Source organism: Siniperca chuatsi, linkage group LG6 (genome assembly GCF_020085105.1).
Source record: "Siniperca chuatsi isolate FFG_IHB_CAS linkage group LG6, ASM2008510v1, whole genome shotgun sequence".
Taxonomy (NCBI): Eukaryota; Metazoa; Chordata; class Actinopteri; order Centrarchiformes; family Sinipercidae; genus Siniperca; species Siniperca chuatsi.
In genome coordinates, this window is record NC_058047.1 from 27,561,935 (window position 1) to 27,825,000 (window position 263,066).

The window sequence follows — 263,066 nt, forward strand, 5'->3', positions numbered from 1 at the left end:
AAGGCCAAAAAAGGAGTAACAAAGTGCAGAGTTTGGGCGAGAGCCTGGAAGGAGAGTTCAAGTTACAAGTTCAGTTTATTTGTCATACAGAGTACAATCATAGTGAAATGTAGGCTATGTCCGCAAGCTCCTACAATTGTGCAATAAAACATAAGTGTAAAATAGAATAAGAATAAAGAATAGAAATAAGTAATAAATGACAATGGTAACTATGTTAAGCAACTTTGAGTAATAAGTAAGTAAAAAATATTCTTGAACAGTAGTAGGGCAGTAGTAGTGTCATTTAGGATCCTAGAGGCCAGAGGGTAGAAGCTCTTTCTGAGCCTGGCCTGGTGTAAAAGGCAGTTATCCGGGTGATTGAGATCCTAGCTTTAGTCTTACACCGCCTGGTGCAAATGTCCTTTAGGCAGGGTAGAGCACAGCCTATGATACGTTCAGCCCAACGAACCATTCTTTGCAGGGCCTTGCGGTCCTGTCCGGTGATGTTCCCCGTCAGGACGCTCTCGATGGTGCGGAAGTAGAAATTCCTCAGTATCTGAGGGGATACCCGGAATTTCCTCAAGCGTCTGAGGTGAAACAGTCTCTGCCTTGCCTTTCCCACCGCAGAGTCAGTGTGCAGCGCCCAGGTCAAGCCCTCGATGAAGTGGACACTACCGAGGACCCGTTGATGTTAAGGGTGGCGTAGTTCCTCCCCTGCTTCTCCCCAAAGTCCACTATCAGCTCCTTAGTCTTGCTGACGTTCAGGAGGAGGTTGTTGTCCTGACACCAGCGGGAACAACGCAGCCTACAGAGGGAATTGGAGGTGAGTGTACTTTAAATTAAACAATGTCAGTCTCAAATATCAAACACGTTTTAAAAAAATATTTATGAGAATGATTCGCAGTGACTGGATCTAAACACTATATGATTTTATCTGCCAACTGTCAACACCAACTGACCCACTGGAACAGACCCGGTCCAACTTGGTCCAATCAGTCGTCACACCCAAATCATATTCATAATCAGCTCAACAGTCATAATGTTTGTTCCACCTTAAGTGGCACAGACATGATCACTGACACAACACACCCTGACTAACTAGCTACATTTACAGTATACCAATATATTTACTTTGATTGAAAGTATCTACTCACACTCCTTTTTGGCAGATATGCTAATACCAAAACCAATGAATGGTAAATAATAATTTGATTAGATTTATCTATTTATCAAGTATAAGGATTTGTTGGTACAAAGATCAATAAACAAAAAATAAAATATCGCACTGATAAGTAACACACCTAATACCAACTGTAAGAGGTTAAAGGCTCAGTCACACCAGGATTTACAGTAAAACATCCAACCAACCAATTCGATGGAATCTGTGATCGGTGGACTGTCGTGCAAATCTGTGCTGTTGACCACTTGCTAACAGTCTTGACCGTGCTGACCTTTGAGGGAGCGGTGGACCCAAAATGGGGGAAAGCTATCGTAGCTTATTAGCTGCGTTGCACCATCCACAAAGAAGAAATGGTTTGTAGACAGTTATAAGACAAGAGTCAATGGTACAAATACACCTCCTGAATAAACTATGAGAACATACTGTATGTTCCCTTCAGCAACCAAGCAGTTATTGTGACTGACTAGCTCTAGCATGTTCCCGGCTGGCTAGCATGTTAGCATTAGCTCATGACAGAGGTGGAAGTAACGAATTACAGGTACTCATGTTACTGTAATTGAGTAGCTTTTTCGGGTACTTGTACTTTTTTGAGTATTTTTCAGTCAGTAATTTTATTTTTACTTAAGTATGTTTTAAATGAAGTAAAGTAGTTCACTAGATCTGTACATCCATCCGTTATTGAGTTAATTATTTATTTTTGCTTTAAAATGACCAACGGGGAAAAAACTGACTTGGACCAGACACCAATCAAATGCACTGCATCAAAAACCAGCCAACCAGATCAAAATGTCATGCATCGTGCCAAAACAGGTGCCGGTTGATTTTCAGGGAGTCCGATTCCAATCAGAGAGCTCCAGTTACACATCAAAATATCTGGAACGCTCCGTGTTAGAGACTTACTTTTTATTTGCCCAGAAGCTAACTGTTGTGCTTTCCCAACGAGGGCTCCGGTGCAATCGTATCCCTTTCAGAAGCTTTGTAATCCAGCCTTGAACTGCAGTGTCTTTTTGGAGACTTTGTAAAATAGATCCATACTGATAAATCCGACAGTGAATGTCCTCTGTGATTATTTATCAATTTTTCCATGTTGAAAATAGTTATTATTGTAGTTAGCTGTCTACTAGCAGCCACAATGCCTTAGGTTGAGTCTGTTGACCAATCAGAGGCTGTGTTACTGACTGGCCATGTGCGTGGAAGCTCTGATCTCCCTTTAATTATAACTGGGAGCGGAGGGCTACAGTTTACATAATAAGCATGGGTATGTGTAAGGTCACCTTGGCAAAAAGTGTTTATTATAAAAATCAACGTTGGGTAACTAAATACTTTCACTCTGAGTACATTTTTTAAGTGAGCTACTTCAATTTCAGTCAAGAAACAGTACTTCTACTTGAGTAGGATATTTCAGTAGCCTTTACACCTCTGTTCATCAACTAGTCCTGCAAGTCACAACACCCCCAAGCTTCTAATACCACCTTTTTCCCAGAAGAACTTTGCTGTGCCACTTTCTGGTGAGCCTGAGCCGTAATTACAAAAAAGTCGAGTGATGGCAGGAGTTATTTCATGTTTTCTCAACAAATGCCATGAAAAGACCAAAATCAACAAATTTGTTGGTCTATCACCACAATACTTTCTAAAGACTTAGATCTTGAAAACACATCTTTTTAAAAAGGCTCATGAAGTTCCTAAAACAGTAAGGCACTGTAGTGTTTAGCAACAATTACTCCAACAGGAGTAAATAGTGCAGTCGTTGGAGACCATCTTTAGCTGCGGATTAATTGACATTTGGTGCTGTAGTGAGTGTTTATCAGGATGGTGTATGTGGGATTGAGACAAAATAAACTACAGTGTGTGTGTTCAGAAGGAACATGTCACCCAGTGCAACAATGTGGCTTATTGATGTGATTTTAATAGCTTTTGGACAACAATGGAGCTCTATTGCACAGAAGAAGATATCAGGCTTTGACTACACAGACAATACTTGTTGGCAGGATAAATGCATTATTGGTTTTGGTAATTTTTTTGGTGAAAAGAAGAAAAGAAAAGAAAATGACTAGATTTATCCTTTTATCCCAAATCATACTACCATAGAGACACATATTCTGTATATGTGATGATATGTTTACTAGTGATTTAACTGTTGCTGAAGTACATTTACACTGATGTCAGTTTTGATTATAAGAATAGGATGATGAGCTGGTTTTGACTAATATTGAATTGTCCAGAAAATTTGCTTTTTTCTTAATTTATAGCAGTTAAGTTGAAAATACAATGCCAAAGCAACTGTGTGTTTCAAATGTTTGGGTGACAAAGCATTCCATGGGATCATTTTATGTTAAATTTCACATTTAGATGTTTCAGTGCAAAGAATGAAGAGCAAGAGAAAGTATTCAAACATAATGAATTATTGATAAGTGAGCCATCTGGAGATGCAAATAACCTCCTACTAATTCACCAAGGACATCACCTGAGTGCACAACAGCACTGCAATGCAGGGGGAAATATCCCAAAGTATATTCTATGACAGTCTATTGAAAAAATACAATGTGGGATCAAAGCTAATAATCTGGTTTTCAAACTTTGGTATTTCAGTGTCCACACCTACGGGGGAGAGGTTTGATACTGGATAGCTATAGAGGAGTTAATTGTCTCATAGGTGGCATTAATCAATAATTTTACACTGAAACAAGTCAGTATGCATGATAACTACGCATAACACTGCATAACATATATCAAGTGACAATGTGTAATGTAAGAAAAAGCATGTAAACTGACAACATCCTTGGACAAATTGCTGAGGAGATATTCCTAATCCTCTTTTAAAAAAATGTTTTGTATTAAAATTAACCCAAATGTAGAGTGCCATGCCTTTGACAATATTTCTGTCACTGTGAATTTTTTGAATTTTAAAGCTTATAGAATTTTACGCCAAAACTTAAAAGAATAAATAATAAAAAAGGGAAGAAACAAAGAACAGACAATAGGCCTGAAACAGAAGTAGATCTGCAGGATTATTTTTTTTTAATCTTTATTTAATTAGGCAGTCTCATTGAGATTAAGGTCTCTTTTCCAAGAGAGACCTGAGAGCAAGAACATTCAAAAGAGCACAAACAAAAGCAGAATCAACACAACTACACAATAAACAAGGTAATTAATTAAAACAGTTACAAGAATCATTGAAAACTTCAGATAATAAAGCTTTAAAATCTCCAAGGGGAATGTAAGACTGTAGTTTGAGGGCAGTTTGCCGTTCATTATAGTACCTGAAACCAGTTCTGCCAACATTAATGCGTACATGAGGGATATCTGAGGTTAGGTAGTTACTGGACCGTGTACTGTGGTTATTAGATTTAAATAAGAGAAGAGATGTGAGGAATATTCAACAGTAGAGCTTTACAGATGAATAACATCAGAAGGCAAGTTCTTCGTAACTGTAAGGAAGTCCATCCAACCATGTGATACAGAGAACAATGATGAGTACGAAATTTGTCATTTGTGATAAAGCGTAAAGCGCTGTGATACACAGGATTTAACTGCTGAAGTGTTGATGGGGCAACATGACAATAAAGCATATCTCCATAGTCAAGGACAGACATGAAGGCTGACTGCACAATAGTTTTACGGCTGGAAGAAGACAGACATCCTTTAATTCTATACAAGAAACTTAGTTTTATTTTTAAATTTTGAGTCAAATGTTAAATGTGAATCTTGAATGATAGTCTGCTGTCAAGCCAAATTCCTAAATATCTGTAAGACTCAGCAAGAGTAATATAGGTGCCATTTAAAGTTGTAATGGCAGGATACTCAGTCTGTGGTGGAGGTGGAGAATACCATGTACTTGGTATTTTCTGCATTTAAAACTAGTATGTAATTAGAGTGAAAAGAATGATACATGGAAAGCATCAAAGGCAGACTGAAGACGAGTCAGGGCCTGGGCTGGGGCATATAAAATAGTATCATCGATTTGGAAGTATTGTGTTATTTATGTATAATGTAAACAGCAGTGGACCAAGGATAGACCCCTGTGGCAACCCATTTGTGATTGTGAGATGGCTTGACGGAGTACAGTCAGCAACAACAGTCTGAGTTCTCTCTGTAAGGTAAGAGTGGAACCAGTTAAGCGTGGCTTCATCTAGACCTATAGAGTGTAGTTTGTGGAATAGGATTTTGTGATTGACGGTATCATATGCTTTAGAGAGGTCAATGAAGAGGGCAGCACAAAATAGTTTTTTATCTATGAAGGAGACAATGTTATCAATGACTGAAACTGCAACTGTTATTGTGCTGGGTATTACTGAGGCGCTTTTCCACGAAGCTAGACTCATGCCTGTTGAAAACGTTTGATTAAAAATATGTGCTAAATGTGGACAGATTAAGGAGGCACTTAGATGAAGGAGATATGGGTCAAGATTATCTTCACCAGTGTTTTTGCAAGCTTTTAACCTAACCAGAGTTTTGTAAACATCTGCACTGCTGACCAGATTAAAAGAAGATTTACACTCGAAGAAGCTGAGGCGATGGGGACTCTCTCTGCTGGACAGATATGGTAATTGTCTACAAATGAATCAGCAGACATATTAAATAAAAGACCAGAGGAGGGGAAATGGTTATTAAAAGCTTCGACCATAGAAGATCTATCAGTAATATGACCAGATAGTTGTTTGACTTGAGATGGGAGGTGTGCGGGATGAGTTGTGAGATGCTATGGTGTTCCAAAATTTTGTGGAACTATCACAGGCAGAGAGAGCTGACTGATAATAATTTGATTTAGCCTTCCTAATCATGCTGGTACAGATGTGTCTTTGTTGCCTAAAGGTTAACCAGTCCTCAGTGGTGCCATTGGTTCTAGCCTTGGCCCAGGCTTTGTCTCTGTTGTGGATGGCAAAGCTCGAATTGTATGTTTTTTATAAGGAGCATGTCTGTCAGCAATAACATTAAAGGATTCTGTAAAGTTTACCAGTGCCACAGCAGGATCAGTAATAGAGAAAATTTTACCAATGTCAGATTTTGACAAATGATTTAAAAAATCCTGAAGATTAAAATGCTTGTACTTTCTTGTGGTGATAATTTGAGATTGAGATTTTGGAATTCTGGTATCTCTGACACAGTCGACGGGACAGTTGTCACTAACGTAGAGGGCAAAAACTCCAGAGGCACAGTATTTGTGTGGTCTGTTAGTCAGTATGATATCAATTAATGTGGAGTTAAGAGGATTTTGAAGTTTGGTCTGTTCCAGGCACTGATCTTTTAATTAGTTAGAGCTGTCAGAGGGCCAGTCCAGGTTAAGATCCCCCATTATTAACAACTCAGAGGAGGCATACAGTGACCATAGCTTTGCAAAGCCTTGAGCACAGAGCATGAAGTGATTTCCTGGACAGTGAAGCAGTCTTTTACATAAATCACAACTCTGCCTCCCTTACTTCTTCGATCACATCTGAAAATGTTGTTTCCATCTACAGTAATGACATTATTTGGGATCTTAGGGGAGAGCCATGTTTCAGTCAAAGCGAGGACGTCTGGGGAGGTTTCATGAATCAAAACGTGAATGTAGTCCAGTTTCGGGAGCAGGCTGCTGATGTTTAAATGTAACAGTCCGAGTCCGTGGTGTATTTTAAAGTCATGAGATGTGTCAAGTGTAACAAGCTCCTTGGAGGTAGAAAAGAGCGGGTGAGTGGGCACAATAGACACAGGAGGATAAATTAGATTTTTGAAGGAGACACACTTAGGCCTAACTAGACGGCCAGATTTACAAATAACAGGAATGGTGTGTACAATTGACCGATTGTAGATGGAACTGTCTGTAGTGGGCGGATTTGCAGGGTTGTTAGAGGGTCCTGGCTCCTCATGAACAATGCAACAGATGCACGGGGAACCATTGGGACTGGTCAGAGCGAGTGGACGTGATAAGATTTGTAAAGTAGGCATTTTTAAAAATTATTTAAAAATACAACCTAGTGCATTAGTGGTTGCTTACAGTCACAGCAGGCTATCATTGGCTTCAAATGACTCTATAGGTTTTTGGTCATGTTATACAGTACACATTTGTGCATATCCCATTATAATGAAAGGTTAGCAGCAAAACAAAGAGAACACCACCACTGTTTTGCGATTCCTCACTCCACCCCAACCTTTTACTGTCATCATGACACCGCTAAGACTTCACACCAAACAAAACACTTTCCGTATAGTTTGAGTGTTTTTATTGAGGTCAACAGTTCCAAAGCTTACTTTATTTTCCAATGGCATAATTTTCCTTAAACTATCTATAAGTGTGCAGTGTCTGAATATTGAATTAAAGAAAGACAAACACTCAGCCACTCTTTGATACAAAAGGTTAATAAAGTACTGGCTTTTGAATTGCTAGTGTTTTGGCCATTATGTGCTGTAGAGCATTTTGGCTGCACAATGGAGTGTTTGCGCCACTTTGAAAAATGAAAAACACTTTATAGAAACTGTTTCAGTGCTTGGAACATAAATATGCTTTACACGTTAGGCATCCATTCAAAAATTTAATTCCTCATCTTTTAAATTATACTGAAATATGAGCTTCAATAGAGAAACAGAATTGGCACTGGCCTTGAAAAGCCCATGCCTCTGTGTCATGCAAGGCATATGTCAAGACAGATTTAGGTGTGTGGTGCTCGTGGAGTGCTTCTGTTTTTATCTTTACAAGAGAAAGAGGTCATTCTGCTCCCCTGAGTATTTTCTCTGCACTGACACAGACTGACAGAGACAGAGTAAAGGGGAAAACAGGAAAGGAATGGAAATGATTCTGGTTAGGCTTGATCCCAGAACAGCAAGTGAGGATAAAACCACTCAACCATCTATTCTAGAGGTCGTGTGATTAGATGGAGATGCTGAATGTTGGAGGTGTTTTTTCTCTGTTCAAGGAAATACCATAACGTTTGCTTCTCTGTGAATGAACAATGTTAATGGGAATCCAACAAAACTTTCAAACTTTCTTTGCACAACAGTTTTTGACTCACTTGAATCATGACTGGAAACACATCTGATGAATAAACAATGACATTTCTTACTGGAGTCATAAGAAGACCAAAGTTTTTATTGGTGTCATTTTATACATTGCTTATCAGGATTTAATGCATCATGATTTGACATTATTTGGGCTTTTCTGGAGAGCACTGATGTTTAATGAGCCATCATTACCCAGTGATATACCTGTCATCTGACTAGTTTGCAGTAGTGTCTGTTCATACTCAAAATGTCACAGTGATGTTCATTTCTGTGTCAAGTTGGAATAAGACACGCTGCAAGCTTGGTGCCATAGTGACTGCGGGTCATAAAGTGGCTTTTTTTCCTGTCAGAGCTTTGAAGCCAGGATTAAAAATAGGGACGCCATCTTTCTTCATAGCTGCCTACCTATCTAGCTAAACCCATGAATACGGTGACAGAAAATGGCCACAAAAAACAGCACCACCTGGTGAATGTAAGTCCAATATTCATTCTCTTTTAGCTCTGTTTTTGGTCTCTATCAACTATCAAGGGGAATATCTGGCTATTTAGCTGCTAAATACTCCACTATGTTCACCAACTAGTCGCTAACTGTGTCTGTCTCATGGTTGTATTAAGGCGTTCAAAGATGGCACCCCATTCATTTACATATTTCGTCATTCACTGTGTTATTTTATTTTTCTTGTTGTGAAGCACTTTGTACTTTGTTTTGATAAGTGCTCTATAAATAAAGTTTTATTATTATTATTATTATTATAAAGGTTTCCCACTGGGCGCATACACCAAAAAGGCCTCCACAGGCTTCCTTACTCTTCTGCGTTTTTGGGCCCATAGAGCATGTGCACTGCTCCAGCCATTGTTACTGGACCGTTATTCACCTCAGCTAAACGTTTAGAGGAGCTGCTAAACATAACTGGCCATAGCAAATTAATGGCACAGAAAATAACAAAAAAAGTATATTTCTTCAATTCAATTTAATTTTATTTATATAGCGCCAATTCATAACAGAAGTTATCTCATTGCGCCTTTCCTATAGAGCAGGTCTAGACCGAACTCTTTATAATATTAATTACAGAGACCCAACAAATCCCACCATGAGCAAGCATTTGACGACAGTGGCAAGGAAAAACTTCCTTTAAGAGGCAGAAACCTTGGACAGAACCAGACTCAATTCTAAATTTAATTCTTCACTTTAAATAGTCTAAAACCTACAAAAAAACAGGCTCTATGGAAAAAAAGGACACAGCATCAAGTAGTGACAGTGAGCCTGCATGTTATCTATACATTCCCATTCGCATTTATGCAGAATTTACACAGGTTTTTACTATGCCTAGCAGCTTTTATCCTGTAAATCCAGTGTTTTCTTATTTTGTTGAAACAGAATCTCAGTGTCCTCTTGTGCACACAGAGCAGCAACTAACCCACTATCGACTTGTGGAGGTAAGGATAAATGCTAAATAAAACTACTCAAAGCACTTCATACTACATATCACATTCACACACATTCATACAATGATGGCAGATGCTAACTGCTCATCAGTCCAAAGAAAGTAACTAATCATTCACACACACTCAAACACTGAAGGCACACCCCTCGGGAGCAATTTGGGGATCAGTGTCTTGCCCAAGGACACTTGAACATGTGGGCTGGGGGAAGCCAGGATCGAACCGCCGACCTTCCGACGACCCACTCAACCACTAAGCCATAGCCGCCCAGGACATAAAGGAGATTAAAAAATACACACTCTGCGCAGAGAAACTACTGAAAGCTGCTGATTCTGAGGACAGACAGGAAGGACAGCATCTGAAACAGGATGCATCATTAATAACATGCTGAATAAAACACCACAGAGTACGTGGTAATCAGCCCATACGTGTTAAGTCTGTATGTTAGACTTCTTTTTCTTTTTGCCTTTATTTCCTAGGGACAGCTGAAGAGAAACAGGAAATGTGGATGACATGCAGCAAAGTGCTGTGAGTTGGATTCAAACCTGGGCCGAATCCAACCCACTGCGGTAAGGACTCCTTGTACATGGGGCGTGCGCACTACCAGGTGAGCCCCAGCTATGCAGTTTTGACCTAGTCAGCAGCAGCTGAGCTTGTTGCAGGTTTAAATATCCTTGATCATATGGGTCATACTGTTTATCCTGTTGTAATATTATTTCCACACAATTTTCAGATTTAACTATAGAAAATGTGACACTTCATCTGTCTGTTGTTTAATCTAAACATTAATGCGTGCGTTCGTCTATGTGGTCGTGCATGCACACATTCAGGCCAGCCCCTCCTACTGAGAATATGTTCCCACGCGCATGGCCGCTACGCCAAAATTGCTTCACAGCCCAGCTCCATTCCTGGGGGCTTGTTCTGTCCGTTTGGTCCATTTGATACATTGTTATTATAAAAATATCCATTATAGCCGCTTTAAGTTAACTGCTCATTGATTATGCTACCATAGCTTCAATGTTGACTGAAAATTATGCTGGTGAACTAACAGATAGGGAAGGGCAAAAGAAAAGAAAATATTTCCCTTGCAGACAAGAAATCAGCTAACATGAACACAATCCAATCATTACAAACTGAAATGAACTTGTTTCAGTCTGGTGTGACTGGGCCAGGAATTTTGTGGCTGTTGGTTATTGCTGCTCTCCATTTAAATAGGAATGGTTGACCAGCTTACACCACTTCAGCCAGGTGATTTGTTTTGCCAATTTGATAATAAATGACCTTTTCACTCAAATATTCTGTTGGATATCTGCTGTCATTAACTTGGTTACATGTCTCTACTGTGACAATGGGATGTTGCTACAGTTCAAGGTTACCCTGATTGACTGGGTGGAGGCAGGGGGGCTTTAATCACCTGAGATGTGTTGCTACACCTCCTACCATTAGAGGTCATCAATTACTTACTTTTAGACTTCCCTGGACCCTTTGAGACTGTGATAGTGATTGAGGGCTTTACAACACCACTTGGCAGTTGGATGAAAACAGCTAATGATGCCTTAAAAGGCCCAGTGTGTAGGATTTTGTGGCATCTAGCGGTGAAATTGCAGTTTGCAACCATTTGAATACTGCTTGCATCACCCTCCCCTTCCAAGCGTGTAGGAGAAATTACGGTGGCCGCAAAACTCGCCAAAAACGCAAGTGGAGTAGAGAGTGTTCGGTTTATCTGTTTTGGGCTACTGTAGAAACATGGCGGTGCAACATGGCGACCTCCATGGAAGGGGACCCTCTCCATGTAGATATGGATAGGCTTATTCTAAGGTGATGAAAACACAGGTGTTTAGGTGATTATAGACTAATTAAAACATACTTTATAAATATTATATTCCATTTCTGCCAGTAGCTCCTCTTAAATGTTACTCAACCTCCTTGTGGCTCTCTGCCTGCCTCCTGTTGAATATTTCAGGTTATCACTAATGCAGGAAGTTATCTGTCTCTCACTGCGACAGGAACTTTAAATAGAACTGGAACATCAATTCACTGCTAACAATCCCAGAGCTGTGTGTGTGTGTGTGTGTGTGTGTGTTACACAACCTCACCAACTGGCCTGGCATGATTCTAAAACATAGAGAAATGAATGGAATTATTGAGCATGTGAAATAGATTTCAATGTTTTGTTTAAACTGCCCTGTCCTCTGATAATATTAACTACAAGAACAAACCAGGGATGGAAACGAAAGGAAAAATGACTCTGAAGCTCTGGTGCAGTTAAATTAATAAATCTGATCAAGCTCATATTCAGATCATCGGGGGTCATATTAAATTCCCACACAGATGAATATGTTTCATCACATAGCCTGTCTTTGTTGTACCCTTGTGTTGCTGTACAGATAATTAAACAGATTCACATTAAAAGGTTTGTGGTTGTGAGTGTGGTGAAATGCTTTTATTCACGTGAGGACCAGATGAAGGACTGATAAATCTCATACGGAGATAACGGAGCAAGGTTTTGATGAGCAGGTCCCTGTTTTGTTTGTATCGCATGCTCCACTAGCAAATTGGATGCACATTTTTGAGCGTCTTTCTCTGAGCATTCCTGCCAACTGCAGTGGACAACAATGCCAGCGTGTAATACATGCAAGTTAAAAAACATGAAGAAGAAGATGACAAACAGGTGAAACAAGAATGACACATCAACTGGAGAAAGTGATGCCAGTGTGGTGGTAAATAAAGCTGGCATTTACCTCAAAGATTTGCCGTGTCTATCAAATGAAAGTCCCTCGGTTTCATGCTATTCCATTGATAGAAAGTTGTTGGTTGTAAGAACTGGTGCTCAGAAATGTAGCAATGCGCTAGCAAAAGGCAGGGGAAGAAGAACTACTAGCTGATGTAAAGATTGATGTAGACAATACAGGTTTTAAAATACTGAGAAAAAGGAAAGTATTCTTTGTTAAGCCTTAATGGTGGGGTATGCAGTTCTGGAGAAATCCAATACCATGACAAACACCATGATATAGAGCAAACAACGACACAGCAAGTAATGTAACTAACGTTAGCTAGGTTGTGGGTTAGCTTAGCTAGGTTGTGGGTTAGCAAACTGTAGCTACAGTTGCTGCTGCGAAGCTAACAGCCAGAGAGGACGAGACAGTTTCCCAGAGCCAGCACAGCAGCTCCAGACAGCGATACTCACAACTCTCCTGCTACTGTAGCTAACATCACAACAGCAGCAGATCTTGGCAAACTAGAAAGTAAGCTAAATGTCCGTGGGCAAGTCATTTAACGTTACCTGACACACAAATCATGGCTGAAAGTGTTGTGTGGCTCGGTCCGAGCCACTTTGTTTGTTTCACATTTACAAAGTCAGGGCTGTGTACAAAGAGTTTCAGCGAGCAGACTGAACGGACAGCTAGCGGACCATGAGGAGATAGATATTTGCTGAATTAGACGTGTATTGGATTAGAATCGTACACCCCACCTTTAAGGATACCCACAATGTGTTTGGGTGAGAAACACTGACTGTAAACATAGCTCTGTTAACTCCACAGGGCATGTATTGCCTGGACTGCTTTATTTTCAACATTTTGATCAGGTTCTGCATAGAGTTCTTCACTGGAAAACCTACCCGAACCTGACGTGCATGAATGAATCTTCAAAAATGAAGACCTGATCTGAAACGGACCTGAGTATAATTGGACCTGATCCAACGACCTGAACAGACTCAAATAGAGAGAGAACAGCAGCACTGGCAGCAGCAAGATGCACCACCAATTAACAAGCAGGAGCAGTCGAAAAGAGCAGCAATACATGTCACTTTTCTTGCACTTCAGGGTTCACACTCTCTGTCGAGCCTCAAAAATCACATTTTCCTTCTTCGATGATTATGACACACCATTTGATCAGAGCTGATAGCCAGTCTGCTTGGATCTACTCAGTAACAGACATATTGACACATAGACACGAGACGTGCAGCAATACAACCAGACTCCACCCCTTCAATTAGAGTGAATAGAATTTGGACCCCGCTCAGCTTACTAGGAACCGAGCTGACTAGTGAAGATAGTTTGGCAGATGCATATGTGTTGCTGTGTATAAGTACAAATAACACTTCATCAATCACCATCCTAGTTTTCAATGAAAGGTTTAGAATCCACTCAAACAACAGTGAAATAGTGATCCCTACATAAGTCAGTGTTTGTTTTAAATCCTGTCAGTATCTGAAACATACTCCAGTCCTCTTTCTCAGTTCCCCTCCCTCCTCCTAACCCTCAATTTCTCTCTGAGAGACAGAGAGAGAGAGAGAGAGGGTGAGAGTCTTCAGAAGTGCGAAGTATCCAACAGAGAGACAAGTTGAAGAGACAGACAGACACACAGAGGATTGCCAGCCTGTAGAGATAAAGGCAGGCAGAGAAGAAAAGATGGCAAGTCTGCAACAGACAGATTTCCAGAGAAAAAAAATTGAGAGAAGATTAAAAGAGAAGTCTGGCTACATGAAAGTTCAAGCTAAGTTAAGAAGTCCAAGCAAAGTTCAGTGGAGCTGAGGGAACTGAGGCGCCCTGATTTTTGTTTTCTTTCATACTGCGTAATAAACTGCAGCGTCACAATCCACATTTTCATCCCTACTTTGTCATCGTGTAGTAACTGAGAAAATGAGAAAAATCTATGCCTTTATTCAATCATTCAGCACACAGGTCAACAGCCTACCAGTCAAATTCAGTTGGTGGAGGAACTGCAAAGTCTGAAATATTAAATATTAAAAATGTTTTGCCATAAGAAGGTTATAGTCAAACCGAATAACAATGGCTGAATATGAAGGCTCTGTCATTATTATGCAGAATGTATTCTCAAGCAGTATTTTCATGCACGTGCATGTGTATGTGTGTGTTTTTGGGGTGTGAGCTGTGAGCACTCTAGGCTACACTCCTATTTATAACTGACATTGGCAGAGTTGCATAAGGACACAGCAGCACATCAGACTGTGGAAGACAGTGAGCCATGCAGGAGAACATGTTGGCAGCGACCGATGAATTATAAATGCCTCGATTCTACTTTAACTCTGTATTCCTACCTCTTTCTCTTTAAATCTTTTTGATTTGAAACAAAACAAAACATTGTAACAGGAAAATGTCCCAAGTAGTGCACAGTCTTGTCAGATGCCATCATAGTACTAGTTTTATCCGTCATGATAGAGGCTTCAGTTTTAGTTCAGCAAATATTTCTGAGGCTGAGCAAATGTGGACAGAATTTCAATGCTTGATCATTCCACGGTGGATGGAGCCAAAGAGCAACATTTTTTGTAGCTTTTGTTCAAAGAGAATGCCTGGATTGTGTCAGATGCATTTTTGTAAAGCAACAAGCTCATTCTTCCAAAAGCTTGATGCTAATGTGACACACTGGACATTTAAGTGGTAAATGGTAGTGTCCAGAATGATTATTGTATTAGTCTGTGTTATTACCTTGATGCCTCCACCATTATTTTTCTGGCTATTATTATTTAAAATGCTTTGTGTCACTTGTAAAACAGTGGAAAACTCACCTGCTTTCACCTAAGTAGCTCTAGGGTGATATCCGTTTTCGCCACTAGATGGCAGTAGCCAGTGGCGTAGTGCAGGGTATACGCAGGTATACGCCTTATGTTTCAGTTGGCATTGCGTATACCCACTTCTATATCCCCTCTGATGCGCATCATTCAGTAGTGTGCTGCAAGCCAATTTTTTTTTCCTATGACGAACGCATGACCCGCCTGCCTCTGGTTAGTAGTACTCGAGGCCCCCGCCTCCCCCTCGTGTCAAAGCGGGTGTCAGTGTTTACAACTTAGATGAGAGGATGAAGCTGAACTATCCTTCTGGTCCCGAAAAGGCGAAAAAAACACAATTAGAGTGAATTGCGGGAACAGCAATTAGGTAAACTTCCTCTTTGATGTCAGCAAATAACAGTAACGTTAAGTTGTTGGCTAGCTTACAGTGCATCTCTCTCTAGTCTGTGTGTCTTGCTAACGTTAGCTGGGTAGTGCATCTCTTGCCAGCAACTTCCAGGGCTGTGTTCTGTGACTTTGTGCCTGACAAAAGTGAGAGTGAAAATACAACTATTTATTACATTTGATAAATGTCTACGGGCATCAGTGTTTATAATCTGCAGCTCCAAAAAGATAACCACGTTGCGGTCACCACATGCATTCATATGCGCGTGCACAAAATGAAACTCTCCAGTAGCACCCTCTGTGGGAGCCAGTCCACATAATATATGGGCGTGATAGCACTCCTCATAGGCACACATAAATTTAAAACAAGACAATGATTATCTAGTCTCTCAGTCAAGGTTAGTTACAACTCTGGACTAGTGCAAGATGGAAAGCAATGGATTCACACTGACTATTGATTACAGTAAATATTGAAATGTTGATAGCTGGGTATACTGAATGCAATATGGATGCATATCTCTCAGTAAATAATAACCATCAAGTATTTAGCCAAGCCGTAGTATTTTATATTTGAAAATGTATAAAAGGAAATGTGGGGTCAAGGCAGATGGCCGCCCAGCAAGAGCCTGGTTCTGCTCGAGGTTTCTGCCTGTTAAAAGGGAGCTTTTCCTTGCCACTGTCGCCAAGTGCTTGCTCATGGTGGGAATTGTTGAGTCTATGTAAATAATATTATAAAGAGTACGGTCTAGACCTGCTCTATATGAAAAGTGCCCTGAGATAACTTCTGTTATGATTTGGCGCTATATAAATAAAAGTGAATTGAAGTTAAGTGACAATGTGCAAATACTACTGGCCCATTTTTGGGTGAACTAAATATGCAAGAGTAGTCTTACATGTCACTGTTCATAACACAGGGCGTTTATCCTTTGCTGGACAGGCCGCTTTAAAAAGAATTGGGGGCATAAATTAAGAGTGTACCCACTTCTCCAGGTACCACTACACCACTGGCAGTAGCGGCTTTGTTATGTTAGTGACTGGCGTAATCCTTGCTTAGAAGGACGTTAGCTCAGTCTGAACGAAGAACAGTCACGATAGTAGCCAACAAGGTATTCAAGACTGTTCTTCTGCTGTATTTGTGGGTGAGGAAAAGTGCACAAGCACCATATACATTTATGTTGAGTTTATGTCCATTTGTGGTGCCATGTTTTTATGTTTACAAGGTTATTTATGTCAGAAAATAATCATGGCTAATCTGTCCACGTCGAGTGCGCTAGCTGTATGGCTTTATGGTAGTGACCTGACCTTACAATTGTATTGTTGTTTCCATGCCAGAATTCCATGCTTCCATATTAAGAAGATCAATTTTATACACTGTAGCAGATATAAGCAGTATTTTGTTAGTGCCTATGCTTCACATTTCATGTTGATATTGCATGTCAGGGATGTGTGTCTGTCAGCTTGCTTTGATATTTCTACCCTGTAGTGGCCAAAGTATGAATAATGCAGCTTTAAATTTTCACTGGTAAAACAATTTGTCTTTCAGAATAATTGCAGGTTAACAGAAAGGATTTCAGGGAGATTTGAGTTGGTTAAGAGATGCACACTATTGACTCCTAAAGCTGATATGCTACCACAGTTCAAATACTTCTTGAAGAAATTAAGGAAGTCACTTCTCTTCTGTCTGAACAGTCACACCTATTATTCAGTTAGAGCAGTAGCTTTTATTGTTTTACTTTGGCCTCAAATACAAATCAATCCTGAGAGTAAATGTATCAAAAAGTAACAGCTACTTACTGGAGGTATTTGAAGTGGCAAAACTTGAAGGATGTGGACAAGTCTGTTTTCATTTCCCCAAATGAGAGTCCACTTGCAGAGCAGTTGGAGAGGTCCAAAAGGGTCACTGGATTTAAAATGAAATGTATGATGGATTACACAAAAATGATACAACAATTACACTCCGGGTATGAAAGGTAGCTAACCTTGTTTTAGTCTGAGCCAGAAGGCATAAGGTTTCATTCTTCTGTGAAAGATATGGGTCTGTTCTCTCTCTGTGTCCTATCACGGTTTGGTGGTTGTACAGTAAGCAAGGGCACTCTGCAAAGTGCAAAGCTAACATTTGGTAGTGACTATCTGTTCTCCTACTGGTCTCCAATGGGACAAGGATGAAATGAAGTGAGCTACACCGGGTATTGGTCCATCAATACATTAACTAGCGTGTCTCTAATTAAAGTCCCAATGGGAGCACAAAAGGAAGAAGTCAAATTTATCTTTAAATATCTGCTCTGCATTCAGAAAACAAAACTTAATTTGAAGCCAGGAGTCTGCCTGCCTGCCTCACTGTGTGTATTCTATTATCATTTTTTGACAACACATCCTCATACCTAAACGGCAGAACAGGTCGATTGGCAATGACTCCCAAAACGACATATATGACTGTTGGAAAGTACCAGCGACAGGCGTACCGCTTAAGTACATTACATAATTCACATGACGTTAAACATGTGATTAATGTTGAGAAACGGTCACAGTGTGCTTAGGTTTAGGCAACAAAACTACCTGGTTAGGTCTAGGAAAAGATCATGGTTTGAGTTCAAATAAGTTACGTAACTCACGTGACTTAACTCAAAGTCAACTACGTAACGTTATTTAACTTAAAATAAACTTTAAATAAGTCAACGTTGACTTGGTTTCACACGGGACAGAAACCTTCGTGAAAGTCCTATGTTTGTTAGACCCATCCTGTCTTTGTCGCTGTTTATACTACGTCACCTGACTTCCTCCTCTGCTCCCGTCATAATTACTACGACCACTAGAGGTTGCGGCCTAACAATAAACGTAAATATGGGTCGTAATAAGCTGCTTTCACAATTGACCTATACGATCGTTTTTCTGGTGAGGATGGGCTGTTTTCTGAACAGTGAAAAATGTAAATCAAAGATTATCGGCAGGTGTTAGATATTTTGATGGATGGCACTTAGCTTGTCTATATAAGACAGAATGTGGAAAGTCAATTTTGCAAAATGTGAGGCCTAATGCTAGCTATGTAAGCTGTGAAAATAATATATACAGTACATTTTTTTAAACTTAATTATTCAAGTAATGATTTATCACCAATTTATCACCATCTCTTATACAGTATCTATGAATCCTGTAATTTTCTACGACTCGTTATACAGTAGGCTACTGTAAGTATGCCTGTGCACATATGGCAATAAAGAGTCAGACCTTGTACCAATACATTTTTGTTTATGTTTGTCTCCTTGTTTTTGGCATGCTGAGCAGATTGGAGGTGTTGAATGAAGTCTGTCACCTCTCTTAGAACATCAATAGTGCAGTGAACTTGCCAAGATTGTTTCAGTTCCTGTATATGCAGCACGGGGTGTTGGCACCTTACAGATGCAATTTCACATTTCAGATGGAAATCCCGAGACATCGCAGAAAAAAAGAATGATAGCATTGTATCATACACATGGACATACAACGTGGGAGAGTATGTGTGTGTCTGGTGGTTTTTAGTGCGAGTGCAAGCACATGCGTACGTTCCCTCCTGTGCTCCAGTGTTTGTGTTATCTGTCGAGCTCCACTGTTAATCCCCGGATCAATAACTGGAGCCACTCTTTCATGATTGCTTCACAGTGGCCTCGATCTGTCACACGACATCATATCAGTGCCTGCTTACACACACACACACACACACATATATTTCTGTATAAGGCTTTGTGAGAGAGCACACTTGAGTCATGCACAGAAAACACCCAAATATCACAGAGGAGATTTGATTCACTATCTATTTGTTTCACTTCTTATTTACGGGTGGATTGACCACGGTGTTTGTCAGCCTTACACCAACCTTCACTATCATGCTGTTTCCAGTACAACCACATCTTCTATTATTCCTATGCTGCAGCATCTTCAAAGGCACCTTGACAGTAATATTGGAGAGAGACGGTTACTCATTCACTTTCCATGCACACATTTTCTCTGGCAGGCTGGAAATTTGTGCTGGCACCGTTGCAACTTGCAAGTTCACCAACACTTTGGGCACTCGCTTGTGCAGAGTTGGGAGAGCAAAGCCACCTGGCAGGTGCTGCACTTTCATTATTTTGCTGAAGAATGTAAAAAACAAAATAGATATGGATTAAGGAACATTAGTGAAGGAATCATACAGGCTCTAAAGAAACCAACAATTAATTTGTCAATTTGAACCAATTAAAGGAATAGTTCAACATTTTGGGAAATTTGCTTTCAGGAGTTTGATAAGAATATGTCTGTGCATTAAATACAGTGAAATAAAGTTCTAATCCTGTGTCCCGGTGTTGATTGTTTACAGTAGGTATCTCTTGGTATATGTCAAATATAGGTGAAAAACAAACACACATCCTTTTTGAGTATTTTTTAAAAAAAAATCCATCTATTTTCTACCAGTAAAAAAAAAAAAATTCTGATGACTCATCTAGAACTCATCCATAAATGTATCCAATCAAATGGGATTTGGAGTGATTAGCTAATCCCATCCATCATAGTAAACCACACTTGACCAGAGCCCGGTTCTGTCCAAATACGTTGTATCTTGTTTAACACAGCTATAGCGCGAGCTGTCAGATACAGTCGGTGAGCTCATCGTATAGGTCTCCACAGGCGTGCTGGCACCAAACCTGGCAATTTCACTGTGTCGATAGGATTCCAGAAAGTCTTTGTGCCCCCCTGGTGTTCACCAAGAAATAACAGCATATAACCCCCCCCCCCCCTAAAATTTTTACCTTTCTGTTTGTGTACAGATTAAACAAGCAACATACAATGTGTTAATTAGTGAGCTTTAGAGTTGTTGGTAGATGTATTTTTGACTTTGTCAGGCTAGCAGATTACCGTCTTTATGCTGAGCTAGGCTAGTTGCCTCCAGCTCCGTACTTAACGCACAGATATGAGTGTAGTGTGTAGTATCAATCTTCTCGTCTAACTCTTTGGAAAGAAAGCTAGTAAGCATATTTCCCAAAATGTCGAAATATTCTTTTAAAATGTTTTTTCATTTTTGTTCTGCCTAACAATACATAGAGTAAATGACTGTCATCTGGCTTATTTACTGTAAGTCAAGACTTAGTCTGACTGCAGGCCTGTATCGTTTGCAGTAATTAAGAAACTGATGAGCAGAGCAAGAGCACAACACGGCTTAGTCCAAATCAGATGGGTTTCTGATGTCATCCGAGCTGAAGAATTGCCAAACAGCTGCAGCAGCGCTTCTCTTTTTCATTCCCCTCAGCTTCCTCTCCCTGCGGCTGTTTCTACATGAGATGACTTTTGTCAGAGGGGAGCAAAAATGGAGCTCTAGCCCTAAACTAAAAGTGGCACTGTGGTGAACAAAAGTCAACAGCTCGCATAAGCCTTGAGCATTTTCAGATTCCCTGATATAATACAAGGATACTGCCACAGCACAAATGCTAAATATGAAATTGATTTGAAGACAGTTTATGTTAACTTATCTTTTTTGGTATGATATAGCTTCAACCGTGGAATAAACCTTGTCTATCATGATAAATACTCACAAACCTCCCAGTTTTAACCCAGCCCAAACTAGTATTGATACAGACTTGCCTCTGCTGCTGTGACAATGCTGGCACTGAGCCCATCTCAACCTCTTTCACACACACACACTCTGCTTCACACTAGCTATTTCTGTTTCTTTCGTTCTGTATGCTTCTCTCCCTCTTCCACTGGGTTTATCTCTTTGTGCTTGTGCGTGTGTGTGTGTGTGTGTGTGTGTCTGTGTGTGTCTTTCTCACACATACACACCCTTTCTCAGCTCTTGGCTGCCTTCCTGCAGATTCATCATTAATTTATCCAATTTCTTAATGTTCCTCCTCTACCTCGCCTTCACATGGCCTCAGTGTCCCTGCCTCTTCAACCACCCACTGGCTTCTCTCCATCTGCACTACTTCTAGATTGAAGTGCTTCTCTCTCGATTTCATTGCCTTGTGTGTCATTAAGTTCCTCCATGAAAACAGATGACTGAGACTCTTATGCCTGGCGAAATGGCGAAAGGATGTTTGAATTTTACTCTTTCTGCACCACAGGCTTTGGTGGAACAGTTTCTACTGTATATTATACAATGAATGGGCAGCTATTTATCTGTGAAACACTTACAAGATGTATATTCTCTCATGACTAGTGGCGACTCCACGGTCATGAAAAGTGACATTATAAAATGAACAATGCCACCAGGAAATGAAAATAGGGCATTTTAAAATAATAATAAAAAAAGAAATCGTCATGAAAAGAAATAAGAACGATAAATAACATTTCATGAAAATGGCTTGATTTAAAAAATATAAATGGAATTATTATTTTACAATTTATTAATATTCTTCCCCACTCATGTTTATAATTGGGGTGGGCAAAACATTAGCAACCCATTTCAATATAATGTAACTACAACCTTAATACTAAACATATAGTTAACATAAAATCTCTCTGAGTCTCAATCAAACCTAAACATTATTATCTTTGTAAAGCTAGAATTTATGGTTGAGCTGTTTGCTATGCTTCCACATTAAACGTATTTTAAAAACACTTGAATTTTTACAAATGTATAGCCTACCATATGCCCATTTTTGTTTTAAGCTACATGCCCATTTTAAAGGTGGGGTATGCGATTCTAATCCAGTACCCGTCTTTTTGTCAAATTCAGCCAATATCTCCTCACGGTCCGCTAGCTGTCCGTTGAAAAAAACTCTGGTGTTTGCACACAGCCCTGACTCTGTAAATGTGAAACAAACAAAGTGTCTCGGACCGAGCCACACAAAACTATTCCAGCCATTCCATTTAGCTACAGTAGCAGGAGAGTTGTGTGTATCGCTGTCTGGAGCTGCTGTGCTGGCTGAGGGAAACCGTCTCATCCTCTCTGTTAGCTTCGCAGCAGCAACTGAAGGGACAGTTTGCTAACCCACAGCCTAGCTAATGTTAGTTATATTACTTCCTGTGTCGTTGTTTGCCCTACATCATGGTATATGTCATTGTATTGGATTTCTCCAGAATCGCATACCCCACCTTTAAACCAAGGGTATATGAATAAATGAAACAAAAAACATATGTATTAATGGTCTTTATTTTATTTTTTCAGACGCATCTGGCTCCAGTGCGGCATCCATGGTGCATTGCAATATTGTGCAGAACACAGCAGGCCATGGTCATTTGGCGCACTTTTTCAGGTGTGTATAAAAGCTTGCCACCTGCTGTGTCTAGCCGTGGCCAGCGGCCTTTCAGTACCACTGAGCGAGTGCGCGTCAGTTTCTGGTTATAGGCCACCTCCTGCTGGGGCTGAGAGTTGGTAAGTGGTGTCATAAGCCACAGTAGTAGCTGATAGCCCCGATCACCTAAAGTAAAAGTTGGATTTATGTTAATAGGTAATAATGCAGACTTAGGAAAATTCTATCATATTACAACACTTACCAATAAGCCACCCATCTTCAGCAGCACCTTGATCCTTTTGTGAGTGCACGACTAACCGTGTACCGGGATATGCCAGACCTGCCAATGAGACACTCTCAGCAAACAAAGCAGTAGCAAATAAGCTATTGGGTATTCGGTTGGGCGCTGCATCATAATATATATAGTATTTCTATACTATGAAAAATCCTAATTAATGACATGTGCTGTCATAATTGATGATAGGTGATGACAGGTGTGTGTGCATGTGTGTGTGTGTGTGTGTGCAGGTATATTGGTCTAATTTTGGTGTCATTTAGGCTAAACCTAATCATCTTTAACAAGTGTAAACATTCTAAAATATTAAATGAATAAATAATTGTAGAACATTTTTCTTCTGTGTTATTGTAAAGTCAATTGCTTTTTCATCATCATTAATATTTCACAGCACAAAACACAAGTTGCCTTTTGTGGGTATTGGCATACGTGTGGTCTAGGGTACTTACATTTTGATCTTACCTAAGAACAAGCGGGAACTACGCAAGTACTGATGAATGTCACAAAAGTTCTTAAATTGTTTGCACGCATAATTTAAGATCAAATCTGTGCGTACACACGATTTATGCATGAGGCCCATTGTTCTTCCTAAAGTAATTGCTGAGATCTCAGAATGTGGTGGCACAGGGCAACAAACACCAGCACTCAGTTTCAGTTTTGACCTATAGCACTTGCAGTAGTTGTGTGCGCTCACTGTTTTCATATGCAGTGGAGGATTATTATTATTGACATTGCGGTTGCACTCATTTTCAGTTTTACCTCCAAATAAAGTGGTTTAGATGATCTGGCTGAACGGTCGGCTCGTTTATAACCTGTACGAGTTCCCACATCTCGGCAATTAGAATATGTTATCATAAACGATTTTTCATTTGTGCTTCATTTGTGTACATGAACGTTTTTAGAAAACCCCTGTTGTGAACTTCTAATATGGAAAAAGACATAGAGAAAGGATCTGAGCACTGGTTTTCTATTAATCATGGAATTATTTTCTTGAAACAGCCAAATGCCGCAGCGTTGCCTGTAAATGTGTTTAGGATTAGGTGAAGGATAGTTTTGTGGGTATCAGCTAACACAGTTTTACAATGATGTTACTCATTGTTGGTGTTGTAGTTGTGGATAAATTGAGCTGCATTCGTACGTGTTACTGCAAAACATTTAATCAGTATAATAATAGTAACGAGCACAAGGCTAAAACCCCTGCAGTATTTATTAGTGAGTCAGAGTGTTTCAGCATGAGCCGTTCAGATGGGTTGGAGGGTGAGAATGTAATGTGAGACTTTGTTTTCACACCGTTCAGCTGACCTTGGCACTGATGATCTGCTTAGAGACATGAGAAGAGAAATCAACAGTGGGATGAAGAGTTGGATCATTTTCTCTTCTAACACAGTACCCCGCCCTGTTTAATTAAGTAACTTGTTCTGTGTAACTGAGTGCCTTGTACAATTTGGTAACTACTGTACAGTATGTTTCCTCTCCTGTGTGATTCAGTGTGCTGTCTTGTGCAGTCCAGTGTCTTGTACTGTGTGAAGAGTGTCTTCTACCACTAGGTAGCTACTGCGGCTTGTCCTTGGTAATTGCAGGTACTAAAGTAGGTAGCTAATGTGTTCTTTGCTGCACAATTCAGTATCTCTCCAACAAAACCCAGTGGTGTAAATGTGCAGAGATGTGACATGACATGACTATTGTGTACTAAGTCACAAACCTACAAACACATGGCTCTTAGAGGACTGAAGGCTAGAGAGCTCAGCATGATCTTGTCTTCGGCCATTTGCTCATTGTCCAAAACACTGATAATTGCAATGTGGTGTGGATTACTGTGGTGTGGGGCGTGATGATGTTGGGGAGGAGGTGGTAGGGGGGCATTGTTTTGTGGAGTTCAGTTCAATTCAATTCAATTTTATTTATATAGCACCAATTCATAACAGAAGTTATCTCATTGCATTTTTCCTATAGAGCAGGTCTAGACCGTACTCTTTATAATATTAATTAGAGAGACCCAACAAATCCCACCATGAGCAAGCATTTGGCGACAGTGGCAAGGAAAAACTTCCTTTAAGAGGAAGAAACCTTGGACGGAACCAGACTCAATGGTGGGCGGCCATCCACCGCTGCCGTGTTAGGTTTTGAGAGAGAGAGAGAAGTTTTGGGGGTTTGGAGAAGGGGGAAGCACAATGCAAAGACCACGTAGAATTTTTTTACGTAGTTCAGTGATTGCTCTGGGGTAAAAGCTGTTTTTGAGCCTGGAAGTGCAGGTATTTGAGGCCCTGCAGTAGCGCCTTCCAGATGGCAGCAGAGAGAAGAGATGATGGCTCTGCGGAGGCAGCGTGATCTCAAGGTGTCTTCCAGTGAAGGCAGGGGAAGTCCGGTTATTTTCTGGGCTGTTTATGACTCTCTGGTGATAGGACAATGCAGCACAGCAATGATCCAACATACAGACAAGGCAACCAATGACTTTTTTTATGACCAAACCTGGCCTAGTCACTCATCTGACCTCAATCCAACTGATCATGTATTTTACTTGCTACAGCTGAATTAAAGCCCCCGAAACAAGACAGAAGCAAAGACGGCTGCAGTTCAGGCATGGCAGTCCATGACTAGAGAAGATACCAAGTATCTCCTGATGTTTGTGGTTTGTAGGCTTAAGTCAGTAGGCCTTTTTCACAGAAGACATGTCACAGTAGGAAAAGCACAGGTGTAAATAATAAAAATGAATGATGGCTGAATTCCATTCAGCTGCTTCAAAGAATTTGACACCAAACATTAAATACAATAACTTTATTTAAGTTGTCCAGTTACATTTGGTCCACTAAAACTGGGGGACTGTGTATACAAAGGGCTACTATTTCTAACCATAACAGTTTACAGACGGACTTCCTGGTTCAACTTTGACCTGCTGTACTGACTGTAGTTGTGTAATCACAGTTTTCCGGTTCAATTAGGGATAATTACTCACTTTTTCCCACCAAATAAAGTGGTTTAGATAATCTCTTGTTTATAACTTCTTTGACCTCTGACCACTCATCGAACGTCGTTGTAGCATCGCTGCTGTGTTCCAGGTCTTAGCAATTAATCCAGTGAATACAATATTACCATAACATTGTTTAACCTCAAAGTCATTGTTATCAATCCCAATGTGCTGGAGTCAACAAACCAAAAATGTGTCGAGGTGCTTCAAATGAACTAGATCATACAGTATGTCTTCCAATCACATCTAAAGCCAAAAGTGTTTATACCTGTTGTCAATGGCAACTCTCAAACTTGGGGTAAACTGCAAATTCCCCAGTTCACATCCGGCCAGGGGACCTTTGTTACATGTCATTCCCCATCCAAATTTCTCTCCGCTCATCTTCCAACTGTCGTCTATCAAAATAAAGGCATACCATTCGAAACTTTTTTCTTTTTTTTTTTTAAAGGTGTGGTGAAAAGCCTGCTTTCATAGCCTCCTCCTGGCTGCATCACAGAGCTCTATGTCTTTTGCACGTCTCTTGTGTAGTCTCAACGCGATGAATCGTGCAAATGGGGATCGTTGCACACTTTTGGACTCCTTGTAAGCATTCATGGTATTACACTCTGATGTACACACAACAAGTAATGAAAAAAAGATGCCTGAAAGAGAAGTTTAAACCACGCCTACTACTTTCGCACCTCTGCACACCTGGCCAATCAGTACATACAGTGGGCATGATTGTCAAATTGTCTGTTTCAGAGAATTACAAAAATTGCCTGATGCAGATCCGTGATGCTGTCGTCGGAAAGTGGGTTTCAGACGCTGTAAGACAAGCCCACACGCATTTTCTTTGAAGAATGCTGAGGCCTTAATATTTCTTTACTGCATTACATATGAGGATCTCGGCATGAGCAAGAGAACAAGACAGAAATTGAAAGAGCCCTAACCCTAAACTAGCAGTGAGGACTGGCACTTTCCACGTCTTAATATGCATGTATTTGGTTCTCACAAGGACACAAATATCACACTCACACACACACACACACACACAGATTCCCCTCTCTACTGAACCGGGTATAATATGAGACTATATTCAGGCTCATAATAGCACAGATCTGCAGTGCTTCTGGTCTTGTCTTGCTTTGCCTGTTTCCACAGATCTATAAATAGCAGTGCTGATCATGCAGCACAGCCTGCAATCACCCTGCCTGTTCTCTGCAGTTCACACACACACACACACACACAAACACACACACACCTACGCACTTCTCCCCATTTTCCCTGTCCTATTCTCCCCTATCCACTCTAATTTTCTCTGACTCTTCACCCCTCCTTCCCCTACTCTTTCTCTCTCCTCCCCCCTCTCATTTTATCTCAATTCCCTCATTATGCTTCCCCTCATTTCCCTCTCTAACGCTCTAATTTCTCTCCACGTTAGATTCCACAGTCTCCCTCTCCCTATCCCCTGTGATACTTTTCATCCACCTTCCTCATATTCCCCTCGCTCTTCTTCATTAACTGTAAACCCAGCCAGTCACTTCTTTCACACACAGACATGGACAGAAGTGGCAGTAGTGACAGTGACAATGACAGTGACAATGACAGTGTGGCTGTACTGCCACAGTAGACTCCACAGTAGAATAACGACAGCTTGCTGGACTCAGTTTTTCTGAATATGAAAAGTCCAATGATTCTTTAGAGCACGATGTGCAAAGATACATAGGTGCCTTAGATGTTCACGACAATCCCCTGTGGGCCCCCGAGCTCACAAGCTCATGAGCACAGGGAAATACTAATGTGGGGTGACCATATCAAGAGAATGGTAAAATTGTCCAATGAAGCTAAATAGAGGATTGAACACCATGTCAAAGTAGTGAGATTTTGTTTAGTTTTGCCCTAACCAATCAGTAGCAAATGACATATCTATCTCACTGACGGCATTGTCAGTCGACATGGAAGCTGTGGTAACGGTTGCTAGGAGTGTAACATTTTTCACAACGAGTTTAAGAGTTTGAGAAAGTTTAAAACTTGAAGAGTTTTGGTACGATTTTAATGAAATGTAAAAAGGACACAGGTAGCTGTATCAACTTTCAGTGACTAGCCTTGACACCAGGGTTGCGGTCGAATAGTCTTTTTTTGTTTAGGAAGGTTCCTAACTGAGTGAAATGACCCGGAAGTAGCAGCCATGATAAGAGCTGGTCAAATTTTCTAAATGCTAAGGAAAAGTGCTTCAGTGCTTCCGTTCTTATCTCTCTTAGCTTAGGGTACACTGGACCATGCTTTACGAAAGGAAAGGAGATAATGCCGTACCACAATTACTCATCTGTGTTTTGGGGGGACATAGAGAAGTTTGTTTATAACAAGACTGGACATTCTATAACAATTATGCCTAAAGACATTATTACTAAATCTGAATGTAATAATAAACCTTTGAGTTACATGACAAATCTTATACTTGTAGTTGGAAAATTTCACATTCGTAAGGCAAGATTCTCTAAGTCCTTCCCAAGCCTTAATATTTTTCTGGTTGAATTCAATTTGTACATTGATACATTAACCCTGATGACAAAAAAAAAAGTGAACGCATACTGTTATATTTTAAAGAATTATTTTTTTGTGGCCCCTGACTAAGGTATACTTACTTATATTGTTATTTTTTATTTATTATGTTTATGTTAAGACTTTCCTCTTTGATAAAGCTTATAATTAGGGCTGGCTCAGGTGAGTCCTGAACCGTCCCTTAGTTATGCTGCAATAGGCCTAGACTGCTGGGAGACTTCCCATGATGCACCTCTCTCTTCCTCTCCCTCTCCATCTGTATGCATTCTTATCCCATTAATGCATGTTACTAACTCGACATCTTCTCTCTCCCGTAGTTTTGTGCTTTCTCGTCTCTCTCCTTTTGTCGCTTTCAGCAGGTATTTCTGCCTCCAGAGCTGCAGAGTCTGGATCTGTGATTGCAAGCCACCTTCTGTTTTGCTCGACAACCACTACAATTATTATTATTAGTATTATTACTATTATTATTACCACTATTATTCCTATCACTATTATTCCTATTATTAGTTTATTAATATTAATATTACCACTACCATTACATTATTATTATTTTTTAATTCTATGTGGAATTTGTTTTGTGCTACTGTAATCAAATAAAATATTTGGACTATACACAAACCAGTAATAAAAATAGAAATAAAAACAAATACACAAAAATAGTAATATTAGAAAACAAGTAGTTCGCTAGTATTGGATCAAGCAGACAGTAGCTAAATATTTAAGCACTGCACACTCGTACTGCTAATTGGGCACAAAATCTCAAGCATGTGTGAAATAATAATATACATAAATAGAAGAAATGTGCTATTAAAATGTGTGTGTGTCTAGGTCATTCACTGTCTCTCAGGTTGTGGCATGTTGATATATATTTGGCAGCAAGATATGCCCTGTCTCCTTTTCCTAGGAGTATTTTTAATTTTGCGAGGTCATTTAGCTCTTTAGCTCTTGTAGGAGGAAGTGCATCTCTGTCTCAACCTCACCTGTCGAACAGTGACCACATATTCTGTTTTCTTTTGGTTGCCAGGATTTTTTGTCTCTTCCTTTTTCGATTGCCAGTTTGTGGTCCACTGAGCCTGTACTTGGTCAGGATCTGTCTCTGCTTTCTATCTCTGACAGTAGAGAGATATTCTGCCAATTCATAATCTCTTTTAAGGGCCAGATAACATTCTGATCTACTTCTGAATATTAGTTTCTTCTTTCCAATGTTCAAACTAAGTTTCTTTACATTGTGTTATAATTTGGTTTCCTCTGATTGGTGTTTGAGGGGGCAGTTAGTCTCAGCACCAATTGACATAGGGGACTCTTTTCTGGGCTCAGCTCTTGGGTTTGGAGAGCTTTGGAATGGAGGGTGTCTAGGGGGCTGATTAAATCATTTGAGCGCTCTCTGTTGAGTGTTAATTATCAGTGGGTATCTGCCTAATTCTGCTCTACTGTACTGACTGTTCTCTCTCTCTCAATTCAATTGGGCTTTATTGGCATGGGAAACAGATGTTAACATTGCCAAAGCATGTGTAAAATAAAAATATACATAAACAGAAGAATTGAGATATTAAAATATATACAGATAAGTAAGATGGGATAATAATAATAATAATAATAATAATTAAAAATGTAGATTTGCAGTTAAAATACAAATACAAAAAGTGAAAACTAAACACTGGTTTCTCATTTTAAATCAAACTGCTTCTTTTTTCACTTCCACATGTCAATTTTTTGTTGATTCGGCATTAACCGCACCCTGTTGCTCAATCTTGGCAAAAATCTGGTTTGTTTCCTCTAACTGTACTAATATAATATCTCAAAATGAATGTATTGATGGTATAAAAAAAAAATTACAATCAGCCAAGTCTCCTTAAGGTCACTGCTTTCTTTCTTGCCACACAAAGCTGGAACAGTTATGAGATCACGTGACCTAAATGATTAGTGCACTCCAGATGAATGTCATGTCTAGGTGGAAGTAGCTTGTGGTCCAGGGGGACCTTATCTATTAACCCTGAGCCAGCACTCACTGTCTGGCTGTCTACTCTGCATTCTAACCCTCCTCTCACATTGCCCCATTAACCCATCCATCTATGCATTAGTGCTGGCAAAAAATGAACAAATCTGTACTGATACATTTTCACGTTTGTTATGTCTGCACTGATAAGTACTTCTTCTGGGAAATTGCCACAGTCTCTCCCTATGCCAACATTGACAAAAGCTGTCACCTTCTCCTGCCCACTAACTGCTGGTGATGGAAATGGGAGCATTAAACCCTTAAATGGTGTTACTGACTCAGTACTGTGTGACAAAAGTTTAGCTTGCTTTTAGGGACTGACACATTTTCCCCTCAGGGCTTACTGTAGCTGTATGTGCTCACTACCAAGATTGTTGATTATTGTATGCTCAACTCAACCTGACCCGTACATACTCGCTCCCCTTGCTATACGTACCGAACTGCTACGTGTCTATCAAAGAATACAGAAGATACCTCCTGGGGGCGTTGGGGCTCGTCAAATTCGTTCATGTACCAGAGTTAGACAGTCAGCTCAGTGCTCATTAGCCTGTGGATGCTATTGCTGGCTACCTGTCGAGAGTGTCGAGACTCACTACTTGAAGTGTGAGTCGGTGTTGTGTTTAAGTTACGTTGTTGATTTCAATACTGTAAAGGGGAAATCGACCAATTTTACACATTAAAATTTGTTTACAGGTACTACTGCATATAAAAGATATATAAAGCCTTTGGTGGCTCCAGGGAGAGCTGCACAAAGTCTGAAAAAAAAAGACTACAGGTTTAAAAATTAAAGAAATCTGGAGGTGTGGAGATCAGACCTATGTAGCTCGCTCCTCATATCTGCTTGAGGCTAGCGGCTCGAGGTTACACTGCTAGCAGTTCATCTCCGACTGAACTGTCGGCAGTCGAGTTGTACTGTGGGTAATATATTATATATATATATATATATATATATATATATATATATATATATATATATATATATTTATTAACAAATGCCTCAGACTTACTTACCATTCACCCATCCATTCACCCATTCTACAGACATGCCGTCTGTACATATTACAGTATCTCCATTGGTGAAAAAAGTCTTAAGATGTCAGTATGCTTTAACTGAAACCCCCACACCTTTTCGACACTGGAATTGGGGGACTATGTCTGGCCCACTTCATGCAGCAAATGATCAGGTGTACGAAGGTGAGGAAGTAGGCAGGGTTTTAATGTCTCTCTCCAGCTCTTTTGTATTTTATTTTAATTTTCACACAACTACTTCCATCACTTTTCGTGTGAACAAACAAGTGCGACACTATGAATGCCTTCGAGGAGAGATTGTCCAAAAGTGTGGGTCGTTATCCCCTCCGAGCGTGGCAGTTTTGAACAGCTATAAACACTTTTGCATTGTTTCAGACGACTTGTCATACGAACTACAGTAGCTTGTTTCAAGCATACTGACACCTTTCTGTAAATTGACACATCCGTAAATTTTGTACAGCCTTGTTTATACTTGCATATTTACTATCACCACGTTACTTCGTCTTACATTTATCTCATAGTGATATAATAGATACATATCACCAATGTACTTTTGTTTTTCTTTTGTAGCAGGTTCTGCTGAGACTGCAGCTGCTATTTCACATCCTGTAAATGCTGGACTTTTTAATGTGATTTATTCATTAGCAGCATTTCAATTCAATAATTCTGAATGTTTATATGATCATTTGCATTATATGTTCCCATGATCCTCATTTGTTTTTATTTGTAGCCATTTTCTCTGTGCATTCAGTTACCATTTTGCTCCTGCAAAAAACAGCTCTCCCGCCAGTTGGAATCATTAAACATTCATCCAGTCTAATCCAATCCATCTATGTATCCATGCTAGCTTCACTATCTGTCACTCCTCCCCTTCTGTTTCTGTCTTTCACCCCTTTTCTCTTTTCTTCATCCACCCCCTTCTATCATACTTCCCCTCCCCACCTCAGTGCTCCAGCTCTTCTCCGCATTTATTCAATACTCTTTTCCCTTCCCTCCCTCCCTCTCACACACACCTCCTGTTTTATTAGGACATGCACTTAAGGGAATCACTTTCTCAGACCATTTATGCCTCCCCCTCCCTGAATGCTACCACCACCACCCACATCTCAGACACACACACATACTGGTACACATGCTTTATAGAAAATGCTCCTAGAGGACAACAGTAGTTGAGGACATCAGGTTTAAAATGGTTAATGTATAAATCCGACATTTGTGTATGCATGACAGTATTTGTTTCTAAGGAGAGTTTTGAGTTTAACAGTGAACATCTGCGAAATAACATTAACTAATACTCTACACTGCAGCAGATATGAGTCAGTGTGTTTCCCAACATGTTTTGTACGTTGCCATGACTACTAATTAAGGGGAGACACTATAGGTGAATAGAGTAAAAATTTTAACTAATAGATATCACCATGAAACGTCCCCAGTTGATTACTTACATCAAGACTGTATTTATAGGAAAAGTGCAATGAGATAACTTCTGTTATGAATTGGCGCTATATAAATAAAATTGAATTGAAATTGAATTTTTATTTTTTGTATTACAAGTATGTTTAAATACACAAATGAGGCATTATGTAATTATCTAACTTTTGGGCTGGTTTGTGAAGTCAACAGTGGCGCCATTATTGTTATCATGCAAGTACACTCGCCTGGGTGTACACTGGCTATTTTTTAGGCTTAGAATTAGACAACCAGCCATTGTTAATAGTGAATATAAAAAGGTCCCAACAGAATCATTGGGGTAGTTGGGAAGGTTGGGATGCATGCAGGTAACGACAGTTAAAGTAGCTATAGGCAGGTCTTAACCAGTACCAAAACAAAGAAAAGAAAGAAAACAGAAAAGAAAACTCTGAAAAACACAAACCCATGACCAAACATTTGAACAGTGAAACATTTCCCATAAGCCGACGTGGGCTTAACGTCACGGCTCGACAGAAGAGGCGAGTCATTGAGTGAGTCGAGGGGTCATAGTTAGGTCAAACGTGTGTGTAATAACAGCAGGACAGAGAGGAGTGAAAACTGTTTAAGTTTTAGACAGCAGAGATTACAGCTAAAAAAATTATAGGCTTGTAGTTTTTTCATGGGAGCTGTAGTTTGTTCTGTGCTCACAGCAAACAGAGATTCTGACAGTAGCCGTGGCTGGTTAGCTCTGATGACTGGCTACGCACATCGCTAGCCATACACTGAGCAGTGGTCAGTCAGTGTTCCCCATGTCGTCACACACTACGAGCTACGAGGCAGATGTTACCCTCCTATTCATCTGTAAATCTCAAGTTTACATTCAGCGTTTTCACCAAAATGCATTGTGCGTATCCTTGAGGTCTAACAAACACATTGAATGCACTTCCGTCCTCATAAAACATTTGTAAAGTAGATTTTTAAATCCTGCATTGTTTACATCCATGTTTATTAGCTTGCAGTCTTCCCCCCTGTCTTCGTTGGCACATTGCTATGCTTCTTTGCATGTTACCTCCACCAACTTTCATTCAGTGAAATGAATGGCGTGCATGTGCGTCCTCCTCCAGGAGCATGATACAAACAAAAAGGTAACCCACTCGTAAAAACATTTCTCTGTAGTGCTACTAGTGGTCAAAAATTTCACAGGGCACCTGTGAGCGAGGCAGTGGGCAGCTCCAAGGGTGAATACTGTGTGGAACTGAAGGGTGATGCAGGACAAAAAAACTTCAGCATTTCCTCGATAAATAGATGTTTCTCAATATTTCAGTTTCTGTGTTTTCTTTGGCTTTTGTTTAGTAGTGCTGTTTTCTTCTGCCTATTCCTGTGAAACAAGTTGGCCTAAAGTGACCTCAGCCCCCATCTCCCACTCCTCCACCCCTCCATTCAGCAATTCATTATCTGACCTAACCAAGCACACAAGCCCTGATTCATTTTTCTCCTTCTCTCTCTCTGCAAAACCTCCCCCACCACCTCCTTCATCCCCACGCCTGCCTGCCTGTAATTGTTGATTGTCCTTTCCAGTTTATGCCTGCAGCAAGCTCACGCAGGCGTCCACACAGACACACACACAGAAACACAGACACTGAATCTTTATCTTTTTATAGCTCTGTCTTGTTAGGCAGTGAAAGCAGATTTCTCCCCAATGAACAGTAAGCATCTCCTGCAGCCAAAACTGCTGTGTTATATAACAAGGGGCTTAGAAGTATGCCACAAAGTATGAACAGTTCATTTAAACTCCATTTCCAACTCCAGTCGTATTATTGATGTTCTCTAAAGATGAAATACATGAATGTTAATGTTATGGTTATTTGTGCTTTTAGATTTCTTTGCGAGACAGTTATGAAACCACTAAGAGGAAGCTGTGGTTTTGGTCTGACATTGTTTATTTATAACATCACAAGCCCAAAAGTACAAGGTGTATTCTCATCTGCTGGACTGGAGTGAATAAACACTCCTCTTGCATGTGTAAAAACCCAGCATCCACTAAAACAGGACTAGGCAGCTGAGTTCAGCCAGCACACGCAGATAAATACAGGGGTCTGTATATTCTGGTGTTTCTAAGAGAATTAGAGAGAGAGTACACATTCTGACTGGTATTTCTTACTATCAATAAACAGACAATCTTATCATATGGATCGATAAAAGCTACTCCAAATTCATTGATATTCTGTGGTCCCATCTAGCCAGTCCCGGGCCACTAAACCTACAAATAAAACCCATTCAGAGAGAGCTACAGCAGAGTGTTAAAGGTTAACTTCACACCCTTGAAAATCTTGCTTTTGATGACCTCCAGTGGTTTAACTTCTAACCTTGCTGCAGTGATGTACAGGTGTACTCCAGAACTCCCTGACATCACTGTTAGGTGCAACAAAGCACGCTTCTTGTTAGCAAAATGACCCAAATCCATCCCCTTTGTTAACCTGCTCAAAAGATGCTCTGTGCTTTGTCTCATAGTGGCACTTCACATTTCTGCTTTAAATAATCACCACGATCTTGTGTGTGTGTGTGCGTGTGTTGTTGGTGGACTCACTGTTTAGCATTTAGTTGTTTATGAATTTTGAATGTTTCTTTAATATGTGTTTATGTACATGTTTTTACCAAATGTTGTGTAACTCAGGCTTTGCCTGGTTTGTGAGCTCATTGACAGTCAAGCTTGCTCAGATTTGTCCCAGAGCACTGCATGAGCAAAGCCACACCACCAAACTAAAATGTGCATTGTTGTAATAATTGGATAAAATTTGGCATGAGTTTCATGACTGAAATGAGAAAATTGCAAACTACTGTTAAGAGAGTCAGCTGTATGTCTCATCTTGCACATGTGGGTTTTAAAATGGGGAGTCAGTCAGTCAACGCAGCAATGGATTTCTTAATTCTTGACTAACCCACCCAAAGGTCTAGCAAAAATTTAAGTATCGGGGTCAAAATGCAAGGATTTTTGGTCTGTTAAATATAAAATGGGGTCATCAGCGTATAGATATACTTTGTTCTCATTTACAGCAGCCTTGAAACCATAAATGTTGTTATTTTAATGGATGGAGAGTGCAAATGGTTTCAAGACAAAATCAAGGAGAAGTGGGGATAAAGGACGTCTTTGGCTTCTTCCTTGTTTTGGTTGAAGCTGTGTTTTAAACTGTGGTGAGATATAGTACAATGCAGAAAAGACAATGGCTGTTTTGTTCCTTGAAATGCCTCTTTAATATCCAGATTAACAACAGACATGACTGAATTTTCTTTTCTTCATTTGTATCATATATCATATATCTTCATATAAACCATGGGTGTTCTATTTTTCTATATTTCCATTTTGCCAGCAAGTGGCTAATACATTCAAACCCATGCAGTTATTGAACAATAACACAGAATGTGGAGGCAAATTACTGCTAATTAGCCTCTTCAACAATTGACTGTATGTACTTGCAAACTACTGTTAAGAGAGTCATCTGTATGAAGGAGTTATCTTTAGACATCACTGAATGGTAATAACATGTTAAAATGATACTCCACCCAAACTCTATATTTTTGGTAACAAATATCAACCCCTTGAAACTGTCGAGCTAGTGCATGAGTAATGATGTATTACAGTACAGTGCTGTGTTTGGAACATATTGAGTATATGGATGGACAATATAAGTGTTCAGAACATGCATATTTTCACCAAAATATGGCTAAATACACAACTCAGGTCAAGCACAGATGTGAGCATGAGAAGCCATTTTCATGAATCCAGTCTGACTGCAGCTTCTGTTCTCTTTTTACAACCATCTTTCAAGGCTGCAGATGTGATACTGAAAAGATCACTGCTTGAGAAAACAACAGAAAGTGCTGCCTGTACTCGAAAAGTTAATCAAATGACTTCAGTATCTTTCTGTCCTACTGCCCTCCCCTCCTCCTCCCACATCGATCCGCCTCTCCACCCCCTCGGGAAAGATGGCAAGCGAGTGTAGATTATAGCTAATCCCTGCTCTGCTCGACTCTGCATTGCCTCGCTCTGACAACAAAGCCCTTTCACCTACATTCACTGAGAGTCTGCCTGCCTGCCTAGCTACACACACACACACACACACACACACACACACACACACACACACACAGTCTGCCTGCCTGGTCTTGTCATGCAGAGTGAAGCAGGGCTCTGCAGTCTGACATGGCTCCCTACAGGAGGGAAGTATTTACCATCTGTCTACGTTTACATTCTCTCCCTCTCCTTATCTTTTCTCCTTTACCCTTGTCTTCCTTTCTCTCCTTCAGCTCTCCCTCTCTCTAAAATAGATACAAGAGTAAAAGAAAGCAGGGGGCAGAGAGGCAGAGGAAATGCTGTAGGAGGAGACCAGATGAAGTGAAAGGAGAGGAGCTGCAAAGAGCTGTGTGCTACAATTGGCTGTTTCATAAGCAAAATGGTGATTAGTTAGCTTAATGATGCGCTATCTAGGATTACACTCATGTATGGAGCCAATATTTTCTTTGCCAAAAATGATTTCTAGGGGAACACTGAACTAAAATTTCTATCAATTTAATTGGTATAAAAATGGTCAAATGTAAAACCTAAATATCTATACAGTAATATCTACTATGTACAGTTTTAACTCAACACAATAAACAAGTTGTCCCTTTGGAGCCTCTTTGAAAAGAGCAGTAGGATCCATCATCTCTCTAAGTTTAATCAGAGTCAGATGAGTGATGTTGCAATAATGGACTTTTTGAAGTTGGAAAATGTGAACTTGTGTCACAAGGTTTGTTTCAGTAAGAGTGGCAGCCATTCTAACTCATGTTTGAACTTAATAATATTATTGATTATTAATAATAAATGTACATTTCTTTAACAATAGATATGAACAAATTTCGCAGCGGTCATGGGTAACTCAATACATTTGTTGGCTTTTCATTCAAGTATTCATGTGACAATTGGGTATTACAGTAGAAAGTCTGAATGGAAAAAAAACATCTAAAATTTTTACAACAAAATTTTTAATTCTTACTTGAAGCTGATATTTATGTTTTTTGGCATATAGGTGTGTGATAGAAACAGTCTGGGCTGTAGCTACAGTGGAACGACAAGGTCATGTTGTCATTTTTGTTTCCTGGAATTTGGGGATTTTAACGACCTGCAACAACAACAACAATCAAATTATATTTGGTGGGTTTTCTACGGCTGATATTTTAAGACTGATTATCTTTAAACCTGCATTGACTGATTGTTTTGAGCACTTGGGAGCAGTGGAACCAAGCAGGAAACCCAATACTGACGCATTATCACCTTTTAAGTTGATACAGCGAACTTGTAGCAAACAGTTGCTTTTTTACACATCCAGCAGATCAACTTGCCGTGTTTCTTGCCACCTGGCAAATTTAAGTCCAGTATTTACTCTCCTTTTAGCTCTGGTTTGGTCTCCACCAACTCCAGAAAATAAATATTTGGCACGTTAGCTTGCTAAATGCAACACAATGTTCATGTTTGGTGCTGGGCAGGTAGCGTCCAGTGGGTTTATCAGACCTTTTTTTACTAAAAGCAGCTGCCTGCTGTTAGAACCAACACTAAGAGTGGTGTGAATGAACAAAAACAGTAAAGTTGTGGGCCAAAAAACAATTATCTGAAAGATGCTATGAAGCATCATACAGTTGAAGGGAACTGCAGAGTTTGGTGCAGAGTTTCTGTGGATTTGTCACTACGAGCAACTCCTTACATTACACATAGTGATTTGATGGTTGTTAATCTAAAAATAACAATATAAGTAATTCATATAATATTCCTCACAGTGTAGAGTTTGAAACAGCATTAAGACCCTCATGTATGGACAGCAAATTTACAGGAAATATATATATTTTTAAATGTAATTAATAGGTGCTTTTTTTGGTGGCTAGTCAACAATTTCTTAGAAGCGGTAGATTTGCACTTGGTTAATTTGGACTTCATGACTTCAGTATGTCTAAAACCCTGGCTAGTCATACAAGTCATACAGTATCTGACACTCATTGATCTGTTGCAGCCTTGAGCACTAGAATACATGCCAAGTGCATCTTGTGGTTTTCATCTTTAGATAAAAGCATAAAAAATAAGCCAATCTTACTTTATAATAACACCTTGTACTTCAATGTTAATGTTTACTCATGTGAACATAAAGCACTGTCTACTTTTTGGAGGATTTAAGGTTTCACTGTAGTGCCTCTTGGTCTCTGCTAATTAGATTCTGTGCAGGTTCTTTGTGCTCTCCTTTCTTTTTTTTGAATGATGAAAGTCAGTGTGTAATTTCTGCCACAGAGAGCCTTGTCTCTGGTGTGCTGTTGCGCAGTTCAGTCTGCACAAGCCTGTGAAGTTACTCACCCTGAGTTTTTGGAGCACACATAACTACAGTAAATTAGAGCCAGTGAACTATGTAGCACTGGTTCTCACAAGGAGTCTGTGGCCTTTAATTCCCACAAGCATCTTACATCAGTTGACTTTATTGATTAAAACACCCTTGACCAGAGAGGAAGAATTGTTTCAAAGAAAAAAAAACGTAATAATACATAAAAACAAATTCAACATCTTATAACAATCAGCTAGTGTGTTTAGCTTAGTTATACATGAAAATTCAAGAGCCGCTGTTTGACCATTGGACGGGGTAAACTATGTCAGTACCAGTACAACCTAAATCAGGCAAAACCTCAAAGGCAAAATAATCTGCAGTCAATTTATTAAGTAAAACAATCAATATTTAACCCCAGCAATACTTAAGTGTCATCTTAAATGTCTATAGAGAAAAACAAACAAAACAAAAAGAGTCCTCTTCATACATTCCAAACGGAGCAGTCCAAAGTCAAATAAAGAAACTCAAAATACAGGATGCCTCTTCAAAATGCAAAAGTATGACTTAAATAGCAAAATGTAATCCATGAATAAATCTCACCGGTAAAGGAAGGGAAAACTTGAACCGGTCCTGGAGCGATCCCACAGTGATGGTTCTCAACTTATCAAACTTTACATCTTTCATAAGTGATTTTTTACCCACAAAAAGGAGCTTTTATATGTATACATATATAGCCCTCTTCTACTTGACAGACAGCCAACCCCTGTAGCCTCCCTTTGTCTTCTCCTCAGACATTTCTGTCCTCTTCCTGTTCACTAGGCCCAAAGCCTCTTAAAGGGACCACACCCAGTTTTACTATATAAACTGACCAGCCTTACATTTGCACTTAACCTGGCTGATTAGTGAGAGCATGAAAGAACAAATTAGAAAAGCCTAACCTTGCAAAGATTTTTTAATGTTTTAGACCAAGCAAATGATCACATCCATCCTTTCACACTTGTGGAGGTTTCACAAACTAAACAGCTCAAATAAACTGTTCATTACATCCAGCAATTTAAAAGTGTCAACATACTGCCAATTTTGCTATTCGTAGAGAGTTTATCCTGAGCGTGGCACTGGAGAAAAGGTAAATAAATTCAATGGGGTTCACCCACTCTAGAACATGAATGTGCTTAACAAATTTCATTGTTATCTGCCTTTGCAGTGGTGCTAGAACAAAAAGGGTTCATCCTCTGAGGAGCATAAATGTGCTCAGTGAATTTAGTGTCAATCTGCCTAAAAGACATTGTTATCTCTAATGTAACTGTAGCATATCTGGCTCATCAACAACATTATGATTTATCCTCTGGTAACCCCGAATGTTCACGTGTCCAAATTACATGGAAATTCTGCCATTCATTTTCAAGATACCCTCTCAGAGACCTTGCAACAACAAAATCATTAGGCATCATCCTCTGGGGAACAGCACATTTCATAGTACTCTGGTCAGTTGTTGTTGTTGTTGTTGTTGATCTTGCCCTGGATCAGATTTTTAGAATCACTGACAAACTAACAAACGTTACCATTCTTAAGTAAATTAGTATGCTTCAAACCCCCTTTCTGATGTAGCCATTGGCTGGGGCAGCAGAAAGTAGCAATTTTTGTTACTTTCTGAGTGTGGCCATTCAGAATGGGTATAAACACTTTTGCTTTTGGACGTGGTTGGCCAACACATCGTACAAAGTACTTCTGTTGATGCAATCTGTGGTCCAATATTCAGAGATCCATTATTGGAACATTGCTCCTACTTCTGCTTGGCAAAAGATAAGAACCCTACTAAATTGTCCAAACTCACCTCCACTTAATCTTGCACCTTGAAGCTGCTCTATTCAATATTTTGATATTAAAAATGTATTGACTATGTTTAATGAGAGAGGGGTGGGTCACTCATACTTACAAGCCCACAGAAAATTATCATCTGTCGCTGCAATTCCCCTCAGTTTAACAAAGCTGTTCAGTGTCTTTGAACTTACGTTTTGGTTTTAGGGGCTACAACTTTACTGTTTTGGCTCACTCTTACATCTCTACACTACACTACCAGCCCAGCACCAAACGGCAGACAGAGTTAGAAACTGGCTGGTGAACATAGTGGAGAATTTAGCAGCTAAAAAGGTGGCTATTCCCCTCAGGAGTTGACCTGAGGGGAATATCAAAATCCAAAATAGAGCTAAAAGGAGACTGAATATTGACTTCACTTCTTATATCTCCAAATAAATGCTAATGTTGCTCCATCTCCGATGGATGTGTAAAAAGACAAGGTGATAATATGAAGCAATGAATGAAGGTGTAACCATGCTACTCAAAAATACATGTTAACAACTGGGTGGGTTAAAATCACCAACCTGCTTTTTCAACAGGTTGAATATAAGCAGCCATCTAAATGCTGGGAGATGTTACGTGTGGCTGAACAGCTTGTCATGTTTCATGCCCTGTACATAATAACTAAGTAGGATGGTGTAATTTGGAATAAACATAATCTTTTGTCCTTCCTGTCTTCATGAGGGCGCCTTGGGGTTAGCTGGGACTGAAATTAGACAGTGCTGATTTGGCCATCTTCCACATCTCTCTTGCTCGCTCGCTCTCACACACACACGATTATTTCATCCTGCTAAAACTTCCTGTCAGCAACTCAGAATGTGTGTGACCGCTCGAAGTAGCTTTCAACTCATATCTGTTATCACTCTCATTCACTCTCAAACTTTCTGCATTGCGATGCAAATATGCAAACCGGCATCTTATCAGTATACTAATAAGAGCACACTGCACAAATTGAAGACTATAAACGGAAAGACCACATTACCAAGTAAAGCACTCGATTCTTAATGCATTTTAGTTGTGCAAGTAGTAGTATTAATAGAAATACTAGTAGAAATAGTAGCAGAAATAGTGGGAAGTCATTGTCACAGCAGTAGTAGAGGTGGTAGATTGAATCAGTACTATCAATTTTAAAATTCCATAGCATAAATGTAATTAACAGTAAGACAGATCATTTAAAACCCTGCTTAGAATGGTGAACAGTATGGGGTAAGTGGGATATGTGAGTTTTCGCTCCCCATGTGTGGCTATGTTAAAGAGCAATTTGAAGTATATATATATATATATATGTGATCTGTGTAGGATAACGGTGCCAGGTTAGAATGGTTCGGATGGTTCGTTTGCAGACCCTGCGTCTGTGTGAAACATAACTAACATCAACATGTGGCGGAGCCAACTACCCAATAACCTAACTATGAAAAGAGGCCACAACAGTAAAGCTCAGAGAATAAACCAAAACAATACATGTACATTGACAACAGTTAAGCAGTCCTGTGCTTAGCTGTGTACACCGTTACGCTATGCTAGCTAGGTATGCAGTTACCAGTCCATGGAGGGAGAGGGGTTCCTTGGTTAGCTGTTTTGTTAGCTGGCGATTCCGTCAGTCGTTGATGAGCCAGGCTGGGAAGAGCTGTGGTTCCGATGTCGAATGTCGGTCCTTCGTTCTCCTTGCAGAGGTAGCAGCTCTGCGCTGACCTGCTTCGTTGCTCCTGTTGCTTGTAAAGTTAGCTAGCAGACTTTAGCCAATTCAGCATCACTGGCTGGACTAACACCTTGTCTAGCCGTGCGCCGGAACCGAGGAGCAGTAATAACAACAACGGCGACCGCTATAGACAAGGTAGATGCTGCTATTCTAAATCGATAGCAGCCCGACATCGTAGTTTGTTTTGACTTTGCTCCGCTCCGCTCTTAAAACTCCAGCAAAATCAGGATGTTGGCATGGCCACACATCAGCATCGACTTAAAGTGATGTTAGATTCAGGCAGATGCGTTAGTCTCCAGTCTCTCGACTGTTTACTTAATGGCTTACGTTTCATAGTAAAAGTTCAGTTTATCTGTGGAGTTCCAACTGTACCTACAACAGCCACTTTAAAACTATTTTGTTGCTCGTTCTCTCTCAGTCAAACTTTCTCAGTCTCTCTGTTGGCTTCAGGCTATGGAAATATTGGACCCTAACACACACACACACACACACACACACACACACTCCGCTGGTATTCAGACACATCATCACAAACGTTGGAAATGCAAATACAACCCAAACACCGGTACCTGAACTCACACATTTTCACAATGAATCAGATTTGTTTAAATATGTAGAATTCATTCCAGTTGAATGATAATTTTTTTATCTAAAGTGACAAAAAAAAACATTCCCACAAGTTTTTTCATTGCACCAGTGAAAGGAGCCTACCTACCATTTTTAGTTTTACATAGGCACACATGGACATGCTTCACATGCCTTGTGTGCTTCGCTGATCAAGAATGGAGAGCTGGTTTGTCTCACTTATGAGCATCAGCTATCCCATTCCACATTCTGGTAATGGCGAATCGATTCTTCTGGAGGTGGGAGATGTCATGTTTGCATCTGTTTGCTAACACATGGATGGATAATCACCATAGCACCCTCAGTGGTCGTATCTGTTTGTCACCACGTGAGAGGAAAACAATAACTTTTCTTCCACGTTTTGATAGCCACGGGTTTGGTTTTGTTGTTTAAAACATTCTCCTACTATGCAATTTAAACTTCATTTGACTATCTTGACCTTTTATTTTACTTTTACAATGGTTTGATCCACTACTCAAACACATATTGTACATTTTTATCAGAATGAGTAATTATAATATGATATAGGCTGTGTGGTACCTGTCAATGAGATTATGGTGACCATATTATTCAATACACACAGTAGCTGTATTTTGATCTCGACTTTTATAACAATAATGTTTATATAATATGTCTTACTACCTATTCATTCACATTCATTCACACAATTTTACATTGCTGTTGTCCCAGGGCAGACAAAGTTGTCCTGTATGGGGTAAAATAATAGGAAGGTTGCATTCAGGTGCACATTTTAAGTACTGTGATTTGATTTTGTAGGCTATGCCTTGTCTGCATCCACATATAATAATGTATTAGCTTGCTTCCTTTTACAGTACTTAAAGCAATATTTTCAAAGGGCATAATGACAAAAATAGAGTAGGAAGTAGGAAACACGACAAGTGTCTACAGCCACCGGCTCTGTGAGGTTTGTATTAGCCACAGCGGTGCGTTGAGCTAAATGCTAACATCAGAATGCTAACAGGCTCACAGTGACAATGTAAACATACTGATGTTCAGCAGGTATAATGCTTACTATGTACATCATCTTATTTTAGCATGTTAGCATGCTAACGTTTGTTAATTAGCACTAAACACAAAGTACAGCTGAGGCTGATGGGAATGTCATTATTTTTGCAGGTGTTTAGACATAAACCGAAGTCTTGAGAAAATCTTTACCTGATGATAGTGTTAGATAAAAAGTCACCAAAGTTATTACAATTCATCCTCAAAGGGGGGGAATGAATGTCTAAAGCAAATTCATGGCAATCCATCCAACAGAAATTTCACTGAAAACTACAAATGACAGCCTCATGGTGGCGCTGGAGGAAAAGTCAGGGATCACCAAAGTCAGTAGGATTCATCCTCTGTGCACCATGAATATCTGTACATTTTGTACAATCCATCTAGTGGATGTGGAGATATTTAACTGGATAAGTGAAAACTTTGACCTGATGATGACGCTAGATCAAAAGTCAGAGATCATCAAAATTATTACAGTTCATCCTGAGGGGAACATGAATATCTGTACCAAATTTTATGTCAATCCAACCAAACGTTGTTAAAACATTTCACTAAATAGCAAAACATATGAGAAATATGAAAAGTCAGGGGATCACCAAAGTCTGCAGGATTCATACTCTGGGAACCGTGAATGTCTGTACTAAAGTTCTTGGAAACCTGTCCAATAGTTATTCAGTCTGGACCGTGGTGGAGGACCAAGCCACTGACAGACCGCCATACAACCATTTCGCTAGCGTGGCTAAAATGCCTGTTGATGTTTCCTCTTCACAAGAATTTTTGTAGGATGTCTGCTGTAATTACTACAGTTACATGTGAATTCTTGTTGTGACTTGTTGATGTTATTGCAGTTCTTACTACATATATTACTCAACAGATGTGGAGCACTGTGATAAGCCTCTCATTGGCTGACAGTTGCATCCTGCTTCCTTCCTCTCTCCCTTCCTGTCTGCTAAATAGAGTAAGGTATCTCTGCAGACCGGAGACTTTGAATGGTAGGGGTAACTGTCAATAATTTTTTTATTTGGCCAATCAGAGGCTTACAATCCTCTGTCAATCAAAAACTAAGTTCACCAATACGCCACCTGAACCTAGCTAATTGTCCAAACAAAACAGATGACAGATGGAGCGCGAGTTGTTTGTTCAATTCAAACGATTCAGAAACATCCTTATGCAATCTGCCACATAGATAAGGGTCCACTTAATGCACCTTTCTGTTTTTTTTAAGATTAATTTTTAAGTTGGTTAAAGCTGGCAAGCATGTGTGTAAGTGCATGCTGCTTTACTTAGCCAATAAAGGAGATTTTAATTGTGTTATACTGTATTATATTCATATAAGTTTCACGGCTTTAATGGCAGTAATGTATCAGTGCTGTTCATGCAACTATTTTTAAAATTACCCTGGAGCAGATGTGTAAAAAGAAAAAAAAAACCTCTGAACTGTACATGTACTGTAGACATGCTTTTCATCCTTTTGATTCTCCTAGAAATAGCAGCCTCATTCACAGCAAAGGTTGCTGTAGTGTTGCCAAGGAAACTCAGGATATGTCTGTTATTGGCTAAGCTGTATCCAGGCAGCCTATATTACCACAGACACACACAAACACACACACAGGAGCATTATAATGCACTCCCTCTTACACAAGCACTGTGTGTATATACTCAGGGGGTGTAGCAAATCGATACAATTCACAGGTCAATTCATTTGGTTCTGGTGGTATCACATATTCAATACATGTTTGATACAATAAGAAGTAACTATGAACACACACGCCTTGTATTTCCATTTACAATGTTATCAAAGTATAATATTTAGGCTTTCAGAATTAAAAATGTACTTTTGCCTGAGTCAGAGCAAAACAAAAGCAGTGATTTACAGCCACAAAAACAGGTGATAGGCTATTCAGCTCATCAGATTTTGACAAAAAGCATGAGGGGAGTAAAACCGGAGTGTATTGAAGTGAGAGTCATGTCAAAATCCTAATATGCAAAAATATACATAATGTGAATTATGTGTAATGTGAACACTGGAGAGGAGAGATTTTTCTACAACATGAGGTAAATAGTGGGAAAACTGTTTTTGTGGACAGCCTGTTGAGCCCAGCTGTAAATAAAGCCCTCTTGCTCTGTGGTGGTGCTTAAATGAAAGGGCATGCGTGCCATTTACAGTATTGTGTACCCTGATATTAGCTTCACATCAGTAGTGGTTTACAGAGAGTGCTTCTTCTTAGCAGATTACAACCAAATCTGTGAAGCAAGGCAGTCAACAGTGAGCGGCTTCCCCGCAGCACATTATGCAAACACGGAAATTAAGATGCTGCTTAAAAATCCTCAAGAAAATAAGTCGAACAAGTATGCACACATTCAGAAAAATGTACTCTCACCAAATCTCAACATGGACCACCTTCACCACCAGCAAGAGTTAGTTGAATAATGTCAATGTTCTAGGTAAAACTCCTAAAAAACCTTTTTGGAGTCTGTATTATGCATAATTTTGTCAGTGAGTGACTAACTTTTATTGTATGCATTTAAGAGCAAGCATGGTGGCATTACCTCTGAGACACCATATGAGGCAAAGTAAGAAACCTATAAAGAACTCTGAAGTCAAACAATGGCGCTGACTGTTTAATCCATAGAAATGAGTGGCCAAGAAAAGAAATAAAAAAATTGTTTGACATTAAACTTGAAATGAAAATAATGCCTGGCAAGATATTAAAGTCACAGGAGAGAATGTTTTCAAATCCGATGAGTTTGCAGCTGCCCTCATCTGCGAGGTGTCGGCGTGGGTCGCAGGTTATTGTTCCAGAAGGAAACGACTAATTAAAACAGTTTTCCCAGCACCTGAAATATCTGACCTCTCCTTCTCCAAACAACAGCCATCTTATCACTTGGTGAAGGAGTTAGTAATTAATCTTGTATACTGTCAGTGATAGGGCTTCAGCTGTACCAGTACTATTTAAAATTGATTGTTTTCTTTAAAAAGCCATTACATTAGCCGCAAATTGGCGTCTGTTTGTGTATACATAGTCCAACTTTTATAATATACAGTATAATACAATACATTGTGTGAGCATTCTATAAAAAACAAATATAGTATACAATATGTCCATTGTGTCTTTCACATAGACAGAGTCCTGCTCAGCCACTATGGCCAGTCAGTGTTGTTAAGCTACACGCTGCAGACACCAGGTTCTATAAACTGTTTATATAAAATTAATAAATTAGTGATGTATTGATTAATCACATCAGGTTGATTTATAGTCAAGTCAGCCAAAGTATTAGGCAAATTGAAATTTTGACCTGATGTTGGTGTTATAGGAAAAGCCTTAGATGTCTGTACCAAATTTGAATATGGGAATCCATCCATTAGTTGTAAAGATATTTCACTCAAAACCACAAATGTCAACCTCATGGTGGCACTAAGGAAAAAATCAGGGGATCGCCTGGTGGACTGACCGATGTTGCCATCCCTAGAGCCATGCAGCAAGTGTGGCTAACAAGACAAAAGCTTATTAATTCCATGTTGAATACTTTTTTGGGAGATCCTCGCTTCACTGATTTGTGGGCTAGTTTAATCATCATTGTACTGTTTTGGCACAGGTTTTGTGAATTTTGTACCCTTCAGTAGCTTAGTGTAATATTGGTCTTATGCTTTATTTACTTTTACACGCATTGTATACTGCTGTGGATGACAGCCTATGACACAAAACAAAACTCAGACAACTGGAGGACACTATTTAAAGCCATGAACGGAGAGAGTTCACTTTACCTTTAGAGCAAAAGCAGAAGGGGGGATGTTAAAAAATCCACTGGTCGATCCTGGGAGAGATGATGTGACATTTGTCTTTCTGTCTAGAGCAAAGGCCAAAAAAACTGAGTGAAAACTGAAAACGACATTTCCTGCTGTCCATAGGCTATCTGCTTTTCTGAACTCTACTGTGTATATTCACTAGATAACATTAAACTCTTGTGCCCTTTCCCATATCTCTCAGTTTTTACATCCTTGATTCTTGCTTCCTTTTTCCAGAGTTAGTCAATAATTTAGAGTGCAAAATCTCATAGCGATACCATAGGACTAATCAGGGTTCATAATGATATTTTTTCTGTTGGCCACAGCTTCGCTGTCAGTTGTTTGTTCAATGTTTTGCTCAAGGGCACCTTTACCAAGAGATATTGTTACTCATTGAAAGACCTGATGAAAGTTTGATTTCTAATTGATCTAACCATAGGTCAGTCCTGCTGCCTTAACAAGTTCACTGACAATTTCAATCTCACATTGTTAAACGCGTTTAATTCAGTTGGTCCCCTGTCTACTAGCAAAGTTAGACTAAAACCGTGCCCCTGGTACGATCGAGACACTCGGCCTCTTAAACAAAAATGCAGAAAACTTGAGCACAAATGGAGAACAACCAAGCAAGACGCTTTTCGGCTTGAATCTAAACGTGCTCTTTGTGCCGCTTCATTTCTCTGACCTGATACAACATAATAAAAAGAACCCAAAATGTCTTTTTGACACTAAACTCACTTGCAAACCGCCCCCTATATGTAGCACCTCCCTTACCGCAACTGAGTTCTTCACCACTAAAGTTGATGGAATCAGAAAAACAATGTCTTCCTCAATTCCCACCCAGGACGAGGTGATTACACCTGCTCGCCCACTTTGAGATAATCTCCCATGAAACACTCTCTAGACCGGTATTTTCCTCCAAGCCCACTACTTGCTTACTTGATCCTATTGTTTCTAAGTTTATTAAGGACCTTGTTCCAATTCTCAGTCCACTATTACGACAGATAATAAACAGCTCTCCTATTAGTGGAATTGTGCCTTCATCTTTTAAAACAGGGGTTATCAGGCCACTCCTGAAGAAGCATAACCTGGACCCTGAAACGTCACGTACTGTATGTTACACACGTTTGTATATATGTGTGTTGTGTGTTTGTATATATGTGCATATTGTGTAGTGTAGTAGTTTACCTCACTTTTTATATATTTTTACTATTTCAAATATTTTGGTTATAATGTTTCATACGTAGTTTATCTCACTTTTATACGTTTTTATATATTTTGCTAATGTTGCTCATTATTGTTTTGTTTTATGTGCAGCCCTTTGAGACATAATTTGTGAAACTGGGCTATAATAAACTTTGACTTGATTTAATTATTTTCTTATTGGCACATACTTGTCCTTGAATGTTTTGTTTAAAGGCACATGAAAGCTTACTCTTTAAGAACCAACTAATTCATAAGAGACGAGTATCATACTGCTTCTTCTCCTGCTGAATGGCCCACCTACTATCTAGATAATCTGCTTAATGAAGACAATTATCTCTCCTTATTTTTGCCTATTATGCTGTTTGCTGTCATAAAGTGCCCAGCTCAGGATTTCTCAGCAAGAAAACAAAATGTCTGAATTTATAATAATGATAATGGGTGCTTTTGTGAAGCACTAAATCCGTAATGGAAGCAAAGCTGACTGCAAGTCCTTATGGACAAATGGATCCAGGATACATGAGCACACATCGGAAGGGCTTAAAAATAGCTTTAGGACTATGTTAAACTATAACTTGTTTTTTCACATAGCATTGACACAATGTGACTCTCGAGCTCTGTATTAAAATAACATAGACAACTAATATTGCTTATACACATATTTAACTCATCTTCAGGGAAAGTAAAATTCTGAAGACCTGTAAAAGAAAAAAGAAAGCTCAAATGTACCTTATTTAAAATGTATTATGGCTACAGGTTACTCACTTTAAAGCAAGACTATGTACTTTTTGAAAAGAATATATATATATATACACCATAACCTTCCCCTTGCAAATGATAAGTTGAAGCAATAAAATATAGTGCACCCTTGCTCAGTTCAAAACACTCAGGGGTCTTGGTCTGGTATGACCAGTAGCTCATAGTGGCTATAATGTTAGCTAATGTTAGCAAACTTTTTCTCTGCTTGTGCTACTGTCTGTGAACACACGATGAAGTGGAAAGAAAGAACAGATTTGTTTGCATACAGAGGAATCCTTAACTGCCCATCCTGGGCTTGAAGCATCACAGACAATCCCATTCAAGTGCCAAATGAACACCCAGCGCTCTCTTTATTATTCGCCTTCAGAGACAGATCTGAAATTGCATCCTAATCTACCCAGTGCTCGCTAAATGATGAGCTGTTATGTAAAAGAATCTGGAGCTCTCTGGAGATCCCGGGGTTTGTATTGAAACCACAGTAGCTTTGCCTGGATAATCTCGCCCCTTGTATTAATGTTAGGATGCTGCGTGGGGGTTATGAGAGAGACAAAGAGAAAGAGGAAGAGATGGAATGGAGGAAAATGTTTTTGGTCAAAGCTAAAATCATGCACACAGGGAAAGTGGGGCATCTTTGTCAGTCACACCTATTCAACTTCCACACAAACACACACAGACACACACACACACACACACAAACAGTACTAAAAAGCTGTCAGTGCAGTGCATACACAAAGGAATTCTCTTGTCAAAGAGAAGGGGTTGCTGAAACACCCGTAGAGATTTCTCCTAATCTGCCCTTACAGATTTCAAATATTTTCCGTGTGTGTGTATGTGTGTATTCATGAAGAGGCAGCAGAAAGCGTCATGGGAAAGACCTTGTCGCTTCCATTTTGATGCTGATAGTTCACATTCCTCTGTCTGTCTGTGTATGTGAGGATGTATTTGTGATTGCAGAGAGCAGGAACATTTGTGTGTATGTGTGTGTGAGTGTGAGTGTGAGTGTGTGTAAAGACTTTGATCTCTAGAGCTCCCTAGAGTTAAGCTCTTCTCTGCCAGACTTCTGAAAACAGGCAGCCTGTCATGGCAGTCTCTTTACTTAGAGCTGCGGGGTGTTGCAATAGAGGAGGAGGTTGGGGAAGAATTGGTGTGTCCTTCCAAAAATAAATTTGACATTCATAATGACAATAATGAGTGCAAGTTAAAATTGATGAACACAAATTAAGTATGGCAGGTCAGAGGTCAGGGTCACCCACATAACTGTGGTGAGAATTTAGTGTCTTTGGATCTCACCTTTGGAGACTCGTACCTCCACCTGCCTCTGGACTACTGTCACCTCTACGGCTTCTGTTACCGGGATTTCCCTGATGAAGTCACGCATGACATCCCCATGCAAATCAGATGAGTGTACTATCCGATGGTTCATTTTGCATTGAACTGACGTATATGGTAATAAGGAGCCAAACAATGCTGACTGGTCTCTTAATCAACTTGTGGTGACATATTGCAGGTTATACATGACAACATGTGGCTAATTATGGTTATAAAATATTCTTCTCATGTTAGAAAAGTTACATTACTTACATTTAGACTCTTCTTGAAAAAGGACCCGAAGTCCTAAACACACATTCTTCTTGAAATGAAAATATCAAATTAATGGACTAATGTCAGGTCTGTCAAACAAACATATTGGCTATTTCTAATGAGCACTCACAGCACAATATTCAAATGTACAGTACATACACAGTTAAATACGTAGACTTGACTTTACACGTTACGTTACTTTGCAGGTAAATATTTTAAATATGAAACACTGAACTACCCAACAGTGTATAAAATACTTGAAGCTTTTTTAGCAATAATTTAACAATTTTGAACTTTTGATACATAAAGCCCATGAAAACTAGCAAGTTTCAAAGTATTTATCTGTGAAATTAAATATTTATTATTACATAAGCCAACCAAAGTTAAAATTTGGAGAGAAAAAACATTCTTAGTTATTATTTATTAAACATTTAACAATCAACCCAATCTGCTTCGTCAGGACTGTGTGGGTGTGGTTTAACCAGATTTGAGTGGCAGTGCCCTGGCAAAATAAGCAAACAACCCCACAACAGGCCTTTTTCACAAACTGAAACTGAAGCAGCTAAATGGAATTCAGCCATCATTAATATTATTATTTACACCTATGCTTTTCCTACTGTGACATGTCAAAATGTCTTCCAGAAAAGGCCTACTGTCCTCAGGTTTGAATTCAAATATTGCTAAATCATGATTGGTACATGGAACTACATGACATCACATGCCCACACAGACAGAAAACACAATTACAAAAAATGTCTCGTGAAATAAACAAAACTGTTCTAAGTTTGGCACATCATTTCTAAATGTGGTACCCCATTGCTCATAGCAAGTACTTAATTGACAAAACAAGGTTTTCAGGGCATTAAAGTACCTTTTTCCATTAATACTTTTGTACTTTTACTTACGTAAAATTAAATCAGTCATTTCATTCAGATCTTGCTTTATGCTTGTGAAATGCACCAGTGTAAACAAAGAATGCCAATACCAAGTGACAAAAATGTTCCAGTGAATTTTGTCTGTCTCATATTGGAATGGCTGGTGCATTGAGTTATATAAATCTGGGTTAGTAGGGATAACAGTGGACCATTTTGAGCCATGTAAATGTTTTAATGGAACTGTGACCCTGATGTAATTGTTCATATAATCTGTTGTACAGTGGGCAAAGTACATGTATCCACTGAGGGAAGCAGGCTTCAGTTGCTTTTAATGAACTCAGTCATAGTCAGTTTGTGTGCTTCAGGGAGGAGCTTGGTATTATTCACTCATTTTCAAGGACAATAGTCAGGCAGCTAACATGATTAAAAACAATAAAGACATGCTCTTTTCCAGGCATGCCTTGGCATTCTGAATCTCACATTCTTCTCCAAAACTGATTTTCAAACAGTGCCTTTTGACTGAGGGTGTGTTCACACCAAGCATGCTGGAGCAGATTGTATGTACTCTGGCGACTGTGTTTCATAAGTTTGGTTTGCTTGGCCAAGCGGGAACAGTGCCAGTTGAACTTAGGTGGCACCAAGTACAGTAAGACTGAGAATGATTGTCTCTGTTCACTTCCAAGACAACTGCAGTGTGGTTTGTTGAAAGTGTTAGGCGGAGTTTGGATGAAATTAGACCAACATACACGGATTTAGGGATATAAGGAGACAGATGTTGATATCTGAATGTCAAGAGTTTGTCATGCTTGGAAAGCCTGGCATAACAAAACGAACTGAGGCAGACCACAATCTGGACTGATGATAATTATGAGCTATTTCTTCATATCTTCTTACCGTTTTAAGAATACAAGAGAGGGGAAATCACAGCAAGACTGCAGACGAGTCCGTGATTCCAAGTTCAAATGACTGGAGTCAGATGTGTTTTGACTGAAACAACCTGGCAGGATAACAGGATAAAACATTCTCCAATAAAAACCATACTTGTTAGTCCCTGTAATTTTTGTTTACAAGGGTGTTTGGTTTAAATGTAATTGGAAAGTGCGAGGCTAACTGAATTAAATCCTGTTTTCCACCCGAGCAAAGAAAACAAACAGTAGGTGTGGCTTGTTGTACCCTCAAATTGTCCCTGTTAGCTAGAACTGGGACACGGCCTTGTTGGGGTGGACCCAAATAACAGTTTAACTCTGATGATGGCCTTAGTTTTGAAACAGTTTCAGAGTACCATGTGTACTGTATAAATGAGCCCCTACTCTCTTCCCAGTTACGACAAATCACGTTGTCTGCTGGAAGTAGGCAAGCAAGTTGAAAAGAAAAATGTCCCTGTGCTGCAGCCCACAAGAACCACAAATCATAATGCCTGAAAAGAAGCAGCTGACGTTTGTTTCCCCCAAATGAGCCAGTTCTTTTTAAAACGTGGGTTCTCTTGAAATTCCATCCAATCCAGATTCAGTACGAGGTGCTCGCTAAGCAGAACCATCTGTGATAAAAGAATGTGAGGCTTGGATAACAGGGCTGGTTTTTTCCTTTTTCCTTGAAAGGGTTTTATGGCGGTTCGTGTTACTGCCAAACATTCCTGCCTGCATGATTTCCAGCAAAAGCATTTCCCCGGCCTGTACGTGTTTAAAGACACCTCTGTCTCTACATGTTTCCAATTGGTTTTGCTTTTTTCATCAAAATATCTTTAAATATCTTAATATCAAAATATCTTTCTGGGACTACAGCATAACAATTCTGTAAATCAACTCATAGGTGAGCCATTACCCACACCTTCCCTTTCTCCCTAAATTAAATTTAAGCCCACTGTACTATAGAGGCCAAGCTTTACTGGAACACCATGGATAAACAAAATTTCGGTACTCCATATACCAACAAAGAAGTCACCACTATGTGTACAACTATGGCAAGGGAATTGGTTTACTTACCTTAATAGTATACAAATATGTCTGACAAAGTTTGCCAGGAGAACAATTACTTAGCAATAACAAGCTAATTTAGCAAGTGCAGCGGCATCGACATGGGAGACTCTCAAGGGGCCGCTACGACCTGGAAGGCAAGGGTCAAGTGACCAAGCTCGGTTGCTGAGCTGGCACTACCGCTAGCAAGCTAGTCTGCTAGCATGTTTACTGCCAGCTAGCACACCACTTAGCTGTGTGAGCTATTATTAGTGTTATCTTATAGACCACAGCTGTTTTGAATATTAAGTTTTTATACATTTGTTTTATAATGGATACATTTCAGTAGCAATTGATTATTGAAAATGGTATTTGTTGTCTTTTTGCTACAGTGGCATTGAACTGTGGACCTTATTCACTGTGTTTCCAACCAGACATTCCGAACAGAGGTCTTTTGCTGACTCATACATTAAAGAATTTGAGGGAAGTACAGAGATTGGAATGTAACTTATATTGACGGGAATCTTAAATGTGATTTTCAAAATTATATTACCTAGAAGTTACATTAGCATAAATATTCATTCATTCACATATTCAAGTGTATAATGTCATGTTTCGAAGGGAGGTTGGCTTGCAATGATTACATTCAAATCAGTGATAAAGTACTGCTTTGTCAAACTAAATAGAGTTGAAAGTACAAAGAAGTGCGGCAGATTTCAAGCTTTAAATCGTTTTTCTCTGCTGTAGAGATTTACTAATCTTTTCTCAGCACAATTATACAAGCTAGCACGGCTACTGATAAGTAGCATTGTGACGTCTTCAGCTGTCTCTGTCTGTTACGTAGTCTCCCCTCTAGCATTAAGGATTGTGCAGCTGACCAGCTACACCTTTTCAAGAGTAAATAAAGTTGAGTAATGTTTAGTCTGTGTTGCATTTATTTGCAGAGTGACTTGATTTCAGCAAGACCAGCCAGGGCGCAGCCAGTGTTGGGTACAACCAGGGGACAGAGAGTCAGAGTGATGTGGAGGTGGAAGAAAGAGAGGAACAACTGGCAGAGAAGTTAGGGCAGAGTTCAATCTCTAAATTCTTATAACCTGCATTCATTGATTTTTTTTTGGCCACTTGGGGGCAGCACAACAAGCTGTAAACACAACAGTGATATATTATCGCCTTCCAAAGTTGATATGGTGAAAGTGTGAGCTAAGGGTTGCCTATTTACACATTTAGCAGACACGGAGTGGCATTAGCATTCATTTAGAGACGTGTGTCTGGCCACCCACTAAATCTAAGTCCAATATTCACTCTGCGTTAAGCTCTGGTTTGGAATCAACCAAATCCTGAGGGAAATATTTGGCTCTCTAGCTACTATATGCTCCACTATGTTCACTGGCTAGTTACTAATTCACCAACGAAAACGGTAAAGTTATGAGCCGTGAAACCAAAACAATGAACTGAAAGATACTAAAACGTTCCACTGAGCTGAGTAGAACTGCAGAGTCAGGTGATAATTCTCCGTGAGTTTGTCACTATAAGCAACACATTTCACATTACACATAGTCATTGTGCATGAAATGGCACTGTCAGCAGTTCAAATTGCACAAAAATTCTATTTTCAAAAAAGTGGAAACTGGAACTCAAGGTCCACTTACCAGCATTTTCCAGAGCTTTCAACTGCATCTCACAGTCTTTATATCAGCAGATGGCTTAGTTGTCATCAAATATGGAACTCCGGTCACATGATAACATCCAATGCTAAAAGATTATCCTTGAGAGCAGTTACAATCCATATTTAGGTCAGGAAATGACCTAATCTCACAAGTGGACCTTGAGTTAAGATTTTGTTTGTCAGACTACTGACCAATGTCAAGAATGAACTTTAACACTCTACTTTCTATATATTGAGAACTTGCGAACTATGGGCAAGCTATAAGACTAAAGTCTGGAAAACACCTGCCTACAATGATTTGAGCCTATTTTGTGCCTCATATGTATTCAATTTAAACTGAGTTGGGGTGCATAGTTTAAAGGGATATTTCACCGCTGGAAAGATGGTATTTTCATAAAACTGGGCAGTCTGTGCAGTAGAAAGATGCAAATATTTCTGAAATTGGTGCTACATGACCAGAGAAATCAGAGAAAAAGGACTGTGGTATTCTCTTTTGCTCAAAAGGTAGAAAACCTTCAACAACCAGAATGCACTGGGTCCACTGCCTTCCAAGGCCACTCCCACTCCCAAACTCCTAGAAAGAGCCGATCAGAGCTACTAATGTTGGCTAAACTCTGATAGCACCGCCGGGTAACAGACTGAGGCAGTGTTGACTAAGCCTCATAAAAACGTCGCTGCTGCACTTACTCTGTGCACAGTCGCCCGTTTCGCTCCTCTGGCTTTGGTTTGTTTTATCCAGTGTCTTTTCGGGATCCTGAAGTATGTCTCAAGCGCTCTCCTGTCCATATGTGGCCCAAAGCCTTGGTGTAACGCACAGCGACTCCACTTCTTTTTCCATTGGTGCACATTTACTGCAGCAGAACCGCCAGTTGTCCCTGTCCCTCACCGGCTGGTGGTGCTTGACTCTCTGCTGTGGCGGCCTCTTACTCCTCCATACGCCGTAATTCCTCCGCACTGTATTCTGACTCATATAAGTAAGCCCCGAATGTCTGATTCTAGCACTACACTATTAAAATCGTTTTCTTCCATATCTACAGGAGCATTGCCTTCTGCCAGTGGTTGTTCTAGCCAGTTGATTTTGGACAGGATGTTTTGATTTTGGAGCGGTGAGGAGCCGCCCCTCTCTCGATCCAACTGTCCGTGGATGCGAGCATACAAAAAATGCGGAAGTACAATCTGTAGTTCGAACAACAGCCCTAGAGCGCGTCATCCGGCGGACTTTTGCCGGCAAATAAACGGGGAGCTCTGGGTGCAGGCAACATGGAGGGAAGTTAACCATTGTTCCTTTGCATATACTACCCACACTGTAATGATACAAAGCTGGTTGAAAATCGGCAAAGTTTCCCTTTAAGAGACATTAGTCTCTACCACTGGTATTATTTGGTGTGGAAATTAAATCAGGAGAAAATCAGCCCATCCTGGAGGAAGCATCTCAGAGTTGTTGTTGTTTTTTTATCGAGTGGGAGCCGATCAGACATCTAAAGAGTTGAGGGGTAAGTGCTGAGAGCTGAGGCGGCGCTCGTCATCATTCTGGCAAGGAAAGCTAGAAAGCTCAAACTTGGCAAAGCAACAACAAGCTAGCTTGCAGATCTGTGGTGGAAAAGGGACATACCTGTACTGATGTTTGTCTGTCACATCGCAAAGGGCCAATTTACTGCTAATATGACATATTAATCAGAGCAGCTTTTAAAAAATCCTATTATCATGAAATGAATGGAAATGAGGAACATCACCATTGATAAGAGTATCATAATGTGACAAAAATACTTTATCCTTCAGTAAGTACTTAGTCGGCCGATGGTGTGTTGCAGTGCGTCATTAAAATTCTCACCTTTTTAACACTGTTATGAATTCATGCTAAATTGGCCACTGAAACAAAACTTGACTCAGGGGAATAAATTGCTTTGGAAATACTCAGTTTAGATTCACTCATAAATGTTGTATAATTGCTCCCTTTTTTTTCCCTCTGTCCTCCAGGAAAAACACACACATGCACACACACACGCACACATCCTGTGTATTGCTCACTTCTTCCAGTTGGTCTTTCTGGGTCTATGTAGGTCACTGCTGTAAGCAGGCCATCTGGGCTATCACTGCCCTGACTTGGGTATCCGTTACTTGGCACTCTATATATATGTGAGTGTATGTGTCTGTAAGATGTTATGCTTATTAGTAGCTGTATGCGTATGTCTGTGACAGCATATGACTTGATGCTGGTATGTCTGGATGTCTCCTGCTATTTGCTCACTTAAGGAATACTGTCTTCTAATGGTGTCACAGATTATTATTTTCTCATTAAGGCTGTGTTCAGACATTAGCACTGCATGAAAACTGCCTGACATGGAGGACTCCCAACAAAAAATTCAGGGTTGCCCAGCAAAAAAAGTTGAATGTGGCTCAACGTTTGCTGCAACAAAATACGACATCGCCCAGCAACATGCTGCGATGGCCACACATTCCTGGTAGTTTACTTTGTGTTGTGAACAGTGTAATTCTGCTGTTTACCTGACAATTGTCAAGATGGATGATAAAATGATTGTCAGCGCGATAACTTGTAAAATCCTGTCTCCGGTATTCTAAACTGATGTGCAGTGCTTTGATGTCTGATAAGCCTTCAAACTTGTGGATGTACTCAAACCAGTCTTCCGTCAACCAGTCTTCCGTCATGTTTTGGCTTGGAACATCCTTTGCTTTCCCCCTCTTATCATTTCATGCATGGTACCTCGACTCGCCTCGCTTTTGGTTCCAGGTACTTTTCTTGAGTCCGTTTTCCACTGCAGATAGTACCCCCTCAATGTAGACAAGATTCTTAGCTGACTGTCGTGACGCCGTTATTTTCAACATGACACAAACACAGGAACTCTCGCTGGATCCCTTCATCGGCAACCAAAACAGAGGAACATCTGCACTAAAATCTGGGTTGAGTAAATAAAAAAATTGCAGTTGCTTTTGATGGTAGCTTGGCTATTTAAAAATGGCAGGTTTGTGCAGGATGTCCCGTGTTGCGCAAGTGACAATTCTCTCCGACCAATCAGTGGTCTGCAGTGTTTTAAGTCCAGCTTTTAGTATCGGCTCACTTGGAACCTCGACCGAGGTGATACCACGTACTATCCACAACTTTTGCCAATGGAAAACAAAAAGAACGGTTCCAAGCGAGTTGAGTCGAGCCGTGCTGTACCATGTAGTGGAAATGAGGCATTAGTTACTGCTGCTATGCCTGTCAAGCTTTCCATTCTAGCACTGCACATGGGCAGTTTACAATGACAGCGTTGGCAGTCACCGTTCTTAGCCATTTTTGAAACAATGGTTCATGGATTTAAAATCAATGTATTGCTTCTCATTTCTAGCCGACGAGCATTGATTTTGTCGGCTGAAATGATGACTGTCGCTAGCAGATTTTGTCAGCTGTAGCTAGCTAGTTAATTACTGTCTCCAGCTGACTTGTTTGAAAAGAGAACTCTGTAAAATGGACTTAAATATGCACAGGGTAAGGAATTACACGAGATAGGGGTTGTTGGCATGTTAACTTCCTTAAACCAAATAAAAAACGGGCCAGAGCCAGTAATGTTAGCCTAAAGTCTGACATAGTTGGAACTTGCTCCCATACAATGAATGTTTAGGTCCTGAATGGGGCTTTTTGTGAACTGTAACCCCATATAATAATGTTTTTAACTAATGATATGCTCCTTAGCTTTGGAAGTAACACTACATCACTACTGTAGGTAACTAGTTAGCCAGCGATGCTAACGTTTGCAGCTCACGCTAGAGCAGACAGACACACAATTTAATCCATTCCTTACACTTTTTTCTCTTGTGTTACTGGTTTTGAAAAGGCCAAAAATTACACCACCCCAAAACTCATAGTATGATTATTGCTCTAGTGCTCTTTGCACACCGCTTCAGTGTGTAGAGAAATTCAAAGCTGCTGTGCCGAGTTACAATTGCTAAGCTATGATTGTACATTTGCTGTTGGACGGATTTGCGTATGGCAAGGTGTGGTAGGTAAAAGATGAACGAGAACAGACAGTCTGATTGCAGATAAGAAATAAAAACCCTAGAAACTCTAAAGTTTGTCTTATTTTGCAGTTCTGCACAGTTTTCCAGCAGTAGTAAAAAAAAAAAATTTTTAAAAGCAATACCACCCCTGAACCACAGCAGACAATGGAAATGACTTTATTTACCACATTATCTACTGCTCGCCGGCGTAAACACCACACACACCATGTAAGCTACTGAAGCCAGAAAGGGTTTCCATGGTCTTTGATAGTGTGACAGTTGGAGAGATTTTCATTTCACAGCTGTGAGATAACAGCAAAGACTCTAAAACGTGAGTCCCATGTGTAAAACATGAGACTTGACAGGTTGAAGAGGTGAATATCACCACAGTCAAAATGTGTGCTCTCACAAGGTGTTTCTGCTGGGGTTATACTGATTTAAGGGGACAGAGACTGGCCTCTTTTTAAAGATCCGATCCCACTTGACCTAAGTTGATTCTGATGTGTCTTCAAATCAAATTCTGTAAAAGTTTTCATGGCCGTTTTTATCAGATAAGGTAATAGTAGTATTGCAATTAATCTTATTCAAAGCTTTTAGTGTCTTCCTGCTGACAAAAATAAATGCTGGAGAAAGCCTGTTATCCAGCTTAATGACATTTAAACATCCCAATTTGAATAAATTTAAAACATATTTTCCTGCATCATCTAGTATTTTATATCTGCTACACGCTGTTTACTACTTTATGTTGTGAGCTTTGGAGTAGTCTCTGCCATTCACAGTAGCATTTACAGCAACATGTACATTTCACTGGCCGTTCTGCGACAGCAAGGAAAGCAAGCTACAAGTCAGCTTCACTAGGCCGTGAAATTACATTAATTTTGTCCACTGTACAGCCCACAGTGCACACACACACACACACACACACACACACACACACACACAGAGAGGCACAGACATCATTATGTTCCTACCGCGGCTGAACATACACACTTCACTATATCACTTGTTCCTTTTCTTCCTTTGCTTTTTATTATTTTATATGTACATCACTTTATATGTGGGTTTGCAGTCATGCTAGAGGTTTGTGGGATTGTGTTTGTGACTTTTTAAAACACATAATGCCTCCGCGCCGGCTGGAGCGGGTTGTCCGTCCATCCCATTCTCGTGAACGCGATATCTCAGGAACGCCCGGAAGGATTTTCTTCAAACTTGTCCACTTGGACTCACGGAAGAAACGCTTAGATTTTAGTTGTCAAAGGTCAAAGTCACTGTGACCTCACAAAACACGTCATCTAGAGTCCAAATGGAATTCAAATTTAAATAAATATATATGGTTTGATTTTGATTTTTCTGCAATGGTAGCGCTCCCTACATTTGTTTTCTCCAAGGAGCATGAATTGTTGGTTCAATTGACTCCGTCAGTACTGTTATTTGATTGGTGTAATGTCTGTGTGGGCCACACAGGCAGTTGGGGGACTGACATTGTTAGCTGTTGCTTAGCCCCACCTGTGGTTTGAGTGCTGAAGAGACAGCTAACACTTCAATTCCAGCACACTGGGTGCTGGGCGTTTTTGCTCTCCCACGTGTCCAATGCTGTAATGTTGTTGAAGGTTGTTTTTCCAGTCCACGAAATGCTATGTTTGTGTTCTGTACAGAAGTCATATAGAGGTTAATTAAGATAAGTTTTCAGGAATGCTAAGTCAGGAATGTAGAGGCATTTCTATGATATGCAGTTGGACAAAAACAAAAGTAAGCTCCCATAAACTGTCAACACTTCTGGTACATTTATTTAGAGTTATGTGCCAGCCACACCAACCACCAAAACATAGCCCTAAATAAATGTACCAAGAGTGCTGACAGTTTGTGAGAGCTTATTTTTGTCCGTTCCTGCATATCCTGCGATGCCAATACTCAGTAGTTTTACCATTTCTTGTTGTTCTTGGTTTTTTTTTTTTTAGGATTATGGGGCATAATCTGCTGCTCATTTGCGTTTTAGAGCTGTGCTCTTTGCAAAATGACCTTGTTAACTGTAATCTAGTGTGGTTAGGGTCTTCTTACGGGAAACACAACGAAATGTGATTTGTGAAAATTACTAAAAACCTAAAACAATGAGCCTTATTTATAGCAACAATTTTAAACTGGTCACCAGATGTAGCGCATGCCTCCAGTTGGTCAAGTTATAGCAAACAGACTGGGGCAAATTCACAAAAGGATTGTGCAACTTTTGCAGCTGCTAAACCTGCATAAATACGCCAAAAAGAAGCCGTGCAATACTGCACCGATAACTGCGCTGCCAAGCAAATAGCGTCTCAGTGCTCCGGTGCTATTTGCAGGTATTGAAATTAGGTAATATGCATACATTTGGCGCAACATTGGCCCCTTTCTATGCAAATGAGCCTCATTGAAAAACAAGGTAAAATTCACAAACACCAGCGCTAATAGCCACACGCAGTTAGAGTGAAATTATTAGCGTCTAGTGTGATCTGCTACTTCAGCAGGCCTGCACCTTAAAAATAAATATTACTGGGATCACTACAGAGAATTGCAGATGAACATTTAACAGACACAAAACAATGGCAAATTGCACTCAGCTGCAAAACTTTATGGCCGTGTTTGTGCTGTAATATCATTTGTGAAATATCTTTTGTGAATTGGACCTTAAGACGGGGAAGATAGCAGTTGCAAATGATTCCACAATTCATGGTGCTATCAGCGGACTGTGCAGTTTGGGGAAGGCAGAGCAGAGTGTTGCAGCCACGGATTAGAAGTTGAGCTCAGGGCAGCTGATCTGACAGAGAAAGCCTTTCACTGGGGCCCTCTGCTATAGCAACATGTAAAGCTTTTTACAAACACACCCACACACACACACACACACACACACACACACACACACACACACAGGGCTTCCTGTGTGCAATGAGATGAAAGCAACACCAGGCTGGAATGCTGAACCCGAGTGGAGAATTGACTGGAATGTTGTGTAGGCTGTGTGTGTGTGTGTGTGTGTGTGTATGTCTGTGTGTAATGGGGGGAGGGCAAGGGAGTTATGGCTGAGACATTGTGGTTGTGTGTCTGCATTTGTGCCTTTAAAGGAACAGTTCAACATACTGGGAAATAGGCTTATTTGCTTTCTTTTACGAGAGTGAGATAAAAAGATTAATCTCATGTCTGCATTAAGTTCAGAGGATGTGGTTAGGCTAATTTAGCATAAAGACTGGAAGCAGGAGGAAACAGCTAGCCTAACTCAAAAAGTTCAAAAATACACCTACACATCTGAAGCTGCAAAATTTTCACACTGTATCTTGTTTGTTTAACCATGCCATGACACTCTTTCCAGTCTTTATGCTAAGCTAGGCTAATCATGTCTCAGCTCCAGCTCCAAGGTGTCCAGGGAAGTTTTGTTGCAAAGAAACAAAAGCTATGATTACGTTCAGTATTTCTCACCAAAACGCATTGCATGTCATCCTTGAGGTCAACGTGCTGAATGCATTTCCTTACTCATAAAACATTTTGCAGCCAATATTTTAAATATTTTAAATCCTGTATTTTTTACATCCATGTTTGCTAGCTTGCAGTCTTCTTCTTCAATGCCTTTGTTGGCATATTGCTACATTTCTTGGCACGTTACCACCACCAACTGTCAATCAGTGGAATAGCGTAAAACCATTTGCAGGAATGTGTAGAATGTCACCACCAGTTTTAATTATTTCTGAGAATTTCTGAGAAATCATGTTTTATCTGTCAGTTTGGCATGGTGCATGGCTCCACATACTACAATACCCATGAACCTCGGCCACCATTGCTGTGGAGAAGAAGCCGGTCAGAGGCGCAAATCAGAACCGTAGCGAACTGAAAGCGCTTCGTCGTATGTGCGCACGCTATAGACACAATGGGGATCCGCTAATAAAAACATTGCTCCTTAGCGCTACTAGTAATCAAACACTCCACACGCTCCTTTATTGCTTCGAGCTAGCCTTTAGAGCTGGAGTTAAAAGGTGTTTATCCTAGCTTAGCATAAAGTCCAGAGGCAGAGGGAAACAGCTAGCTCTCGCCAAAGTTTCTAAATATGCCTACCAGCACCTCTAAAGCTGACTAATGTAAACAATGTATCTAGAAGTTTTTAGGGAGTTACTGTCTGTGAGCAGAGGTTTTACTACAGGTCTTTGTACAGGCACAACTTAGAGGTTTCCCCCTGCTTCCAGTCTTTGCTAAGCTAGCTAACCAAGTCCTGACTCCAGCTCCATACTTAACACAAAGACACGAGATTGATACCGACCATGTAGGTATGTGTGATTGTGTGAACATGTGCATACCAGGGTGTCCCTCTGTATGTGTATGCGATATGCATCTTAGTCAGTGTCACTGATACAGCCAGACTAGAAAGGCCAACCAACCAATCTTCCCCTCCCCCATCCCGCCATCTCTCTCTCTCTCTGCTTCTGTCCACCTATCTCTACCTCGGCTCTTTGACCTGCATTCGGTCCCTCAGCCCCAGCCTCATCAGTGGCTCAGAAGATGCTACTCTCTCTCTCTCTCTCTCATATGGCTGCTAGAATAAAGGCAGCACTGTATCCCACAAAACCAATGATGATGTCAGCTTGTTATTGACTCTCCCAGGTCTGAATGACTGAGCAGAGGATAGGGGGTGGGGTGGAATCTATCTATTGCAGTGAGGTGACCAGCCAGGCACAAATGAGCTCTAGTGTATGTATGTTTGTGTGTGTGTGGTGTGGGGGATGGGTGGGATCCTGCAGTCCTCGTTTCCGCAGACATAATCTGTCCCAGTTGCTGCACACCTCTTACAGTTTACAATAAGCTCTCTCTCCCCCACTCTCTCTCTCTACCCCTCCCCCACTTCTCTTGCTCTCTCTTGCTCTCTCTCTCTCTCTCCTCTTGTGTAGAGATGGATGATTCCATCTGAGTAGCAAGGCAGAGAGATGGACATAATGAGCAGTAAGACAAGAGGAGTAAAACAGAGAGGACCAACAATAATAAAGAGAGCTTAGATACGACTTTTGGTGAAATTACTTTGCCTGCAAGACCACACTCCTTACTATTTGTTGGACATTTCTAGGGTGCTATATCTGTATCTATTTCTAAATAAGCAGTAAGAAATACTATAGGGCACAGCAAACCTTACTAGAAATAGGACCTGATTTAACTCATTTTAAAGGGCCATAACAGTGGTTTTGTATGCTTATCCTATTTACAGGATATAACAAGTACTTCACATAACAGTTAACATTAATGTTTCAAACTGTACTAATGTTTAGAAATTTTAAAGTGGTCATATATGCTCATTTTCAGGTTCATAATTTTATTTTGGGGTTGTACCAGAATTGGTTGACATGGTTTAATTTTCAAATAACACCATATTTTTGCTCATACTGCACATTGCTGCAGCACCTCTTTTCACCCCGTGTCTTGAACACTCCGTTTTAGCTACCGAGTGACGCATCTCATTTGTATTCGATCTTTGTTGGGAGTTGCACATGCACATTACCTAAGTAAGGACTACTAGCCAATCAGAAGCAGAGTAGGGCGGGTCCTGACGAGCAAGGTAGTGTGAACCAAAACAAAGCCGCTTCAGCAGATAACTATGGCTTCGGTTCAGCCGTACATGTTCCAACAACCTGAACCAGCTTCACAACCTAAACTGGAGCGAGACGTTTCAGAGTGGTAAGTTATTAATTTGTAACTAATTTATCTTTCATAGGTAACGTTTTAACTGCGCACTGTCTCTACATCGCAGTAACGTCACGTCCATTGACTGAGGGTATCTAACGTTATTTTAATTTCATATTTAGGTGTACTTATGGAAACTGCTCAATTCGTGCATTATGATGCGTGTTACATAGTGATGTAGATACATTACGGAAATAAAGGCTGGACTACAATCGAGCTGTTTTCATGCAGTTTGGGAGCAGTGTTTTCTGTGGGAGAGGGGAACTCCCTTTGTGGTGGATTTTGGGCTTTTTCACTTTGCAAACCTATTATATGCACAAAAAAGATATATAACACAATAAAGGAAAGGGGAAAAGCCAAAAAGCATAATAATCATTTTTTTCCATTCATTTCTGAATAGTGCACTCTTGAATCTTGCTTATGTTGTGTAATCTGTAACAGTGAACATCAAGTCGGCGTGAATTTTTATTACCACAGACTTTACATTATTGTTGTGTGATGCAACTCTAAACAGCATTACCTCATAACAATAATGTTACATTGACAAAAATAAATGTCAACTTGATGTTCACCGTGATTGATTACACAACCCAAGCAAGTTTCAAGAGTCTGCTCATATTGTAAGAAAATGAATGGAAGACAATGGCTTATGTATATGTGTTTGTTCTTGTTGTGTTTACTTATTTGGTCAAAATTGTAATTACCATAAAGAAGAAGCTTTAATTCTATTTATTTTTCTGCAATGACAGCGCCACCTACATTGGTGTTTTCCAGGAGGCGAGAATATTTTGGTACCACTGATGATCCGTACTGTATTCGATTGGTGACTCAGCTGGTGTTAAAAAAAACATGAGCAAAAAGTAGTGCGTATCAGTGCTAACATTAGCAAGCTAGGCTAGCTAGCTTCCACTTTCCGAGTGCAATACAAACTTAACAGGCTGATAGGTCCTCCAAAACGTTGAATGTTGTAAAGGGACAGATGGCTTAAATCGTTAGTTAATGCTATGTGGACTTGTTGTAAAAAGGGGACAAAGAGGGAGGTGGGTTGGCAACATCTAAATAGAGGGCGCTAACAGTTTTAAAAAATATATAAATGTCATGATGTAAATTAGTCCCAAACGGCTGACTCTATGTCAGCATTGGCCTTGCAAGGTTCAGGGTGATTTCAAACAGTAGATGGCGTGTTGAGCCGTTGAAATGCAGATTTTCATAAATTTGGTAAGAATGTACATGTACAATTGACACCAGCATTGATTTGTTTCATCACAGTACAGTCATATAATTTAGTTTACATCTCAAAAAACATGTTTAAGTGTGCAGTACCTCTTTAAGCAATTAATCTGGCTTTGTGAGGAGATAGTCATCCACTTAATTATGTTAATGTAATGACAGTTTCATAGGGTGTATGGCTGTGTTTGAATAGAGCCATTACAGAACATTTACATAACAGAGAAATGTATTTGAAAGCCAACAATGTTACATGTTCCATGTATAAAAGGGCTGTAGTTAGATGGAATGAGATTCTCACATTTGAACTGCTCCCATACACTATTTGATAGTCACCCTAAGGTTCTTGGCCATGTTTTCCCTGCCTCAGAAACCTTTCTGTGTGCCCTCCATTCTAAGGCCTTTTCACATTTTATCAGTCTTTCAGCTGAGGCATTGCCTTTACACAAAGAGCACCTTCACTTCTGTTTTGTTTAGGTGATCTCTGTTCAAATATTACCTTTGGGATGTGAAAACATAAAAACTTTTACAAAATCTGATATACAGTACGTAGAGCATTCTACGCACGTAGTAAATCAATGAAAGACCTTGTATTGAAAGCAGTTTCTTGATACAAAGAAGAGTTTCACCCACAGATACTGTAATACAATTATGCGTCATCTGTCTGTGATGTTGCAGTTCAAAAGTTCTGTTGTTCTGAAGAGTTTCAGTGATTTTGTGGTATTTCCACTATACATACCGTATCGAATTCCATTATTCGATATACAATTGTATATATACAATTCTTTTTAGGATTTTTCCAGACTTTTCCTTCAGTTAAACACAAGCTCTCACTGTTGTTTTACATGCTGCTGACAAATTCCTTTTTTCCTGTGCTGAAAATATACTGACGCAACATAATAACAATAACATCTACTTTTGACCAGTTACCCATCAAAATAATATATCACTAAACAAAATTCCTTAAGGAATGCAAAGTACAGTATAGCAGTGTGTTTTATGGGCGTTTTTTCCCTGTAGGTGCTTTCTACCCAATTATATTGCCATTCAATGATTTGAATATTAATGTGCTGTTGACTTGTCCTGTTTGTTTAAATCATTATTGGATGACAGCCATGTTTGGATATTTTGCATTGCGGCATGATGGAGGCTGCCCTTGACAATTCCTTTTAAGTTCAGTGTCTGAATTATAAAATATATTGATATACTGACTACAGTTATTGATATGTGAATATACTGTACATTTTATATATGACATTACAGAGACTTTTGCAGAGCAGCTGCCACTGAAGCCACAAGAAGAAATTGTAGAATAGTAGCACATTTAATTTCCTGTCATTTATCAAGATTATCCTGAACCAGTTGCTTTAAAGACATCATTGTCAGACGACCTGCCATTGATGTACTGAGAGCTGGATACGGAGCCGCCACTCTGCCTTGCTGCCAATGTGGCCACTCGCGGTAATGCAACGGAAAAGCATTTCCCCCATAGATCACCATTATAAAAAGAAACATCTGTAAAACTGTTGACAGGACACCTGGAACTGCAAACAAGGTCTGTTATTACTCTCTGTAGTATGACTTTTTAGAGCGGGAGAAACATTAATGCGCATGTGCAGTCGGCAGCAAAACAAAGTTACAAGGGCAGATTTTGGAGTTCGGTATCCCGTTCTTATCAGAATCTGAATCAGAAATACTTTATTGGTCCCCGAGGGGAAACTCTTTTGTTACAGCAGCTCACTATCACATCAGTGCACACAGGAATAGAAGTACTAAGAAAAAAATATAATACACTATAATACAGGTCAGATAAATTAAGTACCAAGTGGTTATAAGTATAAAATTAAAATAAGTGTAAAGTCTAAAGTGGGTTTATCGGTTGATGATAATAATACGGTATAATAATACGGTATAATAATACAATGTAATAATACAAGTAGTAAGTAATAGTGCATGAACTGTCAAGTTGAGTGTAGCCTATTAAGATTATAATGAGACGGTGGATATTGCACAGCAGTAATAGAAGTATGAATAAATATCAATAAATAGGGAATTTTAAACTGAAAACAGAGGATATTGCACAATTATTTCAAGTATTGCAGAGATGTAATGATCAATGTCCAGTTTAGTGACTTAGGGTCATACAGACTGACACTTAGAGGGAGGAGTTGAAGAGTTTGATGGCCACAGGCAGGAATGACTTCCTGTGGCGCTCTGTGGTGCATTTTGGGGGGATGAGTCTTCCGCTGAAGATGCTCCTTTGTTTGACCAGCACGTCATGGAGTCGGTGGGAGACACTGTCCAAGATGGCGTGTGGTTTAGCCAGCATCCTCCTCTCTGACACCACCGACAGAGAGTCCAGCTCCACCCCCACAATGTCACCGGCCTTACGGATCATTTTGTTGAGTTTGTTGGCGTCCGCTACCCTCAGCCTGCTGTCCCAGCATGCAACAGCATACAGGATAGCACTGGCCGCCACAGGCTCATAAAACATCTTCAGCATTGTCCGGCAGATGTTGAAGGACCTCAGCCTCCTCAGAAAATAGAGGCGGCGCTGGCTCTTCCTGTACAGAGCTTGAGTGTTCTTAGCCCAGTCCAGTTTATTGTCCATGTGTACTCCCAGGTACTTGTAGTCCTTGTAATCCTCAACAATGTTATAATACATCCATGCAAGTGGAAGGGGACCACAAGCAGGAAACCACAAACTGTTGCCTGCAGTTGAGATGTGTTTACTTTTTGTCATGTCACACATAAACACTGCAATGTTTATGTTTACTGCATGTCAAAACATATATGTGTAACAATAGCACGAGTAGTTTTATTGCTCATAAGTAAGTAAGAGGATGAATGTGTTATTTCGGAGTTACACAGTCTTGCTTTAAGAACCCCAATATGCAGCAAGAAGCTGAGGCCTGACATACATTCATATTTCATGCTATAGATTTATATGACATGTACATCAGTATCTAAGATGTAAAGGATTATTGTAAATTTGTGAATGTCAGCTGTAGTAACATGGGAGTATGTTGACTGTGTGATTGATAGAGCAACAGTGAGCAGTGATAGGTCTTTTTAACACAAACACTTCATGCATTGGCCGTCTGTTAAACTGAATCCATTTAAATTATCTTCAGACATCTTACTTATTTCTCATCAGTGTTGTGTGTGTTTTTCCTTGCCGCTGTCGCCAAGTGCTTGCTCATGGTGGGATTTGTTGGTTCTCTGTAAATAATATTATAAAGAGTACGGTCTAGACCTGCTCTATAGGAAAACTGCAATGAGATAACTTCTGTTATGAATTGCCGCTGTATAAATAAAATTGAATTGAAGATCTCTTAAAAACTAAAGCCCATAAATGGCAGGCCACATCACTATGTGTTGTCAAAAGTCATAAGGCTGCTTTAAATAGCATTTCAAAATATAGAAGAACGGTTTTGTGGGCCACTTGGCTTTTGAGTTCAACGAGGAGGAGTTGTTTTGTAAGCGAGAGTTAAAATAAACTGAACTTTGAAATGCCAAGTCACTGACCTTTCAATACACTGTCAGTGGCGTTACAGTAGGCAGTCGCCATCTTTATAGTCCCAAATAGATACTTGTACAACAGCTCTGTGAGAAAATTCTGACATCAGCCAAGAAATACTAGTGAATAGTAAATGTTCATCCAGAGATCTACATGAAAAGGTGTCAGTCATAGTTTTATTTTACCATGATCCTCTCTGAACATTATCCTCTTACTGTCCAGCCACCATAGTCCAGATGATAGATGATCTGAGTGGATAAAATGTCTATACGCTCATCATCTGAGTTGACCTTAGTTATTACCATGTGCTCAAAGCAATAATCCTAACAAGCAGCAGCGAATGCTTGGCAGTCAGCCCTGAGTTTCGTGTCTCAGGCGACATACAGGCTGCCCTACCTTATTGGTAAAGGTTGTTGGGGTTGTTGTATGCAGCCTGAAAAGAATACCTGCAGACACTACTCAGGGCTGAATAAGAGGAATTGCCAACTTCATTTCCCCCCCTGCTTCTAGTCTTTAGTGTTTATATAGACAACTCCACAGTGTACCTTTAAGTCAAGTGTACCTTGATTTACCTATTTATTATCTTACATATCTTATATATATTACTGCTGGAGACAAATATATAAATGCATATTTTACCCCAGGGCTAGGAACAGCAGAAAGGGTTTACAAACAAACTAAAACACCACTGCACAATTGAATTGTGGACTGCATGATGCTCCTGCAGACCTTTCAGGTGGAGATACAGTATGCGGTATGAGCCGTCATACACAGCCTCTCACTCCATTTTGTCAAAGTGTTCCCCACAGAGCAGTCTATTTATGGAAGTCAATTATAATCTGGAATATGACATGACTTGGATGTGTTAAACGCCGCCCAGAGCTAGTGTATTTCAGGATACAGGAGACAGCATTTTTGATGATCGATTTATGTTTGTCATTTATCAAATGTGACTATTTGACTTTCCCCCCCGTTTTATATTGTTATGTCACCTTGGGCTCTGGGAAGTGATGGGTGATTAATTAGAAAAATATCTGACAGATTAATCAATAATGAGAATCAACATTAGTTGCCCTAATTTTAATGGCCAAAGCATAGAGTTGTGAAGTGAGAGGAGCTGTTTTGGTTGCCCCTGGTTCTGCAAGTAAAAGTCCCATTCATTTTTCCCGTAGACAATGTGAGTGAGTCAGTGGCTCCTTCCACTTCGCAGCCACATTAAGGCCTCGCTATCTGAGAGGCTGTACTTAGGCAGGGTTGCCAACACGCACGGACCATGAGACTCACGCAATCAACACTTTCAATCAACTCCGCCTACCTGATGTGACACCAGCGTACGCCGGGATAGTAATCAAGTGGACCCACTCTCGCACTGTGAGTCGCAAACAGTTTGTGACTAGAGTGGGAACGTTACTGGTAGAGTTTTTTTGATAGAAACATTTAAAAATGAAGCGTCGCCAACAACAGCAAGTTTAATGAATTGATCTCTGACTGTCATTGATTAATTGTCTTTTACCATCTTAAAATGTAAAAGGTAAGCATGGATACATGAAGGTAAGAAGGATTATGTTCCTTTATAAGCCATTACATTTAAAGCTAGGGTAGGTAATGTATTTCACAAGCATTTTTTGTTATTTGTTGAAATTCTCTTTACATCCCGACAGCAATCAATAAATCAAATGCTCTGAAATGTTTTTTGTTTTTGTTTTTTAAATCCACCTGTCGCTGTCGCAGGCCTGTAATAAGCCCATCCAATTGTGAAATGATTGGCTGGCCTACCTGACTACCTGCCTGTCTACCTACCTACCTGCGTGCAAAAAAAAACACCCCCTCCCTCCAAAGCCACTCCCCCAAAACACATTTTGGAGGGAGTGGCTTTGGAGGGAGGGGGTGTTTTTTTTTCGGTTGGATACTTTCACACTCTCTTTTGCTAGTTTCTCAAACGTTACCTACCCTAGCTAACCCTGTAACGCCAGTTGTATGATATTTGCTACATGAGTTTGTGAGACCTCTGCGTCATCAGCAGGATCGATACTTTCCTGAAGAACTTGTTGTACACAATCTGACACATGTCTGCTGCCCTCTGGTGGCTTATCTGTGCACTGCAGGCAGTCAAACGGCCTTGTGATTGTCATATCCAACATGGCTGCCGTCACGTAGTGATTCGCAAGTTTTTGGCAGGGAAATCTATGCTAATTTTAAAAAAGGTACGGTAAGAATAACATTTATATTGTTACTGATTTCAATATAAATATTTACTGTATTGTAGCAACTTATAATTACTTAATATTTCTCACCTTATTTTTATAGTAAAATTGTGTTGAGAATGTGTGTATCACATTTGATACAGCAGGTATATAAGGTAATAGATCCCTCAACCATCATTGTATTATATTTCATGATGCATCTGCATTATGGCTACCACAATTCCAAAAAACACTGTTTTGATAATTTAATTAAACACTTAAAGATTGAAATGACATCTTAAGATATATTTAGAGTCAAAATTGTGATATTTATATGGGTTTTTTTATATATGGAACCTGCTCTCACGATAATCATTTGGATGTTGCAATGGCTCACTTGCGAATCGATTTTCACTAAAACAATTCTTTGGCTATCATAATCTGTAAATCAACCAATTCAGAGAAGAAATTCAGAGTACACAATAATTAGTTTTTTGTGTGTATTTTTAGATGGCAAAGAACAGAAACTGTTTTTTTTTTTTTTTGCAAAATAAAAAGGTTCCTATTTGAAAAAAACCCCCAAACCAAATGAAATGTTCCAAATGCAATAAACAATATTTGTTTTTGTTTGTTTGGGGGGGGGGGGAGTTTGTGAAAAGGTCCGATAAATACTTCAATTTTTTTTTTTATGTGAATTTTCTGACTATTATTTGATGTTTCAGGCTTCACAGGGTTGGACAATGAGATGGTGGCTATACAATGTTTTTTTTTAATTATTTTTCGATTTTTTTAAAAAGGGAAAGTATTTTGAGTTACAGTGAGAAGGTATAATCATAATGTACTCCTCATAATAAAGAGTACTACACTGGACTTGAAACAAAAGCTAATACATTAATTTACGGTGATTTTGATTACACTATTGACAGTGTCTGACTTATATATATATATATTATATATTTCATATTTTGATACATGTCTTATATGTTGTGATTGAAGTTGCAAATGGAACATTATCTGTTGATAGTGCCATAGATCTATCAGCCCCTGCTTAAACCCTAACTGAATACCACAGCACGTGCTGTTCAGTAGGGTTCTGGGTTAAACATGTAAACATTTGAAGATCAAATCGCCAATATGGTAAATGGACTGTACTTGCATAGCGCCTTTCTAGTCTTCTGACTACTCAAAGCGCTTCACACACTAAATATCACATTCACACACAGTCATACACTGATGGCAGGTGCCAACTGCTCATCAGTTCAAAGTAACTAATCATTCACACACACTCCCTCGGGAGCAATTTGGGGTTCAGTGTCTCGCCCAAGGACACTTCGACACGTTGGTCAGGGGAAAACAGGATCGAACCTCCGACCTTCCAATTAGTGGACGACCCGCTCTACCACCAAGCCACAGCTGCAACAATAGCACCCGTTAACAATATATGTGAACAAAATTCAGTCATATCCGCTCATATATTTAACCCTCCAGATTCTCCTGAGAGTCCCATTTTTCAATGCCCCCTTCACCCCGTCCTCCCGACTCCACATTTCGGCAACAGAATGACTCCATAAATTCACTAGAATGCAGGAAAACAGTCTCTGAAATTAACTGTTTTCTGGGGGAAGATCCCCAGATACCCTGCTTAAATTTGCTCTCCCAATTTAGGCTATGACGTCTGGAGGTTGTCAAGTATGCTGTTCAACTATATTTATTCATCATTGACCATGACTGTTAACTTGGCTTTTCATCTATGCATGCTTTGAAATTGTGCGGTGGGTAATGTCACAGAAGGCCTAAAATATACTGACTTCATCAATACCGAATCTCACTCTAAACTAAATTGAAGTTGGCAGCCGTGACTTAGGTACAGTAGTACTTTGAGCTAAATGCTAATATCAGCATGCCAACATGCTCGCAATGAGTATGTTAACATGCTGATGTTTAGCAGGTATAATGTTTACCAAGTACAGCATGTCAGTTTAGCCTGTTAGCGTGCTAACATTTGCTAATTAGCACTAAAAACTATGTACGGCTGAGCCTGTTCAGAACGTAATTTGTTTTGCAAGTGTCATAAAGTATTGTACACATTGGAATTTTGACCTGATTTGACCTAGAGGAAAAGTTAAGAGATCACCAAAGTTATTACAATGCATCGTCTGGGGAACATGAATGAATCACATTTTGTTCCAATCCATCCCATATTTGTCGAGATATTTCTGGAGCAAAATTGTGGACCGACAATCATTGCCATGCTGCTAGGATGGCTTAATAATTGCCACAGTTCCTTGGGTTTATAGTATTTATCTACCACAACTTCCAGTGAGCATATCTCCAAGATTTTAGTATCTGTCTTCTCTGTTACTGGGAATTATTGGTGTTTGGAGTTTCAGTGACGACAACTTCTCATTTTAAGCAGCCAAAATCACCAGTACTGACACTGGGTAGAATTTATAACTCAAGTTTGTTTGCACACTCTGGGATTTATTATTGGTGTTTTCCCCTCCTCCCTCTAAGATCACTTCTCTGTCTTTTCATCTCCCTTTCACTCAGGAGAGTCTTTAACTGTCTGAGTTGGATTTCCTAGTTGTAAATGTTAATGTGTAACAAGCTGAGCTGGGATCGATGAGCATATTAAACCGACCAACCTCTCTTTTTCTTAGCCTGATGAGGCAGAGCACATTGTGCTGCGCTCTCTTTCTCATTCGTACACACACACACACACAGCGCATACATAAAAGATACAAGTAATTTCTTTCAGTTTTTCTTCTCCCCCTCGCACACCCACATAAAAGCTCTCACACACACACACACACACACTCATGCAATATCCGTTTTTCTCTGTCTCCATCTCTGCCATGCTAAATAATTTAATCACTTAACAGCAACAGACAACCATGCTATTCCAGTCTCCACCATGGAGGGTAAATTATAGCTCCATAGGTAGAGAACAGCCATTACTGTAAGGCCTTATGAAGACATATTATGGAGCCATGCTTTGTTGAGAGCTTGTCATTGTCAAAGCACTAAATATGCCAGAGGTGGAGTGAAGTATTACATGCCCTTTGAAGTGGATATAGTATAATGCTGGTATGGGGTTTTTTTTTTTAAGGCCAAGGCTGTTATTGTTGGATGTGCAATGACTGAAAAAAGTGGCCGAAGGAAGAGTGTGTGTGTGTGTGTGTGTCTGTGTGTGTGTGTGTGTGTGTGTGTGTGTGTTTGAATGTATATGTATGGGTTCTCCACTTAGCTAGAGAGAAGGGAGGAGGAGAGTATAGGGAATGGGAGGTGAGAGCACAGCTAACTGAGAGGGCCAGACATACTCACATAACATACAGCAGATGTGCAGTATGGTCCACATGTACAGCCCATGTGGTCAGAAACTGTGGGATGCACACAAACGTCCACACAAAGTCCATGCGAACCTTTGCGGACATGGGCAAATGTCGATCCTTGCAGCTACGCAAACGTATAGTATAAGTATAGAGTATAAGTGTAATTTTAGCTTAAAGCTGCACTAATCAATGTTTTTACATTAACAACGGATAAAATGCCTATGTGAAAGATGAAGGGAGTTTCTCGTAGTGAGAATTGTCACCCGACTGTGCAGGTAGGTCCTCTTAGCTTTATGGAGCATTTTAGCGTCTTTCAGCTCATTGTTTCGGTTTTACGATCCACAACTGGACTGTTTTGGTTAGGTCGCACTGCTCTCATCAACATCGTTTCCAACAGCAGCAGGCTTTTCGGCAAAAAAAGTTCTGATAAACTCACTACACCTGACCAGCACCAAATGGCAAACTTAGAGACTAGCTGGTGAATGTAGTGGAGCATTTAGCAGTTCACAAGCTCTTGACTGAGCTCTTTGCCACCCTCAGTGCCTACACCAACAACTGAAAAAGCTTGTCATGCCACATAAGAAGCAATCTCGGAACCCATCGGCTATCGTCTCACGACAATTTGAATGCAGATACATTTTAAAAAAGCTAATAAAAAGTTGATCTCTAGGGTTCCGAGATTGATAAAAAGCTAAATCGTCGTCAGACGATAACTGACGGGGTCCGAGATTGCATTTCAGATGAGTTGCGCCTCTTTTGCTCTCCACATCGACCGTTTACCTGCATGCAACCAAAGCCTGCTCAAATGAGATTGGTCAATACTGCTCGGACTACAAACGGAAACCAGAACGCTTCAGGTACCAAAATCTTGTTCCTTGCCTACAGATTCTGCATTCATATGCAGATATCTGTTTATATAGATTATGAAGAGGCACATGGAGGGCACACCCCACCTCCAAAAGCATATTACAGAGGCAATGGGAAGATGTGGGGTAAAAAAACAAAATGCAGCCACAACACAGCCACAGGAGAGCATCAGATAGGAAGGCTATGTGAAGAGGTAGAGGTGCAAGATCTGCCCAGCTGCCAAAGACAGAAAGGTCAGCAGCTGGAGTTCCCAATGCACCAGGCCTGTGTGCACGGAAGCACTGAGATGGCAATTACCCATGTGATTATATTTCATCAGTTTTCTTTTCTTTTATTCAGTCACATTCACCTCAGTTCACTAGTTGCACTACAGATACCCTACAGTTCAATATCACTTATCAGTATTATGTGTATGTTATGTGTGACAAAATGACAAATAAACATATTTCAAATATTAAATGTTTGTGTCTGGTCCAAATCACTGCTAAAATTGTTATTTTAACAAAATTATTATTATAGTATGTACATTTTTGACCCATGTATGTAAACGTGATGTAGTAATACAAAAACTACTTTTGTTCATAAAGTAAGAAAGGAGAAATGAAAATAATGATTTGTGGTAATCAAAAACAAGACATTTAATGAATACTTGGAATATGAAATGATGAAATAAATGTATTTTAAACAAAATATAGCAAAGAAACAATCAGCCATGCATGAAATAACATAGGAAATGAATATTTTGACCCATGTTGTGCATTAGAAGGGGTTGGATAGCTTGTGCATCAGAGGGTTAAACCATCCAAAACGTCTTTAATGCTTTATTATGGATCCAAAATTAGAAATCTGGTCTCAAGAAGGCCTGTTATGTGTCTGTTATAAGCAAAACATATATTACTATTTTTTTCAATATAAAACTGTACCTCCTCGTCCTCCTGTATCTCTATTTGTGAGTGTGTATTTATAGTATTATAATATTATAGAGTTCTAATAACTCTTGCAGTCTTTGTAAATGACCTAAGCTTGCTGTACAACCGTCATCAAAAATATTGTTTTACTTGTGACCATTTTGGGTGTGCAACATCGCAGATGTGCTTTCAATCCTGCCTGATCATTCATGCGCAGTTGCTGCTCACATACATCTCACATACACTTCAGTCAAAGACTACCTTAGTAAAACAACAAACTGTGATTCAATTTGACCACGTTTAGTAAGATATTCCTGTTCTCCTGGTTTTTTGTGGCAGGTTTCACTACTTTCCCTTGTGTACATAACAAGGACTTGCACGCTTACTGCTACTACTTACAGCTTTTGCCAGGATTGCTTAAGCTAGCAGGAAGATGAGGAGATAGCTGACCTTTCAACTTGCTTGGCAGAGTTTTTTCTTAAGGACGTATGGTCACACTGTACGGATTTCATTTACAACTGGCTGAGGTCCGATCACAGCGCGTGCCTGACCGCCTCCAGATGTGGCCTAGCCGATCGCATTCAGATCACAACGTGTCCTCAGTACATTTACACCAGCATTAACCAGATCCCGATTTGATATCCAGATACAGACTGCATGTTAATGCCACATGTAAATGGGGCACAAGTGTCCCAATATGCCATAACAGCGTGAAAGTGAGCCAGCATGCACAATACCAGGACCCTGAAGCTAAGACAGATAATTGGAATTCGGCCATGATTCATTTTATTATTTACACCGTGCTTTTCCTACTGTGACGTCAAAATATCTGCTGTGAAAACTGCCTGTTCACTCAAGAACTGTACTTAAGTATAATTTAAAGGTACTTTACTTGAGTATTACCATTGTATGCTACTTTATACTCTCCCTGCAAAACCTCAACTTGTTTTTGCATTTTTATTTTCTGATCAAACAAACTTTATCAACTTATAAATATAGTCTCTATAGTCTCTCGCTATTGTTTCCCACCGTTTCCAGTCCTATACTAAGCTAATCACCTGCTTAACATTTGGCATACAGATATTAGAGAGGTATCTGTCTTCTCATCGAACGCTCGGCAAGAAAGTGAATAGTATTTCCCAAAATGCTGAACTGTTCCTTTAATAATACAATAACTTCATGCCAAAACCATTATAATGATTATACAACTAAGCTCTGCCAACTCTTATTTGGTCCACTATGCCCTAGAAAAAATAATGGCTCACCTTTTGCATCATCACAAGTTAATAAGCTGAACATTCTCACAAAGTGAATCGCGGTTTAAGAGATTATGGCAACCCTGCTATACCTTTAAATCACTTCTATTTCACTTAACTGAGAAGCTAATGTGGATCGCTTGAGGATAGTTGCATGAACCATATTAAAACCATATTTTTCATAAGATATTTTATCAAAGTAAAAACTCATTAATAGCAGTAGCGGAGGTGGTGTGTTTGCGGCAGAGTGAACAGAGAAGAAGAAAACACCGACGCTGAGTGCTGCGTATAGATGGTGTGTTGAGGTTTTCCAGAAAGTCATTACCCTGGCTGTGGTCTGCGTCGCCCTGAGGTGCTTCACTTTACAATTTGCCACCCTGAAGCTGTTTCTACGTCGCTGTTTTTCTCTTCATTCGTTCAGCAGTGATGGGCCACAAAAGCATCCAAATTACTTTCCACTGCTGGGATAGCTGCATTTCATCCCAAAACAAGTACTGGCATCAAAGCGTTCAAATGAGAACAATGTAAAATGATCGCCGCCATCAAAATTGCAGGGGCCCTCTTGTACTACAAACCTCCCCAGGCATGTGAAAGAAATACACTGAGCCCCCCCCCTCCATAAAAGTCATTACCCATCCTTCACTACAGCCACACTAAGCTTCTAAACTCACACTACACACCACCCCAGGGTTTTCTGTCTGTGTGTGGGCCTTATCTGTGGGGTGTGTGTGTGTGTGTGTATGTTGGTGAGCTTATGCTTTCAGTTAATGCATACATGCACACATGAGTAGTTATGCATTTTTCATTGTTTATGTCTGCAGAATATGCATCTGTATGTCTCATGCATCTCTCTAGCAATGCCACTGAAAGGGCCCCTCTGCCACCACTTTGCAACCGGTTTCACCCCAGTACCGCACGGATTTGTTTAGTTTGCTACTGTCACGCCTAATTTGCCTTAAATATAACAATTTCAAAAAGATCCAGAATACTACACTAACATAAATAGGTTGGAGTGAATAAAAGCTACAAACTGTAAAACTACTGTAATATGGTTCCATTACTTTATTACTATTTTGCAGAAAATCGGCCTACTTTTTATTTGCTTGAGCAGGTAAAAATGGTTTGTGATAATGTGGGCGGATGGTTCCCCCCAATGAAAAGTGGCATCATTCAATGAATTGGCCTCTCCTCCAATTACAACAGGTATGACTGAAATATACAATGCATTGAGTTCAGTAGGCTTGATACATTATGATGGATAACTGATGAACAACAAAACAATATTACATTTCAGTTCATTATAACTAGGCTGAAATTATTTCCAATTCGGATTATTCAGTCATAGCTCAGCGACAAAAGCCTTAAAAGTCGTTACACCTGTGCATATAAGTGCAAACTTTTTACGTTGAATTGTTGTTAATGTTATTCACACCAAGGTTTTGGGTTTGCCTATACTGATAAATCAGAAGACTGGAGTGATGCCGGTGATACCTGTGGTGTAGGTTTTCGTTCATAGTTTAGCGCCAGATTTCTCCTGGGGGTGTCAGCTCTACAGTACTAGACGGATGTATGGTACATGATCAGGCCGTGTCCTGCTTTATTTATATTCCCCACAGTAATTGTGTTGATATTCTTTCATTACTTTGTGATAAGTGACAGAGGGCAGCTCCGCCTTCTTTCATTACTGAATATGGGACTGTTCCGTGCAGCCGCAGTATTTACATCGTGTTATTCAGAACGCCACAGGCCATCAAACTGTAGAACTCCTCCCCCGTCTGCAGGAAGGACAGCTGAAACATCGGACACTAAAAACAATAATATCAATATCATGTGCAATATTACTTTTCAATATCATGTGTGCAATATTACTTTTCAATATCATGTGCAATATTACTTTTCTATTTCAGTTTACTTATTTACTAAATGTATCTTACTTCTATTGTTATTCTATTAAGCACTGGTGTTGGCATTTACTCCTTATACACTTTAAATGTATTACTCTATTGTTTTTATTCTTATGTTGTTGTCATTTTTTTTTTAAAGAATTTCCTTTGGGATTAATCAAGTTCTATCTTATCTTATCTCCACTGTGATACAGAGGCAGAAGGTCTGCGGTGGAAATTGCTTGGCTGGGTGTGTCTTCCTGAAAAGGAGAAGATAACTGAGCCCTTTTTTTTTTTTTTTTTTTTTTTACAACTTGCTTCACGTTGTCTTCATGGTCAGCAATCTCTCCGCCAGAATGTGAAACTCGTAGGAGAAAAACCCAAGCAACCCAAACTCACCAATTACAGTTCTTGCAGTCTCCACGTGGTATCTCTGTAGCAGCCGTTGCCCTGAGGTGTGGTTTCATTTCTGAGGAGGCCGAAGCTTTGGAGCATATAGCCGCCCTAACACAGAAGTATCATTCCAGCTTAAGGACACTTTATTTTTCATATATACATACATATGTATGTATATATATATATATATATATATATATATATATATATATATATATATATATATATATATATATATATATGTGTGTGTCAGTCAAATTTGGCAACATCGCATTAAATTATATTGGATTTTTCCTTAAAAGCAGCATGATCCATCTTCTATAGGACGGCTGAGAAATCATGTAATTTTTTTGGTGGGGGTGTGGTGGAGCATTTGACAATTTGATGGAGCTCAGTCTTAAAAACATCAGTGTCGCTGGAACTTAATTTAAAAGTATTTTATTTATAAAGTGTTACCATTTATTCAGGCTACAAAGTAGTTCAAATATAAAACAAACAACTACATTACATAATTTAAAAATAAATTCAAATATTGTAGCAGTAGCTTTTCTTAGAACAGCAAACCTAGCGTGCCTACAGCTACAATCCAAAAATAGCTATGTATTAATCAGAACATTGAGGTTAAAAATCAGATTTGTACAAACATGTTTTTACTTAATATTTGTAAGTTGGATTTGACGAGTTACTGCCAACCCCAGCCCGACTACACCATCCTTTTCCATACTGCGACACCCATTTTGATGTTTATGTGACTGGAGTGTGCTTCCTGCAGCGAGGAGCTCAGGCCTACCTCATTTTCGCCTGGCAGGTCAGCTGCTCTGTGTTTCAGTCTGAAGCCGTTGGCTGCTACTGAACCGTTTGGCTCTTTTCTCTACTAGCGAGCAAACCTACAATCTAGACCCAACTGTCCATCCAGCTCATTTTTAAGGGGATTTATCATTATATATGCCCGTGTATCCAAAACACATCGGCCATTGGGGATTCCTAGCACCGGTTGGCCGGGTCTGAAGGCCGTTATAACGCTTTTTCGAGGTTTAATTAGAGCTAGAAAACAACGGTGGTGGAGGAGGAGGAGATTCCATATTAGGAGCACAGAGGAGAAGGCACCCCCCTTGTGTGATTTGGAGCTTTTGGTGAGTGTTTATCGTCATTTTACGTTATTATTGCCGTTATAAATTATACCCCCGTGTAGAGTGGTGACACCTTGGTGTAAATACAAGGTTTGAGCGGGTTATTGCGCTGTTTTGACAGTTTATTTTCATATTTTCTCTCGGGGGTGGGGGATGGGCAGCGTCAGCGCGTGAGTAGGCACGCGCGCGCACTGTGCATGTGTTCACAGGGCAGCGCTCGCGGTCGGTTTGTGTTTGTGAGCGCGCCCTTCCTTCCTGCAACTACTGCAAGTTTGAATTAAAAACACTTGGGTGATTTTTAATCTCAACCGTGAAGATCTCCTTTATAACGTATATTTCATGCGTTTTTTTTTTTTTTAAATCAACACTGAAAATGGATTTGTTTTACTTAGCAATCTAACTTTGTACTCAACTGTTTTGTTTTATTTTTGTTACATACTTTTTTTCAATTATGGATTCATGCTTTTAGCTCTTACTTTGATTACTTTGTGTATGATTACACCTTGTACCTGTTTTGATAAATACTTAAGTGCTAAATTAGTATTGCTACAAAACAATAAGTTATAAATCAAAACAGAAACTGTAGTTTGAGCAATGTTAGCATTCTGTCCCATTTTTTTGTACTAGTTTGAGGTAATGTTATTGTGCTTTGCAGGCCTATAGTTATTCCCACATATTACATTACCAGATAATGTTGCAGTTTAACTTTGACTGTCTGCAACATACAGTAGATTCATAAATGTGCCAAAGTTCATAATATATGATGTTGTATTATTACCTTTGTGTCAGTCTCATTCTAAGCTTTCTAGAGTGCTTTTCAGCTGGTTGCTCCAAAGCCATTCACTGTGGGGGGAGGGGTGAACACACACACACACACACACACCCAGGAGGGCCACTTGCCAACCTTGTGAAGCTCAACTCAATGACACAATGTACCAGTCCCAGATAAGCCTTTGGTATCTGTACTAGGAAGGAAAAGGCTGGTAATACAGACTCTGTCAGAAGTCAGGTTTCTCAGGCTAATTGGCTTAAGGTATTTTTAAGGTGTGAATTGAAAGTGAAATCAAATAATTTAGTTTTTTGAACACCAGCAACTTCTTCTAATTTATACTGAATATTTTCGATTACCCTGTTGCACGCATGAGTTTTTGCCTGTCTTGTTTTGTTCAGATCAATTATTGCAGCTAATATTAAAAATAGGTTATGTAAATAATAATGTATGAGAAGGTGTCCTGATGAGGTAGAGGTGCTGGATCCATTATTTTTTTAATATATTGGAAACCCTAGGAGTGCATTATCACACATTTAAACCATGGACACTTAAAGATTCTATATGTAACTTTCAGAAAACCCTTGTTAAAAATGACACCTTTGGCCGTTAAGTGAACTGCAGTCAGCATCCTGTTGCTTGCACTCGCGCTGCGTTGGGTAGGGTTGCCAACAGTCCCGTAAAATATAGAATCTTCCTGTAATTGGAAACTAAAAGACATGTTCCGTATTGAACTGATATGGGACGTGCTTTTGTTCCATATTTTTGTCTGTCATGTTGTTCCACTACCCAAACAGAGAAGCAGGCAGGCATTAAGCGTTGTTTTGTTGGCAACCATTCATGCCGAATTTACCTTTTTAAGACCCTCTTGATTTATAAAACATCTAAAATAAGCGAGTTCACTGCTTGAGTGCCTTTTGTACATTAACAGTAAACAAAAATGTAGGATTTATGAATGAAGTTTGGTGAGTAAGCAGAAAACACTGCTCTTACCGTTTACAATCACCACTAATTAATGGCCTCTCTCATCCCACACTGCATCATCATAGGTCGGTTTCTCATACATACCAACCCCCCCCCGAAGTAGAGCCTGAATAATACTGGATTTTTGAAGCTCATAGCAGTATTGATATTTATATCAGATAACAATATGTTTATGTTTTTTAACGTAAACGCAAAACACAACATAAAGCACAACATCTGTGGTCAATGGTTACCTGTAGTTCCTGTGGTTTGTCAGGCATCGTTGACTTTAGTTGGCCCTCATTATCTTGCATTTAGCTGGTTGAGCATGTTTGATAAATCCCATATATTTGCATTTCTTTCCGACCATATGACGAGACTATTTAATCAGTTTTTTTTTTTGGATTAGGATCACTGACTACTATCTAATTATTTCCTCTCACACAGGTGCACAACATATGTGCATGTCAGCAGTCAGCTGGCTGTCAGTCTTTGTGGTGTATTCAAGTGCAACTTAGAACAGAAGATGTGAGGCAACAAATCCTTCGGTCTTTGTTCGCGCTTGTGCATTGAAGCTGGCTTACTGTGTCAAGCAACTGAAACTAGTACAGAAGCAGGGTGAAACTTTCCTTAAATATTTCCTCTAATATTTTAGTTTTTGTGCTGTCAGAATCACAGCCTTCACTTCTTTTGCTTTTATATTAGTGTATTGGTCTCATATGGTTGTTAATATATACCAGGATTATTATATTTGAAGTACTGATTTATTACTGGTTACTGCACCATTAGTTTTCATGAACTGTTGGTAACCATACAAGAATTGAAAAATCTGCTCTCTGCTGTGCAACCCTTTAGGATGTGGGTTGAGCGCTAGTGTGAAAAGGTTGTCCTGTGTTCATCATGGATGACCCGCGTTATGATCAGGGTCACACCTGCACATGTAATGCATGTTGTTGGTTAAAAAAAAAGGTCTGAGCAATTAAGTGGTTGATCATATGCAGCACGTGTTGGCCTCCCCTCTGCTCCACCGCGAACCTTTTAGCAGAGGTATCTCAGTTTTAGTAAATAACATTCATATCATAATTGCATTGGCTAGCTATTGTGTAAGCCACCTAAATGAACTGACAATGAGTAACATCCACAGAGATCAAAACACATCTGTACCCCTGCACACAGCAGCTGGAATGGAGAGAAATACCACCTTTTTAAAAAGACCTCATATTGGTCTTGTAAGGTCTGATTGGCTGTTTGTCAAGTAGCAATTAGATATTGCAGAAATATGTCTCTACTTTACATCATGCCACTCAATGAATGTCACTCAAAATATCTTTTCCTGTCTTGAAAAAATCCTGCCTTTTGTTAAGCCTCTCGCTTTTGGTTTTTGTGCAAAGTATCAGAGAGGTGTTGATTCAACTCTGTGGTTATCTTGGAGGCTGTAGGTCTTGGTGCTGCTGAATTATGTTGCATTATGCCATAAGGTACTTCTAACATTTTGTTCATCCCCAAGTGGGCCACATCCAAATAGCAAATGTAGTTGTTTTTTTTCCACCACCAAAAATCCAACTTTTTGGTGGTTTCTTTCTTTTTTCAACTCTGTAGTAATGCTCCCAGGCTGAGAGGAGAAAACAAAAACATTCTCAAAGCCAAACTCTCCCTGTAGTACCTCTGTCTTTTCTTGACATCAGAGAATGATAGAAACTAGACTGCCACACCTGGCCACAGCGATACATAGAACATTTACAGATACTGTGTGGTAATCATAGACATACCAACCTCATACACACAGAGTATGTATTTACAGTCAGTAGAATCAGCAAAATATTTCTGTAAATGCAAAACATAACTTGTCCTGAAACTGACAACTTAGTATATTGTTGGCTCTAGTGGCAGTAATAGGCAATGTTACGAAGACTGTAGTAGAATTATGTAAGTAACAGATGATCTTGTGTCATCAACTGGCAATGGAGTTTTCTGCTACTTTTGGATTTCCTTTCATGATGCCACAGTATTTTCATGGGTTAGTGGAACAAGCTAGGGCTAGGCGATATGGCTTATAAATACTATTGGGATATTTTTAGGCTATGCTGCGATATACGATATATATCTTGATATTTTTCTATTTTCTCCAAAATAACATACCGTAAATTCTCAAATAGTGGCCGAGGCCTTTATTTCTCTCATCTGCAGAGGCCAGAAAATACCAGGCCTTTATTTCGAAGCAGGCTTAGAGACAGGTCTTTATTTCTAATACCCTCTGATAGTATATTTGATTGTTTTTTATGTTTTGAAGGAATAAAATAATAAATAATAAAAGACACGATACTAAGCTTTACCTACATACACAAATCTTGATCTGACGGGGATTCATCTTTTCTGACGCATTAAAATATTGGTATCCAGGACACCATGAGTTTACTACTGTCACACACAGCCGTTCTCTCTGTCTCACACACACACACTCGCTTCAGTTCTGGGGTGACAGAGATGACTTCACACGCGGCTGCTTTCAACATACGAGTGGCCGAAAAAGGTGATAAATTTGCAGCATGTGCGAAACCACCGTGGTAAGATCATCAATAATGACGCGCTTTCCTTGATCGCGTGGTCACAGTAGATTGTACGTCTATACAAATCAGCTGTAGATTCCTAAGTCCTGTAAGTTGTTTCCCTTCGGATCTACACTCATACCTCTCTGGAATCCGATAGATGGAAATCCATCGTAGCGACGGAGAACTGTAATCCCATAAACTTCAAATCTAGCTGCTGTCATCTTGTGGCACTTTTATTTTTATAGGCCTATCATTTTATGCATTCTGCACTGGGGGCTGTTTTAGGTGAAGGGATAGATTTGTGGTACTGCTGGCTTCAGTAGCAATCGTTTTGTGGTATATTTAGATTATAGGATAGTAGTTTGTTTCACATCATGCCCTCCAGAAACTGAACCACCTCCCTATGATCGACCCGCTGTTATCTTTGTCTGGAACTGAAGTAAACTCACTCAGGACAACGATGGTTAATTAGTTTGGGGAGTCTGTAACTGTGTGGGAGAGGGAGAGCGAGTCTCCTGCTTTTAATGCAGAAATAAGTTACTAAAATGCGCAACAAATAACTCAATTATGACGATATGGACATCTGCCATATCGCTCGTTAATTGATAGGCTACTCAAATACATCAGATACATCGCCCAGACCTTGAACAAGCTAGCGTGCACTAAATAAGCTATGTAAGTAGTAAAAAGCTTAATTTTGACCTCAGTTATGGATTCATCAGTTCTTGAGCAGTGTTTTTCAGTCTTTTAAAGATAAACTATAGAATAATAGAAAGCTTTGAATGGCTGTAATTAACTCCTTGTACAGTTTCCTGAGCTGATGTGTGACAGAAAAGTGGGGAAGCTAAGATGGAAATCTGATATAGTATTTGACAAATGATGGCCACGGCCACCTTTTCTTACGCAACAAGCTTGTTGACCAACCTCGCACTGGCCCATTTTCCCTGACTGTACTGCAAGCAAGGTTTCTATTAATGACCATACTGTCCCTGACATCAGAACTTGAAATGGGGCTGAGAGAAATCTGTGGTGTCTCTCTCTGTATATAGTCACCCGTTGCTTTTGCAGCTTCACTTGGTAATATAGAAAGCTAGACTTGTACATTTAAATTTTCTATAGTGCAGCTAAGCTGTGACCAGAAGGGTCTTTGAAATATAATGTGAACACTGTTAGTATATACTGGATTTGCTTTATTTGTCCTTTGCTTTCCCAGAGCAAATGTTGAGCACAGGACACCAGAATATGGTTAGTTACAGAGCAGGCAGCTGAGTCATGTTATCTTCTCAGGACACATTGATTAGTTGGCCTTATTAAATCACAGAGGAAGAGTGGTGGAGTAGTACAGTTATGTAAGCAGTGCTCGTCAGTGTTGTGAATTGAAAAGGGAAAGAGTGAAAATGTCTTCCTTAGTTAGGTAACGGCCTGACATAAGATGGAGAGACACACAAATATGGAACAACCCTGGGTCCTGTACATGTGCAGACTTGAGGAGAAATATTTGGTACAATGTTTAACATAAATGAGCCCTACCTCCACAATTGGGAGTTTGTGTACATCATTTTGGTGATGCTGGTAATTTGAATGATTGACTAAATTAAATCGACTGATAGAGATACAGTTGTGTGTATTGTAATGGTGGTGTTTGAGGGGGAGGTGTGGTGTATGTGCAAAAATACTATCAACACAACTATTTAATCCAATGTAGTACAGCCTCAAAAATGATCACAGGGAAGTCACAACCTGCTGACACATTCTTGTTAAAGACCATTCAGTCCGCTGATATTATTGATTGGTCAGGGGAGGTCTTCACATAAATTCACATAAAAAAATCACATAAATCTTTTACATAAAAACAGTAAGACATCAGAGTCCAGACCAGCTTTTTATATGCTAGCGCTAAAGGATTGAGGATCATTTTCAAACCACAAAAGCTGCGGCACTAATTACAAAATATATTATCAGCAATGTTCAATCTTAACAAGTTTGAAAGAGGTGAAAGCTTTAAGTTTTGATTTTGTGTTGAGGTAGTGAAATGTAGATGGAATCTCTCAGGCCCACTGGCAGGCTGAGGGCCTCCCTGTGTGTGTTTTTGTTCCACACTTCTATGATTTCTGAAGATTCAAGTGCTCAAACAGGTTTAAAGAAGTGGATCAGTGTCCGAAATTAACACCAGCCAGGTGCCAAATGTGGGTACATTTTCCGTTTGCCGAGTAAATCTCGGCGGGTAAATGTTTGTACCGAAATAGTCATGTGATAAAAACCTATGCTGAGTCTCTACCACGTTTTGGTGTCATTTACGGGCGAACTGCTTTTGTCATCTGCTGTCTGCGTCAGAGTTTGGCGCACACATGCACGCACACACTACCAAATGTGTTGTTACGCGCGTCTAAACAGTGCCGCGAAACGGAACGTTTCGAGTGCTCCTGGTTTTGTTGGGTTTAGGTCTGTTTACCGTACGGGACATCAGAAGAAATTTAGGAGCACAGTGACAGAGTTTATTAACAAACAATTTATTAGATGCATATTTATGCATATTTACGTGTGTGTGTGTGTGTGCGTGCGCTCCTTCTCCTTGTGTGCAGTTATGATATGAAAACCAGTGGAGGACTATGCAAGTGGAAGACCCTAGTATCTAGACACTAGGCATGGGCCTTAACATACTGACAAAGCTTTTTAAAACATTGAAACAGATTTTTTGAAAATGACACATCGAAAACAGCTTTTAAAACACTGATCACTTATCACAGTGATGAGTGAAAACACTATTATTTCAGGCCTGCGACAGGATTTTTTGCATGTTTTTCCAGAGCATTTGATTTATTGATTGCTGTTGGGATGTAAAGAGAATTTCAACAAATAAATAATAATAAAAAAGCTTCTGAAATACATTACCTACCCTAGCTTTAAGTAGGCCTACATTTAATAGCAAATACTTCAGTAGAATTTTGAGATCAAGACTTCTTCAGTTGTATTCAGGCTTGAACTGATTAACCTTTGATCAATATATTAAAATAATTTTGCATCAAATTTTGCTCTGGCCTCTTTTTAAAGTTTGTTTTCAACATAACACCTTGTTATCTCAACGACATGGACTGAAACAAATGTATATGACACAAAAAGGCAATTTATTATTTTGGCCGTTAAAAAAACTTTCAAGCTTTTTTTAAGCTTGACCGGTGAATTATTTCTATATTACTATAATATTAGAGGCTCACACACACACACACACACATACCCATACTGCATACACACTCAGGCCTGCTCACATGCACACACAGACAGTTGACAGCAGTCACGTGGTGTGTGTGTGGCAACCCCAGGGGTCAAGTTCAACATTGTGAAGAATGTGCCTGTGCTCGGTGGCCCTCCCCCTCTTTAACCACAAGGCTTTGAAGTTTACAGGCCTGCAGCCCCTCTTCCCCTCTGCTGCAGAGAGACCAAAGGTGATTATTTGTACCCTGCAGCTTCCGCCCCAACCCCTGGGAAAGTCCCAAATCACAGTTTAGTTGACCATATAAATTAGAGGTGCTGGATCATCTGATATATTCCAGTAGAATACATCACTAATACAGGTACTGATGATAACCCAATATGAGAACTGAATTACTGCTCAGTTAATAGTGGTGGATCCAACTTGTTAAGAGATCATTCGGAAAGCACATATTATTTTATTGTCTTTATTAATGCTTTTGATCAAATAATGAATGACCCATTGATTAACTACTGCAAAAAGTACAACAGCTACAACTGAGGTCAGGCTAGTCAATTTTCACATTTAGGCCGTATTTATACCAATAATAGTGCTGGTTCAAAATAACGCAGCCTCATTCGTTTCAATGAGACCACTGTGTTGGCCCAGTAGGGGTGCTTTTTTGCAGATGCTTCTTCAAAAAAGATGATCCCAGCTCACCTTGTGCCACAGTGCAGTCCAACTTCAGGCAACAAACTGTGTTGGTCAGGCAGATATGTACAACTACACATGTACACTTCTAACGATAACTACTTTTGTTGATTGTCACAGCAATAATTGCGATAAACAATATTATTGTCATTTTAAGGGCATTAATTTGTATCGCATTCCATCGCATTAATTTGCATAAAGCATAGGGGCTGCCGGTTGCAGTAAGGGAGAGATAAGGTAGATAGAGAAATAATTAGCCAAATAATCACAAACTTACTACAGGGACATTGTCTATTTGAAGTAAAAACGTTTTTTAAAAAATCTACAAAGAGGGAGAAGATCAAACAAACTCTTTACATATTTACAAGCTATAGGAACCCTCTAATCCAGAGATCCAGAGAGCTCAAACCTGCCTGCCCCTCACCTACTGACTGTCTGCACACGGCGCAAGAGGAGAGGGAGAGACGAGACCCTGGCGCTGTTGGCATAAGAGCTGAGGACTGCGATTACTCTGAGCTGCATTCATGGGAATGTATTACAATATAATATATTTGAATATATTTCTTGCCTTTTATGATGGTCTGAAAAGGTCGCCAAATTTGTCTCTAGTTGCTTTTTAGAAATAAAGTCCCTAAGAGGGTCTAAAAAGTTGCTAAATCTAGCGAGAAAGTCGCCAAGTTGGCAACACTGTGTGTGTGTGTGTGTGTCGAGGTGCTGCCTGAGCCCCGCCCACGGTGAAACTCCGCACAGAGAGCAGATGACGAGAGGACAGAAGCGGCGCGACCAGAAATGACAGAAAAACATGTCTCAGCATAGTTTTTTTCTGTTCATTCAGCTTAGGCGCTGTGAAAAAACACTTAAGCGCGGCGCCCCAAGTCTTATAATGGTGGGGAAAACCGTACTGTTTATTCTGGCATCATGTTGTCAGTGTTAGTGACACTCTTATGTAAACAAAGACGCATATAAACACAACGGGCAATATCGAGGTCAGCAAAAATGATCGAGGTCATGTCCATATATCATTAGATCAGTCAATAACGTAATTATCGCGACAGGCCTACTTCTCACTGTTACTCCACTGATACACTCATGCAATTGCTGTGTACTGCTGCAGCTCCCTCCGCTTCCCCAACCTCCTCCTTATGTGCTTTATTTTAATTTTGTTCATGTATGTTTAATAATGGAGGATTAGTTCCCGCAGCAGAATCCTTTGAGTGTTCCCTCAAAGAGTAGAGCCTTTTCTGCCAAATCTAAATGTATAATAATATGCTGTAGGTTGTCGTGTCTCTGATTGAACCCCAAACACTGCATTTGATAGTAAAGTGTGACGGTAACGCTCACATTGCTCATTGGCTGATGGAAATGCCCCAATGCAGCTGGTGACGCCCTGTTGCCAGAAAGAAAAGACAAAGGGACAGTGGGCATTCCGTGGCTTCCAGGACAGGGTTGACCCTGCCAACACAGGAATGCCACACCGCAGCTGTACTGTGGCTGCAGATTTAATCCATAGCGTGAACTGCTGAACTGCCTTTGGACTGCTGACTCTGGCTGTGTGGCCCATAGCAATACTGTTTTTGTCAAACACATTTGATTCTGTCAGTAGAGGGTCACTGTCGATGTGTAGTGTGACTGAAATGATACTGGTCCTAGCCAATTGGAGTGTAGTAGACTTTTGAAAGTAGACAATTAAAATGTACATTTCATTTTGATACATTGCAGTGATGTTGCAATTTTAATAAATTCAAGTAAAATATTATTTTTAATGAGGCTCATTATTAATAATTTAACTTTTGAAGTAGACATGGTTTGAAGTAAAAACCAGGTCTGTACATTGGTAGAGATGATACGTGGTTAGTTTTTCTTTATTTGATTGGACGTCAAACTGTGCCTGCGGGATCTGTGAAGCTTACGGAGTGCTTGATGAGATCTGGTTGTAACAGCAAACCTGTACCCCACAGCAGATATTCCCGAAGCTGTTGCTGTATTAGAAAGATATGAAACTGAACAGTGGTCCTTTCTAATGGACCGATCTGAGTGTTTAGAAATTGTTAACCAAGTTGAAACAGTAGTAAGAATATTAAGTACAGAGGAAGTGTGCTCATAATAAATAAGTGTGATAGGCCTTGACTTAATTAGCGGTGTAGCAGACCAGACAGAGGTACAAGTTAAAATGCAACCAAAAACATTATCATACGGCAGAATCATGAAGAGGCACCGCTTTTGCTCAGAAAATAAACACATTTGTTGTAGGGTTGGAAATTTGTAACCGACTAGTTGTTTAAGCAAGCTTTGTCCAAGTTGGCGTCAGAAGCACAACAGTAAAACTGTTGCCTTGGGTAGCCGGTGCTTCTAAAAGAGGTCCTGCGTTCAGATTAGTGATTCTGCCTGTGTAGTGGAAAGTGTGTCCTCTGATACCTGAAGATGACAAGATGACAACTGGCCTGCTGTTATCTGTGCACGGCTGCTACCTTTGTTCCTGCTGAATGTGTTTTTTTCTTATCTGGTGCTTTTCCTGCTTTAGTGAGTAATTCATTCATTTGATTGTATTGCTAAGCAGGTCAAGCTTTCTAATCTGACATGGCGTGTAGGTAGTTTACAATAATAAGGGTGGCAGATTCACCACTCAAAATTTGCAGTAATTGTTTAACATGGGTCTTTGATTTCACTCAGAAGTAAACAAATGCAGGCGTTTCATTTCTAGCCGCCAACCTTCGATTTTGCTACCAGATTTTATCAGCTGTAGGTAGCTTCCTAGCTAATAACGTTAACTCTTTGTGTGGGTTGAAAACTCGAAACATGTTAAAGGGTCTTAAATATGCACTTGATGGCCACATACATAATAACGTCCTAAATGACTCGGGCTGAAACTACATGCGGTATTGTTGCAGGGTAGCTAATCAGTCCTAATACTATGGTTCAACATTACAAAGAAAAATAGAATTTAAATGTTAGTATGTTCTAGCATGACCTTGTTCGGATGCTAACTATAAAAAGCAGACTGTATTGTTCGTATTTTCAAACAGTATAAAAAAGGAAAGGCTATGAGGACAAACAGAGGACTTTGGCAAACGTAACACCGTCCTGGATAACGAGTTTCAGAGCAGGACAGCTAACGGTAGCCTTAACTCTGACATAGTAGCATCCAGGACCAGCTTCCACGCAGTGGGCCTGCTAGTCCTAAATGGGCTTTTTCTAATTTATAACCCCACAAAACAATGTAGTTAATGCAGCTAATGATACATTCTGTGGCTTTGCAAGTAGGTAGTTAGTTAGTTATCCATGCTAATGCTTGCAGCTTACATTAGAGCAGATAAACACACTGTTTAATCCATTCTTTACACCTTTGCTCATGTGTTTTGGGTTTTGGAAAGGCAATAAAAAAAGACACAACCGTGAAGTTTTAGGTTCTGTCTTTCTCTCTCTGTCTTTCTTTCTTACTTTCTGTAAATTTGATGGCGCAGACCAATGAACTAATTATGAGTACCAGATCATGAGCATGCTATCTTACATACCTGAATAAAACATTGCTAAGAGCGAATGCCCAAAATGTCCCACAGCCTATCTCACCCTCCAACAAGCTCTGTGACTTTGATTTAGCGTTTTACTTGGCAGGGTTTCTCCCCTCTGATGAGGTGTCGCTTGTGTACTTCATGTGAGAGAGAGCTGCGGTGTATTTAACTCCAGCTAAATGTCATGGGATCCGTGCAGTGCTCTGATGTATTGTATTGCATTATTATCAGGGATAGCCGGGGCTCAGCGCTGCTTCAGAGGTTGATGTGTTTATCTGTAATGCAAGGTTAAATCTGATGGATCTATGCTTTGGTTGAGCTTGTCTCATGTGGCTTTGGATCGGCCAGCATTAAAACAAGACTGATCTCTTCATGGATTTGTGGTGTTAACATGTACTTAGTGATATGGCCCATGTTTATGATGTGGCCATGTTGTTGAGTGAAAGGCCTCTGCTCCATAAGCTCCCCATATATACAAGGGAGCAGTGATTTTATGCCTTTAGGAAGGTGTGATGTTACACTTGTGGCTTGCTTATGATTGTGGTTGTTATGTCTGACATGGATTACAGTGTCTGTAATTGGAGAGAAGAGAGATTTAAGGGGCCGCCCAATAACTTGTCTTTAATGTGAAGTGGGGGAGTACAAAGGAATTGAAGAACATGAATTTAAAAAGAAACAATTATTGTTAAACTTTCAATGGAGTGTTGCTGTATTTTGCTGTAGTGATTTATTTTTGTTGGTGGCCCCGTTGTGTCGGGTTACCTCCAGATATGCACACAATTCAATTAACTAGTGCTGGAGAAGAGCCGATATGTCTTATGAATGGCATTAATGTTAACTGTATTAGTCCTGATAAATCACAAGTGTCAAGCCTGACATTACAGGGATGTTATGCAACTTTTACAAAGTTGACAACCAGGCATGTGTCTGGATCACATTTCCACACAACTTTACCAAGGTATTTTTTTGCCACAATTATTATTATTATTATTATTATTATTATTATAATATTTATTAAACTTTCCCGAAATACTACAAATCAAAGAAATAATGTCAAATTGCTTCGCACCATGTTCGCCTTGGATTTTATCAATCCTAACAAACACTGAAACTTTGTTGGACAGTTTACTGGGAATTACTATGGCCCGGCCAGTGTCTCATTGATTCTAAGCATTCGTTCATGTCCCAGGGAAAACTGAGAGGGTCCCTGATAAAATTTGTGTTTTTGACACATTGTAGTGTTGAACTCGTGTTTGATGTGGTTCATGTTAGGTGTGTATCGGCACACAAAATTCACAGTTCAGTATGTACCTCGGTTTTAGGGTTTTAAATAAACTTCGTGTCCTAGCTTTATTTTGAAATAAATATAAACATTCAACAGTGGCTCATTGGCCATAATTCTTACTATAAAAGATAAGGCACTCAAATACTGGCATGTTGTTAATGAGAAGAAATAAATAACACAAATAAATAAGAAATAAGTCATGCTCCATCGTTAGACTCTGACCTGTTAATTCCAAATTGTGCTTGTTTATACAGAGCTGCACAACGGACTGATTAACACGCACACGTGAAGGCACATTGCAGCAGAGCTCAAGCATTTTGACCAAATGCTTAAATCCTGTATTCTCTAGACGTAGAGTACGGTCTCATATCTGCAGAGATAAACACTCCTATAGCATTAGTTATTACGTTGGCACGGTGCCAGTCTGCAGAGAGAGTAGCCTGAGCGCTGAGGGGAGGAGGACTCGCCTTCCAGTCTGATTTTTGTCTCGTTACGCTATTTGACACATTCGGACGATGCTGTCGTAAATGACGTGTTTAAAGTGTTTCCACGGACAAACCCGACTTCAGTTGAACAATGTTGGAATGCAGTTTGACACTAATCGGCGTTCATGTTCACTGTAACTAGCCGGGAAACCGTAATGCTCCCATACAGCTGAGCAGCGATACTACATGAGCTGGACTCGCCGGGATAAGTCGACTAGCACGCTACAGCTGATACACAACAACTGGTGCACTGCCGGAACATTCCGGGTAAAACTCGTGTTCTAAAAACCAGGTTTCTTTTGTTGATTGCTTTCAACACAGATTTTTTTTGTTCAGTGTAGCATTATCAGGGCAAAAAATAGTGTGTGTGTGTCCTGGGCGCGTCATAAGTGAGTTTACTGCATCTTTTTGGATTTGAATGCGTCAGAGACGCAGACCTAGCACCTAGCAACCTCGCTGAATGTGTGCGATCTTGAGGCAGCGAGTTTCCTCTTTATTAGTCACATAAAACGTATGCTCTCTGTTTCTCACTTAATATTGCAACGCTGCTTCCACAAGCTGGTCGGGCTTCAGTAGTTTGACTAGCTAATGTTAGCATAGCAAGCTATGGCCACAGCAATGGATTTATTAAGAAAAAGTGGTTAATGTATTCCAAGGTGGTGGCCCATTCATTCCAATGAAGTTGCCCACTGGGCACATACGCCAAATTTGTTTTTAGGTGTCTGCAAGCGTCTGTATTTTGGGGCCCTCAGAGCATTCGTACTAGAGTTCCTCTCTGGTCTAGACGGACTGCTGCGGTTGTTGAGAGCATGCAACTTCCTCTAGCCGAGCCGGCTGACTTCTTGTTGGCTCCTTGCACACATGAATAATAATAAAGTGAAATAATTCACTGATGTGGTTCTTTGAGACTTTATAATTGTTATTGGACCTGACTGATCACATTGTTTTTATAAAAAGAGTCATTTCGGGGTGTTTTTTAAGGCTCAGAGCAATGTATTAATCGTTTTACAGCTGTTCCTTTTGTGATTGTATATGGGGAAAAAGTCTTTTTTGGACAGTGTGGGTCACACAGTGCTGCAATATTGTGGTCACTATGGCCAAATTGCCTCACAACACTGCATGGTTTCTGGTGGCTTGGCCACAGCAGCGTTACAGACTGCTGTGGTTGTTCTGCCTCTCTTTGGCCAGTAGAAGTACACAGCCCTGCGGCAAAGCAAGATAAAACTGCTAAAAAAGACGGGAGCTTTGTGCTGTGTTCATAGTGCCCTATGAAAATAACGGTAGTCATGGTAATGAAATGAATGTAATAATTAATCAATAAATTGTTGGCAGTGTTGTAACCAGTATGTTCACCACTGTATGTACTGAAACTACAGCACTCTTTTGACAACAACAAAGCTCTCAACAAAGCAACAAAAGGACACAAAAGCACATATAGTATATTCCAGCTAGATAGGCTAGTGTCATTTCTGGGCCAGATGGAATATGTGCATATGTCAGGCCTTGAAAAACATGGTTTGCATTTGTAAAGATTTGTGAAGTACGAGACAAATATAGAAGATATGTTGATCTTACCTGCACAATTTGTGTATTGAGCTAGTGTATCAATCTAAATTTGTGCCTGTGAATGTTGATACTTACAGCAAGGAATGGTGCTGTGTGTTTCATATTTTATGCAGGATAAAGACAGGTCAGTATCTGGGATTATCAAGGAACTTTTTTAATTGATCAGTGTTGGCTTAGGCTATAAAGTATAAAGTTGAAGCCAACAGTTGTTTTCTGGGTATGACCGCTTTTGAGAATCCGAGCCTGACTGACACAGGGCTTGTGCTCAATGTTAACTTGTTGTTACACACACACACACTCGGTTCCCCCCACCTACTTGCCCTCATGGCCTGATAAACAAACTAGTTAAAAACTGACTTGTACTCATATGTTGAAATTGTTCCAATGTCAATACTTTAAATTAGCTGTGCTGGGTGAAAAGAAATCTGGCTGGTGTTCCAGTTCATAAAGTGCCAGCTGTGTAAAGCTTTGGTGTCTTGCCTGCTCACTTGGTTGAACTGGTGCTTTTTTTTTCTGGGAGAAAAATCAATCTTTTATTTACCTCTGGAGTTCCCTTAAATCTACCCAATTAGCTACTGTGCATTTCTAAACAACTGAACTTTTTTCTTGCAGCAGGTAGGGTTAGGGGATAGGTTGTTTACATTAGCTTATATCAAAATGAACTCATTGCATAAAATGTATAAATATTTCTGTGACCAGCCCACCCTCAGCTACTCCGCCTGAGTGCTGCCGTATATAAGAGTATGTTGGTGTTCATCTTTCCCTGTTAAAAGGGTTACTGATGAAGGCAGAGATTAAAAACAAAACAAAACACAGGACACAAATGTTTCATATTTCATGTTCAATCAGAGTGATAACTATTTGGACAGCCTTGTGCTACGTACAAGCCTCATTCCTGCTATGCCAGGGGCGTATCCTCTAGCAAGCCCTCTGCAACCTTCGACACTTGAGCGTTTCTCTGGCCACACCCAACTAGTCCTGCTTTCTTTGTGGTAATACTATCTCTGCCTTTGCTCTGCAGCCTCTGCCACGGCCTCGCCAACACTGTAGAGAGAGGCAGCAAAGACTAAAAGGAAAGAGGCACAGAAGGAATCAAGGTCAGGGAAAATGGGGAAGGAAGCAGTGAGCCAGGAGAAGGAGCCTGGAAAAAATATTAATGTTCAGTGATTTCCACTGCACTTTACAGTATTACGCAATCCAGCAACACTCTTAACACCAACTCAGTCTGCAGCCTTAATAATTATCACAGCATCACCATTATAGGCCTCACAAAGGCAGTTTTGACTGCAGGGGTTTCGCAATGCATTGCTTTACATTACACAGGTGTTGCTTTTACAATGGCCACCTGCTGTAAATGTTGGCAGTGAACATGCTCTATGGTGTGTTGGCTCTCTCTGTCCTCAGACTGAAGAGGTGAACCATTGTTCAGGCTTCTGAATGAGTGTCAGTCACATGGTCCGACCATTCAGCTCCCATGTACTGCTGGCTGACGGTTTGTGCTTTGTGTTTGGTGAGTTCATGGCATTAGTCAGGGATTATTTACATTTAGATGATTTTTTTACCAATGTATGTACAGACGGTGAGAATGTCTCTTGTTACACTGGCAAATTGGTGCTGCCTGCCCCTAGTCAGTGATGTTGATAGGTTTTCAATGTAGTGAGTCCCCGGGACCCACAGGTGGTCATTTTAGTGGGTCCCCAATAAAATGTGTGTTTATTGACCAATTGTAGTGGTAAACTTGTATTTAGGGATGGGTATCAGTTGGATTCCATCAATCCTACTCTTATCGCTACTTTTATTGGTTCTTTGTCATTACTTAATAATTGCCTTTTAAAAATATATTATTTAAAAAAAGAATAAATTCAGAACAGGATTAGAATTGAAAATTTTATGTATAACTAAATGTTGTTTCTAGAGCAACAACCGTAATGTTTACCACAGCAAAGTCACTATATAAACTGAGAAATAATATCTCACTGGAAACAAATCGAAAATGTTAATAAAATAAGTCATATTCCTGACATCAAAATACTGAGTTAAGTTTAGAAAGAAGGAAGAACTCAGACATCAGTCCTTCTGTCCCCTGTCCTCCTCCCTCTGCTGCTGCTGTGACTCACTGCCTGCAGGTACCGCCGGCAGAGAGAGGAGGGGCTGGTTTGTCTCAGCCAGCAGCTAAGTTGAAAGAATTTGCCAAATTTTAAGATACGTGGCAAATTAAGCTAAACCGTCACACAGACAGCTTTCGTTTTAGCTTGTTTGTAACAATTTGTTATTAGTCAAGCTAGCGCACTGTGCTAGTGTAAAACAGTAGTGGTGGATGAGAGCAGATTAAAATATCGCTATTCTACATGTTTATGCTTGTTGAACAGGTGTATTGATAAAGTATTGGCTTTTTACTCGCCAAGGTTTTATTGCACTTACAGTAACGAGTGTAGTAGTCGTCAACTTTTGTAATTTCGTAATTTCCGCCGCCTCTCTGCCCTGCTGTTCGCGGATGGCTTGTTTACTATATTCGTGGGGTCCAAAAATTGTTTGTGTACACAGCCCCGACACAGAGAGCAGGTAAGCGGCTGCAGCGTGATAATAAATTACACCAATTTTTTACACCAACTGCCTAGTAAGTGACACATGCATTGAAATCAGCTTTAAAGATGCTCGGTGGAGTTTTGTTCTCTGCAAACGCAGTTTTGTTTACATTCAATGGGTCTCACCAAAAAGCACTGTGTGTGTCATTGAGGCCTAACAAACATGCATTTTCTTCCTCATAAAACATTTATTTAAAGCGTATTTTTTTAAAACCAGCATTGTTTAGATCTGTTTGCTAGATTGCAGCCCTCTTCTTCTCTGCCTTTTGCTGGAATATTGCTACGTTTATTGACACGTTACCACCACCAACTGTCACTAACTGGACTAGTATGAGAGCATTGGCTGGCTGGTGAAGACAAATATACCAGATTTGAAAGAAATAACATACTGTCCGATATCTTGTGCAGTTATTCAATTTCCTAAAATTCTGTTTTCATATTATAAGAAATATGGGGCAAAGGTCCTTCCAAGTGTACATAAATATATATAGTGTGTGTGTGAAAAAATGCATATATATATATATATATATATATATATATATATATACACACACACGCATTTTTTCACATTTACATACAGTTCTGTGAAATTATTAATTATTAATCATAATAAGTTTAAAATGTGTTGAATTATCTATTTACAGGTCTTGTACACTGCAGCTCTGTGAAACTTACCTCATGATTGGGTAAAATATATATGATAGGTGTTTATTTTATTACACAATGTGACATTTGACATCGGATGCAACAGTACCGCAAAGTGTTTACCAAAATACTTCTCATCTAATCTAATACCGAAGTCTGACTGAGTCTCCTTGTTGTTGCAGGTTCTGAGCCCATGGTACAAGGTCCTGACTGAACATACTGGTGGTGCATACAGACTTACTGCTGTGGTGAGTGATCTACGGCCGGGTTGGGCTGTAAAATGTTTCTACCTGCCCGTTCACACCATAGTCATGTTTGTTTTCTGAGCCTATACATGAAAATGTGAAATATCCATAACTCTCAAAAGACAAATCAACTTGGATTTGTAGTTTCTCCTTTCACAATAATAGCTTTTTCAATAACCATCCATTCATTACTGATTTTGGTTCTTGTTGCTTGATTTTTTTTTTCCTTACTAAAGTTTGTTGTACATTCTCAGGAAAATTAACATCTCCCTTTTACAAAACGTATACCCTTGGTGGTGTTCACACTATATAGATTACATATGCATTTTAAATTGCTTGTATTATGTGTTATTTGTGAGCGGTTTCTTTGTCTGAGTTACTGGGCAGTTGCTGGCTAACAAATTATAGGTTTTCTATTGGCCTATATCTTGTATTGGCCAATAGCAACACAGGTCCTCGGCTGGAATAAAACCCGGGACATCACAGTTGTGTGGTATGCTCCTTCACCATTTGGCTACCAGGACAGTTTCTTTTCATACAGAAATAAATTCAAGCAAACCAAAATGCATCCCTAAAAGCCACATGAGAACATTCACGCTGCTCATTGGTTAGGCCCTGTTTAAACCTGGCATTAACATGCGTCTTGGGTGATCCGATCACAAGTGGACAGCTCTAAGTACAGGTGTGAATGCACCCAAAACGCATTGAGGACGCATTTAGATCCGATCGCGCAGACCACATTCAGAGGTAGTTTAGGCCGCATGTGACCACATTCTTTTAGTGTGTGCACAAATGTGTCCTGGGCTACATTGAAGGACTGTCTACTCAACTGACGTCCTCTGTGTAAGTGGAAGTACTTACTCATTCGTGCGCCAACAGCGTCATATGAAAGTGTGAAACAACAAGAAGAAGAAGCCACAAAAAAAGGCAAAATGGATTCTCCTGGATTGTCGTACACACGAAACAGCCTGTCTGATGTCCTCCAGTGGATCTGCTCAACTCTGTAATTTAGTAATTTAGTTTTCTGATGGACAGATAGCTTTACTTGCTAAGGTAACCGCTGTTAGCTACTTAGCTCAGTTAGCCGTGCAGCTCTTGCTCTTGTAATCATCTGTAATTACCAGAAAGTTTGAAAGCTTGATTTCCATTGGAAGAACAGCACACTCTTCCTGTTTTGTACTGTTAAAGAATCCAGCAGGTTTTCTGTGAACTCTACCCAGCAGTGCACAATGTAAACTGCAGGATAGGACCCATAGAGGTCATCACTCTCCATGCTGATGGTCATGTTTGTTTATGCTTGGATACTCAAGGACTTTCTGGCTGACTTACTGACATTGTTCATTTGGTTCTCTGGTTCATCCGAGACGCTTTGCTGTGACAGCTATGCTACTGATGCCACCCATTTTGGCAACTAGCTGTGTTAATGGCACGCGTTTTCCTCGCTGTAGAGCTCTCAGCTCAGCTTGTTTATTTCATTCATGATGCTATAACTCAGCACGGTGATTCTTATGCCATCCAGTGTATGTGTGTTATTTACATGAATAGCCTATACACTTGTGCACAGTTTTCATTTTCAAACCAGTCTGCGCCAGAAACCATGAACCAAGTCATTTTACATACAGCATGGGAAATAATTTTCTGTTGTGATTAATGTATAACAGACGAATAAACCTTTTCAGGGAAAAGGAACAGTGATCTCAGAAGCATACTGGTCTCACAAATGTCCTTGTTGCGTGATTTTATCTTAAGTGTTGTTTTGTGTGTGTTGTGCTGAGGACGGCATGTAGCTCAGCTTGCTTTGGAGAAGCTCTGTACTGAGCAATTACTGACTTTGAATCAGAGCTCTTTAGGCCAGGAGTTAAAGACAAACAACACACCCAATTTGTTTGTGCCCTGTAGAAACCTTTCACCCCCAACTTTGTCTTTACTTTCACACAGACTCCTAGTATTGTTTCACACCTGTAAAATGTTTTGCATGACCTCAGGAGCAAAACAAAATTACATGAATGACAGTACACCATTTCAGAGTCTTGACTTTGAAAGTTGGCAGGGTGTCAAATCTCTCCTGAATTGCCAAAAGAAAAACATGGCTTCTGATTTTAGGATGTGTTTTTTTTTATTGATGCAGTTGTGTGGAAAACTGTGTTGCTCCCACAAGGCTGTTGAAACGAGAGAAGAAAGACGTCTTTGTTTTAAAATGATTCAGCCCACAGTATTGATTCAGTGCAGTAGTTTGCCTAGAAATTAGCTTGTATGCTAAGCCTCTTCCAGAGTGCGCCCCCCATTCTAAAAATACACCACAAATATTTCAGACAGTCCTCCTCTACGTAGTGTGTCCTCAAGGAAGCCAAAAATTCCACACCTCTTTCCAAGGGCGTGTCCCAGGTTAACCTCAAAACCCTTTTAGTCCGCGAGAGCAGAAGAATCAGAGAGGTATGAAGAGACAGAAAGTGAGATACAGATACAGGCCTGGTTGAGTGATCGTGAGGTTAGGCGTGCCACTGCTCTATTTCCATTTGTCCACATCTCTGGCACAGACACAGAATTATATATCTTGGAGCGTAGTAAGAGCCATGCAATAAAACAATCTCTGGCTACCACAGAAAAAAATATGCCACAGCACTGATGGTTGGGCTCTAGTATGAATTTTATCCTTTGTATTTGAATTTCAGTTGAATTTAAATAATTTAAATAAATTAATTGTCAAATTTGATTTTGCTGACAAACTGGCAGCTTTAGTAACCGTTGCCAGCTAAACTCCGGTCTCTGCAACATCTTTGGCATTCTGCTTCACCAAGTTACCGGTTGTTATGCACCGATATGATATCTGTGATAAGGTCTGGTCACTGTGCTGCACAATTGATCGAAATATTATCGAAATTGAAATACGGCTAAGTGCAATATCCAAATCGCAGAAGGTGAATTTTTTGATAAAGTTAAAATGTGTTACAAAACAACATTATTATATAGTACTGTAGTGCTGCAGAGATGAATCTTGTTCTCCAGATGTAAGAAAACATGTTTGTTTGGTACAGACCCCAACAAATGTCACATCATCATGATTTTAGTAGTGTTTTCAGAGGAAATTTAAAATTGTGATGCAAAAATGATCATTCCCACTAATCGTGAATCATATTGCAATTGTAATATCTTTTAAAAAAAATAATCGCAATATGATTTATTTACCATAGCGTGCAGCCCTGCCTTATATTTAAAACAATGCCATTAAATGGAGAAATCACTACATTCCAATGGAATTGTAGCAATCACTGGATTTGCTCATGGGGGCGAGGTAAATCTGTGCAACTTGTTTGCTTCGTTACACTTCGGTTGCGAATTTGCCCTGTTGTCCAATCGCAAGCCGCCTTGACAGTGCTGACCTCTGCAGCAGCAGCGAGCCGGAGGGTCAAAAACAGAGGACGCTATCGTAGTTTACTTTATCTCTCCTCTGTCAGTGTGTAAACTGCTCCACAAGAGGTATGGTTTGCTGACGGTTATGAGACGGGATTTGATGGTACAAAAACATGGTTACCTACCGTAGCCGTATTAGCGGGTTGCTCGCTAGCTACAGTAGTTTACAGCTAACCCTGCGAGTAGTCACTACGTCAGCTTCTAGCACCACATATGTCATGAGGATATGCAGATAAATTTCATGGTGCCACTTTCTGGTGTGACCGGGCCTTTAAACTATCAGTCTAGCTCTATTTCACACTAGTACTTGAAATATGTCATACATAAAGCAAAACAAATTCATTATTCATTCTTTATGTAGTTTCACTTTTTCCTGTCAAAGGAGATCTTCTAAACATCACATGGATGAGTTGTTCCATGGAGTAGTACTTTTCTAAAAGAGTGACAGACATTAAGAGGCTATAGGAGCCAATCATATGTCCAGTTCAATCAGCTTTGAAAAGAAGTTATCAATATTTTGTGGAGGTACGTAAATCTTTGCAGTGAACTGTAATGATGGCAAAAGATAAGGAAAATAAGGCCCAAGATGACAATAACACAATTATTCATTATCACTCAGAGATTGTAAAGGCACTGACGCTTCAATCACTCTGTGTGCATGCCTCCCACCCGACCGCTACACTTGAGCACGTACAAGGAGCTTGCACACCTGTTAGATTCTTCTTGTTTTGTAAATGAATTGTCAACTGACTATCCAGTTTACAGAGCTTGTACATGACTCACACATTTACTGCACAAAGGGTAATTATATGAGTAGTGCTTAAAGTAAACCATATTTGTTTTCCTAGGTATAAAAGTAGTGCGGTGCTCTGGCAGGTCATTGGGTGCTTACACAGGTTAATAGATTTCACCACATTTTGTTCTAACCCAAGACTCCAGCCTGGTTGCCTAATACCCCCTGCTGTCATCAAATGGGCTCATCCTGTTTGTCTGTCGCACTACCTCCGCTTCCTCTGTTGCTGAAAATAGATGCTCGCCTGGTTCTTAGGTAAGGGTATGTGAATTAACGGCTTACTACAATAAAACCACTCGACACACAACTCAAAACAAGGCATTAATCCGGGGTGTCATCAAAGTGTAAAGCATGTAGAAACTCTGTACAGAATAAATTCATCAGCATTTACTGGGTGTGATGAGAAAATCACCAAAAAAACACAAAATCTAACATTTTATACATTGTACGTCAATACGTCATGATTTATGGCATGATGATAATTTGTATCATCAGCTGCAGTTCAGAGTTTAGTCAGCTGATGCTTCGGACTTAATTAACACGTTGATGAGCTGTAACTCTGTAGTTTCTTGTTCTGTAGGTTCTAATTGTAGTTTTGTAGTTCTTTGTAGTTTGACCGTAGCAACACATCTCAGCCTTGATGTTAACTGGTGTACCCATACCATACTGTACCATTATGGTTTTACTGTGTAGTGCATGTAATTTACTTTGTAGTGCATGTCCACTTGCAGCTGTTGTGCTGTAGTCAGTGTGAAGTCCAGTCCCACTATGAGAATTGCAAAGCAAGCTGTAACCATGACTTATTCCCGATGTGCAACACATTTGACCTTCTAAAGAGATTCTTAAAGTGATTGGGATTCTGATTTAGACGAGGTCTTTTAATCCAGGCCAGCTCGAGGTGAGATAACCGCCACTGCTTCAGTGGTCCTCACTGAGCGGCTGCATTCAGACGGACGTGAGCTGCCCAGAGCAGGTTTAACTGCCCGTCAGGCGAGGCTAGCTGGCAAGGCCCACATGCTACCATCTGGCACCGACAGGCAGCTAGCCTCGCTGACCTCACATAGGCCATGTGAGGCAGAGCTAGGCTTGCCAATGCAATCTGTCACTCCAAGAGACCAGTAACCCTGGAGAGGGGGAGGGGAGAGCCACATGCAGATTTTCTGTTGTCACTGCACCTTAAACAACTACACAGTGGAATTCAAAAAGCCTTCACTGGGCTGTCATTTAGTATTGAGCTTAAATCTGTAACTTGTAATTTTTTGTACATTCTTTATACTGTTTGCATACTTTATAATGCCACACCAACAATAGAACACAATGAGCAGTGATACATACAGCAAAGTTATGGGCATTCCCAAGGAGGATGTGTTTTTCAGTTGATTGAAACAGATGACAATGACCCTGGAAATGAGGTACAAAATACCGGTCATTTCCAACAATGCTAAATGAGGCGAGTATTGTTTTGAAGGAGTTGCTAATGCAAGCATTGTTGTTAGTTACTTAGGTTGACTTCCTGTCCTTAAGAGTACTCTACTGATTTATCATTGCATGTAACACTGTAATATAACACTCAGATGGACAGTTTAAAAAAATAAAATCTATCAAATCTATCGCTGCAGCAGAAGCAGAGATTTCATCTTATATTCCACGCGCTCTTCTTCCTTGTAAAAACCTGGCACCTACATTTTACCCACAACGAAACTTGACCGTCACACAGTTCAGTCGGAGATTCAGGTGTATTTTGCACCAGCTAATAGGAGCCGCTAGCCTCAAGCAGAGACGAGGAGCGGGCTGTAGAGGTCTGGTAAGCTCACTTCTTTCTAACTCCACACCCCACTCCACCCCTCCATTTTTTCCTTTTTCAAACTTAAGAGTCTTATCGCCCCAACCGGACTCCCTCCGGAGCCACGAAAAGACTTTTTTCACATGTAGTAGAATTCCCCAGTCATGTAAACAGATGCTGATGTGTAAAAGCGGTGGAGTTCACCTTGAACATTAACAACCACGCTACCTTCTTAAATTAGTAAGAAGGTTGGTATTACCTCGGGTATATTTGCGTAGTACAGTTCCATGTTGCACATTTTCAGTTCTTTTGTCGGGATTTTAGCCGTGGATTGCTTCAGGCTGACAGTAAATCATCTCTGGCTTTTGTTCCCAGCGTATTTTGCCTGATGGTGGCAACAGTATGAGTGAGAATCCATTTTGAATGTTTGACTCTAACTGGGGACAGGAGAATTGGATGCATTTTAGAATGAGAGACTATGAAAAATATCAGTCCTAAATCATCCCATTCCCCGCTGCCTGAATTTCTTTCTGCTACTTTCTTAAAATAGACCCAGACCGTCAGGTCTCAGACAGAGCCTTGAAATAGGAATGAGCCCCTTTTCCACCTGCAGAGTAGACTCAGAGCAGCAGCCACCACAGCTTGGGTCTCCTTTACGTACTGATGCAGCAAAGTGTTCAAAGAACATGAAACCTACATGGTGGATATTATTATCACAGGCTGGGTGTGACAAAGGAACACACATGATGCAGTGAGACGCATCAGTGTGGGGTGGCAGTTTGTGAGTTTCCTTAGCTAGAGTTTCAGGGTCTGCACCTGCCATTTAAAGAGGCCCTTTCACACATGCAGCTTGTACCACTGACAGAATAACGTGTTCACACTGTTCCGATAAAGGCTTAATTTGTTAACATAAGAAATGCCTTACTGTTATTTTAAAACAAAGTGGCCATTCACATAAAATACAAAAAATTGTGCCATGCAGTCTGAATGCTGTGGTGTACAAATAGCACTAACGTGACACTTTCTTTTTTTTTTTTTTTTTAAACATAATATGGTAGTAGGGAGCATAAGCTGTAAAGCTGTGATTTTCTTTTTTTATATAGGGTTTGGAATAGAGACCGATAAATCGGCCAGGTTGATATATTGGCCGATATTAACTTATTGCAAATATATCATATCGGTGTATGTCGGCTGATAAGTAACAAGAAATTGCAGGGCTCCCAAATATTGATATGAGTATCGGCCTCAAAAGTCCACTCTCGGTCGGAATACCACCCAAGATTTCGCACTCCTCGAGAACCTTAACTGTCAGTCTATATGTTGCCATGATTCTATCCAGTGCAGCCCGACCGGCGCTGGATGTTTGAGGCTAATATGATATCAGTATTTGGGATGCCCGACTGACAGTGAGAGTTAAAAAATCTGATAATGATTTATCGGCCAATACATTTCTTTTTATGAAGATAAACATTTTGACAAGGATCATTTAAATTAGATTATTAAAGAATTTTGACCACGTGTAGAGTGGGACATTTTACAGCTGAAAAATAAACGTGTCAGTGCTCTCCGGTGGGAGAAGCTGTTTCTAAATGACCTCGAACAAATCTTCAGCATTTCTGCACTTCAATTTCATATTACCTATAACATACAGTATATGCTGTTACAGGTATATCTGTAATTAATATTAAGTTAATATTAGCTGGTAATATCGGCAAGTCGGCCAGGGTCTAATATGTAATCCTCTAAAGCCTCCAGGTGCTCTCATAGTCATGGCTCTTAACTGAAACGGTTAAATGTGGTTTTGAGAAGTAGACTGATTAGTTGTAGTTTTTTTTTTTTTGTAAAGCCCAGGCCGTAATCTATTTTTCAAAAAGTAAATGGCAGGGTGTGTTGTACAGTGTCACTACACGCATGCTCATTGCAGTTTATTTGTCCATTGAGAAGGCTCTGCAGAAAAACGCAGTATAATATTTTGCAGTGGCTTTAAGTTGTATGAACAGTGAAGTGTGTGTTGCCCTATGAGCCTATAGTTGGTGGTGTGGTGTAAGCACACGTACATGACTTCATACAGATACATTATTTACAGGGATCTGTATCACTGTTTTGTGCACAGGTTGATTTAGAGACCTACAGTTCTAAATGTAATGCATGGGCAGGCAGTAAAAACAAGCACCACTCATCCACTACCAGTCAGCCATTTTTTTTTGTGTGTGTCCAGTTGGGCTTTAATGTCTGCAAATACATCTGAAAAGGCATCACGTTAACATGCAGAGAAAACACCAAGAAGAACACCTAATAGTTAAATGTGTGTGTATCTGTAACTTGTGATAGCAAGTAGCACAGAACCGCATTTTGAAAAGGTGTTATATTTTTATCACACCTCTTTGAGTGAGCTTAAGATTCTGATTGGATGTTTCATTAGCCTGTGTTTGAGTCAATGAATTATGTATGCCAGCTGATAACCCAAGGTAAATATGATTTACTTACTGATATCGATTTCATATTGTGAGGGACAGAATCACTCATCAATATGAATTCAGTCTTGCTTTCTCAGTAACATGTCATGGTTAGGAAATGGGTTATATGCTGCATGTATTTAATTGTCATGTCCTGATTTTCTTTTTGTGCTGATCGATTGTCTTTCTCGCCCTCCCTCGCTCTCTCGTTGAGCCGTGCCTTGATTTTAAGATTTACTGTACGGGCCAGTTTGCCGCTGGCAGCAGTCACAAAGGGAGAAAGAGAGAGGGGAGGGAAGAAATGCAGAGACAGAGATTCCCTTCTCCTCTCCCCTCCCCCTCTGTTCTCCCACACTGTCAACACAGACCATCCTGGCTGCAGACGGTGGCTCCACAGCGCCACTGCAGCGGGATGGTGGTGGAGGGAGCTACATCTTTCTGTTTACAAACCGGCGGTCCTCCCCGGGCAGTGCTGCTGTCGGATGGGATTTGAGCAGAGGGTCATAGTGATCTGTGACTCCACAGTCTGCAGGTTTTCATTTTAACCAAACACAACAGCAGGTGATTTAACTTTGCTCTTTACTCTGCCTCCTATCTGGTTTTAAGTGTATTGATCAAATTAGCTGCTGCTGTGTTTGGTTCAAATACATTCCTGCATGCTCTGCAGCCTAAATGTCCTCTGTACCCACTACCGGGAAATAAAATGTATTGTTACAGAAAATTGTCTTGACTAATGTCTAGATTAATATCTAATGTCTTTTTTCATATCAGTTTCAACAACAATTCAGTTCCACTGCATTGCATTACAGCCTGCAGGTCATATCGGTTTGTTTCTGGTCACTCAGTATATTTATATCAGTAGACATGTAACTAGAACTGGAAGATCAGTATTGGAGCCAATTTTTTTTAATTAGCTGGGACTGAACAAATGTGTTTATTTTTGCCCTGCTGCGGTATTTTCAACAGTGGCATATATTTCTGTCGTAAACACACACTAACCACAAAGTGCAGGGATGTGGCATGTTTTAAAGTTAGCAGGCAGAAATGTTTGCAGTATGGAACTGTTGTAAATTGGAAGGGAAAGCAGCCCCACAGCTGCTTATGATTTAATAATAGGCCCAATTTAGTACAGTATTGTTGGCAATGCCAGTGTTTCATGGGGCGGTAGTAACGACTCATTTCAACATCACAAAATGTTTCCAGTTAGCACTGAGCTCTTCGTAGCAGTGTTTGTAATTGGGATTAAGTTACTTCTGAGCTGAAAGCTCATCTGAGGTGGTTTGCATTATTTTGTGTACTTGCTGTATATCTGACCCTCAGAACAATCTGCTGACAGTTGTCTCTATAGAAAATACAATCCTCTCTCACTAGAGGCAGAGGGTCCAGGCTCAGATAAGTATCGCTGAGCCAACATGCCAGAGAACATCATCACTCGGTCTTCTGCTGTCTTGGCCACAGAGTTGTTGCCCGTCTCCTGGGTCATGGACAGATCCCCAAACAGCTCAGCAATGGCGGTTTATTCTCTGGTGAAGGTGATGCAACTGGCTCTGAGTCTGCTGCGTCCGTCTCTAGTGTGGAGTCTGACGTTGATGTTGTTGTGGCTTGAATACGCAGGATTAGCAAAAATTGGCCCACTGACACACTCTTACTTCGCACAATGTCGTGTATTGTGTCATTATATCCTGTTTGTTGTTGCAGTGACCAGTTTGCCCTCACGTTATCATTAAAGATTCATCTCCTCTTCCCTTCTAATTACCTGTGGAAAGTATGTAAGATGATATTAGATGATTTCACTGTGTGAAATCTACAGTTTGTTGATCATGTTAGTTGGTCAGAAGAGCAAGAAATGTTTTATTAATGTAATGGTAAAGGGACTGTACTTATATAGCGCCTTTCTAGTCTTTACTACTGACTACTCAAAGCGCTTCAATGTCCACACAGTCTGATCCGGACTACTCCTGCTCCCCTGAGTATGACATTCTGCAATGTTAAGGCCACAGGTCATGCTAAATGTTTTGCTGTGCCAAACGACGTAAATCTAACATCCTGGGAAATGAAATGGAACCTAGTGCTCACAGTGCCCAGGAGACTGTTTCATCCACTTAAATGCCATTAAATGCACAGAAAGTCTCCTCCTCCTGGGAGAGGGGGCTGCAGACACTGAGCTCCAGGCATTACAAGGCTGATTATTCCCAGGGGAAATGGGCTTTGAGCTGGTTCTTATTTGGAATCAGCTCCCTGACTCTGTTAGCGTTTAAAGTTGTGGTTCCAAACCTTTTTTAGTTCATGAAACCATAGACAAAAGCAGTGTTGAATCATGGTCCCCTGACATGCGCTTGGATGCACAAACTGAAGTCGTCATACCACATGAGGTGTTACAGTCCTGGTGATTTCTTCCCCCCTTGTATTTTTCAGTTGAGTAGTTTGTAGTGGATTGGTACCCAAATTAGTGCATTAAATGATTTAGAAGTGGTCAGGTGGAGGAGAAGCAGCTTGGAGTGTAGGCACACTTTAAGAGAACTTGTTAACACGAAAGAAGCACAGCAAAAGTAAAAAAGAAAATATTCTGAATTGCTGCACCGCCATATCAGCATACACCTAGCGAGTGCTTGGTTTGTGTAGTTCGTCAAAATGTACTTCCAGTCTAGACAACTCTCTCGACTCTGTGGAAATACACCAGCTAACCTGAAGCTACTGTAAATCATCCCCAGTATTTCAACAATGGTACCTGATTTCAGCCTTAAGTTACGGCTGTGAAAAGGCGTGTTCAAGTTGTCTGACACATTGTACCGTCCATCTGATCCCCGCTGAAACTGGACAATTTGGCATTGTGACAGCACAGGTGGGAAATGTTGTTCAGGCTAGGTGAAACCTGATGTTTGACGGTTGTATTACGGATGTGCCTGATGCCAGATGGGTCTGAGTATTCAACCACGATCCCATTTCCACCTGGTATTACCATCTGATCTGTATCTGGATGCTGGAGAATGACATCTGATCACGGCACTTTTGCATTTACACGTGGAATTAAAATACGTTCTTGTTACCTTGATTCCGCCCGCATTGTGATTGGATCGCAATATGCAAAAATTGTAGGCAGAACTGTGACAGGCTTGCCAACAAATATGGTGTGTCGAGGGAATCATTGCAATGATACTCTTGAGGGCTCGTGTGACAGACGGAGGCCGCTGAAGGCATCTGTAGGCTACTTTCTGCCTTGTTAATAAGGCTAACGTTACTTGCAGGCATTAAGACCGAAAACGGCCATGCTTAAAAAATGCAAGGGACTTGGTTGGTGGGGACATGTTGCTTCAGGTACCAGTGAGGCGATGAAATATGATCCTGGAAGTCCAGTTTGACTGCTCTGAAAATGATCAGTGACAATAACTGGATGTTTTGTTGTGACGACTGTGAGGTTACAGAAGAAATAAATCGTCCACGTTACAAAGTAACGTGCCAGGAATGTGTGCTTGCATGTGTTTGATTGGCCAACACAGTGCCTTGCCTGATGATATTCCAGCAAAAGTTGAAGCAGGTTCACATTTATTGTTAGAGCCCTCTGTGTTAGTCAACATCTAACCAACTACCTAACTAAGTAGGCTTTCTCTCTATTTATAAAGGCTGTGGCAAGCTGCCTTAAATATGCACTCTTAAAACTGAATAAATCCTCTAATATGCTGTATGTAATCATGTTTAAATTGTATATTCAAACAAGGATACAGAAATTAAAAACATTTGTCTGTACATTTTTATAATTGCACATATTTTACTAGGACCCATGTAGTAAACCTTAAACTAGACTAGACTTTGGCATATACTAGGTCAGTATAATTTTAGTAACAAAATTACGTTGAAACAGATCCGGCCATCTTCAAATTGTCTTTATTATACCGCAGTCACATGTGTTGTATGCATATATCATGTGCATTGGGCGGTAGTGTTATGATGAGTGTTTCCCTTCACTGATGAATCTCTCTCTCTCTGCTTTCTAGGCTAGGTGTGTGCGTGCTGACCTCATGGTGTAACAGGAGTAAAGATGAGCATTAGCAGTGATGAGGTCAACTTCCTGGTCTACAGATACCTACAGGAGTCAGGTATCCTCTCAAGTCCTTGTTTCATCATGTCTGCATTTTTTTTTTTGTCATAACATAACTTTGGTTAGTGGCTTGCTTTCCTACCAATCCGATTTTTACATCCAAATATTCAGTTTTTCATTATTTCCAAATTGAAAGCATGTGAACTAGAACTGCCAGTGTCGGGTTGAAGGCGTAGCAATTATGTTATTAATAAACGAACTGGGTTTTATATGGAAGCAGTCACACATAATTTTAAATTATTGAAGTTCTCAATCATAAGAATTTGAGTCATTATCGTTGGGTCATTATATATTTGCCAAAAGCGCCACCAAAGTGATGGCGTATGTATAGATAGATATAGATATATTTAGCAATTTATTTCTTTTTAATCAGTACCATTGAGTGAAAGTGTATTGAAAAGAAAAAAGAACCAGTAAGAGATAAATGTGAGCGGGGACATGCTTTTAAAAATTTTTTTATTATAAAAAGTAAATAAATGCTGTTTTAATAGTGCTTTTTAGATGCAATAGATGCAATTTAATACACTACATATATATAATATTTTTTTATTTTTACTAATGTTTATATATTGTGCACCTCCATGATGACTGAGAGAATCACCATCCCTGTTGTTGCTTGTAATATCGGTATTTCCTGCAGACGCCTGAAAGCTGCACGTTAGGCTGTTAGGTCAGCTTGGTCGCTGTGTAGACACAACAGCGTCTGTGTGGGTCAGCTTGTTGTTGTATGAAAGGCACAGTGTAGTGAAGACAAGTTGTTGCGGGAGAATGGCACTATACACACAACTGCATGGCCCAGGTGGATAAGCAGCACTGCCTGTCTGTAGTGTGTGTGTGTGTGTGTGTACAGTTCTTCTCACTCAGTCAGACTGAGCCATACAGTGGGACAGAGCGCGGGGCGGCCATCCACGACTGCATGAATCATAGATGGTAAATAGACTGCATTTATATAGCACCCCTACCTGTAACTTACCTTCCTATGCCTCATAACACATGCATTACATAATATATTTTGTAAGGCACAGACGGTTCATGTAAATCAAAACGTCCTGTCACGGCTGTATTATTGTTCCATCTTTCATTCGAACACAAAGGTGGAGCAAAAACAGCCATCTGCAATCAGGCGACGGAGAGAGAATTGTGCATGAAATCATGCATTTGCTGTGGATTACAGGCCGGGGTTATGGCCCGGCCATGTCATCATTTTTCATAGATGGAGGGCTCCGTGCTCAGCTGGTGCAGTTGTGGTGGAATTGGTCTTTTGACTGACATTAACCTTTAAGTTCGACATATTGATCCTGTCCTCACCATGTGCAGTGACAAGCTGAACACGACTTTAATGTAGTTTGAATCATTTTTGGGAGTAAAACAAATGTCCAGGTTGGGTTGAAAAATGAAATTCCCATATGGTCATGTTCCATTTACTAATTAAAATCATCATGAGAGGTTGGACAGCTTAACTGATACAGACACACACCGGTGGAGGCGTACACCATTATATGGGCTCGCTAATGCCATTTGTTTATTGAATACATTGAGTATTTGAGCCTCTGACTGCATTGTATACAGTCGCGATACAGACGATCTCTTTTAGAACCTCAAAAAGAAACGTCGGCTAGTATGAGGAATGCTCGAGCATGTGAAAAGAATAGTAGCAGTGGTGTGTGAGGGACAAGATGGCTTTATGGCAGTGAAGAAAACACAAAATGTATTTTGTTAATAAATCATGTTGTTTAAAAAATATGAGGGAAATATTATTTCCTGTGATATACAGCATGTCGCTGCCTTCCAATGCTCAAAATACCTTCTCCCCGCCTGCCCTCTTCCTCCCTCTCTTCTCCTCTGCAGGGTTCTCCCACTCAGCGTTTACGTTTGGTATAGAGAGTCACATCAGCCAGTCCAACATCAATGGTGCTCTGGTTCCACCTGCTGCCCTCATCAGCATCATCCAGAAGGGCCTGCAGTACGTCGAGGCTGAAGTCAGCATCAATGAGGTGGGACACAAACAAGGTGATAGAAACTCTCCTGTCCTGCGTTTCCTCTCTAACCTATTCATTTTCCTGCTCTACAGGACGGCACATTATTTGACGGGCGGCCCATTGAGTCTCTGTCCCTGATTGATGCGGTGATGCCTGACGTTGTTCAGACAAGGCAGCAGGCCTACCGGGACAAAATGGCCCAGCAGCAGGCAGCCGCTTCGGCACCGGCAACGGCCACTGGAGGCAGCATCGCCAGCAACGCCAAGAACGGAGAGAATACTGCCAACGGGGAGGAGAATGGAGCCCATGCCTTAGCCAGTGAGTAATATGTTCACTATTAGAGAGCACTATGATGATCAGCCATCGACAGCGGTGGAGAATTGCAAAGACCTTACCAAAAGGTTGATGACAATGCATTTTCTGGCCACTCTTGGCTTGTTAACTTGACATCCTGCCTCGCTGTGTGTGTGTCACCCATCACACTCCGTGCTTAGACAACCACGCAGACCTGATGGAGGTGGACGGAGATGTGGAGATCCCTCAGAACAAGGCTATGGTCTTGAGGGGCCATGAGTCCGAGGTCTTCATCTGTGCCTGGAACCCAGTCAGCGATCTGCTGGCATCAGGGTTAGTCACCTTACCTCTCCTACCATTCTCCCCTGACGCTGGTCTCTCACTCTGTACAAATCAAACAAGTCAACACTACTTAAATGCTAGTTCCACGCTCGCACACCTCTATTAGACAGCGGCGGCAGAGAGATGCAACAAAGGTCCCCAGCAAGTGTTTGATAATTGATTTAAACAGTTAATTGTGGTTCCTTGATATTCAATCAATGTATTATCATCCTTTATTGGCTTTCAGTGACATTGTGATAATATGATCATCTTGTGTTATCATTTTACGCATTTCAGTTGTCTAAATTAATGATTTCACGCTAATGCTAATTAAAAACTAATGAAAGGAGTTACTGAAAGTAACACGCGTTTGAATTTTACCGAAGGTCATGCGTAACAGTTGAACACAGCTCGGTGCATGGTGCATGACAGTGTGTCACCCGAAACAACAGCTAAAATCAAATCAAATGATGAAGAAGACCTGACTGCTACAGCATAACATGTTGTATCAAACAACAATTGTCCAAACAACTTTTAAAGTGGAACCTGTTTCCTGTGGAAACATGGTTTACGTGGTATCTGTGTTCTCATAGTTTAACAGCTAGAAGGCCCAGTGTGACGATCAGAAATGTCTGTCTCAGGTCTGGCGATTCGACGGCTCGTATCTGGAACCTGAGCGAGAACAGTACAAGCAGCTCCACGCAGCTGGTCCTGAGGCACTGCATACGAGAGGGAGGACAGGACGTCCCCAGCAACAAAGACGTTACCTCGCTAGACTGGAATGTAAGCGCGCTGACACAAATGCGCACACACACACATGATGTAACGTGTGAGTCACCCTGCATGGGTGCATTCATTTAAAATACGGGACCAGGTCAAAGTTGTGGGAATGGTAGAAATGTTTCTGAATGTCAAAGTGCTGTTTCATATGTTATCGTGCTACTTTACAGTCAAAAGTATGCTTGTGTTTAATGGTTTTATGATGATTTCCAATGTTAAGAAAAATACTTTGGATGCTAATGCTCATTGTTTTAAACATTTGAACACTCAGACATGCACAGAAAGCCAAAACAACAACAACATGTACTGCATGTGCAGACCTGTACATACACCAGAAATGCAAATAACAACAAACGCCTCATCACAGAGGAACTCCCAGAGCACTCTGAACACAACTGTTGATGATGTCTAACAGTGGAAGAGTATCAGAGTGGAATTTTCCTTTACTTCGGCCAATGGATCGTAAACCTGAGCCAAGGGCAGAGGCAAACATTTCCTGGAAATGTGGCTGATGGAAAACACAGGCCCCTCTTACAATAGCAGCTGAATCACAGCAAATATTCAGAGCGCCTGGACACACACTCTCTCATTCTTACACCTCTTCTTCTCTCTGACAGAGCGAGGGCACGCTGTTAGCAACGGGCTCCTACGACGGTTTTGCCAGAATATGGACGAAGGATGGTGAGATGACTTAAATTCATTTAACATGAGCATGTGTTGTTTGCTCTTAGGAAACCCCGCAATATCACAGATTTAGGGTCAAATTCAAAAATTTCAAACGAGAGTTCTTAATTACATAAACGTGTATTTCTATACAGATATTTGTATATTAGCAGCTTATTCATAACAGAAGTTATCTCATTGCGCTTTTCCTGTAGAGCAGGTCTAGACCGAACTCTTTATAGTATTTACAGAGACCCAACAAATCCCATTAGAGGATGAACGCGAGTGTTGCTGTGGAAACCCTAATAATCACTGTGCTGTGGATCCTTTGCTTATCCAGTACTACAGCGTGTTACATGGCTTAGTTAATCCTTGAACAATGCTGCCACCTAGAGGCAGGTTTGCATACTGCCACTGAATCCATTTGTCAGGCTTGCAGTGTGTTTTCCGTCAGGTATTGACCCATTTTGTGTTATTTAGACCCTTCGTGGCTTGTTGTTTGATACTTACGGATTTTGTTCCCTTTCTGTGTGTTTTGCTCCACAGGAAACCTGGCCAGTACACTTGGCCAGCACAAAGGTCCCATCTTTGCCCTTAAGTGGAATAAAAAAGGCAATTTTATTCTCAGTGCAGGAGTAGACAAGGTAAACCAGGATCTGTTCTCTAAATTAGCTTGTTTTGGCCAGAGGTCAACATCTAGCATGATTTCCCATGGGAATTGATCAAACGAATGCAGTGTGTAGTCATTGTTAGCTCTAACTATACATGTACATGTGTTCTGCCAGACAACAATCATATGGGATGCCCATACAGGAGAAGCCAAACAACAGTTTCCCTTCCATTCAGGTACAAAAACATCTCTTGTGACTGAGAATGTTTGAGTTTGGCACTTGCTGTTTACCTGGCTGTACTGTCTTACAGTAGATTTTTGATCTTGCTAACATCCATCTGTCTATCTTCCGCAGCTCCAGCACTAGACGTGGATTGGCAGAGCAACAATACGTTCGCCTCCTGTAGTACAGACATGTGCATCCACGTCTGTAAACTGGGACAGGACAGACCCATTAAAACATTCCAGGGACACACAGTAAGTGGTTGGTTTGTGTGTGTGTGTGTGTATAGTTACACATCTGTATCCTCATTACTGATGTGTATCTTCTGAAGGGTCCAAAGCACCCAAATGAGATTGAAAACGTTTTACTGTCGCTGTTCCCTCAAGATCAATTTTGCATTTAGTTACTCCATTTCAAATGGTATCCTGGACGGCACAAACACACAACACACGGTAATATACATAAACAAGGAGCGCCTACAACCCTTCATCCTTCTCTTCTCTCTCTCCAGAATGAAGTAAATGCAATCAAGTGGGATCCCACAGGGAACCTGCTAGCCTCCTGCTCAGACGATATGACGTTGAAGGTGAGCTGAGAGCTAAACCTGGTGACGCACTGGACATCTTGTGTCATTAATGTCACGATCGCTGCTTCGCTTGACCTGAAAGTGATGAGCCCTAAAATGAAGGCTGTGTTCTTTATGACTGACTGGGATTCTGAAAAGGGAAAGTCCATCTCACTGGCCCTGAACTGAGGTCTTTGATTCAAATGATTTGAAACACGGAGTACATAGAGTTAGATGTTTCGCGTGATCTATAATGCTATCCGAGTTACAATAAACGTGATTATTGGTGTTTAATCGTTTTCCCTGCTCGTATCGTCCTTTAAGTAGAGATGCAAATGTTGTGCTGCTCTTGGGAAGTCATTTTGTTCACTTCTGTGTTGCCTGAATCGTTTTAGGTAGGAGGCAGGACATTTCAAATATGAAGATTCTCAGGTGTCAAAAACTGATGACAGACAGTGGTCATATTGTATATTGACTCGTGTAACTGTATTTGCTGTAGGCTGCACGTTAACACACCTGCGATTTAAATATCAATTAAAGCGAAGGACAACGTTGTTGATTATTGCTTTGCTCTTTTTCCAGATTTGGAGTATGAAGCAGGACTCGTGTGTCCACGACCTGCAGGCCCACAGTAAAGAAATCTACACCATCAAATGGAGTCCCACTGGCCCTGGAACGAACAATCCCAGCGCTAACCTCATGCTAGCCAGGTTGGTGTCTGTGTGTGTTCCAAACATCCCAGCATTAGTAACGGCATGCTAGTTAGAAGGACACGCCGGCCTTTTAGCAGTTTGTAGCTGAATATCGTGTAACTGCATTTGTAGTGTCTAACTTTTTAACGAGTGCTGTAGGAGCGGAACTGCCAAAATCCACAATGAATAAATGGCTCAATAAATAAATGAATAAGCCATTAAATGCACCAATATTAAAATTAATGTAGGCATTAAATAATTTATAAAATGCAACACAAGTTGATATTTGTGTTTGCTTTACTTAATTTATTTACATTTGTCTTAATTCCCCATTCCCCTCCATTTTATTAATTTGTTCATTTATTTATTTAAAGGTTTTTTTTAAATGTATTATTTCCCCTTTGCATTTTCCCTCCATTTATTTCCCCAAATTTATTTATTTCTGTCTTTTCTTTTTACATTTTTTTATGCATTTCTGCTCATTATGCAGACGAGGCGCGCCGTGTGGCACAGGGTTAACTCTGAGTATAGATCGACTACACATGCCTTGCTGCCACAACGGTGGCTTCCGGCTGCTGAGGGCCAGTCGGCGCACAGCTGGCTCCGACCGGGACTCTCATCTGGATCACATTTTATGGAGAAAATATTTTTCCCTCTGATGTCCTCCGGCTGCTCTGCCTCAACTCTCTGCGATTTACGGAGTTTACTGACGAACAGATAGCTTCACTTGCTGCTAACTGTAACGTTAGCTGAGACAGCTAGCAGCACGGCTAAAGTAGCTAACCGCTAACAACAGGTAGTTAAAGGCGTCTGTCCATCAGCAAACTCCGTACATCACCGAAAGCTGGAGGACATCAGAGGGAAGACCAGAAAATATTCCCTCCGTAAAATATGATCCAGTTTCACCAAAATCAGTGAATAAAGTTATAAAAGTTGTGTGCTTTTGTTTTTAAATACATTTAAAAAAATGTATAAATGTAAAATGGAACATTAAATTGGAAAGTAAATAAACAGGGGAATTAATACAAATGTAAATAAATATAGAAGCAAAATAAAACAAATATCAATTTGTGTCATTTTATAAATTGATTTAATTTTAATATTTTTAATGCATTTAATGGCATATTTATTTATTGAGCCATTTATTTATTTTTGATTTTGGCAGTTCTGGTCCTTAATTCACCTGCTATGTAACGATTCATTAAAGTGACAAAGTTAATAATAATGTTGCAGTTCATACATAAACATACATTACAATGAAAATAAATGCTAAGCTGCTCATTTTTCCTGCTCTCCATGTGCTTTAATGAGAGCCTCCAACATGCAATTTCAAGTACATTCATTTGATTTTTAGCGTTTAATGACCTTACATCACAAAGTGTGTTGTTAAACACACACAGTACATTTGGAGTCAAAGTGTTGGGGTTGCTACTCATGGAGCTACAGCTGTCATATATTTGACGATCAGCGTTTACATGTGGAACAATGTCTGACAGTACTGTCGGAGCTGGACTACTTTAACGCATTGAAGTTTTAATTATCATACAATCTGACAAGTTTCGAAAAGAGCGAAGCAGAGCAACCCAAACTTCATACAAAACCTGCATTTGTGCACATTCTTGCATAATAAAAGGTACATTTTTTGAAACATCTCACTTGTAAGAGTCCTGATTCCACAGCAGCTCCTCTATAAGCCTGTTTGTCCCTGTCTCGTACTTCCACAGTGCTTCGTTTGACTCCACAGTACGTCTTTGGGACGTGGAGAGAGGAATCTGTATCCACACGCTGACTAAACACCAGGAGCCAGTCTACAGCGTGGCTTTCAGCCCAGATGGTCGGCATCTGGCCAGTGGCTCCTTTGACAAATGCGTGCACATCTGGAATACACAGGTAGGGACAGTGTGTATGTGACCTGTACACTTCAAAACAGTGCGAATACCCTGTTAACCTGTGCAGTGAAAGCCATAGTAATGGAGATCTTTTGGCCATAAAGACCAGCTCAATAAAGTCACGTGACATCACACCGTTCAAGCAAACATAATGATAAATAGAAATATATAGCTGCAAGCCCTGACGCACAGCCGGGACTAAATTGAATATGACATAAGGTATACGATAGAAACGTGCCATTTGACTGATTCCTCAGTTTTTCATTTCTTAGAGTATACATACACCGGGTGAAAAAAGCTGGTGGGTGTTGTAAGAGTTGTACTTTACACATTAGAGCCATTAATATAAACAATACTGAAGGTGCAGTTTTAAAGGTAGTGACAAACCGACAGAGTCTTCCACCTGACAGTTCCCTTCAGCTCTGTTGAGCTTTTTTAGCATCTTTTAGCTCATTGTTTTGGTTTTGCCTGCAACTCAGCTGTCACCCACCCAACACTTATCAGCTGTTCTGACAAACCGGCTGTGCCGCCCTCCCAGCACCGAACAGCAGACAGCCTAGATACAGTTAGTGACCAGCTGGTAAACATAGCGAAGATTCCACACAGAAGATTTAGAGGCTAAAGAGACAGATGTAAAAACAGAGCTTAAAGAAAATATTGAATGTTGGACTTGAGTTCACCAGGTGGACAGACGCACGACTGCTGCCCCCAAGTGGCCAAAGAAATCAGTTCCTGCAGTTTTAAGCCTCCTGCTGCGGACTGTTGTGAACGGTTCTTTGCTTGCTTATGTACACCATTGGGCTGAGTTATTTGTCAAAATACAGCAAAAAAAAAAAATAGAATAGGATTTTTTTTTTCTCCTGGAAACAGCGTAAAGCCTATTATCCCTTCCTTCACTCTCTGCTTCCATCTCTTGTGCTGCAGACGGGCGCTTTAGTCCACAGTTACAGAGGGACGGGGGGAATCTTTGAGGTTTGCTGGAATGCAGCAGGGGACAAAGTGGGAGCCAGCGCATCAGACGGATCTGTAAGTCTACACTCGACTGTTTGGATGGATGTTCTAGATGGATATTAACTGGGCTCTAGCTTTGATTGCGATAGCTTTTCATGAGTCCTGCAGCTTGATCTCTTTCCTCTTCTGTCCCAGGTGTGTGTACTAGACCTTCGGAAATAGTGCTGCCGTTTGTTGGAAGACATGGACCGACCATGAATGTGTACATAGCCAAATGACTGTCCCTGCCTGCCCTGCGTACTGCTCATGCTTACGACCATGGCCCCGCCCACTGACAGACAGGAAGCAGGAAACAGGAAACAGGAAGCAAGCACCCGACACAGGGATGAACAGATGGACAGACAGACGGATGGATAAACGGACGGATGGAAGTGCCCCTCTCTATCTGTGCAGACTCTTACAGAGAACAGAAGGGACGCAGTGAAAAAAAGAAAAAACTGATAGACAAAAAAAAGTTACAGATCCGTATATGTACCAAAATTTGGAAGCTATTTTTTTCTTTTTTGATCTTTAAACCATGCTCATCGTCATCAAAATGAAAAACAATGAAAAAAGTGTTGATCTTTGTTACTAGTTGGATCTCATTGTGCAGACATATCAACTCCACCATAAAATAAGATGGCACTTAGTTTTTTTAAATTTCAGATCTCTTGTTTCAATGTTTTTATATTTTTTATCTTTGGGGGAGGGGGCAGGGGCTGATCAGGTTACTAATTGGCGAAATACACACACACACACTCAGACATGCACACCAAACAGTGTCCTCGTCATGATTTCAAACCGATGTGGCAAACATAAAGGCTTTTTTCTGCAGCTGAGATTGGGTCACACGGTCTGACCTGCACTTTGTCTTCTCCAGAGGGCAAACTCTGGATTCCCCGTGTACATCCACCTGGCCATGATGTACATCTAGATGCTTTAAAAACCGCTCCCCTGCGCACTATTTGATCTACATGCTTTTACCCACAGTTCTCCCTGGACTCCGGCCAGTTTCAATTGGCAAGAAGCTGACCTCCACCTGTCTGAATGTTCAAGGCTGTTCTGGGTTTTAGGTAATGCAACAGTTAGTCAGGTCCCATCTCAGATTACATACTGTATTCAGCCAATAGGATTCCAGCAGTTCTTTTTACCTTTACAAAACATTCAAATTTATGGAACTGGTGGTGAATGAATAGTGTCCTCCTTTACATTGCTGATAAAGGCTTTAGTGAGTTTACACATCATTTGTAAAACTTCAAATATTTCTAATTTGATTCACCCTCAAAGGCCTCAAATCATGTGTGATGAAAAAGCTAAGCACCTCGTTTAAAGTGTCTGCTTTTAGTTTTTGCAGATTCGAGATTCTCAGAGGTAGATGCTCTGGAGGCAGAAATAATCTCAGCGATGTACACCGCAGAGCGTAGAGCCAAAGAGAACTCCACCGAGGAAGTGATTTTGGACACAGCCTCGGCCTGGCTGTATTAAGCTAGCTGTTGTAGCTAAACCTCCAACTTCAAAATAGCCATATTTGCCTGAGGTAGTGAGGCTGCCTGTTTATTTTTCAATCTCCTAATTGCCGTGTCATGAACGAATGGCGAAAAACGTCATTGCCACTGATATCGTAAATTGTATTTCGACCAAAATTTTGTCTCAAATTAGCCAGCTGGCTAACTTTGTCCGCTATGGGAAATGTCTGTTCCTCGGCTCTTCACTTAATTATTCCGCAGCAGCTCTGCCTCTGGGACTTACATAACTGAAATTTTAATCTGCTGAGATTTTTGTTTTACTGTTTTATTGCGCACAACCACCCACCCAGTTTTCTCTGGCATGGAGAGGAGGGCATCAGTGACTTTGGGCTGCTGTTTGTCAACAGGCTGCCTTTACCTTCTCACCTCCATCCTTCGTTCTTAACGTCCAAAATTCTGCTCGCATTTTATTCTGAGGTTCCTTACTGACAAGACATTTTATACTCTTTTAAAGACAAATTTAAAGTTACATTTTTGTAATTTCTTTGTAGATTTGAAAAATGTGAATTGATGATTTATTGGCAGTGTTAATTTCCATGTTCTATAAATTTGAAAGATTTCCTTTTGTTACTTTGATGCTATTTGCAAATATTGCAAAAAAAGGTTGACCCTGTAATGTAAGGCTTACTGAGCTGAGCTGTCATTCTGTAGGCACCTTGCCTGGGAAGAGTTTTCCCAGGAGCAAATTACCACTAAATTTGCTGTTTTAATAAAGAAATGTTTTACTTTTTCTTTTGCTTGAATATTTTTGGGAAGCTTTGTCCCAGAAAATGACTTTCTCCTGAAACTCCTCTTGGCTTACACGTAAGACAGTTCAAAAGAGTAACTCTTTAAATTGAATAAAATTGTAATTTTTCAATCAAGCCAGGACTCGAGGGAATTTGTTCCCCCTTTTCCATCGCTACAGTTGAGAGGCACTCAGATGTTCTGTGGAGAAACTCTGGAGGCAGATATAATCTCATTGGTTGAATATGGAGTGTCTAAATTGTTAGTGGGCAATGGGACATTTTGAGCACAGAAAAAGATTTTATGCACAATTATATTTTATAGAGGCTTTTAGATCTATTCTCTGCTCGGTAAATTTGTTTGTGTGGTTGCTCTTATCCACATAAGCGTTTTTCTCATTTGCCCTCTCTCAAATTCCCTGCTCTGTGTTCCCAAACCCTTGAGCACTTAAGAGTCTCTCAGGTTTGCCTGCGTGCTCGTTTAACAGTGTGCTTCCATTCCAGCCAACTGGATAACTGAAGTATCTGTAATTGGCTGTTTTGCCTCCGATCCGAACATTGGTTGGATCACCGGTCACTAAGGACGCACTCCCTACTCTAGCTTTGTCTGTGCTAAAAACGCGCGCACACAATTATAATGCCGTGCTTGAGTTAAACCTCAGTGGCCGGAGCCAAAGAACTGTAGTAGTATTAGACTGAACCCCAGTGAAAAGGCTAATCAGATCCTCCTGAAGCATCAGGAATTGGCCCAAAAATGAAGTTAACATACATGTTGACCTAACAATTCAAGTTTGGAGTCACTCAGAGGTTTAATGAAACCAAAAACATTCTATCTGCCTCCAGAGCACCTCTGCTTCTGAGAAATGTTTGTATAACTACAAATCAACTTTGTCTCCTGTAACCCCTGTAATAAATTGGAGATTTCTACTAATGGACTTAGAGATTTCATGTGTTCCTATTTACAGTTCTGTGTACTATTTGTTTTTTCTTCCCTGTATTTAAAGCACTTGAGCCAACAGTTATGAAAATATCTCGCACGGGAATATTCCTCTGATGTGTTCATGCCATCCTTAGGTCACACAGTTTGTCTGGGTAAACATGGCCGCCACAACAGAGCATCATGTCAGCAAAGCTGCATCTCTCCCATGGGGTCTCCAAGCCTTTGTTTTGTTTTTTTTCTGCAACGCGCATCACATCGATCTGTTATCATTTACGTCAGATCAGTGAAACAAAAGTCCAGAATAAAATATATTTTGATAAGAGTTTTGAGTTTTCATTTGTGTGTGTGTGTAGAAACGCCGTGTAGTGTCGGTGCTGACCTTACACCGTGGAGTAAGAGTACTCATGTTGATGTCAATCATGAATCCAAGTTTTATTCATGTCAAAACACACAAAAAATTGGCTTTAATAAGATTTTGAAGAGCCTGAACCTCCCCTCGTGTTCCTGTCATGCTGGTGGCAGACGCAATCAAGAGTCCTGTTTCATTCTCTGCATGTTTTCAAAGTGGGAGAAAGGGATTTTTTTTTTTTTGGTACTTCACATTGTCACGTAAAGGGAAGTTGCAGCCATTTGGACGAAACCTCATAGTTGCATTCCACTGGCTCCACTCAGGGGACTGGAGTGTGCTGTAGAGTTAGTGGATTGCAAAAATTGGATTCCACAGCTAAATTATTTGCATGTATAGGATCCTACTTCAGTTCGGTCTAGACCTGCTCTATAGGGAAAGTGCAATGAGATCATTTCTATTATGAATTGGCGCTACATAAATAAAATTGAACTGAATGAAAACAAAATGTTGGTGAAAATCCATCTGATCCGAGAGGAAGACATTCAACAGAATGCAGCGGAGCAGAGGTTCCGGCCTCTGGGCTTGGGAACATTTGCTAATGGGCCGCGGTGAAACAGTATCATTTTGCAAAAAAGCAATAAATAATAGAAAATAATTATGTAACTTTAAAAGGCTGTCATTTTCTAACATTCTCTAATATTGAGGCTTGTTGGTGTGTTGGGAGGATAAATGGAGGGATCATGCCTGAACCAAAACTGACTTGATGTGAGAGCATGCATGTCAGCTCACAAACAGACTAACAGGAAACCCCCCCGGCCGAACTTTGTCTAACTCAGTGAGCACGCTGATGCGGAGTGGAGAACAATTACGCTCATTTCAATTCAGGGCTAAAACGCTACATTTCATTAGATTTACAAAGCATGTGGTTCGGTTTTAGTTTCAACCGATGGCTGAAGCTATGAAAATGATGAAACCCAAGTTGTAATAAACTATATTTAACTTTGATTGCCTTGTGTAGACTTAAAATATCATCCACAAATTTTTGCATGAGCAGGGAGGCCACCGTAGTTGAAGAGACAAAGAAAAGAGCGCCCTCTGCTTGATAAGTTGAGTGGAGTGCGAAAACACAAAAATGGCCACCAAAAACAAATAATGCTTATCATCAAATTGTATCAAGAGCTTGGTAAGTGTGAATACAATATAAAAGCACTTGCGAAGCTTCTGATTTTTGGCCATTTCAGCTCTTACTGGTCCGTCTCGTATCTGGCTGCGAGGATCAGAGCAGGGCGGAGAGGTTGGCTGCTGTTAGACTCCCAGTCAGATTGGGGCTGTGTGGGTCCTGACTGTGGCTGTAGAAAGGCAGGTAATGAGCCACATCTGCCAGGGTCTGCAGGACATCATAGGTTACTGCAAACAGGAAGTAGGTGGGGAGCAGCCAACTGAGGCTGAAGACACAGTCACCTACTGGCAGAGGGACTGCAAGGTTTCTGATAGGACAGAGAGAGAGAGAGAGAGCATTTCACTCCAACTCTGACTGCCATTAATCTTTGGTTACTGACTATTGCACAACAGCTGTTATTAATGTTGTCAAAGGATTAAACTGCACTGACCAAGCTGTGCAGTCAAACATTCACAGAACTTTCTTTTCATTTCTAGAGAAGATCCCAAAGTTTCCAAACATACTAAATATCTGAAGCTCAACTTGGGGAAATTTTGTATAAAATGACGTCGACAATATCTCCATTTGATGGAATGGTGCAATGGAGGAAAACTGTTCGGGATTTAAAGCACAACTTATAGCCAGCTTTTAGGTTAACGCTTTATTTCACAGGGTCATAATTTCCTAATAAGTTTCCTGAAAATAACTTTGTAATTTGGTACTAACTTTAAATAAAAGCTCCATTTAAACCCACATAAATATTAATTCAGTATCGATTATTGGTAATTCACCATATATGTCGAATTGTATGCTTGCGTGTAGTCAACATTGACATTTTAGCAGGTTCAGCTGACCTGCTGTGCTCTGACTAAAATACTCTACAGGTAACAGTAGCACTTTAATAAACTATGTTATTATACTATACTATAAATGCAATGGAAAGGTAGCAAATAAACACTGTCTCTATTTCCCCTATAATTAGAACCAAAATGACACAGTTCTTTCCAGAAAACTTGCTAGGAAATGATTAAGAATTTGCAGATCTGATAAACACTAACACTAATAAAGCGTTACCAACTTTTTAAAGTTGATACTTAAGCCCATAGTGAAAAGTGATGGGAAAACTACATTTTTCTAGAATAACAGCTAAATATTTGGAATCACAATTAATCCTATATTGCTCAAATCCAAGTGAAAATGAGACTCAAACTAATAAAAATACTCTTAATATTCAGAAAGGTTGCTTTAAATGCAAACTGCAAATCGTGAGATGTGCTCAAATGAAGGCTTTTCACATTATAGCTGGACTTAATGTAAAACTTACTATAGTATATAAAGGCTCACTATACAGCCAGAAACCCACAGCAACATAACAAATGGACATATGAACACATATATACGCCGTGTGCGTTACTGGTCAAAGTGAGGTCACTGCACTCCAGCAGTTATTCAAGGAGACGAAAACAGCAGCAGCAGGGCTGGACTGGGCATGAAAAATGGCCCTGGACCTTTTGACTCAGACCGGCCCACCGAATAACCCCCCCAAAAAAAAACCACCCACACAACCAAAGCCACACTTATACTTAAGATTACTGAACAATATTTATAACTACTTAGTAAAATGTTAATATAATACTATAATGTTAGTATAGTATGAATACATTAATTATATAATGTTAGTATATTCATACCATTTCATATAATAGTAAACTATATACCACTAGTATAATATTAATTCCAACTGGACAATACAGCGGTTTCATTTTGTAGATTTTGTTCCTTCATTAAATCCTTGTAATGAAAAATGGTTAGTCTCTAATTTGTTAATGCTGAGTACTTGTCAATAATCACGACCATTCATGCATAATGAGTTCAACATTTCGAAAGTTAACCGTAGCACGTCAGACTATTTTTAATGTCCCGCCCTATCCAGGCTGTGATTGGTCGGTTCGTGAAAAGTGACAATGACATCGACTTTATGAAAAGCTGAACATGTTTCAACAAAAGGCAGCCAGTGTAGCTAAATAGCCAGCTAGCCAAACCCGAACCCTGCTTATCTTATCCCTGTTGTCTTCTGTCTTACGGCTTCAGCTGCAGAACCTTGACTAACAGTTGAACTGGTCTCGCTGGTCTCGCTGGGCTGGGCTGGGGCTGACTGGGCTGCTCGCTCTCCTCTCTGCTGCCAGTGCCTCCGGACTCACTGCGAGATGACTGACTGGTTACGGCGCCAAATTAATTGCCATTTTAAAACATTTGGCTGCATCGGCCTCGAGGGACTTCAACCTCTTCTCTCTCGGCACCACCTTTACGTTTTTTCTCTCTGTATTTGTCCATCTTACTCCGCTCCTGGCTATCCATGGGATGCCACCACAGAGATGGGAAAGGGGCGGGGCCCAGGTAAAGTTAGAATCAACTGGACCAAAAGTAACTGGCTGGGAGAGAGAGGCTGACAGATATAATACCCAATCGCAGTGGGCCTGGGCCAGTGAGCCACACTGGTGCGTGATCAAAGTGGGCCGACGACGCATATAATTTTGATACTCTGTTTTTGCATATGTGCTGTTTAATGAAGCCCAAAGGCCGGGGGAGGGGGATAAAGATGTGATTGGGCCAGGTCAGTGTCAGGAAAAAAAACAAAACAATGGGCTGATCTACCTGTTTAATGGACATGACAGACGTATTAAGAAAAACCAGAGGCACTCACTGGAATCGATCTTCTCTGGATTCTCTCATCATGATGAAGACAAACAGTCCAACTTCAGTGTTGAGGGAGAACGACACAACTTTGTCCAACATGACAACAAAGCCCTGAAGAGAGACAGAGAGAGAAAACGCCGGTGACTGGCAGAATTCCAGGCGAGTACTTCATCATCATCAATTGGAATTTTCTTCAGTCATCACTATAAGTGTGTGTGTGTTTGTTTATCATTTACCCTGGGATCACACACAGACACGATAAAGATGACACCAAATCCAAGCAGTGACATGAATCCTTTAGCCATGCTGGAAGAGAGACAGGTGCGTATTAGATCAACTTAATTAGTCAAAGTAAACACACGCGCCAAGCCTCTTCATCTTCGTTTATGTAAAGGGAGACAGAAATGTTCTGCACGTTAAATAATAACGGCCAGAAAGCGAGTTATAGGCAGAGACAAAGTAAGAATCCGACAGTAAACAGACTGTAAAAATAGGTTTGACTGGCTTTTGGGGAAATATGGTGTAAGAGCAGTGAAACTTTGAAAGTCTTGAGCCTGAAGGAATTTAACTCAACAGTGTAATACAGATTTTATGTTTGCTTAATAATAACTTTGTAATAACTTTGGCTGCAGCAGGATATGATTTGCACAATGACTATCAGTAAAAATGGCTTTGGAGGTGTTGAGTACTCTTTAGTTCACACGGTTTTTGACACACAGGCTTCTTTGGGTTGTCTGTAGCTTTTAAGTGGGAAGTAAAAGCTCTTCAGAAGTCTTGGGAAAGTGTTTTTTATTTCAATTTATTTAATTTTTAAAAGTATAGTTTCACAACATGGTAGTGATGTGTACAATTTGGCCTCCAAACTGACTAGCACTGGAGAGTAAAAGCTTTTGGGTTAGAAACCCTCTGATATTGATCAGGCTGGTGGAGACGGCAGCTCAAAGGGTCCTCCATGTACTGTCATGTTGTCTTGAAGTAAGCATTTGCGTGGAAAGTGGGAGAAGAGCAATAGGCACCATTTGCATTTGCCAAGTGTGTGATATCCAGATAAAATCCAGATGCAATTCAATACACTTTCTTTTACACTCGGCCACATATCCTGTATGTGTCCCGATTAGCCAGATCACAGATCTGATTGCAATTTGTCTTGGATTTCCCGGGCTACATGCAAATCAGGGTCAGCCTTACTCCAGTCCAGAGGGTGGTGGGAATGCACCTGATGCTCTTTGTAACTACTACAAAAACACCAGAAGAAGAATAACATTGGGCACTTAAAAGTGGGGTAGGCGATTCTAATCCAATACACGTCTTTTTGTCAAATTCAGCGAATATCTCCTCGCAGTCCGCTAGCTGTCCGTTCTGTGTGTAAATGTGAAACAAACACAGTGGCTCCGACCGAGCCACACAACACCATTCCAGCCATGATTTGTGTGTCAGGTAACGTTAAATGACTTGCCCGCGGACATTCAGTTTACTTTCTAGTTTGCCAAGATCTGCTGCTGTTGTGATGTTAGCTACAGTAGCAGGAGAGTTGTGAGCATCGCTGTCTGGAGCTGCTGTGCTGGCTCTGGGAAACCGTCTCGTCCTCTCTGGCTGTTAGCTTCGCAGCAGCAACTGTAGCGTCAGTTTGCTAGCCCACAACCTAGCTAAGCTAACCCACAACCTAGCTAAGCTAACCCACAACCCAGTTTTATAACTTTAGTTATATTACTTGCTGTGTCGTAAAGCATACTAGCTGAGGCGCTGTGTATAGAGAGCTAGAGAGTCAAGATGGCGGCTACTACTGAATGTACCTGTTGAAGTAAATGGCACTTGTTAAACATGTTAAACACTCCGGTGTTCTTTTATTCATCAGCCCACACTCCACTGCTTAACATATTACTTTTGCAGATCTATCTGCTCCATTCTATTTAGGGCATTTTTCATGGATGACATTTAAATGTGCCATGGCAGGAAAACCACAGGTGTAACTAATAACATTAATAATGACTGTATTCCATTTAGGCGTGTCAATCCCAGAGTCCTGCCATTGTGCATGCTGGCTCTCTGACATCACTTACTATTGGTACACTTTAACTGAAGGCAGCCATCATCAATGTTGTGCTTTTACTTCAGCTTTGACAGTAAAATGTCTGCTGTGAAAAAACGGCTGAAAATGGCAGAAATTATACATTATATTTTTCCCCATTTTATTTTAAATGGTGAGCATGTTAATAACGGCAGTTAAATTTCAATTATTACTGCAACTTCTGTTTTTTTTTTGTTGTAAATGTTGGCAAAACATTGTTTTAATACTATTGTTAAGTAAGAGGTGATTGTTCTTTCCTTCAAGCAGATATCACATCGTATAATTGCATTGATAGCTCTGACCAACATCAACGCGAGCCATCCAGAATACCTGAAAATACCTGTGTGGGACTATTGCTTCCTGTTGCCTGTTACCAGAACCATGGCAAATGTATGTAAGGCTGTAAAAAAAAAACTTTACGTTTATGCATCAGCAGCTGATGTTGGTGGACCTGGCACACCAAACCAAATACCCATATTTGCTGGCAGTCTCTAAAATCAACCATTATATCAGGTCACTTTTGTTTTGTTTTTTTACTTTTTCAGGCTCTTTCTTGAGGAGGTGAAGTATAAACTGCTGCTGTGACATGTTATCCCAAAGATGAGCCACCAAATTTAACGCTTTGGTTTCACTCCCGTCTCACCCATTGTGAGTACTCACCTTCTCACTGAGCAGATGTGCTGTTTGTTTGGCAGGTTTCGCTCCCAGGCTTTAGACAGCCACTCCAGTCTGCTGCTCCGCAACGAGCTCACCAGACCATCAACTGAAAGAAACCCAACCAGTTAGTCAATACGAAACACTTTATACCTAATGCTTAAAGGAACAGTTCAATATTTTGGGTAATACGCTTATTCGCTTTCTTGCTCAGTGTTAGAAGATCGATACCACTCTAACATCTTTCCCTTCAATATGAAGCTACAGCCAGCCTTAGATTAAAGGGGCCCTGTGGAGTTTTCTTATAAACAAACAAAAATTATGTTTATATGAAGTGTTTATCACCAGAACACATCGTGTCTATCCTTGAGCTCTAACAAATGTGTTGAATGCATTTTCTTCCTCATTCAACATTTGCAAAGCCGATTTTTTAAAATATTTTTTATCCTGCATTATTTACATCCACGTTTATTAGCTTGCAGTCTTCTTCACTGCCTTTTCTGGCGCACTGCTGCATACCTCGGCGCGTAACTGCCACATATTGATGAGTGGAATAGTGTGACACCGCTGGCAGGACTGTGGAACGCGTCACCCGCATGCACAAGATAAACAACACAGGGATCCACTCATAGAAAAACAGCTCCATAGCACTACTAGAGGTCTAAAACTCAGGGAACCTTCAAGTTACCATAAAGGCTGGAGGCAGGGGGAAACAGCTAGCCTGGCTCTGTCCAAAGGTAAATAAATCCACCTACCACTCCTCTAAAAGGTCACTAATTAACACGTTATATCTTGTTTAATCTGTACAAAAACTGAAAAATGACTTTGTGTCAAGCTATTTCTTTGGTTGGGCGCAGCGACTTCCTGGAGTTTCGTTGTCACCATGATTTTGCCAGGCACCACGAGGAGACTCCAGGACGTCACTGCGGCCAGCCCTTTAAAAAGCCAGGCTAGCTGTTTCCCCCTGCCTCCAGTCTTCATGCTAAGGTAAGCTAACCGTGTCCTGGCTGTAGCTTCATATTTATTCTACGGACATGAGTGATATCCATCTTCTCATCTAACTCTGCTCCCATTCGACTACAGTAAAAATAACACTAACGACTTTGTCTCTATGGCAGCAACATGAAGTGTGCATGCTAACAGAGTGAATTACTGAATGACATTCAAGCATGAGTAAACTTACTGGTGTGTTTCATGGCCGACCCCATCACCAGGAAGGACACGGTGACACTGATGGCTATAAACACCTGGATCAGCTCAGCCACCCAGGAGTACGCCCTGTAACGTTCATTAATAATCTACATGGGTTGGTGGGGAGGGTGATGGATGTTGGTGGATGTCGAAAATGAGAACACGACAAGGAAGAAGAGAGGTATGTTTTTGTACAAAATCGTCAAGCTAGTTTAAGTTTTGAAATAAAACGGAAAGGGAATGTTTTTTATATGTTATTAGTAAAACATCTCGACCGCTACATATGGTATGTTGCTGCTATGATAATTTAATATGATGATTTACGGATGTGTTAAAATGACCCTATATGTCATTTTGGCTGAGGGACTTGCTTCCCTCTAATCTAGCGGTCTTCCGTTCTGCAGGTTATTGTTCTGACCAAAGAGCTTCAGGTTTTCCACTGATTAGCTCCCTCTTTGAAGTGGGGCTCATCAGTGAAATCAACACTTTGGATGGAATGAAAACATGCAGACTGGCTCCCTATTTGTATAAAGTTTAATTTCGTGACAGACACAATTAACTCGGGTTCCATCACTAATTGTACTAGAGAGTCAGAGTTTGAATTTGTGTGAGCTAGGCTGATTTTAACATGAAAATCTTGCCCAGTCCAGTTTTATCCTCCTGAGCTAAATTCCCTTTAAAGAGGTCAAGCCAGGCCAGCTCCATTGTGCGATGGCTGACTACCAATTAGTTTGGCAGCCAGGCCCATCCAGCCACTACAGCTAATTGCTGCATGTTTCTATTAGCATCCCAGGAAGTTGTTAGCAGGGTAGAAACACTGCTTCCTATGTAATTAAATTGAATCTGTTTGATCCAAACACAGGCTTACCCCATCTTGCTGCAGCTGATTTCACCACAAACCATTATCTGGCCCTGCATGTGGCTCTAGGAGCACTTAGAGGCCACTAACACACATACAAAATATTCTGTATTGGTACTCGCTCACGGCTCTGCAGAGAGGCATATTGGATTCACACTCTCAACACAGCGGAGCCCTTTGGCCTAAAAGAAGAACTCAATTTGTCATGCTTCCTCTGGTTTGTTGTACCTGATGGATGCAGCACCTGTACTTTCTGTAATTTGTATCTCTGTAACCTTAAGATGTGTCTGTGTTCTTTTGTCTCTGGTGTGGCGTTAATGCATGGGGTGTGGCACTTGGACACTGACTATGGCAATGCCCACCCTGGGATTCATTATCCAATAGATCTGAAATCCTGTTCAACCACTTATCCAATGACAATTGTACACCTTTGATTGACTATATATATTGTTTGCCTCATGTCTTTGTCCATTTTGACTCTGATGAAGACACAGCAGTGTTGAAACGTTAGTCTGTTGGCACAGGTAAAAATCAATCAGTGTGCTCCAGTCTCTGTTTTGCCTTTGGAAGTTTGCTGAGAAAAACCTGGTTCAGCTGCATATTGCTTGAAGATGTGCGGACAACCCTGTTTCAACTATACCGTAGGATGGCCTTTTATTTAAGTACTTACACTACTTACAGTCTTACAGAGGTAATACATGCAAAATGACCACTTTGCAACAAAGACGGAGACAAACAACAAAGATCCAGTGGATTACGACTACCAATAGTTATTATTAATGTATAATGGCCTAATTTTATGATCCTGTTAAATGTTTTAAAGGTGTTTGAGAAAATGGTGTAATCAAACAACCTGCATGTTATATATATATATGTATACACACACATACACACATACATACATACATACATACATACATACATATACACACACGTTATATAATACTTTATGTAAGCCTAACTCATCATGAGAAATGAGAAGAACTATTTGGATTATTTGAAAATGTCAAAATATCCGTAAGTATGGGTCATTTATGATCACTTGTGATTATTTTGCATTTCAATCTTCCAGGTTCTCAGACTGCACGAACAACTGAAGTCAATCTGTCTACAAATTATCAATGCTATGTGCTCTGCTCGTTCACAGCTCTTGATTTTAGTTAATCACACTGACCCTTATACAAAAACAATACCAGTGGTTACATATTTTACACACACACACACACACACACACACACACACACACCACCTAATCAAGTGGAACAGAAAGCTGTACTGGATACTAATATTTGAGCACTTCATAATTTTAACAAAAATTAAATAGTGAGTATTCAACAAGTAAAAGTCTCACAGCAGTTGTGGCTGTTAGATGTTAACAGCATAATTGGTCTTTAATCTCGGTTTAAATGACAAGGTGTTCTAGTTTTACTAGATTAATAGTAGATACTCGTTTAGCTCAAAGATACTCATGTGACCTTATCATGGCAACTTAACACTGCTTTAACACCAAACACTTCGCAGTGTGAGCCTGCTGGTAAAATAGCCATGACTTTAGAGCATTTGGGTGCATCGTGGTGTTGTTGTTTTTTTCGTTTTTTATCCATATTTTTACTGCATTACCTTTTCCCTTTCATTTTGTTCCATCACTGTAGACACGGTGTGTTTGTACAGTATGTGGAGACACAGTGGCAGCATTGTTGTTAGTTGGCCCACAGTAATCGCCCTGGACATTAAGTCATTAAAGATCCTCCTGATTGGCACTCAGGAATCTTCTTACAAAAAACAGTGCTTTACTTATAATGAATGCTTTGTTTTTTTGTTTTTTTTTTTAACTTTTCAGTACAACCCTCCTTAAAATGCTTCAATATTTTTAAACAGCACGTCAGCGGTCAGTCCACACTGACTCCAACCTGTTATGGCATCACCATAAAGTGGATAATTCAATGGATAAATATAGTTTTCAAGTAGGCTCCATGAAAAGTTCAGGAAGAAAACTGCAATAAAAAAATAAATAAAAGATTCACTCAAAAGTGAGATTTAACCCTTGAAGTCTTTAATGACAGAAATGTTTTGATGTCACTTCCTATGGTGACCTGCTATCACTATAGCGGGACCTGCTTTCCTGTCGTGGCCTTGACATCACCATCACTAACTACAGCAGAAGGTTACAGTAACAACTCATGCGATACATTTTCTGAATATCCATGAACAGATTATGCGTCACCGGGCAGGAGTCTAAAGACTGAGCCCCATATGTCTGACATCAAACATCGCTCCAATGAAGCACCCGTGAAACAATTGCTGTATATCTATGAATATTCATTGTCATCAGTGTGATAGGATATTTAAAAGTCAAAGGCAACTGGATTGCCATTTGCTCTAGAAATAGCTTCTCCACTCATCAAGAGGCTTCGTTAGCTCCACTGACTGTTGGAATTCCCTGGTATTCATGTGACGTCATGGTGCGAATTAAGGTTAAAGTGCTTACCATTAGGAAAACTGCTCGAGTTGGGGGGCATTTGGTCATTTCTGAGTACTTCAGAGTGTACATATGCCTCCTGGCCTATACCTCACCAATACAAACACACAAAAGGAGTCTTACCTTAGTCACTGGAATGGTCGCAATCTCTCCTGCTTTCTCAGACCTGAAGAGAAAAGAAACAGAGGAAAGGTTGGTTGGTTTGAAGGTGGAGGCTTTGGAACTGTAAGCTGGTCAGGTGAGTGGTCTCTCCTCCCTCAGCCAGTACTGCTGACGTGTCATTGAGCAACGCACATCTTCACCCAAGCGGAACCTGATGACAGCTGTAATGCCACTTTACCTGCACCGGCCTGACAACAGAGTCCCAAATCTTTCAACATTGTTGTCACTTGCTTTCCGTCACCCACGGTCAAATGGTCTGAAGACACTGTGTCATTTCAAATGGAAATGTAAAATAGAGCAAACAACAAAAAAGAACCAATACTTCATGTTTGTCACCGTGTTGTACATTCATTTTGTTTCTGTCATTTAACACAGTTAACATGAAGCATTTCCAGTAAATTGTGTGAAACAACATATCCATTTCATGAGAAAAAAATCATGGCGCTAAATTCATCAGATGGCCCACACAGGCTTGTTAAACCACTACAAAAATGCACAGTTGTTGAAGACTGTATCAGAGTGTAGCAGTCAAACAATACACAAAATACACTTTAACAATGAAGTAGTTCATGTGATTTTGGAAGGATTGTGTACACGTGTGTCTTTAACTAGTGTGTGCTCAACATAATGCATCACAAAGCTAAAGTTTGGTTCCATACTAAATCCTTCTGTCTGTTCCTTTACATTTATAATAGTAATAATCATTTATAAAGGGTTGCCCTCTACATTAATTCATCTTCATTAAGAGTCACTGAAATAGAGCCTGGCTCTCTCGGTTTCTCTGGTTGCTGGCCAGCTCCCAGCATGCAGAGGGATCTCCTGGGGAGACACAAGAATACTACAGTAGGGGAAAATATTGTCCTAAATATTAAATGAGGCACAAATGGTAGTAAAACATATGGCAGGCCAGGGCTGAACCTATGAATCAGTGTTTTCATTTTAAACTCTAATTTTGGCCATTTGTCTACTGCTGCTGTAGAGTGCTGTAGGTTTCATTAGTTTGTTTCCCTCTGCGGCCCAACTAACAGAACTGAGAACTTCACTCTAAAGGCAGGTGGGAACGGAACAATTGAAAGAATTAAGGAATTTAGAAAACATGAGCTTGTGGTTCAAGCAACCCAGGTGCACACTGTGTGCATGACATCTGTTACACAGCCACTGTGTGTCCAGCATGAACATAGTGGTTGCATAGTGTCATTGCCAAATCAGTAGGGTTTGTCAAAATGACCAAATAAATATTAGGACAATCATATCATGATCGTTTTACACACACAATCGGTCCATCCAACACTTTAGCCCACAGCAAGATATCTCAATAACCCCTGGCCAGACTGCTGTAGAAATTGGTATGTAGATATTGATGATCCCTAGAGGATGAGTCGTAAAGATGCTATAAATATTGATTATTCTTTTTCCTCTTTGTCTTGTTATTACTATTTTTATTAAGTGGACCACCTCTTATGAGAGCAATGGGAATTTTTAAATCAGTGGAGATGAACAGTCTTTCCTATCTACCTACTGCTGCTCAACGGTTAGGATTCTGTTATTTCAGTGCAGCTGTCTATTTCTGTGTCATGTGACAATTAAGGGTGGACTCTAGTCACATGACTTGGCCTCTCAAGTAAGAATCCAGTCATGATTCTGATGACTTTAGACTTGACAAAATCAAGACTTACAGCTCAAGTTTGACTTTAACACCAATAACTTGTGACTTCACTTGGACTTAATTACTTCCAAACTTACAAAATTACATTGTAAAGGAGCGTGCAGCGAAGCCTCTCTTCATTTTCCTGATTTTCCAACGGATCTATTAGACAGCAGACAGTTACATTGTTCGAGCAGGAAGGAAGCTTGTGTTTGTCAAAGTAGCCCAGCAGGCAGCAGATACCTTAGAGTATCACATTCATATGTGAAGACGCCGCTGTGCTCAAAAAACAGACCACAGTGTTCAGCTCAGAGATTACAAATTGTAATCTCTTAACTTTGCTTTAAAATGTTTAAAAAGTATCTTTACAAATTCTATTTCATTTTCATTTCTGCAAATTTACTATTCTAATTTATTGTTTAAACAAGGCTAAGAGTCAACAGCCATGCTCTGTAAGTCTGTACTTAGCCATAGCGGTGCTTTGAGCTAAATGCTTACATCAGCATGCTAACATGCTCACAATGACAATGCTAACACGCTGATGTTTAGCAGGTATAATGTTTATCATGCTCACCATCTTAGATTAGTGTGTTAGCATGCTAACATTAGCTAATTAGCTAAGTACAGCTGAGGTTGATTATTGGACAAACTGAAATTTTATCCTGACGATGAAAACTCAGGGAATCACCAAGGTTATTATTATTCATCCTGAAGGGACATGAATGTCTGCTTGCTACCATCGGGGTGTGTGTGTGTGTGAGAGAGAGAGAGAATGGGTGAATGAGAAGCAAATTGTAAAGCGCTTTGGATAAAGGCGCTATATAAATACAGCCAGTCACCATTTTTACCATTTCAAAACCACAAATGTCTACCACATGGTGGTGTTAGAGAAAAAGTCAGGGGACCATCAAAGTCTGTAGGATTCATCCTCTGGGCACCATGAATGTATGAATTTCTCTACAAAAGTTCATGGCAATCCATCCAATTTATGAGTCTAGACCAAAGTGGTGGATCAAACGACCGCCATCGCCATCCCTGGAGCAGCACAGCTAGCATGGCAAAAAATTTAAATGGCCTTAAATTTGGTTAAGGGTGACTTGGGACTTCACCTGTGATTTCATAGTTTAGACTTGAGGCTTACCCGTGACTTGCAAAATAACTTTGACCCACCTCAGTGACATACATTTGAATTTTTTCCCCACACGTCTGAGGCAACACACAGAGTTGAGATGCGTTCTGAGCTCAGGAACGGCAGGGCACTTCAGAATTAATTAACCCCAGCCTCGTTCCTCTTATCTTTGAATAACCTGGTCTATTCAAAAAAGGTTTTCAGTCAGCATTCCCGAGGCTGCTTAATCACCACACTATGTCAGTCATCCAAAATACATGACCATCACTTTTATGTATTTAAGCCTTAAGCACATCTTAACTACTTAATAAGTACAACTCAGATGTTTTCAATGCAGCGCAGTTTAATTACACTAATTCAGAAAACAGTCAATAAAATCCCTTCTACATATACATTCAGAAGATGGATTTTTTGAGGATGCTGTTTCTGGACATGGTGAAACCTTCAGTGCACCTGCTCAGACAAAAGTCTCTGGCGCCTCTCCTTGAAGGCGGCCCACTTTGCATAGCGCTCCTCTGCTTTGAGCCTGCGAGCCTCCCTCCTCCTCCTCCTCTCCACCTGATCCCAGTACTTCTCAAAGCAGAGTCCAAAGCTCTGCTTCTTCTGCAGCGACAGCAGGGATTCAGTGGACTTTGGTGTTGCTGGGTTTTCAGAAGAAAGGAAAAAATGATTAGCATAGAAAAAGGTGTAGTACTAAATAAGTAGCAAATTGCTATTTGAAACAAACTGATACAAATGAGATATATACCTTCAAAGTCGGGGCTTGCTTTCTCAGTGGAGGGGGTGTGGGTGGAGCCATTTGGTGGGAGCTTCTCGTCGTCAGTCTCACTGTCTGTACTCTGCTCTCCAACCCAGTTGTTGCACAGAGTTTTTCTTTTACTCTGCTCCTGGCCCTTCAGCTCGGAGGTTAGGCATTTAAAGCTGGCTTCGTTGTCCACTTTTCGCAGGCGGCAAAGCTCAGCCTCGTCGCTCCTCCACTGCTGCTCCTTTTTCAGATCACTCAGAGTGAATCTGGGCCCTGTGTTTGGCTCCTCCTCCACCATCATCACCTTCTTCCAGTGGAGCCTCTCTTTCTTCAGTTGGTCTTGTTTTTGTTTCTCCAGGGCCTTTTGCTCATTTGCCCTGCTCTCGTCCCGCTGTTTGGCCTCCTGCCTCCTCTCCTCCTCAATTCTCTCTTTCTGCCTGTTCAATCTTTCAGTTTCTTTGTCTCTTTCCTCTTTTTCTCTCCTGCACGTCTGAAGCCCTTCCAGAGCAGCTCTTCTGCGCTCCATCTCCATTTCCCTCAACTCTCTAAACATCTCTCTTCTGCACTCTTTCCTTCTCTCCTCTGGGGTCAGTTTCCTGATACTCTTAACAATCTCCATTTCATTCTGGAGTTGACTTTGTTGTCTTGACATGATGTTTTCTTTTCTCTCTGTGTACTCATGCAGGTTGGTTTGCTTTGAGTATGTCTCTGGTGGGGGTTGTTGGTTAAGTAATGACACCAGATAGGAGAACTCTAGAAGCAGAAGAGTGAATTAATCCATAATTCCATCACACTTGTGCTTCCAGAATGATCAGTGTGTCAGTGTAGACTTCCAATAAGAAATGATGTAATATGCAATTGTGTAATATGCTTCAACCACATGTAAAAGCCCTTCTACAGTTAAAAGCAGTAGGCTATTTGAGGGGGGGCGAGGGGAGAAAGAAGAGAAAGTGCGGCAGCAGCATGATAGAGGCCGGGTCAGAAATGAACAGAGCTTGGACCAATTTGTTTTTTTTGTTCTCATTTGTTATTTTTTCAAATTAAACAAATCTAGCAAATTGAAAATTGAGTGTTTATTTGACAACATAATAATTATACTATACTATTATTTCAGACTTTAGTAAATGCCCCTAAAAATCAGTTAAAGGGGCAAAAATTTGACTATGTTCTTGGTTAAGCTCCAAAAACACTGGATTCTATTACAGACTGCCACGCCTCCAGCTCGTAACACAGACATTCTGTAAAAAATCTGTAGTCTCCAAGCTGTCGGTGTTATTTTCTCTACTAGACTAGTCAAAGCTCTTCCAGAGCCACAGAAAAAAATTTTCATCAATAGTTCATCCTAACTAGTAAACTGGCTTTGTGTTGCAATGTAAAATTGGTGGTGTGCACCTTTATATACTCTTGTTTGTGAATTTAAATTAAGTTTGTGATTTTCAGTTGTCCTTAAAAATTCAATAAATGTACTTTTTTAGCCACGCTAGCTGCAGGGCTCTAATGGTGGAATGGTAATGTCAGTTGGTTGTTCAGTCGCTTCGCAATTTTGGTTCAGACTGAAATATTTTGACAAATACTCAATAGATGCCAATTTAATTTCCATTACATTTTGTACAGACATTCATTAGTCCCAAGAAGATGTATCCTAAATGACTTTAGTGATCCCCTGACTTTTCATCTAGTTCCACCAGCAGGTTGACATTACTGATTCAGATTGAAATGTCAGCTATTTGATGGATTGCCCTGACGTTTGGTACAGACATTCATGCTACTCTCAGGGTGAGTTGTAATCACTTCACTGATTCCTGACTGTTCCCGTGGCACCATCATCAGGTAAAATTTTCCAATACTTTTGTTTACGACTAACTTTAAAAACAGCACAAATTAGCAAATGTTAGCATGTTAACACACAAAACTAAGATGGTGAACATGGTAAACATTATACCTTTATTAAAAGTTAAAGCAAGTCACACAACTCTTCCCAATACAACAAAAATACAATATATTTACCAAATATCTTCAGCTGTTTTACTTCATGGCCTCTCCGTGAGATGACCATCTATCTTGCGATTAGCTGAAAATGCTAGCATTTTACCACGGCAGTGTTTCCCATTAATTACCTAGACTGTGGCGGCCCGCCAGTCTAGGTCATTATGGGTTTTATAATGAACTGAAAATATTTTTTACATAAATGATCTACAATCTTGTGTTTTGCATCATTTAGCATCTCTCACTCCCAGTCAGTCAGCCCCTCTCCCACCGCTGTACATGCACACGCTGTCGCACACACACACACACACACACACACACACACACACACACACACACACACACACACACACACACAGCAGGCGGCAGAGCAGAGAGGCAGGTAACGTTTTACTCTTTGACAACTCGAGGAAAAAGTAGAAAAGCGATATTTCCACCTGCTTTGTCCGCAATTGTTGTTACAACCAGAGTGCGCTTGTTAAGCTAATAATGAATTGTTACTAACAAGCTAAAACGAAAGCCGTATGTATGTAGTCTGTTTATCTTAGTTTGCCACTAATCTTGAAATCGGCAAATTCTTGTAAACTTGTAAAATTCTTATATTGCTGGCTGAGACGAACCAGCCCCTCCTCTCTCTACAAGCGTGATCGCAGCAGCAGCAGAGGGAGGAGGACAGAGGACAGAAGGACTGATACTGACTGACGTCTGTGTTCTTCATTCTTTCTAAACTTCACTCAGTATTTTGATGTCAGGAACATTAGGCTATTTATTTTACTGACATTTGAAATTTGTTTCCAGTGAGATATTATTGCGTTTATATAGTGACTTTGCCGTTCTAAACTTTACTGTTGCTGCTCTAGAAACAATATTTAGTTATATTTAAAATACCAATCAATTCTAATCCTGTTCTGAATTTATTCTTTTTTTAAAATAATGATTTAAAACCCCCCAATTTTTTAAGAACCGGGCCGATAAGAGTATGGATAAGATAAAGATACAATCCTAACGATACCCACCCCTACAGCTGGTTAGTGGATTCACTTGAGGATGAGGAAATCGCAGTTCAAATCCCGTCATTATAAGCCTTGTTTAGCCAATGTCATTTTGTGATGACTATTTTAAGGAAAACTTCATGACATCATTCTTACTTCATCAGTGAGCATATTTGTTTCACTTTTCCCCTGCTAATGTCTCAGTGTAATGTGAAAAACTACTACCTGTGTTTTTTCCCCCCTATAAATATTGTAATGTTAATAGTCTAAAATTGTGTAAAATACATAGTTTTTAGTCAAATAACTTCTAAAATTTTCTTGGGGGAGGACCCCAAAACTCATGACCACACGACCCCCCTACCACAACCACAGGACATAAGCCCTCCACAAACCTAGGCAAACCCTGAATGTGTTTGTTCGAATTGTTTACTAGAGCAAAAGGTTCTTTATAGATCTAGCCTCTTAATTTTGCTCTCAAAGTGCACCAGATTGATGCTAACTAAAATGTGCAAAACGTTTTTTCTTGAATTGAAGCTGACACTGGTCTGCACCTTGCTGCACCCTATTTATATCAATGACGGTTGACTAAATGTTAGAAACTCTCAGTGTACCTGTAACACAACAGCAGCACAAACTACAGCCTCAAAAATGCAGATTAAGTTGAAGCAATACATCTGTAAAATAGTTTCAACAAACACTGAATATTATAACCTTCATGAATATTAGAATTTGTTATCCTGGGAAACAAGGAAATTAACTAATGATCTTGAGATAAAAGGATTAAAATAATAACCTTCCATAAAATGCCAGTGATTCAACATTACGTGCTGAAGAGAACTACAGAACTTGACAGATAATTCAATTCAGTGTTGTATAGTGTTGAAGGGCCATCTCATAGTTATTTAACTGGGCTTCAAATTGCCAGATAATGTTAAAAATACTTTCTTTTACATTTCTAGGTAAGAGTCTGCAGACACTGGAAAGATAAGGAATCAACATCAGGTTTATTCTCAGCAGACATATTCAAAATATGTTGAGAAAAGTATGTTTACTGATCTCTTTAAAGACACTGCACTTTAAACCTGTGAGTGAGTGCATGTGTACGGCAATGTTAGACAGTGACTGTTATTGTATTAAAGCAGAATTCGCCTCGTGTTTCCTTTGTCTTAGTTGCAAGTAAAAAAAAATAAAAAATAAAAAATTAGCTGTCATTTCCGTGTGTGTATGAGCAGCCTAGGAAGTAACTGACACAATTGTGAGCTATTGCTTTATGAAGCATCAGATGGGACCTGAATAAGCAACATCCCAGCAACATGCCACAATCCCTCACATCTGCTTCAATTTCTAATTCCTTTCCTCCTCTTTCTTCCTCTTCTGTTGCCGTACTGCAGGGGCTGTTTCACAGCAGGGGGATCAGGGAGACAAAACTAATTAAAAGGACAAGCAATGGCGAAGACACGGCACTGAGTGCATCATTTTTGGTATTTCAAATCACCAAAGCTAATAAGCCTCATAAATAAGGGAAGAGCTTTTGTCGCGGGCTTTGAGAAAATGCTGTGAAAGGAAGAAAGCGTCAGGACTGATAGCTGTGTTCCACTTTCAGATACAAATGGATATGCAACAGAGTTAAGATATGTAAGCAAATGGGAGGGAAAAAGTCCAAAATAGCAGTGTGTGTTTGTATTTCTATTCTATGATGGCATGTATGTGTCAAAACATGCACAATCACTGCCTACTGTGATACACCTTGAGTGTGACAAAATTGTTCAGAACTTGCAAAACTTACAGACCAGACAAAGAGGGCAGCTCTCTGCAGGTAACCGCATAACTGCATGGTTTTCAGTGGAGAAGTTATGTGGGTTGATGTGGTGACAGAGCAGCTGTGATAATGAGAAGTAGAGTGGGTTTATCACACTGGTGAAGGAGATTCCTCTGTCAGCATTTTTACCACTTGTTTTCTCCAGTGAGGCTGCTGCCAGTGAAAGCTTCATCCTCACTTAAATGACACGTTGCAGTCAGCAACTGGCCCTTCGCTAAACGCCGCCTCCTTTAGTTACTGTTAAGCTTTCCAATCTAGAACTTCACATTTGCAGTTGGCAATAATGCTGGCAGATTCACTACTCGAAATTTGTTGTAATATTTTGAACCAATGGTACCTTAATTTCAGACAGAAGGACAAAAAAGCCTGCTTGCCGACTGAAATGACAAATGTAGCTGACCAGATGTTTATTAGCTGTAGCCAGCCAGCTAACTAACATTAACGGAGTTTGTTAAAAACCCTGTCGCCGGCTGACAATTCGTATGAAAACAAGAAAACCGCAAAAGGGTCTTGCATATGCAATCAGGGCTTTGCAATGATGCAAAAAGATCTGAGCCTAAAGCTTACAGCAAAGAATCAGTATATCTTCATCAGTTGATGATCCATGGAGTCAGCCCTAGTATGGTACAGTATTATAAGAAAAATGGAATAAAAGTAAAGATGTTTACTATAAAAACATTACTTGGACAAGGAACATAAAGGCTACATTTATGCTTTATTGTTAGTATTTTCAAACTTTTACGAAAGACAAGGATTTGCGGATGAGGACAAACTGATGAGTTTGACATCATCAGTTTGTCATCATCATCATCATCATAAATCTTATGGAGAACCGCACAGAGCCGCTAAATATAACATGCGGGATCAGTTTCCACGCAGTGGATGTCAGTCCTGCACGGGGGGGGTTTTCTAACTTAACTTTCTAACCTGTGACCCCACATACATATATTTAGCTAATGATGTGCTAACTCTTGGCCGCAGCACTGCTAGCTTACAACTGTGGGTAACAAGCTAGTGAGCTAGGCTCGCTAATGTTAGCGGCTTGCGTTACACAGACAAACACAGCGTTTAATCCATTCCTTTCACTTTTGTATTTTTTGGTTTTGGAAAGGCAACAAAAAGGCACAACCTTCCAATGTCAACAATGTCCATCCCATGTACACCACTTTGGAGAAATCCAAAGCTTGACAGAGTTATGGTTGCCTAGTTACAGTTGCTAAGCTATGATACGCTGTTTGAAAGTGAGCAAACAGTCAATTAAGATGATCAACATGATCAAAGCAGGGGCATTTCATTTCAGCATCTTACAGAAATATGCATTATGCATATTTTGATGGCAAGTGGCTGTCCTGGGGCAAGGTGCTGACTCGCTTGTTTGCTGCACATCTCTCAGACTGCGCCTCATGGCACATCTGACACCTGTATTCATCTGAACGCCCTGCTCCTCCTCGTCCATCATGATGAACATAGATAAGGTTACAGCTCTCACAGGAGTGGACACACTCACATGAGTGTGTGGTGTGTTTTTTTTTTTTTTTTTTTTTTTTTTTTAATGGTCTAACCTTGGTGCTGAAGGTATGAGAGATGCCATGTGTACTCTGTTGTCAAAAGCAGCTGTCACGTCTATTTTAAATTCAGACTTGATGTAGTTTTCTCCAGGTCCTACAGTTTATATCACAGGCTGACTGACAAGCTATTATTCCTGTTTTTCAATTCACAGATGAGGGAGAATGGGACTGGGTAGGAAAGCCCTCTGGTAGGGAAACATGTACATTAACAGGGAGATTTAGAATTTTTTGCTTTATTTATTTGTCTGTCTGTTAAGTATGTTGTAAGCGGTTTAAAAAGGAGAATGAAAAGGAGCAAGACCAGAGCTAAAGTGAAAAGGAAAGGCAGAAGAAAGGAAGACAGCAAAAAACACCATGGCTGTATTAATATGGCAAAACTATACTCTTGATTTGTTTTTATTCTAAGTACTATGGTGATTATTAGTACTGACACTTTTTTGGTTTCCAATAGTCTTTCCATTCCCATAAAGTATTTTTTTGCAGCTTAAAAGTCTCTTAATCATAATATGAAACTCTTCCATCTTCCTTTGGTCTGTACTATATCATATTCATAAAAGTGAACTGAGTTATTGCAGCAAATTTTCGTGAAGTATTTCCTTTCATCTGCCTAAAAAAAAAAAATTGTCAGGATATACACATATTGTCATTTGCTAGGCACTTCTGTTACTTCATGCACCTGCTAGCCTTGTGGCAGTGGTACTTTATTAGTTCCCTTGGGGAAAATCTTTTTTTCTTCTTTTCTCTAGTACTGCATCACTGAGCGCCTGTGGCTCCATATGAAAGATAATGACATTTAATTGTCAAGCTGCATTAAAAATGAACTGTCATGTTTCAGTGCCATTCATTGTAATTGCCAGGTACATTTTCTGAAATGCTCAAACTGTTAAATGATCAACAAATTAAAAAGCTAATTAACACAAACTTGTTATCTTTGGATTACACTGAAGTGGTAATTTATGTAAAGTGAATAATATCTTTTACCGGTCCCCATGCAGTGTCTTTATTTATTCAATTTGGGACAAACCACTTGTTCAAGTGTACAATAAATCAGTTTGGTTTAGCTGAATTTCGTTCAGTGGTGATCTTGGGTCCTCAAAGTTTAAAATGTTAATAGTATTAAACAGTATCTAAACTATCTAAAGGGCCCACATTTCAGCAAGGCAGCGAGACTAATTGTGCACAAAACATCAGTCGTGGTCTGACTTCACAAGCGCAGATTGTTTGACAACAGCTGAAGAGTGGAAATGTTGGAGAACACAATGTAAATACAATGACACCAATAACAATGCAGGAACCCACATTCACTGACGCGTAAACAGACCGGTGCACGCTGGGAAGCTTTTCCCGTGCCTACTCCCAGGATGCTACAGTATCTTAACTGCATGTCTGACGTTTTTCCATCTTTAATCGCTTGCCACGTTTGTTCACAACAAGTCACTCTACATGAAGGACTTTCAAAGGGATGTGTTGACCATGTAAAGCATTCTGGGGGCGTTTCTGTATGTAAATGAGCCTGTACGTGCATGAGCAGATGGATGTAGAACAGGTGAGATTTATCACTGCTCGTAACATTAAAAGGTGAGAGTACGCATGTTTAATGAATATCAACTTTCCTTGTTCATACGGACAGCTCCTATGCATACATTTAGAACTTGTTCTACGCAGGCTTTGATAAACGAGGCCCCAGGACTTGACCAAGGCAGTCCTGACAACACGCCAACACAGCTCATGTATACTTGGACTCTGAAACATACAGACAGGATCATCCAGATATTCTTTTTCCTGCAATTTGTGCATTTACTAAACTTTTCCAGACTTGGAACTGCTCCCCATTCAACTTCACCTGAGGATTATCACTCATCCCAAGTGTTCAGAAAACTGAAAGTGTCTAAAAGCAAACTGTTGTTTCTGATCTCTGACAGAACACAGGAGGCACTTTTATCTTTGTTATTACCCCCCTTCATCCGAACACGGCTTTAAATGCACATAGCTGCTCTAACAGACTCAACAGATGAGGGAACAAGGTTAAAGGATTGGGATTTGAAGCGGTATAACGACCATGTGCTCCTAACAGATGCTTTTTCCCCCAAAAAATGTATAAAAATCCACTAGGGGGCAATGTTGGTCTATGAAAGCCACAGGTCTGCCAGGCAGGGAGAGGATAGTACCTGTCACTGAGGTTGTCTAAGCCATGTGGGTCACAGGAGCTCTGCTTTTTAAAGAGATGAACAATTAACGGCGAGCGGGTATGGGGGGAAAGAATAACACAGAAATAAAAATTCATGCCAAGCAATCAGAATGAAAAACGGTTGTTCTGCAAATCAGTGAAATGAAGAGGGATTTAATGGAAAGGGAAGGCCTGAGCCAGGGAGCTATTACAATTCAAAGATGCTTTGAAATAATTACACATTCAGTACAAGAGCTGTTAATTGTGCACATTCACACAATTCTCTGCTGATGTATCATCACTGTCACCTTTGGGCGTCAACGGAATAGCATATTGTTCAATTCCGATGACAAAAAGCTGACTTAGTATCAGAAATGACAATCTGGTGCTGTTTTATGATCTCAGAATGGGATTGGACAATGTAATGGAATAAAAAGAGCTTTATGCCTGCCAAATTATTTAAGGAGTGATGTCAATGGATGTTATTTGACAATATGTCATTCTAGCTCAGATATGGGAGGACAGTTTGGAATCGATGCTTTGATAGGCTGTGGTTCTGTTTTTTTTTTGAGGTGTGGCCCTTTACGTACCCGACTATCCATACCTACAGTACACCCGATCTATTACTGAGCCTGCCTCTTGATCTGTCACAACAATTTTAAACTCCAGAACAAGTGAGTAAGTAGACCTTGATTTGAGATCGTCTCATCAACTGCTGTTTCCAAGGTCAAGAATGAAATGAGTCAAACTTTAGGCCAGGTTCTCAGAATCATGGACATTTGTTAAATCTACAGATTTACAACAACTGAGCAAACTACATCTGCTGATAAGGACCATGTAATACGATTGAAAGCTCCAGACCAAGCAGGTAAGTGGAGCTTGAGTTGAGATTGTCAAAGGTCAAAAACAAACTACCGTTTTAAACCAGCCGTTTAATAGTTTTGCAGTGAGTTTCAAACTGGGGATTTTTGCTAATGTCAGCCCACCCGTTTGTGACAGAAAAAGCAAACAATTGTATCTGAAGCCTGTTTTACTGGAAAAAAGAGGTCAATCAGTTCTACGAATGTTCTTAGGATTTTCTAGCAGCTAACCCATAGCTTTACAGCTGTGTTCCGCACAACACAATATCAATGGTTTGGCTTGGTCCCAAGATCATGTAAGGGCTTGTTCTCATCAACCACAGAGTGACCTCTGGAGCATTTACTCCTTCATGTCGGTTCATTCGATCAGGTAATAGCAATGCCATTTGAACATCTGCACTAAATAACTGACATTTACAGTAAAATCTTGGCCTTCAAATCAAAAAATGTGGTGGGGTTCATTACAGCAAGTAAAAATGTCATCCAAGCTGACTACAGGAGGAGACCCCAAACACTTTTATGCACACAAGCAGATGGATAAAGCAGGTATTTACCTGAAGATGACAGAGGGCAAACTGTACTCTGGACTGATGCCCATATTCATATCAACATCTTCTGACAAGGAACATTTTGCAGTTTCCCATTGGAATTAATTTATCATTTAATCAAACTATTACAGCAAAGATCACAGACAGGTCTGTCATGCTTAGCTAAAGTTAAATGGATTTTTTGGACCGCTAACCTCTAACCTAGAGGCAACCAAAACTCAGACAAGCCACTTAGACAAGCGATAAACCTTGCTCCATCTAATGTCTGTGGAAACATAACTGAATCAACTAGACAAAATGTCCCCTGCAGGACAGTCAAAGAAGTGCCTGACCTTAATGACAGAGAATATGTTCAGGCAGCAGTAAAGACTCACTCTTCTAGTGAGATGTTGGAGTACAGCAGAGGGGAGATGGAGGAACGAGGACCAGACAGGCTGCTGGAGTTGGGCTGAGCTGCCTCAGCCGTCGGCCGCCTCTCTGGTATCGACGTCTGGGGGACAATTTCCAGCACTGCCCAGCACCTGAAACACACACACGCCCCCACAGAAGGTTACTAAAGGCTGATGAGAATCACATGAATACACACATGTCATTCATTGGAGCACATACAGTCCGCCTCCACTCATGTTACGCCACTGTCAACATGCCAGGTCCCACTAATTGTCATAACAAATTAATATTCTCCTGAATCACCAACTCTTTCCGCATCAGGATGTGCATATTTTCATCACAATAGCTGTAATAAGACATGACGTACTTTGATCCAATTCTCAGCACCTACTACTGTACCTGACACCTGAAAGCAGACACTTAAAAAAAAAAAAAAAACAATTTAAACACTTACTGTCTAATACTGTATATTCAACAGCCACTGATGGTGTCCTACTGCTGAACACACATTTTGAAAAAATATTTTTGTTTCTAAGCCAATGTGATCGTGTTTTCCTTGGCCTATATGGAGTTCACTATAAAGCTAAGCCTACAAGGAGGTCTTTAATGGTTAAGGGCAAAAACTGGTCAGGATTTAACAATGCAGATCGGAAAACAAGAGTTGCCTATAAGGCCTGACTGATAGCAACTGAGTTTTCTGGTATTAAACAAATTATTTGACAGAGCATGTTTCAAAAAGCTGCTGTTGGATTTCCAATCACAGTGCAGAGGGTTTGACGTTGTATGACCGCCCAGCACGAGTGGCTGGAGCGTTAATGGCAGTTCTCTGCTCACGTGAAGACACCATGAGCCAATTTAACCAAAATTTCCGAGAGATGTCATTTCTAATTTAGGCAAAAAATTCTATAGTGGAAGAAGCAGAATTTAATCATTTTCATCAAGACAAGGCTTAAAAACAATGGGTACATTTCTACATAACAGTATGAGATTAGTTGCCAGAGGACAGGCTTCAGTTTCTTATAGGAGGAAGTTGCCCCGCCCTGTCCCAAGGCTACACCATGACCTCAAATCTAAAGAAAGACACACACTCTGCCACAAAGCTGCACTAATCAATATTTCTATGTGAACAATGGATGAAACGACTATGTGTAATATGAACGGGCTCTGCTGTTGCTCTCTGTCTGCTGGGTGTGTAAACTGTTTGCTAACTCGTTAACAGCAGCAGCTTTACATCTGGCTGGCACTGAAGCGCCGCCTCCTCCCACCTGTGCACCGGGGACTCAGCGCTGGACACCAGAATAGCACACAGACCGGCAAGGTCAGGAAAATACCAAACTGTTGGAGCGCTGCTTGCACTGATCATTATGCTGCCAATGAAGGAGGGCCCTTCATGTAAAACAGATTGTTATGGAGCTGTGCAAAGGAAGTTTGTTAAAGTTTACTTTGTGAAAACGTCACAATTTGATGCTTAAATAGCTCCCTGAAGATGATCAAATAATGAAGTGAAAAAACACGCTCATTATCAAGCAAACATCTGATACATAAAGTGATACACATATAAAGTGAACTCCATGACATCTTTTCACCGTCAGTTTGATGTATACAGCAGAGTGCATGAAATGGAACTAGTCCTCAACAGGAATTTTACAGGATCATCTTCTGCTTCTGCTGCTGAAATGTTTGAATATATACGTCGATTTTTATATGATATATTTTGCCTTTTTATTGTCTATTTACTTCCTCTGGTGTCTGATGTCCTTATGATTTATGTCAATCTGACAAGGTGGCAAACTCCCTACTGCAAATAAAAAGGAGCATTAACTGAGCTTAGCAGATTTACTGTGTTAGATGTGGGCTAACAAGCCATTTATATCTGGTAACCTTTTAATTAGGTTTCAATCTGAAAACAACAGTTGAGTTCTTGAAGTTTGTGATTCAATTGGCAATTTCACTTCAAAATGTTGAGCTGTTCTTCTGAAGCAACAGTGTAATGAATTATTAACGCTGCTGCTGAACTAAATGTTGAATATAAAAACATGTTTTGATGTGTTTAAAGGAATTTTGTCATGTCGTGCCCGTCAGGGTGCCACAGCGCATTTTAATGTCACGTCTCTTTCCTCAAGAAACTATTCTGTGCAACCTTTTGCTGTCTCTGATCTTGTTCCTGTGTCCAGAAGATGATCCAGCAAACTGTACGTGTTAAATGTGCCATATTAATTTGGCATTATCATTTATTGGCTGCCACATGTGCAACCAGTCAGAAAACAGTAACCTGGTGTTAACCTGCAACAGCAGATACTGCAAAGACAGACTGATGAATCAACATGCAAGAGATTTGCTGTGCAAGAATGCAGTTAGCATTGTGATTTGCTATCCTACATTATCCTGAAACACAACATATCTCAACATATCTGCCAGAACATTTAGATGATTTGTCTTGAAATATCCTGAAATAAGCATTCAAAAGGCAGGTTACCTGTTTCTTCCTTTGTGTTACTGTCCCAATCGTGTGATATGATCAAAAGCTCCAAAACAACTACTAAACGGACCGTGTGGTGAGATAGTTTTGTTAAATTCTTCTTCTGCTAACCTGTTTCCGAGGTCAAGAATAAACTCCCGGTCTCAACTTTTAGGCGAGCATAGACAAGAAGTATTTTAAGTGCTCAGAAACTTCACTAAGAACGGGGGCAAACTTCAACTGCTGAGGAAGATCTTGTGATACGATCAAAAACTCCAGAACCGCTACTAAATGGACCTTGTGGTAAGATTGTTGGGTAAACTTTTGTTTCCAAGGTCAGGAATGAATTTATAATCTCATCTAGACTCACAGTGCATCACATTTTTGGTATCTCATTTGAAGATGTTCACACTGGATCATACAAAGTATCCCACACTATAACAACATAACTGAGACTGTACTGTCAACTGGCAAATGTGCTATTATTAGCAGCACAGACGTGTGTATTATGAGAGATGATCATCAGCCTGATAGTATTTTAGGGTAGAGCTAGTCTTTACAGGTTTTCTAAAAACAAAAGCAGGAGACTGGGAAACAGAGGATTAATCACAAGTTTGAAACCAAAGGCCATAAAGTTGGGCTGCAGGGAGAGAGAGGAAGCAAGTCATGGACAAGTAAGTTTTCCCCTCTCTCTCTGCGGCACTGGCTGTTGGTCTCTTTGAATCGGCAGTGCAGCTCTGAGAGATTTATCCATTCATTTGTTGTGGCTACGCTTGAAAGCACCCAACAACACACCATTTCTATTTTATTCTACTAGTCTTTCACTCTGCTGGGTGGCTCAACAGAATTATGTCCCCAACGATAATTATCAATCAAAATTATGGTCTTAAAAAATAGAGGCAGAGGAAATTGCTTACCAGGACGTCAAGCAGGAGAGGGACCCCAAAAAGAAGTAGTGTGATAAGGGGGGGGGGGAGAGAAAGCAAGGCGAGAGAGAGGATTTGCATCGTGCAGTGTAAGCCGTGATGATTTCAGTCAAATTATAGTGAAAAACTCTGCCAGACTTCAAGCTTTTAGGAGAACAAATGTCAATTCAAATGCACTACATAAATTTGTGAGTTCATTTATTCCATCATAGTTTTGAGCTATTAGATAATATGAAATGTTTATAATCTCTGGCAGTCTACAAAAAGGAGCTAGCGGAAAGATGTGTGACGGAAAGAAAGCAAGTCCATCCAGAGACTGACTGAATGCTTTCTTTTTATTAGATTTAAATGGAGTTCTACACCCTTATGCCCATGAAAACATCATATTCCTCAAATTTTGCGGCTAGAATTTACCCACATCTCAGTGATGTCTATGAAATGAAGTGGAAATTACAAGGTGCATCTTAAAAGGGCCAGATTATGCAAACATAAAAAGCATAAAAATATGCTTCGAGTCGCGTGGACAGCGCGAGTCATTACGTGGCCTGTGTGGATGGCTGGATTGATTAAAATAAAGACATATCTGTTCCGTCAGACACGCATGAGAAGGACAACTGAAACAGGTGGACATACAGTAGCATGGGGCCTCTCTTGTTGCCTAGAGGGACGGAGTGAGATGGCAGCTTGGACGACAACAGCTGGTCAGGGATGGATTGCTAACCCGTAGGTCTGTGATCGGGGGGAGCTGCGGCCTCGCTCACTCTTTCAGCTGCTCAGACAAAGACGCACAGAGAAAGGAGCTCCCTGCAACGCCTTCCTGCCACAAAGCTGGGAGGAGACAACGCTCAGTCAAACTTGCCGGAGACCAGCCATGGCTAGAGTTGTGACTCTTTCCACGGTTGTGGCAACAGCCCTGGAGAGGTTACTGAAGAGAACACAGCTGCGCAACACATAAGCTCAGTTTTCCTCTATCGTGGAGGTCTTCAGGGACAGGCAGGGACACCGGTGAAAAACACTCTCCTCCTTATTATCTCCATGTCAGTCAGCCAGACTAAAGTCACACACGGAATCAGTGCCCAGTCACACAAGACAGTGGCACTATGAAATTAATTTCCGCGGCTTTCTGAAACAGTTGGTGCTGGAAGCTTGGTGAAGTAACGAATACTTCGTCAGGTTGCTCCGTGGCTATTACTGGTTGTGGCTAGTTTCCTTCATGTCAAACTAGATACAAAAAGGAAAGCTCTATTGATTCTTCTTGTGGTTTGGTAGAGCAGGGTTGTATAAAATTGGTAAGACAGTAATATGGTATCTTTTTTTTTTGTTTCATTGTTTTACCCATTGCTACTGCATAGAACTGAAAATTCTGCCCAAAGTTTCGCTGTGATAAATGCTGGCGTGAATGAGCCCTCAGCCTGGGCAAAGTAATCTCAGTGCGGCTTATGCTAGATCACCAAGAGGACCTGACCTGACAGTGCAAACATGTTGGCCGATCTCAAACCCTGGGCATAATATGATCTGGCCCCAAGCAGAAGAAGCATACCAGATGGGGACCTGGAGTAGAGGGTGACAAAACACTGAAAACAAGGCCGACCTTCCCACCATCACTCATATTACAAAGTAAAAGAAAGAATGAAAACACAGTTACTATGGGGAATATAATTAAACATAGATAGCCCTTAATGTGAATCAGATAAAAAGTGAAACACAGAGCCCTGTTAGTTGGCGGAACCAATATGAAATAGAACAGTTAGTTGAAGGCTAATCTAACCATACATTTACTAAAGTAAAAGAATAGTTTGGGTTTTTGCAATGCATGAGTTGACCAAAGGGCTCTGTATATGTGGTGAGAGAAAATGAAGCCTGTTTACAGCGCACTGAAATAACTCTGAAATGTTATCATGTATTGATAAATGGAGCTCCCCTGTGAAAAAACCTGCTATTATAGAGCATTGCATTGCCATGGAACACTGCTTTCAAAATCTGGTGTGTAGGTTGGACACAAAACAAAAAAAAAGGCAGCCTGAAGCTCATAAATCTCAGAGAAGTATCCCAGAGGAGAGAGACTTATTGTGTGGAGCTGCTGTAAGTTGTTTTGCCAGAAGCTGATCAGTAAAGTACACCAAAGGTCAGATACAACCAATTGTTGGGTATAGCTCAGTGAAATTTGTCACGGGTGTGCAAAGACTAACTCATGCAGCAGTGCAACAGAGCATTTTCTTGAGTTTAAAATGTGCTTGCCTCTTCATTTTATACTTTAACATTTTAACGTTTTGACATTATCCAAATTTCTCCTATTATTTTAGAAATCTAATAGAAACAAGGCGCACAGAATGATTCTAGAGAGGTTGAAGATCTGAAGACAAGAATTATTGGATTTAATGGATATTGCGTCATATCAATATCATCTGCAGCATTTGGACCAGTGTTGGTCCACAGGAAAGCTGCATGTGTCGTGGGACAAGGTTTAGTGTGGTGTCCATCTTGATTAGGCTGGGGTTAATGTAGGATATGCACTTAAAGTGTCAGAGGATCAAAAATATATTTATCGATATGTGTTGTATAGTGGTGGTAGAGAAGTTGTAAAATGTGATATGTTCAAGCAGTGTAACATAGGGAAGAGGAAAGAAATGAGCCTGAGGAACAGAGTTAGAAGAGTATTAAGAGAGCTCCAGTTCATTATATCAGTCTGTGTGCAAGGGTTTCAAAGGAATAGTCCAGCAATTTAGTATTCCATATTTGCTTACATGAAGTTGGGGACCTTGCGAGAAACAGATTTAAAAAAGAATGGTCAAAATCAAGCAAATTAGCAAAGGCTACAATATCCTGTCAAACTTAAAAAGCTATAAATCCTACACTTCCCATAATGCAACCAGATAACATATTTTCTTAAGACCATGTCTGCCTGGTCAATGGTGATGTCTTTTAAACTCCAAACCCAGAGTAAGTAATGCAGGCTCTCCATTAAAACTCTGCTGTCTCCAAGCCCAAGCCAAGACTCCTGGGTGATGTCACTTGAGTAATTCTCTCAGACTTGACAAAGCTTCCCCAAAGCAACATAAGACAACTGTTTTCATGAGCTCAGAAGAGCTCCCCATGATTAGTAAATTGACTTAGACATGTAAAATTGGTGGAGTGCCCCCTTCATTTCATTTTCTCTCTCGTGAAACTTGCTCTCTTTCTCACTGATTGAAACAAACGCGCACACAGTTAAATATCCAGAAATAAAGCTAAATGTTGTCTACTAATGCTCTGGAAGAGTTTTTTGTTCTGATATGGTGGGCTGCTGCAACGCTAAGAGTGTGTGTGTGTGTGTGTGTGTATAATGGAGAGATGAGAGTGTCTCATGTGTATGATTAAATTCTCTTTGTCACTAAAACACTAGATGCAGCCAGCTACATAATGTAAATGAAGGTGCTAAAGAACATGCACACACACACACATATCACACACATATATCCCAAAACATACACTCACAAACTAAATAACAGAATCAGCCTCATTGTGCAGCCTACATCACTGGAGAAACATTTGTTATTTTCATATGGCCACTGTTTAGGATTGCTAACGATATTTAGTGAAGGTAACGAGCGAGGTTTAAATACCATTGTAAATGTAAGTGCAGTCTGACTAAAAACTCCAAACCCCTGAGGCTTGGTTCTATGTCAAAGGCAAGAAATTGAAGGTTAAATGTTCCCCCCAAATGCACCTGTCTTAGACTCTTCAGCTGGAAAATAGGTTTCAAGAGAAAGGGATTGAGGATGGTCTGCGCTCTCTGGTGCATCTGGAGTCCTCCGTCGATGGTTGTTATGCCAGACGGCCTATTTTCTCTCTGGACCAGATATGCTCTACCATCCTGGCTGCGGCGCTTACTGCCCGCTCTCCTCAAACCCCTGCTGAAGGTCTCAGGCGCCTGCCTCTTCAGCCATTGTCGACCGTCTTCTGTCTCCCAGACGGTCAGTGTGGTCACATGTGATCATCTGACCACAATGCTCAGTGTCAATCACATATCCGTTTATAAAAGCTGAATTTTCTGAATTTCCACATCTGGCTTAAATGGTACTTTCTGAACTCTGTCACACTTTCTAGGCGTGACAGCCTTCAGCTTTCATCCCAACCAAACAGTTTCACATCTGCCATCCACAAAGCAGCCTGCTGTTATCTCTACTTTTAACTCATATGGACATTTCACACACAACCCCATTGTTATTACATTGCACAGTGTAAAAAAGGGCCTTACGTGCTTATAGAATTATCCAATAAAACCTTATTATGATAACAACCCAACTATTGCTGTACAGTAATATGAATATGAATTTCCTGCCTCCATAACCCTCTGCCTGTGGAGAGGTTGTGGCAGTAATTAATAGCAAAGTGTCCTGTGGTGCTCTCCCCTGGGAGACAATACACCAGATGCTCTCCTGGGGGGGAAAAGTCTGTGCCATGGTACAAGAGTAGACGAGGTAGTGGTAAACTGGTAAAACTGGTGTTTTTTCATTTTGAACAGTACAGTCAGAGAAGTTGATTTTCTTGCAATTTCCATAGAACATGGCTGAAAAAGATGACTTTAATGGATAATGAAACCTGAAAAGGTCTATAAGCTAATAACTATTTCTTGTCTGGAGGTTATTCATTAATAAAGACGTAAAAGAGCAGGATAGTAAGAGAATAATAATGCCTACCAGAGGACGTTGAGCACAGTGCAGGTTGTCAGACCTCCAAGCACTGCTCTCCGAAACCACAGGATCTGGACATAAAGAAAGTACAGTACAAGGTGACCAACATCCTGCTCAAGCTGATATTTGCACAACAATAACACAGTATGACTATATCATCATGATACAATACCAGTGAAATTCAATAAACAATAATATTGAATTATCAGCCAGCCTTAGCAGTAAATAAAATGCAAACTTTAATTTGTTGCCCCCCCCCATTTACATCCAGTCATTTGTGCACTTTTACACCTGAACAATTCTGAAGAGAACTCTTTAAAGCATGTCAGCGATGAGGACACACTTGCTTTCGGCCACTACACTTGGTGAGTCTGACCTTGCCTTTTTATGTTTTATGCTAAATATCTGTGCTTAATGCAAAAGATCCATCTTCAAAGACAATTTGGAGACAAAGACCTCAAAATATACAAATCATGTCAGGGTTGATGATACATTTTGTAGCGTTTTAGCCAAGTCAGATGTAGGTAGTTATTATATTATTATAAGGGGAGTGAGTATGCTATTCTGACAAAGACATTGAGGAATTGCAGCAGCAGAAAGGCAGGCTTGCAGTCAGTGACTGTGGGGCAGGAGGACATATACAGGGTACTTGTTTGCATTTCCACCCTCCCGTTTTTATGCGTAATTTTATGCGCATAAAATAACCTGAATGGAAATTCCGGACCGGAAATTAAAAAAAAAAAGTCAAAATATTGCAAAAAAGTTTTTGCCGTTGGCTGAGGTTGAAAAGTTGGTGTATCAAGTGAATCAATATATATTGAATCAAATTAGAAATCAAATCGGGACCCTGTGAATCCCAGTCGATTCAGGGAAAATCAGTTTTGATCACTAGAGTCACCCAGCTCTAGCGATGAGAAGACTGTAACCTTCCTCAAATTAATACATAAAACAAACATAAATGCCATATTTCCATCATGTTTTCTACATGATTTTTCATCATTTGAGGATTGGCAATTTTTTAATTATGTCATCTGATTGCTCCCTCTTCTTTTGCCATGGTTTAACACAACTCAACTGAAAAATTTGTGCCACCAACTCTTTACAGTATCTTGATGTGCCCAACTAATATTAACAGTAGCAGATAGAGCCTGTCCAACAAAAACTAGACCATGTACCTAGGAAAGAGCTGTACCCTAAACAGCAGCACTTCTGACCTGACCAATAAAGACTGACCCAGCCAGCAGGCGGGGTTAGTCGCCTGGCAGGAGTTAGTGAACAGTACAAAAATGCACAACAATGCAATAAAATTAAGGATCACGTCCTTATGGAGTATGATTATGGCATTATTGTGTCTCGGCATGGTTAAAAAAAAAAAAAAAAAGGTTGTGCCACCTTAATTTATCACTGATTTAATTAAAGTAACTCAAATCAAACACACCCACGATGTTGCGTGCCCAAATGCTAGTATGATCATGGTGGATCCTCCAGGCGTTGGTGCGAGTGTGAGGCCTTTTTCCTTGCCACTGTTGCCAAGTGCTTGCTGACCTACTTTTTACTTTTATCTAAGTCAATTTTTAGTAGTACTAGTAAGTAGTTAGTAGTAGTTAAGTACTTTTACTTGAGTAAAATTTCAGTAACAGAAGTTTTGTATAGCAAGTAGGGATGGGGATTGTTAATTTTTATTGATATTGATACCATTTGAGACTGCTTAACGAGTCTTGAGTCTTTATCGATACCACTATCGATACTTTTTTATTAATTTGGTGGAAAGACGAGACGACGATAAATTCTGAGCAGGTGGTGAGCAAGTGGTATTGCTTTTATTGCTGTGAGTCTGTGACTGTTTGATTTCTGAACAGAATGAAACTTGCCGAGCCTTCAATAAACACTGCTGATGCTGGGCATTTATTTGAAAAGAAATACATAGGGCCCCTTCAACATAACGTATAACTATGAGAATAGTAAAATAATATATCAGCAGCAGTGGGCTTGAGCTGACCACCATCTAAATAAATGAAGTTAGTGAAAGTTATATTTTGGCCTGTCATTAAACTCATTAAAATTAACTCATTATTAAACCACCAAACGTTCTGCTATCAGACAGAAGGCAAGTGACACATTTTTAATTTGTTAAGTGCTAAAAATTGAAGAAAGTTTTGTTTATGCTTCAATAAATATTTCATTTTCACACTAAAGTGTTGTTTAATGTCTGTACTGTCACTTTAAGAGATTGCATATTTTTGGATTATTATCAATTATTATCGTCAATGAACGGGACTTGCTAGTTGGGGGAAGTTGCATGCATACCTTGGGTGGTTAAAGCTAACCAGCACAACTACCACCATGTTCTGAACAGACACATTACAAACGCTAACAAAAAGTAACATTTGCATTTTGGAACATAAGGCAGCTAGCTTAAACTGCTCTCAGCACTAGGCAGTGCATGCTGGGAAATGTGGGCCGTCGCTATAGCTACAATACTCTCAGCACTGCGCAGTACATGTAGTAGAGTGCCGTGTGCACAGCTGAGCAGACGTGGTGGAGCCAAGCGGTGTGTTCACAGTAAGTTGCTAACTAGTTTGTGAAATACATTGCTGGAAAGTTAAACAATGAACCCATCATTTTCCCCTTTAAATATAACTCCAATATAACCCTGTCCCTGACAACCGCCACGCAACTCATGCTTATCACAACTGTTGGCTGTATTAGAGAGGGAGCTAGCCAGCTATATAGTTTGTCAGTAACGTTAGCAGATTGAAAGGTAAGCGTCAGAGCATCTCTTCATCAGTTTGAGTCCGGTGAGTGCTGACTTCACGCTACATTGTTACCTACTTGGTGAGATGCAGTGCTGGAAAGTAAATAAATAACATCAGGAGACTTTTTTTCCCCTACCAGATACGCTGAACGTTTCCTCTGAATGTTTATAGGCGCTGTTTATCTCTTGACTCGGCAGCAGTGAATCATGAGTTAATGTTTGACATGCTTTGATTAGCAAGAAAAAAGCGTTTCTAATTCCACTGAAATAATGCTGCAGAGTTGGAACAAAGCTGTAGCATGAATCTCACAGCTTGATAGAGTAAGTCAAATCAGAGAATATGTGGTTTAGTAGAGAGCAGTGGTGGAATGTAACTAAGAACATTTAGTACTGTACTTTAGTACAATTTAGAGGTACTTGTACTTTACTTGAGTATTTCCATGTCATTTTCTGCTACTTCAGCACTTGACTGATACTGAACATACAGTACTGATGTTTATTTAGCTATTTATTTTTATTTATTTTCTCAGTGTTCATTTCTAGAATTGGTTGACAATGTATATTAAACAAATAACTTTATGTTAAATTATTTAAGAAAGCAGCCTTCTGAGTACCTTTGCATAGTCATATTGGTGCAAAATCGGTGCACAATCCACATAGAAAAGGTCTATTTTCATTCCAGCTCAAAAATTCACTATGTCAGCCGCCATATTGGTAATCGGTGAATGTTTTCTCTCTAAAATTGGTATCGGCCTCAAAAATTCAGCGTCGGTCGGGCTCTACTCTGTAGCACCAGTGCTGTGTGAAAGAAAGTGTACGTACAGCCCTGCTCATAAGCCATTTCTGAATTCAGTGAATTGAGTCTACAGATAGCAGGCAGTGCAGGATGTAGTACAGGACTAGACTTACCTGTGTTTTGTTGTGTGAGATCTGTGAGAAGAGCAGAGGCATCACGTTTACAATCCCTCCTGTTGACACAAAAACAGAACAGCAGGTCAGTCTCACAGACTGACATTTTTTCTTTACTGTGTGCAGGCAAAACTTTCTAAAAATGGCACATCTATCATATGACACATCTATCTGTGGGCTTCTTTTACTGTTCCACACCTTTATTTCACTCTGCATGAGCACACCACTGTGTCATCACTGTCCTCCATGCTCTTGGTGTTCATATATAACTAGGAAAAGTCATTAACACAGTGACAACATGATAACCAAACATGTTTCTAGTATGCTTGAAAGATAATATCCTATTAGAGGTAGCCTAGTATGGCTAGAGAACAAACCAAATGTATTAAATTACTGGCATTAGGAATCTCTTACTGACCTAATACTATTCATATTCCAAATTCCGATAAATTATTTATGATTCCCATATAATCAAACTGAGATTAGCTACAACAACCAATGGTCAAACCAGAATCAATCATATCAGATGTGAGCCAACATAAGAGAGAAAACATAATGTAGTTAAAGTTGTTCATTTATCATTATCAAAGTAAAAAAAATCTGTAATCCTATAATTTGTCTTAAATCGTATTGTCCAACATCAACATATAATGGACAAAGTGAGATGCAAAGACTCAACGTACAAAACATGTAGACTTTTCATCATGGAAATCTCCGGATACCGCATGCCTACTTTAGACTGGATCTACAGTCTGAGTGGAAACTTCATTTTTGACTAAAATTACTGTGCAAGTATAGTTTATGTGGTCTATGATAAAAGATATCACCCAGTCAATGTCATCTACGTCTGAAATTATATAGTTTCTCCTTTGTTTGGGGTCCACCATTTCTGATATTGTGGTGCTTTCATTATTAAAGAGTTGCAAAACAACGTAAAAGCATTGTATTGGCCTGGGTTTCAATGGAATGAGAGGCTTTTAAATCCTGAGCAGAACCGTGAGGTAAACATAACCCTTTTTTAATCTTAAGAAAATGCTTTAAAGTTGTTGTGTATACTGTTGCACACAAACTAGCTATTCCAAACGGCAAAGCAGCTGTCATAGCTGGCAGTTTGCATGTTCAAATGGCCCTCTGAAGTAATGAAAGCCGGTAGGAAGTACAGTCAGAGCTGTCACAGAAACGCTAATGAAACAGAGCGATAACCCACTACGCTGCCACAGCTGATGTGTTGCAGTCACTTCAGGAAGCCAAAGTACTGGCTGATCCATCCATCTATTTTCTGCTGCTTATCCAGGGCCAGGTTGCAATGACAGCAGGTTAAGTAAGGTAGTCCAGACATCCTTCTCCCCAGTAACGCTTTCCAGCTCCTCCTGGGGGATCCTGAGGCATTCCCAAGCCAGATGAGATATATTCTCTCCAGCATCATCTGGGTCTACCCTGGTGTCTCCTTACATTTTGGCCACTTTGCTGAGAACTTGCTACAAGTTATTTTTCCAAATCGAGCTGGCAGCTCTAATTACTCGGAATTTTAATTGGAATATTAATTGGTATAAGTCCATCATGGGCCTTCAGCACCCTTGGCCCAAAATAAAAGAATGGTAAAAGAGGGAGCATGGACTGGAAAAAAGGGAAGAAAGTCAGAGGGCCAGAAAGGTGGTAAGACTGAGACACAAAGAAAGACACTGATCAATATTGTACAAAGCTGAGTCTCACCCAGAGCCACTGTGCCCATTAGGAAAGGTTTCCCCATCTGACTGAAGTCACTGCTGCTCTGAAGGCCGACCTCTGACCCCACTGCAAATGTCACAGCCACCTGAGACACACACACACACACACACACACACACACACACAGTCTTTCGTATCAACACAGGCAATAGGCATTCTGTCAAAGTCAAGATCAAATTGAAAGTAGATAAACATCACGGGGTTTGTCATGTGGGCAGCTTATTAAACTCTCTACAGCAACACAAACAACGCAGGGCAGTAATATCAAAGAAACATTTTGCTTTGTAATAAAACAAACTGTGAATGAGGATTAGATGATTTGTTATTGAGCATTGTGACTGCTGTAGGTACAAACGCATTTTTGAACCTTTGGGTTTTGTCAGTTCTGACAATTTGGCAAGTTGGGAGCAGCTGAGATTCTCCTTCAATGAAGCAACCGGCCGGTGGAATAAAGCTTACTTTTCCATATAACAATCTAACCTGGAGCAGCAGTGGGATCTGTTGGGTCTCTGTAAATAATATTATGAAGAGTACGGTCTAGACCTGCTCTATAGGAAAAGTGCAATGAAATGACTTCTGTTATGAATTGCCGCTGTATAAATAAATTGAATCCCTGTTGCAGAGACACATGCACAAACCATGATATACATAAAAGAAAAAGATGGGTTTATTAACTTTAAAAGTCAACAGACAGTCCCATGGTCCACGCGATGCTGTCCCTGCTTACATACATACTGTTTTTGAATCACGTAGGGTTGCTCTAAAAAGTACATTTAAAATCAATAGTTGTATTCATGGATTTGTAGTTCTCCACTTTAATGGGCTGAAGCATGAGGACCTAAGTCAATACTTTTGTCATTTGTCTTTTAGTTGAAAAAGACTCACCACAGCAGGAGACAGAGTCGTCAGGCACTTTACTAAGACCAGACACAAGGTCAGGTAACTAGCACACTGACAACTGAATCATTTGCAGACTTTGTTATTATTTTGTGTCCATGTTTGCTGTAGCACGCATCAGGATAGACAGCAGATTTAAGAGAACATATATGTCTTTAGTTGTCTCCTAATCTCTTTCCCTATTAATTAATTTCATACTTTGTCATTTGATATGTTGATCTGAATTTGTTGTTTTTGAGCAACAAAAAGGACTTGATATCGTTTGTTGACAGTTTCTGCCTTCGTTCTTCTATAAGCAAAGTGTCAATTGGCTGGGAAAGGAGCGAAGATCCACAGATGAACAAAATCCACACTGGAAGCTTTGGTGAAACCACTCAACTACTACAGCAAAGCCAGAAACCTGTACATCATTTAGGGAGATAAGTGAGTGCAGTCTGTGGGTGTGGCCAAAAACAGAGTGAGTAAAGAGTAACCTTTGTGTTTTAGTGCAACAAAACACACTGTGGTCTGCTTCCTAATGGACAAAGAGAGATGTGAAAACTCTAGAGAAGACAGCGGCAATCCATTTCACAGCCACAGGTAAGACATGGGGGTGAAGGAAAATACGAGCGAGGAGTGGGGTGAATTAACTAAAATATAGAGAGATGTGAAATGAGGATAATAATCCAGAAAGGGGAAAGCAGTGAGGACAAGGAAGCAGGACACAAATTTGAACAAAACTGATGAAGAGGAATGAGAAAAGTGGAATGGAGGCGAGAAGTGTTCAGGAAGAGTACAGGATAGGTCTGGGTGCTAAAACGATAGCGATACGTACTGGCGACAGACACTTCATCAATAGCAATACGAAAACTGTTCAACAGAATGTTCGATAGTTTCACTTAAATGCATTAAATGCAAACCGCCATGAAAGCGCATAACGACTCATGAACAGCCTATCATATCCCTTGATTATGGAGCGTGCTACGAGTGACACGCAAATAGCCAGTCATTTAACAGGTGTTGTTCGGATGCACCATCGACACATGACGACAACGACAAATTGTTGCTGAAATTAGTTCTGTTAGCTGTGCAGCTAACGTAGCAGTTCTAACCAGGCGGCAACCTCCGGGACTAAAAAGTGAAGACAATGTCAAAGAGCCTTAAACCTGTATTCTTTATGACCAGCAGGGGGCGACACCACTGGTTGCAAAAAGAAGTCCGAGTGTATAGAAGTCTGAGAAAATGACCCTACTTCTCACTTGATTTATTACCTCAGTAAACTGTTTCCTAATGAGTTTATGGTCTCAATCGCTAGTTTCAAAGCTTTTTCAATACAGCATGATGTTCATTTAGTAAATTCTGGTCACATTTAGAGTAAAATAGACGATAAAGCAGGGTATGCATAAGGGCGTGGCTACCTTGTGATTGACAAGTCGCTACCACGGCGACATCTCAATCAGGATAGAGGTGATGCATATCCACTGCACTGTGTACATTTAACTAGCCGTGAACTTGTTTTTGGGGGCTGTTTTCGTCTAAGAACTTTGACCCTGTCACAGTGTGTTTTCAGCCATACACCATACAGGTGTATGGCTGTATTTTTCTGTTTTTGAATGTTTTAAACTCTTAAGTCTTAAATTCTTACACATTGCACCTTTAAAAAATAGTTCATTAAAAATGATCAATAATTATCGATAGACTGAAATGAAACATTTTATTGTGATAGACTTTGCGCCCAGCCTTAGGACGGGATGATTGGTTCTAATGGATTCCAAGGGCCTCTATGCCAACAGATGCTTTTTAGATGGACTGAAACATCACAGAGGCCCCTTTAAAAATCTTTGAGAAGTTGTCTCATCTCACGATGGGCAGGTTTCATTAGGGCATGGACGAAGATGGATTTTACTTAACTACTCACCACACACAAACATATACATACACACACACACACACACACACATAATAAACCTGACTGCATTATCCTCTTCCAAATGATTTGACCGCCCTGCACCAGGTTGCAATATCCTCCTGCTGTCATGGGAGCCTGCAGCATTAAAGGTTCAATGACAACTTTATTAGAGGTGAGGGTCTGGAGTCTTAACCAATTATAAAGCCTGAATAAATGTCATGCTAATTATTTCCACAAAGGCGTGAAATTGTAGTCGATTCTCCGTGAATAATCTACCTTCCAACACAATTCCACAGCCCGGTGCATGAGATTCATTTAAAAAGTGTGTATGTATGTGTGTGTGTGTCTGTAAAACTGTGTTCATCCACATTTCTATGAGTGGTTGACGTAATGGCCAAAGCTTCTTTCAGGCCTATTTCATAATGACTGTATAGAGGTCTTATCAAAGTGTATCAACTTCATTTGGTCTCCACTGTTTTATTTAGCTGCAGGTTTTTGTGTGAAGCAATAAGTCAGCTGCCAAAACGATTTGGATGAAAACATAGAAGAGAAGAGAATTCATTTTCACAAGAAGTGAGAGGTCCCATATGGGAGAAGCGGGTGTGACTTTATTCTTTATTATATTTTACTGATATTTTGGGGGAATACACTTCTCTAGAGCCAGGAGGCAACTACAGTAACTTAGCTTAACATAAATACTGGAAGCACAGGGACAAAGCTAACCTCGCTCTGTCCAAAGTTCAAACAAATAGTGAGATATTCACGAAATATATATACAAGAAATAGATTAACACAAAGTGTGAATTTGTGAGCTTTAGAAGGTTTGGCATGCTTTTTTAAAAATGTTTGGACAGAGCAGGGCAGCTGTTTCCTCCTGCTTCCAGTCTTAATGCTAAGCTAAGCTAATCACCTATTGGCTCCATCTCCATACTTAACAGATATTGATTGAAGTTAGACTTAAACAATGCAGTCTATCCTTATTGTTTACTGAAAACGGTTAAAAGATTTGCCTTCTTGAATATTTTTCAATAAATGGAACATCAGTGTAGTGTCAATGGCATGTACACTACTTTCTGCTAACAATCCCACAATGCAGTGCTCCACATTTTATAGATGCTACACCTGTCAGTGATAATGCTAAATAATGATTTACTCACTCTTGAGTAAATTACTGAGTGTATATTATATGGGTAGCAGTGAATGAGTGAACGAGGGAGTGATTTCAGACACAGTACATATTTGATTGACATCTCCCTGACTCTCCCGTTGGCTGTGTGGCATCCTTGGGTGGGACAAGTTACACCATTATCATTCTTGATAGCACATGGGAGTTCTGTGAAGTCGTGCCAATCCAGCGTAGCTCCAGCAACCTTCAACCTGAGGATCCAATTAGACAAATACCTCAGAACAAGTGGGAGGTTCAAGCCTGACATACACAGGCACACCCAAACAGACTGGTAGGGATAATTAAAAACACATGCACACACTCAGACATGAAAGATTTGCTGATGACCTCACACTCCCCAAAATTAAATTTCCACTGTGACCATCTCTGTTACAGACATGTAAAGGGTACGGTGATGTGATTGGGTTCCACTATTAGCGTCCTAACACAAACTGCTGATGAACAAAGCTGTCCTGGGGGCCGCTTACACGTCCCCCACTCTGCCTCTCCACAGACCTCCAATAAACTCTCCTCTCCTGCTCAAAGCATCAGTCAACTTCATAAGTTGTTTACTGCCAAGGTTTCACATTCACTTTCATAAAGTTGACTTAAAAGGGCCTAGATGCACCAATCTAACTTTGACTTTCTAAAAGCGTTTTTTGCAATGAAGAAACATTTCCCTGAGGCCAGTGTTTGGAGACTGGAATAAATTATGGACTGCTTTATTTAGGATTATAGTCCTGTGAAGGGAGGCAATCAAAGAGATGATAGCATTGATTTTGTTTTGTGAATGTTTCAAAATCCTGGTAAATGCTGTAAAGGCCATTTCAGTACGTTTTCGGACTTTTAATGTGGAAAAAGAAAATAAATAAAACAAGGTATCACTGTTAAGCTTCTGTTATTGTTAAAGTATAAGTAAAATACTAAAAAAGTCACAACTGTGAAATTAAATCGGTAACACTAGGCCAGCAACGTAAAGCGGAAGTCTCTCAATTGTTTGCACTAACATTGTACCAGTTCAGTACAGATACATGAAGGCACAAGGGAACAATATGTGAAGTTAAACAGTAAATTTACAAAATGCTACCTAGGACACATTACCCCATCTTCCCCCAAACTTCTAGCTTTGTTGCTTAGTAGGTCATACTGTAAACCATAAACATAACTTCACATCTCGTTCACTTGTACCTACATGTATGCATCTGGGCGTATTGTCATGGTACACTGTCAGTACACCATCACAGATTGTTATGTCCTTCATGCTATTCAGCATGGTAAGCAATTCAACATTACATCAGGCTCAGAAAACGCACCGACATGGGCAGAGGTTGAGAGGCAGTGTTTTTGCTGTTTTGAATCAAAGGCTAGGCTGATTTAGTTTCAAAAATAAGAATATTGCAGTGTTTTCTTTGAGGAAGCCCAAGCCCAACTCGTTGTGCAGCCTGACATCAGTTGGTGAAAAGCAGGTTACTGAACTGGCCCTCTCGGACTGGCTGGTCTTTGGTGCCAGGCAATGTACAACAAAGAGTTGGGTGTGAGCTTCCGGTTCAGGCAACTGACATGGCGTAAGCTTGTCGGTGAAGCAGTTACCTCAGCGAACCCAACTACTCAAAGTCCGCTAACGGGCAAAAACAAAAAAATGAAATCAACCTTTTCCAGCAGTGTAGAATTGGAGAAGCTAATGCTAACACTAGCTCAGAGCCCTGACAACTGGAAGAGGAGCAGCAGCTATACTGTCTGGCCTCAAAATGTTGAGAATGGAGAGTAATGAGAAACTGGTGGCAATGATATCTGCTATTAACCCTCTCAACGGAAAAAATGGGAGAACATCTGACCAACGATTAGCCAGGTGGAGGAGGGATCCACCTGCTCTCTTCGACTAAAGGTACCTTTTCCTTTTACATACTGAATCATTTCAGTCCCAAATGATGCAAGTCAAATACAAAGTATGACAATGGATGCTTTTCCAGTAAAAATGGTTAAAAATGGGATTGAAATTATCTTAAAAAAAATGTATGTCTGTTACACTGGCTTGGATGCTTTACAGTAGTTGCTGACTGAAGGTCATACTTTGCCCACCCTTTCATTTGCCATGACATCACTTATTAAATTCCCCTGTCTCTCTCTCTGCCCCCTCTATCTTGGCAGCTCAGGGCCTGGAAACTGCTGTTTTCTTTCTAAGTATAGCAAAATAGAAACATTAATATTTCAGCTATAAAGAGAAAAATCACATTTGCTGGGCCATAAATGGCTGGTGCTTGACGATAGTGGGTTTTATTCTGGTGCAGTCGGCTTTGCCTCCCTGGTCTCTCTCATATTGATGCAGAGTACAGGTAATGGCTCTCAGTGCCCTGCTCCAGAACTGAACCTTTAAATCTTAACGCCTTCCCCCCTGTTTGGGAGCTCTAAGACACACTTCTCTCATATTGTGTGCGTATGTGTGTGCATGTGGATACATGTGAGTGAGTTTCTGTGTAAATGTCACCATTTACAGGGCGTAGAGGAAACAACAATCTCCCCAAAACAACAGCAGTTGGCAAGAACTTTTTAAGGGTGCTAGCATTATTTTGTCTATCTCCTTTTAAAACTTGGTCTCAGAAACAACTACAGAATTGAACCAACACCTCTGTGACACAGACTCCGTTGTGGTTAAACAACTGAGTGAGTGTGTGCTTGTGTTTGTGCATGAAAGCAAATAGTGTTTTAAGGGTGTGTGCTATCAATGCAATCTAAAATCAATCTCTCCAATTTCCCCATTGTTCTTCAAGGACAGAAGATCCTTTAGGGAGTCATAAAGGTTCCACTGGCTGCCTGCTGCTCTGGAGGGATGAAGTCATTGATCTGATGTTAGTGTACGGATAGCTGTTCCCCTACAGCTCCAACATCTATTCATTCATCCCCACTATTTTGGGACAAGGTGCTTGCCTCAATATACATTTTATATAGATGATATTTTTGTATGATAGACTTAATAGAAGGTTCACTTCACTATATGCTTCCAAATGTTTGATTCATACTTATTAAGTACACTTAGTAATTTAAAAAAATAGTTAATTTTCCCACTGACATCAAAATGTGAAAATCCAAGCCAAGAATTTGTTCAACACAAGATGAAGTAAGGACACATTTTTTTGTCAGTGGGAAGGACTAGAGTATGTGTGTCTGACATTGCCTGATCATCAACACTTGATGATGCTTCAGCAACTGTTTGCCTTTGTTTCAGAGCAAACACAGAAATTTCAAAAATTATATAATGTTACCTGTGAATAAATGATGTTGAAACTAAGAATACAAAAAGAAATAGCCTCCTGAGGCACCCTGATGATCAGGCACAACTACTTGCATTCTGGGCTGTGAGTTCACAATGTTTAATTATATGTTCCTACATTATCCAGTGACAAATTCCCATGTAGTGCTAAATGCACACCCAGGTGTGCTGATGCTACACTTGTGAACAATTACTGTTTGCTGTCGAGTCTTAAAGTCTATTCCCACTCCATTATACGTTTTTAATGAATTTTGAAGAGCAAGTTGCAGGCAGGCTTTTAAACCACTTAATTCACTGTATTTTTCCCTCCCTGCTGTAATTCTTTCTAAGAATCAGTTTTCAGTTTAGTTATACAACTATGTTGGTTTCTAGATAATTGTGTGGTGTGCTCATTAATGTCTGATGTTACTGATATTCCAGCAAAAAAGTTAATTTACATTTCTTTTCTCAACCACAACCTTCCTTATGGCTTGTACATGTCCATTATGTGCTGTTTTATTTAAACCTGTTCTTTTGCTTGATACATATACAACACACTGTATGTCAGGGGAAGAATGCATCACATTTGCACATGAAAAACTGCCACTGGGGGGTTTGGGGTGAAGACCACTGCTAAACAAACTGTAAGCACAGGATGTAAGGTTCATTTTTTCAAGTGTTCTCACTAATGCTCAAGTGTGGTCGGGTTGTACGCTGTTGCTCTCCCATCGCTGTAATTTACATACGTTGGCCAAAAATATCAGTAAGGTAAGATGTTGTGTTGTGGTAATAACAACCATCTGTTGCTATCGTGAGTGCAGCTAAGAAAATCACAATAGTAAAACTGGACTGTATAATCGTTCTAGAGATAGAAAAGAAGAAATGGAAAATGAGACTAAAAGACGGGATAAGGAGAGAAGGGAAGGGTTGATAGAAAAATGAATTAAAGAGTGGAAACTGATTTTCTTTAAACCTTTTTGTTCCAGGACCATTAGTGGTACTGTGATGACAGAAATAGATAGATAATGGATTCCTCATTTTGGCTACTAAAACACACTGATGTCTCTAATGAGAGGCCAGCAGCAAGAGTGACAAAATCAACTAAACACCAAGGAAAACTTGAACATCATGAAACTCTTGTAATCTCATGAACCCATATAGAACAACCACAACCCCTATTAAACAACAACAAACTACAGAACAATATCAATATTGTTCATATTTTGCAATATTTATCCTGGTTTGTGGCAGCCAAAATAATTGCCCGACTGAACTTTGTTTTAAGAAGCTGCAGCAGAGTGGCAAGTTTCCCAAATCTAAGGCTATCAGTGAAGTTGTGTTAATCACAGTCACAAATAAAACATACTTAGTTTGGTTTAACAGTGATCTATCCTTTAAAGAAGAATACACAGAGTTGGTTCACTGTTTTTCCTTTTCGTTTCATTTTGCGCTTTTTTTCTTATGTAAACAGCTCTGATGTTCCTACCAAAAGACCATAAACTATCATACTATTGTCTTGTGTAACAGTAGAAAATCCATGGCTGACTCTAATAAGCAATTTGTTGCCCATCTGCCAATATGTCAGTGATTAAGCTAAATTGGTATATAAAGTGCACAGGAACAAAGTTAGAGAAAGAAAAGTGAAAGCTGTCCTTGGGGAGGTTCTATGTAATGAAATAATTGTGACAAACTGTCTTCAACAACAACAATGGCAAAATCAAAGAGGCGAGCCCAGTAGAAAAACAATGGAAAGCTGTGTAAGCATTTCTTCTAGAGACCTTTTTTTTTTGTAAGTTAGGAAGAAATGTTTTAGGAAGATGGAGAGCGTTACAGTAACATGAACTGGTAGAGTTCTCAGACTGAGACACCAAGATTACTTTAAAACTGCTTGTGTGCAGCCAGTCCTAAAAAAACCTGGGCTTGATCCTACCCTCCAAACTGCCTTTTATTTCCAAGATTCTCAAAAAACTTGTATCTAAACAGTTTCTTGCTGCTGTGGAAAACAATAGTTTTTCTTCTTTGAAAAGTTCCAACCTTAATGAATGCTGACGCAGGCATGTGCTCAATTCTTGTGCTGCTGGACTTAAGTGCTGCCTTTGACACAAATGATCATGGCATTCTTTTAGATAGACTGAGGCACTGGGTGGGCATATCTGGCACTGCACTAGACTGGTTCTCATATTTGTCCAATAGGAAATTCTGGGTCTCCATTAATAACTACATGTCACCCTTTTCCCATATCAACTACGGTGTGCCTCAAGGTTCAGTTCTGGGACCAATACATGCTCCCCTTGGGTGATGTCATTTGCAGACATGGGATTTCTTTTCATTGCTATGTGGATGACACACAGTTGTACCTCCCTGTCAAGCCCACTGACCTTAGTATGCTGAGTTCTCTGCAGGACTGCCTTTCTGACATAAAAAATTGGATGTCGATACATTTTATTCAGCTCAACTCAAATAAAACAGAAATCCTTGTTATTGGGCCCCAACATATCACTAAACAAATGCTGCCATCTACTGACTACCTGTCACAACATGCAGTGCATCCGGAAAGTATTCGCAGTGCTTCACTTTTTCCAAATTTTATGTTACAGCCTTATTCCAAAATGGATAAAATTCTTTGTTTTCCTCAAAATTCTAGAAACAATACCCCATAATGACAATGTGAAAGAAGTTTGTTTGAAATCTTTGCAAATGTATTAAAAAAAAAAAAAAAAAAATCACATGTACATAAGTATTCACAGCCTTTGCTCAATACTTTGTTGAAGCACCTTTGGCACCAATTACAGTAACATAAATTGTGGAAAAAGTGAAGCACTGTGAATACTTTCCGCATGCACTATATCAAGCCTGTTGAAAGAAATCTTAGTGTCCTTTTTGATAGCAATTTATGTTTTGAGCAACATATCACTAAGCTTGTCCAATCATGTTTTATCACCTCAGAAATACTGCAAAAAATAAGATCAATTTAAAATTTTTGTGATGCAGAAACTGTTGTTCATGCTTTTATCTCCTCACGCCTTGATTATTGTAACAGCCTGTTCGCTTGTCTTAAATCAAAAAACTTTGAAACGACTGCAGACTGTAAAGAACTCAGCTGCTAGGCTTTTAACCAGGACCAAGAGGTACGATCACATCACACCTGTTTTAGTCTCTTTACATTGGCTCCCCATTTGTTTTAGGATTGATTTTAAGATCCTATTGATTACTTTTAAGGCTCTTCATGGCCTGGCTCCAGATAAAATTTTCGACCTTCTAATCCCTTATGAACCTTTACATAGTTTGAGATCTTCGGGCAGAGGTCTCCTGTCTGTTCCTGAGCCCAGGATGAAAACTAAGGGGGACAGAGCTTTTGCCATCAAGGCACCATGGCAACAACTTGCCCAAAGAAACTAGGTTGTCTGAGTCAGTGTCTTCTTTTAAGTCTCTTCTCAAAAATGCATTTTTATCGGAAAGCATATCCTGATCTTACCTGAGCTGTCTGTTTATTTTATTGTTTTCATGTATTTTATCATTCACTGTGGTATTTTATTTCTCTCTCTGTGAAGCACTTTGTACTTTGTTTTGATAAGTGCTCTATAAATTTTAAAGTTTTATTATTTAATAACAAATGGTACATAGCACATTTAGGTGTTTCATAGTTCCTATCACTGACTGGCTGCAATTTTGAAAAGTTATCATGTATTTGATCATAAAGAGGCACTGGAGATTATCTACTTCACATCTGAATGCATTAGATCTTATCTACAGCACATAAAATACCTGCATTTTACGTTCTGCATTCTTAAACCTAAAAGTCCCTGGAAATGACTAAAATCTTTAAATCCAAATGTTCTAACATAATTACTTGTATTACATAATCATAGGCAATGCTGGGCCTGTTAGTCCAAAATATAGGATGTGATTATATGGGTGCTCAAGAGCACAGTCACCCACGTGCAATTGTGATCACCCAATCATACTGTGAGGTGGCCACATTGTAATGTTGTCCAATTAAGATAACAGTTATAAATTCAGACATCCATTATTTATACCCGCTTATCCTTTGCAAGGTTGCAAGGAGCTGGAGCCTCTCCCAGCTGACACTGGGCGAGACATGGGGTACACCACGCACAGTTGCCAGTCAATTACAGAGCTAACACATAAGACAGACAGCCATTCATCTACCGGCAATTTAGAGTCGGCAATTAACTTAACCTGCATGTCTTTGGACAACGGTAGGGAAACCGGGGCACCTGGAGAAAACCCACACAGGAACGGGGAGAACATACAACACTGTCTCACCCTAATAGTTATAAAAAAAATGTATTTAATTAATAGAGCATTTTTCTAGATACTTAGAGGCACTTTACATGAAAAGTGAGGAAAAGTATGGTTGTACAGTGTCAAAGCAGTGGGTTTTAACTGTGAGCTACACATTTCTATACTGTATTTATTACTCAGTGGTTTCAAACAATATGTGTGTCATTTGTAAACTTCTGTCCTAGCTATAGGATACAGTATGTATGTTGAACAAGCTTGAGGCCATTGCAAAGTAACTTAACCAGTAACACATCCTGTTCATTAACTATATTGACCAGTTAGTCAGTCAGTTGACACCTGTGCTGAATTAAAACCACATTTGAGTGTCTGAATCAAATTTGCTTGCATTGCATTACTTTGTTGCTTGTTTAAATAGCTTCAAATCTACCGATGCGAGCATGTGTGTATGGATGTATGTGAGTGAGGCTATGAAGGTATTGGAGCAAAAAAAATAAAAAAAACAGAGCACCTGTGACAGTGGAATCTGTAGTTGTAGAAAATAGTCACACATGTGAATCAGTAAATTTGAATTTAGGTGCACAAATCCTACGAATCACAAATTAAGAAACTCATACACTCAGTTTTGCTAAAGTTGCTGCAGTGAATATTGTGCAAAACACAGTCACACACCCGTATCAAAAAATGTGAAATCATGGACAAAATTTGCACATCCGCAAATCAGTGTGTGAATTCATGCGATGAGAGTTGCACACCTGTAGAATATTTTCTCACAAATATTTATTTTTCTTGGATATATATTATTGTTTGTGCTAGAAATAAATACATACTGCTTGGACAACTACAACTGCTTGAATCTGCTGCTACGAATCTCAAATGCTGGGGTTCGCTCACAAATGACAACTTCTGCGTGCTCTCACTTTTGCACCACAGATCCCAGTGAAATGTGGAGAGAAACTGATTTGTGCACCTGTAGAGCCAGGGGCGGGCACTGTTCAGAGATCACAGAACCCTTTTGGCCAATCAAAGGAGCTTGTTTGGGCACCTGTCCGTCTGTCGTTTTTCCAACCTAGTTTAGATGAAACCACGCCCACTTCCGTGTGAAGAAAGCCTTGACGGTATATGACAGCTGCAGTAGCTGGGAAAATAGCAACAGCAGAAGTTGTCATTTGTGAGCGAAAAAAAAAAAAAAAAAAAAAAAACAGCATTTGAGAATCGTAGCAACAGATTCAAGCAGTTGTAGTTATTGACTTGTGTTTGTGCTAGAAAAACAAATATTTGTGAGAAAATATTCTACAGGTGTGCATAATGATTTGCGGATGTGCAAATTTTGCCCATGACTTCACATTTTTTGATACGGGTGTGTGAATGTGTTTTGCACCATATTCACTGCAGCAACTGTAGTAAAACTGAATTTCTTAATTTGTGATTCGTAGCATAGGATTTATGCACCTGCAATGAAGAATTTGAGAAGGTGTAACTGCTGTGTTTGTGGGAGAGAAAAATTATTTTTTTTTTTTTTTTTACAAAGAAGTATTTTTCTCTGTGACTTAAAATTTACTGATGTGACATGCGTGACTATTTTCTACAACTACAGATTCCACTGTCACAGGTGCTCAGTTGTTTTGCTCCAATAATACCTTCATATGAGGCTTGTGTGTGTGTAGCCTGTCTATCTGTATGTTTGGTGAAAGCCAGTCAATCTTTATGTTTTGTGCTGATTGTTTTCTTTGGTATTTGATTTCACTTGGTTGGTGGTAGTTTGATTACCTGTTCAATCACCTTATCACTATCATGTGGAAATAAAGTGATTGTTTTGACTGAAACTGACTGACCTGGCTTTTTATACACACACACACACACATATTCTTGCGTTTTGGGCACCCCCTGGGAAAAAAATTCATTCAGCACCTCTGGTTCAAAAGAAATATGACTTGGAGCCTTAAAGGATAAGTTCACACATATTTTGAAGTCTGCCTGTGTTCAACAATAATAATGTGCCTTATGTACATCGAAATATTTTTTTGGTCGCTATAATTATTCCTCCTGTCCATATTGACTGTGAAGTGATCTCGTCCTCATGCGATTCCTATGTAAGAGATGGAGGTCAAAATCCACTGTGTAATTCTCTCAATTACTCAGATAGACTTGAAGATGAAACATATCCTTTAATTCATTATTTTAATGTAAAATTGTGTAAGTAGCGTCAGAAAAAGGGTGTCAATCAAAGTGCTGGCCAACACCTAACACAACAAATGTAGCAGCTAGCTGTACAATTCTTTGAGGCAGTGTAACCTTGTGGGATGTGATGGTGTTAAATGTACTCTGGCTCAGGCCTAAAGACTTCCTTCAAGAGCTCATGCAGAGCTGCTGACACTCCCTGATGTTGACAAGCACTGACCTGGAAAAGCCCCAAACCACCACACACTCATTGGGAGCTCAATAAGCACCACAGCTTCTGCATGAGGTGGCCAGTGTATAATGCCACTTCCATCCATTTTGCCAGCATGACCTAGCACACAAACACGGCAGTCATGGTGACATGACATCCATCAGAAATGGCCAGAGGATATGCACTTTTAGGGAGTGAATAAAGACAACTAAAAAGCCGATAAAGTGTGAAGTGTGAAGCGTGAAGGTGAGAGAAGACTCTTGCAACATTTCCTTTTATTTTATCAAATAAGAAAAGAGTAAAACACTGACAAATCATATACTACAATATTTCTTAATTATATTGTCTAATTTCCCTTTAAAGTCTTTATGGAAAGTAATATTTAAAAAAGGACAGGGAGGACTATAGTAATGTTAACTGCTAAGCTTCTTAGACTAAGACATAAAACAATAACATACAGTAACTCACATTTAGGTATTTTAATATTGGAACCACTGGCCACAGTTTCAAAGTTAGTGCATTTGATTATAAAATGGCACTGAGTTTCCTACTCAACACAAGGAAATGTAAATTGCCCCTGAATTTTACTCAGTGGGAGGTTTTGCACCTTTTCTCAAATAATTCACGACACAATGTCAAATATACATAGCTGGCAGCACTGTCAAGGGTAAATATTTTCACAAGGTTCTTTGTTTTTAAAAAACGCCCAAGTATAACTTTAAGCATGGCAGGGATTTAAATCAATGAGTGTAAAAGGTAAAAATGGAAAGATGTGTTCAGACCAAATGCAAAGTGAATTTTTGCTTCGCCTTACTTGCGCGAATATGGCGGATGGAGTGTTTTTTGGAGTATTTCGCAACCCGCAAATAATCACCCTTAACAGCCAATGGGAATACTCCTAGTACTAGCTAATGCTAATTCTAACTTGGTTAGTAGTAAAGTACAACCGATAGCTGGAATCAACAAACAGATACATATTTTCAGAACTTACGATGTAGTCCTATGGTTTGCTCACTTTTCTCCAAGCCCTCTCCTTTTTTTAGTTCTGTCTCTTCTGACATTGAATTGTAGAGTTCCAGGTGACCACAGACGGCGACAATATGTTCCTCCATTTGTGATTCTCAGTGACATCAAGTTGAAACATTTTCAACTGCGCGAATAGATGCGAATAAGTGTCATCCTGCTAGTGTTGCCGCACTGCTTTTCTTAATGGCAGCTGTACTGTACACTGCAAGCATTTCGCTCCATTTTCAAGTGAAAATTGTGAGTGAATGTAAAAATTATTAGGTCACAGCGGTGAACTCTGTTCTGTTGGTAATTAATCTATTGTCTGTCCTCTCTTATTAGCAAAGATCAGTGTACAAAACATTCTGCATTTTTAGCTGGCAGTTTTATAGTTTTGAATCAGGGCCTTCACTATTTGAATCAAGTACCTTATGGAAACTAAGGTGGCCTGAATTTAGAAGGCTACAGTTGTTATTTCAATTCTACTTCTTAGCCTAAAACTGGCGTACACACAAAAAGATCCTGGCCTACATGTGCACAAGTAATAATGAAATTATAGTGCTAAAGTTTTCTAATGTAAGTGATATTAACTACAAGTTCCTCCGCACTTAGCTAAACCTATATACCTACTTGCCTTACCTACTATGCAACGGTAACTACAATACCACACACACACACACACACACGTAACAAACTTGCGCTGTAGCCTACATGTCATGGGCCTAACTGGACTGAAGTGACATTTGCAGGTATATTTACATGCTGTTAAACGTGCTGCAGCCGAGCAGCCAATTAGCTGAAACAAGTCAGACTGTCAGTAGTCCGCCATGAAAAACCAACATTACACCTGATGCAACTCACTAATCAAATTAATATTTATCACAACATTATTGTTATTCCTAACATGCCTCTCTATACTTGTGTTCTTATTATAATAAGTCACAATTCTTCTTCCAAATAAAAAGCATTTGTTTCTTTATTGGGGATGACAAATAATTACCTAGGAAAATACAAAAACCAACATAATAATTGAATAAAATAGAATAATGGTTACCGTGACAATGAGCAGGATTCCTTTCAGCAGGGTAAGCAGCGAAGTGATTGGCTGGATGATTGTGTGGGCTAGTAAGATAGCCAGAGTTAGAATCCAGGTGAAAGCCGGGATCACATAAACGTGGCTGTGGAGAAAACACAAGCAGTCAGTCATTTGAATGCTTTTATTTTCACATAAAAATTTTTTTTATTTATTTATTTATTTTTTAAAACTGAAAAACTTAAAACGACACAAAGTTCTGTCTGGACCCCTGCTCTGTCATGATACACCAACACAACTACAGGTGTAAGTAGCAGAGTCTTCTCCAGATGTAGTGAATAAGATAAGCTTTTATTGATCCCCAGAGGGGAAATTCTGTTGTTGCAGCATAATGAGGAAATAGATAGAGAAAGTAAAAAGTAAAAATAAATAATAATAATAATAATAATAATAATAATAATAATGCACGGTGGCAGAGCGGCTAAAAAACTCCTGCCTCCCAATAAGGAGATCGTGGGTTCGTGGGTTCGATTCCCGGACCAGACCAACAGGGTTCTCCGGCTTCCTCCCACCGTCCAAAGACATGCATGTGTAGGTTAATTGATAACTCTAAATTGCCCGTATTGAATGAATGTGAGAGTGAATGGTTGTCTGTCCTTGTCTGTGTCTGTGTTAGCCCTGCGACGAGTTGGCCACTGTCCAGGGTGTACCCTGCCTAAGGCCCAAAGTCACTGGGATAGGCTCCAGTCACCCGCGACCCCTAACGGGACCAAGCGGTAGAAAATGGATGGATGGATGGATGGATAATAATAATTATTATTATTATAAGTATATAAAACTAAAAAATAAAAATAGAAACTATACAAGAGCAATTTAAGACAAAAGTACAAGGCAAACGTGACAGTGGTGTGATGTGATTCTAGCAGCAAAGCTGGCTGGTGACTGAATGAGTTGCCCATCTGCCACAGCTCGTCATGCAGAAGGTGAGAGAGGTTACCAGCCTTACTAGCTTGTTAAGTCTGCTAGCCTTGTCAGCCTTGATGCCACCACACCACAGCAAAGAACAGACCACTGGCTACTACAGACTGGTAAAAGATCTGCAGGAGTCTGTTGCACACACCAAAGGATCTGAGTCTCTCTCTCTCTCTCTCTCTCTCTCTCTCGAAGAACAGTCTGTTCTGTCCCCTCCTGAAGAGGGCGTCAGTGTGAGTTCCAGTCCAGCTTTTAAATTGATTTGGACTCAGAGGCACTTGTATGAGTCCATCCACTCCACTTCATCTCCTTAGATGATAACCGAACGGGGGTCCTCCTGTTTCTCTGGGAGTCCACCACCAGCTCTTTGGTCTTGCTGATATTGAGCTTTAGGCAATTGTTGTTGCACCATGTGACGAAGCTCTCTCATTACTCTGTACTCCTCCTCATTGTCTTTGTTGATGCATCCAACGATGGAAGAGTCGTCGGAAAACTTTTGAAGATGGCAGGAACCTGAGTTGAAGTGGAAGTCTGAGGTGTAATGATGATGATTGCAGACCCTTCAAAATGATGTTTTTATCTTGAACATCCCTGTCACCTGTACAATCCTCATCAACAAACTATGAATATTACCTGACTGCTAAAAAATAAACACAAGCAGTAAGCATTCATTTCCAAGATGTGAGAAAAGAAAGGCTGGTTCTTTGTAACCTTGGTGAGGAATACCTCCTTCCAAACTGTTGTCCAAAGTTCAGCTACCTTCCACAAACAAACACCTGTCTGCTGATCTCATTAACAACGGCAACATCTGGTGTGTTAGCTATAAGGCTTGAAAACACATCAAAATGCCTGTTGCGCAGTTTGAACATGGAAGACAACCTAGGAATGTTCACACATTCTCACAAAGACCTTAGCCTTTGACTAAGTCAACGGTTCTGTAATGTCTTGCATCTGTATATATATTTATTTGCACATAAAACAACCATTCAGAGATTCAGCCACAGAGTCAGTACATTTATTCAGGTGCTGTACTTAAGAACTATTTTAAAGTACTTGTACTTTACTTGAGTATTTCATATGGATGCTACTTAAAAAGGGGCTGTAAGCGACATTCACTGCCACTAAATATCGCACTAGAGACCAGCATCTCAGACCAAAACAAATGGGTGCTATGGCACACCCGACTCCATTGAAAACAAAAACAGTCAATTTACCTTGCAGATCATCGTAAAACACACTTAAAAACTGGACAGAAATTAAATAAACCTCACCAAGAACATCTAGACTTTCCCCTGCTCCAACAATCACCAGCTCTGGTTTGGTTGAAATAAACTCTGAATTCACCAAAATATTCTGAAGGCTGCAATGGCTGCTTTGGACCAATGCGCCCATCAAAGTACATCCACTAAAAGTGCTTGTTTGTGTCACTAACAGGCTCAGATTGTTATTCTAAGTGTCTGACAACATTATGGAAAGGATTGCTACAGAGCTAGACCTTTTTGTTAAACAGTAAGATCATTTTTGTTTAACCAGAAACAGCCATTATATCGCACTCGCTCACAACCAGACTCCAATGAAAAAAAAAAAAAAAATAATTTTACCTCGCAGACCATCGTTAAACATACTTCATTCAAACTCTACAGAAACAAAGTTAAAAAAACTCACCAAAACCTTCTTTGTTAGTCCTTCCACTGTTTCAACAATCACCAACTCTGCTTTGGTCGAAATAAATCCTTAATTCACCACGTTACATGAGAAAAACAACAGCGCCCCTCACAGATGAACAGTTTTACACAAGGGACTCACATGCACGAACATGCACACCCAGCTGGTGCGGCTGTCATCCTCTGCTCAGGACGCCATTACTCAATTATATCTTTATATAGCAAATACAGTTGTGTGCAAAAGTGTTTGCCCCCTTCCTGATTTCTTATTTTTTTTGCATGTTTCTCACACTTAAATGTTTCAGATCATCACACAAATAAATATTAGTCAAATACTTTTGTAGTTTTACCAAACCACAGTTTGGAGGCCACACACTGCATTTATTTTAATGTATTTTTAATTTATTTGTATTGTATTTATTTATGTATTTATATTCCATTTTGACTGTTTCCTTTTCTAATCTGTTATAGTAGAATTTCAAGTGGCCCAACTTCATGAATCAAGGCTCAAAGTGCAAAGTGTGATATGCACAGTGGGCATATAGTGTATCCAGGGTCAACATAAAACAGTGTGTGGATGTGTATGTGCTTCTGTATGATATGACCTGCACGATATGTGTGAGTGTATTTTGTACATGTGATTTTGGCTATTTTCACACTTGGATAATATATGGTTCTGCAATCTTAGCACATACATTTGATATAAAGGACAAAGAATCCAGGTAGACATAAAATTCCTGAAAACAGTATGCTACAAACCCGCTCCTTCTTCTAGAAAGCTCTTATTTATGCTCTACTGTGTTCACATTGTGATGGTATTGAATGTGGTGCATGACAAACCAGATGTTTGTTGTTTTCAGTAGGAGTGTGACAGTAAGCTCTACCCATGTTGATATTCTATCAATCCCGCAGATGCAACAATAAAAAAAAGCTGAATATTTCTGACTTTGTTTTCCTTTAATTATAAAAACAAATTCCTGTTGAAGCATCTGGCCAAACAGATGATGCATTCCCTTTGTATGTGCTCATCCAATGAATATAATTAATATTTGTGGAATTTATATATTTTGGAATCCATTAAGTTTTACCGCTGAGAAAAGATACACTGGCAAATTTTTGTTTGGTTGAGAAGGAATGTAGATACTGATAACAAAACTGATGTAATTAAAATCTAATACTACTTGAAATTCACTTCATTCTTTTATTTTGGGTAAGTATTAAAATATATATTAAATTTTTCATTAAAACCACTAAAATTATAATGTAATAATCACAAACTTATGTCACACGCAAACAGTTGTGTGTTATGTGCTCACATTTTTATTCATACCGTGAAACTTTAATTAAAAGCTGAGCCCCAATTAAACACAGAGTCCTTTTTACTGGCCGGGTGTGGCTACACATTTTGACAAATAAACGCAGGTCTCAATTAGAAGCCGGGTCTAGTTTTTATAGAAGTTCTCTGGATGTATAAAACTTCTTAAAGCCCACCAGGTCACCCGCTTGAGCTAGTTCTAAGCTGCTTAGATCGCACATACAAATCTAAATGTTTAAACTTTTGTCAATATGGACAGGCTCACATTGATTCTCCACAATTCAATAGTTCAGTTCATTTTACGGAAACCATGAGCACCAAAGTAAATTTTTCTCTCTCTGAAATTGATGTTTTTCGATAGCGTGATTTTTATACAAGTAATATTCATACTGATTTAAATAAACAAATTGATAGTATTTCCCATCTTTGCTGAGCAAGAGTTAAATGCAAAACGAATTAAAGGCCTGTTCCATATTGACGCCTGTCCCAAATATAGGCAGGTTGAGTTCGGTGAATAAAAGCCTGGGCTAATAATTTTAAAGTTTTACGGTAATTGGCGGTTATTATGTCATTCACAGCCATTACATTATCAGTCTCGACAAGGAACAACTCCCTAAATTGGTTTAAAACTATCAAGAGTAATAATTGTTACAAATGTATTTGTATATAAATTGAAATATTAAAAATACGTAGTGAAATAAAACGAAAACATTCAAAGTTATGGTCAATTGTTAGCTCATTATGCCAACTATATTAATTATCAGGAGTAAGATTAGAAGATTTAGGTTCACCAGCTGTAGAAACAAGGGGGAGCTTGTATTCATTTTAATTAAACACATGAGATTTAACTAATACTTAATGGTTTAAGATACTGTTTTAATTATCTAGTATTTTGAGCTACATAGAAAATGTCTGTTGAAAGAATATTAAAAGAGACAATAATCTGGTCCCTGGGTTGAGACTGAATCTCAGTAATTCAAATCTTGCAGAGTTCTATTTGGTTTGTTTCCAGAACACCCACCACTCTACAGCAGTGGGACTGAGAGGAGAGTTTTTGTGCAGAGACCTGCAGTACCTATTGATTGCTGCCCCTGGGGAGGGGGAATACGGTGGTTTTGCCAAAGGAGGCTGCCCAAGGTTTTTTCACTCCAGTAACCCTGCCTTCCCACTCCCACAACGCATCGCAGCATCTCCCCTGGCACTGAGTAGGCCGATAATGAAGTACCCATGCGTGCCAATGAAGGGGTCCAACCAACCCGCAGAGTTTGAATATTATTTGTGTTAAGTATTTACTGGGGCATGACAAAATAAATTAGTCCTGTTAACTGATAAAGGTAATTACAGGCTTGGCAGAGGGAAAGAGGAGGTGTGAGGTGGGCAACAATGATCACTTGAAGAGACGGCTAACGGCGCTGCATTGATTCTTGCTTCAGTGACTTGAGAGTGCTATAGGAGTTAGTCAATGACAATAGTATGATAACGCACTATTCAGCTATACACAGTATTACCCCTGTGATTGCTCTATCATCTATGTGGGGATCATCTTCATGATAAAAGAAGATTTTCCTTTGGGAGGAGACAGGTCATGTCAGCTATAACTCATACTACAAAAAGAAGTCAATTATCAGGAAAAACCTTAACATGGGCCATGTAAAGGGTTTGAAAAAATTACCAATACTGTCATTTTTCTGGCGTGGACAATCTTTCATCCGAATATTAGAAATGGTTTGAAACTATAAAAGGCTACAGGTTACAGTTAGTGCATAGAATTACATTTTTCATGCTGTCCCATTGTATAATAGAACATATTAGAACTTGTACTGTCCTACTTACTTACTCAACAGCAAAAGTAATAAGTTATGTTTCTTGATACATTACTTTTGTTACTTAAGTTCACCTCTGTCAAAGCTGCATTTAAACAACTCAAGAGACTCCTCACCCACATACCACATGTCTGTATGTATGTATTTACCTCATGTAGAAATAGAAAACATGACATTATGGTTTAAAAAGCAATCAGTTGACAATTTAAGGTATTTATTGACCACCAACAGCTAGCTTAGCTGTGGGGTAAGGGTGACTATGAGGACTTCTCTGGAGTGCTGTATGCAGTGAAGCAAAAAGAATGTAGGCTTACCAGTGGCTAATGTTAGCAAGCCAGCTAAGAAGATAAAACAGGAGAAATGCAACTCCCAGTAACTCTGAAGTTGTTTTATTTACATGGTTTGGCCCCTGTGCCAAGCTAACCTGACCAGTCTGTCCACTGAACACACAGACACCAAACTGATATCAGCCCTCCATCTAATTCCTGGTAAGACCGAGCCCAAGTAGACACTTCAAATTGTCTAAGTAACAGACTGTTAGTGGGATTACACTACTTCTCACTAAAAATGTAATCACATTAGTAAGGCGTTACTAAGTAATGCGTTTCTGCCCAACACTGAATATCAGACAGTGTTTTTCACACTCACTATCATTTCTTATGCGAGAGAAAGTAAATTAAATAAGCCTGACCAGTATAGCCAAAGCAAACAAAATGACGGTATCTGATTTCAGGTGGACAGGATTTTTTTTTAAGGCTTAAAAGAATTCATTATTCATTAGACCACATTTAGATTTGTGATATCTTGTTGAAAAATTTGTTGTACTTAACTCAACCTGACTGAGGCATCTTTAGCTCTTGGTTGAAGTATGTTAGGCGCCCCAAAACTGCCCAGGGTGTACTGAGGTTTTTAGAACCAAACCTTTTCAAGTGGCTTCCTTCCAGCAGGAAAATTAATCTTGTCATGGCTCGTTTATGGAGGACTTTTCAAAAGTAATTATATTTATTTGATGTAGTCAAGCTTCGGAGGGCTTCCTCAACAGAATGATGTAAATTAATACATCCAAAAAAGGTCTAATGACTTAATTACCTTTTTTTAAACAACCTGCTCAACCAAAGGGTTGAGATGTACATTAATGGTAAAGGTAGGACTGGCATGTAAAATAACAAAACCTTGACATCGTCAGGGCAAATCCAGTTTTAAATCCAAGGAGGGCAAAGTTAGATGGGATCTGATGGAGAATGCTGCTCTCAAAGCCCAGCTAGAAGAGTCTCAGTTCCAGCAGCACCTGTCTTATTGCAGGCAAGCAGCTGCAGAATGAAAAGTTGGATATTAATCTCTTCAAGCTGGGTCTTATCCCAGTAAGTACACCTATTCTACTGCAGAAGTTGAGAGAACAATTAAAGCTCAATGCTGGAACGGGCTCGCAGCAATGACACCAGAACTTTTGAGGAAAAGTTTCACAAACTCAAATTTGAGCTGAGTGAGGCTCGCATTGAATGGATAATCACTGTTAATAGGCTGATTCTAGCAGATAAGATCCCAGCCTCAATCTCAAACTGCACGAGGCTAGCAAGAAGCTGCAGCAGCAAAACACCAAGCCTGCTGCAGACAGGTGTGAGGAGAATCCAACCTAGAGCACAAAGGCTTCCCAGACACATGCTATGGAAATATCTGAGCTCATTCTGGAATCCTGGAAGCAAAATGAGCGGACTGGTCAGCCGGAGGAGAGTGCAGAGAAACTCAAACAGCAGCTCCTAAAAGATCAGCAAGACCTGGAGCAGCAGGCTGCTAAATAGAAGGAGGAGAGACCAGGGTTCTCTGCTGTGAAATAGAGCCAAACTCTGCATCCAAGTCAAAGGTGAGGTGAAGGCCCTAGACTTGGAGGAGGAGCTAGAGAAAACCAAAGCCTCCTACCTTGCTAAACTGGAGCAGCAACAAAGGGAGAACACTAAGATCGTGGCTGCACAGAAAATGGTAGGAGGAGGAGAAAGCTTCATTTCAGAAGACTCTGCAGAAAAAGGAGGAGTGAGCTTAGAGGAAAACCATCATGGAAATCAGGCTGGATGAACTCAAGTCCAGGATGAAGAAAGTCCACAAAGAAAGATGCTGGCTGGTCAGTTTGTTTACTCGGTTGGCCACAGCATGGGAAGGATTACAAAACTAGTCTCTTGACTTGATTCTGCCTATTATCAATGAAATGAATAAAAAATGTCACAACTGTGATGTTACACATTAAAACAGCTTTACTAAGATCATGCAGGAAAGGTGTATTAATGTTGTTTTTGTATAGATCTCAGACAAAATAATGTGTCATGTACCAAGGTTTTTTCCGCACAGAGCAGAATAACACTAGAATATGGTTTCTATGTTTACTCTCCTTTTATTATAAATGCTTAAATTTCCATTTTTCCATGACAACCAGGCAAACTCCATCTGCTGAGGAAGATCATAAGAAACAACTGAAAGCTCCAGAACAGCTACTAATGGAATGTTGTCGGAGATTGTTGTGTCAGTTTCAAGACTATTTTAGTCTATTTTTGAAATTAAGATTTCAATTTCTGAGAACAAACTGTTGGAGTTTAATAACCCACAGTACAGTCACAATTGTCCGGCTTAAAGCATGAAAACATATTCTGTAATATATAAATAATAAAAAGATCTGTATCTGTACACAAAATGTTGCCCAAACGTTATGAGGACCAGACAGCTAGAGCTACAAAACTTGAAAATCAGAAAAACACATACATTTTATTCATTTTTAAGTACATTAATGCATTTAGAAATACTGACTCATATCGGCCAATTTACCTTCTTGAAATTAGCAGCCACAGTGTTACGTGAAGTGAGTGACAGATGATAAGGCTTACAGCTAATTATTCATTTAGTATTTATTAGTAGAGATTTAAATTTCAGACTAGGGTTAGTCATCTAACACAGAAATTACCCTCACCATCTGATAACGGAATATGTTTGCCTCTGCTGTGTGTGTGTGTGTGTGTGTGTGTTTGTTTTTTAATTAAAAGGAATGCTGTAAGCTCATGCAACGCTTTCAGAGCCTCCCACTCTAGTGGGCAGCTATCATCTCTCAGGGTTGCATCAATTTTTTACAAATTCTATTTCATGAAAAAGATTTTATTGTGAGATCATGTAGCCTTAAGCAACACTTCCCTGAACTGACAATTCACTTTCAACTTTTTGCTTTGTGAGAAATAAAAGTGGAACTGATGAAGAGTCAGACTGATGTGGGAGACCGACAGAAGGTTTTTGTTAATAATCAGTGTTTCCACCTCTGATATAACAATCTGAAAACCTGAAATGACGTTTGATTTTCTTAGATTATTTTTTCCACTGCACAGTGAGGTGTTTTGTTGTTTAAAGAGTTTGTTTCTGTCTGAATGAGTCACACACTAAGAGCTGCTAACCCTAAAAAGAATGAGTGATTTTTATGTATAGGAAAACCAAACTCAGAATAAAAGTTACTCATATGTTACAAAGGAGCCAATCTAAGTCCCCCTGCTCCCCTCACCACACTGCATGGGTACTATGCAGTGGACATCATACTGTGGATTTTACAAATTACACTAACCCTGGACTCCAACCAAAGTCATAAAAAACAAAAATCAGGACCTATGGTACTGGTATATGGGAAAACAGAAATTATATTAATGACAAAATAGCTTGCCCACTGCTCATACACAGTGAGCAAACAAACTTGAAGCGAGTAAAACAATAAATTAACGAATTAATAAAAGACTGAGGGGCCTGATTACAGTCTACATTCATATGTAACTTGAAAAGCTGTACTTATTGCTCGATTGTCAGTGACATTACTGTAACCTACAGTATCTAAAGAGTTTCATAGCATATTAGTGATTCTGGAGCTTTTCCTATAATATTTATATTTTTATAGCTATTATATATTTTTGTTTGTTTTTCATATAATATCCACGATGAAAGGAGTGGCATTGTGGATCTGTTGTGGCAAGACCTTTGGCCAGCCTCTCTTTATCCCAAGTACAAACAAACGCTGTATCTATCACATGAATATCTATCAATGTCCTTATGAGAAACTGTCCTTAAGTTTTAATTATTATCCAATGCAGTGTGAGCTTTAGGAATATCAGGTAGAGGCTTCTTTTTTGGACCAGGTTCCAGGTTGAACCGGTTGAACAGGATACTCTATGCTTCTAGGCCAACTAATCTCTTCATTCAGACTTCTCATTTTTAGCCCACAATGGCTGTTGCCTTTGGAGGTTTAAATGACAAACATTGCTGGTGGAAGATATGTAACTAATTAACATTAATGTCATTCTTAATAGCCAAAATGAAACCTTTGGCTGGTCTAGTTAATGTGCTTTCTGCAAGCCGGTGCCTGTTCCCAGCCAAAGGTCATTAAAAGAAGCATCAATCCTTAACATCACTCTACAATTGTGAACAAAAGTCGACAGTGTGTTGTTGTAGTTCAACAAGACTAACAGAGTGGTGAGTCTTCTACAGTGAAATGATTTAGCTGATCACATCAGTGTGATGAGTTGGAATGCCCTAATGTCCGATTAGAGATTTTAAAGGATTCAGATTCAATGAGCCGATCTCATGCTGGATTCAGATTCCACAAAATGCTACTGAACTCCAACCCATGTAACCCTGCAGTAAGTTATTCAAGATAATAAGAAAGTAAAATTACAGTTTAGTTGCAGTAATATTTTTATCTATCTCTCTCTCACTTTGGGCAAGTTTTTTCTTTTACTATAGATTTTGTGTGTATGTGGAAGACTTACCTGACATTAAGAAGAGCAGCGTAGGCCTCACTGCCAGCTAAGACGTAACTAATCCCAATAGAAATACTGGGGAAAGATAGAATAAGAGAAGAGAAAGAAATTAGGACAAAGGAAACAGACAAAGAAAAAGGAGAGAGAGAGGTTGTTAGGTATTAAGCAGTAGTTGGTCATCATCTACTGTCATGGTTAGCACTCCTCCGCTGTATTAAACATTAGGATGTTGCCTCATCATAGCACCTGAGGCTAAGAGATTTCATTTTTAAATCATTTCTTGTTTGCAGCGCAGTGCTTTGATCTTCCACAACTTCTCTATTTTATATGTGCTCAAAACAAAAGTTGCCTTTGGGGGCTACTCAAATGTTTTGGTTGTATATATATATGCATCACACACTCACATCAAGCCAGAAATCTGTGTGCCTTCATAAAGGAGCTGGATGTTGCTGAACATTAGAAATGAGTGTTTTTACTGTACGCTTTTATCCAAAGTGAATGACAAGACAGATTTTTGTAGCTCAACATCTGTTCCATTCCTTATAACTCTAAGTCTCTGTAATCTCTCAACAGTTGGTTGTTGAGAGTGCAAATCCATTAGCAGTTTCTCCAGACAGCTAAGTGTTATTTTGGAGAGCTGAGTTACACCCACTCTTTCAAATCTCCTCTCTTTCAAATCTTCAGAGGAAATGCCAAAAAAAAAAAAAATGTAGGAAGTTTCATGCAGGCTAGTCCTCTCATCTACAGCAGTCTAAGCCATGTTCTCGAACAAGAACAACTTACCAAAGCTGCACAGGAAAGAACAGAGAGCATGTGATGTCAAAGAAGCTGTAGGATGATTCAAACTCGAGATATTAACTACAGGTATTTAACTAAAATCATTTTTTTACATATGGAACATTTCCCCCCAAAAATGAGCTGCAAACATAAACACACAATCAGCACACAAAAAACATTTAGCCATCAACGACAGAATGTAACAGTGGGGTGGATTTGTGCTGCTTAATTGCCCTTGCAGACCTCTAATATCTATAGTGTGATATATCTTGTTGTGGGGGCAGCAGTGGCTTAGTGGTAGAGCAGGTCGTCCACCAATCAGAAGGTTGGGGGTTCGATCCGGGTTCCCTCAGTCCACATGTCGACACTGAACCCCGAATTGCTGTGCCTTCAGTGTGTGAATGATTAATTAGTTTCTTTGTACTGCACTGCCATCAGTGTATTATGTGTGAAGCGCTGTGGTCAGAAGACTAGAAAGGCGCTATACAAGTACAGTTCATTTACATCTTAATACCTAAAATTGAGCAACAGTATGAAGTGTGACAATGCGCTGATTATTCTTTTGCTGAGAGACCACTGGACTATTGGTCAATAACACATTATCTTATGTCAACAAGTAAAATCTGTCCCTTTAACTTTTAAAAGTACGCAAACTCTAAACCTACTCTGTGTGAAGAATGACACTAAATCTAAAAAGAAGAAAGAAGAATAGCAGTGTTAGACTTAACATACATTGATGCACTCTGTATATGTTTAATTTCGAAAGGCGCGACAAATCTACTGGACTGGCGTGGCTGTTCGTTGCTAAATCAATGGCAGCTGCAGGGTTCTGTGCATGTGTGTCACCTGCATGCTTGTGCATGACTATATACAGCGGCTTTGGAATGAATTCCAAATTATCCATCCAAACACGATACATACAGACAAATGAAAGGAAGATTGGTGTTGGTTCACCATGAACCTCCGAAACAACTTCAGCGCTCCGTGGCACAGATTCTCCAAGTTCAGTGAGAGAAAATTACATCAAGAACTATTTGTGAGGATTCTGCTGAGAACTAATCTCCCTCTAATAAACATACTGTACATGAAAATTAAATAGGAAGCTTTGGCAAAAGTTCAACAAGGAAGAAATGTTTTCACATTTTGCCTTTATTCCTTTATGGATGTATTTCTGCTATGTTATCCACTATCTGTTTTCCCTTTAATTTGTCACCTGTCTGCATGTGTGTGTGTGTATTTAGCTGGCTCAGTGAGGCAGAATAAAGCATCATGGTTTTAGGGTTCAATCCTCCAATTCAAATTTTCTAAACTATACAGAAATACATAGATATATTACATTAAAGCATGTGCACCTACTACATATACACAGTTTTATTATGAATTAATTATAGGTAATTATTACATTTTTTGTCAGCAAACAATTTGTTTTGGTATTTCTAACTTATTTAAAATGCATGGTCACTGAATTATGTGCATTCTTTGAGTTGTGTGCGTGCATGCATGTGTATACGCATTTGCATGTCTCTGTATGCCACACACAGTATGAGCGTGTCATTGTGTGTGTTGTACAACAGCTACACCGTGTAGGGCAGTACATAAAGACCAAGGGGCGCCAAGGGTAAAAGATGCAGGTCATGTTTTGTGTGGTGTGTGTGTGTGCATCTGTGGGGAAGCCTCGGCATTGATCGACCACTAAGCCTCCTTGAACACAATGAGGGAACTATCAATTGGCCAGGTGTTACAGAGCTGCTCACACACTGATAACAAGACCTTCCACCAGCGATGCTAAAAGCCCCCTCCCCCTCCTATGTGCCCATAAGGACACACACGTCAACACACAACTCTGTACTTTATGCTACACTAGTGTACCATTGTAAAAAAAATGACAACAAATTACTATGCTGCATATAACTGAATATCCCTAGTAACTAGAGTTGGTCCTAACCCTAACTGAAGCCATGTTTTTGGGTGTTTTTTTCTCAAGTAAAAATTAAATATCAGCCTATACAATAATTTTTTCAGACCATTACTTTTACTGGGTGACACAGACAGACCATTTGTTTGGAGCCACTGGAGAAATTGATTGACGTAACTGAAACAGAATGCAGTTCTCCATTAGGGAAATCAAACATCAATTTGCTTTTATAGCAGGGAATGGTGCGAGTTTCTTTAAACTATTAAATGTTTGTAATTAAAAAAAATAATGTACGGTATATTTCTTCAGCAACCAGCCACAGTAGTCTATTGATTCAGAATTTCATTGCAAAGTTTAATTTACTAGCTGTCAAATTTAAATTAAGGACAGAAAACTGTGACTGAAAACAGGGCGGACACCTCAAAAAGTTGGCGGACTGCAGATGCTGCAGCAATGATCATATTTTATTAGTATTTGGCTCAGGCCTGTAAATCTCAATATCTCAAGACTGTACAGCAGAAGCCAATGATATTAAGTCTGAACCTCAAGGACGGTTTTTACTCAAGTCTGCTGCCCTGGCTCAGTTTAGAGTTGTTGTTCCAGAACACTGAAACAGGAATGACGAGGCAGGTTTCTCTCCAACATCGCTATATTAAACATGCTAGGATATTGCACTGTATTCCAGTAACAATGGCCAAGCAGAACAGACAGTGAAACTGCATGTTGTGATTCGATAGTAGACTTGGGTTATAATTCAAACAATGTGATAGATGTCAGGAGTCACTATTTCAGCTTCAGTCTGTATTGATCTTAGTACACATGCTGTTGAAAACAAGTCATGGGAGCCTATTTCCACTGCCATTAAGAAATAAATAAAACTATTGTATTGATTGTACTTTTTCATAGTTATGACTTATGTCAAAATTATGAGAATATTCTAATATGAGACAGTATATCAAAAATATTAGCTAGTAATTCAAAATTAGGACTTAGTATCTTGTAATTATGAGAAAGTATCCATTAATTATATGGTGAATTATAATTATGTCGTAGTACATTCATTAGTCCCTCTGTAAAACATATTAAAGGGAAATTCATCAAGGACAGACAAAAGGGTAGGGAGCAGTCTTGGCTGCAGGATGGTTTATACTTGTAACTGAAAACTGTAGCAGTGCTGGACAGTGCCGTGTATTATTGTGTACTGTTTACTGTGAGTCTAAATTTTGTGCCCACACTGCAAAGCAATTTCCCTCTGGAATAATAAAGTTAATCAAAAATCAAAATCAGACGTAAAAAACAAAACAAAACCTGCATTAATTGATTTTATGGTCACCTGGGGGCAGCGCAAAAAAGCTGTAAACGCAACATTATAATATCTCTAAAGCTGATATGATGCATGTGTCAAGAAGCAGTTGCTTATTCACACATCCAGCAGACACAGAGCAACAACATTCACTCTCCTTTAGCTCTGTTCTGGTCTCCAACCACTCTTGAGGGAAATATCGGTCTATTTAGCAGCTAAATAATCCACTTCACCAGCTAGTCGCTAACTTTGTCTGCTGTTCAGTGTACAGTAGGATTTCTTTTAAACAGCTGCCTGAAGTAGCTGGAAACACGTTTGATGAGAGCGCTCAATTACTTTAACATTACACATAATCATTTGATCTATTAATACATAAAGATATTGATTAGAGCAGTTTAAAGGCACCTTTTGGTTTTAGATGTACAGCATGGTTTAGAATTATTTTAACTTAACTAAACATTGAGTATGTTCTTGTGTATACACAATATATACTGTCTTTGGTTTTGATAATTCAGACGAATGTCTTTTATGCAGCAATTTGTTTTATCCAAGCCAATTTTCTCTTACAGGCGACAATAAAAGTAACTTTGACCTCTTTAGAATGACTTACTATCACATGAGTATGAGAAACTTAGTTTTGACATAAGTCATAAAAAGAGTCATAAATAGAGTTTTTAAAAAACCCAATTAATTTTGAAAAATGTTTGGTGCTCATTTTTAAATCATAAGTGGCACAAATAGGCTTCAATATGCTCAGGCCCAGCTTTTATATTAACCACGCTTTTTTACTGGTTTCTAAACAAAAAGGCACCATATTCATCATTATCAAAACATTTTTGCAGTGCCTACAGTGAACTAAACCCCTCAAGGATCTCTTAAAAAAAAAAAGGTCTCCACACCCCCACTTTAAGGACTAAAAATCGAAATTAAATTTAAATATTTGGTGCTGAAGTGGAGACGAACTGAACATGATGGGTGAAAAGGTTTAAACATATTATTGGAAGACTATTGTGATCAACCGCTGGGAGCTGCTTCTTCGTGAAAACAGCTCACAGCACAACGACGGAGGTTGAACTTAAGTCTATTTGTGCTGTATGTTAAGTGATGGGAAAAACACATCCACCCACATAACGCTCTCCTACACTCATATCACTTATTTATGATTGGTAAGTGTTGCCATGTTAAGACGCTGCAAAATTATATGCTCTGTCATCACCATGGTAACTTACAACTGGAAGAGGAGGATGCAATTGAAGGCGTGACTCATGGGCCGGGAGAGGAAGAGGTGGCCAAGCATATGAAGGTTGGGCTGCAGGCTCTCAGCTTGGTGGTGCACAGCTACTGCATCTGGCTGTAGTAAACCTGTATCTGGAAGACACAGAGGGACAGATGTACAAGGCTGTCAATAAACTGAACCCCAAACTACTGAAAGTCCCTACAGCTAATGACAATATCATCCTGACTGCCATTCTGACCTCATATAAAGTGGAGAAATGACTGCTTTTACTTAGTAGTAGTTATTTAATTAGTATTTGGTCAATGACCAAAGTATCAGGTTAAAGCAATGTAGATGATCTGTGACCCCTAATCGCAGGTTATGACCTCACTGTTTTCCTTCTCAGACTTTCATTTGAGAGACTTTTAGAGGGCTGAAGAAGGTGGAAATATCCAGTACTTCAGAACAGAAACGTTAGTCTGTTTAATTCCGTAAATGTTCTCGCAACTCCTCAGATTACCCTTGGGATCGCTACACACGCAGAACACATACATGTATTATACAAGGTAGTGTCATGACACTCCCCCTCCCTCCCTCTTGGTTTGCGCTCCCATGCATGCTGCATGGAGAGGCGGGGAGCTTCCAGAGCCACACAGCCAATCATAATCGTATTTCCTGTTTATGGTGTAATAACTTTGATATGAGTGGTCCTGGCAGAGTGTACATTATTAAACATGATAGTTGAAACAAGCATATTAAAATGAATGGCAAACAAGCATGTTAAATTAAGGCAATGCAGAAGTCCATTATATAAAAGTAGGGCACTGACACATACACACCACCATCACCATCTGTGTCAGTGCACGAGTTTAAAAAATTTAAATAATAAATTAAAAAAAGGTGCCAGTCCTACACCAGCAACTGCTCAGCATGCACATGCAGCTTTTATGGGTAAGATGTGATTTTGTCTGATTTAATTGGATAATGATGGTTTGTTTATACTAGTGGGCACAAAAAAAAAGGCAGAGGTGGAAGAAGTATTCTGAGCATTTACTTAGATAAAAGTGTCAATACCACACTGTAATAATACTATTAATATCACTAATATCATTAATATTTAGTAAATGTCCTGCATTCCACATTTTACTTAGTACAGACGTGTTATCAGCAAGTTGTATTTAAAGAATGAAAAATAAAAATGATATTGACCAAATCAGTAGCTTTTAGCAGTGCAGATCCCCTCACTGGTGACTGAGCAGACCGCTGTCAGCTTAGCCGTGACACACATTACATTACTTCCTCGTTAAAAGGTTATTAAAAAGACAGCGAAACAACAGAAACAATCAGAATTTGATAACTGTCGTAAATAATAGGCTGCTGAGCTATTAACCTTATTAGCAGGGCTTGTATAGGCTATTTTTGTACTGAACGTGACAGCTTGGACTAGCAACACACTGAACGTACGACTGAACTGAGGACAGTGAGAGTCAGCACTGAACGTCATTTGTGGTCACAGTGGCCACTGTTCAGCAAAAGTTACATAGTCTCCCTTTAAAAAAAAAAGGTAACAACAGCGTGCATTCCATAAGTGACAGTAAGCAGAAAAATCCCCAGTACTCTGCACTAGTAAGTACAGAACCACTTCAAATGATTTGAGCCCATGGACTTAAAGCCGATCATTGAAAATGAGATATGGCAAGTTACACAGACAACAAATTAGCCATTACACAATATAATTTCTCCTGTCAGTGGGATAGCCCAAGCAGCTTAGAAGTGTGGGCCTAAGCAGCCACTGGTCCATATAATTATAAATCAGTTCTTAAATCATGGTTTAAACCCTTTGTGAAGCTTTCTGCATAAATTGCTTAATTTCCTTGTAGGCTACGCTTGAGCAAACTGGACAAATATAAAAAAAAAAAAAAAAAACTCGCCAATTATCCTGTCACGAGAAAAGGAACAAAGTGAAGTTTAGAAAATTGGCAGCGGGCATTCTCAGACACATAGCCTGAAGAGTTATGCTGTGTTTGGGAAATATGAGTAACAGTCCATTTTCTTTCCAGTGCCTCTTAATGCTTTTATGTTTGAATAAACAACTGACAGCATAATATGCTTCAAAGATACCGTAGGTGACTGTCACATCCTGATTAAGTAGTTAACCTTTTTTATTAGTAGTGCAATTGTACAGTCTCTGTTAATCTGCCTCTCTTTTCTATTTCCAGAGTTTGAACACACTTACCTCCTATCTATGACTGACATACAGTACTTGGAGAGGTCAGTCATAGATTTGAAAGATCTGAAAGTGTAAATACATCTGGATAGTGTTTGGCCACATGATGCTGGTAGTGGAGATGATAAAAATAGACAGATGTGCAGGGGAGATTAAACCTTGAAACTTGAATATCAAAATATTAGGTGGCTATCTTTCTTCAGCAGACCTTCTCACATTCAGGGAAAAACATATTTTGTTATTCAGTATATAAAAGATGGCTTTGTTATGCTGGTTGCTCATCCAACCAAGGGCAAGCACAAGCTACACTGGTGCATGCACACATACTCACACACACATATGATAAATGTGCGCCGTTGGTGACTTTGTAAAGCCACTGGACAGAAGAGCAATCAAACTCAAGCACACATTCACAGCCTTCATACATGATGAAGTCTAATGCTCCATGGATAAGATGACAATGCTAGGACTTCATTTTTCCGTTTTAAGGGTTTTGTTGTATGAAAATAACTTAACACCACGTAGTATTTGGAGGTGTGATAATTATTGATTTGGATTACCACAAATGCAATAGGAACATAAATATATAAACATACACATAAACCTTTAAAGTTAGACAGTGGCATTTTCAAATCTCTAACCAATAAAGGCCAGTTGCTAATAAAGGGTGGGCAAAAAGTATTAAGGGGGTGTGGCATTGGAATCAAGAGCATCGCAGTGGTCAGATTGACATGACTACGTTGTTGTACTGACTTAGTGCTGTGGAAATGTATTGTCCCGAATTTATCAAGACAAGTAATCATGGAGGAAATATTGAGTTTGCATTACAGCATCTACGTAAAATTAAATTGGATCAAAAAACAGAGAGGCCTCTAATTAAAATATGATAATACACAGACAATTAGGGAAATAAGGAATAACTTGCAACTTGCCGTCACCCTCAGTATTCTATCCCGGTTAACGTTTCAAAAGGCTTAGACTGTAAATGCAGATTGAGAGAAAGTCCAAGTAGGCCCTGATGAGTGGAAAAGTAGACTAAGATTCAATTTCATTCAATTCCAGGGAGTTATCTGTGTAGTCCATGAATCAATCAAGTTCTTACAGTGCAGGTTACTGGTGTGAAGACATTAAACTGTTCTTTTAACTTTAAGATAGTTTAACTTAAATCTTGGAAGGTAAATGGAATTAATTCAAATATTTCCATTTGAAGAAATGCTTAATGAAAAAGGTTTCCTACCTGCTTCTGCTTTTTCACCCTCATCCTCATCATCCTCTTCCTCTGTGGGGGCTGGATCCTCCACGCCCACCTGGTTCATCACAATACACTCTGCAACACTTGTCTTAAGATCAACACAGAAAGATGAATCCAAGTTATAAATTAAAAAATGTTCTCCCTGTTGTCTGTGAACAATTATTACTAATTTCCAGTTTTACTATGATTAGCTAAATTAAACAACATCCAAAAGAAAAGAATTCAGCATGTAAGGTAAATGGTATGCTACTGCAATAGACCTTTTTCCCCAGCAGACATTTTGGCATGTCACGGCATGAAAAGCACAGGTGTCATTAATAACATTAAAATGATTGCATTCCATTTGGGTAAGCCAGTTCAGTGGTCCTGGTTTTCTTCATGCTTACTCATTGTCATGGCTTATTGGGACACTTGATGGAAGCCATCAGCCATGACACTTGTTTCAACTGTGCGTTTCCTGCTATGACCAGTCAAAACATCTGCCGTGAAAACGGTCTATTATTATTATTCTTAAGTTCACATTTGTTGCAAACTACATTTTCTGGTTAGATTTTCAAGAATTTACTGCCCTGTATCATCTTTCAAATTTTACTTCGCTAACCCTTCTGTAAATGAGCTCCAGCTGTGTCTTACATTGTCCTTAGTACTCCTGTATGTGCTCCAATAGTTGTACTTTTGTTAGTAAAGTTCGGTGTCTGAGCCTAAAAAGTAAAATGCATGTACACTTGTTCAGCTGCTTACCTTTAGAGATTCCAGCTGGACCACCTGACATTTCTGAAGAAGTTCCACAAACAGGTAGACAAGCAAGGCCTGCATAACACAGGATGGGAGTTTTGCAGTTGGTGGAGAACAAATGCAGCGCCAGGCTCCAAAAACTGCAGCTGCTTTAATCTTGGGAGGTTATCGTTGCTTTTGTTTGCATGACGTCAGAGCTAGTCTGGATCAAGTCGGATATTAATCTAACCGGCATGCATTGTGCGTCGACCGCCGGTGATCGATTCTGAACAAGCCGAATCACTTGATGAATCCTGATGTAAAACACCTGTGCCATTACACCATGTAAGATCTCTGGGAATTGCAGTCCCAAGTCACAGACAGGCTTCAAATAGAGAGTGCATGAATAAATGGCAGTGTATAGAAAGACAATCAAAACACATTGAATGATACAAAACAGGGGAAACATCTATAAATACAGGTTATTTTATTATCTATGGCTATCCCTTGTTTCTTTTCTTTTATATACTTTTGTAAAAAGGTCAAGTTTTGACCTTGACAAAGTAGCCCCTGTCTAGGAAATGCTGTTTCATCTTGACTTTTGTCTCAGTGTCGTCTTTGTTAGCGACAGAGTTGCCTAAATCTTTAAAATAGGCTTTGTGGTAAGCCATATTTGAAAGCCTTAAGTTGAGCACTAAAGGAGAAACTTGTTGCAATCTGTTTTTTCTTATATAAAGTACTGATCAGGCTCCTATTAAGTAAATAAAAAGGCTGTATGCGGTGCATGTATCCCAACCAAGTACCCCTCTCTCTGCCATTTCACCGATCTCAAAGGGAAATGTAAGTAATCTCATAGGTGTCTTAGTGAATGGGTTATCTTTGTTATAACAGCTGCTTTTGAACACGCTTATGATGATTCCTAAGGATCTCATTTGTGCTCATTTCAAAATATCTTAAATTTCCACAGACAATGCGAGTCTTTTAAGAAAATAAAAGTCCAGTGAGGCCATGTATTACTTACCTGGACAAAGAAGCCAATGAGAAAGGAGATGAGGAAAGGCACCAGTCCAGCATGGGCTATTGTTACTGGAAGACCTAGAAATTGAAAGAATGTAGAGCTGTTTCTGAATTTGATTCCCACCTAGTAGATGTGCTAGACAATCTACCGCCTGTCTATCACTGTCTCTGCTCGTCTTTCTCTCTCACAGACACTCCTTTCTGCTCTGGCTCAAACTTACTATAAAATTAAATGGATAGCGCTGATTTCAATATGAGATGATGATTTAAGTGATTGAACAAGTATTAACTTGGAAGGGCTCCACCTTTGTGGAACTACATGAAGACCCTGCTAAAAACAAAGTAGTTAAATGTAATGTCCCATGTAATTTCCACCTCTACAAAAATCTCTCTGGTGTTAACTACACTTCATAAACCACAGTTAGATTTGCTCTGCCAACGAAAGCCGAGAGATGGACAGAGCCTTAATTATGTTCCAAATGAACTGATATTATAAAAAGGAAGTCTAGTAGAAAGAACAAATATAGCTCACCAAAGTTTTTAGTCAAACGTGCCTATACACACCTGTATATCGCAATTCAGTACAATAACCTCTCAAATAATACCAATGTAAAGCTTTAGGTTTTGTTGAGACTGTGTGACAAAGATGTTACTCTCCAGTACATTTTCAGGATATAGTGTGCGGTGTTGTGGATCTTAGACTGAATTATATAGTATAGGGTATTATAAGGTGTTCCTGTTATTTTGTCCTATCTGGAATGTTGTTTATCAAAAGTGTGCCAACGGCGTGATCTCTAAATGAATTGTAATGTGCCTCTTGTCAAGAGTGTGTTTCCCCATTTCCAACTGATCCTCATGTTCCCCAAATCCCATCAAACCAATCTCATCAAGTGTGAAGAGACTGGATTTTGTGATCCACAAATCTAACTCATCATCAAGTATTTGTTTTCAGTATTTGTTTGCTATCAAATGTATGCTCCCCAAATCCAACTGTTTGTCAAGCATGTTATCCAAATCCAACTAGTCTTAATCATCAACTCTGTTCTTTCCAAACTCCAATGGTTGTCATCAGATGGTCATAATTTTTGTTCCCCCCTATTGGCAGTTAACGTTTATAATAGTTAATAATGTAAAATAGAAGTACTCACCTAAGATTCCAGTTCCCAATATTGTTGCAATGGTCAAGAAATCTAGGAAGACACACAGAGCTTGGTCAGATCAATCAAAGTATTCAGAAAGTCACAAAATTAAGACCAACTTGATACCACAAATAGCTGCACAGAAAAAAAGCAGGTATGCTCTTATTCTTATGCCAGAATAATTATTTTTTTTATTAAAATAAAGGAGGTCTAATGCACTGATATGACAGCAAAAGTGGAAGTGTTGAAATGTTTTTGCTCAAGACTGACAAAGGTGAAACATGTTGGTGTCTGTCACAAAGTCATTGCTTTACAAGTCACAAGTAGGTCTCAAGGCTTGGCTATGAAGTCCCGGGTCAAGTCCCAAGTCAAGACAGGTGAGTCCCAAGTCAAATCCAACAAGTCCCATGTCAAGACAGCTAAGTCAGAATTGGAAGTTCCTTGGAGTGCACATCACTGTGGACCTCACTTGGACCCTCAACACCACCAGTACAGCCAAGAAAACCCCACAGCGTCTTCACTTCCAAGACACTAGAGGAAATACAGAGCATCCTGACCAGCTGCCTCACTGTCTGGTATGGGAACTGCACGGTCTCGGACCCTTGCAGAGGATTGTGAGAACAGCTGAGAGGAAAATCGGCGTCTCCCTACCCACCATTGATACCACCTATCACAAGCGCTGCATCCGCAAGGCCACCAGCATTGTGGCCGACCCCTCCCACCCCTCAAATGGATTCTTCACCCTACTGCTACTCAACACACTGCTGCCACACAATATGTATTTATTGTCCTGCACTGTCTTAATTTTGCACTGTTTTTTTCCTGCACCATGGTCCTGAGGGAACAACATTTCATTCTAACACATACCTGTATATTGAGGAATGACAATAAAACCCACTCAAGTCATGTGATTTGACACTTCTGGAATCTGGTTAACATCAGAAAGGTCTCAAGTAATCCTTTACAATAACGCTGCAACAATAAAGAATTAAAAAAAACAATCTATGGGACACATATTAGGGCTGAAATGATTCCTCGAGTATCTCAGTTACTAAAAATCATTGATGCAAATTATTTGCATATAATTACATGGAACGCACTGTTTCACACGGATGATTATTACTGTCGCACAACGCGCTTATGCTGTGTGCGATCAGAGATGGTTCAGAGCGACTCTGGTGTGATTTGACAGCACGGGTTACAAGAAGGAGGAAGAGAGAAAATAGCGAGGTGCGCAGAGAAGAGACAGGCCAGAGAAAGCGACAGAAAGTGTCCATGAAAACTCTGTATAGTGTATCTATTGTAAAAGTGAGCTAGCCTATCATCTCAGCAGAAAGCAGGAGGCTACGTTAATTATGGCTATATGTAAATCAATATGGTGGCTAGATATGACGTCCCTAAGTTAGCTAGGTTTTGTTCTAGATATTAACCGCAGAAAATAAAATGCTGCGGTCAATTTGTGAAAGCCTGAGCTTCATTCATGTTATTATGATAGTCACAGCTCCTGTCCACTCGTTTTTGCCTCCTACAAATGCCACAAAGAAGACAGTAAAGATTTACGTTATGCCTGAGCTGTAGTTAAGCTGAAACTTGTAGTTCTGTAAGTTAAGTATATATACCTTTTTTTAAAGCAGTAAGTGTTTGTTTTTGTTTTCTTTAAAACCCAGAATGTAATATGGGACTTAAATGCACTAAATGGATTTAGTTTTGACCTATAATATTAATGTATGCAATTTAAGCAATAAAAATGAATGTGTATGAAAAAAAGAGATGTCTTTTCTCTTTTGCATATTTACTATTGCTCTTTAATAAAGCGAAAGTATTTCTTATCTGATTACTCGATTAATCGATGGAATAATTGGTAGAACTTATATTGTTTGATTTTTGTCAAGACTGTCAAAGAGGTGTTGAGTCAACTCTACAGCAATTTTTAAGGCTGTGACAAAATTGCCAAATATATTGATTGACACCTTCCAGGTCAGGGACAGTTCAGAAAAGCAGATATAGGCAGGATTGCAGTGGAAAGTCTACTGTGTTGAAAAAAGATATCTGCATGTCCAACAGGCAGCACAAACTCAAACAAATTTAGTACCAGCCGTGGTATCTCAGCTGAGCTTTCACTGTAACCGGTCCCCCTCTACTGCTCCATCTGTTATTTCAATTTACTCACAGTTGTAGAACAAAATAAATTTTTCTAAACGGCACACATCATCTCTGAGATCATTCATTCTCACACAACCCTGTCCTACCTCACTGCTATTGCTCTGAGATTCACAACCAACATTATAGCAAATGACCATGACCACCCACGCTACCTCGCCTAGCTTAAAACTACTCCCCTCCAGCTGCAGATATTAACATCCAAGAGGTTGATACCATCTGCCATACACACCCTCAGTGTCATTACCACTAACTCAACTGGAATGATGTTATGCAAACTGCATACGGTTCTCTCTGCAGCAGTCTGTAATTTTGTAGAGTTGTTACCACTGTATGATGTTGGCTGATGGGTCTTTTATAACTGTATGATGTTTGTGTATGATGTTTTCATGTTCTCTAATGTTCTCAAACAAACCTGTGGATGCCATTACCCCCTCGGGAAGAATAAACTAACCTGACTAAAGGAATGAATTGAGTGACTGTGGGTACAAATCGATCCCTTAGGAGTATACTCGAAAAAAGTACTGCCTGGAACCTGAGAGCTACGTACAGTTCTGCAGTGAAATAGGATACTTTGATCAGATTGATCAGTACAATGACCTAAGGTATTAAAATATGGCCCAAGTTGGATATGATCTGATTGATACTATAACTAGAAATAAATTTGGGAAATACGCTCATCCACTTTCTTGTCAAGAGTTAGATGGGAAGATACCACTCTCATGTCTGTACGATAATTATGAAGCTACAGCGAGCAGCTGATCAGCTTAGCTTAGCATAAAGACTGGAGGGGGGAACAGGGGGAAACAGCTAGCCTGGCTCTGTCCGGGGGGAACAAAATCCACCTCCCAGCACTTCCAAAGATCACTAATTAACACGTCATATCTTGTTTGTTTAATCCATACAAAAACCAGTGTAAAAATGACAAGTGGGCTATGCATCAAAGTGTCAAACTATTCCTTTAATTAATACATATTTAAAAAGTTTATACATAGCATGCCTTTGGATACAGTAATATCAGGGTTTCCAGTAGCAATTTATACTGGAGGTGTCCTGCCTTGCCTGAATTTTATGAAATTTTAAATCAGGCTTATTAAGCTTCAGGGAAAATGAACAGTGGTGCTTCATCACACCACAAAGGCTATGTAATTAATGAGTGAGGTGGCGTGTAATTTCATTAGGGGACATTAGCGTGTGCTGACATAAAAGTTACAAGAAGAGCAGCCCACACATGGCAAGTAACATTAGCATTAGCAGCTAACTGGCCACTAACTCGTCCTGGTTACTGAAGCCATGTGCTGTTTTATTTACAGGGAATGTCCTAATATAGCATTATTGAAAATACCAAACTCAGAAGGATTACACTGACCCAGGAACTGAGGTAAACGATACCCAGGCAGCAGCATTTTAGCGAGTGTATCACTCCCTGCATTTACTATTGTGTGTGCCATCATCATCAAAGATGAAAAATAACTGATTTATTTTGGTCACACTTTTGTTATTAAAAAGGTAAAACATTTCAAATCCTAATCACTGAAGAATCAAATCAGTTTTGAATTGCAGTGTGATGTATGGTTAGAAATGTATCTATCTGTATTGGATCCCTGCTAACCTATTTCCTGTGGAAAACCTTTGAAAGTATTGACAGATGGACTAATGCATTATTGCTTTTGTCTTGAAATAGGATTTGTTGACTATAAGAAAACTCTAGAATACACAAGCCTTGCTTAATACTATTGTAATGTCAATGGTGCATTCATGTCATGCCTTTGGTTGCAGTAATGGACTCTGTAAGCAGTACTCAATTAAAAAAAAAATAAAATAAAAATTCCTGAAGGCTTACATTTATGCAAAAGCTTTCATGTTTACACTACATATTTCCAAAAAGTCCATTCCTACACACATTAAGGCAGCTATGAGACCCTTTATTGTGATGACAATAAACACCATCAACCAGCTCCTCTGTCACCACATGTTGATGGTTGTATTGACGAGGCGGGTCACTTTTCTGTGGCATTCAAATCCATCACTTGCACTCTACGGACCTCCCATCATCACTAGAAATAAGCTGTCATTTTAAATCAGCCTGATCGTTTTTCACGATTCTCTTATCAACCCTTTTCTGTGCTCTCCCACCACCCTTCTAAAGATGGCTGAGGGACATATGGCATCAGTAATTACACATCATCATAATCTTTTCGTCTTGTTTGTGTTCTCACAGCTGCCGAGGTATGTAATATGACTCAATAACTTGCGTTACGGAGACAGAATAATAACAGTGAGACAGGAACATGGACAAAATGACCTTAATAGACATTTAATGGCATTTTGATTTTGACGTCTCACCCATTTGACCCTTGTCTTTGGGCATGCTACAGTATGGCACTTCTTACTCACGAGCAAAAGTTTGACTGCACAGCCTTACAGAACATTGTTTATATGTCAAAAAATAGCTAAACAAAACCTCAGAACATTTGATGCCACATTTTACCAAAGGTCCCACTTCCCAACTTGCTGCACAGGTTGCCATAAATAAAATATCTGACCAACAAAACCATCACATTTTGTGCTTTTTTCCCCCTTTTTCTTCAAAATGTGGAATGGCCACTTTCCTCTGCCACGTGTCTCGCCACCAGTCGCTTATTTTCACCTGTCAGTGAGAAGCTTCACCAAGAAGCTATAAGGGTGACGACCCACCGAGCCTGGTGTGATGTGAAGCTCGAAGCTCGTCCCTATTTATTTTCTATGAAACGTGAGTGAATCACTTCTCAAACGCACTGGGACAGGAAATGGAGGTTGACTGACGCAGTGCCAAAAAACAGACAAAGAAAAAGTGAAGCAGTGGGGGGCCAGTAAGTGTTGTCTTGATCAAGCGTGGAATAGATTAATAATTTGAGTCACTTTCCAAGCAAAAATGCCAAATATTTGCTTGTTCCATCTCCTAAAATGTGAGGATTTGCTGCTTTTCTTTGTCTGTCTTTGTCTGAATATCGTTGGGGTTTTCCCACTCTGTTGGACAAAACTTGGTTGAAATGTTATGACATCAGCTTGGACTCTGGCAAATTGTGTTGGGCATCTTTCCCTATTGTGTGACATTTTACAGACAAAATGATTAATGGATTAACTGAGAAAATAATCAGCAGATTAATTGATAATGCAAATAATTATTAGTTGCAGCCCTGGTGCACATTGCACAAAGCATGGAAAGAATTAATGGGGGCCCAGGAGCTCAGTTTTTCCCCTGGGCTCCCCTTGCAGTTCAATCCCACAGAGATGAACAAGAAGCGGCAGAGACGTTGTCACATCATTTGTTCACTTTGAATGGGTATTCTCCATTAAGTTCATGGAGGTACAGGTATTACTAATAACATTAACAATGGCTCTGTTCTGTTTAAGTGTCAGAGTAAGCCGTGACAGTGAGAGAACATGAACAAAAGCAGGACTGAAGCAGCTAAACTGTAAACCCATGCTTTTCCTACTGTGACATGTCAAAATGTCTTCGATTAAAAGGCCTATAGCATGCATCATTGTGCTGATGAACATCGAGCTACTGCTGCAACACAAAGGAAGCTAGCTGAGCTGTATGCTAGTTTCCCTCTGGGGAAAAAGAACTATTGAGTGCTCTTGGTCACTGAACAGCATCACTGGAGCAAATGGAGTCTGAGTTCTTTGCTCAAGGGCACCTCAATAGCAGCTGTTGAGATAGGAGGGAACTTTAGTCATTCACTTGATTGTGATGATTACTTTTACCTCATTCCCCAATAGTCTCAGTCATCCTCAAGGACTCAAACTTCACTATCACTTCACTAACCTCTAGGCTACAGAGCTAGCTACATTTGTTGAAATATGAAGAAAATAACTGCAGGATATAAAAAAAAAAAAAGCTTTAGCATGTATGGGAGGTTAAGTCTAAAGTGACTACTTTACTGTTGTGATGTGTTATATTACAAGTAACATCAAGTGAAGCTGAAGACAAATTAAAAGCAAACAAAACTTTTGGATTGCAAACAACTTTTGGATGACATTTTTAAATCACAAATTTGTGAGTGTGGATAGTTCTGCTCTCATACCTATTTTTGATTGTATAATAAAGACACTGAAATAACTCCATACTAAAGTAGCTAGAGACAGTGTAATTGTAAAAGTAGCCTATGACAACTGAGTGGCAGTTTCTCAGCAGCTTCTTCATTCTACTGTTTCTCCTTTATCTATATTATATTGTGTGAATAATGAGAACATTTATTAGGCCTAGGCCCTACATTGTTTTAACAAATAGCCTAATACGCCACTAGCTAGTAGGCCAGTACTAAACTTTAATGATAGTGAAACATTAGCTTTTATAAGAACATAAAAAATGTAACGTTCTATTGCTTGTTAGCAAAGACAAGGCAAAATCCACTTAAATAAAATGTCAACCTTTTTAAACAGTGAACGCGAAACATAGGAATTACGGGCATTAATGCATGCCGAATTAAATCGCAAATCCGAATGATTCACTGAAGATCATGTTTTGCTAGGTAGGATATGTATGTAAATGCCCCCCCCCCCCATTTATCCATGTTTGTCCTCACGGCTCCTGTCACTTTATCCTGATCCACCACTACCCTCCAACCACCTCCATAAGACGTTAAATGGAGATTCGGTTCTTCAAAAATGTGACATTTATTCTGTTGTGAGAAACCAAATGTCGGTAAATGTAGCTTGGCCGCACATTTTCCAATGTTTTCTGACCGCGCTCGTGTGGCCTGAACCGGTGTTTGACTCCAAACGTGATGTGTGTCGGTACTCACAGCACTGCAGGTAAATAAACCTCAACTTCCAGTGTCTATCCTGGTTTTTCCGCGTAATTTTGATGGACAGAGTGCTGAAACTGTTGTCGGGGATGGGATAGGGGGTTGTTTGGTTTCTTATTTCCTCTGCATCGGTCGCCATCGTTTTCAGTACCCTATCCCCGCCCCCCAATCCTTCTCTCACGCCCCTCTCTCTAGCGACGCGTGAACGCGCACGGTCCTCCGGATGCTGCACGCTCCCGATGATGCTTTGTGTGTTTGAGGATGAGCACCATACAGCTTTGGCACGTTAAAATGAAAAGTAGCTCAAAATAGGTGATGGGAATAATACATTTAGCATCTAGACAGTGAATAGTCTCCTGGGTCACATGCAGCATCCACAGCTACAAAATATACAGGCAACTTCTCTATGCAAAAGCAATAGAGACTTCAATCCACTAAACCAGAAAGTATATCTATAAGGATGATGGTTCACAGACAGAAATACACAAATTCAGACCTTTTTATTTCAAATTTTATAGCATCTCATTAGGTGCAAATAAACACTCCCCTCTGGCAGGAGGCTGCGGCCCATCAGGATCAAAACTTCACACCACAAGTTTCTTTCTGTCTGCAGCTGGCTTCATCAACAAGGCCTGGGACCCCCACTGACATTGACTCTCATACAATTGACAGGAAATACAGTATTAGGGCTCATAAGAGACACAGGAAATAAATCAGTATATATATTTATTTTTTTGCCAAAAATAAAATTTCGTATTTATAGGCTATGTGTCCCTATTTTTATGTATTTACTTATTTTATCTCTGCTGTGTGCCTGACTACTGACCAGGTGAGAGGACAGCTGATGAAACTCCACTCAAACAAGGCTGCAGGCCCCGATGGCATTTGCCCCGGGGTGCTAAAAGCCTGTGCTCCCCAGCCATGTGGAGTCCTTCAACATGTCTTCAACCTGATCCTGAGTCTTCTAAGGGTCCCTATTCTGTGGAAGACATCTTGCCTTGTTCCTGTGCCGAAGACGTCGCGTCCCAGTGGCTCCAAGGACTACAGACCAGTGGCACTGACCTCCCACATAATGAAGACCTTGGACAGACTGGTGCTGGAACAGCTGCGGCCCATAGTCAGACCCCTCCTGGACCCCCTTCAGTTCGCCTACTAGCCCCCGGCTGGAAGTACGCCATCATCTTCCTGCTGAACCGCATCCACACCCACCTGGACAAGACGGCAAGCACGGTGAAGATCATGTTTTTTGACTTCTCCAGTGCTTTCAACACCATCCGGCCAGCCATGCTGGGTGAGAAGCTGGCAGCGATGTAGGTGGATGCCCCCCTTGTGTCCTGAATTGTTGTCTACCTGACTGGCAGACCACAGCATGTGCGTCTGCAGCACTGTGTGTCGGACAGCGTGGTCAGCAACACTGGGGCCCCTCAGGGGACTGTCCTCTCTCCCTTTCTCTTCACCATCTACACCACAGACTTCAGCCACCACACAGAGTCCTGCCACCTTCAGAAGTTTTCTGATGACTCTGCTGTGGTGGGATGTATCAGCGGTGGTGATGAGACTGAGTACAGGGCTGTGGTGGGTAACTTTGTCTCATGGTGTGAGCAGAACCATCTGCAGCTCAATGCAACAAAGTCTAAGGAGCTGGTTGTAGACCTACGAAGGACCAAGGCACCAGTGACCCCGGTTTCCATCCAGGGGGTCAGTGTGGATATTGTTGAGGACTACAAGTACCTTGGACTACATATGGACAATAAACCCGACTGGGCTAAGAACACTCAAGCTCTTTACAGGAAGGGCCAGAGCCGCCTCTATTTCGTGAGGAGGCTGAGGTCCTTCAACATCTGTCGGACAATGCTGAGGATGTTTTATGAGTCTGTGGTGGCCAGTGCTGTCCTTTATGCTGTTGCATGCTGGGGCAGCAGGCTGAGGGCAGCTGATGCTAAGAGGCTCAACAAACTGATCCGTAAGGCCAGTGACATTGTAGGGGTGGAGTTGGACCCTCTGTCGGTGGTGTCAGAGAGGAGGATGCTAGCCCAACTACATGCCATCTTGGACAGTGTCTCCCACCCACTCCATGATGTGCTAGTCAAACAAAAGAGTACCTTCAGCGAAAGACTCATCCCCCCAAAAAGCACCACAGAGCGCCACAGGAAGTCATTCCTGCCTGTGGCCATCAAACTCTTTAAGTGTCAGTCTATGTGACCCTAAGTCATTAAACTGGACATTGAATCACCAGCATCACTGCAATACTTGAAATAATTGTGCAATATTCTCTGTTTAATACTGCTGTGCAATATAGTCTGTTTTCAGTTTAAAATTCCCTATTTATTGATATTTATTCATACTTCTATTACTGCTGTGCAATATCCACCATCTCATAATCATCTTAATAAGCTACACTTAACTTGACAGTACATGCACTATTCCTTATTACATATATTATTACATTGTATTATTGTACCGTACATACTGATCATCAACCTGTTAATCCACTCTGTACTTTACACTTATTTTAATTTTATACTTATATCCACTTTGTACTTAATTTATCTTGCCTGTATTATGGTGTATTATATTTTGATTTGCTTAGAATTTCTATTCCTGTGTGCACTGATGTGATAGTAAGCAGCTGTAACAAAAGAGTTTCTCCTCAGGGATCAATAAATTATTTCTGATTCTGATTTTGATTCTGATTTTCCCTTATTTTGTTTCCTCATTTATGTATTTTCCAATTTATTTATTTCCTATGGCAACATATTGCTGCACCATGATAAAAAAAAATGCTGTTTCTTGTTATAGCAAGAACATTTTCTCATTTTAACAAGATATTTATCATGCTATAATGCCATATTGTTCTTATTATTATTACGACATACCAAACTATTCCATATTAACAAGCATCTTCCTATTATAACAACATATAATTTTATCTTGTTGCATACCAAGAAACTTTCTCACTTTTACACAATATCAATGTATTTTGTAAAAACATGTCATACTAACTTATCTCACATGAAACTTTACTCTTTATAGTTTAGTTTAGTTTAGTGTAGTTTCTGTCATCATTTACTTGTTTCTCAATATATTTCCTTATTTATTTAAACTTTAATCCATTCCATTAATTTATGCCCCTATATATTCACATCCCTATTAATATATTTCTAGATTTATTTATTTTCGGTATTCTTTGAAAATTCTGCATACCTGGTCTGATTGGCTGCTATGCTCCTTCTCCGGTGCTGGAAAGAAAGTACTCAAAACAATTTACTCAATCACTACTTAAGTACAATTTTAAGGTACTTGCACCTTACTTGAGTGTTTCCATTTCATGCTAATTTATACTTCTACTCCACTACAATTCAGAGGCAAAATATTCTACTTTTTCTCCACTGCATTTATTTACGCAACCTACAAGAGAGGAAGTAAAATGGCCCCCAGCGAATGACAACACAGGATGGTACCAACTAGACCAGGACCTTCACAGAGTTCTAGAGGTCACATTAGCAGGAACAGTCAAGAGGAGAATTGACAGCATGACAACAATCGTCTTCCATATGGCCCAAGAACGCTTTGGCACAGAGGAGAGGAAAGGCACCAGTGGAACACCTGGGGCACAGCCCAATAGGAGGGAGAGAGAAGGAGGAGTTCCTCAAAGAGATCTACAGTGACCCTTAGGGGCCAGGCTTTAAGTGCACACCCAAAGGTCGGCAGAACTGAAACATCTAAAGAAGAACTAGACACCAGTGAACCAGCATCGAGAGAAGTCCAAGACATTGTAAAGAAAGCCCCAGGACCAAGTGGTATACCTTATAAAGTATATAAGAGATGCCCAATGCTACTCTGCAGGCTATGGAAACTTTTGCGGAGGGTATGGACAAAAGGCATCCTCCCCTCGTCCTGAAAAAGAGCTGAGGGAAGGAAATGGACTCCTCTGAGATTGGCCAGTTGTGAACCATTTCTCTCCTGAGCATCGAAGAAGATCTTCTTCTCTGTCCTGGCCAAAAGGATGACTACCTACATGGTGAAGAACAAATATGTTGATGCATAAATCCAGAAGGGCGGCATCCCAGGCTTCTCTGGGTGTTTGGAACACACGGGTGTCCTTAACCAGCTGATCCGGAAGGCCAAGGAGAGCAAAGGCAAACTAACAGTTGTCTGGCTCGACTTGGTAAATGCGTATGGATCAATTCCTCACAACCTCATCAACACAGCTATGGAACATTACCATATTGCTCACCACATCAGGGGAATGATCACCAGCTACTTTGGAGGATTCAAGTTACGGTTCAAGACTGCCCATTTCACAATCCAGTGGCAGGACCTGAAAAAGGGAATCGTAACAGGCTGCACTATCTCACCCATCTTCTTTACCATGGGAATGAATCTGCTCATAACAGCAGCAGAGAAGGAATCCAGAGGGCCGACAATGGAGTCTGGCACCTGCCAACCTCCAATAAGAGGCTTTATGGATTACCTAACCATAACAACTTCATTCCATGTACAAGCAAGGTAGATCCAAAGGATCCGAAGGAAGGAACTTGATGACATGGCAACATGGGCAAGAATGAAGTTCAAACCAAGGTTCCACCAAGCTGCAGGGAGGCTCCATTTCAGTGCGCTGGTGTACCGCTTACACGTTACGGCGAGGTCCGGGAAAACTGCCTAAATAGAATGTAATCTGCCAGCCAGCGGCAGCAACCATGTAATTGTCAGCTGACAAAACAAACAACAATGTTGGCCTACAGGGCAAAGCCATGGTGGCTTTCCTAGTTGACAAATAATTGCCAGCCTGGACAGTAATGTTCACAATATGATTTTATGTAGGCCTGAATGATATTCATAAGTTCTCTGTCTTATCAAGCCCCCTTGACCTGTTTATGTTTGGGCCATGTGGTTTAGTTAGGTGTACACACCGTTTTCCCCACTTGAATTGATTGGGGCATCTGACTTATGTGCCAGTTGAGATGCCTTTTAAATGGTGTGCAGGCTCTGCCTACTCAGCGCACCACAGGCCTATGCTGGCGTGGTAATGGTGTGGACCCCAGTATAAGCCAGCATGAGAAAACTATCTACCAGTGTGACAGGACCTCCTCCCTTAGGGACAGCTCCTGACCACCCAGGATAATTGCTGACTCCAGTTGGAGGGGTTAGAGGAGACAAAGCTACACTGGGTGGTCTCCAAATCCTGGTGAGCATCTGCATCTGACCATTTGTCTGAGAGTGGAAACCTGAAGACAGACTGGCAGTAGAACTTAGGAGGGAGCAGACAGACTGCCCTCTAGAAGTGTGCAGTGAACTGGGGACCTCAGTCCGATATGATGTCCTGGGGGGACCATGGAGTTGAAAAACGTATTGGACCAGAAGCTCAGCAGTCTCCTTGGCATAGTGCAACTTGGTTAGGGCAACAAAATGGGCACACTTAGAGAAACCGATCAACAATGGTAAGAATGGTGGTGTCACAAAGTCCACTGAGATATGAGACCAAGGATTAGGTGGAACAGAAAGAGGACGAAGGTCTTATTCTTTTGGTGCGTTGGATGTTGCCACGTTTTTGTGGTCTGTTCAGACTATGAAAGGTTCGTCCACTCCCTCAAGCCAGTGCCTCCACTCCTCCAAGGCCAGTTTGACTGGAAGCAGTTCCCTGTTGCCGGTGTCATAATTGCGCAGAAAAGCGAGAGGTAAGGGCTGTAAGGGGAGCTGCCACTGAACCAAAGCCCTGAGTAAAGTGCAGATAAAAGCTGGAAAAGCCCAGGAACCATTACAGCAGTTTAACTGAAGTTGATTGAGACCAGTCAACCACGCCTTTCACCTTGGCAGGATCCATCTGAACACATCTGCCCAATACAGTGAAACTCAGGAAGCAATTGATTGCAAGATGGAACTTGAACTTTTCAGCCTTTACATATAGTTGATTCTCTAGTAGTCTGGCTAGCACCTGTCGAACATGGAGGATGTGATCCTGAGGAGACTTGGGAAAAATGTCAAGGTAGACAAAATCAAAGCAGCTCAACTTGTCCCTTAGTACAGCATTTACGAGGGCTTGGAAGACAGCTGGGGCATTGGAGAGACCAAAAGGAGATAAAGTATTTCTGATTCTGATTCTGAATAGGCATTACTAGGTGCTCATAATGCCCACTAGGGGTGTTGAAGGTAGTCTTCCATTCGTCCCTCTCCCAAATTTGTACCAGATGATATAAAGCCAATAAATGGTCTGAGCCTGCCATTTCACTTACCCACAAAGAAGAAGCCCACTCCAAAGGGGGTGGTAGAAGGACGGGTGAATCCTGAGGCCAAAGACTCTGCTATATTAAGGAATACAACTGTTCCCTTGGAGGAGATGTGCCTGGCAGGAGATCAAAAGCACAATCATAAGGTCGATGAGAGGGAAGTGTGGTTGCATGTTTCTTGCTGAAAATGTTCAGATCAGCATAAACCTTGGGCATGTTAGATAGGTCAGGTAAGTCCCTGAATGTTTCAGGAGCGGGACTTCAGGGACACCATGTGTGGACTTCCTATTTGACCATTCCTGACCCAGGTTGTGACACAGGCAAGCATTGCGTGGCTTTATTATTATTATTATTTTTATTTCCACTGTTGAGTAGTTAGGTGGATAGTTAGTCAAGGAAAACTAGGCCATGAATCCAAGGCTGGTAAAGTTTGAGATTAATTTAATTCCAGTGATGCCCTCTCTGGTTGTAAGTTTCAAGTCTGTTGCACCTCTGACCAGTGTGGTGTAGTGTGGTTAGAAGTGTGCTTTGTTGCACCTGTAACCACACACAAATGTGATGTCACGGTGTACTGACACACACTTCTACATCATTGCAGCAAGGTGAGAAGTTAAACCACTGGAGGACAACAAAAAGAAGATTTTCAGGTGCTGTTAAATTGCAGAAGTGTTTGCTGAAACTATAGGAATTTGTTGTGCTGATTATGTCAAAATTGTATGTCCTTTTGTAATTTCTTTCCAGTTGTCTTAGACACTAGCGGAAACAAGGGGAGATGCTTAAAATGTTCTTTATTGCATTAAAAATTGAACAAGACTTGAACAGTTTAGAGGACAAAACAAAACATGCCAGAAAAACCCCTGCATAAGCTACTTTAGTTATTATGTCATGCATACAGAAACCAGGCCATACTGAATCATCAGATGATTCAATTAACAATAACAGTGTTCATTTCAGCTTATTGAACTGAAATAATTCAGCTTATTTATTCAGACAACTAATAATAGTGTGAGTACAGTGTAAGCATTAGTTCTGGGTAAATGCAAAGGTTGGATAATTAATTTAAAACAGTAACATCACATAACATTTGCAATTTTGTGCAAATTCCACAATACAGCAGTTTCCAGTATTGTCTAATTCTATAAAAAAAAGTGTAACATTGCATATAAGATCAACCTAACTGTCCAAATTTTCAAATAAATACTGTACACACTAAACAGCTCATAGTTTAACCAAGTCAAGTATTTTTCAACCTTTGAGTTGAGGCCTCTTAAGAGGTAGGGTGTAGTCCCTGGCTGTGCAATGATGTAGTTTGTACTACAAATCATCACATTCATGTGTTATGTTTTACTGACATAAATAGTGAATGCCTGTATCCTGTTACCTCTAATCATTAATTAAGCTAACTCAAACTCAATACCATAAACATTTTGAGCAAAAAGGTTGAGATCTTTATGTACAACAGTGTAACATATAAGCAGGAAGTCATAGCACAATAATGAGTGAGAAATAATGAAGTTCTGGGTGTATTATCATGCAGGTATAAAACAAATAGCTAAAACAGATGCAGAAGATTCATGCTGTGAGGCAGACTTGTCATACTGTAACACACCAGACCAACTGGAATCCAAATCACTTTTCAAAGAAGTTTGTAAAATGTATTACTATGGTATAATCAAGTAATGTGCTATGTCACACATTTATATCTGTGTCAGTGCTACATAGTATGCAGCAAAGCCTTACATTGTTGAATGATGACTGAGAAAATACAGCAATTGGTGATTTGCAGACTTTACTGACAGCATGTCAGTTACATGTCCATGACACCTACAGTAATTCCTGATGCTGCCCATCTAGGACTCCACTGCTTACAGTATGTTAAGTTTGTGCCACAGTGACAGCATCAATATACAGTATGTCTCACTATTAGACAATACACAGGGTTTTATAAATTGTACAACGCAACTTTTCTCTCCAATGGGGTACGTACCGGTTTTAAATATTCAAGATGGTGATTTGAAATCAAAAGCAGGCATATCACTTAACTAACTTCTTCATTCCTGGAAATGGTGACTGGATTATTGAATTTGTAGTCCACTGATCTGCTTGGTTGGTACATAAGCCTTTTTCAAAACATTCACAGTATTTTTAAACCTAGCACCTAGCAACATTTTTTTCGTCAATCTAAAGCACTTCAGAACGTTCTGGACTGATTGAATTTCTGGAATGATAATATGCCACAATATCGTTATTTTGTCTTTACAGTGTTAACTAGCTAACTAGCAAGTAGGCTTGTTTAGCAAAGCATCTTGTTATTTTAACATAATAGCCAGTAAAAGCAGTGCGTTCAGATTGAACATAAAGCAAATTTTCACCTTGTGTTATTCATGCGATTTTGAAAGTTTGGTTGTTTTTGCAGTCTGTGTTTATTTACCACAAGCAGCCAATGCACAAACTGTAGCTAGGTTAGCTGTAGCTAGCTAACACATGGACTGTGTGTGTTATCTTTCTATTTTCTATTGATTTAAATCTTTGTATTGATTTTGTATGCAATTCCTCCACCACTAAAATTCAGTTTGTGTGCAGACTGAATACAATTTAATGCTAATACTAGTTATAGTGAAAACCACATATATCATCAACGTAAATCTGGAGCTTAATCAATTTTTTGGTATACAATTTGACATTATACTTGTAAATTAAAGCAGTTTTTTCTGATAAAAGGCACATGATTTAAAGCAATGAACATTTGTATTTTTTATCCCTGAAAAGTTTTTATTTTCTAAATCAGTATTGCAAGTCTGCTTATTTACAAACTGGACAATTAAATACAAATGATCAATTTACCTTACAAAATTGTGTGTATCAAATCTTTGCTGCAAATTTAGATGTAATTAAAAAAAACAACATTTTATTAGACTAAAAATGTACTTATTTGAATGCATCATTATGACTGTGGAAACACTAAATACTAGAATAAATAGATTATCTGGGCAATGCTGTTGGTATCTTTCCAGATGCTAAATCATTTTCTCACATTTTAAAAGTATGTAACCGCTGCAAAATTCAGATTTATTAAGAAATTACAAGCTGCAAAATCTAAGCCCATCCCATGCCCTCCCACCCTTCCATCCTGCTAAAAAAGTCTATCACATTCAAACTATTACAAATAAGATAACGTATGAAATCATTTTTTATATTATAAAATAATGCTCTACTCATTTCTTTTTACACAAACACTATTCTAGCAAACATCATGCCTAACTACAAAAACACCTGAAGCCCCATTTAGGAGACGAGGAGGAGACAAGGAGTTTTTATATACATGTTGGATCACATGACCCCCTGTAATTTGAAAGGATTGCTAAAGCTGCTGATCTGTGGTTTGCAGCTTTGGTTGGTTAGATTGAGCTTTTTGGTTACAGCTCGAGAAACATGATCCAACATACACTATTGCTCTTCCTCACAATTATAATGTTTTAAGATTTCATATTATTAATTAGTTACTAAACAGTACCAAAACATGGAAGATTTATTGCTGAGGTCTCTAGTCAGGCTATTAAAGCCAGCACATCAGCACTGACTCCTATATTTCGTGTCAGGAGCAGAGCATGCTGCTGCACAGTGAGAGACATCACTGGATGGTGGCATTAATTAGGGACATAATGCTTGAAGAATAAAGAGAAAGAGGAGGCAGAGAGATAACACTGACTGTTGCCAAGTGGAGATAGAGAGCAATTGTCAAACAGTGCATAATGGTTGTAAATGCATCCAGCTGCAATTAGTGTGTCTTGTGACGCCCATACTGCTGTTTAATTTCACTTGTTTATGCTAAAGCAAGTGTTTTTAGTGTTCAGTGCTCATCTACTCTGTACGATTGTTATGAATGCTACACAGGACTGGGTTTATGGGTAGCCAAGTAGTATGGCAGCATTTGGCTGTTTAAGTGTTGGCTGATTCAGATACAGATAAGAAGAGAGTCTGTTTTGTCTCAGATAAAGACTTATTTCTTTAATAACAGCCATTATTACTGATTTTTAGCATGTTTGTCTATAGAATGTCCTTTTACTATAACATTATCCCCCATTGTTTCCCATATTTAGTTGTTGACCTCTGTCATTGTCAGTGCCACCCCCCCTTGTTGGCCTATTGCAGGTATAGACTAACTACCATGTGTCTCCTACAAAGGACATGGAATCACCAAATCACCTGACAGTGAGGAGCTTTTTCAGTTTTACCAGCAGGAGAAGCTTAGTGTGAGCAACAAGGACATACTTCCCACATACTTACAGGTGGGTGTTGTTTGGGGCTCCAGGCCAAGCCAGAGGCATTGGTAACCAGGTATTGAACCCAGGTCTCTGCAGTAATGAATGAGTGTTTTATGTCTGTGCTGCTAGGACACCCTCATTACAGTGATCCAGAAAACACACACCTGCAGTTATTAGCAACAGTTATTTGAAGTATTTTACTTTTTAGATGCTGCTCGTTGACTACACTGCAGGATGAAAAAATAAAGTTACATTTTTATGGCTTAAAGCATTAGATTCCTCGAATAGCTGTGTTCTCTTTTTAACGTAACTTATTTCTCTTTAACAAAAGCGACGAGCCATATGATGCCATGGCTTACAGTGATTTTAGAACAGCTGAAGGGTGTTGTTGGGTAGGCTGATACTAGAATGGCTTATTGCTTAGCAAGGCCCTTATGTCTAGTCATTAGAATTTTACAGTTGTCAAGTTAAACAATTATATAATTCATCCAAAGAAAATTCCAATATTTTTTAACCTGGGTCTTAGTCTTTAAGTCATTAAACTGGACATTGATTATTAACATCTCTGCAATACTTGACATAATTGTGCAATATCCTGTGTTAATACTCCTGTGCAATATACTCTTTTCAGTTTAAAATCTCTATTTATTGATATTTGTTCATACTATTACTGCTGTGCAATATCCTCCGTCTCATTATAATCTTAATAAGCTACACTCAACTTGACAGTTCATGCACTATTACTTTATACTGTATTATTATCATCAACCGGCAAACCCACTTTGTACTTCACACTTATTTTAATTTTATACTTATACCCACTTGGTACTTAATTTCTTTTCTGACTTGTATTATAGTGTATTATATTTTTTCTTAGTACTTCTATTCCTGTGTGCACTGACGTGATAGTGAGCTGCTGTAACAAAAGAGTTTCTCCTCGGGGATCAATGAAGTATTTTTGATTCTGATTCTGATTCTGATAGTCCCATAACTTTGGCCATTCTGATGCAAACTTTGCACTCCTCGCCTCCATTGTAGAGATTCAGGAAACATGACTCGAGTAAAACAACATATATCGGAGCTGCGTAAGCCTTCTTAAGGTTTCCAAATAAAGTTACATTTTACATAAATCATGTAAAATGTAACTAGCAATTGTAGCAGTTGTAGCTAACTGCATAGGGATCTACTTAGGGCAACTTGCTGGCTTCCCAAGCTAGCTGTTTGGTTAGCCAGCTAGCATTAGGTTCGGCTGTACTACATAGAAAGTTTTATTTGGAAAGTTTTTGGAAGCTGCTTGCCCAGATATACCTTGCTTTTCCAGAACTGTGTTTCCCGTATCTCTACAATGTTGGTGGTGAGTGCAAAGTTTGCATGACCCATTAGTCAGAATGCCCACAATTACAAGAATAAGACCCAGTTATAAAATACCAAAAATTCTCTTTATGGGCAAACAAAACTATGAAAACAGGTACCGTCACAAATTGACATTGGCCTTTTTTTTTCAGCTTATCCCTGTCTCCCAGTGTGTGCAACTAACTTGTAAAAACATGTTAAACACTTTCTTTCTCTAACATGGCTAGACCTGACAAAACTCAAAATAGTTTAACATTTTTCTTAGTATAACAAATTTGAATCTAATTTTTCAGGTAATACTTTTTGAACTGGTGCTTTAGTTTTCTCAAAATCTCCTGGGTTGGGATTTGTAAATGGGAAATGGTAAATGGTCTGTACTTGTATAGCGCCTTTCTAGTCTTCCGACCACTCAAAGCTCTTTACACTACATGTCATTCACCCCATTTACACACATTCATACACTGATGGCAGAGGCTACTATGCAAGCTGCCAACTGCTCATCAGAAAGAAACTAATCATTCACACACCGATGGCACAGCCTTCTGGAGTAATTTGGGGTTCAGTATCTTGCCCAAGAACACTTTGACATGTGGGCTGGGGGAAGCTGGGGATCGAACCGATTAGTGGGCGACCCACTCTACCTCTACCACAGCCACCGCATCCAGGAAAGTTTTCTAGACAACAGAGGAAGTGTCAGCTGAAGGAAAAGTAATAATCTAAAAATTACTATACGTCTGCTTTCATTGGAAGCGTGTATAGTGCAATTTAAACGACCCCATTGTGTCAATATTATTTGCATATCTGAGAGCTAGTGTGCAACAAGTTAGTTTCAATACATTCATCAATCAGAAAAAAGACTTTTTACAACCCTTGATATGAAGATCATTAAAAAAAATGTCTAAAACTTCTCACTATATTCTGGACGGCATGTTGTTGCCATTAATTCAGTATTGGTTATTGTGGAAGTGTGGAATCATGAGAATGAATGACACTATTTCAATCTCTTTTCTGTGAGCAGTGTCAGTGTGTGGATTCCCTCTGATTCTCATTTTTTCCTGGACTGAGTAAGATGAGGTTTTGGATGAGGTCAGTCGGAAGGGTCAATTGTGTTTTAATATTTGCAATGTATCTATACTTTATTGACTTGATCAGTGGCAGTTTTTGCTCTTGAGTGCATCCAAGCTCACTGGTGGGTCTGTGTCAGCAAAGATCATATCGTGTCATTTGGGTAATTTTCAAACAAGTCCAAGCCAAAACACACCAGCCTCTCAGCTGACTGGATGGCCCTAAGGATGAGAGACAGAGACTGGTTCATGGTGCTGTGGCAAAGTACTTCCTTGTCTGCAGAGTTGTGTTTGACAGCTTTGCTGGTGATGTTGCAGTGCAGGACAGCTTCCTGTGAGAACCTGAGGATGGAAAACTGAGGAGTCTTCCCTGGAAGGCTGTATAAGAGGTTCCTATGGAGACAGAGAAATATAGAGGAGAATATGAAGTTATGATGAATAACTTAGTTCATATGAGCAGAATATGACTTGAGAACTATGGCATAACAGTCTGTAAAGCTGAACTATGGTTAGAACAATCTGTCAAGCTGAACTATGGTTACAACAACAGTCTGATGATATCAGATAGCAATAAGTCATTATTGTCCTCCTCTGACATGAAGGATGTTTGTCCTTGACCACAGCTTGTGGAAGTCAAAATGTTTTACTCTTTTGCCATGTTGTAGTGTGGTGTAGGAGGATTTTATCCAATGGGATAAGTAGTGGCAATCTTTAAAACCTTATTTTATTTGTAGACTACCATTATACCTGCTGAATCATTTTTTGTGTAAATGTATTGATGACAACTTAAAATGCTGTTTTAACTTGAACATACCCATATTAAAAAAACATTTTTTTGAATACACAGCACCCCCTGGTCTGACCATTTTGTTATGTATGTAATCATTGTTCTATGAATTCTGGATGACTGCCAGAGATACTGGATTTCCACCATCTGTGGTGCTCAGCAAAAATGAAACAGAGCTCTCAACACTGCTAAGAGTTGATTTCTGCATTTACTGTATATGTCTCACCAGGGGGACACAGTCCAGATTGCAGTGAATGTAACATTACCTTTACCTTGCCCCCAGTTACATTTCTGATCTCCTCATTCCCCATTCCACTTCTCGACCACTCAGATCCTCAAATCTTGGTCTTTTATCCATCCATCCCCCGCTCCAACCTCAAGACAAAAGCTGTTTTTACCCCAACCCTGTAATCATGGTAAATGGACTGTACTTGTAGAGCGCCTTTCTAGTCTTCCGACCACTCAAAGTGCTTCACATACTACATATCACATTCACCCCATTCACACACTGATGGCAGATGCTAACTGCTCATCAGAGAAACTCACACATCGAAGGCACAGCCCTCGGGAGCAATTTGGGGTTCAGTGTCTTGCCCAAGGACACTTCGACACATGTTTTGGTTTGTTTCAGTTTGGTTTTGTGCTGTGTTTTGTATTGTAATATATCTTTATTTATCTATTCATTTATATTTTCCGTGTGTGTGTGTGAAGCACTTTGTAACTGTGTGTTTTAAAAAGTGCTATACAAATAAAGCTTTACTTAATTACTTACCTTATACTTTGTGTGGGCTAAAAGGCATGTTACAGAATTTTATTTATTTATTTTTGGTTTTAAACAGTGACTCTTAACGACTGTGCTGTGACCCGGTACGGTTTGCACAGTGTTGGCTACCAGGGTACAAAGATGTGGTCCGACAAGAACTGATCATCCATCCACAGATTAGAAATAAAGGCATGTCTTTAATATAAGCCTGTTCCAAATAATGCCCTGGTTCTCTCTGCCATTGAACAAAATAAAAGCGGTAGTAAAGGTGACCATACATATAATTTACTAACTCCAAAAAGTTGATTTAATGTTAAGTTACTCTTTGGAGGCTTAATGAATTAGAGTTTCTCCTACCATTCAATATGTATGAAGCTACTTTGTGTGTTAAGTATACCATGTCTCAATCCTGATTTAAATGGTTGAAATGATGCTGAATGTTAGCATTTTGGATTTTGGCAGCTTCAACACAAAAATCAACCTGCAGCCAGTTAATCTATTACTGGCAAACTGATGCTAAACTGCTTTGACTTGATTTGTTTTGACATTCATAGACTCAAGGGAAGACAGTCACAACTCAAACAACTTATTTTTCTACTTAATTGTTGCAAACAAGTCACAAACATGCTGTACCATATGAATTATTGTCCTTTAAAGACCCCCCTATCTATGTCGCTTTGTCTTCCTGTCACACTGTAGTACACACCAGCATGCACACACATACAGCAAAGCACATATATAAACACAGACAAGCCTTTGGGGATAGAGTAGTCATTTGTAGGTCAGAATGGCAGAGACTTCAGAGTGTTGCTCTCCTTAGGGCTGAAGTACATTGATTTCTCTTAAAGTGGCTGAACGGACAGTCTTAGAGAGTAAATGGAGTGATTCTTCATCTGTTAAGACACAGGTCGTGAGCTGTAGGGTGTGAAGGAACACTGACCTTCAGCACACAATTTAGACAAAGTCAGAGAGAAGATTCTGTAACTACTCTACCACATGACACCATTAAAAGACACCAGTGAGGGTAGTCCTGTGAGTTAAGGGTGTTTAGGCTATTGTAATATACAGTGCCTTTGTTGACAAAAGTGACAGTGGACATTATTTATTAAATAAAGCGATATAAAGAAGTTTATTGTTGAATGCAAGCAGCTGTCATGTTCACCACAATGTCCATGTTTGCTTTGTATCTGGGTTTGATTTTACCACAACATGCTGTAGCTCATAAATGCAATGCTATGTGGCAGCCAACTCTCATAACTTAGATTTATGACAAGTACATGAACACATAAGTCAGGAGTAGTGTTTCAAATGAGTCTGCACTTTCAACTGCATTACCATACAATGATAAAATACCTTTGACAAAAATAAAACAACAGATATTGATGTAAAAGAGAATATATCAGCTGTAATGGACTGCCTATATCCAGTACTTGAAGTCTCTGCAAGTTGATTTTCATACTGTTCTGAAAAGAATGGAAAACATTGGCTGCCAGGAAGGTTGAAAAACCAACCCTATCTTAGACAGAACATAATATAGGTCTTTTTCATAGAAAAGATTGTCACATGACACAGTAGGAAAAGCACAGGTGTAAATGATAAAATGAAGGATGGCTTAATTCCAATTAGCTGCTTAGTAACACCTCCGCTTTTCTGACTGACAAGTCAATGTATGCTGTGAAAAAGGCCTATTGACTCTGCAAAACCCTAGATTATGTTTAATGATGTATTTTTACATTACATTATTAAACCTCTCCCCATCTACAATATCTGTGCATGGCAACTATGGTATGTTTGCGGGCAGCACAAGAAGCTGTAAAGTTGTTAGCAAACAGTCGCCAAATTACGCATCCAGCAGAAATGGAGCATTTGCATTCATTTTGAGTTGTGTTTCTGGCCACCTAAGTAACTTCAGTACAATATTCACTCTCCTTTTAGCTCTGTTTTGTCTCCAACTCCTGAGGGAAATATCTGGCTCTTTAACTGCTAAATATGCCAATATGTTCACCAGCTATTAGCTAATTTTGTCTGTCTGCTGTTTAGTACTGGGCAGATTTTGTATAGTCAGTTCAGAGCTTTTTCACTATAAACTGCTTCCTGTAGTGGTGAGACTGAGTCAAAACAGTAAACTGCAGAGTTGGGTGATAATTCTCTGCGGGTTCATCATTTCGAGCGATGCCTTTCAAAATACACAGTCATGTGACCCATTGTTAATATAAAAATATTTATTACTGCAGATTTAAGGTTATGGTATGGTCAGGGTTAGGCATAAAAGCCTGAGATGCTACACACCCATCCACCACCCAGACCACCCTGACTTTCTGCCTCGCACCATAAAGGGCACACAGTAGAGGAACTGAATTTTGACACAGGACATAAATTGTGATGTGCCGAATCATCCAATATGGACGCAATACCTTTGGATAATGGGATGAGAAAAACCACATTCAACAATCCACAGCACTTTATAAGCTTTGGAACATGATCAGCAGTAAATTGGAAGAAACCATGATTTTCAGATGATGATTTAGAAGCATAACTCCAATTTAGTCTTTAAAGAATGACTCAGTAACAAATAATACTAAAATAATATGTACAAAACAATTAGTAATATATGCATTATTTGTGCTACGCTGGATATTGCTTTCATATTTGGGAACAGCCCTACTGTAAACAAGAGTCAGCAAAATATATATTTTTTCTCATGGAAGAAAGAGACAGACAGACACTACCTTGCATCAACAAGGGCTTGAATGAGCTTGCCTGTAGGAAGTGGAGTTCTTGTGCCATCAGTCAGTATTGTGTTCACGTCCTGTACAAAGGTGTAACCCTATGTGCCAAACAACAAATACATTTTGAGGATGGTTTTGTTTTGTTGGGGAAACGAGTCTATATAAAAAATTTACATTTTGCCCACTGGTCATTGGCAGGTGAGATACAAAGCCTGGTGCTGCAATGCTTATACTTTATTTGTCATCTGGTAGGTGAGAGAGTAGTTACACTGCTGGAGAACAGTGGTGATCAAATTACAACCCAGATGTATTTTTTTTATTATTATTATTATAAGGCAATATCAGCCTGATGTATTGCCAAACAAAATAAAGCAAGACATAAAATTATACCATGGCCACTAAGAATTCTGTATTCTGATTGGCTGGGAGGGTGTGGATTAAAATTAAGTAACTGGACAGTATAACTGAACGCCTATAACACAGGTGTTTGTTTGTAGTTCTAAATTAATGTGCCAGTATTAAACTGCAAAGACTGTAGTAAGGCTCATCTAAAGAGCTTGGAGCTAGTGTTACCAATAAAATAAAAGATAAATAGCTGTCCAGTGAGAGCCTCGCAAATTTAATTTCAAAAAGAAAAAAAACAGAAGGACTTTTAAAATCAGCAACATCATCTATGGTGAAGCTGGTCAAAGCTGAACAGAAAGTAAATAGGTTTGGAGAAGTCACAGTTAAGCGTGTCAGAGGGAAAGAGACAGCAATATAGAGCTAATCTGTCTGTGTCTGTTTGATGGTTCGGTTTCTAGCAGCTTTCAATACAAAAGACATACAGCCAAAAAGCAAGCGGTAGAAATTTTGAGGTACAGGAACAATGTGAGGATATTTTAAATGTGCCATACCAATAGTAATACCATAACTGGTATTTTAAATTTCATTACATCTGGTATTTTGTTGGAAAGTGGCCATGATATAAACAAGATATTACCCTCCAAGTAATATGTTCCATGATTGTAAATGAGTATGCAGAAGCTAAAATCCACCTAACATAAAGTGGAGGGTGTTTTGTCTCCACTTTAAAAAAAAATGGAATGGACAGCTTTTCAGGTATTATCCCTTACAAACTAAAAACTAACATTAAAAATAATTGGAAACTGCAGTAATGAAAACACAACAAAACAAAAAAGACACAACGAAAACAAAAAGGGGAGCAATGCAATGCTCAAAAGTGCCTCAGAACCAACGTAATCTTGTCTGTACATGTCCACTAAACAACAGACTGTCATCCACCGTCTGACTGAAAATCCGGTTATGAAAGTCTTTTTAAAGCACCTCAGAGTGTACATAAAGACATCTGCTATTGATCGGTGTGGCCCTCGGCAGCCAGACATCCACTCTTAATGGAGGCCGTCTCCTGCTCCTCAACACAACAAATTGGGTTTAAACTATGTCTACTGGTCCCAGGTGTCACTCAGGCAGGAGCAGCAGCATCCATCCAGCACTGACAGTTGCATTGTGTGTCTGTGTTCTCGTACCTCTTTAGTTTCAAAGTGAGAACATTTTGGCTTATTCTCCCTTTTGCAACAGGAAATTTAAAGATTAGGAATGGGATTAGGTATAAGGTTAGGAGCAAAAAGCCCTAACTTGTCTGTAATGGGTTGGAAGTTTTGTGAATTTAGACACCTTTTATTTTGGTGCTACATGATATGTGGAAGCAAATAAATGGGACAGATAGAATTTGAAGGTGATCCAGCTTCCAGATTCCCAAAGCAAAAGTTCCAAGTCTAGAACTGGAAGAAAAAAAAAGTGTCCTGCAGGTGGCGCTAGACTATATTTCTTGAAATTGGGAATGACGTCCAAATTGCATATGATCAAAAAAATCCTAACTCTAAATGCATTAACGGAGATATGACATCACTCATGGTAGTGTAAAGTGTCTCATTAAGTCAACTTGATTTAGATGTTTGTCAAAAAATGTAATGCCTCATGAAGAGGCCCTCAAAGTCCAAAGGCTACTTACTTTTTCAGTGTAACATACTGGAAAGGGAACTTCATTGTGCATATGCAGAAAATATTATAATCATATTTGTTGGGGAGTTGGTATGATCTGAAATTCAGCAATTTGATTTTGGAAGTCCAGTTCCAGGTCCATGGTGCCTTCAAAACCCAATATGTGATTCCATTCGAATGCATTCACATATTGGGTTTTGGCAACACTCTAGCTTGCAGCTGCACATATTAGTTTTGGATGTTATCTTTTCCTGTGTAACATACTGGAGAGGGGACCTCTCTGTGCACATGTGAAAGTTGGCATATTTGTTCTAAAAGTCAGCATATTGGTTTTGGAAGTCACACTTAAAATCTAGTATGCTGACCCCCAAAACCAAGATTGCCCTCCAAATTCAATATGGAATTTCCCAATGCAATAGGCAGCTCCACATATGGATTTTGGGAGTTGTGTTACTCTAGTGTTAAGTTACCACTATCTGTCATATGAGTGTCACACAGGGAAACAGGAAACACAAGGGAGTAGGACCCAAATGCAGACAAGAGGCAGAACTGGTAAAGTTCAATGATTTAATGGCAAGAGAAATTGTACAGCAGACTTACGGGTATGATGAAGCAGGTAAGGTTTAAACTGGGAAAGCAGTCCAGCATGGGCAAACAAACCTAAAGGCAGGCAGAAAAGTCCAAAAATCCAAACCACCGGTCCAGGAAAAACAAAGAACAAACACACCAGAACAAGGCCGGGACGCTTTACATGGGTACAATGTACAACTGCAAATGACAAGGACAACAAACTGACAATGAACAAAGGAAAAGACCCGGACTAAATACACTTAGCCTGGCGGAGACAATGAGACACAGGTGCAATTAATCAATGTGGGGCCAACAGACTAATCTGGAGGGAAAGCAAAGTCAAAATCCACAAGATACATGAGGAGAGGAGAACACTACAAAATAAAACAGACAAGAAATAATAAAATCCCAAAACTATGACACTATCAGGTTTGTACTTTCAAGTAAGCATTGTTCAGTGGGAGAATTTACCAATTATGGTGAGGTTAGGACCCATCCCTTGATCAATTAGCAACACCTAACATATATTACTAACTTAAATAGGCTCTGACATGTACGTCCCTGTCTGTCGCATAATGGACAACATTCCTATTAAGTAAGTAAGAAGCCTTCATAGTCTGACTAAATATTTGGCAACTTAAGGTAAACCATTTGTCTCCCCTCTTGACCTAGACATGTCTGTTCCTTAAAATTAACTGTAATGAGCTGTGGAATCTTGGATTCCCAATACTAAAATCCATGGCGTAGATTTTAAAGAGCATTTAAATCACAATTTCCCAATGGTTTTAACATCAATCTCCAGCTAGATATTGTATTTTATATGACGTAGAGGCCTCTCTTGGATCTACTGTAACCCATGTGTTATTGCATAAGGGATGGAGTAGAAATATTTTTCTTTTGGCAAGATCCAAGCTCTGAGTGATTCATATAATCCATATAAACACCAGTTAGTACCTCAACCACCTTCAGTGTCCCAATGATATTACACTAGTGCAATAAAAATAAACGTTGACGCAAACATAAATCAGATACAATTTCACCTGATATCTTGCAGTCAGTTTAACCAGCTAATCGGGGCGGGTGGAGGTGTCATTGCATGTATTACCCTAGATAAAGTCTACTTGAGCCAAACACTTAACCTGGTATATAAATGTAACAGGAGTGAATGAAAAGAACAAGACGGCTAGACTTGATTGATGTTTCCCCACTACCATTGTTAATGCAGTTGGAGGCCAACTGCATTGCCAATGCTCATGCTCATATATCATGCAAGGTACTAAGCAAACTAAATAACAAAGTTTCCTTGGCATGTAAATGATTTGGCTTGAACATTCATCGCACCTAAGATATTATCATTAAATTTTGTCAAATGTAAAGTGTATTTACAACATTAAAAGGAGATCCCATGTGTTAAACATAATGATAATTAGACTTTCAGAGACCTTGCCAGAGTATCCTTGGTTTTAGACTTCAAGGCAATATAAGGATTGCTTTGCATGATGGGGTGAGCCATGTTTAAGTCTTTCCAAAGCAAGCCCGAAGGGAAAATGGATAGACTGTGCTGGATTTGGTGTAAGGTCAGGTTGGTCTGACTTCAGTGACCTGTGTGTAATAACTGGAGAGTCCCTGGACTGAATCAAAGTTGACTTATTCAGGTCTAAGTGGATCTTTTTACTAGATTCTATCTCTCTCTCTTTAGTTACCTTAGTTTTGCTCCTCATTTACATTACAATTCTACATCACATATAATGAATGGCTGCTACTGTATGTATGTAGGGGCATTACATCAAATGTACAAAAATATGCAGTTGTCCGACCCAATTTAAATACTTGTGTTTACACATTAGTTCTACATTTCTAATTCACAGTGTCTAACTATAATTATTTATTATTTTTCATTCTCTCTTTTTTTCAGTTTGCGGAGTTCAAAACGCACCTCTCATGGCTTTCCCTCACGCCTGTATCTGCATACATTTTTTGTTACCAAGACGTTTTTTCCCCTTGACATTGCATGCCTGTCAACCTCCCTGGTGCCTGGCGCTAAGTTTTGTGAGGAGCGCAGTCAGGGCTTGTTGAAGATCGGGATCGACGTTATTACGTCATGTATGGGTAGAGTTTCTTGTGTTTTAGTGTTGCTTGCATGATTGAATACTTTTTACTGCACTGTGTGTTCAGCAGTGACATGAGTTGCAGACTGCAACACTGTACAGAGCCGCTAGTATGTAAGCATAATTGGAGGCATAATGTCATTCCCTAATGACATCATTTTCAAGAATACAAGAAGACGAATGGACAGAGATATGCATCCATTCTGTGTATGTGGGGGTGGAGCTGGACTCTCTGGCGGTGGTGTCAGAGAGGAGGATGCTGGCCAAACTACATGCCATCTTGGACAGTGTCTCCCACCTACTCCATGACGTGCTGGTCAAACAAAGGAGCACCTTCAGCGAAAGACTCATCCCCCCAAAATGCACCACAGGAAGTCATTCCTGCCTGTGGCCATCAAACTCTTTAACTCCTCCCTCTAAGTGTCAGTCTGTATGACCCTAAGTCACTAAACTGGACATTGATCATTAACATCACTGCAAAACTTGAAATAATTGTACAATATTCTGTGTTAATACTGCTGTGCAATATACTCTGTTTTCAGTTTAAAATTCCCTATTTATTGATATTTATTCATACTTCTATTTCTGCTGTGCAATATCCACCGTCTCATAATCATCTTAATAAGCTTAACTTGACAGTACTCATTATTGCACTATTACTTACTACTTATATTATTGCATTGTATTATACCGTACATACTTATCAACCTCTAAAGCCACTTTGGTACTTACACTTATTTTAGCTTTTATACATATATCCACTTTGTATTTAATTTATCTTACCTGTATTATAGCATATTATATTTTGATTTGCTTAGTACTTCTATTCCTTCTATTCTCAAGTGTGCATTGACGTGATAGTGAGCAGCTGTAACGAAAGAGTTTCCCCTCGGGGATCAATGAAGTATTTCTGATACTGATGTTCATACTGCAGCAGCTGCTTGACCTATGACCACTTGAATCAGTGCCTTTGTCTGGCAGTCACTTTGTGTGCCACCATGCTGTCATATTGAATTTGTGTAGTTTAAGTTAAAATATATGATGGGCTGTTGATGCTGAATGTATTAAGTTTTTGTTATGTCATGGACAATGTATTGACTTTTATTTATTGTATCTTAGTATGTTTCACTGGCATGGCTGTTTTCTTCAGAGGTATTTTAATACCAGCAGAAAAATGTAAAACAAGGTTTGTGACATGTGAGAGGATTGTCTGAAGTTCTACAAATCTGAGTATTTGAATAATGTTTTTGCCTTTATTGATAGTAGGCTAATACCATGGTAGTCATTCATGAGCTTGAGTCTGTGGGACAAACTAAATTTCCTTTTGGGTCCTAAAATAAAAAAAAAAACCTATTCTAATTGTAACACATATTCCAAATATATTCTTCTAAATAATATACAGTACACTGTAGTATTCTGTAGTATAGTATATTGATTGAGCAAGAATGCAGTTGTTCAGCTTTACAGTTGTATAACTCTGGATAAAAATGGCATTTAAAATTGAACCAGAGTTCAAACCCCTCAGGGCCCTCAGCAGAACCACCCACTGACCCTGTTGGTGACCAAGAGTACTTATTATCCTGAATCTTATTCCAGTGTCAGCAGCAATTGCATCTTTGAATTGAAATATTTACAACTAGACCACACACTGGTCTGCACTGACTTACCAAATTCAAATTCCCTTCACAATATCTTATAGATAGTCAGATACACAGTGAATGGGATTATTTGGAAAGTGCTTTATGGCTCAGTGTGCAATTTAATAAGATAAGCCTTTATTGATCCCTAGAGGGAAAATTCAGGTAAATGAGAGGTTACTTAAGAACAAAGGTATCATGTATCAAAGATACAAATTATAGGCATCATTCTGAATGTGTGGTACTGCACTGCTGGACACAAAAATTGCATAATTATGTGTTTTTGTTGCTTAAGAATGTACCTAAAGTTTTGTTGCTCAAAATACATCAAGGTAAACATGTTGAAGACTATATAGTGGTCTTAGTCTAATTGTCTCAGTCCTGTGAGGGAATGGTAACTTCCTTTATAAATGAGTGCTATTAAGCCTTAATGCTTTCCGAGCATGATGGAGCAGCTAATTTTAGCTTGGATGCTAATGGCAGTCTAGGACAATTAACATGTCTATTACTGCCATAAACTGTGAATAACACTGAACAGCAGAGGCCATTTATTCTGTTAGAATCCAGTTGAAAAGTAGACAGCTAAAGGGCTGTAGGGGAAGACAAAGTGTGTACCAGACACTAAGGGGATGCTAAAATCAAACAGAATTGAGGTGTTATTATTATGAGATAGAAATATAGTTGCTGAGAAAAAGTCCCCAATATCAGTCAAGGTCAGCTGTTCTCCAACTAAATATCATTTGATATGATTTATTGTGTTTATTCTTTAGCTGGACAGTTTGACTAAAATAACTTCACCAACTAATCTGGAGCTCTGCACTGTGCAGAGCCTATGAATTACTGCTGCTCTGCCCTGAAAAGCTGCTACACACACACACACACACACACACACACTGTTGTTCGTAAATTATTTCACTTCTCCCTTTTTTGTCAGAAGGAATAAATATGTGTTCACTGTGGAGTTTTATGTTACATTATTGCTGTTCTGCTCCATATGTAGAACACGTTGAAGAAGAAGTGGATGCACCCAATGCAAGATAGAAGGCTGACGGGGGATTTAAATCATGGCTGCCACAATATAGGACTGCATGTGATTTAGGGACTGTGCGAAAATTATTAGGGCGGGGAGAGGGGATCAGAAAAGGCGGGAGGTTATGTATATTTTTCCTTTTGGCTGAGTCTAAATTTGCACGTTTTTAGAATTATTATCATTGTCATGGCTGCCATCACTACTATAACTTTTTTCCTTACCCTTTTCTTCCCAAGTCACAGGAACTTGGGCAGTGAGGATGTTAAGATGTGTAGGAGAGAGCTAGTATGCTTTGTTTGGTTTAGTTATTTTCCTGTGTGTTTTTTAAATACTTCTATTTTTCTCCCTTGGGAGGGTTCATGCCAATTATTATATTACATAATAATTATTCTATATTGAGGCGAGGGTATTGCAGTTAGTTTCTAAGTCAGAGGGTGGGTCCAAACAAAGTAATCCAGGGATAGTTTGTGGAGTGTGTGGACCCTTTTTCATGTTTTCATTTTGGTGCTTTTTTATAAAATGAAATATGAGATTCAGCTCCCCTCCCTACCCCAATAACTTTCATAAGTCCCTCACTGTAACTCTTAATGTGATCAGCAAATATGAATTTCTGGGTTTGGCGTCAGGAATTGCTGTCCCAAAATGACTACTGGTGGGTTCCAAATGTTTCACAGGCAGAGCAGGAACTCTTTGGATGAGTCATGGCTATGCAGGCTACAGGCCATTGTGTTCAAACAGGTGTAACCTACCACCTCTTTCTTTTTCTGCCAGCTTGTTCTGAATATGGTTTCCACTACAGTCATTCAGCATCAGTGGGCCACCACTACAGTCATTGTGCTCAATATTGTAATAATATACTCACAATAAAGGGTTTTGCAAACTAAATAGTCAACAATTAATATAGGCCTCTTTAATTACCTATTTGATGGCAGCAGATGAGATTAAAAAAGACATTTTTGAATCAGATCATAAATATAATATAAATGTACTGTATAAATAAATATAATAACTTCAGGGGATACAGTATATATAGGCACTTTCAACACACCATGTGATCACTTAACTCTCCCTGATTTAGGCAATCAATAAACAATACAGTGAAATCACGCTCGATTCAGAACATTCAAGATGCATTACAGAAACGGGGTGAGAATTAGTTCTTTGTTCATTCTGCTGAAACCTCTCACCACCATGAAGCCGTCTGCCTTCAAGTTCAAATCATGTCACCAGTGGCATGTCACTTGCATAAATACATATCACTCTAAAAATGATTTTTTTCTTGACTTGACTTGTTTTTGCTATTTTTTTATCAGCATATTCCAGCAATCACTTCTAATCAGGTTACTTCTTGACATCCATTTAAAGACAATATTCTGTTAAGCGTGTAACCAGGACCCTGAGCGGACTACTACTTCTCTACAAAAAACCATTTCAACAAAGTATCTGTTTAAGGTTCATCTGCCTAGAAAATGGTAAGTCAGACATATACAATGCTAGGAAAGCTATGAGCTGTGAGTAAGTGCAATTCAATTCAATCAATTTTATTTATATAGTGCCAATTCATTCAAGTTATCTCATTGCAATTTTCATATAGAGCAGATCTAGACCGTACTCTTTATAATAATACAATAGCTCTTACTTTTGGGCTCTGTCTTCAATTAAAAAAATCCATTTTGTGTTTTGTCATGAATACTGTACAATGTGAGAGAGGTCAAACTCACACTCAACATTGTGGCAGAACCTAGATATCAGACCCTATAGAAACTGTTACATTACATTAGCTTGCATATCACACCAATATATGCAGTCTATGGCAGCACTCAATGGGCCTCATGCAAGAATATTGTTTCATATTGTTATCCAAAACCTCTCCTCCTTTTTATCCGTGAGGTTTGCTCATAAGAGTGTTCCGTGTGCTCGTTTCAGCCTAATGAATGTCACCTGTTCCAGAGTTGGTGTGCGTTTGTGAGACATGATCACAAGCTGTTAAAACCAAGTCATTGCAGAGCTGTGCCATGACAGAAATAGAAAGGGAGTGGTTTGACATTAAGTTAGATACCAAAAAAAAAAACATCTTGCTAAAGCAAAGCAGTCCAAGTCACGACGTGACAGTCACAGAGAAGGTCGAGAGAATATTCTATTAAAGGTAATGTTACACTGTCGGGTGCAAGAGAGGATGACATTATAATTCTTATGTTGGACAAAGTTCTAAATACGTAGCAACGGTTCTCGCATGAGGCCCAATGAGTCTGATCCAAGGGGCTAATTGTCCAATCCCTCCACAGTACCAAAGTAGTCTTTGACTGATATCAATTTGGAAAGACAGTAGGTACAAGTTATTGGTGTAGTCTACACAATACGCTGGTCACTAAACACCCTGTACTCACAATATATTTCTGTATGCCTGTAATGTAATCACAGGTGACATTACAACCCTACTGTTGACTGACATGAGTAACAAGTGACAAGTGAAAGTCTACATTTTTCATCCACGTATCAATGTTGATGACTAGTTGTTATGAAGCAAAAAGAGCAAAAATTTTTTTTTTTTTAAAGGTCTTCTGGGGAGTTTTTGACCACTAATGGTGCTATAGAGCAATGTTTTTAGATGTGACCCCATGTTGTATGCATCTTAAGCTCACACACAGGACATGGGTGTAAACAATGTAGGTTTCAAAATATTCAAAAAGTCAGCTTTGCAAATGTGACGAAGGAAATGCATTCAACACATTGAACATTGCAGTTTTTGTTTTAAGACAAATCCACTGGGTACCTTTAATAAATGTCACGTAATGCTGGAATTTGAGTCTGCAACAGTTACAAAGGCTGAACAACTGAGTGGGTATGTGAGACTGCCTCTCTATTAACAGAACCATGTTAATAGAGAGGCAGGAGGACCAACTGAGCTAACGGTGGAGGAGAGGAGCCCACTGATCAGCGTGCCAAAGGTGGAAAAACTTTCTGAGGTGGATGTAGTTCGGGTTGCCAGCAAATTTAGTGAGCTCAGATTTAAAACCTTTAACTGAAATGGAAAATAAAACCAATTTCATCACTGGAAAAAAATACAGAAAGGAACTGTTGACCCATAAAAACACTCAGTCTGCATGACCTGTATAATTATTCACTAGAAAAAGAGAACACCAAGAAACACACTGCTATAAGAGACATTAAGATGTTAAACGCTAAACTGAACTATATTCAAGATTTGAGGTCTTGAGTTTATGTAACATAATTTCACATGTTAAGATTTTCCATACAGAGTGTATGTGCATTCCTGGGGGCAGTATACCCATTACCTCCTACCACACTACACCACTGTTGCAACTACAGGTCTCCTACCTGAACACTCCAGGCGGTGTCTGTGGGATGATGAAGCTCTTCTCCAGGTCACGGAGTACATCATTCAGCATTCGCACGTGGGAGGGGTCGCGCTCTTTAGGGTCATTTGCCGGCCGCATAGTTTCTGACTGGAAGAAAGCTGCGTGGTCCCTTAGAGAGGAGGCTGAGGACAGCAGGGGCTGAGATACCACGCTCTTGTCTAGACATATATACAGTACAGGGAGAAGACAAAGTAACAGAAACAACACATGAAAAAATGTACCTTAACTTTAGGGTATGTAACTGTCTGTTCCGGAAATAATAGTCGACTTAAATATATAAGCATTGGTTAAAAGAACTACACATGGAAAACACAATCAAATTGCAAGGAAGAGGCGGTGGTTTCAAGTTGAAGCTCATTGTGGATATTGAAATTTAAACCTAACTCTCTGTGACACAGTCTCAAAAAAACCTGTGCAATGGGATTTTTCTGGTTTGAAGGGTATTTGTGGACCGGATGTATCAAGGCCGACCTCACAAAAACGCATAACCTGGTGTCAGGGTGATAAAACTTGGGGGTTTGAGCAATTCAAATATGAATGTGGTCTGATGAGTCTTTCAGACTTTTTCCCTTCATCTAGACGAGTTTATGTTTAGAGGAAGACAGGGTTCTTTAAGCACTGCTAATCTCTTTTCACCTTTAAACCTGTAATGAAGTCAAACATGCAAACTCTGTTTCTACATGAAGTTCAAATATTTTCCATATGCCCCCAAACATACTAAGCAAAACTGTGGTTTTATGAACAGCAGGATGAATTCAAACTCCTTTTTCACTCCCAAACAGCAAACTAAAGGTGATCCAGATTAACACATTAACTCAGGATGTAATTTAAAACTTTCCTCCAATGTTTCTCTTTCTTCCCCATACCAACCATACACTCAATACACTAAATTAAACAGGTCCTCTCCTACTTTCTTACCTCTAACTACTGATCAATTTACTCCACTTGCCTCTAAACACACACACACACACAACACACACACAGACACACACACACACACACACACAGTTACTTACACAATGCCTCATTAGCCTGTCAACACAAAGCCGGCTTGTTTTACAGCACATTTGGCACAGCAAATCAATTACTTTGCATTTACAGTTAATTGGCCTGTATTGGCTCTATTAACTGATATCTGGCTGGATCCAATGGACCTGTGTTGGAAAGGCTGAAATCTGTTGTGTTACCGTCTGTATGAGGACAAAGGGTCATGTTCAGGTGTTCAACTCTAAATGGTTTACGTTCATTTAGCCAGAAATTGATGCTTTTACAGTACATGAACACAATAATGCCACTGTTTGTAATTCTGCAGGTCAAGAAATACTCTTATAAGTTTACATGATTTCATAAACTGACCCTGTGCCATGATGACAATATGATCCAAGTACTGTATATGCTATACTTGAAGAGGAGCATGTCATTGGGATGTGTTGTTCACAAAGTCTTGAACTGCTGTACTGCGGCAGTGGATCCTTTATATTTAAATATAAAGGAGTCAGATCAATTTCTGCATTGCTTCTGTCTGTAAAAAATATGCAGATCTAAAAAAATAAATTAAAAAAAATCAATATTTATTTACGTAGCTAGTGTGTGATGTGTCCAAAACAAACACGAGATCCGAGCAGCTAAACAATGCAGTGTCCGAGCACAAGGACAGCAGGTATGACAACACAACAGTGAAAGTGAAGACAGTGGAACGTATAGGTGTGAGGTCAGGTGGTGGTGTGGCACATGTGACTTTCAGCAGGAGACTGGAGTTTGCATCCTGTCACACAGAGGCGGTGCTGTTACAGTTTTTTCCAGTTGCTAACAAGCATTGTTCAATACTGAAACCACATTTTCAAAACTCTTCACATAGTCTGCATTACCAGCATGAATGTTGGCCAAACAGCTAATCTCACCTACAAAACTCACTCAGACCAACATAACACTGGCAACAATTCTCATTCAGAAAACACACATTTCATTCACAACACACTGACCTAAAAAACACTAACAACAGGAAGCATTACATGATTGATGACCTTTCCTTTTTTAAAGTTTCAGTGATTTTCCACATAAATACTGTAACACAATTTCACTTTATTGAAAGCATTTGTAACATGAATGAATCAGAAATTAATCAAGATTTCATTTTATTTCTATGAATATAGTAGAAAGTAGAAGAGTAGAAGTTGAAAATTATAACCAAAAGGTGAAAAAAGAGGGGAAAAAACTCCAGGGCTGCAATGATAATAAAAAAAGAATAAATAAAATACATCCTACACATTACTGTAACAACATGTGTAGTTGTTCGTTATAGTAAATTACAGTGATGGTTCTAGTCTGCTCTCTCTCTTGCATTTGGCCACAAGTTCTCATCAACATCACATCTGATGTCGTCTCTGGCATCTTGGAAAGTTCCTCCTGGGATGTCTGATCCATCCCTGGCAGGCTTCAGGAGAAATGTTTCCACACCCCGCATTCAGTGCCTCCAGTATTTTAGCATACTTTCAGTATTTTAAAATAATTACTGCATAAATGCTTGGAATTTGCCAACATTCTGTTTTGAATGTGTTTGTAATCATTTTGAATGCAGTGTGTTAGCATTAGAAAAATGTGCTGAAAATACACAGTGTTTTGCATGTTGTGGAGTACGAATGGGAAAAGAGTTCCTGAATTTTGAAAAGTGTGGTCACTGAATGCATTTTGTCTGAAAGCAATGAAAAATGGTTCACAGTTTGGTCCGCATTGACTTCTGTTTCGCTGACTGTGTGAAGAGTTTTGAAAATGTGGTTTCAGTATTGAACAATGCTTGTTAGCAACTGGAAAAAACTGTAAGAGGCTTGGCTAAATGGTCGTGAAAATATAAGGTACATGAAGGATGCAGGCTTATTAAAATGAATGAGCTGCGGTGTTGTCCCTTTACTACTACTGATACTGACACTGAAAGCAACACCCGATCTTAACCACAGTTATATTTTACTAAATATTTTAATGGTGGTTTATTTTCCTTAAAAGACATGTCAACATATGTTTTACGGTAGTCTGAAGTTTGATGTGTACCGCTATGATTTTTTTGTTAATGGGGTAAGTGAGTTAACTTAGCATATAGAATATCACATAGGTGCAACTCAGCATGGAGGGCATGCAAGGAAATGTCCTAGACCAGGGATGGGCAAACCTTTTGACTCACGGGCCACAATGGGTTCTAAAATTTGACTCCGTTGAACTCCTTGTTTTGCCAGTTCATCAAAATCTGGAGTGAGTTTTGTTGGGGCAATTCTCAGGATAGATCCGAGGTGTTGGTCAGTTAGCCTGGATCTGTGAGGGGCTTTGTTGATGTTCATGACGCCGAATGTCTGCTCACATACGTAGGTCGAACCAAACAAAGTCAGCTCATCTTCTGTGCCGTCTTCCGGAGGTTTGGAAACATGGCTTCGTTAAGTGAAGCATAAAAGTCATTCAGTTTAAGAGAGCTGAACTTCTCCATTAAGACTGAGTCAGACTGAAGATCGATCAGTTCCAATTGCACTTCCTGTGGTGCGGTTTCAGGGTCTTGTGACAAGGGACAGGACACCAGTTGAAGTGACTTTTCAATGTTTTCAAAGTCAGAGAAGCGACGGCTGAATTCTCCGTGCAGGTCATCCAGTAATTTGCTGTATTTCTTTGCGTTTCGCGTCGCCTCTTTCTGCGTGCCGAGTGGGGCGAAATGAGTGAAAGATGTGTTTGCAATTTGTCTGGAGAATAAAGTTAGCTTAGATTTGAAGGCTGTAACGTGTTTGTACATGTCGTGCACAAACTGTAGTTTCACATTCAGCTCATTCAAGTGTGAAAATGTGTCCACAGCAAACGCAAAATCACAAAACCAGTTCTTGTTGCTTAGCTCAGGAAATTCGTCAGATTTCCCCACCGACTCCAAAAATTACCCGTACCTATTTTAATATAATTTTTTCAAGTTCGGTGGGCCGGATTAATAAGCCCAACGGGCCATGTGTGGCCCGCGTGCCGTAGTTTGCCCATGTCTGTCCTAGACAGACCACCTTTCATCACAGGACTAATCAGGACTGAGATTCTGCTCCTCAAGGCCTTCTTACTGTGAGGAAACAGTGGTGACTGCAATCTCTCACCTTTTTTATACAATAAAGTGGAGTTTAATGATGTTTTTCAGCAGATCCACATGTTGGTTATGTGGAACTGAGAGCACACAGAATATTGTCTCTATGTCAGCTGAGATTGGCTCCATCCCCCTGCGACCCTCTAAAGGATAAGCGAGTATAGCTAATGAATGGAATGTTTTTGTGCACAAAAATTGCACTTTTTTCAGATTAGGGACTGTATATTTGTTTGGGATTGGTGTAAAAGGGCTTTCTTCCTACAGTTTGTGTTGAATGAATGTGAAGAGTCTGAGGTCACAGCAGTAGGAAGTGCAAACATGTTTAGGATTATATATAGTTTTTTATATGAATCAAAAGGAGACTATAAAAACAGGTAACATACTGGTATTAATCAACAGACCTTGGTGTGTGTTTGTGATTCTTTGGATCAGAGTGTGTCACGGTAGGTTGGGAACAGAGCGTGACTCACTGGGGAGGAGAGGGGAAGACAGTGGGGACAAAAATAGACAAAGAGAACTGTTCTCTCCTACAAATTTAAATGGCTCTGGCTCCTCGCAGCCAGCTGGGACTCATGAAATATTGTTTGATTGTTGTAATTCATCACATCTTTTGACACACAGGGATGTGTGTGAGTGTGTTTCTATTTGGGTATGCAGTTGGGGCCTCCTGTGATAACACTAGCAGAGAGACGAGAGAGGAAAAACAAAAGACAGAATAGTTTTACTTTGATATACACGTCTACAGATGTTTATGAACGCTGGCCTTACGTGTCATGTAGGTTTAATTGATGCTATATTGATATAGGTTCTTAAAGAATCCTGGCTCTAATTCTTGTCGTATTATTTGAATAAGAAAACAAAAAAGCCAAAATATGTTGAAAATGAAAACAGCTTATTCTTGGAGCAGATTTAGGCTGACATAAACAGTAGTTAGTCACAATAACTTGGTATTCTGAGTCTTTTACTTAGAGGGTAAAATAATAGAAAATATAATATTATAATATGTCTATCTCACCATGCATAAGTTGAAGGTTTGTTGTTTTGCATTTATTTTCTTCTTAAGCTTTATTCATCATGTTTATGTATGTATGTCTGTTGCAGTTCTTTTCATTACATTTGCAGCAGAAAAAAGTGAAACATGTGAACATATTGTACCTCTCCGCCTGAGTTCTGTGAATAAGACCAGGGGCCCGACGCATAAAACTGTAGATTTATGACTAAAAGTCTGTGAACGCACAAATACAGAAATATGCATATGTATTCTTTCGGTCAGCTTTATAAAGCTGTGCGTATGATTTGGCGCTGTTTTAGAAATCTAAGTCATTGTGACTTAGATTGTGACACACCCTTAATTTTGCATATTTCTGCCGCTCCACCAGTCTTCCAGAAGAAGCGCAATTTTATAGTTAATGTAGTATCAATAATTCACTAATCATAAGATGTATCTGTAAATTATCATAGGCACAGTATTTATGCTGTATCTCAGTCATCATCATCAAATGTCGGGAAGGTAATCAGTAATGATTTAGGTTGTAGCTCTTACATCGAAATGCACTTCACAAAGTACTTAACAACAAACGATCACAAGGGAAAAGCAGAATAAAAATAAAGAATAATAAAAGTGAGGATACATTTGTTTCTAGATATATAGACTTTATTCAAAGACTAACGCTGCATATTAGATTTGGTCTCTCCCCCTATGTTTCCATTTCCACTACCATATCTCATTAAACTCCTTCTAGATAATCACGTTTGTCTAGTCTGAACTACATGTAAGGTAACTGCATGTCCTTCTTTTCTAATTACAGTTTACACGTGGGAAATGGTGAATGCATGGTTTTTGTACATACGTATCTGGCCCCAGGATCTCTCTTTGTAGCTCCCCTTATCTCCTGTAGCTCTGTTTTTACAGTAGCTGATTTTTGGTGCATTATGTCTGTGACTGGGGGAATCAAAAACATAGCATTTTTATACCATGCAGCAGATGCTTTGACATTGAAATTATTCTTAGGCAATGACTATGTTTTGCTGTATCCCTACAGCAATGGTTCCTGTCTGCCATAACTGGCAATGTAGACATAAGCACAGTAGATTCCAAGCAACTATCGACGCCTGATCTTAACAACACAGTTATATTTTTCAAAAATATTTTCCTTTGTGCTTTTCCTTAAAAGACCTGTCAACATATCTTTTATGGTAGTCTGAAGTTTGATGTGTACTGCTATGATTTTTTTCTTAATGGGGTAAGTGAGTTAACTAAGCGTATAGAATGTCACATAGGTGCAACTCAGCATGGAGGGCACGCAAGGAAATGTCCTAGACTGACCACCAGTTCATCACAGGACTAATCAGGACTGAGATTCTGCTCCTCAAGGCCTTCTTACTGTGAGGCACCAGTGGTAAGTGCCCTCTGTCCCCCTTTCATATGTAGAACTGATAGCACGCAGAGTAGTATATACTCAAACGATTGCGTAGGTTATTTGAGGATAGAGATCTTTTAATGAAAGAAAATGGTGAATTCAGTTCTATCTTTTGTTCATATTGGTGGCTGTTATGTCCTTGGTGATCACAGATTGTACAGTCATATTTTAACCATCTTTACAAGTAGTGTTAAATAGTATTACAAGCAGGGGTCTGAGTGTTTCACTACTTTATGTTCATGCAAGTACTTTTCAAAATATGTTTAAAGAAAAGTTTTCATTAAAGTTAAGGTCAGACCATGTTGTTCATGTTTGAAAGAAACATGCATCTTCTACTTATCACATACCTGGAAATGTATTTTGCTAATGCACACACATTAGGGAATCCATTACAAATGGATTTTTAACTTGGGGGGAAAAAAATCAAAAGGATTCTTTCAAACCTCTCCAACCTTTTACTGTTAAAGGTCTAAGAAGAAGGTTCTGCAGTGCCAGATGTAGTTTGGTGTTTTAGTTCTACAAACAGTGTTCAGAAACAGAGAACTCTGAAGGCAGAAATAGTCTAACTGAATTAGCACGAATCAGTGCGGCCAAAGAAAACTGTTTTAGAACCATACATTTATTACCTGGAAAGCTTGAAAGGCACTGTAAGTGTAAAATATACACAATATTGGCTTTTTAGTTCATGAGCATAAAGAAAAAAGGTCTCTTTCGCACAGCTCCTATTCATTTCAGTCTATTCCAGTACATTGCAAATGACTTGATGTAAGCAAAGTACCGTCCAGTTTTCATTCTGAAATGTTATACACATTATGTTATTAATTAGTTATAGCACATATTTATGTTTCAAAAGGCACAGCTTCCTATGTTACCGTGTTCTAAATGTATATTGGGGTTAAGCATGTTCTAAATAGAATGAGTTTGTGTTCACTGTGCTCATGTTCTAAATTTAGTTAAGCAAATGCATACTGACACGCAAATCCATATACATGTTATATGCATGACTGCATATTCCATGTAAAGACCCCCCCCCCCCCCACTAGGAAGCAAGTATCATGTTAAGATGGAATTCTGTGGAACTGAACCCATCCTTTGAAGCAGCAGCAGGTCTTGGTTAACCTCTGCTTACGCTTCATACTGTATGTTATCTTGGAAGACCAGCTAGGGTAACTAGCTAATCTATGTAACTAACTCTAGCTCAGAAAGCAGCTCACAGTTAGCAAGCTCCCTAGCTTGGAAAACTATTGTGACTGACTAGCGCAGGGGTCGGCAACCTGCGGCTCCGGAGGCGCATGCAGCTCTTTAGCCCCTCTCCAGTGGCTCCCTGTGGCTTTGACAAAAAATGATATGGAAATTAATAACAGTTATTTTTTTATATTTTAATTTTCATTTATCATTGTTGTAGGCCATTCTCGCAATGTAAAAATGTGTAGCCTATACACCGAATAAAAAAAATGTTTTAACATTTCGTCAACTAAATGTGGGTTATAAGTTACGGCCTAGCGTCTTCTCCTCTAAATTTTGCCCAACCTCAATAGTGGGGGCTGGTCTTAAATCTCAAATATTGAAAGACATTTCCAGAAAAAGCACACTGCATTTGCTTTAAAGTATCTGGCTGTACTAAGAATTGGATCAAATTCCACTACTGCTGCTATTTTTGTGGCAGCTCAGGTGTGGAAAGCCATTCATGGACACTGAAGACATTGTTGGGAATTTGGTATGGCAGGTTTGGTTATTAGCAAATACAATATTATTTATTAATATTAATATTACTAAAATAATTAATAAGGAAAAACGTGAAAACAGTCTCAAAAGTGCTTGTCCACTTAGAAATGCCAATATTTAAAATACTATATTACACTAATAAGATGGCCAGTAAAGGGTGAATCCGAGCACTGACCATCGCAACCAGCTGTTATTGCAACACATACACCAATCAAGGACGTAGGTTTTGTTTCAACATTAGAGGGGACGCCTATTAAGCGGGGGGAGTGGGAGTATTCCCCCAGAAAAGTTTGAGCTTAAACACTTCATTTCCTGCAATCTGGTGACTTTTTCTGTACCAATTTCTGCTATTTCTGCTTCAATTTATGGTTAATATAATGGAATTTAATTCAGTAAGGAGCTCAGGCATTCTGTATTGCTTTCAGATATGTATTCTCCTGTAGATCAACTTTTCTCATTTAATATCATCCCTTTTATGAGTCAACACACATGTAGGCATTATTTAGTCTTCCCTCCTCTTTTGTGTCTTTTGTTTGGGGAAGTAACCTCTTGTGCATGTGGCACCTATTTAGACCATTTATAAACCCCTGGACTTTAATGGCTCCTGTGTTTGAACTTCCTAAGTTTTTAGCTTATGTTCAAAACCTTCTGCACATTCAAAATCTATCCCACATATCTGTGTTCTCTGAGATTTTGAGAATAAAGTAATATTTTGAGGAAAAAAGTTGTAATATGGGACACAGTTTAGGGACGTGGCTGTGCGCTGCTCTTCATCGGAGGTGGAAAACCAAAACTAACTGAAAGCACTTCTGATCAGGCATAAATCTCACCACAAACCCACACAAATGTTAACTTCGCCACCTCAGATAAAGTGCAGCTCGGTGGGAAGCATCCTGGAGTAGTGAGACAGTCCCAAACAGAGCAAAGGTGTCTCTAAGTGAGACAGCGACACAGAGCTACCGGTCACTGCAGTCCAAACTTTTTACAAGTCTAAATAAATGTAGACTGCCAACTATGTGCAACTAATACACACACACACGAAGCAACCTATTCTATTATGACTTAATTCTCAAAATCTCAGATTACTATTATTTGTGGTCCTAATACGCTGTGTAGTTGACAGACTATAATTCCGCTTAATGGTTTATGTTATTCTCTCACTAATTTACAGCTGACTGTTAACTGTTTGTGTACCAAATACATTGACAGCAAGCATGTGATGCAGGTATGTACAGTGTGTGTGTGTGTGTGTGTGTGTGTGTGTGTGTATGTGTGTATGTGTCTGTGTGAGATGGCGGATGTGAGCACGTGGGTGGCTCGTCACCGATGATCCAAAATGGCGGGCAGGCCCACGAAACTCAATAAAAAGGGTAAGAACCAAATGCGCTCTACTCATCCTCTCCAAGATGGCATGGAGTACAACTAAGTGAGGCCACCACGCTATCTGTGGGTTTGAGATGTGTATGTGTGTGGATGCATGTAAGGCGTGTACGTGTGTGTGTGTGTGTGTGTGTAGGTTAGTAAAGGAAGAGAGAGAGAGTAAAAGGTACACAAAGCATGGCACAGAGGATCCTGCGGCAAGACACAATAACTGTCCCTTTATCACACAGCGAACTTGTATTCGACAGTCGTGTTACTGGACTTTGGTCTTGATAAAGCAGCAATTATGTTTAAACTTAGTGGCCCCCTCCCAGTCATATTTGCTATTATTTATCGCCTGGACTAAAGACCTATTCTTTAGTCTGGGCCTGAAAAGCCCATCTGTGGAAATCAGGGACATGTTTATATCTGATCACGTATGCATTGTTTTAAACTGTGAATTAGAGGCTGCTAGTACTGTCTTATCCCGCTCTAAGTACACACGCGTCCTTAATGCCTCAAAATTCTATACACTGTTCAATTCTCCTGGCAGTGTGTTTCCCGATTCCTCCAACACCAACGATTTGGTAGACCAAACTCAAAGACTAGAAAACAGCCATGGCTAAATGAAGAAATGCAGAAGAGCAGAACGCAGATGGAAGAAATCAGGTCTCCAGGTCCACTTTGTGGCCATGAAAGAGTTACTACGCCTTTATAATAGGATGGTGAAGGATGCAAGAACATGCCATTTCTCTGCCCTTATTTCTGCCCATCAGCACAACCCCAGATTTCTATTTAAGACTGTGGATCAGTTAGTTAACCCAGCCTCTCCTTGTGCCCCTGCTGATTGTGATGCTGATTGTGAAAAGTTTCTTTTGCACTTTGCTGGAAAGGTGGAGTTAATAAGATCTGATATCACCCCAAATCTTGCCTTTTTAGATGTGGATCACCTGCTCAGGGATTCTTTGAGCAATTTTTCTGCTGTTACGCTGCCTGAACTCGTAGACATCATGTCACTTATGAAAGTGTCCTCCAGCCCTCTGGACAAAATCCCAACTAGGTTTTTATTGGAGGTTATGGATTGTATTGTGCCCCTTTTACAAATTATTTTTAACAGCTCGCTGTCTACTGGCTGCGTCCTTGATTACTTTAAAACAGCTTGTGTCCAGCCAGTCCTAAAAAACCTGGGATTGATCCCTCCCTCCTGGATAACTATCGCCGATTCTACAAATTGCCTTTTATTTCGAAGATTCTGGAAAAACTAGTATCCAAGCAGCTTCTTGCTGCTGTGGAAAGCAATAATACCTTTGAAAAGTTCCAATCTGGCTTTCGTCAACACCACAGCACTGAGACAGCCCTTCTCAAATCACCAATGACCTTTTAATGAATGCAGACGCAGGCATGTGTTCAATTCTTGTGCTGTTGGACTTAAGTGCTGCCATTGACACAATTGATCATGGCATTCTTTTAGATAGACTGAGGCACTGGGTGGGCATATCTGGCACTGCACTAGACTGGTTCCATCTTATCTATCCAATAGGAAATTCTGTGTCAGCATTAATAACTTCATGTCATCCTTTTCCCATATCAAGTACGGTGTACCTCAAGGTTCAATTCTGGGACCAATATAGTTCCCCTTATACATGCTTCCTTTGGGTGATGTAATCCGCAGACATGGTATTTCTTTTCATTGTTATGCGGATGACACACAGTTGTACCTCCCTGTCAAGCCCACTGACCTTAGTACTTAGACTGCCTGTCTGACATAAAAAATTGGATGTCGATAAATTTTCTTCAGCTCAACTCAAACAAAACTGAAATCCTTGTTATTGGGCCCCAACACATCACTAAACAAATACTGCCATCTACTGGTAACCTGTCAAAACATATCAAGCCTGTTGCAAGAAATCTTGGTGTCCTGTTTGACAGCAATTTATGTTTTTAGCAACATATCACTAAGCTTGTCCAATCATGTTTTTATCACCTCAGAAACATTGCAAAAATCCGATCTATTTTAAATCTTAGTGATGCAGAAACTGTTGTACATGCTTTTATCTCCTCACGCCTTGATTATTGTAACAGCCTGTTCACTTGTCTTAATCAAAAAACTTTGACACAACTGCAGACTGTACAAAACTCCGCTGCTAGGCTGTTAACCAGGACCAAGAAGTACGGCCACATAACACCTGTTTTAGCCTCTTTACATTGGCTCCCTGTTTGTTTTAGGATTGACTTTATGATCTTATTGATTACTTTTAAGGCTCTTCATGGCCTGGCTCCAGACTATATTTTAGGCCTTGTAATCCCTTATGAACCTTCACGTAGTTTGAGATCTTTGGGCAGGGGTCCCCTGTCTGTTCCTGAGTCCAGGTTGAAAACTAGGGGGGACAGAGCTTTTGCTATCAGGTCCCGAGGCTCTGGAACAACTTGCCTGAAAACATTAGGTTGTTTGAATCAGTGTCTTCGTTTAAGTCTCTTCTCAAAACACATTTTTATCTGAAAACATATCCTGATTTTACCTGAACCGGCTGTTTATTTTATCGTTTATTTTATTGCTTTTGTGTATTTTATGTATTTTATTTCTTTATATTTCATCAGTCACTGTGGTATTTTATTTCTCTTGTTGTGAAGCACTTTGTACTTCATGTTTTGATAAGTGCTCTATAAATAAAGTTTTATTATTATTATTTTATTGGCTCGGCACGGAGTGGCGGAAAAACGAACACAAGTTAAGACCCACGGCGTGGGACCGATACCGATAACGTCCGTGCGTTTGGGTTATCTGGCGGAGTCTTCTCAGGCTCAGATACTGACGGTGGGTAGAAAGCGGAGCTCAGCGGTTATCCTTTCCTCCGTGAAAAAATTTACCAAATATACCAAAAATGATAATTTCTCTCTGTTGATAATAAAGGTTGCCGACCCCTGGACTAGCGTTAGCATGTTCCCGGCTGGTTGGTGTGTAAGTGGTTAGCTTGCCGCCTACAGTAGTTCGCCAACTAGCCTTCCCCACATAATTCGCGAAGATGCACAGATGAATTCTGCTGTGCCCCTTTCTGATGTGACTGGACCTTTAGACAGCACTCTCCACCTCATCAAATACCAATGAGGGAGTATGTTTTGGAAGAATGCTGTTCTTCCTTCAATGCTTCTTATCTCTACTAGAGATAAGAAGCATTGAAGCTGTTCTGGATGCTTGCGGTGGCCCAACAACTCACCATGACATGTTTTTTTCCCCTTTCATTCGTCACCTGTTGTTTTTTATATTTTGAAGTCACAATGTTAGGCTTCATGAAAGTGATCACCGTCTCTCCTGCTTCTACATTGGGACTGATTATACAGCAAAATGTGGTTCTTTGGCTTTGCCACTGAGATATTCCTAATTAAAACTCAAAAATGTACATCATACAATAGGATTTAAGTGACATCCAGATGTAAGAAATAATTCATTTATATGGGCACACACATTTACTTTGATTTCCTCAGTGTATTCTAGTGATTCCCAGCACTGACAATAGCCTGTTCTACCTTTCCTTGGTACTGCAGTTGAGGACCAAAGGCAGTCCTGCTACTGAGCACTATCACTACAGTAAATTAATGGAGATTTATGTCAGATCAGACTAGACCAAAGGCAGTTTTATATGAAAAGAGAAAATAAAGGAGAATAGTGATTAAAAAACTTGAACAAAGGGTTTTTGGGGATTTCAATTAGCTCTGGCTGTTTGATCTGAGTCCCCTCCATGACTGCCAGTCATGAATACTGCAGTGCTCCACACTGGCTGTGAAGAATCCATTAAATATCACTGGTCCTCTGCCGCAGGGGGCTGCTAAAACACCCAGAGAACACACACACACACACACACACACACACACACACACACACACACACACGCATTTCTATTCATACACCCACACACAGTCATTTCACATCCCCCAAAATATACTCACACTAATCTTTGAATAGGCCCAAAAAATACATGCGTCACCACCCACTCAAGTGTAGCCTACACATAAAGACACACACACACACACACATGCATACACACACACTATGGGGGGTGTAAAGGATCACGGAGGACAAGTCACACGTACATATGCTCATGTGATTATTTAAGTCCCATGTGTGTATGTATGTGCATCTGTGTGTGATTAGTACAACTCAGCCATGCAGACGCACGTGCATGTGCACGTGTGACTCCGAACACACAGGCTTTTTTCATTCACCACGCACAAGCTTAACTCAGAGTGAACATACTCAGAGTTGATTGAATAGACTCTGATTATCTGTTCTGGAACCGAAAACTCAGAGTTTTCCATCTCAGGATTCATCAACTCAGAGGTCAGGGTTAGGCTCAGAGTTTGCTTTCTGGAATAGACCCCTGGGTTAAGAGTCACACATGCACGTGTAGTCACAGGATGCGCAGGCAGATGTATGTTCGTATGAACCCTGAGATGGAAAATTCTGAGTTTTCGGTTCCAGAACAGCTAATCAGAGACCACCGTAGTTTCTCCTACACGCTGAAGGTGAGCGGTATTCAGTTGGTTGCAATCTGCAACTTCACCGCTAGATGCCACTAAATCCTACACACTGGTGCTTTAAATCTCCATATATGTAACTTTTTGGACACACTGTATCAATTACTCTTTTTATATTGAACTCTTAAGCAACTTCACCCCCCCCCGATCTGAAATACTGAAAACCAATAACACAATTAAAAAAAAGTAAACTTTGAAATGGTAATTTTTAGTGCTGAAGAATCAGTGGCTCATCCTACTTTTTTCACACTCTTTTGTCCTTTTATCTTGGTTAAAATTATATGGTGTTCAAATTTTACTATCTACATGCCAGCTTTTACCCTGCAACCACTGCCATTAACCAACCCACACGCCATCCTAACACACACCAGGAATTATTTATCATGCTTCACTATCTGTTCCCACACACACACACATCAAAAAGTATTTATTTCACTGTCCTATTCCTCCTCCTCTTCTTTCTGTCCATCTGGTGCCTCTCTGTATTTTTAACCAGCAGAGATAAAAGCTCTCTGCCACCTGCTTTCTGGTTGAACAGGAGCTGCTTGGTACAAAGCATTAAGAGTATCCACACGTTTCACAAAGTCAGATTTATAACTTTAAGACGTTTATAATGCCACCTGGAATTAAATTTAATATCAATTTAATAACCACAATAAAGAGCCCAAAATCTGTCACAAGCAGCCTCTTTTTGATTACACACAGCTGATGAAAATAGTAAAACTAAATGTAAGCATAAGGAAAATGACACTTGGAGATGAAGTGTAGGGACATGATGTCCAATTGTGTATTATAAAGCATCTGCATTTAAAATAAAGCCTGTTCCCAAGTGACCTCATTTCTTAACACAAGCCCAAAAATGAGATGCAGCACTGCTCTGGTCCCATTCACACCTTTTGGTAAAACTACACAATTCGGGAGATTTGTTTAATCTTAGTTGCCTTATTTTCCAACTCTGTGGACTAAATATTACCAAATGTGAAGTGGCTAAATTAATTTGATCATTACTGCATACAATTCTCTAACTTCCTTTTTTTGGAATGGACCAATGGACAGGTTGTATCTAGCCTGGTTCCAGATCTTTGAATTACCGCCAACATCTCTGATTTGTCCAGAGATTCAAACAGGTCTGGAGTTCTGCCCATTGATGGCAAAGTTTAGTAGCTAGGATTAAAATTGTCAACATCATCTTCCTAAAAAGCCTAGCTACATTCATGAAAGATAGCGGTAAAAATTGCGACAAGCGATTGATGCAGTTGTACAGATTGTTGTAAGTCGACAAAAAAAATCTTTAATTGTTCTGAAAAATTTTATGATAACTGCTCACAACGTCTACTGCAAGGTCCCTGTCAGCTGAAATGAGGGCTACGTCATTCACTAATGATTGCTAGGGCAGTTCCCAACAAGGTAGGAATGCAGGGGAGTAATGTCCAAGAATGATAAAACACTCTGATCTTCATACTGTAGACCAGTAATCTAGATAATCAGAGCACAGATCCAACAGAAACATTAAGTAAAGTTGTATTATATCACATTGCTAATTAATGGTGTAATTCTGCTCTGTCATTTGTGTTTTGGCTGGATGATGAGGCCTTTTTGCCTTGATGAAATGATGACGTTCTTCATCTCACCACTGATGTGCAAATTTGCCAAGAAGGTGTATCTTTCATGCCAATAAAGTGCCTTTGAATTTAACTGATAGAGGGGAGAAAGTGGGGAGCAGAAATAGGGGTACAATGAGGGAAAAAGTGATAAAGAAACATTCAGAGGCTACAGGCAGGTATACTAATCAGTCATCTCTCCCTCTCAGGTCATAATCTGTCCATTAGTCTCAGACAGGGAAGCATAACCACTCAATCTAGGCCTTAATGGGACGGTGCTTACATGCTTAGACAGAGCCAGTGAACCTGAGCCACTGAGCAATTGCCTTAGTGGTACAATGACTGAGACTTGAAGTAGGAGCTACGGTACATGTGATGGAGAGAGTCTCTCTATCTCTTTCAATCTCTGATCTTAGTGTGTAAATGATGATAGACGTTGGTATATAGATTTTGATTGGTAGTTTATCTCAAGCATGATGAATTAATTCTGTACGGTGTGCTTTTTCTTATTGTAAATCCACAACTTGTGCGGTACAGAGCAAGTCAAATACTGTATTGATTATCTATATGCATAAACCCTCACTCTCAACTCCTGTACTTGTGAATTTTTCTTGGTGCATAATAAAAGTAACATTTAACATTTTGTTTATTCTGAGTTTGCAAGTGAAAACAGCATGCAGGCTAAATGTGTCAAAGCCTCTGTTGTGTATCCTCTTTCAAAGGTCACCTTAATATTCAAGGACATCTTGCAAAGAGTCTTTGCACGCTCTGAGACTGTGACTGAATAAGCTGATTTTGGTTCAGAAGGCCTGAGAGGTTGTGCAGCATGCTAACACCTGAATGTAATGTAAATTACACAAGGTTCAATTCAGAACTTGACTAAAGTGCTGCGTTCTTCTTACTATGCAAGTTGCACACTTTGGGTGATAAATATGTAATCACTTTATGTAAATAATACATTGAGGACAACTTTCCTAAATTTACCGTGTACCTGTACTGCCTGTATTGTAATGTTGCTTAAAAATTATTTGTTACAATACCTGTACATCATACTTTGCTGACTCTAGCCACATTGGTGCCCCTTCGCATATACAGTACCCCAAATTTCACTGTAGGCTTACTGTACCTGAAATATTAACATAGCTTACAGCACCCCAAATTTATTATACTGTATATTGCCCTAAATATGCTTTCAAGGGCAGATGAAATAGATTTATATTAATATTTTAGAAGACATTTACGTCTGTGCAGTTAAGGCTTTGTCTACATTAAGTTGTAGCACAGAAATTTTGTTTCCATTATTACGGTCTGCTGACTATATACTATATTTTCTTTATTTAATGAATTAAATATTTATCATGTTGCATCACGCCTACATATCTACGTGTATTATAATTAAAAATGTGGAGCTCCAGGCGAGACTTTGGTCAGACTGACGTGCTACACCATAATCTTTGTAATATTATTTACAGAGACAAAATGAGTCCCACAGTGAGCAAGCACTTGGCGACAGTGGCAAGGAAAAACTTCCTTAAGAGGCAGAAACCTCGAATAAAACCAGACTCAGTCGAATTAAGAGAGAGAGAAAGAGAGAGAGAGAGAGCGAGAGAGAGAGAGAGAGAATACAGCAGCACAATGCAAATTCCACACAGATTTGAAAATAATAATAATGTAATGGTAGTGTAATATTAATAAAATAATAATATCAATTATAATGATAGGAATAATAATGATGATGACAGTAATAAGACTATTAATAATAATTGTAGTAGCGGTTGTGGAACAGAATAGAAGGTGCCTTGCAATCATAGATCCAGACTCTGCAGCTCTGGAGGCAGAAATACCTGCTGAAAGTGACAGGAGGAGAGAGGAGAGAGATAAGAAAGCACAAAACTACAGGAGAGAAAAGATGTCAAGTTAGTAACATGCATTAATGGGATAAGAATGCATACAGATGGAGAGGGAAAGGAGGAGAGAGGTGCATCATGGGAAGTCTCCCAGCAGTCTAGGCCTATAGCAGCATAACTAAGGTATGGTTCAGGACTCACTTGAGCCAGCCCTAACTATAAGCTTTATCAGAGGAAAGTCTCATGCCTACTCTTAAATGTGGACATGGTGTCTGTGTCCCGAACCCAAATTGGGATCTGATTCCACAGGAGAGGAGCTTGATAGCTGTGAGCTCTGGCTCCCATTCTTCTAGTTTTTCAGCATCATTTTGAGACAGGATGTGCCTTATTTTTGCAATGTTACGTAGGTGAAAGAAGGCAGTCCTTGAAGTTTGTTTCATGTGGGAGTTAAAGGACAAATCCTGATCAAAGACAACTCTGAGGTTCCTTACGGTGGTGCTGGAGGCCAGGGCAATGCCATTTAGAGTAACTATATCTTTAAATAATGTGTCTCGGAGGTGTTTGGGGCCAAGTACAATAACTTCAGTTTTATAAGGTGAATAGAATTGGTCCAAGCACAGAACCTTAAAGAACTCTGTGACTTGGCGTGCATGCAGGATTCATCGTTAACTTGTACAAACTGAGATCAATCTGATAGATAGGATTTAAACCAGTTTAATGCCAATTAAATGTTCCGGTCTCTGTAATAGGATGTGATGGTCAATGGTGTCAAATGCAGCACTAAGATCTAACAAGACAAGTACAGAGACCATTGTCTGATGCAATTAGAAGGTTATTTTTAATTTTCACCAGTGTTGTCTTAGTGCTATGATGCACTCTAAATGCTGACTGATATAGATATAGGTCTATAGTTGGCTAAATCCCCTGGATCACGATTGGGCTTTTTAAGAAGAGGTTTAATTACAGCTACTTTAAAAGACTGTGGTACATAGCCTGTTAATAAAGACAGATTGATCATATCTAATATCCCCTAATATCCCCTCTTAGACCCCATCCCCGCTAGGGGAAAAAATCAAAATGACAAGTTTGATGTGCACATAACCACAGAGGTTCCTGTCGTTATTTTACAACAGTCTGGTACTGGTTGCACAAAATCTAACCAGTCTATCTGCTGTGCGTAGTTGTGACTTGACAGTGTGCATCATACGTCCAGTTAGAAACTGTAGATGGAACAGATACCTGCTGCCTTCAGGTGGCTGTAAAAAGAGTCATCAGAGTAAAGGTAAGGCCTTTAGTATAGGCTGACTGAAAGTCCGAACCAATGTCCGAACCAAGATTTGCGTTTTTGTTACATTGTATACATTTGATCCGGTTAGTTTTGGTCGCACATTGCAATTATGCAAGCACACTAAAGAACTATACATGACATTCCTAGATCCTGTCGTCGTCACCTAAGTGAGCTGCGTCTTCCTATACTTGCAATTCATTGGTTTCTAGACAGACATTTGTCTGACGTCAGCATGTTGTAAATTCAGCAGGTAACCTTCTATCGCAGTTTTAATGAATGAGAAAAATGAATGAACAGATTCATTTCTTTGCCACTATAATAATATTATTTTTGCATTACTACCAGACCGGACCAAATGACGATAGCCTGCCAGAACTTTCTATAATTGATCAAAAAGTGCAAACCATCCAAAAAAATTGTTTTCACACTAGAAACGAACTGAAATATGGTTCAATTTGATCCGGACTGAGACCACCTCTTTTTGTCAGACCAAGTTTCAACTGTTTGGTCTGGACCATGGTATGGGGGAGGTTTCACACCTGAAAAGTTTGAAAGTCCAGACCAAACGATGTAGGTGTGAAAGGACCCTTAGATGGCAGAGCTGGTAAGAATCACTCAATAATCTTTATCCTGCCTTGGTGGCATTAATGTTGGTTTAAAAACATAGAATGAAACATGAAGAAAGTGGTATGTGTGATTTCAGAGAAGTTGTCGACCTACTCTGAGCAGGTGGGCAGCGGACCGTGCAAGACCAACAATGCAGTATGTGGTTGGATTGGCATCGCCACACCCTGTACCGTCCACCTACTGTGGTGTACGGGGAGTCACCAAGATACCAAACCACTACAGGCGAGGAGATAACCTCAGTGCAACAACAAAATAGTGCCCAGAGATTCAATTTCAAGTGGATTTCCAAGTGAGAATATTTAAATGGTTGATGAAGACACCAAGCTATGTAACCTAATCCTTGTGTAACATTACATGCTGGGCATAGAGGGGTGCAGATGCTAAGTACATACCTGTTGCCATATGATGACTACAGGTATTAAATTAACTGAAGCGAGGTAATACTCTACATAACTGAAAGTTGTGGTAGTTGTGATTTTGGAGAGGTCTGAGTGAGCATCACTGACAACAAGCCATGAAAGTTACAACAGGCCTAAGCAGTCAGACATGTACATGAAAATAATCCATTGACAACATAGGTGACACTTCTGCCTCCACAAACTGATCATATTGCTGTGTTGTTTTTATGATTCTAGTTTTATGATTTTCATCTCTAGCAGTTAGCACTGTTGCCTCACAGCAAATAGGTCCTGGGTTCAAACTCACCTTTCTATGTGGAATTTTCAGTTTCTCCCTGTTTCTGTGTGGGTTTCCTACCATGGCCAATTTAGGTGAGGTGAATTGGTGACTCTAAATTGCTTGTAGGGATTTTCTATGTGTGTGAGCCCTGTGATAGACTAGCAACCTATCTAGTGTGTATCCTGCTTATTACCCAATGAAGGCTGGGATAGCATACCGCATCTGTACACAGGATTAACAGTTTAGACATACCGATTCCACTGCTTGCAAGTTATTATGGCCTTTTACATAACATGTTCATGTTTTTTCCAGGTATACCTTTCCAGGTGTGGATGGCATCACATGATGTGATTCCATCAAAAATATCACCAATCATATAATCTCGGAAACCATCGGCTTTCATCTGACGACGATTTAGTCTGTGGGGGCAACGGCCAATGTTTCAGGTCGTCCGGTGTAGCCATTGGATATCTGATAACGGATATTTGGGGCAAGATTTTCTCTTCCGTGGGCCAGTCATTGTTTACAGTCAGATTAGCAATCACAGGACCCATCAGCTATTGTCTAATGACGATTTAAATGCAGATTAAAAAAAGTGAATAAAAAGCTAATCTCTAGGGTTTCGAGATTGATAAAAAGCTAAATCGTCATCAGACAATAGCCGATGGGTTCCAAGATTGCATTTCGGCCAATGTGTTCCGCCTCTTTTGCTCTCCACACGGACTGTTTACCTGCATGCAATCAAAGCCCGCTCAAACGTGATTGGTCAATACTGCTCGGACTACAAATGGAAACCAGAATGCTTCCGATGCCAAAATCTTGTCCCTTGCCTACAGATTCTGCATTCATATGCAGATATCTGTTAATAGAGATCACTAATCATCTGGCAAGAAATCAACTTAAAGAGTTACAGATTTCAATTTCTATACAAATAATTGATTTAATAGACAGAATGCAATGCAGACACAAGGCATTGAGTTCTAAGCAAGACCCAAGGACACTAAAGTAGAAAAATAGAAGGAAAACAAGGAGAGAGGAAACAGAGGGCTGAGAGAATGGCAGAAAAAAGATTGAGATATTTAACAAAAAGAGAGCAGAAGAAGAGTCTCTCTGTATGGGCTGTGAAGGTCCGAAGTTATAGGAGAAAGAGGGACGATGTTGAACACAGGAATCAAGGTCACTGTGGTGTGGAACATGCTATGAGAAGAGAGATCGATATGTTCAGCTTAACACATGAACCAACACTAAATCATTCTTAGGGGAGAGAAAGTCTAGTGAAAATGCTTTGCACGTGCGTGTGTGTGTACATGTCAGAACATTCTTCGAAAGTGTTTTTTGCATGTCATGGAGGTATATGCACACTTGTGGGTTCCTTGTTTGTGTGTGCACAAATTGTCATTTTGCTTTCTATTTGTGTGTGAGTGTTCATGTTTGTTGGAGAGGGTATAAGGGATTGATGCTCAAGCTGGCAGGCTGGACAGTGTAGATGAGTTATACCTCTGCATAAAAGGCCAAACCAGCAGCCACTGAACAAACACACATACACACACCATGCTCTGCACATTGCAGTGTTCTGTCTAGAATCAGAGACTGTTGTTGTTTGCTGCACAGTGCAGAATCAAATATCACTGTCACTTATACTGCAAATTTTAGTGCAGATGTTCTCTAAGCACTGCTTAGGTTACAAGCTTGCAAAACCACAGGTGCAGTTAACCATGACCCCTAACTCCTTTGTCTTAGTTCCCCCATCATTGTCCACACTTTTTAATCAAACCTTTTTAACAGGTATAATTCCAGCTTAATGGAAAAGTGCCATAGTCTTACAGTTACATAAGAGTGGTGATATCAGTGACCTTGGTTAATTTACAATTACATGCTTTTACTGACTCATTAAATTTAGTACAGCCACAGCAGTTTTCACGTAGATGACAGCATAATAACAGCTGCAGTTTCAGTAATCGATGACATTGTCGCCGCTCTGGATAACAATTTTGTGCTGCTGTCTTTATTGACCTCTCAAAAGCATTTGATACTGTCAAATCATAAAATCCTACTTAATAAACTACAATACTACAGTCTTTAAGTCTAGATAGTGTTGCACTCAGTTGGTTCCATGCCTATTTTACAGGGAGAACTCAGATTGTTGTGGCTGATGGTGCTGAGTCAAGCCCTTTTACCATCAGTAATGGGGTGCCACAGAGGTCTATTCTTGGTCCATTACTATTTAAACTATACATAAATAACATTATTCTTCCTAATCAGTACTTCAATGTCCATTTTTATGCAGATGATAAAATTGTATGTGTCCCAGTCTCCTCCTCAACTCAGGCTCTAACTCATCTTCAGTCTGCCTTTGATGATCCAATTATCACTTCTTAATTATAGACTGCAGATAAGACCGAGCACATGGTATTCTCCACATCCACCACTGTCTCTGACTATCATGCCATTAAAACTTTAAATGGAACCCATATCACTCTTTCTGAGTCTTACAAATACTGAGGAATCTGGCTTGATAGCAGACAGTAATTCAAGTTTCATATTCAACATTTAACTCAAAATATAAAAATCAAACTAGGCTTTCTGTATAAAATCAAAGGCTGTCTGTCTTTTCTTAAATGTTAAATTATTGATCAATCCATAAAAAAGGGATTTTCTTAAGTCTGCACTTGATTACAGGAATATTCTGTACTGTCACACTGCCCCATCATCTGCAACTAAACCCTGTTTATCATAGTGCTTTACGCTTCACTAATGTCAAATTTCATACTGATCATTGCTCTCTATATCACAAAGTTGGATGGACTTCCTTACTGACAAGAAAAAATAATCATCTCATGATATTTGTCTATAAAGCTCTACTGTTAAAGCTGACAAACTACCTCACATCTAATTTAAATCTTGTCACTATAGTACAAAAACCAATAACTTTGTAATCTTAGATAACTCCATATGTACGCAGTAATCTTGGCAGAACTAGTTTCAGGTACTATGCACCTTGTAAATGGAATGAACTGCAAACTGCCCTGAATCTAAATGATGCATTATCTGATTATTTTTAGACTCTTGTAATTGTTTTTACTAGTTCTACATTGATGGAGTTGTCTGGTCTTAGTTGTGGTTTTGTATGCTGGTTGTGTGGTTGTCTGAAAGTTTCTTGTTCTCAGGTCTCTCTTGATAAAGAGATCTCAACAAGACTACCTGATAAAATAAAGTTTATAACACTGCATGTTATCATCGCCACCATCGTTACCTTTGAGTTTGTTTTGAACATCCAGGGCAATGTCCAGAGGGTAGAATGGCAACACAGGATCATTGACCAAGCGGAGAATGGCTTCTGCTGTCATCTGTAGAAACACAGCCAAAAGAGATTTAAATTAAGTTAGTTTTTATTTTATTTTCTTCACTACTGCATTCATGTATCATGTCATTCCAATGTAAGCACAAAACAGAAAGTCTGATTAAGTTGTGGGTATGACCCGTTTAAGTACCTAAGTTTAAATTTTTTTTCCATTTCTGGACTCATGTCTCAAGATAGTTAGCCTCTGTAGATGATTTTTGCCATTTCATTTTACAACCAAATGCATGCATATTAATTGAGCATATTAATATATTAATGCATATTAAGAGTCGACTTAATGGTCATTCTTGACTTTAGAAATAGTTGACAACATAATCTTGACTCAAGGTCTACTTACTAGCTTTTTCCTGAGCTGTCAGTAATGACAACTGAGAAAACTCAGATGATGAAGACCGAGAGATATGGCTGAAAGCTCCAGAAGGCTAGTGAGTAGACCGGGGATGGTATATATAAAACTTAAAAAAATTGTCTTTATTGTCCTTAATTTTAATTTACTGGTAAAAAAAAAAAGTCTTAAGTAAAAAGGTCTTAGAAGCTTTGTATAAAGAAGCTAAGGCAACTTTTAGCAAAGTTTAAGTGTGATTCCTAAGTGCTGACTGCAGTGTTGTAAAATATGGATTACAATGTCTAGCCACAATGCTCTTCCTCAAGCACTAGATCAGCTAATAGCAGGCCTCCAAAGGTGAGGCAGGTGAGATGTTATGGCGGTATTAAAGCTTCATGCACACCTTGTCATGATTAAGACTACCCATTATTCATTGTATCAAACATTTGCATGGTTCAATATATTGAAAGATGCAACGTGAAACCTTATAAAAGACATTTCCCCTACAGTTATGCCATTATCAATACGCTGTTTGGGATATTATTCATAAAATCTTAATTGTCTAAAAGAAGGTTATAGTACCCATCTGAAATGAGAACCATCTGTAGAGGTCCAATACAATGTTTGTATAGCAATAAAAATATATATTTAATTGTTTCCAAAACACAGAACCCAGCGGTCGATCTAAAGATGAAACATTTCCATAGAAAGTTTACTGGCAGTTTATATATTTTGAATTATCTGAATTAGTCATTTCTATATTTTGTTATTTATTGTCTTTCAAACTCACCAGAATTCTTGTATTTCACAGCTCAGCTAATATAATATGTCTTGCAGATTTTATTATTGATATAAATAAACAATGCTGTAAATGCTCCAGAGTTAGCCAAAAATGTTATTTTTCATCTGTAGTCCATGGAAAGACGTTATTAATTTGGGAGCTGAGACCAAGTGTTAACGCTAATGAATGTTTCTGTATGGGGCAAAATTACATAATTTTAAGAATTTTGATGCACCAAAATTTTCCTCTGAGTGGCTTTATAGAGACTTTTAGTCAAACTTAAAGTCAACACTATGAAACAGACTACCTAGTTAATTTAGACTTTCTACTCTAAAAAAACCTCTTCCACAGAAAAATCTATTTTGTATTTGTTTTTTTGTGCTTTTTAGATGGTATTTTTTCTTATGCCTTTTTATCTGCTTTGCCTTTGTCTGTCTTTGTCTTTTATTACTGCTTGAGTCTGTTCTTATTTGAGGTTTTTCTGAATGTCTTTAATTTATAGATTTTTGCAAACTAGTTTAAAAAATATTCATTCATTAGCTTTTGCATAACTTTACATTTTCCTACTTTTCCTACTTTCCCAACACTTTGTCATTTTGCACTATATAACAGTGAGAGTATGAGAATACAAAATGTATTTTTTGTTACTATTAATATTTTTCTTATTCATGATTATTCACCACACCTCTTTACAGGTTGGTTCTTCTCTTCCTTTAAGATCTGGTACATTGTTGTGTTGATATCAAAACTGTACAAT

At 39.7% G+C, this 263,066-nt stretch overlaps 4 protein-coding genes across 6 annotated transcripts in view; 1 reads left to right on the plus strand and 3 right to left on the minus strand.

Moving 5' to 3' along the window:
• Nucleotides 1-82,373: 82,373 nt before the first annotated feature.
• tbl1xr1a (tbl1x receptor 1a) lies at nucleotides 82,374-126,209 on the plus strand. The gene is made up of 16 exons (XM_044198585.1): nucleotides 82,374-82,652; nucleotides 101,089-101,154; nucleotides 113,587-113,688; nucleotides 115,539-115,684; nucleotides 115,762-115,987; nucleotides 116,164-116,296; nucleotides 116,926-117,067; nucleotides 117,682-117,745; nucleotides 118,274-118,371; nucleotides 118,513-118,573; nucleotides 118,693-118,814; nucleotides 119,072-119,146; nucleotides 119,708-119,835; nucleotides 121,542-121,707; nucleotides 122,631-122,732; nucleotides 122,853-126,209. Exons 3-16 carry the CDS (start codon nucleotides 113,631-113,633, stop codon nucleotides 122,877-122,879), a joined length of 1,548 nt encoding a protein of 515 aa, XP_044054520.1. The 5' UTR covers nucleotides 82,374-82,652; nucleotides 101,089-101,154; nucleotides 113,587-113,630; the 3' UTR covers nucleotides 122,880-126,209.
• Nucleotides 126,210-126,294: 85 nt separating this feature from the next.
• Nucleotides 126,295-209,926, minus strand: si:ch211-51h4.2. 3 transcript variants are annotated; one of them, XM_044198583.1, is made up of 18 exons: nucleotides 209,749-209,926; nucleotides 202,808-202,849; nucleotides 201,664-201,737; nucleotides 200,670-200,738; nucleotides 199,914-199,983; nucleotides 196,463-196,601; nucleotides 191,248-191,313; nucleotides 180,714-180,837; nucleotides 164,789-164,930; nucleotides 163,076-163,134; nucleotides 159,418-159,482; nucleotides 151,339-151,485; nucleotides 137,467-137,509; nucleotides 133,998-134,112; nucleotides 132,821-132,923; nucleotides 130,329-130,398; nucleotides 130,100-130,203; nucleotides 126,295-127,723 (listed from the first exon to the last, which is right to left on the minus strand). In XM_044198583.1, exons 1-18 carry the CDS (start codon nucleotides 209,888-209,890, stop codon nucleotides 127,513-127,515), a joined length of 1,785 nt encoding a protein of 594 aa, XP_044054518.1. In that variant the 5' UTR covers nucleotides 209,891-209,926; the 3' UTR covers nucleotides 126,295-127,512. The 3 variants fall into 3 exon arrangements, with proteins under 3 accessions (XP_044054518.1, XP_044054519.1, XP_044054517.1); XM_044198584.1 differs by having other exon boundaries at nucleotides 164,789-164,888; nucleotides 199,914-200,016; XM_044198582.1 differs by having other exon boundaries at nucleotides 199,914-200,016.
• LOC122877263 (myosin-M heavy chain-like) lies at nucleotides 140,597-141,845 on the minus strand. Its single transcript, XM_044198586.1, has 2 exons — nucleotides 141,028-141,845; nucleotides 140,597-140,920 (listed from the first exon to the last, which is right to left on the minus strand). The coding sequence occupies exons 1-2, from the start codon at nucleotides 141,674-141,676 to the stop codon at nucleotides 140,724-140,726; spliced, it is 846 nt and encodes a 281-aa protein (XP_044054521.1). The 5' UTR covers nucleotides 141,677-141,845; the 3' UTR covers nucleotides 140,597-140,723.
• An 11,205-nt stretch (nucleotides 209,927-221,131) lies between the features above and the next one.
• Nucleotides 221,132-263,066, minus strand: part of LOC122877905 (inactive N-acetylated-alpha-linked acidic dipeptidase-like protein 2) — a 586,509-nt gene continuing 544,574 nt past the window's right edge. Inside the window, exons 16-18 of the mRNA XM_044200096.1 lie at nucleotides 261,096-261,189; nucleotides 237,628-237,826; nucleotides 221,132-223,053 (exon numbers count right to left, since the gene is read on the minus strand). Coding sequence (XP_044056031.1) covers nucleotides 222,807-223,053; nucleotides 237,628-237,826; nucleotides 261,096-261,189 — 540 coding nt within the window. The 3' untranslated portion in view covers nucleotides 221,132-222,806. The remainder of the gene's footprint in view (nucleotides 223,054-237,627; nucleotides 237,827-261,095; nucleotides 261,190-263,066) is intronic.

What these genes read in the sequence shown, in the direction of transcription:
- tbl1xr1a (XM_044198585.1), top strand. Translation starts at nt 113,631, where the DNA reads ATGAGCATTAGCAGTGATGAGGTCAACTTCCTGGTCTACAGATACCTA. An exon ending in TGGAGCCCATGCCTTAGCCA is followed by an intron (nt 115,988 to 116,163) that starts GTGAGTAATATG and finishes CTCCGTGCTTAG; the next exon opens with ACAACCACGCAGACCTGATG. An exon ending in GCTAACCTCATGCTAGCCAG is followed by an intron (nt 119,836 to 121,541) that starts GTTGGTGTCTGT and finishes GTACTTCCACAG; the next exon opens with TGCTTCGTTTGACTCCACAG.
- LOC122877263 (XM_044198586.1), bottom strand. Translation starts at nt 141,676, where the DNA reads ATGTCAAGACAACAAAGTCAACTCCAGAATGAAATGGAGATTGTTAAG. An exon ending in AGCAAGCCCCGACTTTGAAG is followed by an intron (nt 140,921 to 141,027) that starts GTATATATCTCA and finishes CTGAAAACCCAG; the next exon opens with CAACACCAAAGTCCACTGAA.
- si:ch211-51h4.2 (XM_044198582.1), bottom strand. Translation starts at nt 209,890, where the DNA reads ATGGCGACCGATGCAGAGGAAATAAGAAACCAAACAACCCCCTATCCC. An exon ending in GTTTATTTACCTGCAGTGCT is followed by an intron (nt 202,850 to 209,748) that starts GTGAGTACCGAC and finishes GTGTCTTCCTAG; the next exon opens with ATTTCTTGACCATTGCAACA. An exon ending in TCATTGGCTTCTTTGTCCAG is followed by an intron (nt 200,739 to 201,663) that starts GTAAGTAATACA and finishes TGTGTTATGCAG; the next exon opens with GCCTTGCTTGTCTACCTGTT.